Source organism: Nothobranchius furzeri, chromosome 12 (genome assembly GCF_043380555.1).
Source record: "Nothobranchius furzeri strain GRZ-AD chromosome 12, NfurGRZ-RIMD1, whole genome shotgun sequence".
Taxonomy (NCBI): domain Eukaryota; kingdom Metazoa; phylum Chordata; class Actinopteri; order Cyprinodontiformes; family Nothobranchiidae; genus Nothobranchius; species Nothobranchius furzeri.
This window is the reverse complement of record NC_091752.1, coordinates 16,274,541-16,519,674: the sequence shown is the minus strand read 5'-3', so window position 1 is coordinate 16,519,674 and position 245,134 is coordinate 16,274,541. Positions and strand designations below refer to the sequence as shown.

The 245,134-nt window shown below is 41.1% G+C and overlaps 5 protein-coding genes across 11 annotated transcripts; 2 read left to right on the top strand and 3 right to left on the bottom strand.

Annotated features, from left to right (window-relative positions):
* Positions 1-19,581: 19,581 nt before the first annotated feature.
* fbxo11a (F-box protein 11a) lies at positions 19,582-35,668 on the top strand. Of its 2 annotated transcripts, none has more exons than XM_015944478.3 (22): positions 19,582-20,202; positions 22,493-22,617; positions 22,726-22,807; positions 23,413-23,554; positions 25,836-25,965; positions 27,594-27,677; positions 27,762-27,894; positions 27,972-28,078; positions 28,165-28,276; positions 28,362-28,468; positions 29,494-29,631; positions 29,762-29,979; positions 30,064-30,244; positions 30,349-30,471; positions 30,676-30,761; positions 30,853-30,929; positions 31,023-31,166; positions 31,331-31,441; positions 31,561-31,668; positions 31,766-31,874; positions 31,971-32,069; positions 34,058-35,668. In XM_015944478.3, exons 1-22 carry the CDS (start codon positions 20,109-20,111, stop codon positions 34,185-34,187), a joined length of 2,640 nt encoding a protein of 879 aa, XP_015799964.3. In that variant the 5' UTR covers positions 19,582-20,108; the 3' UTR covers positions 34,188-35,668. The 2 variants fall into 2 exon arrangements, with proteins under 2 accessions (XP_015799964.3, XP_015799963.3); XM_015944477.3 differs by having other exon boundaries at positions 23,410-23,554.
* On the bottom strand, positions 35,355-46,030 carry msh6 (mutS homolog 6 (E. coli)). Of its 2 annotated transcripts, none has more exons than XM_015944476.3 (10): positions 45,625-46,030; positions 44,640-44,842; positions 44,353-44,525; positions 41,666-44,237; positions 41,288-41,568; positions 41,079-41,196; positions 38,892-38,981; positions 38,631-38,785; positions 35,893-36,092; positions 35,355-35,816 (listed from the first exon to the last, which is right to left on the bottom strand). In XM_015944476.3, the coding sequence occupies exons 1-10, from the start codon at positions 45,888-45,890 to the stop codon at positions 35,735-35,737; spliced, it is 4,140 nt and encodes a 1,379-aa protein (XP_015799962.3). In that variant the 5' UTR covers positions 45,891-46,030; the 3' UTR covers positions 35,355-35,734. The 2 variants fall into 2 exon arrangements, with proteins under 2 accessions (XP_015799962.3, XP_015799961.3); XM_015944475.3 differs by having other exon boundaries at positions 44,640-44,845; positions 45,625-46,029.
* A 2,638-nt stretch (positions 46,031-48,668) lies between these two features.
* Positions 48,669-57,902, bottom strand: LOC129166780 (uncharacterized). 2 transcript variants are annotated; one of them, XM_054750167.2, is made up of 5 exons: positions 55,768-55,972; positions 52,449-55,661; positions 51,520-51,621; positions 51,252-51,396; positions 48,669-51,085 (listed from the first exon to the last, which is right to left on the bottom strand). In XM_054750167.2, the coding sequence occupies exons 2-5, from the start codon at positions 52,911-52,913 to the stop codon at positions 50,952-50,954; spliced, it is 846 nt and encodes a 281-aa protein (XP_054606142.2). In that variant the 5' UTR covers positions 52,914-55,661; positions 55,768-55,972; the 3' UTR covers positions 48,669-50,951. The 2 variants fall into 2 exon arrangements, 1 of the variants encoding a protein (XP_054606142.2); XR_011515579.1 differs by lacking the exons at positions 48,669-51,085; positions 51,252-51,396; positions 51,520-51,621 and adding exons at positions 56,046-56,875; positions 57,756-57,902 and having other exon boundaries at positions 52,914-55,661; positions 55,768-55,974.
* A 602-nt stretch (positions 57,903-58,504) lies between these two features.
* Positions 58,505-69,633, top strand: LOC139061960 (uncharacterized). 4 transcript variants are annotated; one of them, XM_070541923.1, is made up of 3 exons: positions 58,505-58,644; positions 62,232-62,260; positions 62,395-69,633. In XM_070541923.1, exon 3 carries the CDS (start codon positions 62,651-62,653, stop codon positions 63,761-63,763), a length of 1,113 nt encoding a protein of 370 aa, XP_070398024.1. In that variant the 5' UTR covers positions 58,505-58,644; positions 62,232-62,260; positions 62,395-62,650; the 3' UTR covers positions 63,764-69,633. The 4 variants fall into 4 exon arrangements, 3 of the variants coding, with proteins under 3 accessions (XP_070398024.1, XP_070398025.1, XP_070398026.1); XM_070541924.1 differs by lacking the exon at positions 58,505-58,644 and having other exon boundaries at positions 59,411-63,583; positions 64,972-65,077; positions 68,700-69,633; XM_070541925.1 differs by lacking the exon at positions 58,505-58,644 and having other exon boundaries at positions 59,411-63,583; positions 68,700-69,633.
* A 7,498-nt stretch (positions 69,634-77,131) lies between these two features.
* Positions 77,132-136,594, bottom strand: kcnk12 (potassium channel, subfamily K, member 12). Its single transcript, XM_015975233.3, has 2 exons — positions 134,088-136,594; positions 77,132-85,326 (listed from the first exon to the last, which is right to left on the bottom strand). Exons 1-2 carry the CDS (start codon positions 134,425-134,427, stop codon positions 84,434-84,436), a joined length of 1,233 nt encoding a protein of 410 aa, XP_015830719.3. The 5' UTR covers positions 134,428-136,594; the 3' UTR covers positions 77,132-84,433.
* Positions 136,595-245,134: the final 108,540 nt, after the last annotated feature.

The window sequence follows — 245,134 nt, the reverse complement described above, 5'->3', positions numbered from 1 at the left end:
CAACAGTGTCAAAGGCTGCAGTCAGGTCCAGCAGGACCTAGCTCTATGAAAACCTGACTGGAAACTATCATAGATGTTATGTTCATCAAGAGCAGCTGTGAGTTGTTTAGCCACAACCTTTTCCAAGATCTTGGAGATGAACGGAAGTTTAGAGATGGGTCTGAAGCTGCAATGGAGAGAGTGGTCGAGACTCGGTTTTTTTAAGAAGCGGGTGGATTACAGCATTCTTAAAGTAAGCAGGGACCTGACCAGAAACCAGAGAAGCATTAATTATAGAGAGCACGCTGGGACCGATGGACTGAAAAGCGCTTTTAAACAAAGATGAGGGTAAGATGTCGAGGGGGCATGCAGAGGTCTTCGTAGAGTTAACTAGTTTGGTTAACTCAGGCAAAGAAACAGGAGCAAAGCTATCTAGGATGATGGGCCTGGTTGGAGTCGGGAGAGGCAGCGATAAGACTGAAGGAGAGATGCTAGATCTAACCTTATTGACTTTGTCCACAAAGAAAGACAGAAAGTTCTCACAGTCTGCAACAGAGTGGATGGAGGCTGTAGGAGTGGCAGGAGAGACGATGCTGCTGATGGTGTTAAACAGCACCTTGGGGTTCCCTTTGCTCTGGGACACCAGGTTGGAGAAATAGGAAACCCTAGCGTCTCTGACTGCAGAGTTAAAGGATGTCAGAAGATCCTTTAGGTGCAGCAGATGGACGTGGAGATGGGTTTTCTTCCACAAGCGCTCAATTTTTCTGCATTGGCGCTTCAGGCTGCGAAGGCTGTCATTAAACCAGGGAGTAGGGTTCACTGCAGGAACTGATCTGGTTCAGACAGGACAGATGTTGTCCAGAATGGAGAGGCAGTGCTCGTTAAACTGAGAAGTTAAGGAGTCTGGGTCGTTATCAGAAGAACAGGGTGGATCAAAAGCAGCAGAAAAATTGCTAGCTGTGTTCTCATTAAGAAAACGAGAACTAACCATACGGCGAGCAGGAGGTGGGGACGCAGAAACTGACAAGTTAAAGAAAATACAATGGTGATCTGAAATATAAACATCCTCAGGATAAACACTGTCAGCATTTAGACTCAGGGTAAAAACAAGGTCTAGAGTGTGCCCCCTGGTGTGTGTGTGTGTGGGGCCAGAAACATGCTGGGTAAAGCTGAAGGAGTCCATAAGGCTGGAGAAATTCATGGCAAAGTGATCAGAGGGATCATCAACGTGGATGTTAAAGTCTCCAACAATCACCAGTCTGGACAGCTTCACAGTGGAGGATAGAAAGTCACTAAACTCCTGAAGGAAAGAACTGTTTGGATCAGGTGGACGATAGACCACAGCACAGTAGAACGGGTCCTTACGCCCGACTTTAATCAGCCGCAGTTCAAAGGAAGCAAAGTGACCAGAGGTTGTAGAGCTACATGGAAGATGGTCTTTGAAAACAACAGCTAGGCCTCCACCACGACCAGAACCCCGGGGCTGGCTAAGAAAAGAATAACCACTCGGGCAGAGTTCAATCAGAGCAGAATAATCAGATGTTTGCTGCCAAACTTCAGTCAGAAACAGAAAATCCAGGTTTTTAGACAGAATTAGATCATTGAGCAGGAAGGACTTATTGTTAACAGAGCGGGTGTTCAATAGAGCCATGCTGAGTGAGGTGGAGGAATCAGAAACTACAGAAACAGCTGGAGTTAGAGGACATAAATTAGCAGGGTTAGATCCAAGGTGTTTATAAAAACACTTATGGAGGGAACAGGAGGAGAAACCACAGAGGAATGAGGATAAACCGACCTTAAAAAACTTGGACGGAGAAACCGTGCTGCAACGTGGCCTGGCGGGAATGCAGAAGTGGCGCTCAGGTCACCAAACAAAGGACAAGAAGCTAGATGATCACGCCGATGTTTACTAGATAAACCACGCCTTTAGAGAAGTCTTATTCTCACCTGGATCCCTGCTCGTTTACCTCTTTTCCTCCAACGTTTTCCCAGGACCGGATAAACATAGCCGGAGGCGGGCAGCTCGGGACCGTCATTTGGCTCCGGGCCGGTGCGCAACTCAGATAAACAAACAGGATGGAACGTCCTCGGTGCATCTTGGGCGATCGTGAACGAACGGAAGGACAAAAGAGTCTGGCGATCGTAGGAGATGGTAGCAGGGACACTACTGAAGAGGATCGCAGACAGGAGCAAGGTGGAAAAGAGGAGGTTAGTGGAGAAAAGTTTGAAAAAGTGGCCGGTGACTGTGGCTAAACCAAGCACAGGCGCCATCTTGTTACCGACCGCAAAGTAAAGACCCACGCGGTGACACAAAATAAGGCAAAAGGTGAGTTTTGCATAACATGTGTCCTTTAAACTAATATATATCATACTTAAACAGATGGCGATGATTGAAATGAAGTGTGGCATACTCACAGTATTGTATATGAATGTTATCACGGTGTGTGCTCATTGTTCATTCATTGTTTTTGAGTTTCAGGTTACCACTGCAGCTTTTTTGTCTACTGAGCTATTCTTAGAGCCAGAAGCCACACAGACTCTGCCCCATTTTTCCTTCTAGAATCACTCCTAGGGATGGTGAAGTTGCAAATCTAGGCAAGTAGAGATAGAAGCACAAGATGCATTAATCACCACGGAAACAGCTGATTGAGGATGACTTAAACAGACAGACCCATTACTCTGTGTGCCTGCAGCGGTGCTAATCTGATTGTAAAACTGTTAGACTAAAACAACATAATCCACTGATCAGTCGCTTTCTAAATGGAATTGGAGCTCCTCTTTATCCGTATGAAACCCGGTAAACCCACATGAAGCTTTTTGATGGCATGAATGATGAAGAAAAACAATCCGCGAGAGAGTTCTTGTGAGTGTTTTACCTCAGCAGCGGGTGAGAAAATTTACAGCAAACAGCTTTGTTGATATCAAAAGTACTGAGGCGAAGAATGGCTGAATTACAGACTATAAGAGGAGTCCATGGATGGCAGTAAAAGTGCTGCTGATGAAGGGGCTGAACAATGAGGAAGCTAGCCGGTGATGGAGGGTACTGACCGAGCGTGAATGAGGGTGCAGTGTGTCTTAGAAGCCAGCCCATAGTGGCATAGTGGTCAGGAGGCCTGCTGCCTTAATGGTCCATAAATCTGTGTGGACTGGCTGGTCTGATGCCGCCCCTCTGAGACCCGCTCATGCGGAAAATGAATCAGACCATTTTTACGGATCGCAAGTGTGGAAGCGCTCACCTTCCCTTGCCCTGCTGCCAGCGAGCCGATAAGAGCCTCTGCACACTCACAACACTCCATTTCTGCGGGTCTGGAGCTCATAAAATTCTCTATTAAGAACTACCTGTGTTTGTGCGCTACTCTTCATTCAGTCTGTCCTCCTGCCTTTGTTGTTCCCTCTGTGTTCTCTTTCTTTCCTCATTACACCTTTGGTTTCTGGAGTGTGAGCACAGACACTTTAGCTTACCGTCAGTAAAAAGAGTGTAAACTGTCACGATTAATCACATTCTAGAAGAAACTCCATCCCTGCTGCAGGTGGTATCTGAATTGATCTCTCTGTCCGTCTGTCTGTCTGTCTTGTTGTCAAACACAACAATAAAGTTTGCATGTTTATTCTAAGCTTGCTGATTGGAATTCTGTCTTATTTCTTCTCCTCTATGCACATTTAGGACAATGCATTAAGTGTTTTTTATGCATTGCCTCACCTATTCCCTTTTCTATCATTTGGAAGTTCATGCAGTATTTTATTGGTTGGTTTCACTTTATTTTCCACGCTGGAACATTCTACAGTGTACTATTTAAAGTAGGATTTTCAGCACACTGAGAACAACTGGCGCCCTGAGCTAATTAGTTTGAACCTCCTCTGAAATTTGAAGTGGAAAGTCATCAAGAGAATTGTGTCGTACATTAAAGCACACATGGTGAACGGGGGGCATGCAGACACGTGTGTATTTGCATGCATGCACGCGTTTTATTTTCCTACTTGAATCGGCTTATGCAGGTTGGATTTGCATTTCTCCCAAAACATGGAACTGACTGCATCTTCAGAGGCCACCAGAGGGAGAGAGGACACTCTGCTCTCCACATAATTGCTCTGTAGTCTTTTTGTGAAAAGAGACAACGTCAAAGTGAAGACCAAACACTGCTCATTTCTGGTCTTCATGTCTCTCCCGTTAAATACACAGCCTAATTTATGTGCTTTAATAAAAGCTACAAGTGCACACCCAGTGACAACACAAGCAGAGCAATCAGGTGTGGTCAACTTCTTCCAAATGCGTTCTTTGTTCCTGCTGTGCGTTTTCCCTGGAGGTTCTCCTTGCCCTCGCTCGCTGTTATCCTCAACTGCATGTTTGCCTACAGAAGCCTTTGTTTGACAATCCTTTCTGTCAGCCGGGTCGTATGAATTGTGTAAGCAGTGTGCTGATTGTTCGTTATCTGGCAGCTGATAAGAACCCCCTTCAATGCACAGGTAATAAAACTCAACACATGACAGAGGAATGATCTTTCCTGCCGTCAAACGAATGTGCTATGATTCTGAATTGAATCAGTCTGTTTGTCTAGATTATACCGGACGAATGCTTTTAATGACAGACTCAAACGTCATTCGGGATGGATTGAGTGTCTTTTTTTGGTCAGTGGCAAAGCTCAATCATTTAATGAGACTGTAGCAAATACCTTAGTTAAATCATACTTTATAATTACATTAGATAAAATAATAATTCCTGACTATGATGTAACGTTGCCTGATTGCAATAAACATAAAAGTCTTACTGAGTCAAACATAACATAGCGGGATGGTTCAAAGGTTTTTAAAGGCTAAAACTGACAGTTTCTCTGTTCAAAAGGTGAACGCTTACTGGTTCAATCACTGGTTTTCAGGCCAAAGCGTGTTAGGTTCATTGACTGCAGTGTAGAAAGCATTGTTGTCACATTCTCAGTTCTAAGTTGCTTTGGATAAAAGTTTTTTTTTTTTTTTGCCAAAGAAAGAAACAACAAAAATGAAGAATCGTCGGATCACATGGCAGCAGCTTGTCGTCTTTAGACATCTAGATGTGGTGAAGATGTGCTGCTGAAGTTCAACTTGAGCATCAAAACCAGGAAGAACAAAGATTCAGTAGACTTTGAATTTGGCATGGTGGATTTTCCCACCATGTTGTTTCAGAAACTGAGATTTTCACACGGAGTCGTCCAAAAATGTTTTGTTGCTGTCAGAGGTCAGAGGAAAATAGGCAGACTGGTTTCAGATGATAGAAAGGCACCAGTAGCTCAAATGGCCACTTGTTACATTCAAGTTCTGCAGAACACATTCTCTGAATGCGCCGTGAAGCAGAAGACCACTCTGGTTGCCACTCCTGTTAGATAAGAACAGGAAACTGAGGCTACAGTTCGTACAGACTAAACAAAACTGGATTTGAGACTTGACAAACATTTCTTGGTCATATGAGTCTCGATTTCAGCTGCAGAATTGAGGTGGGCAAGTCAGAACCAGGTGTAAAAACATAAAAAAGTGTGAATTCACCCAGCCATCAGCTGTTGGTGGTCTAACACTGTGAGGGGTATTTTCTTAGCCCACTTTGGACTCCATAGAACCATCTGAGCATGGTTTACACTCCACTTTCTGAGCATTGTTGCTTTCCATGTCCTTATTCTTGTAACCATAGTGGACCCACCTGATGGCTACTTACTTGGATAATGCATCATGTCACAAAGACAAATTCATCTCAGACTGGTTCGTCCACTGACCTCCAACAGTCTCCAAATTCACCAGATCTTAATCCAGTCCTAAACTCTTAGGCTATGGTAAGGGAGGTTTCAGGCTAACCGTGGCCACTCTCACAGAAAACATTGCAAACATTTCAAATTTGAAGTGTGTAATTACAACATTATAATGACATCAATTCAGTTACATTCGCTTTAGAATAAATAGCTTTTTAAAATTTTCAAAATATAAATATTTCCCCGTTATCCATCTCAGTAACAACATGAATACATTTGTCTCCGCATCTTCTTTCAACTTCACATAAATGCATTCACGTGCTCTTATTTTACATCTCACGTTGGGCTATTTTATTGCCAAAAAAATCACAACTTATTAAGGCTTAGGCTCAGGGGGGTCTAAACCTGCCTATCACCGTGGCTCTGGCAATCCCTGGATCCTCTTTAGAACCGCCCCTGGATTTGTGGATGTGCAGCTGATTAATCTTCAGGCATCTGTGCGACTCTATCACTTCAATGTGGACCAGAACCTCCAAGGAATGCTTCTAACACTCTGTTGAATTTATGACATGAAGAATTTTGGTTGTTCTGGAAGCAAAAGGTTGTCTTACTTGATACTAGCAAGGTGTTCTTAATAAACTGGCCAGTGAGCATATTTACACAATCAGTGCAGACCCTGCTCATTTGTATGAGAACAATATTTAAACCTTCACATCTCTCTGAAATGTGATGAACTTGTATTTTTTATTTTCTTGCTTCCATGCCACCTCGTTGCATTTAAAAAAAAAACATGCAAACTGCATGACTCCATTATTGAGGCCATCAAATATCCCTGCTTTACAACACACCACATGTAGGGGCAATTCAATTAACCCACTGATCTCTGTGTCCTTTATTGCTGAGCTAAATTCTGTTATTTGGCCTTAATGACTACTCCTGCAGGCAAATGAACACTTGCAGTCAATTAGCTGTGAAAAAAGGAAGAGGATGAAAGGAAGACAATCCAATCTGAAAAGACATGTCCCACCAATCGCTCAAAAATCGAGTCGTGAGAGATGCAGAATCATTCAGCTTCACTGTAAACAAAGACTCAACACTAAAACCGTTGTTGTTTGACACTCTGCTATCCAGCATCTGGTCCCTCCCACCTTGCCTTGGTCAAAAGCACACTTTATCTTGTGGGACAATGGTCGTCTTGTGCCCTGCAGTGCTGTCTGGCACCACCAGCGCCATAGTGGGCAATGACACACATGAGGGATTGCTCGTTTTCTTCAAGCAGAGTGATTGAGTGGGTGGCGTGTTTTCTCATGTACATACGATGAAATAAGCTTCCTACCTGATGCTCGGACATATGAGTTCTACACAGATAAACAATGAAGAGGATTTTCTTGTTCAGCTCGAACCCATCATTGAAATAGAGCACGGAGAAATATCCAAACTGAGTACAGCTGTCATTTTATCAAGATTACAATTTTGAAAGTGGAGTTTATGAGGATATAGTGGATGGATGAATGCATAGATGGATGGATGATGGATGGATGGATGGATGGATGGATGGATGGATGGATGAATGGATGGATGGATGGATGGATGGATGGATGGATGGATGGATGGATGGATGGATGGATGAATGGATGGATGGATGGATGGATGGATGCATAGATTGATGGATGATAGATGCATGGATGAATGGATAATTGGATAGATGTATGGATGCATGGATGGATGATAGATGGAGGGTTGGATGTATGGATGGATAGCTGAATGGATGCATGGATGAATGAATGGATAGATGGATGGATGGATGCATGGATGGATGATAGATGGAGGGTTGGATGAATAGTTGGATGGATGATGATGGGTGGATGGATGAGTTGATGGATGGATAGATGAATGGATGGATGCGTGGAGGGGTGGATGGATGGATGATAGATGCATGGAAGGATGTATGGATGGATGATAGATGGAGGGTTGGATGAATAGTTGGATGGATGATGATGGGTGGATGGATGAGTTGATGGATGGATAGATGAATGGATGGATGCGTGGAGGGGTGGATGGATAGATAGATGGATGGATGATAGATGCATGGAAGGATGTATGGATGGATAGCTGAATGGATGCATGGATGAATGAATGGATAGATGGATGGATGGATGCATGGATGGATGGACAGATGGATGCTTTACATTGGGCCTTGAATTGCATGCAATACTGAAAATTTTAACCAAAAAGCCATAACTATTTATTTTTAAGAAGCAAAAAGGCTCTCGTTAAACACGGGATGGCTAACAAAGGACAGCGCTTAAATACAAAATGATCTCCAGAAAGCAAACAATAATCTAGATCAAAATGTAGCAAATACACCAAAAAAGCAGACAAAAGCAAAGCTATGTAAAAAAGAGAGTGTGTGTGTGTATTCCCAGATGCACGTCACTGTTTTGTTTACTTGCCACACTTTCGTCAAAGCTGCTAAACATCACAAATCAGTGGTTTGAGGTTGTTTTGTGTCCGGTCTGATGGGGATGTCTCAATCTTAGGTAAAGACAAAGTGAAGCTCACGTGTCTCTTCCCCACTGGCACATTGTTTTATAATCAGTTAAATCTGTGTCACTAAAATATTCCCTTTTAATCGAACTCAGTACAACACTTGACCTGTGATAGCTGAGTTATGTGTGATGAAATGACTGAGCACCATAGTTTTGTATTTACACACCTCCCACCATGTCTCCCTGTACTGTGCATCTAAAATGAGTGTGACCCGATGCCTGAGGGGCAGCATCTAGCCCTGCCTGGGTCCGGAGGGAGCCCAGTCGTGAGCAAAGCTGTGAGCGGGCGCACGGCTTTAGTGGGGAGAAAGTGGTGCAGTGCTTCTCTGTGCCTGAATGAACACTGGTTAATGAAGCGTGGCAGAAGAGAGAGGAAAGGAGTGTGTCTGCAGGGCAGGCATGGCCCGCCCTCGTGTTCCTATGCAACCAGGGCGGCTGGTGAGGTGATGCAGGGACGCCTATTTTCTGCTTACTTATGCTGCTGCCATGCTGTCCTTCTCTTGATTTGGACAGTTGTTATCTTTCCTCTGTATGTAAAGGAGAAAATGTCCGGCATCATTCCATCATTTCTGTACGGGAGAGACATGAGGGGGAACATCTCAAACTCATACCACTTATTCTGATTGACCTCATAAAGTAAATCAAGCATTAATTTGGTAAATTTTAAGAACAAAATAACAAAATGTATCGCGCAAAAGTTTCAAACTAACCTCCGATTTCTTTTGGATTTTCACATGTTTTTTTTAAGTGATCTAAATACTCTGACAGAATCTTTTAATGGTTTTATTTGTTATTTACTTTCTATCCATCCATGATCTATACCCACTTATGCTCCTTGCAGGGTCACAGGGGGCGGGGACCCATCTCCAGCAATCATTGGGCAGCAGGCAGGGTACACCCTGCTTAAGTTGTTGACCCTTCACAAGGCAATACAAACACAAACAGGACAAACAGCCATGCACAGAAACAGTCAAATTCATGGATTGTGGGAGGAACCCGGAGATAACCCACACATGCACAGGAAGAACATGCAAACTCCATACAAGAAGACCTCAGGTTGGGATTCAAACCCAGGACCTACTTGGTGCAAGGAAACAATTCTGCCCCACTGTGCAGCCCTCATTCATTTTCAGTGCAGTTCATTCATCCTTGGTTTAAAAACTGATTACATTTAACGCTGACCTATGAATTTAGTCACATGAATTCTTCTAAACTCAATGTCTAGACATAATAGACAACTCAGTAGAAAAACATAAGGACTTTGTTCATGGCGCCATGTCACAAAGACAGTCTCTGGTCTGATTTTTGACAAATAAATAAATAAATACAGAAGAGAAATAGTCAAGTATTTTTATCTAAACATTTCATAAAATAATTTATCTTTATTTGAAGGAAAAATATCAGTTAGTGTTTGATTGGGTCGCTATAGAGCCCCGGACGTCACGTGACTCTCAGAGAGTAGACGCCATGTTGGCAGGCAACAAAGGTAAACAAAATGAACGGGATTGGCTTGGTTTTTACTTTGTCTGAGTTTACTTCACATTTAAAACCGAAGAAATCATTTTATATAGTCAGAAAATAAATAGACCAAACATCCCCGACCCTTACCGTGCCCCTGGGATACTTTTTAAAAATGCCAGAAGCTGTCGGAGCAGACTTCTTACCGGACCTGGCCGGGGAATGCCTTGGGATTTCCCCGGATGAGCTGGCCCAAGTGGCTGGGGAGAGGGAAGTCTGGGCCTCTCGACTTAGGCTACTGCCCCCGCAACCCAACTCGGGATAAGCAGATGAAAATGGATGGATGGACAAATAACAGATGTACATGTAAGAAGTTTAAATAGAGTGCTGTGCTGTTTGAATGTATAAACTGAACACCAAGAGAAATCACTAGTTTGATTTTTTTTCAGTGAATAAAATAAATATGTCAGGCAGGAGCGTCTCAGGATCTGTCTGAGATCTGTCTCTGTGAGACAGATAATAGCAATCCAAAGTGCTTTTTATGTGTGATCTGACAATTGATCAACCATTGCTTAAAAATTAAATACAGCCTAGCCGGTTCATTGCTGTGATCATAAAACACGTAAACGGCAGCACGCAGAAATCACGAGGCAACGTTTTAGGTGACGTTTACTTGTTGCTATGAGTAATAAGACAGAAAAAGCCACGCCAAATTAAGTTTAAGAAGCCCACTAAGAATCGTAATAAAAGAGTTTAAAATAAACACCATACACAGTTGAAGAAATGCTGGTTTAAGTACCTGATATGAAGCAGTCGATGCATAAGTGAAAACCTTCACTCTCGGGATCCCACAGTTTCATTTTAGCCCGGTCACTAGCGTGTTTTATTACAATCATCCAACGTTTGCTGCGTTCCAGATCTTGGGGAATCCTGTAGATGGCTTATTCCTTATGTCGTCCGCGTCTGTTCTGGCATCCTGGGGCACAACAGGAATCTACCATATTTCCCATTTGATTGAGTTTTCAATCAGTCCAGCTGCGGGCTTCTGCATGCCAATATGGCGCCGTTTTGATTTGAACTGTTGCATGCCGGGAGAAGTGACGTCAACTCCCGGAGCTCTATAGAGAGAACTGGTATAGTAACCAGGGCTGCATTCCATTTAGTTTACATGTCAGCAGTTTTACATTTGCAGAAGTGGAATGCAGCCCTTCTCTTCCTCCATTGTTTCAAGTCAGTGTGTTTAAAAACAATGAAGACCAACTCTTTTTTCCCAACACATTTGCAGTGGTATGAAAAGAATCCCCTGTGAGTCAAGCTCTGTGGGGGAAAAAAAAAAGCTCTGGCGCTCCCGGCCAGGTTTTGTTCACACAGCCTTCCAGGGAATCTCCGAGCACGGGACGGAGAAGTCTGTGGTATCCTCCACAAGTTAGTCAACAAAGGCGGCCGTGAGCAGCGTTGCTTTTGGAGACTGACTCTTCACAGGAGTCTGTCCTCCTGCTGCTGCAGCCGGAGCAGCAGCTCTGAGCTGCAGTCAGAGGAGATGTTTACTCTCCAGGATCTAGCATGAAAATAATTTGCGCATGTGGGAAACCCCTGCTGGCTGATTCTAGCCGCCAATCAGAGGCTCCCCCTAAAAGTAGGCGTGAAATTCAGCCAGCCAATCAGGCGACAGTGGTACAGTCAGGTGAGTGGGGTCAGTTCAGCCTGAAGTGGACTGCCAGTGGAGAAGGTCCAGGTGGTCCAGGCAGGTTCAGGCTGACTCAGATGTGAAAGTGCCGATATTTACTGATATTTGGACATCTCACCTCTGATTGGCTAGCAGTAACACAACCCTACCACTGACTGTAGCCGTTTTTACAAAATAAAGCCATCACTTTGCCGTGGCGGCATCAGGGACCCTTAGGTCTTTTATAAGTGGTCAGACCGTGGCGGTAATGTGGCACAATCATATACTTTTTATAAAGCAATAGGAGATGGCGGCATAAATAATAAATAACCCACACTTGTATAGCGCCTCTCAGAGTAAGGACTCCAAAGCGCTTTACACTACAGTGTATCATTCATCCATTCACACACACATTCACACACTGATGGTGATGAGCTAGGATGTAGTCACAGCTGCCCTGGGGCGCACTGACAGAGCTGGCTGCCGAGCACAAGTGCCACCGGTCCCTCTGACCACCACCAGCAGGCAAGGTGGGTTGTGTCTTGCCCAAGGACACAACAGCAGATTTCTCTGTCCGGAGCCAGGATCGAACCTGCAACCTTCCGATTACTGGACAACCCGTTCAACCTGCTGAGCTACTGCTGCCCCAAAAAGGAGCTATGGGGGTGGTCTCTGTGCTGCCGTGGACTTCCGTTTATCTTGGACATAACTTGCTTTTTATTTGCGATCGAAGGACGATCGTTACATTTTTTTAACAAGCCACTCCTGGAAGTGTATGTCCCCATCGGTCCGTGTGCATTCTCTGGTGATCTGAGTTTCAGCTCAAGAGAGATGCTCATGGAGTGCTGAGGCGCTCCAGTTTGCCGTCTCAGCTGATTTTGTTCAAAAAGCAAAACTTGTTGCCCGTGTTTACTTTCATTTTCAATATATTTGCCAAATGAAGCTAGGCCTTAACTCCCCACGTCATCAGGACGCCTCCCTCTGTTGCAACATGGCGCAATAGCCATTTATAAGACAGACAATTACCGCAATATTACTAACATGCGAGGTGGAATGGCGCCTTTATAAGACACACTTGTGTCTTGTAATAAAGGCTTCTGTTTGCTTTGTAATGTTGATGTTTTGTCTCTACAAATAACACAAGCCTGGTGGAGTTCTGCTGGGTGGTGGAGTTGCTAATGCCAACGGTTAGCTTCTACTAGCCGAGATGCACTCTGCTGTCTCCTGGAGGCTAAATCAACAACAGCCTTCCCCGTCATGAGCCAAGATGGGTGAGCCCATGAATCCTATAGTGTTCAGTGTGACATAGATCTGAGTGGCCTTTCTAATCAGAGTATTTCCCATCTGTTTTCTATCAGGAATAATGCAGGTAATAAGGTTAGAAGACTATTTTGGGGCGACGGTGGCACAGGAGTTAAGTGCTCGCCCCGCAATCGGAAGGTTGCAGGTTCGAGCCCCGCTCAGTCTGTCGCTGTCGTTGTGTCCTTGGGCAAGACACTTAACCCACGTTGCCTGCTGGTGGTGGTCGGAGGGACCGGTGGCGCCAGTGCTCGGCAGCCTCGCCTCTGTCAGTGCGCCCCAGGGCAGCTGTGGCTACATCGTAGCTCATCCCCACCAGTGTGTGAATGTGTGTGTGAATGGGTGAATGACTGATTGTGTTGTAAAGCGCCTTGGGGGGTTCCAGGACTCTAGAAGGCGCTATATCAAATACAGGCCATTTTAGTGACCAAACATATCCAAAAAAAAAAAACAAGTAAAGTGGTTTCTCAGCTAACTTGGTCTTAAAAAGAGGAAAAGGCAGTGAAACCTCAATGATACAGAAACAGCTAAATGGAAAGAATAAAAAACAGCTGAGAAGAATAAGAGAATCTGTGACTGCACCAAATGAATGATTTGCTTAGCCCATCACAACCTGTTTAAGGGTGATCAGCTATTGTGCAACCACATATTTCCTGTGGGCAACAAGTGCGGATCTATTCTTAGCTGACGACCGTGGCTTCATCACTTTCCTTTCCTGCTTCTCATAGGTTGGACGGGATAAGGTGTGATGCGGTCCTGCCAGGCCTTGCTGCGTTTGTGCAGCCTGCGTCCAGCTGTAGGACTGTGGGGCCCGATGACCATCTGTCCCCAACCAGCAGATTCAAGGCTCTGTCTCATAACAGGAAGGGAGGAGGGGGTGTTGGGAGAGAGATGAGGTTGGATGAGGGGGGAATCACTTTGTGTTGCCATAAAGCTGTCTCTCCTCTCTCCTAGCAACAAACTCACATTTCCTTGCATTTTTTTGGGCATCGCGGTCCTGTTGGTTAGTGTGCATGGCCCCTTTACTCTCTCTCTCTCCCTTCTCTCTCTCTCTCTCTCTGTGTCCTATTTATGGTAATGAGCCATCTGCCCTCTCAGTAACAGCCGCCCAAATTGAGGAGAGGCTGGGAGGGGGTCGTGAGCGGTGGGGGGGCTTTGATAGACAGGAGTCTGAGACAAAGATGCTTATCCTGTTGTGTCTGCCTCTGTTCAAGCAGATGCCTTCAGATATGGACTCGGTGGTGATCAAGAATGGAGACAAAGCTTAAAAACACACTGCATCCTCAAAAAAAAAGTATTCTTAAAGGCATGCTGCTTACGACAAGGAATTTATTAGATATGAGTGTGTGCACACCTGATAGAGATGGTGAAAGTGATGCAGTAAGAGCGCTACCCCCTGCAGGCTAGCACATTGAAGAATTTTTGCCACACCATCGCAGATTTGAACCCCTCCTCAGTCCCCTGGCGAACAACCCCACCACTATGAAGACCTGCTTTATGGATGTGCTTCTATGACTTGATGACACAGGAGAGAGGTGGGCACACCAGCCAATGCAGAGCCACCCAGTATTCAATAGACCTCTGTTGCCACTGGATACTAGACTGGTTACCAAGCCAACACATGTTCCTCACTGCCACATCTTCAAAAGATTAGTGTCAGAAATAACACAGATCTTAACGCTTGTAAAGCTGAGATACAGTAAGTTTCAAACGTTTTTCTTTTCTAAATGAATTAATGAAAAATCATGCAGCATGGCGAACAACCCTCGCTCTTGTTTAAGGAACAATGAGTCAGAGCACATTCTCAACCGCCGTGAAAAGACCAAGTTTATCGTTGCAGACCAGGATGTTGCTCATCAGTGAAGATTTATCAGTAAAATGAACAAAACGTAAACACGCAGAGAAATGCTGCTGAGACCCGTTTTTTCTTGTGTAATGTCCAGCACAAGACCTGGCTTCAGACAGCTCCATCCATGAGGTCAGTCAGCTTTGACCCCATCAGGAACAAAGACAAACTCACAGAGGGATCAATAAACCATCAAGTCACAGATGGGCCTGCTGCTGCTGCAGCGTCTACAATCCTGATGGTTCGATAGAAGTGGACTTAGTCTTGTTCCCGAAAACCTAAAAGTTTTATTGACTGTCCGAGTTTCAGGACTGTAAACTGCTTAAGTCACATGGCCCACTTGCCCATCCTGTTGGTAGTTTGGCTCGTTATAAACTCTGTTTATGACATTTTGATATTGCGATGAAACACGTGAATGGTGGTGAAACCATGTGGGGAGTAAACCTGATCTTTTTGTGTCACTTTTCAAAAAAAAACTAAGAGTTTGATGACAGAACTAGGTTTGATTAACCCACGAAGCACACACTTTTCTGTGAATATTTTTGGCACTTTGACGCATACTTTTCCTGTTGCCATGGTGCTGCCAAGGTCAGAGGCCAAATAAAGAAATCAGAGCTTGCATGGAGCTCTTTGGCACCGTAAACACTTGTGAAAGTAAAATTGTTATTTTAGCGTCTCTTTGCAGGATCTGAAACAATGTGAAGCATCATTCACACAATAGACAAGAGAGGTGCCATGTGATTCACTAGTAAACACTCACAGGAAGTGAAGACTCAGAGCATGACATGTGGGGACATCTGGTGGACAGTCTGGGTATTACAGGATGCAACACCCAGGTTCATCTTATAAAACCCCTAAAAGTGTTTGAATATTATGTAGATCTGTGTTTTAGATTTTTTTCTCTCCTTTCTATTATAGAAATGGTTTAGTTTACAGTATGTGTTCAATCATCTGACTTTGCTGTGAATCAATTACTTTGCAGCAAAAACCTTTTAAGTTACGGTGCCAAAGGCCTGGTCCCAGGGTGAAGTAGTCTCTCAGAACTCACTCCACATGCACATCCTTTTCTTCAACAATAACATTTTTTATATTTGAAAATGTATTTATTCTTCTGTTTAATTTATTGGCATAGTGAAACTATCGGTGAAAATTGCAAATGACAAGGTTTCATCTAATCTAGAATTCCAGGTTGGAGGCAAACTAAATGTTCTTTAATTTAAGTCTTTTAATTACATAATAAAAATACCTGAAACATATAAAATATTAATTATGTTTAGTGTAGCGGTCACACTTTATAGCGTGACGACTGCAAATTAATTATGACCAATAAGATGTGATGATTCCATATAAATATGAAACATCGATCTGATTGATCTTTGAATGTTTAATCAGAAGAGTCTAGGGTTCTTTGCTTGTTCAGGGACAATAAACACACTTCGCATTAATTCATACAGAGTTCCGTATATAGTTAAAAAGGAATTTTATTATTTTCTAAACTAATGATTATACATGACGAGATATGAATGATGAGATGTGTTGGAGGGTGATGTGTAGGTGGTGTGATGTAAGCAGGATGTTTATCAGAATCTTTGTATCTGAAAGAAATTGTGAAACCCGGGTGTAAAAGAAGTTGTTGTCTGCTATAATCTAGAGAGTTGATTATTAATAAAACAGCATCAGACGCAATCTGTTGTAACCCTGGCGAAGACCCCCGGGAGATCCGGACTGTCAGAAGTCGGGTGAACCTCACGGCACCGGGATTTCGTAGATTAAACTCCGATATGACCCGTCCAGTCTTGGGATGTCTTGTTTGCGTCCAAAGTGGATGTGTCTCTTAGGGAGCCGTCTGGCTGTGTCAACTTGCAGCGTGCAAACAGGTTGACTGTATGTCAAAAGAGATGTTTCTTTCCTGCTTTGGCCGAATCGGGGTTCAGCTGGAAAATGAATTAATCGGGAAGTAAATCCTGTTTTAATAAACTTCCGGCCATTCTGGCAAATCAGAGTGTGCCATGTCTGGAAGCTTTACCAAAACACTCCTCAGAAAGCCACTCCTTCCTTCAGATACAAGCTTCTTAACTGTGAATAAAGAATGTTATGTGAGGTGAACCTTAACCTTAACTTGTATCTTATGAAGATGCGTATGAGTGTAGATAATGATTAACTTGTCAAATAAAACACAGTGATTTGTGATATAAATGGATCATTGTAAGAACAAGATTCATTTCAAATTCATTGATTTAAGCACAGGTTATTCAAACATTTGATTTAGACATCTTATTCATTCATCACATATGATTATTTCACTTATGAGTTGTAAAAGTTTACTTTTTATTCAGAGTGAGGTATTCAGCAGTCTGACTTTAAGCAAAGATAGATCAGGCGTTTGCGTGTGGTGAGACCTTGACAGTTTATTTATGTCTGCGTTGAAGAACAATGAGCGAGAAAAAGGTTGATTTGTGCGTCTGGATCCTCCAGCTGGCACAACTCTGACCCAGCAGTTCCGGCGTGCATGAAATGTTATGCTAAGTCAATTCGATGGTGGAAATGGACCCTTTTTATTTAATACATTAGTCTATTACATCAATTCAATGAGAATTGTGTCCATAACCTTTTTTGTCATAAGTGACAGTTTTGCATTGAACTCACATAACTTATTATAAAACTTCACCCAATTTTTTTGCTAATAAAAAATTTGCTTTGCCGTTCTTGTTTTTCTATACAGATTATTTTCCTATTTAAGAATTAAAGGAGAGAGTTGGAGAGAAAGAGATGGTGCAGGCTAGACAGATCATTAGTGTATCCCAGGGCCAACACCCACACTAACTCACTCCTTTGGGATTACTGCTATTGTGCTTTTTATGGGGATATAAAATTATTTGTCCCTTTTATATCCCTATAAAAATTCTTTTACACACAAACTCTTTAATTACAACCAAATAGTAAAGTGTTATAAAACCATTCTCTGGTTGTTTATATATTTCAATAAAACACTGCAAAACTTTTTCTCACTTAAATCAAATCCACAGATTTTTAATTCCCAGGTGAAGAAAAAACACTACACTTTCTAAACATTCATTGGGGTCTTAAAACGGTAAAATTGTAGCTTTTAATGCCCTACCTAAATATCAGCCATGCCAATTAATTAAAGACTTTTGTCTCTGCTGCCATCTGCTGGTGGAAATGTGCAGCGTTTTCGGACATTATATTTTTCTGCTTATTTATTTCCAAAAGTATTTTTTAGCTTTAAAGATTAGAGCATAATACCATACCATACCATACCACCTTTATTTATATAGCACTTTTAAAACACAGCCATACGGCTGACCAAAGTGCTGAACAGTCGCACAATAACAGAGATAGAAAACATAAAACAGTACTATGAATTACAACCAACAATAAAAACGACAAGCCGATAAAAATGTACCAATAAAACCTTACAATAGATGATAAAATAAGAGTAGCAAAAACCAAACAAACAGCTAACTATTAAAAGCAAGGGTAAAATAGTGTGTCTTTAGTCTAGACTTAAAATCTGCCAAGGAGGATGCCAGTCAAACTGTGACTGGAAGTTCGTTCCACAGTTTAGGACCGGCGACAGAGAAAGCTCTTTGTCCGCGTGATTTGTAACACACTTTCGGGACCTCGAGGAGCAACAGGCTGGAGGACCTGAGTGTGCGACCAGGAGTATAAATTGAAAGAAGATCAGATAAGTACACAGGGGCAAGACCATGGAGGGATTTGAAAACAAAAAGTAGCATTTTATATTGGACCCTGAAAGTGATGGGCAGCCAATGAAGGGATTTGAGAACTGGTGTTATGTGCTGGCGCCTGTCAGTACGCGTGAGGAATCTAGCAGCTGCATTTTGAACGAGTTGAAGTCGGGCAAGGGTTGACTTATTGGCACCCAGCAAAATTGCATTTGAGTAGTCGAGCCTAGATATGATGAAGGCATGAACAACTGATTCCGAATTTTTTCTAGATAAAACGGCTCTTAATTTGTACAGATGGCGGAGTTGGAAAAAACAAGATTTTACAGTGGCATTGACCTGGGCGTCCATCCTTAGAGATAAATCCATCTTCACACCCAGGTTTGTCACAACGGTTTTTCGATTTCGCGAAACAGATGAAAGATCTGGGGTTTGGAATGAGCTAGATCTGACCGGATTAAACAGGATCAGTTCAGTCTTGGAATCATTGAGATGCAGAAAATTTGTGGCCAGCCAACATTTCACATCACGTAGGCAATCTAGAAGAGGCTGGATGGATTGCTGGGGTTTCACCGACACGTAAATCTGACAGCATATAAGTGATATTGAACACAGTGTTTTTTTTAGAATTAAGCTGAGGGAAAGGAGGTGAAGACAAAACAACAAAGGGCCCAGAATAGATCCCTGCGGGACCCCACACGAGAGAGGAGCAGAGCGAGATGAGATGTTGTTCAACACCACCCGTTGGGACCTGTCAGACAAATAAGACCTAAACCAAGCTTTTTGTGTAATCTGGCTCCTAGGAAAGCTTTAGTTGTAGGAACAAGGCCCGCATCAGCTGCTGAGAAACACGTTCACACAGTCACCCATGTCTATTTATTCTAACAAAAAACATGCATGTGGTTTATCTCTAATTTAGAAAAATTATTTAACTGCTTTTGGAAGATGTCAAATTGTATTTTGCTTTTTCTTGAAAATAAACAATCAATCAAACAAAACAAGCACAGTTAAGAGATTTGTGGTTTCATTTAAACAACATTACAGTAACTTTCACTTTTGATTCATGTCTATCCAAAATTATTCTGATCTATGAGACAAATAAAGCATTAGTGTCAATTTTTATGTTAACATTTTTACAGTGTAATTATTACAATTTTAGTTATGCAAGAAAATTGTTTTTACAAGATCTGTTATTTGTGTTACAACTAGTTAAACAACAATATTATCTATCAGCAAATAATTCAATGAATAGCAATGATGTAACTAAAATATTTTCAACGGTATTTGGGATCTAGTAGGATGTAACTTCTAAAATATTCAAACAAGAGAAATAAAAATCATGACAACAAATGACGTTATGGAACATTTAAAAACTCAATGTAAGAATTCTATTAGTGATATTTACAAACATGCACTTTTGCATGCCTGGAAAAGAAGTTTTTCTAAATGAACATTTGAGATTAAAATATATTTATTTAAAGGACAGTGTAACTATGTTTCTTTGGTTGCAGATTGTAAAAATCAACTTGTCTGTCCTGATTAATAAGATCTTGACTAATGGAAATTATTCCAGTGTAATAAAACGATGTGTATGGTTTATTTAGACGTTCCAACCACCGCGAGAGTTCCTCCTCCTCCCGTGTGATGTGACTGAGGCCTGACGGACCGGTCCCTGTCTGTTATGGCTCCTCCTGCTACCGCGGAACGGGGCTAGACCGTCGCAACACCAGTGCAGGGGAACGGGACTAAACACGCATCGATACGTTTCTCTTGAGCCACGGCGAACGATGGCAGATCGGGAAACGTTGAAGAAGAAGACATAGACGGCGTACTTGGCGTCGCCTCTTCTGCTGTGCAAGCTTCGACATTTTCTCAAGATTACCAACACCCCAAATGAACTCCGTCAGAGCAAGTAACGTTAGCAGAAGACCCAGGCGAGTGTCGAGGCCGCGCCCGGTGCAACCGGAGAGGAACCACCAAGAAAGAGGTATTTCAGTTTTAGTTGTAGTTAAATTACAATACAGGTGACACTATGTGTTGAATTTATCATGTGTGTCATGGCCCTGTGGCTTTGAACGTGATAGATTGTAAATTGTTGACAATACAGCGGAGCGACGTTAGACGTTACGGCCAGACAGTGTTTTCAGGGGTAGCCTTCGATTCAGGAAACACCGAGGCTTTTGTGGTTGTCCGTAGCATTTAGGCCGCGCTTTGTTTTGCTTGATTTTATGCTCCGTGTCGGCCTTTGTTTGGCTTCTCTGACTTCATACCGCTGCTGTTTTTTGCGCTTTCGTGAGGTAACATTGCTAATGTGCCGGAAATCAACAATGTTTGGCAACAGTTTGCTAGATTCACGAGCAAGGAACGTTACACCGAGCGCTTTTGACTGTAATGGTAGCACGCTAACGTACGTAGCCTGAGCTAGTTGGTTGTTATTAGCATATTTGGCTATCCGTCCTGTACGTCCCCGCCCCCGCTCCCCCAATAAAAAGTAATAAAATTAAAAAGTCGCTGTCTTCATTGACTTTGTAATGCTAATACATGAAAACGTTCCATGCTTCCTGTAATTTATGCGGAGGAAATAATTTTTAATGATGACTTATGCCGTTAGGTTTTTAGTTCTTTTTTGCAAAAATCATTGCTGAAATAAAAATTGTCAGCGTTTTGTTGTAGCTGCCACAGCTTAAGTGTCAGAATATACATAATTCTCAGGATCACTAATCAGGAATAATGTTGAACGACTTGATAGCAGTTGTGCTTTTAATGTTAAAGCTGCAGTGTGTGAATCAGATTAACTGCGTGATCAAAGATTATAGATTGTTAACGTTATTGAAGTAACACAACAGACAAATTTTATTAGGTTAAAATTAATTAATCAGAAATATATATTTGCGTTGTGTATCATAAATAACTTATTTCAACAATATATCCCAACAATGTGTACATGGCTCTCTAATAGTGGCAGCAAATATCAATGACATCTGAATATCTGTTTTAAAATGAAACAAAGAGTTTTATGTAGTCAGATACAATGGGTTTATTATTTTAGTTTAGACGTTGTTTCATTTAATTTTAGAGGTGGACCAATGTGTTTTTTTTATTGCCGATAATGATGCAGATATGTAAAGGTCATGGTCAACTGATCATGGCGATTTGGGGGGGGGGGGGGGCAGATTGTCATGGCTGATATCTAGACGTTTGTTTGCATGCAAAGATGTCAAACCAATAACAACTTTAGATGCACGTTTCTTACATTTTTTTTGCATTTAAACAGTTAAATCTGTACACTGCTCAGTATTAAAATCAAACATTTAACCAAAGTTTATCAAACAAATAAATAAAATGGCCATGTATTAAATATAAAACAGGAGAGTAAAAAGAAATGTCAGTTGACGATAATGTTTTTAGAGCATTTATTAAGCAGATGCTTTTAGGAACATAAATATACATGTAAGTAAAATGTAGCAGCAGCAACTGGCTGCCTACAGATGTGCCTGACTTTAAATTGGCTCAACAAAAGAGTAAGAGCAGCCTATGCGTATATATATATATATATATATATATATAATGTACCCGTTTGTTTCTTGCAGAGCAGGTACTGACCAAGATGGTTTTATCTATCATTTGTTCCTTCTCCACATTCATTAAGACTATGGAGGCACTTGCAAGTATATTTTAAAGGCCAAGTTAACAGAGAAACCATTTTTACTTGTTCTGTTTGAAATATGATTGGTCACTCTTGAGTTGAACATGCAGGCTAAGCATGAAAATAGCCCTCTACCCCAATTTCCTGAAATGGCTGCTGATAGGAAATAGACGGGGAAGTGTTTGGATTAGAAAAAGCCTGTGAAGATTGCACAACATTATGTCTAGTTAGAATTCATGGACTATCTTGGCTTGCTACGGGGAAGGCTGTTGTTGATTTAACATCCAGGAAAGAGCAGAGCCACAAGAAGTTAACCATTAGCATTAGCAACTCCACAGCATGGCAGAACTCCTCCAGGCTTGTTTTTTTGTGAACATAAAGCATCAACGATGCAGAGCAAACTGAGTCAGTGGTAGAGTCACGTTGCTGTTAGCGGCCAATCAGAGAACAAATGTGCAACTTTCACATGCATTATAGCTTCAAACATTAATAAATGCACATTTTTTACCATTTAGTATTTATAATGAAATGTTAATTCTCATAAACATCACACAAACATAGGTTTATTTCAGATAGATGTTGTAATGTTATTTATGCTTTGTTCTCTCTTAATTATTTGCATCAAATGTAGATGAGGACATTCCTGCAGATATGGTTGCAGAAGAATCCGGTCCAGGAGCTCAGAATAGTCCCTACAAGCTTAGAAGAAAGTCTCTACCCAAGAGAACAGTGTGTCCGACAAAACCAAACATGGAGGTACAAGCATCAAGGAACCTGTTAATATATATTTAATACAGCAAAAATAATGGGTAATAAAAGGTTTCTGTTTACCTGTTTGATTGATTTATTCCTTAAAATCGACAGGGCGCTTCCACTTCAACAACAGAAAACTTCGGACACCGACCTAAACGTCCAAGAGTTTCAGGAAAGTGTCCAGACTTATCAGGTAATTGATAACAAATCATTTCTCTAGCTTTGTAATAAAAATCTATTTACCTTTGTGTTGTTTTTTTTTTAATATGAGAACGATTAAGGTTCATATTTCAGTTTTTTATGGCCTGCTAGTATCTGAACTTTTAAATGGTGTCCATGTTTCTATTTCTGTACAGATTCTACTAGTTTCATTTTATCTCAATGATGATTTGCAAGTTTTGCAAACTTCTGAAAAGGGAAATCACGTCAAGTATGTGACTTTTAGCTGCTCTAGCCAAAGAACTCAGAATGGATTGTGGCTCGTGACGGGCTTTGTGGTACTGAAGCCAACTGTCAGCTTGCCTCATGTCGTGCACACAGTGAGCCCATGTGAACCAGAATTATGTTCAACTAGAAAATATTACACTTTTCTTTTAAATTCCTGAATCCATGATTTATCTAGATTTTTTTTTATAAATCTGTTCATTATGCTCCAAATAACCCAAATTTTTCACTGAAAGATTTTGCAGTCCAATCTTGACTCCTTTTGAAAGGATGGATTTGGTGTAAATATATTTATATGGCCATTTCATCTTCTCCACCCATCCTGTTGCAATTCTGTGGTCTTTCTCTCAGCAGCTCCAGCAGAACAGTATCTGCAGGAGAAGCTTCCAGACGAAGTGGTGCTGAAGATCTTCTCTTACCTGTTGGAGCAGGACTTGTGTCGCGCAGCGTGTGTGTGCAAGCGCTTCAGTGAGCTGGCCAACGACCCCATCCTCTGGTGAGACCCGGTGGTGTTGAAAATGAATACTAATAGATCTGTTGTGATTAGGTAGAGGTGTGAATCTTCACTTGTCTCCCGATTCGATTCGATTACGATTATTGGGTCAACGATTCGATTCGATATCCCGATGCATCACGATTATTTCATATTGATTTGTTTTCATCGATAAATAGAAGATGTCAGATAATTGCTTTTTATTTTTTTATCTAAAACGTAATTGACACAACCTGCCATCCCTCAAAAGCTCTCCATTCACAACAGGTTAGGACAAAACATTTTAAACATTTAAGAAGATTTAACAAAGTAAAACATCTGTTTCCTCGTTCAACACCAGGCCTCAGGCTGAGAAAAACACGCTTTGTAAAAACTCACAAAATCTAAAAAAGTACTGAAAACCTACAGGACACATAATGTAATAATAAAATACATAATGGGTTCATATGTGAGTGTTTAATGTCTCTGAGCAGCTCTAGAGTCAAATATTTATGCCACAGTTGAAGGGTGTCAGAAATAACACCAAATGAAATGTTTGACTTAATTTTATTTGAACCCAGTGGTTCATTTCTGAAATGTTGGAGAATGAATCAAGTTCTGTTTGATGCAGAAAACAATAAAACACAAAACAAATTCTACACTTCCAATAATATTTAAGATGTGTGTTTTATTCTTTCTGATAATAACACCAGCAGAAGGCTGTGGGCTGGATTAGGATTAAATTACCCAGCTGATGGATCTCCTTCACTAACCAGCTAACTACAAACCTTTCCACTAACCTGTCCTGTGTGACCCTCACCATGTGACCCTCATGTCCATGTGGCCCTCATGTCCATGCTGTCTCTGGAGGAGCAGATAGGAAACAAGACCTCCTGTAACCTAAAATGAACCAAAGCTTCCTCCCAGTTTCTCTTTAAGCTGAATTTAACATCAGTTTATCATCATGAAACAAAAGAATAAAGTGGAACAAGAACTTCTATCTTCTATTTCTCTCTCATTTTAACTTCTCCGTGTCCCTAAATAAAAGAAACAGACAATCACGCTGCAGCCGCCGTCACTGACCCCGCCCCCTCCCCAAGACCGGATCTCTCTACATTACAACAAGCAGTCTGACTGAGCGCTTCCAGGAGAAATAATTAAATTATGAAAATAATAACGCGTGTTTGGAGCGTCGGTTTGGAGGAGCGTCCTCCGATCGTCCCTCTTGTGTGAGCAGACAGTGTCTCTCTCTCTCTCTCTCGGTCGCTGATCGAGCGAGCGGAGCGCGCCGCACGACGACCCGCTCAATTAACATAATTCACGGCCCAAATCCAACAGAACCGGTCGGGCTGATTCGGTTCCGGTTTGGTCTCGGGTGACAACTCTAGCGCTCAGCCCTGCAGAACCACATTAAGGTGGAGGTAAATGTGGAGGACGCTCACTCTGACAGATTTGGTTGCTGCGCTGGTGCCGCGTTAAAAAAACAAAACTACATTCCACTATAATCGATTATGGCGTACTCTTCTACGATGCAGAATCGTTTATGTCCGCATCCCGATGCATCGATTATTTGATTATTTTCCTCAGCTCTATGATTAGGGCTGCACAATAAATCGAAAAATCATCGTCATCGCGATAACAGGACGTGCGATAGGCCCATCGCAAAGCACGTCAAAAACAGCGATAAATTAAGCACTGTTATTGAATATCGCAGGTTTTCCTAATATCGTGCAGCCCTAGTTGTAATACTGTATTTGTGTTGATTACTTAATTCATTTTAAAAAATCCTATGTTTACCTTTTGGAAAATTAAAAATTCTAATAAAGCTTTACTTTTCATTTTAGTTTATTTAATTTATGTCATTTTTATCTGAATGATCATAAAATGAAACGTATTTTAGAAATTGAACCTTCAGTTTGTACAATTTACTTTCACGTCGTGCTCATTTATAGCCTGAACAAATGTTTGTGTTGGATGAGATTTGAGAGGTTAAAGTGCACTTGTTGCATCACATTGTGACGAGTTCATCTTTTAAAAAAATCCACTTTTTATTTTAAAACAATTTATTCATTTGCGTTTTGTTGTTGTTAAGTGAGCGAGCTTAATGACCACAGAATAAACTGAACTTTTCTCTATTTGTTGGCAAATGTAAGTAATGAAGAGTATTTTTTTATCACTAATGACCGCACACTGAACGGGATTTAACCACGAACAAAAAACTAATTAAAAAATCCTGTTATTGTTTTTTAGGAATTCTGCCACAAATGAAACCAGGAAGGTATTCATAGCTTATTTTCAATTTCAGGAAGAGGTTGTACATGGAAGTGTTTGAGTACACCCGACCCATGATGCACCCTGAGGCGGGAAAGTTCTACCAGATAAATCCAGAAGAGTACGAGCAGCCAAACCCGTGGAAGGAGAGTTTTCAACAACTGGTAAGGAAGTCTTAAAGCAATTTCATTCACACAGTCGCGTGCTCTGTCCTGCAGCGCTCCTCCGTGTGTGTGTGTGTGGGGGGGGGGGGGGGTTGCACACGTTCTGCTGCTGTTTCTCACCGGTATCAGCTGATGGAGGGCTCTAGTTTCGTTGCGCCGTTTGTGTCAGCGGACGGGGAGGGGGGCGGGCCATGTCGCTTAGCCTAGCGGGTGGCCAAGCAAAGCCTGGCGGGCCGCCAGGCTTATAAAGCGCTGGGGGAAACCCTGAGATGAGTACCTGCCTTGGAGTGTGTACTCAGACGTGGCTCAGTAGAGTTGCTGGGCGGGATTGGTGCTTAACTCATGCTGACGAGTTTAACTGGGTGGAAAATTACATCAGCAGATGTCGCCAAACAACCGATATTTGTGAAATTAGAAGTTTCTGGTGAAGCAGAATAGGAAGAAAATAAAATAAAAAGTGATCATGCTGTTTCCAAACATCCGATGCTGAAAACTGTGGTGAAATCCCTCCACAACACCATTATTTACAGCACTTTGGGTCTCCTACAGAGCGCAGTAAAAAGTGTTAATTTTGGTCATTGAACACCATTTTTCCCATCCGTGGAACGGTGTGAAACACAGCGTACTTTGACAGAAAAAAACTGTTATGTTATTATTTATGACTGCGGGTGCGTTTTGGCGCTGACTAGTGATGTCACTCACTGCTGAAACGGTTGCGATCTGTTGATGTCTTGGCAAAGGCCTGCTGAGGACTGTAAAATGAACCCTTTATGATCCAAAGTTGCATAATTGAGTTAAACGAGTCACGGCTGCAAATATAATCCCTCATGAAGTTATAACTTTACACCAGAAGATGCTGGAGATGTGTAACTCCAATCCGAGCAACACTTTGGGTGTTTCTGTTGACATTTTCAGTGTTTATAGTTTAAAAATGGCTCCCCATCAGGAGGCTCCTGACTGAGAAGAGGAGACGAGCACAGAGAGGGCGAATATTTTTTATATATTAGAGAGCAGACACTTACAATGCTGACAGGTCTGTTCATTGTTGACAAAGCTCTTTGTTTGATAATGGCTGACTCTGATTCTGAGTAATGTTCACCCTCTGATGATCTCGTCCAGTGAGGAAAGTGACGCTGCAGCTGCGTGCAGCAACAGAGTGTGTGCTTCATGAGTGTAAACACGCTTCACACACATGATCCAAAGCTTATTTCACCGCGCTCAGGACATGGTGGGTGTAGAAAGGATTGTAAAAACACCGCAAATTCTGACAAATGTAGAGGAAATTTACAAGAAGAAAAAAGCCGGGCAGACGCGGTAGACGTGAAAGTGAACGTAATAAAACATCATTACGAAAAGGGGAAAACTTAACTTTTGTATCAGACTGTACTATTTTTGTTAAGCAAAGAGCAAGATGCACATGAGGGCGGAGTGAGATGAACCGAAAACGGAGTTACCCGACGGCCTGTTTCAGCCGTGTTGTTTTGGTGTTTGGGCCGAAAACCGAGAATGCACTTTTGGGTCATTTTGGTGCATCCTTTTTTCTCTGAGAACATAGTTTCATTTGCTGACGTGAAACCGTCCACATAGAGGAAACAACCATGTGATTGATGTGTTTGTTTTATTTACAGTATAAAGGTGCCCACGTGAAGCCAGGTTTTGCTGAGCACTTCTACAGTAATCCTGCCAGGTACAAGGGGAGAGATAACATGTTTGTAAGTAAAACTCCCTTCATTTGAATAGTTTTGGCTTTATTATGGAATTTCTTCCTTTATTCACCCAGTTCGTGTTTTCTTTAGTACTATGACACCATTGAGGATGCTCTTGGAGGGGGTCAGGAGCCTCACTTTGACGGATTAATATTTGTCCACTCGGGTATCTACACAGATGAATGGATCTATATTGAATCACCGATCACAATGATCGGAGCTGGTAAGTGGGCCAGTATTTAAATTGTTTCTGTACTTGTTTAGCTTTGGTACTTAACAGCTACGGTGATCTCTTTGTAGCTCCTGGTAAAGTTGCAGAGAAGATTATTATTGAAAACACCCGAGACTCTACGTTTGTGTTCATGGAAGGCTCAGAAGATGCATATGTTGGATTCATGACCATCAGGGTGAGAAGGCCTATTCCCCCCATCATTAGAGGGAGCTTTCTTTCTTACCTCAGCGAATGGCTTAATGAGTGCCGCTTTTGTTTTAGTTCAATCCTGATGATAAATCTGCACAGCACCATAATGCACACCACTGTTTGGAGATCACAGTCAACTGCAGCCCCATCATTGACCACTGCATCATCCGCAGCACGTGTACTGGTAAGTCTACCTCCCTGCCTTCAGGTGGCCTTTTTTGCTTGTATTGACATGGCGTTGTATCAGGTTTTCCCTTTCCTTGTTGCAGTGGGGTCAGCCGTGTGTGTCAGTGGACAGGGTGCATGTCCCACCATTAAGCACTGCAACATCAGTGACTGTGAGAATGTTGGTCTTTACATCACTGACCATGCACAGGTAAGAAGCCCTTCATCAAATAAACACAAGAATGGGACAGCGTCTGCATTTTCAATCATTAGGAGTTCTTAAAGAAGTTTATTAAAGGAGTTCTAGAACAACTTTGTTTTACAGTTGGAAACTTATCTTTGAGCTTCTATATGAACTTTGTTAGGGCTCAAAATGGACCAGGAGCCCTGATAAATGGACAAACACACCCCATAATAAAGCCCTTCAATGGATAGACTGGTGTGCCCTACCCACTTGGTCGGGATATGTAGCTTAAATAAGCTGCGTGCTGATTGGCTGGTTTACCCCGATGGCTCTATGATGCTGCCTGAAACTTGAAATTCTAGTTATCTAGATAACTCACTAGCCAGGCTGTGGATCTACATCCTGGAACATTACATGTGTGCTCCAACATTCTCATTTATTGTTTTCCTTTCATCCAACAGGGTCGATAGCAGTAGTCCATGCCAGCGTTAGTTTTAGCTCGGGCTAGTGTTGTCCTGCAGTTAGCAATGGGCTGGGTCAAACGTGGTGTGTCTAAGCTTATGATGTGTTAAACCAGCTTTTCTCAAAACCATCAATTCATGGCAATTAGAAAAACACCAAAAGCAGGTTGGAGATGACAGACTTTTCGGTGTGGTACATTTGACATCCCAAACTGCCTATATTCAACAACACGATAATTTTGGTTTTGTATTCTAGAACCCCTTCAATAGTATGGGTTAGTTAATAAAGCATGTTTAACATGTCTGGGCTGCATGGTGGCGCAGTGGTTAGCACTGTTGCCTCGCAGCACGAAGGTTGCAGGTTCGAAACTCGTCTGCGGCCTTTCTGCGTGGATTTGCGTGTTCTCCCCATGCATGCGTGGGTTTCCTCCGGGTACTCCGGTTCCCCCCACAGATCACAACATGCCCTATAGGTTATAAATTGTAAGTCGCTTTGGATAAAAGCGTCTCCTAAATGAATAAACATAAACATGTCTGTTTGACATGAAGTGTAAATTAATGCTTTACCTTTTTTCCAACGTTTCTCTGTAGGGCATTTATGAAGACAATGAGATCTCAAACAATGCTCTGGCTGGGATCTGGGTGAAGAACCACGGCAATCCCATCATCAGACGGAATCACATCCACCACGGCAGAGATGTAGGGGTTTTCACGTTTGATCACGGCATGGTAAGAGTCAGCTCACTGTTGTAAAACAACCTTTCTGGCCAAAAAGTCAATTTTTTTCCTGACAGTTAAAAAAAATAAATAAATAATAATATATATTTGTGTCATTTTGTATCCTCCCATTCATTCCTAGGGCTACTTTGAAAGTTGCAACATCCATAGGAATCGAATAGCCGGCTTTGAGGTGAAGGCTTATGCCAACCCCACAGTTGTTCGATGTGAAATCCATCACGGTCAGACCGGGGGCATCTATGTCCACGAAAAGGGACGTGGACAGTTCATTGAAAACAAGATCTATGCAAATAACTTTGCAGGTGTGTGGATCACCTCCAACAGCGACCCCACAATAAGGTCAGTGAGACAAAATAAATGTCCGACAATCCAAGACTGACCTTTGTTTAGATTTTTTTGTGTGATATTTTTGTGCCAACACAGGGGTAATGCCATTTTTAATGGCAACCAAGGCGGCGTTTATATTTTTGGTGATGGCCGAGGCCTCATTGAAGGAAATGACATTTACGGTAACGCCCTGGCTGGAATCCAGATCAGGACTAATAGCTGCCCTATTGTCAGGCACAACAAGATCCACGATGGCCAACATGGTGGCATTTATGTGGTAACTTATTCCTAACATACTTTCCCATCACATTCATCTGACCAGATTCTTCATGCAGCTGTCTGGAATCACTTGATTGAAATGTCTGTTTTTGTATCATTTAGCATGAAAAGGGACAAGGAGTGATCGAGGAGAACGAGGTTTACAGCAACACTCTAGCAGGAGTGTGGGTGACGACGGGCAGTACGCCAGTCCTGAGGAGGAACAGGATACACAGCGGGAAGCAGGTAAGTGTTGAGCTACTTCCTCCTAATGTTTAGAAACAAATGGGAGTGCAGAATCACTCGAATACATGCTGAAACTTCAGAATTTTGTACCAATTTTTGTGTTATGAAGTCATAGGAAAAATGCAGATGTCCTATAATGGTATTTCTATTGTTAATGTCATTTTTCAACAAATAAATAATCACAAAATGTACTTTCTTTATCAGGTTGGGGTCTACTTTTATGACAATGGCCATGGAGTGCTGGAGGACAATGATATCTACAATCATATGTACTCCGGGGTCCAGATAAGGTTTGTGGAACAAAGTCATTCATGTAAAAGAACATTTGAACAGGGTGTCCTAAAGCGTGTTGAGGCTCACCAGTCCTTCATTTGTCCACAGGACCGGCAGCAACCCCAAGATCAGACGGAACAAGATCTGGGGGGGGCAGAATGGGGGCATTTTGGTTTACAACTCAGGTGAGGAGTGGGCCTTTGTTCTACTGGACAGCTTTAGAACAGCACATTTACTGTTTGATCAATTCTGATTGACGCAATTTCCATTTTGTTCAGGCTTAGGATTCATTGAGGACAACGAGATCTTTGATAATGCAATGGCAGGAGTTTGGATCAAGACAGACAGCAACCCCACCCTCAGGAGGAACAAAATCCATGATGGGAGAGATGGTGGGATCTGTATATTCAATGGAGGAAGAGGTAGCTTCCCAGTTGTTCTGTAATACACCGAATACTTATCACAACTTGTTTTGTAATCCGTATCAAATGCCGGTGTGAATTGATTGGTTTATGTCATGATGTTCACGTGTGATGTTGCTCAGTCTAGATTTCCATGGTAATGTTTTTGTTTTTTGTGTCATTAGGTTTGCTAGAAGAGAACGACATCTTTAGAAATGCTCAAGCGGGTGTTCTCATTAGCACCAACAGTCACCCCGTACTGAGGAAAAACAGGATATTTGACGGATTTGCTGCTGGTGGGTGAAACCTGCACGACAAGCTGCAGCCAGTTGTTACCTAAACATATTAGCAGATGTGCAGAATAAAGTTTAAACAAAGATCTCACTAATGAGTTCTCTTTTCTTCTTAACTTAAGGTATTGAGATCACCAACCACGCTACAGCGACCTTAGAAGGCAACCAGATCTTCAACAATCGTTTTGGGGGGTTATTTCTTGCGTCTGGAGTCAATGTTTCAATGAAAGGTTCCATCTTTGCTAAACTTTTACAATAATTATCTGGTGACTCCTGATTTTTCTGCAAACGTGTTAAAAGTTACAAATTCTGCCACATATCCCTCAGATAATAAGATACTGAACAATCAAGATGCCATTGAAAAGGCTGTGAGCAGAGGTCAGTGCCTGTACAAGATTTCCAGTTACACCAGTTACCCAATGCACGATTTCTACAGGTAATTTATTTATAATCGTAATCATGCTAACTAAAATAATTCATTGTGGTTGTTTTTCCTTTTTTTTTTTTATTAATGAATTCTGGGTTCACACAGGTGTCACACCTGTAACACGACAGACCGCAACGCCATTTGTGTGAACTGTATCAAGAAGTGTCACCAAGGACACGACGTGGAGTTCATCAGACATGATAGGTTAGTAGATTTAAAGGATGTTATGATCTGTGTTCAGACTGCTCTGATTTCACTCATTTATCTGAAAAATGCGTTAAATTCATAAAAACTAGTTGCAGATTTTTAAAATTCTGAACATTTTATAAGCTAAAGCAGATGTTACACAAAATTAACCGTAGGGTGTGATGCACCCATCCTTGAGAGTGGAGTCTCAAAACAAAAATTCAGGTAAAATGCATTTCTATTCAAACTCATGAATACTCCTGATATGGGAGCCTTTCCTCTGATTGGTTAACAGTAATGCGACTCTTCCATCCCCTTTGTTTGCTCGTCTTTTTTAAGTTAAAAATGTAACGATGTTTTATCTCCATATAGGGCTGGGCAATATGGACGAAAACTTATATCTCGATATTTTTTGCTGAGTTCCGATAGACGATATATATCTCAATATTTTTCCTCCTGTAAAGTATTTACAAGTTAACTCACTTCAAGCTGTCTTAAGAAATTATAAACATAAATCAGTAGATTAAATGCATACAAATGTATTGATTCTTGTCTAACTTTAACCTTAGTGCCTATTCTCTACCAGTCTGAGCTTTAGAAACACTGGTAAAGCCGTCTGCTAACACAGACACAGTTGAGAGCTAGAGGTGTATCAAATGTCTCACAGGCACTTTTTAATTATATATTTATAATTCATGTAAAATTAATTAAATTTCATCTAGAGGTGGCCCCATATCGTTGATTTCTTGTCCAGAGAAAATAAATCTATCACGATAAGCTAAATTTATGATGATGTAATTACATCTACTGAAGATCACATGGGTCATGCACCGTGGAGTTATTAGTTGGGCAAACATGGCTGGAGTCTAACAGTATTGGCTCATATCAGCGATTATACTGTAATGACTCAGTCTCTGGTTGCGCATTCATGAGTGTTTTTTTCGGGCTGCTATCGCCATAACCCACGCCTTACAAACTCTTAACTTTTTCAACAGAATCGCTCGTAACCAAGTATTTACTAGCATAGAAAACCAGAGCGGAAAAAACGGAACCGGAACAACATTTCTCACCCGCTGAGCTTGCTTTCAAAATAAAACGTTAACCCTATAGTTTACTATTCAAACCCTTACAATACGTTTGGCCTCTCCGGCTATCCGTAGATGTTTCCCATTGGGAGTGGTTTGACTCGTCTCTCCGCACAAGCAGGATGGAAAAACTGAACTCCATTGGTGTTGAAAGTCCCCAAATAATTAAAAACCAGGACGCCAAATGCAAATTTAAGATCAGCACATTTACCCAGAGGCTCTCAGATTGAGCAAACTTGTGAGAATACACATGACCGCTTAGAGACGGAGCAACGTGTCGCTAGCATAGCGGCTAATCACTAGCATAGCAATTTGACCCATTATATTGATATAGTCACCTTGTATCTTGTTTAAAATTATAATATATTTTAAAAATATCGATGTATCCCCTAGCCCTATCTCCATATAACAAGCCTAAATGTGTTCTGTCATGTTGTGGAATTGCTAATGCTAACTGTTAGCTTCTACTAGCTGAGACATGCTCTGCTCTCTCCTGGCTCTAAAATCAATATTTCCCTCCCTTAACTAAGTTGGGCAAGACCATGAATATAAAAATGTCCCTGTGAGGTAGAAGAGACTTGTGCTTTCTGACACAACTGTTGGTCAATCAATATCCTCTCTGCTGCTAATGCAGGCGACGGGGGTTGAGCATTTTCACGTTCAGAATGTGTGTACTGAACATGAAAATTTGTGTCCAGTCATATTTCAAAAAGAAGGGAAACAACTAAAACATGCTGAATAGCGGCACTCTGAGACCCAAATGGCCAATCCCTGCAATAGTGGAAACGAGCCTAGTTACCAGGTTTTGTTTAGTCTGATGTGAATAGCTGACACGAGGCTATGAAAACCTATAACTCGACAATCTTAACTGCTTTTTGAAATAATTTATTCAATCATGCTAATTTTGTCTTTCCTATCCAGATTTTTCTGCGACTGTGGTGCAGGGACGTTGTCCAACCCATGCACGTTAGCTGGAGAGCCGACGCACGACACGGACACGCTGTACGACTCGGCTCCTCCTATAGAGTCCAACACGCTGCAACATAACTGAGCTCAAGCTCTAAGGCCCTCTGTGCTGCAGAAGGAGTAAAACAAGACACTTTCAGTTGTGCAGCAGAGGAGGAAATCCAGACTAAGATTCTCTGACTGTGAGCATATGCAGCAACTTAAAAAAAGACAGATATGCTAAAAAGAGACATTTTTTTAAAGTGATAAAAGTGGACACCTCACTTTTCTTTTTATTTGGGGGGAAAATGACGTTGGTGGGCCAGAGCAGGAGAGCATTTGACTCGGGGGTTTGTGTGGGTTGAGTTGGTTCACTGAGGTGATAATGGCGAAAATGGACTTAAAAGAAAAAACCCAACCGAAGCTCGTCTTTAAAGAAGCGCAAGAACAAGATACTGCAGTCATGTACAGATCCAGTGTGGACACTTACCCAGAGGCAGCTCAACTGTTCTCGTTAAGAGGAAAAAAAAAGCCCCAAATACAACGATGCTTCCATCAGTGAGCAGCCGACGTGCTTGAATGATGCGTACGGGGAAAATGACCTAGCACTTAAGCTTTTTTTTTTTGTGTTCGTTTTTCCTCAAGAAAACTGTTGAGATTTGATTTTAATGCTTTTTTGTGTAGTTTTGTATTTCCATGCAAAAATCTTACTGTACTTGAATGTCTATTTTATTAAATGTGTTCAGTTGTTTTTGGTTATTCCCCAGAATTGCTGTAATTATACTCACATCGCAGTATCTAACTTCTTTCTGTGAAAGAGACCAGAGAAAAGAGGAAAACACTAAACATTTTCTCCAGCAATGTTGACTTATCTTTTTGCAATATAGGAAATAGATGCTGAAATGTGCTTTTACAAGACTTGTTCAAAACAAAGGTTTCAGTTATTTTATTCTTTTTTTTTACTTATTCTATGCACATTGTTTACGTCTTCATGTTGGTTTGTCATGAAGCATCGGACTTGTGTAGGCATTAAAGGGAAGTTGCACAACTGAACATTTTTTTTTAATTTGACCAGATTTTAAGTTGAAACACACAATGTAACGGGTTTCACTATTGAAGTATAAAATAGCGGGACGCATTATCTGATGGGAAACAAGTCTTATTAATGGTTTACACCTGGTCCTGTTTTAGTTAAATGTTAACAAATGTTTGCTTAACGAGCAAAAATGCTTATTTTCTGATGCCAGAAGTGATTCACAAAATAAAGGCAAAGTCTTGTGAAAGCATAACTCCTTTATTTTATTTCTGTTAATGTTGCTGGAGAAATTAACAGCTTTTACTCAACGGAAGCTGAGACAAGTGTGTGTATACAGCGCTTTATGGTTTCATCGCCCCCCTCCCCCATCCATGTGTACTGGTGATTGTGGGTCCTCATACAGACTGAAATGTATGCATGTATCATAACATCTAGACTTAATATATTGTGAAGTATTCAATAACCGTTATGTAGGCGCTAGAGTGAATTAAAAGGGTTTAATTTCCTAGATGAAACATTGTCATTTTTTTAAAATAAACTTTATTAGATCATTTCAGTAGTGTTTTGTCCAGGTGCTTCACAAACAGAACAAACTAACAGTGGGGGCTGTTTTTATATTACATGGTGTTGAGCAGGTGAACAAGTGGAGTGAAGTGTTTGGTGTCCAGAGCAGGGTCGTCGGCAAACTGACAGAGCTTCCTGTAAAAGATCAAAAGTCGTAAGAACATTTACTGATGCCAACCTTCCGGGGTATGAAACCAATATCAGAACGTACTTGAACAGTCTGAGGCTGATTGTGTTTTTCTCAAACTCTCTAGCTTTCCTGTGTCCGGATTGGATGACCTCCTCTGGCAGGTTTGCGAGCCGAGCTGCATTGAATCCGTAGCTCTTAGGACAAGCGCCGCTGATGAACTTGTAGAGGAACGTGATCGTCTCCTGACTCGGGTCCTCACACTCATTCTCCACCATGCAGGCCTGAAAGTGGGAATGAAAACACGTGAGAAGCTCAGACCCAAACTGGACAAGCGGGCCAGTCGTCCTTTCATTATTGAATTGAAAACTAAAAATGAAAAGGTATTTTTTTAAACAGATTAAATATTTTCTGTTTCAATCTTGGCTCAGAAAAAAAAAAAATGGAAAAATGACTCGAGGACCAAATTAGATTTTAACATTTCATGGGGCGTAGTTTACGTGGGACAGGTGTGTCAATCCAGTTTCCCTCGACATGCATCCCTAAGTCCAGAGCACGCAGCAGCAGAAAGTCCCATAGTCATGTAGCGGTAGCAAATGGATTACCAAGTAATTATACACACTTCGTTTTGATTCAGAAAAGAGTCAGGTTTATAAAAGTACGAAATTATTTTATTACAATTATAAAAAGTGAATTAAGCATTTTCTGTGATTGGATGGAGCTAAATGTGATGAAGGCTAAATGTGTGTATGTGTCAATGTGATGTTGGTCAGAACTTCCGAATCTCGGAAAGCGGCGTCTCCGGATGAAAAGGAATTTGGTTTGCGCTAAACTATGAAGTTATCTTTCATAAACACATCAGACACAATCTGTCATGTCTACTTCACCCGTTTTGAGAGACCCTCTTGGTGGATCCGAAAGTCGCAGGGGTCGGCTGACCGCTGGCACCGGAGGGCTGTAGAATACTGTGGTACCGACTCTTCAGTCCAGAGATGTCTCGGGTCACGACAGCTGGATGGAACCGTGCGTCTGGAGGACTCTTAAGGAGTCTAATAATTATATCAGCTTTGTTCTGCAGGAACTGTTCTGCTGTCTCAGCTTTGTAGGTGCAAAAAGGTTTTGACGACGTGTCAAAACCTTTGATGGTTAAAGAGGTTGCGACAGGTGGTCGGTCTGAAGCTTTCTCTAGAACTAACGAGTCACTCATGATCCAGTTTTAAGGTTTCGATGTGATTTGCACAGCCAATCAGAGGCTGACAGCTTGGGAGACGTTACCAAATCAACTCAGAAACACACCTTCTCTGACACCGGATGTTCTGACTGGTTAAAAGGGCAAGTTATGTGTTGGAGTTTAACTTAACCGTACTTGTTATTGTGTGAGTGCAGGTGTGAGGACCTCGTCGTCAAAACATGTGGAACACACGGCAGGTTCTAGTAGACTAACAACATAACATCCATTCAGTGTGCACAGATTAATGAAGCATTTCATTATACTATAATTATTATAAGTAGTGATAAACAAATGTTTATTTAAAGATTATCTAGATTATAATTCATGGAAGAAGTTTATATTGATTTAGGAGATCATTCTTGAATTTAGCAACTGATTCGAGCTGGAGTTGTTTCTTCTGTGGAGACAGACAGATGGGACCTTAGGAAAGAAAGTTATTGTTTATCTTTCAGAGCTGCAGAGTCTGTGAGCCCCAGCTGGTATGAAGGCCGGCTCATTTAAAGGGAACACACGCAGTGTTGTGTCTCCTTTCTGACCAGATGTTGAAAGGTCAGACTGTACCTAAACTGACCATTGCTGGACGTTACAGTCACCATCACACACTGGTTAAATTAATCTCTGCATTTGACATCCCCATGGAGGGGAGCGATGAGCTGCAGCAGTGGCTGTGCTCGGGAACCATTTGGTGGTTTAACCCCCCAATCCAACCTCTAAAGCTGGGTGTCAAGCAGGGAGGCATTGGGTCCCATTTTTAATGTCTTTGGTATGACCCGACCAGGAATCTAACCCCAATCTCCCCGTTCTGAGCACGGATCCAATCAATCGTGCCTTGATTTGATCCAATTAGCAATCGTCTCTATCCTCCAGTGTGGATGTGAGCAGAAAATGATCATTCATTGATTTCACGTCGTTTTGCACGGGAATTTCGGCAAGCTGAGCATGTTTCTCAAATATGTCTGAGTAAACTTAATTTATATAAACCTTAATGCTCAAAATAAAACAGCTGTTTGTTGTATTACAACTATTAGCCCTGACTGTTGATCATACGGACAAAAAACCAACACCTTTACTACGCAGGCACGACCTCAGTCTACAGAAACCAGACACGTGAAGTATTAAAATCAAATTCGGTCCTCTGGCCTGTTTTTCCAGTTCGTCATTTTGACCAGACTTAAATTGAAAGGATAAAAATCTTCGTTTTAAGTTTTCAATTGAAAAACAACAAATGACACGCAGACAAGAACCCAAATGTGATGGATTAGCTACACGTTTTACGAGCTGAACGGTTTGAGCAAAGGCATTGTGAGCTCTAAGACGAGCTACAACGAGGACGAATAAAGCAGCAGGTGGTTGGCAGATTCCGACCTGCCACATTTCAGGCAGACGGGAAGCAGCTGGGCTGTGATCTAGATGTGGTCACCAACAGCTACCATCATCTGAACAAAGATCCTTAAAGTTAAAGCGTTCACTCTTTTCACATTTCATGATAGAATGAAAATCTTTTAAAAATTAAACAAAGTTTCTCATAAACAAGTCTCTCTTTGTTGGAAGACATTTTCCTGTGTGTGACTCAGTATTCGTAACCACTCACCATGTGGCCTAAGCGCACAGCGGGATTGTTGGCGTAATCCTCCACCAGGGAGTGGTAATGCGTAGAGAAAAGTGTGCGGCAGCAGATCTTCTCAGCGAGCTCCTTCACAACGGCGCTGGCTATCGCGGTGCCGTCGTATGTGGCCGTGCCCCTTCCTGCAACATTTCACAGCTAAATGATCACGATGTAAACAGAGTGGCTGCTAAACGGTGAAGAGAAGACCGTCCACGATGTCAGTCCAAAGTGAAACTAAAGACCTACCTAATTCATCAAGGAGCACAAGTGAGTGCTTGGTGGCGTGGTGCAAGATGCTGGCAGTCTCGCTCAACTCCACGAAGAAGGTGCTCTCTCCTACAGGAGCAACAATACGAACTTAGGTTATACAGCGTCAGCTAGGACTGTTATTACAGAGGACTCTTCCTGCCACAATGACCAATAAACAAACTAATGAGGGTATAAAATTGAGAGTAAATGAAGGAATAAATGATTAATTATTTGAGAAAATATTGAAAATAAATTAATAAATGTTGAAATAAAATAGAACAAAAACAAACTTTTGGAAATAAATATTTTAATATATGAGGACATAAATAAAAAATTTAACAATTTTGGACTTAAATAAATTGAGAACTAAATAACTACATTTATGAGGAGATATAATTGGAAAAATATATAACTATTAACTCATTCGCTGCCAGTGTTTCTCACCGTTTTATTGGTTTTATTAAGAGTCACAGAACGTTGCGCACTAGGATGATGTCGACCCCAAAACAACCAAAACAAAGAGGAGACTCACCTCTTACATCAGGAAGAATCCACACGTTTCAAGCGATATCCTTTCTTTCATAATCCGTTGTTGAATTGTGATCGGCAGAAGCTTTTCCGGTTCGCGCCTCACTTTTTTTACAGCAGCGGCCCTAAATGATCTCCTAACACATGGATTTTCTGCTTCCTGATCACGTGACGTGTGACGTATGCGGATGAAGATCGGCTTTAGAGCTGAGATGGTTGTTCTCACAGTGCGGGAGCTCGTTCCGATGCTCACACAGTAAAAACATGGTTGTCACGGTGTGAAAATTTAACCTCACGGTTATTGCAACCAAAATTACCACGGTTTTCGGTATTATCGCAGTATTTTTTTAAACGCGTTACATTTTCAGACAACTAAATAAACCCTGTATGTCAGGAAAATATTGTCCTCAGTTTGTGTCTAAATTTTGCCTAAAATGTGTTATTTTGTAATTATGTTGTTTATTTGTTTACATTTTCCCCTTTAGTCTTTAAAATACCAATATTTGCCCATAACTTCTTATTTTTTTGTCTGTTTGATGTCATCATTTTAAAAATATTAGATCAGATGATACTCAGTACTCAAGTAGCCTTCTAATCAGATACTTTTTTACCCTTACTTGAGTAATAAACCCTATATCAGGAAAATATTGTCCTCGGTTTGTGTCCTTCCAGTGAGCTTTGCAGATGTGGGAAAATGTCATCAGGCAGTAATCATTGTTAAATTCATAATTATTCTCGGAGAGAGACCGACTCTTATCTGCCCCTGGGAGCCCCGTAATGCATAGCGTCATTTCAACATGGGGGTGTCCGCGACACGGTTTATATGCAGGTAGCGGCGCTGCGGCTGCTTTATATAGCGACTCGTTGCATTCTCCCTCAACCCAAATCCTCGGATCACGCACTTTAGCTAAAACGCTAATGTTAGCTTGCCTTGCGTTGACTGCAGAGTTGTGGGTGATGGTCACGCAGATGTGTCATGAGATTTGAAGCGTTGCTGCCTTTCACAGACACTTTTTCTGCACGTGCTGCAAACAGGATAGCCGTCTTCTATCAACTGTCCCTCGGCATTCTTCAAATATCCAAAACATACCCGTACTTCCCACTTTGTCTTCTTTGAGGGATAATAAATGTCCTGAGCGCTGCCGTCTCCTCCTTTGGCCATTATTTCAGCTTTAGCTTCAAGAAAGTTTTGGTTGTAAACAACAAAGTGCGCATGTGCCGCCGGAAACTTCAGCAGATGATACGGTGGCTGGTAAGGGTCACCGCGCCTACACCGCAGCCACGGTAATCCACCGAGATAATATCGTTTTTAAAAAACAAGACTGTTATTATTATTGTCAACTTTTTTACCGGGGTTTACCGCTACACCGGTTACCGTGACAACCCCAGTCGTCATTGGCAGTGAATGAGTTAAGTCTGGAAACTAATATAATTTTATATATTAGGAAATCATTTGGAAAACATTAATACATAAATATAGAAACAAATAAACTTCTTTTTAATTTATTTCAGCAATTAGTTATTCTAAGTTTTGTTTCCTTTACTTATATTTACACTTTTATTTCTTCTTTAATTAACCAGGTAATTAACTATTTTGGCAGGAAGCATCCTTCATACATTATATCCCATGTGTGGTAAAGATATTTATGAACCTACCTGCCATGATCCGATCCGAGGCGCCCAGCCGAGTGAAAACCCGGTCAACCGGTGTGAAGCGAAGGCTCTCAGCTGGGACATAGCAGCCCAGCTGAGCCAATATAATCACAAGTCCACACTGATAAAAAAAAAAGAAACAGAGCAGCATAAATATGAGCCAAAACAAATTTTTTAAATTAGTCTATGAAAAAAGAAAAGAAAAAGCTCACCTGTCGCATGAGGGTTGACTTCCCACCCATGTTTGGGCCTGTGACTAGAACACACGAGGCACAACCTTCCACCTCATCATTTTCACTGATCCCAGGACAGCCTATGAAGATGTCATTGGGAATGAAGTCGTCGCCAAAAAAGGTCTTTGTGACGCAGGGGTGACGGGATCCGGTAAGGTTAATGAAGGGCGTGGCCTGCTCGTCCTCTGGAAGCAGCACCTGCGGCCTGGACATCGCACCGTCTCCGCCCTGACTGTAGCGTGACAAAGCTAGCAGCACATCTGGAAAAAAAAAAAAGAATGAACAATTTAACAATACCCCTTTCTGTGTCATCTAATGTAAGTAAACTACGCTCGACACCATAAAAAATGTCCTTACCGAGCACTGCCATGCACTCCACACCCGTCTTCCAGTCTCTGTAGTTCTTGTCAAAGTTGTAGAAGAGCCTCCTCATGCAGTCTTTCACTGCAGCGTCTCTCTTCTCTTCCAACCCTTGCAGCTCTGAGAACAGCCGCTCACTCTCCTTTGTCACGTAACGCTTATAGCCTTTCTTTGTGGATCTGACATCATATTCCTCTGGGATGTTCCTCTCAGAAACGCTGTCAGGAACTTCCATCTGAAAGCGATTTCGCCCAGTTCCCCAGTAGACCATGGTCTTACAGCCAATTCTCTTCTTCTGTCTGTCCAGGTACTCCTGCAGCTCTCGCTCGCAGCTTTTGATTCCAGTGAGGGCCTGGTCATACTCGGGGTCAAATCCAGATTTAGGGGTTATGACACCGGTACTGCGAGCCTTCTCGTGGTTGAAAGCGGTCTCCCAGCGCTTGAGTTCTGCGGAGAGGTCAGGAAAGAGGCCGTCTTTTTCGGTCTTCAGGCTGACAACTTGACGAAGCAACTTAGAACGAAATTCTCCCAAAACTGAGGTTAGGATGGAAATAATCTCCTGCATGGTTTTGAAACCCTCCAAAGCTGAGAGGAAGTCTGCAATTTTGCGTTTGCTGTAAGTGACTTCCTCATAGAGAACTGCTCTGCTGTCAGGGTGGTCCTGGCCCTTCAGAGGAGTACCGATGCTGTGGATTTTACTCAGTAGACGCTCAAGATCTGGAAGCTTCTTAAGCAGGTCTGAGACTTCAGTTGCTTGAGCTTGAGCTCCTATCAGGTCCTCCACGGCATCCAGTCTGTCCCTGATGGATGTGGGGTTACACAGGGGCGCACAGAGCCACTGCTTTAGGAGCCTCTTGCCGAACGGTGTAGAGCATGTGTCCAGACGCTCCAACAGTGTCCCCTCTGTTCCTCCGGACCCGTTCTGAAAGATCTCCAAGTTTGCCAGAGTCACGCCATCGAGAACCATACGCTGACGAGTCTGAGCAAAAAAACTGGCAGGTCCAGAAGCTTTCTCCATTTCTACATCAACAGGGACATATTCTTCAAAGTTGGCCATAGAAAGCAGCTCTTTATCGACCAAGCACTTCTTAAGGTAGAATATGCAAGCGCCAAAAGCCGACAGCGCCAGTTCATAGCCCTCTTTAGGAGTTAAGCACAGAGAATCACTTTCAGACGTCATGAGCTTTAGGAGAGTGGGGAGAAAATTGGTCCCAGTGGCCCGCTCTTGTCCAGCGATCTCTTCAAAATAGTTCTCTTCTGAGAGGGTTTTCAGAGTTTTCTGAGCATCCCAGAACTGGGTTCCTGCATTGAGTCCTTCTTGCAAAGCCGAGGACAGAGATGCCTTGAGTATTTTGCGCGTTTCAACAGAGAGGTTGCCCCTTTCAAAGAGCACCTCAGCAGGGGAGTAGTGTGCAATCAGGGTGCGCAGACGTGAGCAGTGACGATCGTCGGAGAACTGACCGATATGGAAGTATCCCACAGATGTGTCCACAAAACAGACGCCGTAGACGCGGCACCGGCCAGAACATTCCTCTTCAGCCTTTTCTTTCAAACTCAGGAGGAACTTGCTTTGACTTTCTGAAGGAGCACCGTCCAACACGCTGTAGGTCTGGGTCCCGCGTGTGATAATGCGGCACACTTCTCTCTTCACCACACGGTCAAATTTTGTGGGTTTGGCAATGGATTTGCAGCGTGCCTCCATCATCTCTGGGGTTTCTGTCTGCTCCACGCGAGCCACCTTGTAGCCTTTCTGGACCAACACGTCAGAAAAACGTGCAAAGCCAATCTCTGGAAAGCCAGAGTGTGCCCAGTTTCCTTTCATGAAGGTCAGGCCCAGCTCGTTGACCCCAATCACGGCGTCCATGTGGTAAAGCTCATAAAACTTCCCCACTTTGTAGAAAATCACCGTATCAAACATGCCGGATTTGAGCTGCCACCACCGACGCATTCCAGGTGTGTTTTTGTTAAGAAAGTCTTCAGGCACATACAGAGTAGAAGAATCATAGTCATCGTCTGTCTGCCGCCGCCTTTTACGGTCTTTCCTTTTGCCATCATGCAACCACTCTAGCTTCTCATGATCCCAAACTGTGACACCTCCAGTGGACCCGGGTTCACTCATCTGGCTCTCAAAGCTGTCGGGAGCGGAGAAAGACGACAAACGGGACTTTGTGTTGGCCGTCACTGCTGCTGGGGGCCTTTTAGGAGTGGAAACCACAACTGCAGGCTTCTTTTCTTTGGCACTGACAGACTTCCCTGCAGAACGTTTTCTTTTTAGAGGTTTGACGGGACTGTCTTCTTCAGACTCCTGGCTGTTCGCTTTCTGCTCTTCTTCACCACTCATGGTCCCCTCTTCTTCTTCATCCTCGCTGCACGATGCGGCATGTTCAGGTTTGAACTCCTCATCCGACTTGTCGCTGTCGGAGGCCACAATGATGCGACGCCGCTTGGCTTTGCTTCCTTTATCTGTTGAAGCACGAGATGAGCGTCGACTGACTTTTGGCTTTTCTTCTTCCTTTTTCGTTTCTTCTACGTCGCTGACCTCTTCATCGGTCTGTGTTGACTGGTCGAGCTGAAAATTAAAACCCAAAGTGGGCAGTAAGCCATAACTATTTTGTAGTTTTTATTTGACCTGATCACTGCTTTAAAAAACAGAGCAACATTTAAAAACAATGTAACCTAATTACCTCCATTTCTTCATCATCCCCTTCTTCATCAGATGGATCCATGCAGAGAGGCATTTTTAATCTTTTCTCAGGACTCTCAAAAATAATTTTATCAGCAAGCTCCATTGCACGGCGAATTACAGGCTTGCCACTGAAAAACACCCCTCCAGGCTTAACATCACTGCTGTCGGAGCCTTCAGAAGATACAAAGTAATATAACATAGCTTAATGTAAAGATAAAAGCACTAAATTACACTAAAATTCAGTAAACATCAGATTCTATGTCGTTCTAATGACAAGCAGCCAACCTTGGTACTCTCTGATATATTTGGTTCTGATCCATCCTCTGGTGGGAGGCTCATCAATGAAATGAACATGTATGCGCTGATCCTGACCACGGCCCCTCATCTGCTGGCCTGTCTGAGGTTGGGGAACAACCATGCACGGCCACCAAGGGTGTCCTTCTAGTTTGGCCCAGACAAGGGCACCAGCAGTGAATGGACAGGTTGAGCTGCTGAAGAAAAGTAAGCAAAATACTCTAGATTTTATACAATGTGAAATTAATTACACGAAAATCTTCAGGAATGATTAATATTACCATGTGTATTACATGCAATGTGACAAAAATCAAAGAAAAACATAATCTGGATTAAATCAATAAACAAGCTTAAAATAAGAGTATTGTGTGCTTTTGAGCTATATTTATCTAATAGAACAAAGTAGTTACTGATGTTTGTTTTTCTAAAACTATCATTTACAGCACACTGAACATAGAATATCAGAATTATGTAATTTTTAAGCATTAAAAGGACCATTTAAACATTTTAAGCTTTCACTGACTAGTTTAAAACAAGAGATGAACACATGATTGTATAAAAACTAAAATAACAACCTGGATGTGGAGGATGGCACAAGCGGTAACAACCTGAGCCTTCAGTTTAAATTATGTAGGTTTACTGTATCAAGGTTATTTCACATATTTAGTTACGAACAACATCAATAGTTCCAATTTAACGTCCTGGCATTGGCCTCTTCAGTAAATTCCTGTTAATAATGTTGCAGTTTAACTGTAATCTAGATTATAATCTTTCAATTCGGTGTCAGGCTAAATGTCACACGTGTGGGAAACAGCTACGCTGCAAGTTATTAGCTGGTATTTAAGTTCAAATTAAGAAAACAAGCACGAATGCGTTTTTTCTTTAAGAAAAAAAAGCCTAATTATTTTCGTGAATTTGTAATGCTAACAGCAACTCACGATCAACTTTCCAGCAATTACACGGCTCCCAAACTAACCTGTCTTTAGCATCCGGGGCCTTACTGTCGCCAAACAGATTTTTAAATCCATTGCTCGCGGTCCTGGAGCTTGTTTTCTGTTTGACTTTTCTGGTTTTGGTGGAGTCCTGCTGCTGTGTCTGCTTAGCTTCCTCTTTAGGAGACGAGTTGGACCTCTCCACGGAGGAAGGCAGGTCTGCCTCGACAGGAGAAGGGCTCGGCTTCGGCTTGGTAACAGATGGCGGAGACTTGGTAAAAAACTTGAAAAGTGAGCTTTGCTTCGCCATGTTTGCAGATTTAACTTTTGCTTTAATTGAAACCTCTTAAAATGCTCTATCCTTTCGACGTCTCTTCTTTATAACCTAGCATCCAAGAGCTGGCTGACCCAGTTCGCGGGAAACAGGCTCACAAGGAGTTGTGGGCGTGAATATGTGCGCCATCCAATGAAACGCGACTACACTACGAAATGATAATCACGTGATCCAAACAAAATGCATGCTTGTTGGTCGTGTTGTTGGCGCGTAGATTTCAGCGCTGAGCGCACCCCTCCCCTTTTTAAAGGACTCTTCTTTCTAATTTAACAAATCAGAAATTAAAATTAAAAAGTAAACGTTGAAATAAATGAAGTTGACAAAAAATCAGTACATTTATTTATTTAGTTCGCAAGTTATTTGTTTATTTATTTACAAATATATTTTCTCTAAAATTCATTTCTGAGCTGGGTTAGGGTTAGGGTTATTCGGCGGCTGTGGCTTGGAGGTACAATAACAACAGCTTGGAGGTACAATAACAACATCTCATCTTACAAATAGGTAAACGTTGAAATAAATTAGTGAAAGTGCATTCTTAGTATGTGAGACTCATAAAACATGATTCAGATTCTGAATGTGGAAAATGTGGAATGTGGAAATAAATCATTATAATTATTTATTTACAAATATATATATATATATATATATATATATATATATATATATATATATATATTCCCCTCATGTATTCAATTATTTCCCCTCATTTATTAATTTACTTATTTAAATTTTTATTTCAAAATTTATTATTTTTTTTATTTGTTTATCTTCATATTTTGGCTATGTCCAAATACCCATAGTATAGTCTTTGCAGGAGTCAAATTTGATCAAGTGGCAAAGAGGAAAACGTATTCTCTTATATATGAGTAAGGTGTTCAATAAACACACACCTCAAATCTACACTTAAAGAAACTTTATAAATGCGTGTCTAATCGTTCTACAGACATGCGTAGTCAATGGTTTTGCACTTTAGTGCATTTTAGTTAAAAATGTAATTTTCTGCCTAAAACTGTCAGTGTTGTGCCGTTGTCAGGTAAAAACTCTGCACTGCATTTGAATTTAAATCTGCCATCGCTATTGGCCAAGAGATACCCCATGACGTTAGCTGGTACCATGTGATGTCACAATCTCATCGTGAGCCTGTGGCTGTGTCTCAATTCAGGGTCTGCATCTTGCGTCGGCTGGTTACGTCACAGCGCCGCGACTAGGCCTGTCCCAATTCGAAGACTCCTTCAAATGCTGTCGACGAGTCCGGCCTTCTTTTTGCCTGTTTGAAGGATGGGTCCGGTGTATCCTTCAATGGTTCACATTTCCCAAGATGCCTTGCGGGTCGGACAGCAGAACTTTTAAAAACAATGGCGGACAGTGAAGCGGGAGCTGTCGTATAGGATTGCGCGTATAAATGTCAGTATAAACTTGAAAACTGTTAGGTTAAGGACTTTTTGTGATACATGAACGTTATTTTAGTTAGAAATGTTACAGTAAAAGTGCTTGTATTGCGGTCTCGGCTCGTATGTTCGGCCGCTCGGTGTCGCACTTCTCCCGCTACGTTTTCCCCCTGATTTTAATAGAAGTTTGTATTTTAGGGACAAAAGAGAAAACCGCTGACTTTATTAAGCTCAGGGCGGAGATGGACCACATGTTCACCGGAGCTAAGTATTCGGCGGCTGTGGCTTGGAGGTACAATAACCAGTGGCGGTTCTACATGGAATTACTCCCCGGGCGAGGCCCCCTTTGAGCCCCCCCCCCCACCACCACCACCACCACACCACCCCACCTGCACGAACACATACATGTTTTCTACAAACAGGCATGTTTTATTAGAACGACTATTGAACATTCATTTTTCTAAGTTGCACATATTTACATTAATTACTATGAAGTTGTCAGAATGTAAAGCAATATACATTATATACTGTATCTAAATATATAGAATCAAATACACAAAAACAAACAATAACTAAATACTTAGAATATATGAACATAATATATAATAAATATTCTAAATAGCAAAAATATTTCACACATAACAAATTAAGATAATCACTACAGCACTGCACTTAGAACAGAAAACACAAACTAAAATTAAAACCTAACCTTGATGCAAAGTCATCAATAATGTCATCATATGAAATCTGCTCCCATACTGAGTGATTGATGCCAGGGGCGCAGATAGGATTTTCAAACTGGGGGGGACAAAGTTCCAATGTACCCTCCCCCAAACACATTGACGCACACACACACACACACACACACACACACGCACGCACGCACGCACACACACACACACACACACACACACACACACACACACACACACACACACACACACACACACACACATACACAAACTATTGCAAGCGCCTTAACTAGAGCTCAGTCAGTTTGTGTAATTTCATCCAACGGTTTACGTAAAAACTAACTTTTATATACGTGTTTGACACCATTGTGCAGTGGAACGCTGGCAACAAAGCTCTGCCTGATCAGCACTATAAATGATAAATGATCCACACTTGTATAGCGCCTCTTAGAGTAAGGACTCCAAAGTGCTTTACACTACAGTGTATCATTCATCCATTCACACACATTCACACACTGATCTTCCTACGGCACGGGTGTCAAACTCATTTTAGCTCAGGGGCCACATTGAGGGAAATCGTGTCCCAAGTGGGCCGGACCGGTAAATTAAAAAACAACAAACTTCAGATTGTTTTCTTTGTTTTAATACAATCAATATAAAACAAGGCTGGAGCCTGAGGACAGTGTATCCAAAATAGTACAAGTACAACACCTGAAGTGTAGTTGAAAATTTGAAAAAAAAAATCAATCAATAAAAAAGAAACATTCCTTAGTGATTCAAAGAGCTTACAGATCACATGGCTAGATCAGTTTCATGCAGCACTTAAAGTATATTTGACTCATTTTACTTTACATCTTTTAGCTTTCACCAGCACATCAATATCAGAAGTCACATCCTGAGTGGCAGCCATCTTCAGGATGTGATTCAAGTTCTTGTGTGAGCCTTGGGCGCAGCTTTATTTTATTTATACTCATTACAGAGGAAACTTGCTCACAAAGATAAGTTTATTTTCACTCTACATTGTAAAGTATGAAAATAAAGTTTACACAACCATCTCGCGGGCCGGATTTAACCCGCTTGCGGGCCGGATTCGGCCCGCGGGCCGCATTTTGACACCCCTGTCCTAGGGGCATTGCTTGAGAGGATAAACAATCCTTCTAGCTAACTCTAGATGTGCCTCGGGCTCTCCCAGCGGTGAGATGCGGCTTGAAAAACCTCCAGAGAAAGGTGTCCAGGTCACGTTTTAATCTGATGCTAAATAAAACAAGAAAGGTTTAAAAAGGCAAGATCAGCAGGAAGTCTTTGCAGAAGAGGATGTAAAGAGCATCATTTCTATTTGAGGTGGTAAATGCGCCCACATCCCCCACACATCACTAAAAACTGGCTCTCGTTTGCATTGAATTGAGACTAAGTGAATATCTGAAATTGGCAGACACTGACTGGCTGCAGCACTGGCTTGGGCCTTTTTGAGAAATTACATAGAAGATCCTTGCATAAAGAAGACATTTCAATTGGAGCAACCACAGAAAGATCATTGACACTGCAGCATCTCTTTAATATGTTTGGGCGCAGGCGTTTCTGCCGTTTATGGATGCTGAAGAATATGTCAAAATTAAATTGTGTGTCTTTGAACATAAACATTTTAATATGGTCAGTTTTCAATGGCTTTAGAATGCGTGCATAACTTCACTGATCAGAGCTGAAGACGCCAGCACACAGCTCTCTTCCGCCACCTACTGGACACACGTGTAAAGTACATATTTTAAACGGATTTCCTGCTTTGATACCAAATTAAATATATTAAAAACCAACAATACAATTTCACTCTCCAGGACGTAGCATTTACAAACAAGTGGGCTTTATTTTTTGGCAAAGTTTTATTTTGCAAGTGATACATATTTTCAGGGATTGTCTTAACAATGACGAATTCCATCCTCTCCAACAACCAGGAGAGCACATGAAAAGAAATGACTTCAGACACAAACTGTACAATATGTGAATATACGGTAGCACAAGAGATATAAATGTCCAATATGTTTACCCTTGGTTAGACCAAAACTGACTCCATCAAATATCAGAAACTGACAAAATGCATACTTGCAGTTAAGGTGACTTAGTTCCACTCAACTTTAGTCTTTTTTTTTTTAAAAATTGTTAATATTAAAGGTGTTTTATTTTTTCTTAAATCACATGTAGAGTAATTGTTCTTCATCTTTATTAAAAAGACTTGTCTGTGTGCTTCGGTGGTGTCGCCCTGAACACCTGAACCGAACCGTGTTGACAGTGGGTGCTCCTCTGGAGGAGCTGGGCAGATATCATGCTCCAAAGACACATGAAGGCAGCTCATACAATCAAAAATACGGGTTGAAAACAGCCAGTGAAAGTATTTTTTACATCATATCTGCAGCGGCAATCAGAGGGACTGAAGCAGATAAAACATAAATAATAATTACTGGAAAAGAACAGGTACAAGAAAGTAAAAATAGCACTTTGTGCCACGACGTGTTTGAAAAGTGTGAGTTGTCTGCATGAATGGAACGTGCCAGTCTGTCATGATCCGCCCCAGCCTCCCTGAATGTGTCTCTCCTGCCCTGATTAGCCTAATTGTTCTCACCTGTCCCTGATTACTCTGCCCATGTGTTCCTGATTCCCTTGTGTATTTATACCTCCCTCCTGGTTGTTGTCTTTGTCGGTTCATTGTCGCTGTCCATGTTCGTTCGTCCTGTTGCTCCTGTCCTACAATAAACAGCTTTTTATTTTTTACATCCGTCTGCCTGCTCATCTGCCTCCGGAACCCACCACCACACATGGTCTGCCACCTCCACCCGCAGAACATGACACAGTCTTTGTGCGAACCTTCGTTTCTTTCCCCTCTGATTTAAAAAACTATGAAAGAAAAATCAGATGTGGCAGAGAATAAACATGAACAGGATATAAAAGAGGGTGGGCCTTTCAGTTCAGCCCTCATCTTTTGTGGTGCTGTCCTGTGGATCCTCGTCGTTGTCTAAATCACTGTGAAGCCTCTTGGTCGTGATGTTTCTGCTCCTCTCCTCCTTAGCCTCCTTCTTTATCTGAACTGGTAATGGATTCTCTGGGCGTGAAAAGAGGAAACGATGAGGCTCGTGTGAAACATCCAATTATGGCTTTCAGCTTGATGTTGTAAAAAATAACCAGCAATCAATCTGAAAGATGTGCGTTTAAAGTCAAACAAATGTTTGTCCTTCTGTCCCTTTTTTTGGTGAAACCCCTGCATTCACCCGCTGATGGAACACATCGTTCTTCAGCGCCACCTCCGTTATCGCTGTGACTGGCACTAACGGTCTCTTTCTGTTCCTCGTCTGTGACAATTCTCAGTCTTGCGCTCTCAAAAACAGATTTGATGACGATTGAGTCCTCGTAGATCTGCAGAGGTCGACAAACAAATTCAGACAAACAGTCGGGGGCTTTTCTCAAGCTTTCATAGCTGTTGAAGATTACAACAACAGATTGTTGCAGGATGCAAGAATGAAACTGTTTAGGGTTCACCTGGGATCCTTCCAGGTTATACGTCTGTGCATTGTGACAGAGAAGGTAGACATCCTTTTCTAAATCCCCAACACTTCTGTATTTGTGATTACGCACACGCTCCTGAGGATCAGCAAAAAAAAAAGAATAAAACAAATTCCATCAAAAAAAGAAAAGCTAACAAAGTACTAACATCATAATGTGCTGGTTTGTACTTTAAAAACTGAAATGTTCATCTGTAAATCAGCTGTGGCAGCTACAAGAAGTGCAGAAGGTGTAAACCCTTATTTGGTCATAGGACTCATCTTTTATGTTGGGCCTGTATAGAGCTCCGGGAGTTGACGTCACTTCTCCCAGCATGCAACAGTTCAAATCAAAACGGCGCCATTTGGCAGGCAGAAGCCGGCAGCTGGACTATTTGTTATTGTCAGAAAACTCAATCAAACGGGAAATATGGTAGATTCCTGTTGTGCCCCAGGATGCAGAACAGACGCGGACGACATAAGGAATGAGCCATCTACAGGATTCCCCAAGATCCAGAACACCGCAAACGTTGGATCATTGTAATAAAACGCACTAGTGACCGGGCGAAAATGAAACTGTGGGATCCCGAGAGTAAAGGTTTTCGCTTATGCAGCGACCGCTTCATATCAGGTACTTAAACCAATGTTTCCTCAACTGTGTGTGGTGTTTATTTTAAATGCGTTTATTACGATTCTTAGCGGGCTTATTTTGGCGTGGCTTTTTCTGTCTTATTACTCATAGCAACAAATAAACATCACGTAAAACGTTGCCTCGTGAGTTCTGCGTGCTGCCGTTTCCGTGTTTTATGATCACAGCAATGAACCGGCTAAGCTGTATTTAATTTTTAAGCAATGGTTGATCAATTGTCAGATCACACATAAAAAGCACTTTGGATTGCTATTATCTGTCTCACCGAGACTACTTACGTGTAAATCTGTTATTTGTCCGTCCATCCATCCATTTTCATCCGCGTATCCGGAGTCCGGTTGCGGGGGCAGTAGCGTGACTTCCCTCTCCCCAGCCGCCGGAGCCAGCTCCTCCGGGTAAATCCCAAGGGGTTCCCCAGTCAGGTCTGGTGTTGTGCCGGTAAGAAGCCCGCTCCGACGCCAGAAGCTGTCGGAGCGGGCTCTCGTCGAGAGTCCCAGAACTTCTCCCCAGCTCCTCCGGCCGGGTAAATCACAAGGGGTTTCCCCGGCCAGGTCTGGTGTTGTGCCGGTAAGAAGTCTGCTCCGACAGCTTCTGGCGTTTTTAAAAAGTATCCCAGGGGCACGGTAAGGGTCGGAGATGTTTAGTCTATTTAATTTCTGACTATATAAAATGATTTCTTCTGTTTTAAAGTGTGAAGTAAACTCCGACGAAGTAAAATCCAAGCGGATCCCGTTCATGTTCATGGTTACATCCGTGTTTGTTTACCTTTGTTGCATGCCAAAATGGCGTCCACTAACTGAGAGTCACGTGGGGTCCGGAGCTCTATAGGGTTGCCCTCATCTTGTACCCTTCCTTGGAGGGGAAGGAGGAATCTACGCGATGGAGGGACATGTCTGTATGTTTAGAGTCATGCTCGCACAATGTGCATCCTCTCTCTTGTTGCAACAAGCACAAACTTTAATGATGGATAAAGAATCTCTCTCTACTCTGTTAAAGGTCACATTGACTTTTATTTTTATAAATAAGTCTGCTTTGGCCTCTGTTTCCACAGTCAGCTGGTAGAACCCCGGGTCCGAACCAAACAGGGTGAAGCTGCTTTTAGCTACTACGCTGCTCACAGATGGAATCAGCTTCCTTACGAACTCAAATCTGCCTCACCTCCAGTAACTCTTAAATGAAAATTCAAAACCTTCATGTATTCATCAGCCTTTGAACAAAAAATCTTTTATACCGCACCTTCTGCGCTGTAACTGCTCGCCTTTTATCTTTGCCCTTTTTTGATTCTTAAACCTGAAATCTAACTGCGTGTATTTTAATTGTGCTGTCATGTTGATTTTAATGTTCATGTTATTCTTGATAATGAAAAGCACGCTGGATTGCCTCTGTGTATGAAATGCCTGTTATAAATGAATGCTTTGAGGGTCAGTCTCACTAGCACGCCTGTTTCAGGAAGTAGAAGTGAGCCAGAGTCGAGTTTCAGACGGCAGGATTTGTTTGTTTTATTTCCACAAAAATCTAGCCTGAAAGAGTTCTGCCATGTTGAGGAGTTGCTAATGCTAACAGTTAGCCTCTGCTAGTTGAGATGTGCTCTGCTCTCTTGGACACGGCTGACAACTGTCACGCATGGAGCATGAGACAAACTAATTTGACCCTCATCACAATCAGTGCGTTTACATGCAGCCAGTAACCCTTTTAAAACCCGAATATTCACAATAACCCGGTTCCGCAGGTCCATGTAAACACCGCCAAAACCCCGGGTATGCTCATAACCGGGTTTTTAAAAACCCGGTTACTACACCTGGGGTAACCCTTTTCTAACCCGAATGTTTGGTCGTGTAAACGCATATCGGGATATCCCCATCAAAGCGTTTGTTCTGCACATGCTCTGTTCGCAAGAAATCTTGGTCTTTTGAGTAGCGAGACGTCTTGTATGCACCAGAACACCGGAAGTAAACACCAAGTTGGGAGCAACATGGCGAGTCGCGGCACAGCACCACACTTTTGGAGTGACGAAGAAACTAAAGCGCAAACAAACGTGGTCGCTATCTCTTCCGAACTGGGAAACATGTTGTTGTTTTCATCGATACCGGAACAAGAAGAACCGGAAATGACGCATATTGCGTCTGGACGTAACAACATCTCATCTTCTAAAAACTTTCGTTTGAGTTTAGTTTTTTCTGCGAAAACATGACAGGAATAAACCGTTGTCCTCTTCTATCTTTTCTGTTTCTTTTCTTACATGTTAGGACTATTCTGGAGAAAATGGCCATCCAGGGAAAAAAAAGGGGATAATTTAAAGAAAAAATATAAAGTATGTAGATGCGTGTGGAAAAATATAACATGTATACACGCTAAATCTTAAAAGCTTAAACAGGTTTGTAGTTATTTGTGTAAACTGACATTTTTTTTATTATCTAGGATTGCAAGTATCCAGGGTCAGGAGAGGGGGTTAGTGGGAAGCCCACTGCTGCTACTCGGCCCTGGTTTGACCTCATGGATGAGGTATTAGGACAGAGACCCTCAACCAGTCTGCCTGTCCTAATTGCCTCTATCCGTGAGGACACTCCAGGGTCAAGTACAGCAGTGGAGGAAAGGGAGGAGAGTGAGGATGAAGATGCTCAGCCAGGAGGAAGTCAGCCAGGTGGAAGAAAAAGAAGAAGGGACAGCGATGACCAGCTTCTGGAGCTGATCAGGGAGGACATGAGGCTGCCCTTAGAAAGTATTAAAAACTATTATCACATCTTTGCTCAGGCTCAGCTTTGCAAACTGTTTTCTCTGAATTAGCTCTCCAACAGTCCCAAAAACATTATTTAAGTGTGTGATTTTAATCATTTTAATAAAAAAAAAAAAACAATCAAATTTAGCCTATTGTGGGTGCATTTGAATTGCCTCTAAAAGCACCACAGTGGACTGTTGGTCAACTATTTAAGTTAAAAGCACCAGTATCACTCATGTAAAGGAAGCTGCAGTGACATATAAAAATATTGAGAATGTCTTGAAACAGTATTAAAATGAACTTCAAGATTCTTTTCTGTAACCTGTAATGTTTTAAAGTATTAAACAAAAATATAATTGAGAAAATAATGGAGAAATGGATCAAACTTAATACTTTTATTTACAACTATTTTGTTTGAACATGGTTGAACATATATACACAAAATCATGAAGGGAAACATACAAAATAAGAGAAATATCTGACAAAGAAAAGTAAAATGCATATTTGGTGCAGGATTAGCCTGAGTGTCCTGTTCCAAAACCGTTTCAACAACTCTGAAGCAGGAAGTCCCTAACAGGGCTGCTGGATCTGCTGAACAGATGAATGTCATGGATGGAGTGCTGGAGCTGAGACCCGTGGCTGCTCTTTTCTGGTTGACAAGTGAAGCATCCTACTGGGTGGTCTGCAGAAAGAGCTTCAAGATGTGTCTTGCCTGTCCACTGCATCGTCCATCGGATTGCAGGGCTGGCTGTCGACGGCTGCTACATGACCAAGACTGAAACATAAATAGACAAATAGGAGATAATAAATACAAAATCTACATGCTATTGGTGAAATGTTAGACTATTTAAAAAAAAAACGTAAATTCATGCATTTGTTACCTGGTAACAGTAGTCATGGTCCAGTGGAACCTCCTCCAGGGCAGACACCTCACAGCACAGCTGGTCCCGCCAGCGTGCACCGCTGACATCCTCCAAACCAGCCTCCCCCTCATCATCTCCACCATCCTCCTCAGGCTCATCCTCCGCCGCCACAAAGTCTCCAGCACTGAGGCAGATGTTGTGGAGGATGGCACAAGCGGTAACAACCTGTAATACATAAATTAATTAATTGAAATATATTTCAAAGAAATAAGAAAAGCCACATTTCGTACACTTACATGAGGCACAAAGGTGGGGTGGACCTCCAGCGCTTGCAGGAAGATGGCTCTGAACCTGGTTTTCATCATTCCAAGGCACGCTCTATCACAGAGCGTGCCTTGGAATGATGGCTGTTAAAGCGCTGGGCAGCCACTTGATTCCCACGTTTGTAGGGAGTGATGAGTGGGAGTGGGCTTTGCAGGCATGGGTACCCACCATCTGCGAGGATGAAGCGCCCTGGAGGAGGGTAGACTGACTGCCTGTACAGCGGGCTGTGGCGGAGCACCCTGGAGTCGTGCACCGCACCCGGCCAGCCCATGTAAGTGTCAATGAAGCGGCCATGATGGTCACACACAGCCTGCAGGATGATAGAGGGGAACAGTTTCCTGTTCCTGTAGCAGTGACCATCAGGGCCGCTTGGAGGCTTGATCCTGATGTGGCAGCCGTCAATGGCACCTGCAGCTTTAAAAAAAAGCTCCATGCCGTGCCAGCCCTGCAAACCCTGGGACACCACCTCCAGGTCTTCAGGGGTTTTTGGAAGGTGGATGACCTGGTGGCGAATGGCCACAACCTCCTCCGTGACTCTGTGGACGATGCGGTGGACAGTCGAACGAGGTATCCCGAACGCTCTGGAGACCACCCTGTAAGATGCTTCACTTGCCAACCAGAAAAGAAACAACAGGGTCTCAATTGTGGCACCCCAACCATGACGCCGATCTTGGTTCAGCAGATTCAGCAGCACTGAAAGGGACTCCCTGCTCAAATGAAAGTCTGGTCTCGGACCTTGCTGGTTGAAGAAACGGTCCAGGACTGGGACACTCTGGTCAATCCTGCAGTATCTGGGTCTAGTCTGGTTAAAGAGAAATAGAGGAAAAATAAAGTTTTATTTCAAAGCTGTAATTTCAAGTTTTTATAAAACATAACATTATTCTCAATGTAAATGTGATAATATTGTGCATTTTTATGCTATTCTTTCAAATTTCTAAAAACTTAACTTGTGTATTCAATGAAGGCCAAAAGTTCAATTTTCTGTAATTAAGTTTGTAAGTCTTATAACAAGTTCTTATTTTTGTCCACTAGATGTCCCTCTGCAGGCAATTGATGGTTCCATGTAATGTGCTCTTTCTGCTAACAGTTATTTGCTATTTAATGATATCCGTATTTTTTAATTATTATTTTTGTTAATTTAAGCCATTTTCACATTTTTTTCTTCTTACTTGAGTAACTCTTTTGGTGGGGAGCTTTTTTAGTTGAGTAAGTATAAAAGATTTGAATTTGTAGTTTATATTTGAGTATAGGTTTTGAATTTAATAAGGAGTCTGTTTACAACCTGTAAAAAGTTGCTAAAACTATCCATTAAACTAGCTATAGCCGATAGGTAAAGCCTACTTAATAGAAATTACTTTACCTGTTCATTGTTGCATCTCAGCCTGAGCAATAGAAAATGCCTTCACGGGCGATACATGTCTTCTAACTCCTCCAGAACCAAGGAAATTTTTAAAAAGCTCAACAAAACTTCCAGCTCCGTCATTTAAAGTTCCTTCTCCCTTCTGCTCAGAGTAAACGCTATAAGGGGGGAGCCGGTTGGCTCGTTTCTCCCCCCCCCCCCTCACGCTGTTCCTGTCAGCCAGACAGAATAGCTGAACTGCAACAACTAACGCGGACTCGCCTCGAGTCCTTTGATTTCTGAGTGAACTAAACTTAACAAACGCATCGACAAAACGCTTTACCATCAACGTGTACCGAGGGCAACTCTGGACCGGTTCCATTCGACACCTACGTCTCCCCTGTCAGCCGCTGGTGTCATCTGGATGAACCACCAACATCCTCCACGGCCCGGATCCGAAAGAGGGTCCACAAGAGTTCGGTGAGACAGAGCACGGTGTTTAGCGTTTGATGCAGTTCTCTGATAAAACCTAAGTTTATCCAAACCATCACTTCACTCAGACACCTGTTCTTCCTGAAGCAAAATCAGACTCACACACGCATTCATATCACAACATTCTCAATCTTCATAAATTCACCACAAGGTCTATTTGATCATATCAACTGTTAAAGATTGTCCCACAAGTTGCCAATGTTGATTGTTATTTCCTGTTTGTCAATTTCAAAATCATTAGTTTAATTTGAAGAATTAAATCTTTTAATTGTCAAACTGGTTTCCTCATTGAACTGAAACACAGACACACAGATATTATCGTCAGTTTATCGATGAAAACAACCTTTGAGTCTTCTTAACAATATAAAATTTGGTTATTGATTTATTAAAAATTAATATTCCGAATTAATACGTAGCATGGTTCCTCTTTCATAAAAGAGCATAAAACCACAACGCTACAATAGGGCTGAGCTAAACCAGTTTCTCCTTACAATATGGCGAGCGTATCCAGACTTCTATATCTGCGATATATCTGATTCCAAACATCTAAAAGCTCTGTGTTTCACTTTGATGTCTTATTTTGAAAAAAAAAAAAAAAACCCGGAAATTATTCCGCTGGAGTCACTCTTCCGGGAGACGTCCTGGTGGAAACTTGACGGTGGAAGATCTCCGATCTCAAATTGTCTGCAAATTACAGACAGTACTTTGATTTATCCCATCTTCGCCTTCGGAGCGAACGTGTGAGTTGTGCTTTTGACTAACTTCTGCCCATTTTGACGCGAAGCCGCGCCTCTAATCTCTTCAGGTCGGAAAGCTACATTTCCGCTCTGAAACTTGCTGGGTGAGCTACCGTGAGCAGCTTATCCTCAATCCTAAAATTAAGACTAAATTCTCCGAATTCTCGGACACCCTTCGTCTCAGTGTGTTGACACTGTGGGCGAGCTGTTGTGGAAGATATTTCCATTACATAGGCGACTGTTCGAAGCCGAATCTAACCGGAATGCTCGTTGGCACCTACCGTAGCTAACTTGCTAGGTAAACGCTGTAAGTCGGGTTATTACCGTAGCGCGTTACTGCATCCAGATTGCGTACGCTTTAAAGGAGAGACAGCAGGAGCGATTTGTGGCAGCGGCAGCACGAGTGGCACTTGCAGTGGCAGCTCTGATACTTCCGGGTGGTGCCACGGCTTTTAGTGGCACCCGCGGCTTTTAGTGGCACTAGCCACGCCCCCTACCACTGCTGCCATTACACTTCCCGGTGGTGCCACGACTTTTAGTGGCACTAGCCACGCCCCCTACCACTGCTGCCATTACACTTCCGGGTGGTGCCACGACTTTTAGTGGCACTAGCCACGCCCCTACCACTGCTGCTCTTGCCTGTTAGTGGCACTAGCCACGCCCCCTACCACTGCTGCCATTACACTTCCGACTTTTAGTGGCACTAGCCACGCCCCCTACCACGACTTTTTAGTGGCACTAGCCACGCCTCCTACCACTGCTGCCATGGTACCTGCGGCTGTAGTAGTGACCTCAGTAATTGCAGCACTTATTGCATCATCGGCCTCATCATGCCAACGTTTTTATTTTTTACTTTATTAACAAAATCAAAACAACAAGGCTGTCACCGAAAATATTTGAAATATTTCAAGCGGTTTACAAATGCGTTTCCCAGTCACTTCATGCATATACAGTGTAATGCAATCAGAAGCGTTAATGCATTTATTTTTTCCATCATTTTTGTTGCTCCCCCAGACGAATCCGTGACAGATCTAGTGGAAGATCCACAGACACTTCCGGGTGGAAGACCGGCGGTGGGTCACCGGCCTCCGGTACAGAGTCAGGAAAAGCAGGGGAGCACCAGAGCCAGATGGAGAGCGCCAGAGCAGTTCTCAATTTCTGAAATAATTTATGACAACTGCTACCAATGTGGATTGTGGAATAAAAAGAGATAAACTGTTAGTTTTCTCAATATTGTCATTGCAATCGGGACAGATACCGCCATCTGCCGGCTTAAAATGGTATTGCAGTACATTTTAAACAACTTGGGAGTGAAAAGGCTGTTTTGTCACTACAACGGATTTGGGGATGTAGTTTATTGTTAATAGATATTGTGGTTTCACAACAATAAAGTTTTGTATTGTGCATATGGATTTATGAGTAGTACGAAACAATGTCTGAGTTTCTTGTTCTTTAAATTACAGTCCAATTAATCATACATGTTTGAAATATAATGCTGAAATATTAACCTCTGAACATTTTTTGTTTGTTGATGATATTTCATTTTTAATTTATTATTATTTTGCATCATGATTTATTTTATGGTGTAGTGTCATGTGGTAATTGTTGCAAATTCTAAATGTAATTTTTATTTTCCTCAACTGAGGTCATTTTTATTTGCTTTATTCTTCAGTACGTTGAATGTAGGTTACATTGTAAACTGAATGTATGTGAAAACGAAGATTGAAATAGTTTAAAAAAAGTTTAAAATGTACTGCAATAACCATTTTAAGCCGGCAGATGGCGGTATCTGCCCCGATTGCAATGACAATATTGAGAAAACTAACCGTTTATCTCTTTTTATTCCACAATCCACATTGGTAGCAGTTGTCATAAATTATTTCAGAAATTGAGAACTGCTCTGGCGCTCTCCATCTGGCTCTGGTGCTCCCCTGCTTTTCCTGACTCTGTACCGGAGGCCGGTGACCCACCGCCGGTCTTCCACCCGGAAGTGTCTGTGGATCTTCCACTAGATCTGTCACGGATTCGTCTGGGGGAGCAACAAAAATGATGGAAAAAATAAATGCATTAACGCTTCTGATTGCATTACACTGTATATGCATGAAGTGACTGGGAAACGCATTTGTAAACCGCTTGAAATATTTCAAATATTTTCGGTGACAGCCTTGTTTGTTTTGATTTTGTTAATAAAGTAAAAAATAAAAACGTTGGCATGATGAGGCCGATGATGCAATAAGTGCTGCAATTACTGAGGTCCCTACAGCCGCAGGTACCGTGGCAGCAGTGGTAGGAGGCGTGGCTAGTGCCACTAAAAGTCGTGGTAGGGGGCGTGGCTAGTGCCACTAAAAGTCGGAAGTGTAATGGCAGCAGTGGTAGGGGGCGTGGCTAGTGCCACTAAAAGCCGTGGTAGGGGGCGTGGCTAGTGCCACTAAAAGTCAAGAGCAGCAGTGGTAGGGGGTCGTGGCTAGTGCCACTAAAAGTCAATAATCCAATAATACCTAGCTGCGGACATTGCCCAGGAAAAACGTTTTTCCTGGGCAATGTCCGCAGCTAGACCTTACTCCTAAAAGTCGTGGCACCACCCGGAAGTGTAATGGCAGCAGTGGTAGGGGGCGTGGCTAGTGCCACTAAAAGCCGCGGGTGCCACTAAAAGCCGTGGCACCACCCGGAAGTATCAGAGCTGCCACTGCAAGTGCCACAAGCGCTGCCGCTGCCACAAATTGCGCTCGGTCCTGCTGCTTTAAAGTCCGTTTTAGCCGCGGAGCGAGATGCCTGCTGGTTAATCGGGCAAATTTAAGTCTGGTCGCTACAGACAAGAGCTAGACCTAGCCGGAGAGCTAAGCTAGCGAGCCACAGTTAGACAAAAAGGGAACGCGTCCCATTAAATTGTCAAACCATTTCTGACACAGTCAGTCTGTGTCCTCCCGAAACCCACATTGGCGGTGATTCTTGTAAATCACTACGGTGTGTAGAATCTACATTTTGCTACGTTTGTCCGTCTGATACCAACACGGCAGCGTAGGTTTTTTTTTAATTTTTATTTTGGACCGCTGTACGGGTCGGCTTTCACAGCCTCCGTTGCTCGGATCCATGCCTTTTTCTTCCATCTTGTGAAGTTGTGTACATTCCTTTCTCTATCAACAGCTCCTTGTTTTACCCTGTGTCATAAAGTTAAGTTATGCAATGGGCGGTCCTTGATTGTGAGATGAATTAAGGATCCGTACCGGGCTCATACGTCGACTCAGGAGGTAAAAACGCGAGTTGCTCTGTTTTAATGAGAGATGGACGAGACACGACAAAATCTTTCTTGTACTGTTACACCTGGTGTAAGGTTCTCTGACGTTCTGCTTCCAGAACATGCCAAGACGCAGGAGACTGGTTACCGGCCGGGCCGCGCTGGTCCCGCCGCCCGCCCGAACGGGCCCACATTAGTCGGGTGCCGCTGGTCGGGCACGGTGGGGACTAGTGGCAGCGGTTCGGTGCCAGCTGCTCTGGGTCGGAGGTGGTTCTGGTTTGCACTTCATGACGTGAATTCAAGCAACATGCTGTTTACAGTCATAACGCTTTTTCTTTGCCTTTATTTCTTCCAGGGGGTCAAAAACCCACCATCGATATCAAGGTTTGAAATAAACAACACTTTCTCTGCTACTTTTAAGATGAATAAATCTCTTGAGCCTATGGTTAACCTCTCTGACAAACAGGTTGTGCTTAACCCTTTGGTTCCTGATGCTTCTTCTCTGTCATCCATGTTAGAGGCTGACCATCTCTCCAGCATGGGTGTGAAGTCTTCAGGCTGTGATCCACCGCTTCAGTCAGGGGTCTGCTTTACTCGTCAGTCCGCCTCATGCACAAACCGGCTTGTTTATCGGGGCGTGATGGAAACGTCAGCCGCCGTGAAACACTTGTGGTCTCCGGACGGAGCCACCTTCCCATTTGCAGGGTTTGTGCCCGGACATCTTGACCTTTATGTGAATGACCTTGTCACTTTTCAGGTGACCTCTGCTCTAATATGGTGGCCAATTCTTTTCTCCTTTCACAGGGGTGTGACTTTGTCTCTGGCCTCTGTGCTCTCTTTCCTGTGATTTCTCTTTCAGGTGACCACGACGGCGCAGGAAAACCTGCGGTTTCCAGCAGTCCAGTGGTCAGTGCCGATGTTGAGGAAGCCTCAGTGGTTGCTGCGCACACCTCTCTCACGGGCTCGGGGAGGCCACCCGGCCCGGGAGGTGTAGGTGGGTGCAGTGATGCCCTGCTCGGGGCCCCGCCTGACAAAGGGGGGGTGCCGAGTGGCACTGAGTTTTCCGTTGCGGACTTCAACCGGTTCGGGGGAACGCCTCCTCCGAGCGGGCGGATCATTGCAGGAATCGACACTGACCTTCAACCAATTCAGCTGACAACATTGACCTCCGACCCGGAGTTAGGTGCTGCACCTTCTACAGGGCGGAGTTCTAGTCAGTCTGTAAATACTCTGGTTAAACCGGGTTTTTCTGATTCTGTGTGGGAACCTCCATCATTCTTGGGAATAAAGTATTCTTGGCTTCAGTTTTCAGGGCAGAACATGTTCCTTTCGATAGTGTCATGTCTGTATCTGATTCTAAACATGGCTAGGTTTGCTTTGACACCTGTGACACAACCATCCTTTGATCATTCCTTTTCAGAACCTCAAAGTCCAACACCTCCAGGTCTTTGGACATCTGAACACCTACTCTTTCAGCACGTTCCAGGTGACGCTGTGCATCTTCTTGGTAATAGGGCTTTTAAGAGCTTAAGAACTGTTCTTTGTTATGCTTCTCCTGTCTCACAGATACGGCATAAGTTTGAGAAACAAAAGGGGGGTGGGGAGCCTCCTCCTGCTTTGCGAGCATCATTTTCGCATTTCCAGTTCACTACTATTTCTGATCACAACAAAGTCGCCTCCGTAAAGCTGCAACCCAACTTTGAGCAGGTAAAATCAGGTTCTGATCTAACAGCTAAACCATCAGCTTCGCTCCAGTTCCAAACGGAACCCTCAGGTAAATTCAAACAAGTTTCCCTGTGGGTTCGTAACACAAGATACAAACAGTTTGATAACCAAATCGCTTCTGAGCCTGCTCCCACAGATACGTCCACACTCGTGTCTCTGTGAGTCCGCAATACCAGATTCAAAACGCTTGCTGAACAACACTATTCTGACCAACTCTATTCTGACCGGATTCTTTTCCACTAACTGGTGGACCGTTACAAATTCTCTCGTTTGTGGGATGAATTTTTAACAAATGTGATATCCTTTGAATTTTTTTTCAAAATCATTAGTTTAATTTGAAGAATTAAAACTTTTAATTGTCAAACTGGTTTCCTCATTGAACTGAAACACAGACACACAGATATTATCGTCAGTTTATCGATGAAAACAACCTTTGAGTCTTCTTAACAATATAAAATTTAGTTATTGATTTATTAAAAATTAATATTCCGAATTAATACGTAGCATGGTTCCTCTTTCATAAAAGAGCATAAAACCACAACGCTACAATAGGGCTGAGCTAAACCAGTTTCTCCTTACAAAGCCATCCTATAATTTGTTCTGACACATGTGTTTTAATGTAGTTCATTCAATATTCTTCCTTTAAAATCATCATTAGATGCCAATTAGGAAGAAAAAGATTTTTATTTAAAAATAATTTCTTTCTTATTTGTAAGTTGGTTTGTTAAATTAATTAAGTCTTTAAATTTCAATATATACATTAAACACTCAGATGACTGAAACAATATTTGATCAGATAATTTTGTTACATGCTTTAGACCAGTTACAGGTTAGAAAACTCAACATGAGGACATCCAGTCATTTCTTTCTTTTTAACAGTTTGTTCTCCCAGAATTTCCATCAAATCAGTGCAAAGTTTTTTGAAAGGAAAATTTTTGAACATTTTTGTCTTGATTGAAATGGTTTCTTCCTGGATGAAAGTACATCTAACAATGAGTATTGAACTCACACAAATTGTGCAGTATGGTGGTTTCCATCATCAGATGTTCACTTATGGGTGCAGCCGTTCCATCGGCTCGCCCCTGCTGCGACATCATTGGGGTAAATGGGTGCAAAAATCAGGAAGAAACTATTCAAACATAACACTCGTGTTCCTTCGACATTGCAGGTTAATGTTGTAGTTCTCTAATCTGTAAAGATAACTCATCACCAGCAGAGTGCAGCAGAATCTCTTGTATAAAACAGCAGATAAATCCTGAATACAAGGCCCTGTAATTCTAACTCCACACTCAGTTTTTATAGATGATCTCTGGATTTGCAGGATATTTGTGTTTAATTTTTCAACAATACTTATGGTTCTCATTCACTAGCATTTTCAATTGTGGGTGAATGGAGATGACCCCGATGATTCAGTGCTGTTTGTGCTTGACTGTTGGGAGAAAACGCTGCTCATTGCGCCCTCGTCTGTGTTAACAGGTAAAAATGCACAAATAACACAATAACAGCAATGAAGGAGATTGGTTAGAAGTCCGGGTTAATGAGGGGAATGTTGGCCGTCTATCCCCGTATGTTTGTTTTGTAAAATGTTAGTTAGCGTGAGTAAGCTAACAGCTAAGCTAACTTTTGTGCTAGGACTTATTGATGCTGCTATAAATGTTGTGTGCTTGAAAGGAGTGAGCTGTAACTGACTTATTTTTTTTTATTAAGGTCAAGCTAAGGATGTGAATGTTTATGTTAAGTGTTAATTAGTTATTCAGTGCTGTTTGACTGTTGGAGAAGACGCTGCTCATTGCACTCTCGTCTGTGTTAACAGCCAAAATGGAATAAAACCTGCAACAAAACACACTGACTATTTATTCACGTGTGCAACAAATGCATTTGTTTTGGTTTAAAATGAATGCCTTGTGAGCCATTTTCTGTTTCAGGAAGTAGAAGTTAGCCAGAGTGGGGGACATAAAACGGCAGGACATGGAGTCTTGCTCATTATTATTCGTAAAATGTGGACATTTAGACTCTGATTGGCTTACACCAGTGTGACTCTTCCACTGTCTCCGTTCTGCAACATTAATGTTTTACCTTCACAAATAACACAAGCCTGAAGAATTTTTGCCATGTTGTGACATTGTTGATGCTAACGGTTAGCTTCTACTAGCCGAGACGCACTCCAGTCTCTCCTGGACGTTAAATCAACAACAGCCTTCCCCAGTCATGACCCAAGATGTTGAGTCCTTTGCTGCAAACGTACAGCATGACGTAGATCTGTCTGGTTTTTCTGACCCGAGCATTTTCCCGTTTCCCCAAAATAGAGGTAGAAAACCATTTTCATGTTCAGTATGCGTGTGAAACTCAGCGTGACCAATCTTATTTTAAAGAATAGCAACTAAACAGTTTCAATATTCTCATTAACATTGTATGTAGAGCTTAAAATGAATCAGGGTTTTGTCTCAGTTTAAGTCTAATATAAGAATAGCTCTGAACTACCTAACAGCTCATACACACAGTAATGAATTCCAGAAAACAAAGATGGCCCTGCATATTCAAAGCAACCAAACATCCACCCACGTCGGACTTTTTGGCGTATGGTGTGTGGGTGATAAAAAGCATCAAATTAAGATGGAAGCTTACAAAGCAGTAGTGTTTCAATCGAGCAGGACTAAATTTACGACGCAAATAAGCAAACAGGGACCGCTGGTGTCCACAAGGTGGTTTTTTAACAGCGTCAGGTAATGCTGTGTAGCGTTCATCATTTATTTCACACAAGCCACATTTATCAGAGTGACTTTTAGCAGGATGGATGGAGCACATTATGTTGAAAATGGAAAAAATAAGGAAATTTCTCATTTCTTTCTTTATATAAACTTAAGCAAAGCAGCAGACAGCTGTTGACTAACTGATTATGAGGGGGAAAAATATCTCCTGAAGCCAAAATAGAACGTTTTTCAATAACAGAATTTCCATTGCATCATTACGAGAAGAGGTGTTGGCCAAATTAAACACTGAGCATAAATGGTCATTTTTCTATGAGTTTCTTATTTAGCGACACTCTGATTGAAGAGGTTATTAACACAGTTTTAATGCAAACATCAGGCTGAAATTAGCATGTTCTCTCAAACATATGACTTTTTTTTTAGGTCCAATGAGAAGCAAAAGAGCACAAATAAGAATAAATATATTTTTCTTTATCAGGACTCGTAGCACCTGAGGGGACACTAAACAGGGTCGATGTATCAGATGGAAGCAGTGATGACTGACTGTGGTTTAAATTGTGTTTTATAACATCAAGTGCCTCCTTAACTCTCACCCTCACAGACCACAAAACACTCCAGACTCATAAAGTATTCATTTTCCAGGCTGCAGTCATTTCATCTGGGCTGTCGGGTGTTTTATGAAATAAAACGGGTAAGCGTGAAAATGCTGCATTGGATAACTTTAACGTTTTACAGCCTCTTTCCGCCCAGAATCATGTGGTCATAAGCAGCTTCTTGCAACCCCTCCCAAAGAAAAACAAACAAACAAACAAACAAACAAAAAACCAACAAAAAAGATGTCATCTTCCTTAAATTATGCATCATGCTGAAAAACGGTGTTGTTCACTTCTTCTTAAGATGCAAATTAAAAGTATCTGCTGGCTCCACATAGAAAGTGAAAAAATGAAGCAGCATTCCCTCCCAAAACCTCAGGAAGTAATCTGGACTACAAATTCTATGTGATCCGGGGAAAGTCGGTTTCATTATTTCCATCGCATGCAGTTAAGGGGAAGGTGTGCAAGTCATAGTGCGCCTGGATGAGGACACGCTGGTGGTGCTTTCCTCCATCGTTATCATCTGCTGTCTCTCGGGGCGCCTGAATAGAAAAGTTACGTTGGGCAGTCCTGACAAGGGAATATTTTGTTGGGAAATAATCATTTTTCTGGGTGATTTCCGAAGTCAGATGACAGAATTTTGGGAAAAGTTGTGTTTTACAAATCTAGGATGTCCTGCTCTGCCTTTCATCATTGAAGAAAAGCAGTATATTTAGATTCCATGGTATACAGCATCTGAAACCGTTGAAATCCTGGGAGTCACTTGGAATATTTGCACAGTTTGTTCTTGTACAGGTTTGCATTAAAGTTGGAGTGGGATCTCTTTTCTGGAGCATTTTCAGTCATTGCCTGAAATTCTCTTCACATGGAAACCAATAAATTTAATGTTTTGTCAAAAAAATTTAATAATTTTAATTGTCTCTGAAATGTAAAATCCTGTTTAATGTCCCATTCTTAATGGTTGGATCATAATCCATCCAACTGCCCTCTGACACCCACCTCTGCTGGCACGAATCACACCTTCTTGGTGCCGCATGCTGACAGACAAGGCAAGCCATTGGGGTCCCCAATGCCATGCCATTTGACAGCACTGTGGACTGTCACACATTCCCTGACGGGGCTTTTGTTTACTTTAATGAGTTTCTGCACATGCTCTGTTTAGTGTCTGGTTCTTGTCTTTTTGGCAAAAATTTGGGTGACGGAGTTGTCATCTGTGAATGCAGCCAGTCTTGTTGGCTGGCAGAGCTGTTTGTCAGTTTGATGCCTAGGCAACAAATGTGTGTGTGTTAATTTGTATGGGGAGCCATCCAAGAGGGAAAAGCAAATCTTAGGTGGATCGAAGTGGGTTCGCAAAATATTTTCCACTTGTTCACTGTGTTTCCCAGATTGTTGGCAGAACTTTTGAAGGTAAGAATAAACCAAGAAAGCCAACGACTGCATCATTTTTCACCATAAAAACACTGCGTTATATAAGCTAGCATACTAAATTGTTATACCATTACAATAGGTGCGTTATATTAGGATAAATAGCAGAAAAGGTGCCAACAACAGATCGAACAGGTGAGATAACGTTATGTTATGGTAGTTTGACAGAATCTATTGTGTCTGGTGTTATACCATTTTCTGTGGCCATTAGATTCTGTGACTTTTGGGGGGGTGGGGGGGTTGGGCTGAAGGAAGAGGTTTGGACCTTTGAATTTTTTCCCCCTTAAAACAAAGCTGTCTTGAACAGCTTTTTCAACAAACGTCTGTCCTACCTTTAAATTGATTTGTCCACCTATTTTTTGTGTCTTCCAGGGGTTTTCTTCTCCTCTATCCATTCCTGGATGACTGCAGTTAAAGAGCACACTCAGTAGGGTTCCTCAAGGATAATGAAGGATGCACAACAGGCCCATGAGAAGAAGAATTCCTGAAGCGCTGCTGAGGTTTTAAGTAGAAGACCCAACATGAAAGAAAACTCAACCCTTCCCCCTTCTTTTTATCTATTTAGTCTTAAAACCACAGGTTCTCTCCTACATCACACCAACATGAGACAGACTTCTTGATCACAGACATTCGTTACATCTTCATAGTAAAACATGGGGACTAATTAGAGGCTCTAATGCAAATAACTAATGGTCCTTGGCACTCTGCAGTCGCCCCACAGCAGGTTTCCTTCTCTCTCGCTCTCTTGCTGCACCTCATTGAAATACCATAAATGTGTAAGTTGCAGTCACATAATGATTCAGCTGCCTCTGGGGGAGCTGAAGTGAGGACAGCCACTGATAGCAGAGTGATAGTGCAGTCAGCAGATTTAAAAGCAGCTGCAGAGGCTTCTTTCCATTTGTGCGTAAGGTGAGATAGGAGAAAAATGACGACAGATGTTCCACTTCACTGTTTCGTATAATTCAAACCATTTAGTTAACGTTTTCTATTTATTCTGATTTATTTGGTCTGTTTCAGGCTCGCTAACCAGAGTAATGCAAACGTAGACCATGAACAATGTCTGTTATAGTAAAGTGTGTCAACGTCTAGAATTTCTGCTGTGCTTGAGTTGCGCCAAAGATGTGCACGCTGTGCACTGATTTGCAATTCAAAAGCGTTTCAACCACCTCCAATTTTAGAATCAAAATTTAACTGCTTGAGGGAAAGTGATGGAATTGTGTCTTTGTCTTGTGAATGGATGAATAAATGAAAAAATAAATCAGGTTTTAGAGTGCAGTGTACTTACTTTCAATAAAAGATGCATTTGTCTTTGTTTTTCCTACTTTTATAGGGCACTGGTGATTAGGCTCTAAAGCTGACAGGTGCACAGACCTGCTGATGAAAAGCGGCGTGATGGATCAATTTTATGAGTCTGTAGCTGGCAGATCACTTTCAGCCCTACCAGACTAAACACAGTTCAGTCAAACATAATGGACATTTCTTTCTCTAAAAATCATGTTCATCAGAAAGTGCTGTCCAATTATTCAAATGTTATTCTGTCCTAAAGCAGTCCACGGGGTTGACTCAAGCAGGAATATCTAAACTGTTCATTAGGCAGCACGTTGAGGTCAACTACACTTCTACCGAGACCGACATGGGGGAGGAATTTAGTGTTGTTACAACCCCTCTGGCTATTCTGTGGTAGAAGGAAGGGGGAGCATAAGTTGTGAGCCTGATGTTAAAAGCCAAAGTTTTTATTACAAAAGGATTAAAATAACTGAAGCTCCAACCATGGTAAAAGTAATAGTAAGACATATTATTGTAGTTGTATTAACATTAGACAATAATGTAATGCTTTAACAACTAGATTTACTGTTATTGCTTCATATTTGAGGCTCGGTCATCGGGGAGGGGCTCGGAGTAGATTCGCTGCTCCTCCACATCGAAAGGAGCCAGTTGAGGTGGCTCGAGCATCTGGTCAGGATGCCTCCTGGACGCCTCACTGGTGAGACTGGTTTACAATCGGGAGCAGCTGATTAACATCGGAAAGGCTGAAATAATACCTCAACTGAAGCCACAAATCCCAAATGAGCTAAAACGCAAGAAGCGTGGATGCAGAGTGGGAGCAAAACGGAGACAGAGAATGAAAAAATTCAAACCATCTCTTCCATCGATCATAATGGGCAATGTGAGATCACTGGCCAACAAGATGGAGGAACTCCAAGCCCTTTCAAGGACTCAGCCAGAGTTTCGGCAGTTTCGGAACCGCTGGAGGAGATGATGCGAAGAAGGATTCTCCAGAGAATCAAGAAAATGATGGACAACCCTGAGCATTCTCTTCACAAGACTGTCCGACAACGGAAGAGTGTCTTCAGTCAGAGGCTTCTTCAGTTTGGCTGCAACACTGACCGCTACTGGAGATCCTTCCTGCCAACAGCCATTGTAATATACAACAACTCTTTGATGACTTGATTATTATTATTATTCTGAGCTACTACAGTAATCAATTTCCCTCTGGGATTAATAAAGTATTTTTGAATTGAATTGAGGAGACCTAAAGGTAGACCCAGGACACTTTGGAGGGACTATGCCTCTCACCTGGCCAGGAAACGCCTTGGGATTCCCCCGAAGGAGCTGGCCCAAGTGGCTGGGGAGGGGGAAGTCTGGGCCTCTTGACTTAAGCTTGGTTTATGCTTGACGCGTTCACTTTCCGCGCGGTGATGCGGCTCGCGTATGGAGGTATGGGCACCTCTGGGAAAATGTGAAGGCGTTTATGGTTTGTGCGACTCGTCTCTGCGGTGAGCCAATATTCTCCCAAACTGAACGGGGCAGCATGGAGCTCCACAGCATGTATCCAACACGACACCATAGTAGAAGTAGAAATTACTGTTTACAACATGGCATTTCAGCATTTTTAACAGCGTCCTCGTCTTTTCCGACAGTGCGAGCTATTTCTCTCTAAGAATTATTAACTACATGTTGATCACGGTGATCTCTGAGAGCTGAAGCATACAAATGTCTGTATTTACGAACCTCTGCCATACTAGTTCTTGCCGGTCCGCCATGTTTTTCCGCGTCCGTCCGTCCGCGTGGTTAGAAATTTTCCGAGGTGGGCGTTGCGGAAATCTTGAGTCGTGCGGAGACGCGGTGGAGGGGCGTGGTTGTTAAATTGACGCAAAATGACGCAACTTTTCCACGCGGAGCCGTGCGGACCTCGCGGACGCGTCAAGCATAAACCAACCTTAAGGCTACTGCCCCTGCTACCCCACTCCGGATAAGCGGATGAAAATGGATGGATGGATGGATGGATGGATGGATTGTCCGTGAGTTGTTTGTGCCAAGCAGACTGCTTTTTTCAGCCCTGCCTCCCTGGGATTTGTTTTGTGCTGAGTCGGCTCAGCACACCCACCTATGGACTGATTGGCTGCCTGAAGTTATGTCACTATCATGCCTAGAGGGTTGCCACCTGTCACGCATTGAGCGTGAGACACACGCATTTTTGAACCTCTTCACACGCTCTCACGCCACACCTCCCATATCTCACGGTAAGCTCACGGAGGCGTAGCAGTCCGTGCCCACCCTCCCAGCCCTAGCCCTACTTACTAGTGGGAGCCTCTGATTGGTGTAGGTTGAATCTGCCAGAGGCAGCTTCCACAGAGTGCGATTCATTAGCAATCAGAATGCAGTCAGGTAAATATCTTTGACTGCAGTTTAGACCGGATTTGATTCGCTTTTACCTGTAGTGTAAACGTAGCTTTACGCTCAGTGTGCTGACCAGAAACTGCACTAATCCACTTTTGTCGTTCAGGTAGGAACACTAGAGGGAGGTCTCTGCCTGCTTTATGGCAACAGCAGTTTACTGTGCTTGTAGCTAATATAAAGGTTAGCAGTTAGCATTTTCAGTTCGCCAACCATCAATAAAAACACAAGAAGAAGAAGAAATTTGCTTTTTTTTGTTGGTATTAGGTGGAGCTTGAAATGAAGATGTAAGACAGTAAAGTCTCCAGAAGATAAAAAGATATTTTTAAAAGCTCTGAATCCCTGAGGTGTTTAAACCCGTAAGCCTTGCTCTTGTTAGCTTAGCATCGGTTTGTCTATCTCCTCTAAACCCCAGTGAGTTGTTACATGTAAACTAGGAGACAATGAGTAATTTCAACGCGCCTATACATCTTTCTTTTCTAATCAGAGGAAGAGATCATAACAAACTTCATTAGCTGGATGGTGAGTTTCTCTTATCTGTTAACCCTTCCCCATCTCATCCAGCGGTAATTGGAACAGCAGATGTTAGAAAGTAATTGGCACATCGTTCAGACTGCTCAGCTCTCCAACATACAAATGTTCAATCTCCCACTGTGGTTCTTGATTTTTCACACACACCACCTTTAATTCGGATACACTCACAGTCCCCCCAGACACCATTAGAACCCAGCAGGGTATTTTAACACCCTTTTCAAATGTGCTTCCTGATTAGATTGATGGAACTGGGGGGGCCGTGGACGGCTCTGGATTGAAAAAGATGCTTAATGTGGTGAAAGATGCTCATGAATAAACACTTAAGGAAACTGAAAGGATACTGAAAGAAAACTGAGGAAATTAAGTCTTTCACTGCAGTGATTGTGGAAATTATTCAAATCAAATGATTTCATACAGATTTATAAATAAATGAAACAACTAAAATATTATATTTCACCAATAGTATTATAATATACTGTATTTAAATATTTTTTTTAAATAAATACACTGGGGGCAGCACCAGCCCACAGAAAACCAGTCAGTTCATTTCATGGGCAACAGCTCTAGTAGGCATTTCTGCAGTCAGCCTGCCAATTGCATGCTCTCAAAGGTTGCAACATCTGTGGCATTGTGCTCTTTGATCAAACTGCACATTTGAGGGTGGCCTTTTATTGTGGGCAGTCTAAGCCAGTACATTAGTCATGCTGTCTAATCAGCCTCTTGATATAACACACCTGTGAGGTGGGATGGATTATCTTGGGAAAAAAATGCTCACAAACACATGTAGACAGATTTCAGAACAATTTTTGAGAGTCATGGGTGTTTTGTGCATGTAGACAAATTTTCAGATGTTTGAGTTCAGCTCATAAAAAATGGGAGCAAAAACAAAAGTGTTTCATTTTTATTTTTGTTCAGTGGGTGGCTTAGGGTAGAGCCGTATCACAGCCGAAATTCAGACGGCAGGTTTCAGAGTCTTATTTCTTCGTATTTGGACATCTTGCCTCAGTTTGGATAATAGCAATATGACCACCACCGACTTGCAACATTGATGTTTTATCTCCACACGTAACGCAAACTTGGAGGAGTTCTGCTGTGTGGTGAAGTTGCCAATGCTAATGCTTAGCTTCTGCTAGCTGACACATTCTCTGCTGTTTCCTGGATGCTAAACCAACAACAGCCTTCCCCGTCGTGAGTCAAGATGGGTGAGTCCATGAATGTTAAGTGACAGCATGACGTAGATCAGGATTTACTAATCCCAGAGTCTTACTGTCTATTTTCTATCAGAAGCTATTGCTAGAGATAGGTGTAGGAGACTATTTTCATGTTCAGCTTGCATGAAAAACTCAGCATGACCGATTATAATCAGAAAAAAAATGTGAAAAAATGTTTTTGAATGTTTTTTCAGAGTTCCACACCTTTAAAAAACACACACCGTGTTCTTTTAGATTATAACAATGCATCCTAAACGTTAAAAACTTTTAAACTTCAAACCTGTTTATTTTTCATATTTTAGTGTGTTTAGACTAGGCTGCAGGAAGGTTAACTGTAACACACACACACACACACACACACACACACACACACACACACACACACACACACACACACACACACACAGTGATAAATGTTTTATGAAGCTAATCCACTGCTAATTAACCTAATTGCTATTTCAGATGTTCTACTTATGATTTCTTTGATGTGTTAAACAACTTTCACTGTCTTACAGCTTCCCAACATTTGCAATAAAGAGTGAAATTATTGGAAATATCCACATCCTTTTTTAATTCGTTAATTTGTTTCCTCTCATATTTTTTAAGCAATTGTTTTAAATGAAAGATTTTGGCAGGAAATATTTTCATGCAGTGTAAAACACACCTGACTGACCAGGTTTCATGTTTTTAGATACTGAATAAAACAAAAAGCTGTTTTCAGAGACGAGGGGCCTTTAATTGAGTTAAATGTCCACAGGGACTCTGTCACCTGACCGTATCAATTACTCTCACCTTTCCCTCTTTCAAGACATGATTGAATCCGGGATTTAAATTGACAAGGCTTTAGAAACACTCAACTATCAAAAGCTCTTCAGTCAAATCCCTCGCGACAAATTTAGACAAAGACAAATTGCATTTCACCTCTGCAGGACGCATCACAAACATCACGATATCAGACTGAAATTCTAATGAGGTGTTTGTATTTGAACAACAGCACAAGAAAAGAGAAAAAAAGGAGGAGACGTATGGATGAGTTGCAGAGAAAGAATACGGACAGTCCTCGACAAACAGCAGGGATTCAGTGCCGCAGTGTAAAAACCGAGGCTTGAGTCAGTGACACCAGCTGAAGCCCAGAGGAAACAGGCTGCTGCGTGGGGTTTAGCTGCAGTCCCTGTGGAGAAATCCCAGTTCACACACAAAAAAAGACACGTTTGTGTGCCTGAAAAGCTGGAAAACAGAAAAGAGATTTTATTTTAATGTTGCAATGTTCCAAAGCATCTGTGGTAACGCACCAGATATTCCAGTAAACATCAGCTTCAGTGGCCAGTTAGGGCTGAGCGTAAGGAGACAGAAAACTGCAGCCGTTTCAGGTGTTAGCTGCTTCAGCAACAATGCCGCTCTGTTTTCTGTCCATTCTCGTAGGAGAAACCAGGTTTCTGCTGAGCTTCGCCTTTATGGCACATTTTCTCTGCACGGACTCTCCCTTAAGCTCTGTGCAAGTGAGATAATGTATGCTGCTTATTCCAGCACAATTTGTCAGGATCAGACTCATCTCAATAATGAATGCAATTACAGGTTCCCCCTTTATGCCTAACATGCTGATCTACCCATTACTGTAGAGCCTGGCTGTTTCATGGTCCTTTTAGCGAGCTGTGTGTGTTCTGCCGCAACATGGCTCGAGGAAATTAATTCAGAAGTACACATAGAGAACAACTGTTAACCTGCTGTTATATTTGAATTCATGAATACAATGAAATAAAGAGCTTTTAGTGAAAGGCTAAATAAACCTATGTTTTGATTTTCTGTTCAGAAGTGCAGTTCATTGAAGAATAATGAAATATATTTAATTTTGAAGACCAATTAAAACGGTTTTGAAGTATTTTTTTCATTTTCTGGCCAGGCTTGTGAAATAATTGCATTCTTGTTGCACTGCTTGAGTGTCTAAATTAGTAAAAAAAAAAAAAAAAAAAAGTTTTAGCGTTTACACTTTTTTCCACCAAACTTGGATGCAAATCAACATTTGTTTGCTTGATTGATAAACAAAATCTCATGCTCGTAGATAGATCACCAGCTTTGAGTGCAGAAAATAGTTTGTGCTTGAAGTTATAAAACTGTCCCATTTGAAGACCAAGTTGCATTTGCAGTGGTCTCTAGTATAAATAAATGCCTTGTGAGCAGATTTCTGTGGGAAAAAAGCTCTTGCGCTCCTGTTTCAGGAGAAGAGGCTAACAGCAACGTGACTCTACCTCTGACTCCCTTTGCCTTGCAACATTGATGTTTTATCTAATCACAAATGTAGCGGAGGCAAATTGATGATTTTATCTGCTATGACCACGAAGATGTAATATTCTATACAAATATAAAACATTAACCTGCAAGGTCTTTATTGTAATTATTCAGAAGATTCTAGGATTTAATTCAGAAGATCTGGGTTCTTTGCTTTTTCAGTGATCAACCATGCTTCGTGTTACTTCAAGAAAGAGTCAGGTTTATAAAAGTAAGAACTTATTTTACAAACAATTTAAAACATGACTAATGAATTAAGCATTTACCGTGAGTGGATGTAACTAAACCAAGCCCCCACAATGCGGCTCTAATAATGGTCCCAACCCGGAAGTAAGAGAAATTGCAGTTCCACCCTTATCCGCTGGGGGCTGGTGCCAGAAGCGAGCAAATCCTCATTGACTCCCATGTTAAAAATGCCGATTTCACAGCAGAAATAAACATGTTAACAGCCTGGTACCAAAACATGTTTTTCGTCTAAATTATCTAGTTTACACTCATAACAACTCTGAGGGGGGTGAATTTTTTTTCTCACTCTTCTGTTTAAGTGTATTGAAAGCCTAAAATTCTGAATAATTAATGAGCATCAGACCCACGTGACCGCCGCCTCAGACCCACGTGACCACAGAGCCGTTGTCAAATTACAATTGTCGGAGCTGCTAGCTCACAGGAGACACAGCAGCCCCGTTCACTGATGGTAAACAGCAGTTTTGTGCCTCTTTCCTTTGTTTTGAAAGGAGAAAAAAACTGACAGTCTCCATGCAGGTTTAGTTCTATTTAATGCAAACAAAAGATAAAGTAATTTAATGATACGTCTGGTGTTTTAAACCACTTACGAGTCTGTTCTCAGCAGAACTCGGTAACTTCCTGGAATTTTCACTGCTGCCTGTTTGACTAGATTCTCTTATGCTAAATCAGACTTATTATCACTTGGGATTTTTTGAGAACTCTTCAACTCACTGAAACACACTTATTCCTTTGAGCTCCTCTGAAAATCTGTTAAATGTCTCAAACTTGAGATTAAAAATGTGATTTCTTTCCCTCACAAACACTTGATGAGAACACACCATCAGACAATCAGAACAAATCAAAGCAAAGTCAGTAATTATTACTGTTTAATGGAGCGCCTTCTTGTCTCATAAACCTTTCATTACATAAATGTAAAAGTACAATCATTTGTGTAAATGTGCAACTTGCAAACTGAATTCATTTGCATACATTAACTGGATTTTACAACAAGATGCAAGCAACATGAGACACACAGAGATGTGGGATTATGTAAACAGGTCAACAGAAATGATACACGATGCAGCCTTAAAATTCAAACAAAAACTCTTTTTAAAGTTTTGATCAGCCAAAAAAAGTAAAAAAATACTTCATAGTTTGGCAAATATCACAAATTTTCTGCATGTTTTAGCCAAATGAACTCAAATACAGTTTGATCATTCAACAAGCCGCTTTAACAGTCAAAAAATATGGAGAAATGTTCTTTCTTTGCAGAAAAACACAGCGAGCTAAGTGGTATGGATCCCACTGTGATTATGGAGAAATATGCTAAAAAATAACTGTGCCACGGCACCATCAACCACATCCACAAATTACACGCTAACAAAAGCTTCACTTTTTTATTTTTACGACATATTGTTTTATTATTGGGCTTGCCGAGTCAGCGTGACATTTTAATGAAGAGCTGTTGCCCACAGAGCAATGTGAATACAGTGTTTACAGCAAAATAAACGCTGTATGAGGTCATTTCAACAGTTTGAGCTTAAATCAACCCTGAAAACGTGACTGCACCTGGCACTTCTGTGGTGTGAGTCTGCTTCGCTCACAAAGACATTCCACAAGTTTGAATTTTGTACCTTTCTGGTCCATGGTCGGGCTTGATGATGACATGAATCAACGCAGTACACCTAAACAAGTACATACACTTCTAAAACCACCTGTTTCCTCTTAAAGAAGAGGCTGTAAAAACCATTGCAATCAATGGAGATCAACTTTGCAAAGTGCAAAAGAATTTGTTAATAAAGAGGTCTGCAACCGTTCCTATTAAAAGTCATTTTAATCATATTTCCTGCGATATATGAATTGTATTGCCCCACACAATCTCCTTAGGACCCAGAATATTCATTACTCTGACTATGTCAACTGTAGTTTATATTTCATTGTGAGATTATAATTTTTTCTACCTAACTGTATGCGTTCATATATGTGTATAGTCCTATGAAAAAGTATTTGCCCTATTAGAGATTTCTTCTGTTTTTGCTACTTTGTCAAACAAATTAAAATGTCAGATAAAAATAACCTTTGTTATTGTAAAATATCGTTTTCATATGAACATGCTACTTGTTAGGTTCAAGAAGTTTTCCAATCCAATCTGGCTCTGTGAAAAAAAGGCCCTTAAACCTAATAACATGGTGTAGCACCCTATGATCAAGCGTTTGTGATAATTGACAATCAGTCTCTCGTGTTGCTATGGAGGGATTCGTCCTCCTCTTCTCAACAGAACTGTTTGATTTCAACCTCATTGGAGGGATTTCCAGCATGAATGTCCTGTTTAAAGTGAAAGGTCAGACGCTGTCCTTCAGGATTTTCTGCTGGTTCCTTCAATTATAGCAACTAGTTCTGAATCTCCTAAACTGTTGGTACAATGTTGTTTTTAGAGGTATGCTATGCTAGAGGTGTGTTAGAGGTATGCTAGCTTGGCAATCCATCCTATATATGTGAATATTTAGTCTGTCCACGACCCACATGGTGAAGTTGGGGTGGAATCTACCTCTGTCTTTCAAACTGTCTCCACATGCTATTGGACCACAAACGGGGTGACATATAGGGAGCCTAAGTCTCCTCCCTTTCCGGTCGGCTCTTGGGTCTCCGGAAGAACAAAAAATTGAATACAAGTCAACGGGGCTAAAAGTGCTATTTTCTAATCCGCTTTGCCTTACGCCCTGGATCGCACATATGTTGTACTGCAATTTAAATGAAAAGTAATGATGAGTGTTTCAACCACGCCAGTCACGTACTTTGAGATTTATCAGCTTGTAATAGTTCGTAATTAGCATGACTACACACCAGAAACTGGCACGTTGCATATGTGACGTCATCACATAATCTCCTCTCCCCAAAGTAGCTGCTACTTACCAGATGACCAGATTTATGGTGGTTCTTTCCTTCTGTGGGAAGTTTGCTGAACTTACAGCCCTTTTCCCTCAGTTTTCTCCATGTCTGGTTCAATGACGCCACTTTCGTGAAGCGCATTTGTAGTGCTGGAGTTATTTTCACACAAAACCTAAAATAGCATTTCCCCCTGTTCGAAAATAAACACATTTTTGGTATCAAAATGTGTCTATAAAATTCACGGACATCATATGTGAAATCCATGGCACAAAACAAGCGGAATTAGAAAATAGCATTTTTAGCCTCACTGACTTGCATTCATCTTTTCATTCTTCTGGGGACCCATGGTCCGTAAGTAGATGGGCGTGACTTAGGCTCCCCATTCGGATGTCAGTCAACACGGCAGTTATCCATACACAGTCAAAAAAAAAAAAAATCAAATCCTTTTCCTCACAGGTGTGTCTAGCCACGCTCCATTGGTGCCTCAGCAGACCCAAGCAGTCTTGTGTCTTGCCATTTCCAACACTCTTGGTGGGCCAGTCGCAGAACTCTTTTGGTTTGATGGGTGAAATGATGCAGCTGTGGAACAACTAAGATGGAGACGGCTCGTTTGGAACGGCTTTGGCATCAACTTTAGACTTGGGCTTTTCTTTGAGTCAAGAACAGGTAGAGGTACTTAAGTCCTTTATGTAGAAAAATAACGTTTTTCCATCTTCTTCAACAGTGTCAACACTGTTTCTCCTTCTCTGACATTATTGAGCTGCGAACCTCTCACACCAGTGGTGTTCTGCTGCTAAATACACAAGTGCATAATGAATGGAGGACCCAGTGTGGGAGTGTAGCGGTTCGGCGAGACCGACAATCAGATGGTACAATAGTTTCTTTCGGTCCAAAATGGGGCACTGGCGGAGGTTTTTAGACAAATGTAAGAGAACCTATCCATCCATCTATTGTCTCTACCCACTTGCCCCTATCTCCAGTGATCTCTGGGCAAGTGCTCTGCTGCAAAGCAACAGCACTGGCCACTGTGCAGCCCATGCAAGAGAACCACTTTATTGATTTTTTTTGCAATATATTTATGGCTATACTATGTTAAAAGGTTGTCAATAGACATTAAAAAATGTTTTAAGCTAATTTGTTTTCCAAATTTGCTTCTATGTGTGATGTTTGTCATTTGAAAACTGTATTTTTCATCTGATACTTCTGAGTGACTAAAAAAGGAAAAACAGAAGAAATCTGGGGTTGAAGTACTGTAAATAACTAGACAACCAAGTGCAATCCCGGCACGAGACCCGTGTCCACTACTGGAATTTCTGAGAAATTTTACCAGCCCTTTGTGGTATTTGCATGTCTCCATTTCACTGGGGCAGTCCGAAATAACCATTTTACGTGACCTTTCAAGAACCAATCCAGTACCTGAACCCGGTAGGGTCAATGGGCGGTACTTGTTAGCTTGTGCTAATTGGTTGTGACTCAGTAGGAGCTGGTGAAGCAGAATGGAAAGAAGAAAAATAAAAAGTAGCGTTTACACTGCCTTAAAGTGACTATGTGTATTTTCTCTAGCAATAGGGGGCAGTACTTACCAAAATCATTGCAAGCAAGCAGTATTGTTGTGTTCGATTAAGACCTTCCCAACGGATGGCCATTAGGGTCAAAAATCCCTGAGAGCACAACCTCCAGCAAAATGACAAACACTCCAGACTCTCTTTCATCACTGACAACGAGTGAAGAGGCAAATGTGTAAAACAACGTTTATGAATGGCGAAGGTTTTGTAACCACTTCCTACAAATCAGTAAATGCATTTGGTCCTCACGGACTCCCGTATAAGGAAACATGGCGTCTAATATGGCGTCGCCCAGAGACTTAGACCCACTCCTTTGTATTTTAGACCAGATTTTTAATTTCTGTTACAAAGCTGCCAATATTTTTCAACAACTGGGCTTCATTTACTTCATTTTCAACAACATTTTGATGGATATCTCCAGAGATTAATGGTAAAAACTACACATAGTCTCTTTAAAATTTTAGTTTCAAACCTCCCAATGCAAAAAAATGTGGCGGGATCCCCCCACCGCACTGTGATTTACTCCGTTTGTGGTTTCCTACAGAGCGCTGTAAAAAATGATGAAACTTGTCATTGAACGCAGCTTTCCCCGTCACACAGCTGCTCTCCCCGTCCCCTGGATGGATTAAATTATGGCGCACTTTGACAGAATAATACTTGCAATGCTGTTATTGTCCGTGGATGCCTTTTGGCGCTGATAAGTCACTCTATGCTGAAACGTTACGATGTACTGACGTCTTAGCAAAGTCCCTAAAGGGCCAATTTAAATGTCACCACAACGCCTGAAAGGACAGCCATTGTATTTTCTGTCACCTTATTCCCCTTCCAGAAATTCTTCAACTCCAAAAGTGGAAAACCTTTGGTTGCAAATTTTAGGTCTCACCCCTTCCATGCAGATAACTAGGACATGTTTTTTTTCTTTCTTTCTAAAGAAGCCACGTGTGGCTCCTGGGCGACAGGTTGCAGACCCCTGCTGCAATATGACACACACAATGATCTTTAAAAATTAAAACTGCACATGATAGAGTGAGTTCTGTAAGACAATTGCTTATTTAAGCAAGACACACATTTTTTATTACTTAAAATAACAATTCAATGTCTAAATTACCGGTACATACTTATTTAATGAAGCAAATAAGATCCGTAAAACTCTTTCATTTTTACTTCTCAGTTATTTTTGTGTAGCTTGAATGCACAAATGTATGCAAATGCTCGTGGAAAGTAAGGTTAAGGATACAGAGCAGCTGGTTTTATAGCTTTACATAAAACTCCTGAAACCTCCACCTGTCTAAGTGAAAAAAGTGAGGATTCACACCAAACCCTGTCCAGGATTGATTATTCTAAAGTGAAGTGGCGGCAATCCACCTCCGTTCAACTCTTGGAGACCATTTACAGCAGGGACACTCTTTTTGAATTCAGAATATCATTTGGTAAAGCATGCTCATTTTATTTTCATTCCAGTATGTGAGAGAAGCGTGAGTCTTCCTGATTCTGCTGCAGTATGCTCCACTAGAAACAGCTGAAGGAATGAACAGATGTGTTGGGGAAAATCTCCGGCTGATTCTCGGTAGAGAGTTTGATGATAACCGTGTTTCCGACATAAAACGTGACTAGGTAATGAGTAGTATTATCTAGCTTTGTTTACGTCATACGCATGCTTGTTTCCGAGCATCTTCTACGTTTTACAGCCTACTGTGTAACTTCTTCAGCCATCTATGTGTAGATATTTGAAAGCTATATGTAGAAAAATAGATTTTAAAGAGTACTCTGTTGTATTTACAGCCATGGCTTTACCATAATGGCATGCAGAAAAAACAAAAACAAAAAACAAAGACAGGCCTGAAGATTTAACTACCTGAGTCATCTTCACTATTCGTCTTAGTCAGACTCAACTAAACGATTTCCGATCTATGCACTAAAACCAGCCAAAAATAGCTCCAGGTTTAACTCCTAAGTGTAAAAAGTCCCTTAAAGACATTCCGTTTCTTACATTAATATATATATTAATGACATGTCTGTTATTCACAGTGTAAGGGCGAGGAGACAGAGCAGAGATCTGCGAGGAGAAGGAAGCAGGAGGAATTTGCTGCAGTGCATGTAAAGTAAATGCAGAAATGACAGAGAATGAGAGGAGGGTGGGCTTAGAAGCTGAAGATGGATGGCTGTGGTGGCTGAACTCTTGGCCGATATTTTGCAATGTGCAGGAACTTTGGATCTGAAAGAGGTCGATTAATGTCACCGCAACTTCCCTCTGCTGTTGTCATCAGCTCTCCTCACTAGTTTGCCTCTTTCATCACTGTCACAAAGACGGCTTAACTACCCCGCTCCGCTGTGTAGCTGCTTTCAGGTACCAAACATCTCTCTGCAGTAAATCTCCAACGCTTTTGGAGAAATAGTTAACCCTGCCACTGCGCCTTTTCACTCGGAAATCAAAAGTAAGCTTGGGAAAAACAAATCAGAGCAAGTAACGGAATCATTTTATCTTCGGCATCTCAGTCTGACCCTGCTACTGAAAAAAAGGTGTAAATGGGATAAGCTCAGCTGCACAAATGTTTGGCTTCTATTCGAAATGCAGGAAGATGAGAGAGTGAGTGAATTCCCCCCCCCCACCCCAACCACACATTCACCCTCTTAATTATGTTGAGGTTGGATGTTAAACAGAGTGAAAGTGAAACTAACCTTTCACTGTTTGACCTCGGTGAGCCCACCTCCTCTAGATTTTCATGAAAACACTCTTTTCTCTGGTCTACAAAACAAAACATGAGTAACAGACCTGGCTTGAAACTGGCCGGAGCATTTCAGACACAATCAGAAGTATTAATCTGACAAAACTTCATTCCTGCATGATTTATCGTTTGGTGCATCGGCCCTTCAACACAAATCAAATTCTCATTATTTGCATTTTGGGAACATTCTGCTTTCGTCTGCATTCAGTGTGTCATTAAAATGCAACACGTGTTCCTTCTCCTCATAGACCACTCCAAGTTTAGAAACAGAGGAGAGAGAGAGAGACCGTTTACCCTTCAAGTCAACGTCTCAGGCTGCTGAAACATGGGCTTAGCTGATAAGGCCAGCTTCTCTCTCACAAGAAATAGATTTTCATTCATCATCTTTGCTCTTTCCTCCACCCTGAGCGAGAGGAAATGACTCTTTGTGGGCTGTTATAGTTGCACTGAGAAACCACCCCGGACTACAACCGCTCTTAAATCAGCTACATCACGGCCGAGCTCAGCGTCTACTTCTCGCAAATCGGATCTGGAGCAGAAATCAGTCGCCCAAGGATGGAATACGAAAAATGAGGGTTTGCAGAATCAAAAGAAGGTAGAGAGATGGTGTGAATGCATGAGACGTAGAATGCATAGATCAGTATGTGCTATATCATTCAGCAGGTTATAGTTGCTTTGTATCAGCATTCAGTATTTACATTCAAACCAAACTGGCAGAAATCCCAGGACAGTAGAAACTGTTGTGTAATTCTCTTGGCTCCTAGTTGTAAAACATTTGATATCCTAAACAAATAAGTGATGTCATCAGCATCCAACACTGACATCCTAGTAAACCACAACGCTCTGCGTGGTTTGAGACCTTGAGGATAATAAAATAATGTGTGGTCACCATGCTGTGGGAGCTAATAAAAATACATTTTCATGCATAACAGCCCCTTTTCAAAAAGCTGTGACAAGAGCTTTAGTCTTGATTTCTGCATCTCTGAACCCCTCTACCTGGAGTTACTCGTCTCTGCCAGCCTGTTGTTCATGATCCCCAGTGCCCCGACCCCCCCAGAGAAACCGTTATGGCGCGAGCTACCGCAGACTGTCCTGGGGTATCCGTTGGCCGACTCTGACAGCTGCTTCTGCATGATGGCCAGTGACACCTTGCTAGAAGCCGCTAAGTCTTTCATAGAGATCATTTCCCCAGACAGCCTCCGTCCCTCAGTGTCGCTATCACAAGGCCCGTCTGAGTCAGGCTGCTGGTCTAATCGACCCTGGCGACCCCTGGAACCCGGGCGTATGGCATTACGTCTGCCAAGGAAGGCATTGGCCTTATGGCAACGCTGGCAAAATAAGCAGCTCATTTTCTCCAGGATCCAGTTGAGCACCTGCTTAATGACGATAGAAATGACGTTGAAGAGTGAGTAGATGCAGCACACACCCATTAGAATGAAGAAAAAATTCACCACCCTGTAGAGGCTTTGGTATTCGTAAGCAGCGCCCTGGCTGCTGACGAAGTCTCCAAAGCCAATGGTGCTGAAGGTGACGAAGCAGAAGTAGAGCGAGTCCAAGTAAGCCCAACCCTCCACAGGGCTGTACATGGCTGACGCGCAGCAGGAAATGGTGATGGCCGAAAGGCCGAGGATCAGCATCACATGGTACACGGACGGCTTCCATCCGGGGAGGGAGTAGGCCGAGAAGTCGTGGCGGATACCTGGAGGTAGCAGACCGCTGTTCCTGATTCGCCGCTCCCTCACGGCCTTCATCACCACGGCCAGAAGTGTGATGATGCGCTCCAGGAAGAGGTTAAAGAAGAGGATGGTAGCAGCGCAGCCCAGAAGACCGTAAAAGATCAGGAACACCTTGCCTGCAATCGTCACGGGTGTTGTCATTCCAAAACCTGCAAAGAACAAAAGAAGAGATCTCAGAGTTCAAAAAGAACAAAACCCAGAAAATATAAAGATGTCTGTAGTTTCCTCATCAGAAGTTAAGCAACATCGAATATAAACAGTCATTCTAAATAAAGATTTTTCTACTCAGTGCTAAGTGATACAAAGTATGTAATTAAACACTGTCTACAAACAACCTGCCTGGAAAATGCTTCAACCAGCCACCAGTCACTGACGACTGTGTTAACAGCTCATTTAAGGTAGAATATTTCTTTTATCTAATCAAAACAACCATTCCAACACAATAGGACATAATGACATCAAGACTGCTAGGATGTTGGGAGGAATGCGTATTCATAAGTAGTTTCAGCTCGTTAATCAACAACAGACAGCCACAGATTATAAGTACGACTCTCCCATGTTCCAGTCAGAACCGACAAAGCTCCTTTGAATGAGAAGGGAAATGTCTTCACGAAACCAGAATCCAGTTGTCTTCATTTGAACCCTTTGGTTTATACCGGTATTAATGTTTTAGTGTTTTTAATTTTATTAAATGTTTGCATGTTTTAGGCACAGCTGTAAATATTAGGAAGACACTTTGAGGTGGATGAATGAGTTAATTTAAGTCCTCTGAATATGCTTTCAGCAGGCTCAGCTGTGGGGTTTGGCTTCAATTGACCTCGAGTGTTCAAGATGAGAACGGGGCTTTAAAGATGAGTAAGGAGGAGATTTTTCTTTCAGATTTTTAACTGTGTGTTGAAGAAAAACTTGTGTTTATGTAAGTCAGGTGCGAGTCTGATGTTAGGAGTCCAGGTGCAAGGGGAGGTCAAAAACTATTATAGATTCTCTCAAACCTTTTATAGAAACATTCAAGGCAAAGAAAGGTTAAATGGATAAGACAAAATCCTCGTTTATCTCTTGGAAATGTAGCTTGAGCTCAATGAAAAAATGTCTAAAATGACATAAAAGTCATGAATATGTTTCAACATTCAGATCTTTTTCAGCACATTTATTTATTCTGTTCATATATATAATGCGCTTTGCAAAATTTTGTGTGTAACTAATCTGAGGGTCAATGAAACACACACACACTTTAACTGAGTGTATGCCTGTGTGTTCCTTATCAACAGAAGAGCAGATGTTATATTTGTCAACAAATAAAATCGTGCTGAAAGATCAACAAGTTCACTTTCAGGCCAAGGTGAATAGATTTTTCCATCTCCCGTTTCAGTCTTCCCGGAGCATGAGGGCAGATCATTTTCCCTTTCCCCCTCCAACCATCCTTGCCAGGTAATAAATGACATCAATATCTGGTCAATACTTCCTTTTATGATGGCCAAAATGGCTTTTTTGACCTTATCACAGGCAGCAAAATCTGCTCTCAAGCGGGTCTTTTGTTGACATGTTGGACCATTTAGATCAACACTGATTGATGCAGACTGTTTTATAGACAAGAGGTAATATAAGCTCATGCACGTGTACCATAACCTTACAGCTTTGCACACAAATAAGGGCGCAGATGTTTAAATATAGGCTTTTATGATTGTTGTTCAGTAATTTGGCCAGAAAGCCAACCCCCGGTTACAGGCCTTGATTGCCCAAATTAAGCCCTCCAATAAAATCCTATTCCAGCGTTCCGTAGTTAATTAATTAGCAGCCGAAGACTTCTTAACCTGACTGAATCACAGGGAATACAGATTACATCTTCGCAGTGCTCTCAGAGACAGCCTTCTGCACCATCTCTCATTACCAAGTAAATTACCTAAGAGAGGAAAAGGCACCAGGCATCGATTCAGCGTAGCATTTCAGAGCCATTACTCCAAACCACTGTGTCAGGACGCATTAGGAGACAGCGACCAATAATAGAAAGCACAGCCCGTAGCTGGCAAACATTAGGCTATATTTGTTTACAAAGACTTCTTCATTTATGCTTTCAAACTCCTAAATGAGGGCTGTGAGTGAAGACAGCAAGCAGGGGATGAAGGTTCTGATCGCACGGAGAAAGTTCAGATTTATTCAGTCAAAGTTGATGAGGCAGGAAATCAGATGTGTGCAAAACCAATTCAGTCATCTTCCATCCCCCTAGGAGACATTTATTCATTAACATTAAATAAGGTATGCTCAACTCAACATGGCAAATGATGCTACGCTCTGGTGGCTACACACATAATTACACAGTAGAGACTCAACAAGGAGGAGAATTATGGAGATGGCACCATTTGTATCCATTAATTACAATTTGACAGTTTTCAGAGAAGCTCTCGCTTTAACTGTTAATCAGGCTGTGGGGAAGCTGAAGGGTTTGGAGATGAATAGATTATAGAATAACCCGTAATGACCTGATGCAACAAATGTGTTCCTTTCAAGCTTTAAGTGGTGCACTCAACGCACCACTTTCAGTTAAAAATACTGATAAACATCCCTCTGATGATCTTACCATTGTCTTTGTTTAATCTTTCTAGAAGTGGTGCTCCAAAGGAGTGGCCAGGGGGGCTCACGTTCCACCTTGAGAATTTGTTTGGCGCCCCGCCCCCCAGGGAAAACCCCATCCATCAATAAATCACATTCATGTTCACTCAAACTTTCATCTTCTTAATAAAAAATACAGGAAAGCTAATGAATAAATTAGTCTCGACTAAATAAATTACTTAAAGTGACAATGTAAAGCTTCTGCCGATAACAATTCAACAACGGATTATGAAAGAATGGCTAAAGCTCGAAACGTGCGGAGTCTTCCTGATGTACGAGGTGAGTCTCTGCTTTGTTTTGGTTGTTTTGGCGTCTACATCATCCTAGCACGCAACATTCTGTGACTCTTAAAAAAACACTAAAAACGGCAAGATACGCTGGCAGCGAAGGGCTTTACCGATCAGGAAACGGCTGGCAGCGAATGAGTTAAAAATAACAGAAAAATAAAAATTTTGAAAATTTGTTTTGTTCCAGAAATATTTATGTTTCTCAGAATTGAGTTTGACAAGCTGAATATGCATAGGCCTATTGTTTACTTAATGAAAATGAATGGAGATGCAATGCAATGGGACTAATTTTCACTGGACCCAACTGGCCCCCTTATGGAAATTTCATTGTTACGGCACTGGATTCTAGTTTCTGCAGAAGGAACAGTTTTGAATTATCCCTCCCAAACTCCTCCGGATCTATTTTGAATTCAAAGCCTCAGGTCATAACAGGTCAGTACCAGACTGTGGTACATTTCACATGTAGGATTCCTCTCACCAGCGGTCGAGTGTGACTCACGCGTGCCCGGCTGTTATCAGCCTTAAGTGAGTGTCTCCCATTGCACTCCTCTCTCACAGTAAATTAGAGTCCTAAACAAATCACGTAAATTAGTAAGGATGGTGCTAATAGTTATATTGAATGCTCTGCTTTTCATTTGATACACTTAGCCGAACACTCAACTCTGAACCTTGATCAATCGATGAATTTAAACGAGAGCCTGTGTGAGCGGGAAGGGGGGGACTCGACAACACTCACAGGTGAGCTGAAGACAGAAGGAAGTCAATGGAGGCAATAAAGTGACCTGCGCTAAAAGCCTTTCTTTAAAAAAAAGATGTTTGTGCCGTCGCAAGACGCCATTTTTGACTACAGCTAAAAAACTAGTGTTACGCGGTACAGTCTGCATTTCTGCCATCTTTCTGACTGGTTATTTTTGAGCTGGCAAGTCCTGCCCCTCATGTGCCTCTCTGCCTGTGAGTAACTAGACTAGTTCTCTGTGCAGAATTAAACAGAGGACGAGTCTGGCAAACGGGTTTAGAAAATGGGTGGATGAAATGATTGAAGTGGTAGTTTTGCAAAAAAACAGCTGCATGTGCTGAATTGTTAGTGTTTGTATTGCTGTTGCACGTTGTTGCATTCACAATGCCCAACGTTTGTCACGATACTTGCAAACAACACACAGTGAAAGAAACAGGTGAAAACTGCAGCTTATGCACTTTGGTCATGCTGATTTCTCTGCAGCTCTCATTTTGAAAAATGGCCATAGCAACAGGAATAAAATGCAACAATGTGAATACAAATCTATATTACAGAATCTACTTCACAGATTTTCAGAAGATTTAGTAACGTTTGTAATGATTGTCTGTTTTTGAACTTCTGTGGTATTAAAGACGCTTGCAGACTTTGCCTTGCTGCTCTCCCTGTGCCTCTTGCTGTGCACATTTTACTAAAAGTGAGATGTGCACAACCAAGCCAAAATGACACAAGCATGAGATGTATGATGCTGTGTCTTGAGTTTTGAATTGAGCTGCCATTTGTGAATCGAAGAACAGCAATAAATAAGGATCAAAAGAGATGAAAGTAAAAGCAAACCCTGAAAGCGAGCCTCTGAAGCAGCTCATCAATCTAACAGTGTAACAATACATTTGTATGTTTTTTCTCTTTGATTCTTTTATTTATTTATTTATTTTTTTTTTTTACAAAACAGTAAGTGTTATCCAGAATAAATGCATAAATGCAGTAAAATAGCATCAATGTCGGTACCCTTAGAGATCCTTTGAAACTGTCATGCTCTAATGCTAGGCAACATTTTCATCCTTAATCAGTTGCAAGAAAAAGTTTTTTTGTTTTAAAAAACATTAAAGTATTGTAGTTACTGAAGAATTCAGCTTTTTATATCACAAAACAAGTCCGTCCATCCATCCATCCATTTTCTTTACACTTATCCATGCAGGGTTGCAGGGGGCTGGTGCCTATCTCCAGCGGTCCCTGGGCAAGCAGTCGGGGTACACCCTGGACAGGCTGCCAGTCCACAAAACAAGTTAGTATATAATCTTATTAATTTGAAATAATAATTAACTTCTTATGTACTTATTTTTTACTCTCCAATGTTGTGAACGTAATTGCTGCTGTGACAATAGAGGAACAATAAAGGAATGCTCTATTCTATTCTATTCTATTCTATTCTATTCTATTCTATTCTATTCTATTCTATTCTATTCTATTCTATTCTGTTCTATTCACATCAAATCCAGATGGCATATCAGGATTAGTACCTTCAACATAAACCTGCCGTATCCAATCCTGTATACATCTACTGCCATCTAGTGGAGGGTCTACATTTGGAGAGGGTCAATTTTAAGAAAGTTGCTGGTTCAAACCCCAGCTGGCCTTTCTGCGTGGAATTAGCATGTTCTCCCCATGCACGCGTGGATTTTTGATGGATGCTCCAGTTTCGTCCTAAAACCCAAAACTGTTCATGTCAGGTGTTTTGGCAGTCCGGAATCATCTGATGGTGTGAGTGAGTGTGTGAATGGCTGTTTGTTTTTTAACTATTTTTCTCAGATAATGTAATAAATTCAGATTTTCGGTGTGATTTCTGAGATTTTGACTGGTACATTTTTTTTATGTTTGATAGATATTTGTGATTAGTAGGTACAACCCTACATGTTAACAAAAAGATAAAAAATAAAAATATTAAAACAAATGATACAAATTTCTCTTAAATTAAAAATATGTAAAGCCTGAAATATAATATAATATAATATAATATAATATAATATAATATAATATAATGTAATGTAATGTAATATAATATAATATAATATAATATAATATAATATAATATAATATAATATAATATAATATAATGTAATGTAATGTAAAATAATATAATATAATATAATATAATATAATATAATATAATATAATATAATACAATATAATATAATATAATACAGCAGAAATATTATTGAGCTCAACAGATAAACACCATTTTACTTTATTTGATGAATTCTGCTTTTTTTAAGATAGGCTGATAACTTTGTGAACAAATGCATTTTAAGTTTAACCGACCAAAATCTAACTTTCAATTCTGAGCAAACACATCAATCATTTTTATTTTTTGAGTGCTAACATTACGTGTTCTACTATTTACAAAACCTGTAGTCATGAATGTTGAAAACAGAATTATGAGTCTCACCTTAGCAGCAGCAGTGTGTGTTAACTGTCAAAGTGAAAAGTAATGGGCAATAACTTCCACCATTTACTCGGTGTGTGTTGCAGTTTTTAAAGAGATCACCGTGGAGCCTGCCTTGTTCTTGATAAAAGCCCACTTGACATCTTTTCCAAATTAAAGAATCCTTGAGAGGCTTATTGATTCAGTCCACTGGAAAAAAAGCTGCATAAGGCCGCTGCAGTAAATCTTTCAGTCTAAATGTTACCGAGTCAGCTTTCATGAGTTCAGTGATATTTTAGGAAATGTAATAAAAGGCAAGAAAAAACATCAAACACATTTCTAAGTTGTGTTGATTAATAACAGCCCTTAAAGACAAAAACATAGCAAAAGCAAAAGCTTACTTTAAAAAATAAGTAAACTGATACACTGAACAAGCTCCCAGTTAAACCAGCTTAGCCCCAGCAGTGGAATGAACCTCAAAATGGACTGATAAGAGCAGCAGCAGACACTGCCGCACGTGCCCAGTCCCTCTGACGACTGGCTTATGTGTCGAATAGGAAGTGATTAGTCACCAGCGCGGTGCGTGGCGGGGGTCTGCAGAGAAGGACAGAGATCTACGGAAGCGTCAACACGACCAGACCTGCGACATCATCGCCACGCCATCTGCCGAAAAGCTGCCAAGATTACTGGCAGGCAGGATGAGAACGGAAATACTCACGCTCCACCGCCTACTCTAAAAAAAGTAAATAAAATAAGGTCAATGGGGTAGTCAGAGACTATTTTAATGCATCTCTGGGCTGAATGCACCAAATGTATAAATATGAAAAAAGCAACAAATTTTCTGCAACCCTGAAGCAAATCAGTGAGGCTTTTAACTCGTCTCCCTGCTCAAACACACATCAATGGTATTTGTTCTGCCTGTCAGCGCAGTGATAATGAGAGTACAATCATCAGAAACACAGGGCCAGAATAATTATGGACAGCCATAAGGGTGACAATAATTAACACACATCAATACACACTCAACAAAATGAAATGTTCCATTTACTTAAAGCGTTCATTTGCATGTTTATTTCAATAATATGGTGTGGTCTCTAGCAGTGCCTACACCACGCTCAGGACAATCCAGACTCTTCTCATGCATCGTTCCACAAATGTGGAATGACCTACCAAGCACTACCAGAACAGGGGCTTCATTTTCAATTTTCAAGAAACTCCTGATCCTGAAGACCCTGCTCTTCAGAGAGCATCTTCTAAACTAGCACCCTCCCTGCACCCGTCCCCCCTCTATACTGTCCACTCCTTGTTCCCTCCTCTCCATGATTGATGTCAAGTTGTTGTTGTTATTGTTGTTGTTAGCCTCAAGGGCAACATGCCGATTATCACTTGTATGTCATGACTCTCATTTTTCAGCCTTCAATCAGCTCACCTGGTCCCCTCACCAAGCTTCCGACAAGCCCTGTTTCCCTGGCAACCACCATCAACTCCATTCATCTCACCTGTTCCTGTAATCAGCTTCATCCACTTCACCTGCTCCTGACTCCTCAGCTCATCTCACACACCTGCTTCCCCTGCTATAAAAGATCCATTCAGCTACCCAGTCTCTGCCAGATTATTGAAAACTTTGTGCCAGTAAATTCTCCAGCCATCCACCCTGCCTGATATCTGCCTCCGGACGTCGTTTTTCTCCTGACCCCTGCCTTGTACTCTGCCTGCCATTGTGACCTTCGCCTGTCTCCGACTCTGTCTCCAGCCTCGCCCATCTGGTAACTCCACCAAAAATAAAATACTTTTTGTTATATACTTTAACTGTGTTTGGCATCATTCCGGGTCTTCTGAGTTCAGCTCATGACATTGTAAGTTGTTTTGGACAAAAGCGTCTGCTAAATACATAAACAAACATAAACAAAAATGAATGTCTAGTGAGCTGTTCTCTGTGGAAAATGTTCTAGGGCTCCTGTTTCGGGAAGAAGAAGTTAGCCAGAGGAGTGGCGCCATTAATAATATTTATAAATATTCATGATGTTTGGACATCTTGCCTCTGATTGGCTAACAGAAACACAACTCTTCCACTGCCTCAGTTTGCACAAACTACACAAGCCTGAAGGAGTTCAGCCATGTTGTGGAGTTGCTAATGCTAACGGTTAGCTTCTACTAGCCGAGACCATCGGCTGAGACGTGTTCTGCTCTCTCCTGGCTGTTAATCAACTCAGCCTTCCCCGTTGTGAGCCAAGATGGGTGAGTCCATGAATGCTAATTTCAGTGTGACGCAGATCTGAGTGGCTTTTCTAATCCAAGTGTTTTCCCATCTATTTTCTAACAGCGGCTAATGCAGGTGAACGCACATTTCATTTCTGGCAGATGTAAACTGGAAAAGCAAGAACTTAAACAGCATGCAGATGTTATCAGAAATAACAGCGTGTGATTAATCTAATCGCAACCTGAAACTCACACTTTAGAATATTTTATGACTCAGTCAGGACAGCATCTTCAATAATTACATATCTGTGAGGGCCAGTGTCCATATTTAAACTCTTCCACCCACATTATAAATGATGTTAGTGTGCCTTTTTGCAAGCTATGGGAATCTACGGATTTCACACAAGCAATCGTCAGAGATCAAGCTAGTCACAGTTTGCCTCCATGGCACCGTTCGACCAATCAGCAAAGGCGGAAAACTGCCTTCCTGTAGCTCAGTGACCTCGTGTTTACAGTCAGATCTCATAAACTACTATTGGTGGATTCATGAAACTCTCACCTTGCAGTAGTTGTGCTAAATAAGGTTATATGAGTGAAAATCAATGCTGCCATATTTGATCTTATGCCCTGAACAAGTAAAGAAAATTATGCATACTTGGTTTGATCAGATTTATTTTTTATTCAGATATAATCTCCTTTTTGATGGTAACAGCAGTTTCTATTGAGACTTTAATGGAAAATGGAGGAGGACAGTTACTGAGCTAACAATCTCCTCATCAGAGATATAATGAAGAGGAGGAAGATGACTAAGTCAGATCCTCAAATATAAAACATTTGAACATATTCCAACTGAACTGATTTCTATTGTTTAATAATTTTCAGAAGAGTCTGGTTTTTATAGAGAATACACTATATTGTATGAAGATTGTGATGTAATCTGTATTATTTACAGTGATATGATGTTCTAAAATGAGCAAAAAATGTCTTATAATTACCTAAATTATTGTAAATGAATGCATTTAATTTGATCATATTTTCTATTTTGGAATTTCATTTACCAGAACAGTGCCAATGTCTATATAGGATCACTTCATTTTCTGTGATTTTCTGCATGAAAATAAACATTTTTGAAAATTGACACAACAGAAGAAAACTTTGGCTGCATAACAAAATAACACCCTGGAATTTTAATTTCAAACTATTTCAGTGTGAGCCCTCTAAAGGGTTAATTCAAAGAAAGCCTGAAGGCCTCTTGAGTTCATTGTGGTCTGTATTGATTTTTTCATTTTTTATTTTCAGAAGAAAAAATGTTGCATTGGTTTTGGATTTTTGCCATTTGTTATTGTTTTGTCTTCCACGTTCGATCGTTTCTCCCCACATTTGCAGGGTTTTAAAGACCCGAGGACACGGATCACCGGTATCCCACAAACAGGAATGATTGTGTCATTTCAGATCCCTGAGGATTTTTTTCTCATCAGATTAATAGCTGCTGTGTGATTAATCTTAAACCCGCATCCTTCTTACTATAATAATCTTAAATTCTATGGGAGTTTGAACAAAAGCTGTGAAATCCTCTTGTTTTATGACTGGAACAAACACACCTGTCCTGGTCTTTGTGTTTGAACCAGCGCTGCTCTCAGATCAGCCTGATAAGCCTCCAGTTTAAGCTGATAAACAAAAGAGATGTGGAGGTTTAAAGCTGCTATGGCGAATCCACAAACAAGCTATGTTTTTGTACGCACACACGGTCACTCAACACTCAGCCCTCTACTCGGGCATCTTCACTGAGACACTTCTGCCGGAACCAAAAACCTGCGATGCTGGAGGAAACGAGATCGAGCCAAACACCAGTCGTCGTTTTCTAGGTCCAAATATCTTTTGTTGTCCTTGACTTTGAATGGTGTTTTACTTTTTGGGACTCTGGCTTGTTGAAATTGAAAGTGGTAGTAGCCGGCTGTTTCTCCTTCTCTGACATTACTGAGCTGAGAACCTCTCACACCAGTGGTGCTGTTAGTAAATACGCCAGTGTGTAATGAATGGAGGACCTAGGGAAATGCGGCAGTATGACGAAACTGACAACAATGGCCCAGTAGTTGCTTTTGTTGGTGGAGGTTTTTAGACAAATGTCCGAGTCAAAATTAGGTCAAAGTCCCATTAGTCATCGCACAGTAAAGATACATCTTTGCATTTGCCCCATCCCCACGGGGAGCGGTAAGCTGTAGACAAGACCGCACTTGGGAACTATTTGGTGATTTAGCCTCCCGGTACAACCCCATGATGCTGAGTGTCAAGCAGGGAGACATTGGGTCCCATTTTGACCCGACTCTAGTTTTAAACCCACGATCTCCAAGTCTCAGGGTGGACACATATCACTAGGCCACATGAGAGCTAGAGAGACAACCACTTTATTCGTTTAGTTTTAGTTTTTTAATCTCCATAATATATTTATAGCTACACTATGTTGGAATGTTGTTAACTCACTTACTGCCATTGACGACTAAAGACGTCATTTGAATTTTTTAATGGGAGGGCATCTGAACGAGCCCCCGCACCGTGATGGGCTCGACACACGGGAGGCGACAAACGACCGCGATCAGCGAAATTTATCGCTGTCGCTTTTATTACCTGACACACGGGAGGCGACCCGCGGCAGCGGCCAGCAGCAAAGCCGTTGACACGTTCTGTTCCGTGGCGAAATCGAATCTTCTGTTGTTTTGTTTGGCTGTGTCAGGTTGGAGGGAATTAAGGTTATTTAAGCGGTTCAGAGTTAAAAATAATGTGGTAGATATGATGTTTCACAAGGTGCTGCTAGAGTTATGTGAAATCTTACTTCTGATTTTACTATATAAAACATAATAATAATCAATTTCTCCTTCATGTTTGCTCGGAGATGTGCGGAGCATCCTGCCCGCTCATTGGTCAGTGAATGAAACCTCCGTTGATTGGTCCTCGTCCGAGCGACAGCGATGAAAAGTTGAAAATGTTTCAACTTTCTGGGATCGCGTCGCTGGGTCGTCCGTGCACGACACGTGCACGAGCGCAAAATTTCACACGCACGTTTTTCGCGTTTCGCTTGGTAGGAGGGAGACCCGCGATTATCGCTTTGTCGCACATGTCTCATTGAAAATGAATGGAGGAGAGGCGATGTCGCCTCCCGTGTGTCGAGCCCATGAGAACAAACAGCTCTAAAGCTGATTTTCGGCCACGTACGTCACACGTCACGTGATCAGGAAGCAGAAAATCCATGAATTAGGAGATCGTTTTGGGCCGTTGCTGTGAAAAAAGAGAGACGCAAACTGGAAAAGCTTCTGCCGCTCACAATTCGACATCGGATTATGAAAGAATGGCTAATGCTAGAAACACGCTGATTCTTCCTGATGTAAGAGGTTAGTCTCCTTTTTGTTTTGGTAGTTTTGGTGTTGACATCATCATAGAGCACAATGTGCAGTGACTCATCAAAGATCAGTAAAAAGGCTCAAAAACTGATCAGGAAACTGCTGGCTGTTAATTTGTTAAGAGGCATGAAAAAAAAGTTTCCCAAATTTGCTATTGCAGCTTTAACAGTGGCAGCATTTCATTGTGCTTCAGATTTTTACCCATCCCACAAAAACAATCAAATCATATCCTGGAGGAACATTTGTGTCTGAATTTCAGCTGCCATGAGAAAAGTGAAATCCCAGATCTATAAAATGCACGTCTGTGTGAAAACCTAATCTCTGTCAGGGACTGCAAAGTTACTGACAGCTGCAATAATCACATTGGATCATATATGGAGAAACCAGAAAGCTGTCTTTTATAGAGAAACAATAAAGGAATGCTCCATTGCTTGTTATTAGATTGAAAAGAAGCTAAATGCACTGATCATGTGCCAGCCTGGAGGCAGCGGAATAATTTGCAAATGCTGGCGTGAAGACCAGATATGCTCAGCTTCAAGTGATTCTGGTGTTTCTGAGGAACAAAACTTCATGTAGTGCTTCGAAAATCAGTTTGCACCCTTATAGGTTGCTTATCTGTATTACTTATTTTGGGGTAATACATGTTTCAGAACAACAAACAAATGCTAGAAAAAAAACTAATAAAAAGGGAGATCCTTTTAAACCAAAATAGCTTTTATGTGGAAAAGGTTTTCTTTTTGTGTCAAATCATGTAAGAACTGTAAAAAGCCAAGTTCAGAACGAAGGAAACACTTTAATGGAACCCATCATGAATTACACTCTAAAAAATGAAATGTTGAATTTCCTTAACCAAGTTATGTCAGCTGGTTCCACTAAACCTAGTTGCTTAAACGTAGGAAGAGTAGTATGTATACACTTTTAACATTGCAACATTTAACAATCTAGAACCAGTTGACGCTACTTGGTGACGCTAATTCAACATTTCATTTTTTAAAGTGTAGGCTAGAAGACCTCAAAAAGCAGCACATAATGTGCTGTTCTAATAACAATTCAAGAACCCGAGAACCACATCTAAAGCTTTTCAGACATTACTGGATTAAAAAATGCATCCATTTTCACATTTCCGTGGTTTAAGCTTCTGCTCACCAAAAAGTGCACAAAAACTCGTCTCACATTTGCCAACAAACACCTTGATGATTCAGAAGAGTTAAGAGGAAATATTCAGCTGAGTGATGAGGCAGGTGTTTTTTCTGTTCTATCTGGAGTAAAACCAACTCTAAAACAATCTGCAAGCATGGTGGTGGTGGTAGTGTGATGGTCTGGGGCTGCTTGGCTGCCTTGGGACCCGCACCACTTGTGGTAAATGATGGAACCATCAATTCCACTTTCTATAAAAACAAGATCTGACCTTTTGACCAAAACAGACCGTTGATGCTGAAAACCCCCTTCAATATGGCTCATTTCAAACAATCTGTAAAAGAGGAATGGGAAAAATTCCTCCACAGGGACTTGACAGCAGGGATGGAGTGGCCATCTGTGAGGCTGGTGTGATCTAGGGCCTGTGGATGTGCTTTTTCTGCCAGTTTTTCACCAGCACCTTCCCCACCCTCACTGTGCTTGGACAGACAGAGATATTCCAGGGCTGAATTTTCATGCAGTCCGCCCTTCTGTGACAGACCAGATCTTAAGTGCTTGGCTTATGTTGTAGGTGTTACAACCATTTATTTGGCCTACAGGCCAATCATTTTTTCACATGGTCATAATTTGAGTAAAAGGGCCTTAAAATGATGGAAGCAAGGAAACAGGAAGTGAACTTGAAAAACAAAAACAAAGGCTGTTGCAATACAACTATTATGTCTGTGACTTTCCTCGGGAGAAATGCGAGGGACTAACAAAAATCTCGAAGGGGAAGGAGGAGACTGTGGCAATTAAGATGTTTATTTTAAATTCTGATGTATATAGACTGGTGGTAAGCTTCAGGGAGAGCTCAGGCCAATATAACAAAAAAAAAAACATTCCTAAAAGAATTATTTAACTTAACTCCAGAAAAACTAAGAACTACTAACTTACAAATAGAGCCAATACGGCAAAAGATGTTTGGCATTCAAATGTCCTAAAGGCCCAGATGTTCCGCTTCAGGTCATGTAGCAGTGGTATTCAATTCTGGTCCTGGAGGTCCAGCACTTTATAGTGGTTTCTCTGATTCAACACATTTCATTCACCTGTGTAGCAGCTCATCAGGCTCTGCAGAAGCCTGTTAATCACCTGTTGACTGAAATCAGGTGTGTCGAAACAGAGTTAAAACTAAAACTTGCTGGATACCGGTGTCGGTACAAGATCTGCTCGGGTGCAAAATCGGCTCGGGGTCCGTCGACTGCCAGTGACATCAAAGTAGTTGATTGGCTGAACATGAACCTTACGGAATTATGTAATCACGTTACGTTGTAATCACGTTACGTTGTAATCACGTTACGTTGTAATCACGTTACGTTGTTATCACGTTACGTTGTTATCACGTTACGTTGTTATCACGTTACGTTGTTATCACTTTACGTTGTTATCACGTTACGTTGTTATCACGTTACGTTGGTCCAGGCAAATTTTTCTGTTGGAAAGATGGACAACTTTTACAAAGAAATCCGTCATTACCTCTTTGAAAATACACTTTTAGCATAGAGTTGCATGTATATTATGGCTGAACGATTAACTGCATGTACAATTAAATTGCGATGTGACAAAAGGAGATTTTCTAATCGCAAAGGCTGCAATTTGGCAGCGAGTGGTTAGCGCAATGCTAATATACGTGGAAAAACCCATAGGAATGCTAATGCTAATAACACCGATTACATTATTACAAATTATGAATTGGAAACGTGCCAAATGATTACATTTGAAGTCTAATAGAAAGTAAAACTACCGTAAAACTACCATCAATCAAATAAGTACAGACAGGTATTTTAGTAAAGCCAGAAAACTTTTAACTCCAGAGTTTTGGCTAGCAGCTATGAGCGTACCTGAACTACGCATGGACAAGACGTCAAAAACTAAACACAAAATACTTCAATAAACGGGACACACTTCTTTCCTGCAAATACAATTTCACAGGTGTTGCTAATACCTATGATTCTTCAAGGGATGTGCTCAAAGAGGAGTTCAACATCATGAAGACAATATAGTGTTTTATTTTACAAATACCATTGTAAACACAAACTTATCTCGTAAGAAACATTATTTTAATAACGAAACTGCTAAATTCTTTCCAACAGTATATGTGTAGTGTTTTTTGTCCGAGTGGGTTTGCCGTACTTTGACGTCATCGGCAGTCGAAGGACCCCGAGCCGATCTTGCACCCGAGCAGATCCTGTACCGACACCGGACCTCCAGGATCGGAATTGAATACCCCTGTCATATAGATACTGCTAATTGGTGATTTGATAACCAGAAAGCAGCACCCAATCAGACAGACAGGGTGGAGCCTAGAACCAAACAAGACTTTACTTCATAATGTGAAAATGCCAAATCTACTTTGGGGATCGTACTCCTTTTACTGGATTACAGTCTGTCCACAATGCTGATGCAACAGCGTTTGTGTTGAATGACTTGGCAAGTTTGTAGCTCACATGATTGGCTCGTGAACCAGGAAGTATAAAGCGGGAGAGGTTGTAAACAAAGACTATTGCTGTGTCTCAATTCAGGGTCTGCATCCTTCGAAGGACCCAGCCTATTCGGCCGACGTGGGCTGGGTCCTCCGTCGGCCGAGTAGACCGGATGTTAACGGCTGTGAATTTGGACAGGCCTAGCCTTCATGAATTCCCGCCACTCTCTCAGCGAACGTTCCGTTGCCTAGCAACCGTGGAACCGCTGAGCAGAAGGGAGAAGGAACTTCAAACGATGGAGCTCGAAGTTTTATTTAGCTTTTTAATCATTTCCTTGACTGTTGGAGAGCTAATTCAGAGAAAATACTTTCGACAAGTTGAGCCTAAGCAAAGATGTGATAATAGTTTTTAATACTTTCTAAGGGTCTTGACCAAAACCGATTGATCACCTTTTAAGACTTTTCAAGACCCAGCGGATACCCTGTAATACTAAACAATTCACATTTGTAAACAAAAATAAAATTCAACAGTTTAATACAGAACTGATTTTATTTAGATATTTCTTTTATATACATGTTTAATCTTAACCATTTTTTCTAGCAAGCCTGTCAAAATTCTCCCCTCTCTCCTGTGCCCTCTGTGGCTCTGCCTCCCTCTGCAGCCTCATGTCCTCCCTGATCAGCTCCAGAAGCTGGTCATCGCTGTCACCTTCCCCTGGATGCCCATTTTCTCCAGAATAGTCTTAACAAACATGTAAGAAAAAAACAGGAAGAGAAATGATAGAGAAAAGAGGACAACGGGTTATTCCTTTCACGTTTTTGCAGAAAAAACTCAAACGACAGTTTTTAAAATATGAGATGTTATTGTACCTCCATGCCACAGCCGCCGAATACTTAGCTCCGGTGAACATGTGGTCCATCTCCGCCCTAAGCTTAATAAAGTCCCTGGTTTTCTCTTTTGTCCCTAAAATACAAACTTCTATTAAAATCAGGGGGAAAACGTAACGGGAGAAGTACGACACCGAGCGGCCGAACATACGAGCCGAGACCGCAATACAAGCACTTTTACTGTAACATTTCTTACTAAAATAACGTCCATGTATCACAAAAAGTCCTTAACATAACAGTTTTCAAGTTTATGCTGACATTTATAAGCGCAATCCTCTCCGACAGCTCCCGCTTCACTTTCTGCCATTGTTTTTAAAAGTTCTACCGTCCAGCCCGCAAGGCATCTTGGGAAATGTAAACCACTGAAGGATACACTGGACTCATCCTTCATGCAGGCGAAAAGAAGGCCGGATTCATCGACCGCATTTGAAGGAGTCTTCGAATTGGGACAGGCCTAGTCGCGGCGCAGTGACGTAACCGGCCGGCGAATCCGGCCGACGAAGGACGCTGAATTGAGACAAAGCCTTTGGGTGTTTCTCAATGTCAAGGCGCCTGGCCTCGCAAGGCGATGTCTTATAGGCCAGGCGCCTTGCTTACAAGGACACTGTCCTTGGTCAAAGAAAACGGTTAAATGGAACAAACTTGCAACACGTAACATCACGTGACACGGGAGATAACGTTATATTTTATATGTGTAAGTTTAAATATAAATATATAACGAGCCTTTTACTTTTTAAATTTAAATTGTGTATTTATTTGTTAAATTTAGCTACCCGCTAGCCACCGAAGCTGCAACTACTAAGCAACTAACCTACAATAAATAACTTCTTTGGATCTAAAAAACAACAATATAAATTAGTTGACTTACTTTTAAACTTGAAATTTGCCCCTGAAGTAGCTGCCGGCTTCTGATCTGCCATCCTTTTGAAAGTACCGCGGTGTATTCTGGATAATTTTTTACCAAGGCTAGGCTTCAAGACACCTCCCGTGTATCCTTGCTCAGCTAGCTAAACAGCTAACAAACGGAGAACACACGCCTCGGTAGAACATGAACAAAGACAGATCAATATTCTGATAAAGGTTCAGGGATTAGACTACTGAGGACTGGGGTCAGGCCGTCTTCTCTTGATTGTCTGCAGTGAAGCATTCCAGAGAGCATCCATGCATGAGGTTTCTACTGAGCTAAAGGAGTGACCTTAGACCTTAGAACACAGTCAAAAATAAAGAATGGTACCTCTGCATCCTCCAAGAGGAACTCCTAACAAACATCCAAGAACAGTTTGGTGATGAACGGTGTCTTTTCCAGGATGATGGAGGACCTAATCATTAAGTATAGCTAAGCATTTAGGCAGAATAAGCTGCCATCAGTCAGGATTTGGACCAGAATTTGACTGACAGCTCACCTTGAAATTTATATAAACAAATCAACTTACTTGTAGTAAGAACATATAAATAAATCTTGAACTTTATCCATTGAAGAGACTGAAAATGAGCTGGAAGAAAAAATTGTTTACCACAGCGTTACATCATTCTTCTCCTTAATTACAGTGTTAAATTATTTATGAATCTAGGATGTTCATCGTAGTATATCGGTTACTATTCCTGCTAAATAAAACATTCTAGCTGCTCAACAAACTGTGGTCACTGTTTTATGATTTTTCTCCACATAAAATGCCAAATGTTTAAAACAGGAGACAGATCTGGGCTTAAGGCACGCCAGTCAACTTTACACACACACACACACACACACACACACACACACACACACACACACACACACACACACACACACACACACACACACACACACACACACACACACACACACACACACACACACACACACACACACACAGATTATTGCAGATCATGATCTGTTTTACAAAAATAACCTTGTGAGAAATGGTGTCACCATGATGGAAACATTCTGCCTTCCAAAAATCCCCCCATCCGCCTCTGCATCTGCAGAATGCTACCTTTGCACAAATGCAACTCACCCGCATCATTTAAGGCACTGATGGCTCCTCCACTACCCCAAATAATGCACTCTTGTAGCCGCAGAGGATTTGTTTTCTGTCTTTCTGTCAATCTGAGATGAGCTTCTGCCCTTTGATCTCAGCATCCCTTCTGAGCAGAGCTGATGTGACTTCCTTCTTATGTAAGATAGTTTCAGAAACGTTTCTTGATATTTTCAGTACCTTCCAAAATGAGCCGTTTCAGGGCTCTGTCTCTTTAAAAAAACAAACTAGAGTTGGCCACGCCCACCCAAGCTGCTATAAGCTGAGAAACTCCAATATTCAAGAGAGCAGCTGCTCTTCCAGCTCTCTCGTGCACATGATGAGTGGTTATATTCAAATTTTCCCATTTGTGATGTCACAAACAGGGGATTTTTTAAAAATAATTGGTTTGTAAATATAATTCTTAAAATGAAACGTGACAGAACACAAATGAATGAATGTTATTCTCATTTGGAGTGTTTATAGATAGATGCCAGTAGAGACCCACATGGCAACAAAATGAGACTTTTGCCTAATATGTCCCCCTTAAAAGCATGTTTCTCAAATAACATTCTAAATTTGTTCCATAATTCACATCATAATGGTTCTGATTAAAAATGCAATTAAATAACAACTACTTTAAACCATAATCTTTAGGTGTAGCAATAAAATGCAAATACTAAAGCCCCAAACATAAGAAATACAAGCACCCTCTAGTGGCTGGCTGCAGTATAGCTTAAAAATTGCATTTATTTAATATGATTAGTGGTAATTTATTACTTCAAACTTTAATATTAGTATCATGCACCACCAAGATTACAGTGAGCTTTTGTAGCCCATACAGTTTTGGTACAGATAATGCACAGATTATTGAGATACTTTGAGCTTTTGCAGTACTAAATAAGAGTTGAACATTAATTCGTGCACTGATTCCTCTTACCTAACATCACCGTTACATGAAAAGTTCTGGCTTTACAGACAAACATTTGAAGATTTGATACATTTACGTTGAATTAGAAACACAGTTTTAATTCAGTTATAGTAGCGAGACATTATTTAACATTTAAGTGTAGTTTTCTGAGGTAGCGTTGCCAGATCTTCAGCCTGGCTGGGATATGACATTTACAAACCCAGTGTGTCAGGTTCGATGGGATGAGCTGGAGTGGTTATGAGACCCAGGCGCGGAGAGAATGGTGGATGGAGACTGATATGTGGCAGCGTGGGAAGTTCTCTTCCCGTATGGTTTGTAGAGTTAGTGTCTTAGGTCTTAGAATGGCTTGGCGTCTATCGTTAGATGATGACTGAGTGCCGGCTCCGCTGTGACAGGTCCTTAAATAGGCTCAGCGGGATGACGTCACCGGGAAGTGTCGGTGACAGGCATGCTGGGAACTGGAGTGCAGCGCCAGCCCGGCCCGCAGAGAAGGTTAAGAGGAGGAGTTCATGACAGGACCCCCCCCACGAGGGACGGCTCCAGAAGGCCCAGGGCGACGAGACCAGAAATCAGCCAACAGGGAAGGATCCAGAAACGAGCGGGCAGGCTCCCAGCTACGCTCCTCCGGACCGTAACCCTGCCAGTCCACCAAATACTGCCATCCACGGCCCCGGCGGCGGGCGTCCAGAATCTTGCGGACGGTGTAGACGGGGTCCCCATCGACATCTCGGGGCGTCGGCACCCGGGCCGGAGGCGGATGGAGAGGAGAAGACACCACCGGCTTGAGCTGTGAGACGTGGAATACCGGGTGCACCTTAAGAGTGGAAGGGAGGCGCAGCCGGTAAGCGACCGGACCGAGGACATCTCGGACTGGGAAGGGCCCCAAAAAGCGAGGCGACAGCTTCCTGGAACCAGCCAGAAACCGGAGGTTTGCGGTAGAGAGCCAAACCCGGTCACCAGGCTGGAACACAGGGCCGGGCCGGTGGCGGCGGCGGTGTTGTCGGGAGTACTCCGTATTAGCCCGGGTGATGGCGGCGCGAGCCCTGATCCAAGCGAGACTGCAGCGGCGGACCATATCCTGAGCCACCGGAACCTCCACCTCCGGCACCTGATGGTCAAAAAGAGGGGGCTGGTATCCGTAGCAGGTCTCGAAGGGCGATAGACCCGTGGCGGAGGACGTCTGGAGGTTGTGAGAGAGCTCCGCCCATAGGAGGTAACGAGGCCAGGTGGACGGTTGAGACGAGGCGAAGCAGCGTAAGTAACGCCCAAGCTGCTGGTTTGCTCTCTCCGTCTGACCATTAGTCTGGGGATGATAGCCTGACGACAGACTGGCGGAAGCGCCCACCAACCGACAGAAAGCCTTCCAGAAACGTGAGATGAACTGAGGCCCTCTGTCAGACACCACGTCCTGGGGGAATCCGTGGAGCCTCACCACATGATCGAGGAGGAGCTTCGCCGTCTTCTTAGCAGTGGGGAGCCCTGCCATAGCCACTAAATGCACAGCCTTCGAAAAGCGGTCGGTGATGGTGAGGATGGTGTCCAGGTGGTCGGCAACGGGAAGCCCCGTGACAAAGTCCACACCTATGTGCGACCACGGCCTTTTAGGCACAGGGAGCGGTTGCAATTCCCCGGCTCCAGGTTAGGTGGTGGACTTAGACCGGGCGCAAGTGTCACATGCAGCGGTGTATTCACGCACGTCCTTTCTCATAGAGGGCCACCACAGGGCCCGGCGGAGGAACTGGAAGGTACGAGCCTGGCCTTGGTGTCCCGCGAGCCGTGAACTATGCCCCCACCTCAAGGCCTCCTGTCGACACACGGCCGGAACGTAAAGGCGGTTAGGAGGCGTCTCTGGGGGCGCCGGGTCTGCCGGGAGAGCCGCCCGGATGGAGGCTTCCAGGGGCCATTGCAGGGCGGCCAAGAACCGTTCGGTCGGGAGGATGGACCTCGGTTCAGGAGGCCTTGGATCCTGGGTGTGTTGACGGGACAGGGCGTCCGCCTTGAGGTTCTTTGAGCCGGGGCGGTAGGCGATGTGAAAGTTATAAGGTTCGAAAAAGAGGGCCCACCGGGCCTGACGAGGGTTGAGTTGGCGAGCGGTCTGAATATGGATGAGGTTCTGATGATCAGTCCAGATTAGAAAAGGAGTGGGGGTACCCAGGAGCCACTGTCGCCACTCCTCCAGGGCCCACTTTATCGCCAACAATTCCCGGTCCCCGACCCCATAGTTCTGCTGGGTAGGAGAGAACTTCCGGGAAAAGAATGCGCAGGGATGGAGTTTGGAGTCCTGGCCACGTTGTGACAGTACGGCTCCCGCGCCCGTCTCAGAGGCGTCCACCTCCACAACGAAAGGCCGGGTTAGGTCCGGGTGGAGGAGGATGGGCTCGCTTACAAAGCAGCGGACCAGCTCATGGAAGGCAGCAACAGCCTCCGGGGAGAGGCGGAAAGGGCGAGGCTGATTGGTTGTTTTCGTCAGGGAAGTTAATGGTGACGCCAGGGCGCTGAAGTTGCGGATAAACCGGCGGTAGAAGTTGCAGAACCCCAGGAAACTCTGCAACTGCTTCAGGGTCTTGGGTAGTGGCCACTGCGCGACCGCCTGAACCTTCTGTGGGTCCATGCGCAGGCCCTGGGAGGAGATGATGAATCCCAGAAACGAGGTGGACTCCTGGTGAAAAGCACACTTCTCCAGTTCACAGAATGAGTCGTGCTCCAGGAGGCGTGACAGAACGGCTCGAACATGCTGGGTGTGTTCCTCGGCCGTGCGGGAGTAGATGAGGATGTCGTCCAAATAAACAAAAACCCAACGACCCAGCATGTCACGGAGGACATCAGTGATGAAACGCTGGAAAATGGCAGGGCTGTTGCAGAGGCCGAAGGGCATGACCAGGTACTCATAATGTCCAGTGGGTGTAATGAAAGCGGTTTTCCACTCCTCTCCTTCCTTTATGCGGGTGAGGTTGTATGCACTGCGGAGGTCCAGCTTGGTAAACAGTGTGGCTTGGGCAGTGGCGTCCAGAGCCGTGCTCATTAAGGGAAGAGGATGGCGGTCCCTGATGGTGATTTTATTCAATCCACGATAGTCTATACAGGGCCGGAGGTCACCTTCCTTCTTCTTCACAAAGAAGAACCCTGCCGCCCCAGGAGACGTGGAATGTCGGATAAACCCCTTCTGGAGAGCCTCATTGATGTAAGCGTCCATCACCTGGGTCTCTGCCGGGGAGAGCGAGAACAGCCGACCCCGAGGCGGGGTGGTTCCGGGCTGAAGCCTGATCTACAGATCGTAGGGGCGATGAGGAGGCAGCTTGGTGGTAGGCTCCTTTGAAAAGACCCGAGCCAGATCGTGGTATTGGGGTGGAAGGAGTGTTAAATCCACGTCCTTGGGTGGTGTCTCCCTAGGCTGTGATCCTGGAGACGGATGATGAAGGCGACAGTTAACACCCCATGCCATGACTTTACTGGTGGACCAGGAGATGTGAGGGTCGTGGAGGCGGAACCAGGAATGACCCAGAATGAGAGGAGTCGTAGGGGCGTGAATGACCAAGAAATGAAGGGTCTCTACGTGTTCTCCGATGGTCATCCGGAGGTTCTGGGTTCGGTGCGTGATCGGATATGGCATGAGAGGGCGCCCGTCCACTGAGGTGACGGGAATGGGATGATCGAGGAGGGTGAGTGGAATCTTGAGCCGGTTGACCAACCCCTGATCGATAAAGCTTTCTGCAGCTCCGGTGTCGAGGAGGGCCACCGGGGGACCGGTCCTTGGCTCAGCTGGAAGGAGACCGAGAGGGTGGTGTGATGAGGAGCTGCATGAGTGGAAACTCCGAGTGAGGCAGCTCCTACACCGACCCGGAGGGACCGTTTCCCGGGCGTATGGGGCATGTTGCACGGGGATGACCCAGAGCCCCACAATAGGCGCATCGTCCCTCCTGAAAACGGCGCGCCCGTTCCTCGGGGGGCAAATGACCCAGTTGCATGGGTTCCTCCATGGGATGGTTCTCCTGACGGCGGGGGAAAGTTCGGGATTGTACGGGAACCGCCCTCACTCCTGGTCTGGTGAGGAGGCAGCGGTCCAGCTGGAGAGCCAGGTCCACCGCCTGGTCCAGGGTGGTTGGAGCCTCGTGACCAATCATGCCCTCACGGATGCGGGGTGACAATCCCTCCAAGTACACAGCCTTCACCGCGGCATCACCCCAGGTTAGACGGGCAGCGGTGGTCCGGAAGCGTGAGGTGAATTTGGCCACGGTCTGAGAGCCTTGTCGAAGCTGGAGCAGGCGTGTCTCATCTGCGACCTCGCTGCTGGGATGAACGAATGCCTTCTTCAGTTCTTTCACGAAGGCTTCATAGTCGTTGCAGACTGGGGACTTCTGATGGTACAGAGCAGCCGCCCATTCACCGGCTCGCCCAGTCAGCAGGGAGGTTAACAGAGCCACGCGAGAGCAGGAAGTCGGGTAGCGTGCCGGCTGACACTCAAAAGTCATTGACAGAATGGCCAACATGCTCTCCGGTGATCCTTTAATCCCATCCCATTTCTCTGGGAGACTTAGATACGGCTCCACCACGTTAGGAGTGCTGAGGAGAGTTGGACTACCAGTTCGGTGACGGAATCGAGTTTGGATGCGAGGCGATCAGTAACAGCACGCAGCTGATTGTTCTCCACACGGAGTTGGGCGTTGTCCGCCTCCTGGCGTTCTACTCGGCTGAGCAGCTGCGCTACCTCAGCTCGCAGCTGTGCGATCTCCGCTGGGTCTACTCGGGACTCAGTCATCCTGTCAGGTTCGATGGACTGAGCTGGAGTGGTTATGAGACCCAGGCGCGGAGAGAATGGTGGATGGAGACTGATATGTGGCAGCGTGGGAAGTTCTCTTCCCGTATGGTTTGTAGAGTTAGTGTCTTAGGTCTTAGAATGGCTTGGCGTCTATCGTTAGATGATGACTGAGTGCCGGCTCCGCTGTGACAGGTCCTTAAATAGGCTCAGCGGGATGATGTCACCGGGAAGCGTCGGTGACAGGCATGCTGGGAACTGGAGTGCAGCGCCAGCCCGGCCCGCAAAGGAGGTTAAGAGGAGGAGTTCATGACAGGGTTAATGGCATGACTCCTACTTGTGCATTTCAGCAAGTCCAAAGGTTTATTAGGACAAAAAGGTAACGCAGTCAGACCTCTGCAGCAAATTTGTTCTCTCCACGTATGACTAAAATAATTGCCAGTGATTTATATTTTCTTCCTATTTGATATAAAATAACTCAGCAAATATTATGTATCTGATACAGGAACTTGTCCTCCTATAATTCAGACTTCTCCCCAAAGACCTTTGGTGCAGCAATTGTGCCATTCAGCTCAAGTTAATCAGCAGCGAGACAAATTTTGTGCTGAGGCTGGACTGTGCACTATCTAAAAGGACCCGTGGTGCCTTTCATGTGATTGAAGGCCCTCTGTTTTCCATTTTTAACGGTGACATTTCCTCTGAGTCTGTGATTTCACACAGCGGTCCAAAGAGATCTAAAGAGAGGAGGGGGAGAAAAACAAACTGCAGCAGCTCACGCTGGTGCTGCAAAGAATTTCACACACTGTAGTATAGAGGGTATTTTTCTTCCTGCAGAGCAGCTTTTCAAAAGCAACCCTTCAAAAGCACGCTATTTCATTTGAAAGCAATCAAACAAAGACATGAAGATAAGTTCATGTAATTATGAGCAGACTGGAGATGGCAGCTAGACAGGAATCAGTGGTGTCTTGGACAGTCTGGCAGCAGAGCCAAAGTGAGAGACAGACAGCAACAAGAAATCTGAAATGTTGCAGCGCAGCAATACATTTGCTTTCACAGATTGCCAAACCCATCCCACCCACCCGCCTCCTGATGGCCCATGTACCAACTGTAACACCAACACAGATGGTTTTGTCCCAGCAAGGCCGTGCAGAGTGGTTTGTCTAAATAGTGACACTACATCAAGTTAAAAACAGTCTGTGTGCAGGAATTCACATCTGTCGACCATGTGGCTTCTCACATCGCTTACATGCCAAAGTACACGCTCTGCCACACGGAGGTGACATTGTCTCATGGCCCCAGTTGCTCGTGAATTACAAACTGAACCAAAGACGAATGGCTCTGAGTTGTTCAGACGCAGGCGGTCTGGTCAGGCAGGCATGTAATAGTCTCACAGACCTCAGACCTCACGAGAGGGAGCCGATAAAGTTCTGCTGCAAACTCAGCATCTTTGAAAGTCAATCAGAAAATAAAAAAAAAAAACAAAGGTAAAAGCAGCTGGACATTAGTGATTGGTTCCCCCTTGAGTTAATCATCTCACAACTACCATAATGTATGCAATTCTTTTACTTAATCGTTATTCAGCTCATTGTTTTTTTTTTTTTTACCGTTTGGAAACAACATGTTCAACAAGCAATAAATACAAACTAATTCTTACAAACAACAAGGTGCATGAGAGGTTTCAATCCCAGAGATATTTTCAACAATAAAACAGAAAGATAATTGAGAATGCTTAATTTGCTTTAGCGTTAGGATAGCAGTGTGCAGTTTTAGCGTTAATCTCTGGAAATATCCATCAACACGTTGTTGAAATTTAATAAAATGATATCCAATCATTCAAAAATATTGACAGCTTTGCAACATATAACCATAAAAATCAGGTGTAAAGTACACAGGACGTGAGTCTAGCGTCTTTGGGGGATGCCATATTGGACGCCGTGTTTCCTTCTGGCCGGCTCGGTTCTTGCGCCTGTCGATGATGTCACACTAGAATATTGGCTGGACGTACGACTTGTGCTTAATACTTGTTCTTTTAAAATACGATTGGCTGTGCCCCGTTTCACATGCATGTTGAATGTGAAAATAGTCCTCTACTCTTATTTCCTGCATTAACTGCTGAAAGAAAATAGACAAGGGAATGGTCAGGTCTGAAAAAGCAACACGGATTTACATTCCATTCATGGAATCACTCATCTCAGCTCACGATGGAGAGGGATGTTGAGTTAGCGCAGAGCACGTCTCGCTTAGTAGAAGCTAACCATTAGCATTAGCAACTCCACAACACAGCAGAACTCCTTAAGGCTTGTGCTATTTGTGGAGATCAAACATCAACAATCATTTTTCAATGCACGAAAGGAGAGCAAATGGAGGCAGTGGAAGAGTTGCGTTCCTCTTAGCATGTCAGAGGTGAGATGTTTGCATATCAGGAAACAATAATGAGTAAAACTCTAAATCCTGCCACTTTCCTGCACGTTTTACATCATGAACACAGCTGATTTGTTTAATTTAGTGATGAACCGCTCCTGTAGACACTAATAAAGGCTAGGGAGACATTTCAGCTGTTAGATTAAGGTGTTAAAAAGACAAACACACAGTGAGGAGATAAGTTTCAGTTTTGGTTTTACTAAAGGAACACTAGAGGGTGCTAAAAGTAAGCATAAACTGCCCAGTCTCCCTTTAGAAAATAACTGACTGCAGTAAAAGAGGCTTCATGATAGTAATGCACTCTATTTTAAACTTTACCACAAAGTTCCTGCCCTTTTAAACTAAATGTGAATTACACTGTACTGTTTGATGCCTTTACCTTTAATGGTGTAAGTAATTCTTTCTAATATCTAATGATCAGATCTTTGTGAAAAAAACATTTGCTGACATTGACAATGTTAGCCAGAGTTACATCCCATTTTGTGTAGGCTTTCACAGCTAACACTACGTCCACTGGCCACTCCACAAACACAACAGAATTTATTCTGACTCCATCAAATGACTCAGTGGCATTTAATCCATCGCTGACTCTGTTTCTGGCTCTGTTTAGCCTTTATAAACTCGTGATCTGTCAACCCTTACTTTCTGCGTTATGACCAGCTGGAACACAAGGGACTTCTGTATGTGAGGAGGTTAATGTGTAATTTTAATCTAAATGAAGGGACATTTAAAATATCTAAGGATTTGTCACTTTAGGTGACATTTCTCTAAGGATTTTACATTAGCCCGTCCTTTAGCATCACACAAAGCTATCTACCAACAATCATCTGTATTGCCTAGAAAATGAGATTGAGCAAAAGCAAAGGAAGTGTCTGGTATAATTAGTATGAAAGCTAAAGTCTGTAAACCCTTCATGTCACTGATGTTTGTGGAATCCATGGAGCTGTCTGTGGTGCTGAAGTAGCAGACGAGGTTTTTACAGTACGGGGCGGATTTATGAAGGCTTGCAGCCATCCAGGGGTCAGTCATTACAAAGTTTTACCACTGGCATAATTTATTTTCTAGGAGCAGCACTAAATTAGTACCCAGAACCTTATTTTAATGAATCCTCTATAATCTGGAGCTGGGATGTCATTATTCTAATTCTTCTCTGAGTTGTGTCTGAGTGCAGAGGAACAAAAAGCTTATCAAAGAGCAAGAACAAGTTTGCGGCAGAACACAATTAAAATGCCTTCTGGGAAGAAAAAAAATATTTTACAGATATTTGTGAGGTGGACACGAGACTACTATTACAGTCTGCTGTCTGGAGTTGATAAACTGTCGTTTGTCAGAGTCAAAGAGCACATCGTGAACACCCAAGCAGGCAGCCAGGGTTTGTGCGTTAGTGTTGTAGCGGCATGAATCAAGCTTCGTGTGTCACTGATTATTGACACATCTGCTTGTTGGCAAGTCGGCGCTCATTTCCACTGCTGCTGTTAGACTGTTTCAGTCCTTTTGTTAATGAGCTGGTTCGCAGATCAGTGAAGGTTATTTTTTTACCTCATGACTGAACTTGACATGTCTACTGGCACTATTTTTGACTAACAGCCAAACAGTAATTTGCCAGTAAATTTGCCTTGAAAAGTAAATTTCTCTTTATTCTTCTGACCTTCTAGGGAATCATTGAACCTGGTTAAAGTTTTAATCCCAGACTGTTGCCCTTGTCTGCAGGTTTTCCTCTTTTCATCCTTCCCCTTTCTCGGTCGGCTACTAGAAGCCCCCTGTATGGAGAGAAATACAATTTTCCAAAGAAATCAGAAACCTAACAAGACTTTTGACGTGGACCTGAAAAACACGATGAAGAATAAAAAGCACAAAGGAAGGCTGGAAGACTTCACCTTCTAGCAAAACAACTGCTGCACACAGTCAAACGTGAATAAAGGGTGATGCAACAAGTGAAATTTTATGGAAAATTTTCTTTTTGCATCCTTTTGTGCCACCATGTGGGTGTCCACTGCCTCTACGAAAACTCAAAATGTGAATAAAAACTGTGCATTCATTTTCTGCCAGTGTTCACGTGTAAGGGATTAACCGCCTAAAACGAGCCTCTCCACAATTTCCTCCATTGTGACATCACAAACTTAGCATCAGAAAATTAGCCTAGACCCCCCTCCTGGATGTTGGAGCTTCTCAGCCTATAGCAGTCTGAGTGGATGATAGCTGGGCATGGCCAGCTCCAGCTTGTTACAGAACCCTGAAATGACTAATTCTGGATGGTACTGTCATGTATTAAACTGGTGAGATCACTTTATGTCAACCTGAGTTTGTGCTGACAAGCTTTTATCTCCAGCTGTGTTTTATGATATGATGAATGTTTTTAGTACTTCTCTTCCTACACTATGTGTAAGGCGCTTTGGTCAGCTCTCATGCTGTTTGGAAATGTGCTTGATAAATAAAGTGGTATAATATGTCCCCTTTAAGAGTGATTTTTTGCCAAACAGCTAGAAGGTAAAAGAAATAAAACATGCAAAGTAGACATCAAACTGTTTCAAATGTGAATAGTGGGCTAAAGATTTTCTGTGATGTAAACAACAACAAAAAAATGCTAAATATTTCATCACTGACAGCAGTGCGATTTTCACTAATCAGGTAGAAACACGCAACTCTCTTTGGAGCTCAACAACTCAGTAGAAACATTATTGGATAAATGACTGAATTACAGAAAGTTGCACTTCAGATTACTGAACAGAATTTTTTACAATTTTGCTGTTTTTAAACAATCACAGTTGAAGTTTTCTTATTTTGAAGGTTTTTAACAAAATTTTCAACATAATAGGTCATCCTAATTTAAATAATTCAAATCTTTTGCAAACAATGTTTTCTTTTTCTGGCAACGTTTTCATTGCATTGACAAGTTAAACATGGATTTGTTGGTATTTTTATCTTCTTTAATCTAACGTGTCTCTTAATGCTGTAGGACTTACAGTTTTCTCTCAAATGCCTTCAGAGTGCAGAGAGCATTCACCCAAGCTTCATTGACTTCAGCTTAATTTTAATGAAAAAAATAAAACTTTCATCAAAACTGGTCTTACAGAGTGAGTTCAACTCATATCTCCTACGTGAAACACTGTAGCAACATAGATGGTTCTGTGTGTGGCCATCATAATTTCCAGTCGTCCATGGTAAAGTTTTTATTTTTATTTTTTCATTATCAAACCTTTTAGTCTTTAAACAGCAAGTTTCAGTCTAAAGCGTTCTTTTTAGTTCACATTCATTTCTGCCACTCAAAAATGTTGCCGTCAGGGCCTGAGACTAACAGATGTTTGGTTGTCATGGTGACTCCAATCAACCACTGGCAGCAGCTTTAACATTTCTGTATCTTGGCTCTATCTGCATTTCTTATACCTCAAAAGGAAGGCATTTTGTCTCAGCTTGGAGTACTACAATGTGGTTCAAATTTTAGACGGTAAGAGCGTCGACACCCAAGCTAGGAAATATCAAACACCAAGCATTGAGTAAATAATTCAGATGTGCTCTGCTTTGTTTATTTCTAAAATATCACTTCTGTGTTTCTTTAATTATTAAAAAAATAATATGTCTGTTGACCAAGAACAGCCACCAGTTAAATTATTTGAAACAATGAATCAAACTGAAAATGTGTTTTGAAAAGTAGACATTCATCAGGAATTGAATAGACACACACACACACACACACACACACACACACACACACACACACACACACACACACACACACACACACACACACACACACACACACACACACACACACACACACACACACACAGAAATGTCACTCTTAAGTAAATATATGGTTGAAAGCCCAGGAGGTCTACTATAAAGGGGTTTGGCTGGATTTGAGGCGCTCTTATTCTCCCTACACCATACTTTTATGCTGCGTTCTGTGCACACTTTGGTCCTTGCTGATAAGAAACATTTCAAAGCAATCCAGTGCAGTAAATTTGACTGTGACACCATAAACAGAGAGCCACGCCAGCCTCTCTGTAAGGGCTCTAACCAAACCATGCATTACGTTTTGTGCTGTTTTATAGATCGCATTCAGGGATGGAAGAGATGATCGATATCTCCTGTGCTTCTTATCATCCGGTTGCAACACAGCTGTTTGCAGCTCAGGTGTCCCAGAATTCCACCCCCCTCCCACTTAATGTTTCTCTTCATTATGCAAGCCTCAAACTGCTCTGAGATCCTATCAGGCCTTATGTAAAGCAAACACTGTTTGTTTGCTGTTAAACGGCCTTATTTGCATTGTCTGTCTTTGTGGTCTCTGCGTGGGCGGCTGCAAGTATCATGGAGGAGGACGCTCCTGCAGCTGCCAGGGGTGAGGAGAGACAGGAAACAGTGCATCCCAAGAAATAAACAATCTGAATTACAATTCAGCCTTTAAACCAGAGCTTTAAAAGATTTTAATCTCAGCAGATTGAAAACTGATACTCGATTTTTGGAAAAGTGCTTCTCCAACAGCTTTTCCAAACTGACACATTTCTCTAAAGGGCCGCTGCTGTGACACGTAATGAAACACTCGTGTCCTCAAACCGCTATGCAGATTTGCCCTAATTGGCAGGAGTTGCCCATCAATCTGCCCAGAAATTTATAAATGGTGTTTTTACTGAAGGAAACTGAGTTCACACTGGTGCCCTCTTTTATGAAAACAGTAAAGCTTTGCCAACAAAACACAATTCCAAGTTAGAACATTTCACATATTCAGTTCAATTCAATTCAATTCAAAAATACTTCATTAATCCCAGAGGGAAATTGATTGCTGTAGTAGCTCAGAATAATAATAATAATCAAGTCGTCAAAGAGTTGTTGTATATTACAATGGCTGTTGGCAGGAAGGATCTCCAGTAGCGGTCAGTGTTGCAGCCAAACTGAAGAAGCCTCTGACTGAAGACACTCTTCCGTTGTCGGACAGTCTTGTGAAGAGAATGCTCAGGGGTATCCATCATTTTCTTGATTCTCTGGAGAATCCTTCTTTGCATGATCTCCTCCAGCGGTTCCGAAACTCTGGCTGAGTCCTTGAAAGGGCTTGGAGTTCCTCCATCTTGTTGGCCAGTGATCTCACAATGCCCATTATGATCGATGGAAGAGATGGTTTGAATTTCCTCTTTCTCTGTCTCCGTCTTGCTCCCACTCTGCATCCACGCTTCTTGTGTTTTAGCTCATTTGGGATTTGTGGCTTCAGTTGAGGTATTATTTCAGCCTTTCCAGTGTTAATCAGCTGTTGTAAACCAGCTTGTTGCCATGGTTATGCATCATAACAAATGCTCAAAAAGTGAAAAAAGCTAAAAAATAGCAGTAAAAATCCTCCAAGCTTCACAGCACCAGAAAAAGAAAAGTAAAATGTCCAAAAAAATACAGTTTTCTTGAGAAACTAGAAGAAAAAATGCCCAAGAAAAGGCAAAACTTACATGTAGTCAACAGAGCTACATGCAGCCACCCAGAGCAGCACAGTTCCAGAAAAAAAAAAAAAAAAAAAAAAAATATATATATATATATATATATATATATATATATATATATATATATATATATATATATATATATATAGATGAGCTGCAACTCATGTTTTGTTACCACTGCAGCACAAAAGGGTACCAAAAGACCCCACTTCAGGTTTATGAATATTTCTGATACTGTACTCAAATGTGAACATGCTTGTATGAAAAAATCATAGTTTATGTCAAAGAAAATTCAGTTTTGCTTTGCTCTTAAAGCAATAGAGCAAATTTAGATAAATAAATTAGTGCAAAACATTTTTATGCCTCTTAATGTTCTAACATAGAACAGCCATAAATATATTGTGTTAGACTGAAAAAATAAATGAAAAAAATATTAATAAAGTGGGTCTCTTGCATTTGTCTGCAACACTCCACCAGTAACACATTTTGGACCGAAAGCAACCATTGAATCATTCGGTTTTCGGTCTCATCAAACCACTGCAGTCTTCCCTTGGTTCTCCACTCATTACACACTCACGTTCTCCCACATAAGCGAACCACTGATCTAAGGAATTTCCACGTAATATGCTGCTCACCAGCTGTTTGTCATCACTTTCCACAAGGTTGCAAATGCTTTTATTTTCTAAAACTAAAATATTTGTTTTTCTCCCTTAACTTCCAGAATCCAGAGCGTGTCTCCTCCTTCCATCCTCCTTCCTCTTTTGGAAACCATCCAAATTCACTTTTGCCAAGCTCTGCAAATCCCAAACATCTGCTAACTGCAAAAACCAATAAGATCAAGAAATCCAAGATCAAAAAGTGAACCGGCAGACACAGTCCGCCTAGTCTTCTGAAAGCAGGATTACCATTCTGCACAGACAAAAACAAATGAAAGGGAACAAGTTTGCAAAAGGAAATATTTAAAAGCTCTTTTAACAGAACTCATCCGTCCCCACCTCTACCTCCCAGTGGGGCTTCTGCTCCAGCCATGAATCATTGCAGTAAAGACAACATCTCCAACTGACCATGACCCAGCACTTTCTTGGTTTAGAGCCACAGCCTCATTCACACTTCACTGCTTATCCTTTACCTGACAGTTGCACTGATCAGCCAACCACATCACAGATTTCTGTTGAATAGAGTGAAACAAAGCAACATTGTCAGGGATCTTACAGAACTTTTGCCCTTATCGAGTAAAACGTTGATTTGTGATGGTAACATTATAGATTGGTTCATTTCTTTACGAGCATCACAAGTCACCAGTGACACAATTTACTTTTGAATCATCAGCGACTGCAGTCCTTTTGCTTTTCCACTGTCTTTTGGCTTGTCCTGATCAAGCCATTCCCTACTGGCCAGTTCATGGTAGATTTAGACATCTTTAACTCAGGGGAAGTTAAAAAAAAACCCATCATTTCTTGAATGCTCTCCATGCTAGACAGAAACTGCTGTATCAGCACCTGAGAGCATGTGGTTGCCAAGTTGGAAAGAGCAGATGTCTGAAAAAAACATAAAAAATATAAAAAAAGCAATCACTCTTTATGGTTTTGTTGTTGGTAAGTGTCTGTTTAGTCTAGATAAACTGGCCAGATTAATGTATCATTAACCTTGACCCTTGCCTAGAAATCAAGACAAACCATAGCAGTAGCAAAGATTTTGCCTTCCAGGCTAGTCTGGCCACACTCCATTCTAGTCTCAGCAGGTCTACTATTGGCTCGGCTAAATTTAGGCCAGGCCAATCACAGCACGCTATATTTATAGAGAGATGTAAGGCATTTTTAGCTCAGTTAAAGCAGAACTTTCATTTATTTATTTTTTAAACGATGACAGCAAAACAACAAAGATGGTGCTTGTGAACAGCGCTCGATTGGAACAGCTTTGGCATCAACTTTGGATGACTTAAGCCTAAATTATGCTTCTCCGTCTGCGTCGGGAAGGACGCACGCAACACCATTATTCGTCCTTGCGAGGGCTCTCCAGCAGGCTCGCAAGGACGGACAGAGTCGAGCTCTCTTTTCTAAACATCTGTCCGTCGAGACAGAGAACGCAAGCTTGTGATTGGTCAGGGCACTGCTGTCGTCTACACCGCCGCCATTGCGCCTTCAAAACAAAGAGAGCCGAGGATAATTAGCGGAAGACACCGAGCAGCTTGAAAAATACCTTGCGGAAAAACTCTAAAATATGGACGTTTTATTCCCCCGTGACTGGAGGAGAGAAAAACAAGCAAGAATTTTATTCGTGGATGGAAATGATGGGAAACCTGGGTTTAGAGGTGACGAGTGTATGAAGAGGTGGAGGAGAATGAGGGACAAATTTGTCCGTGTTGAAGTGTCTCAAACATCCATCCATCCATTTTCATCCGCGTATCCGGAGTCGAGTTGCGGGGGCAACAGCCTATGTTAGGAGGCCCAGACTTCCCTCTCCCCATCCACTTGGGCCAGCTCCTCCGGGGGAATCCCAAGGCGTTCCCTGGCCAGGTGAGAGACATAGTCCCTCCACCGTGTCCTGGGTCTACCTTTAGGTCTCCTCCCGGTTGGGCGTGCCCAGAAAACCTCACCCAGGAGGCATCCTGACCAGATGCCTGAGCCACCTCAACTGGCTCCTCTCGATGTGGAGGAGCAGCGGGTCTACTCTGAGCCCCTCCCAAATGACTGAGCTTCTCACCCTATCTCTAAGGGAGAGCCCAGCCACTCTTCGGAGAAAACTCATTTCGGCCTCTTGTATCCGCGATCTCGTTCTTTCGGTCACTACCCAAAGCTCATGACCATAGGTGAGGGTAGGAACGTAGATCGACTGGTAAATTGAGAGCTTCGCCTTTTGACTCAGCTCTCTCTTCAACACGACAGACTGGTACAACGCCCGCACCACTGCAGATGCAGCACCAATCCGCCTGTCGATCTCACGCTCCAGTTTTCCCTCACTTGTGAAAAAGACCCTGAGATACTTAAACTCCTCCACTTGGGGCAGGACCTCATCCCTGACCCGGAGAAGGCATTCTACCCTTTTCCGAATCAAGACCATGGTCTCAGATTTAGAGGAGCTGATTATTATCCCGGCTGCTTCACACTCGGCTGCGAACCGCTACAGCAAAAGCTGACGATCATGTTCTGATGAAGCCAACAGGACCACATCATTTGCAAAAAGCAGAGACCTGATCCTCAGGCCACCAAAACGGATGCCCTCCACACCTTGGCTGCGCCTAGAAATCCTGTCCATAAAAGTTATGAACAGAATCGGTAACAAAGGGCAGCCTTGGCGGAGTCCAACTCTCACTGGGAATGAGCCCGACTTACTGCCAGCAATGCAGACCAAGCTCTGACACCGGTCATTCAGGGACCTAACAGCCCGAAACCAGGCCCGAATCAGAGGGCCTGGTACCCCATACTCCCAGAGTACCCCCACAAGGTCCCCCGAGGGATGCGGTCAAATGCTTTCTCCAAATCCACAAAACACATGTAGAATGGTTGGGCAATTTCCCACGCACCCTCCAGGATCCCCCTGAGGGTATAGAGCTGGTCCAGTGTTCCACGGCCAGGATGAAAACCACATTGCTCCTCCTGAATCTGAGGTTCAACAGTCCGACGGACCCTCCTCTCCAGAGCCCCTGAATAGACCTTACCAGGAAGGCTCAGGAGTGTGAGCCACCTGTAGTTGGAACACACCCTGCGGTCCCCCTTTTTAAATAAGGGGACCACCACCCCGGTCTGCCAGTCCAGTGGGACTGCCCCCGATGTCCACGTGATATTGCAGAGCCGCGCCAGCCAACACAGCCCCACAACATCCAGAGCCTTAAGGAACTCCGGGCGGATCTCATCCACCCCTGGAGCCTTGCCACAGAGAAGCTTTTTAACCATCTCAGTGTCTCAAACACAGACACAAAAACACAATATAAACCCACTTATCTTGGACCGGATACATGACAGGATACCACAAAACAGCGCTACGCCCTCTGCTGTCCTGGTGGGGAATTGCTTTGCAACACTCCCCAGGAGACGGAGAAGTATGAGGGCAAAATGCCTCCATCAGTGTGTGCGTGCCTCTTCCTTTTGGAGCTGACAGAGAAGCATAAATTAGGCTTTAAACATGGGCTTCTTCTGCTTGTTCTGCTTCTTTGACGGTGTATGACGGACTGCCGCATTAACGGTTTTACCTCATTATGAATGCGTCTGTTTGTTGTTCTGATTGGTCCAACTCTTCAGTTGCGTGCAGAGACAGTTTGACAGACAACCGTAGATTCCTCCTAGAACCAAGTTATGTCCACGGGCCGTGGCCAGTACATATGTAGGATGATTCTCCAGGCTATGCTTTGACCCTCTAGGACAGTGGAACTCACTCCTGGTCCTTGAGAGTGGGTATCCAGCATGTTTTAGTTTCATCTCTGCTTCAACACACCTGATGTCAATCAGCAGGGATTAACAGGCTTCTGAAGCTTGATGAGCTGCTGCACAGGTGATTCAACCACTGAATTAGGTGTGTTGGAGTAGAGAAACAAGGAAATCATGCTTGATACTGGCTCTCCAGGACCAAGAGTGAGTACCACTGCTCTAGGAACATCTGAAATAGATCCCATGTAGCCTTTTTTAATCACTTTTCTACGGGAGACTAGGCAGTTTTGGCTTGCTTTGAGCACCGCCTAGTGTCCGTTTGTAGAACCATAACCTATCTTGTTGATGTGCGTTTTTCTTTTTAACCTATTAGCTGAAATGTCTCCCAGCCTTCCTTAGTGTCTAGAGGGTTAGGGTTAGGTTCGATTCATCACTAAATTAAACAAATCAGCTGTGTTCATGACCTAAAACATGCAGGAAATGTTCTGTAAGCAGACTGCAGCGCCAGGTTTGTCAGCTTCATTTTTTAAAAAGTATTACAGATCAGAATATTCTGGCCACAGGGGCCGATAGGGGCTGGCTGGCCTTTCGGTAACCCTGTAAAGCAGGCGTGGGGTACCCTGGTCCTCGAGGACCGGTGTCCTGCACGTCTTTGCTCCAACACTTCTGATTCAGTGGTTGAGTCACCTGAGCTGCAGCTCATCAAGCTCTGTGATAGCCTGTTAATCACCTGTTGTTTGAAATCAGGTGTGTTGAAGCAGGGCTGAAACTAAGATATGCTGGAATGCGGCCCTCGATGGACCAGGGTTCCCCACCCCTGCAGTAAAGGGTTATTTTAGCACAAACTGGCTGAAGAAAATGATTTAAAAATATCAACAAGTTGCAAAGTATGCCTTTAATAAAAACAGCTTGTTAATTAAAGATGAGTGAGGATCATAGTTGAACCAGTTTTCTGATGGTGTGATTGCCACCACATTTCTCTAGTAAGTATATGAGTCCCAGAAATCACACTGAGCTGAAAGCTGCACTCTAATATTTTCCCACAACCCTTTAGCAAAAGCCTCCTCTATGATGATTTCTCATCCGGATGTCCACTTTCCTTATTTCCCTAAGAACGGAATCTGGTGACGCCTTCTGCTAAAACCCAAACCGGATCAAAAACTACTTCACTTCTGCTCTTTATTTCCCAGCCATAGCAACTGCTTTTGTAAAATTCTTGCTCAAATTTAAGACTTTTTTTTGTCTAAATCCAACCATTACATTATTTTGTCTTCATTTAGACTTAAGCCAATTTTAATCTCCTTCTGTGCTCAGAAATTATCAGCTGGTTTCCTGCCTTCTCTCTGCTTGTTTTACGCCCAGGATTTCATTTTCATTCATTTTCCGACATCTGCACTCTGCCAAAAATCATTTTGTTTCAGTTAATTATGTTTTAGAGTTAAGTCTGTCTTGAGTCATAGCACAGCCATAGCAATTAGCACCAATGCACATAAGCCAACCTATGCAACAACGGGACATTACAGATTTCATATTTATTCTAATTTGCTTTTATGTTGCTCTTAAATGTTTCAGATCAGCAAACAAATTCAAATATTAGGCAAATATAACCCAAGTAAATACAGAATTCAGCAGCAAAGCAGCCCCAGACCATCACACTACCACCAACATGTTTGACTGTGAGTATGATGTTTTTTATTTTTTATTTTTAAATGCACCATTAGTTTTAGACCACATGTTACGGGGCACACACTTTTCAAATAGATTTCCTTTTGTATCATTAATTTAAAAAATGGATCCCTAAAATCTTGGAGATTATCAAACTTTTTTGGGCACATTTTAGCTAAGTTTTTGTCTTCCTTTTTAGTCAGCAGAGGCTTTTGGCTACACTGTAAACCTGAATAAGTAATCAGAACTCAAACATTAGAATTAATGGACTCACCCATTGTGGTGTGGAAACAGCAGAGCACTTTTTTCCTACAGTGATCGACTCACAAGGCATTAATTTATAGAAAATACCCCTGCAATTGTATTAAAAAGAATGAGTGAACTTGATCTTTATTAAATTTATAATATTAGTCTGTTTATCACACATCCTTTAAGTAGACTTAATGCCAAATGCAATAATATAGTAACATAAGATATTGTATTTATTAATTTTTATTTATTATTACTCATTACAGTTAAGTTGTTCTTTATTGCGTTATTGCCATTCATTATTAAAGTGCTGATCTATTTTATTGCAACAAAAAAATCAGTATGATAAATGCTGTTTCACTCCACTTTCTCTTTAAAGACAATTTCACTAAAATAAAAGTGTTTTTTTTTCTTTTAAATTCAGAATCAAATTGACCATTTACAGCAGCTGTACTTTCTTGTCAGGCTTCTTTCTGCATGTTTGCCTTGAAAACCCAATTATTGAAACCCATCAGCTGTCCACAAACCGCTATGAGAACATCTTATGTGAAATACAATCAACAATGTCTGTTTCCAAAGAAATATAATTCTAAAGACTCAATGAAATATCATGTTTGTTCTTGAACTTTCCTCCCTTTCTATTAAAAAATTTAGTTCTTATTGTTTCCTGATTGTCTGCAACAAGAGTCTGTTACCGAGATGAACAATGAATAAAAACTGAATGATTAAAGCTGCTGGCGACGCTGGAGGAAATAAAATCAGATGATGACCAAAGTCGTTAGGCATTTATGGCCCTTTGGGGGATCATCAACCTGGCTGACAGACAGACAGATGGCATTATTGCACCCTTTCACAAATTGCTTCCTCTTTAGTTGTCAGCTCAAAGACGCCCTTACTGACTGGCTCGCCTGTCTTGAAGTCCCTGTGTCTGGTTAGGCTTCTGAAAACAACCACATCTAAGTTAACGAGTCACTTTTACATAGTGTAGGTTAAACATCACATAATAGCGCCAACATCATCCTTTAAAAAGACTTAAAGGGACTTTACGGAGTTTTGAATTTTTATGCTCGCGATTTCCCCTCAGGCCAAAAGCGTAACAGCAGCTTCAATAGTAGGTTCGTGCACGGGGCGCGCATGCTGTACGTGCACACTCCTTAACGAAAATAACAGCTGAGACAGTCCCTTTTGTGTGTGTGGCCTGGAGGACATTGGACAGGAGAACGCACAGCTAATTAATTACATAATGTGGTTCTGTACCTTTCTCTTCAGCACAGCCGACAAAGGTTTAAGATGGGTCAGTCTTCCTGCATGCTCAGATCATTTCATTCCCTTGCTTGAAAAATTGTTCCAAAATGAAAGTTGAACCCACATCTTTTTTATCTGTGAATGAAATGCCGCTCGGCGAGTCTCAAATAAAAATTTGGGCATCTTACTGTAAAAAAATATACCATTAATGTAAAAAAGAAACTCTAAAAAAACTATGTTCACATTCAGAATTAAACCGGGGTTTTCTGCACTAAAGTCCGACGTCTTACTAGGCAAGCTAAAGCGCCAGTGATTGTTGAGAGCCGGGAGGTGAGCACTCTCCACACACACCATTATCTCACCTGTGTTTTGAGCTTCTCTGGTTTCAGGAGAGAGAGCAGCTGTGACCCATCAGATGATTAGCGGGCTGCCTTCATAAGGAGGACGGAGGACGCTTCTGGTTGCCGGATGATTACGCCGGATGAACTTGAACCTTGTCTTCGAACCTATTTTGCATCGTGTTTTTTGCCTTGACCTAATTCCATTTTTTTTTACGCTCCAGGCTCAGTCATCCCTCCCCATAACCTGCATTCTCGTTTTTGGATTCCTACTGCGTTACCATACAGTTCACGGTCTTCCTCCTCTGTCCTCGTCCTCTCAACTGGTTCCACCCCGCTCACTGCACAGTCTGCCCTCTCTCTCCTACCTGCTGGATACCCATCACTCTGCGCTCTTGGACGCTCCCTCGCTCTCCCGGCTCACCCCTCCTCGGACATACTACTCCTCGCTCCCATCCACGCTTCTTCCCGTTCTCTCACTCGCTGGATTTCCAGTGCGCCTTTAGTTATTATTCTAATAAAGATATTTTTATTTTTTCTACATTCTGCCTCCGAGTCTGATTCTGCATGTCCTGGGTTAAACACTTGCCACAGAACATGACAGAATCATCCGGCCAAAACACTAACCCAGCAGAATCAGTACTCACCTCTCTATCTCACAGAATAGCCCAGCAGGAACAAGCCCTTCCGAGGCTCATGGAGCAGCTAACCATATCCAATCAGCGTTGCCAGCAGCTAGAGTCTATGGTCCGACAGATTCATGAGTCTATTTCCCAGTCCGTCCATCCACCTCCTCTTCAGACACACTGTTGGATTCCTCTGCTGCTACAGGCGTCTACGGAGCGGAAACAGCAAGATCCACTGAGGAAACGCATTTCCGTGTTGCCCCGTCACCAGTGACAGTTACTTTTGGGGGTGAGTTCGAGGAGTGTCACAGCTTCCTACTCCAGTGTAAACTGGCTTTTGAATGTTGTCCCTCTGCATTTAGATCTGATTCAGCTAAGATCTCTTATGTAGTAGGACTTCTACGTGGCAGAGCCTTGAGATGGGCAGAGGCTAAAAGCCACAATGATTCATTTCTACATGGACAATTTAAAGACTTTTTGGCTGAGTTTACTCAGACTTTTGGCAGTGTGGAATCTGTGTTGGACATCAGGAGGAAACTTATGAATCTCACCCAAGGTAGACGATCGGTGGCAGACCTGACCGTGGATTTCCAGATCTTAGCTGCACGTACGACTTGGAATCCCTCATCGGGGCATTTACGGAGGCCCTGAACGACAAGATCAGGAACCAGTTGGCTATATGTCCAGAACCGAACTCTTTGGATGAATTAATCAGGCTGGCCATGTCTATTGATAAATGCCACCGTGAGGTGAGGAGAGTGGATATGGAACCAGTTGTTTCCTTTTCTCAGGAACGTATCGCCGGAGCTAGGGGGCGCTCTGCACCTGATCCTCTACCCACGGAGGAACCCATGCAAATGGGCAGAGCCAAACTCTCTCAGCAGGAGAAGGATCACAGACGCAGATTTGGGCTTTGTCTATATTGTGGCTTGCCGGGACATTTTGTGAACAACTGCCCCTCCCTGGTAAAAGGGAGCGCGCGCCGGTAAAACCGGGTCTACTGGTGGGCGGTAACCTCAACTCAGCTATTTCCCGGTGCTCTTTTCCGTGCTCCTTGTTTTTTAATTCTAAGCAGATTCCTCTCGAGGCACTTTTGGACTCCGGATGTGAGCAATCTCTCGTGGACCCTCGACTAGTGGCGAAATGGGGAATTCCCACTACCAAGCTTGCCACACCTCGCTCTGTTTCCTCGCTGGACAACCACAACCTCTCCCCCATTACCCTTCAGACTGTTCCTCTCCGCCTGCTGGTCTCAGGTAATCACACTGAAATTCATTTTTTATGTGTTCCCTTCTCCTCAGTCTCCACTAGTGCTGGGACACTTATGGCTGATCCGTCACAACCCTATTCTCGACTGGAGGAAGAATAAGATTATTGGATGGAGCCCAGAGTGTTCACAGTTGTACCTGCGGTCTGCAGTTCTGCCTGCCCACAGACCTTCCACTCCTCCTGCGGAGGACATTGATCTGTCTACGGTACCACAAGAGTACCATGATCTGGGACTTGTTTTCAGTAAAGACCGGGCCTCTTCTTTACCCCCACACAGACCGTATGACTGCGCCATCAACTTACTTCCCGGAGTCCCTCTGCCTTCCAGCTGTCTTTACCATCTGTCCAAGCCGGAGAGAGAGAGTATGGAGAATTACATACAGGACTGTCTCGCAGCAGGAACTATTCGACCGTCTTCATCGCCCCTGGGAGCTGGCTTATTTTTTGTGCCCAAGAAGGATGGTACACTCAGGCCCTGCATTGACTATAGAGGTTTGAACCAAATCACCGTCAGAAATAAGTATCCTCTACCTCTACTTTCCTCCACTTTCGAACCCATTCAGGACTCCACCATCTTCACCCAGCTGGACCTCAGAAATGCTTACCACCTGGTTCGAGTGAAGGAAGGGGATGAATGGAAGACGGCCTTCAAGACCCCCTGGGTCATTTTGAGTATTTAGTAATGCCCTTCGGACTTACAAATGCCCCAGCCGTTTTCCAGTCCTTGGTTAACTCAGTGCTGGGTGATTTCCTCAACCACTTTGTCACTGTTTACGTGGATGATACCCTGGTTTTTTCTAAGACTCCGGAGCAGCACGTCCAGCATGTGAGAGCGGTCCTCCTACGTCTTCTCGAAAATAGACTTTAAGTTAAAGCCGAGAAGTGCGAATTTCATGTTTCTACTGTCAAGTTTCTGGGATTCGTCATTGAAAGAGAAAAACTGAAGGCAGACCTGGAAAAGGTGCAGGCGGTTATGGATTGGCCAACCCCTACTACGAGGAAGAAACTTCAGAGGTTTCTGGGGTTTGCAAATTTTTATAGGAGGTTCTTCCGTAATTTTAGCCAGACCGCTGCCCCACTGACCCTACTGACCTCCATAAACAGAACTTTTGTATGGTCCCCAGAAGCTGAGTCCACCTTTCAGGCCTTAAAGAGAAGATTTGCCGATGCCCCCATCCTGCACCGCCCGGACCCTCGACGTCAGTTCACCTTGGAGGTGGACGCCTCGGATACCGGAGTGGGGGCTGTTCTTTCCCAGATATCAGAGGAGGACAAATGCATGCACCCCTGTGCTTATTTCTCACGGCGTCTCACCCCAACCGAGAGCCGTTACGACGTGGGGGACCGTGAGCTGTTGGCTGTCAAGTTAGCCATAGAGGTATGGAGGCATTGGCTGGAGGGGGCGGAGCAACCGTTTATCATTTGGACTGATCACAATAACCTGATCTATCTTAAGGAGTCAAAACGACTGAACCCTCGCCAGTACAGATGGTCCCTCTTCTTTTCCAGATTTAATTTCCTGATTTCCTACAGACCCGGCTCTAGGAACACAAAACCTGACGTGCTCTCCAGACAATATGCCACAGACCAGGACAACCGGCCGTCGACCATCCTTCCCTCCGCCTGCGTGGTGGGAAGTATCACTTGGGAAGTCAAGGAGCAGGTGCTGGAAGCCCTTAAGACGGACCCCGGTCCTGACAACGGCCCCCCAGGCAAGCTGTTTGTTCCCCAACCTGTAAGGAGCAAGGTGATTCACTGGGCCCACACTGGTCGGTTCTCGCTACATCCTGGGGTGGCGCGCACCGTGGCTCTGATTAAACGCACCTTTTGGTGGCTATCCATTTTTAAGGACATTAAAGACTATATTTCTGGGTGCTACACCTGCTCTCAACAAAAAGGGGACTACCGCCCGCCAGCCGGTCTGCTACAACCTCTTTCCACTCCTTCTCGGCCTTGGTCCCACATTGCTCTGGATTTTGTCCGTGGTCTCCCCAACTCACACGGTTACTCCTCCATACTCACCATTGTTGACTGGTTTTCAAAGTCTTGCCACCTTGTTCCCCTTAAATCTCTCCCTTCCTCCGCAGGCACAGCGCAGCTCCTGGTTAAGCACATGTTCCATCTCCATGGCATCCCGGAGGAGATCCTGTCGGATTGTGGTCCACAGTTCGTGTCCCACGTGTGGAAGGAGTTTGCTGAGACCCTGGGGGCACAAGTGGCACTTACCTCTGGACACCACCCTCAGTCTAATGGACAATGGGAACGCATGAACCATGAGCTGGGGACCATGCTGCGCTGTCTGCTTGTCACACCCGTCCTCCTGGAGCACCCATCTACCCTGGGTGGAGTATGCTCATAACAGCCACATCTCTACTGCTACAGGTCAGTCCCCTTTTGAAGCATCCCTTGGTTATCAGTCCTCACTTTTCCCCCCCGCAGTCATCATCCTTCTCCTCTGTTCCCCAATTTCATGTTTGCGCGTGCCGCACCTGGGCCACCACCAGAGCAGCGCTGGACCGTACCGCCCAGAGAAACAAGCAGCTAGCAGATCGCCAACGGTGCCCTGCCCCGGTCTACGTTCCAGGTCAGTCTGTATGGCTGTCCTCTAAAGACATTCCGCTGAAGGCGGCCACCCGCAAGTTGTCACCCCGGTTCATAGGTCCGTTTAAGGTCCTGGACGTCCCGTCTTCCACCACTGTTCGCCTAGATCTTCCTCGAACCCTGCGTGTGCACCCTGTGTTCCACGTCTCCCTGGTCAAGCCGGTGGTCATCAGTCCTCTCTGTCCCGCTCCTGCGCCTCCCCCTCCAGCTCGGATGTACAAAGGGGGTTTGGTCTACACGGTCCACAAGATCTTGGACTCCCGTCCCCGTGGCCGGGGTATGCAGTACCTCGTGGATTGGGAGGATTACAGTCCCAAAGAGCGCTCGTGGGTGCCACGCTCATTCATTGAAGATCCTTCGCTCATACAGGAGTATGAGGCCACTGCGGCTAGGACGCCAGGGGGCGTCCATTGAGGGGGGGTACTGTTAAGAGCTGGGAGGTGAGCACTCTCCACACACACCATTATCTCACCTGTGTTTTGAGTTTCTCTGGTTTCAGGAGAGAGAGAGCAGCAGCTGCAACCCATCAGCTGATTAGTGGGCTGCCTTCATAAGGAGGACGGAGGACGCTTTTGGTTGCCGGATGATTACGCCTCACTGGTAGAGTCCCAGCCCTCGTGAACTTGAACCTTGTCTTCGAACTTATTTTGTATCGTGTTTTTTGCCTTGACCTAATTCCAGTTTTTTTTACGCTCCAGGCTCAGTCATCCCTCCCCATAACCTGCATTCTCGTTTTTGGATTCCTACTGCGTTACCATACAGTTCACGGTCTTCCTCCTCGGTCCTCGTCCTCTCAACTGGTTCCACCCCGCTCACTGCACAGTCTGCCCTCTCTCCCCTACCTGCTGGATACCCATCACTCTGCGCTCTTGGAGGCTCCCTCGCTCTCCCGGCTCACCCCTCCTCGGACATACTACTCCTCGCTCCCATCCACGCTGCTTCCCGTTCTCTCACCCGCTGGATTTCCAGTGCGCCTTTAGTTATTATTCTAATAAAGATATTTTTATTTTTTCTACATCCTTCCTCCGAGTCTGATTCTGCATGTCCTGGGTTAAACACTTGCCACAGAACATGACGGTGATGTCCTTTGTGTCTGTATCATTTATATCCTTGTTGATAGCTGAAACAACGTTCAAAGAGCGGTTCGGAGGGCTATGCCTGAGCGTGAACGCGCATGAAGCAGCCTGCTCAACCCGAGCAGCTCTCTTTTTCTGTGATTTTACAGAAAAATAGGCAATCACAGTAAAAATGCCAGGGCTCATTCTACAGGACCAGGGCATTGCAGGAGAATGTATGAAGAAGAAATGTATTATTTCTATACATGTTTTGGCTGTCAAACTTCCATAATGCCCCTTTTAAGGGCCAACATCATGCAAAATCAACTTTTGGAGCTTTGACCATGCCATATTGTTATTTCCTCATCAGAAACACCCCCAAAGTGATTTTTGGCTTCACACATGACTCCTCTCTAAGCTACAGCTCTGTTGCAAATGGCTTGATGGTGAAGGTTTGTATCAGCCTGTCCCTCCCCTCCCCATTGAGGAAATGCCAAATCTCCATGCTTTTTTCCTGGACTGTAAACACTAACACACACTCTCTCTGAGTAGTGAGCAGTAAGCAGGTGATTTAATCTACACAATTGTGAAAAAGTGATTTCTTCCATATTTAGTCTGGACTTTAACCCTCTCAGGCTCAAAATAAGTTTTGATAAAAGGACGAACAATGAAGTCCTTCAGGGGTACTTTGAAATACGTATTTGTAGTAACCAGGTAGGTAGGTTTTAACGTTGCAAACTGCAATGCCTGCATCCAGAGGGTTAACAGGAAAATGCGTTTTCATTTGCGAGAAGTACAGGGGTTTGTTCAGTGTTCCTAAAAAAGAGTTGAATCACCAGAAATTGTTGAATTTTGTCTTTGTGAGCTCTAAAAAACTGAGATTGTGATTTCACGGACTACTTGTCAAACCACCGGTACCGTAGTAGGCTTTCAGACAGATTACTTCTTCAAACCAGCGCCATTCCAGCATTAAAACTACCTAATGTAGAGGCTAGAGAACCATAATGCTTTGCTAGGGATCTAAGGTTACATCATTAAATGGGTAGAATTCACAGGGTTGGAGGTGGGATTTCATCAAATCCAAACATCTTATTTCCATCTTCTTTTTTTTTTCTTATTTCCATCTCGAAAAAAATGTCTGAACCCACCCATCATTTTAGAACAACTGGTATCTCCATAGTGTCTATGGTAAAATGTTATCAAATATAAACCTATTCATGCTCTCAAAGGTTTAAAATAGCCTGATATAAAACCTTTAAGAGGAATATTTCCTCTCATATGGATTTTGGGCTATGTTGGAATGAGTAGCAAGTGTCCTTTGTACATTTCCAGATTTCAGATATCTCCCAGAAGATGTTGTGGATACAGCAACATTTAGCTTGCAATTAGGAAAACTGAAAAACTCTCAAAAGCTTCAGATCTGCACTTGTTTTCAGTTTTGACTCAAAACAACAAACTAGATTCTTTAAGTTGAGACAACATTTCAGACAGAACGTCTCTTATATTTACAACATTTCAACAGTTTTGGCCAAGCCCTTCTCGTAAACAGCACGATCATGTGGTCAGAGCTTTGCTTTTAGTCTTCAAAGCGATGCTCTGCAGAGACATCAAGGGAAGCAAAGAGTCAGCGCTTATCTGAAGCCTCTCTCACAGCAGTGTTGAAGACAGGAGGTGACGGGGAGGAGCATCTAGAGGGCACTAGGTGGGTGGGGTGGGGGTGGGGGTGGGTGTGTGTGTGTGGGGGGGGGGGTCCGATAAAGAGTGGTGTGGGGAGGTCCTGAAATCCCTTTTATATAAGCAACTTGCAAGCACGCTGAAAAAAGAATGCTGCACACCAGCCAGCGGATTGGGATGGGTGGACATCAAAGCTGAAATATTAAACCCCAGAAAGAAGTTTGTGCAGGAAAAAGAACTAAAGAGGACATCTGATGTCTATTTCAGCTATTTTACCCAAACAGCTGAATCAGTTTACGTGACGGTGATGCTGCGTGACAACTAAAGTACAACGAATGACAACCTGCTGCAGACATGTGAGCAAACACAGCAGCTGTGGTTCCCTCCTGAGTGGTTGAGTGTACACGCTCCCTGAGAGCTCCATATGAGTGCATCTGTGTATCTAAGAGCGGAAGGTGGGAGGGCCAATAAAGCTATTCTGACAGGTCTAGTAAATAAAGTTGTGACAGGTTTGTCTGATTCTGTGAAACCAATTTTATCTGTGCAGTCATGAAACCGGGTTTCCCAACCCGCCTCTGCAGTTTTCAATTAAACGTAGGGGTGTGAATCTGTTTATGCTCCTAGCAGAAGAGACAGGGTGTTTTTGTCTATTTGCATTCATTCACTCATACAGAAACCTGTCTATCTGTGTAATGCAGCCTGGGGCAGGGGGTTTTGAGAGCCATTAGGCATGCAGAGCATCACACCGTTGGCCCTCGGGTTGCCCTGGGAGGTACGCTTGCTCTTTTCTGACCTATTGCATGAGTAAATGTTAAATGGGGTGAATAGAAAGGGGCTTCTCATTGACATTCCTGTTAGTTTGAAGGGAAATGTGGCAAAAAAAAAAAGAAAAATGAGAGAGAGGCTGCACCCATGGGTGCTGTCCTATAACCAGTGCAGAGGGTGCTGACCCAAATGGCAAACAAGTCAGATGTTGCCCTGGTTTTTAAAGTCCATCGCTGTCAAAATTTGATTAAAAAAGACAGAAGTTTAATCTGTGGGCTGATTGAAAGAAAGTGCTCCACAGGCACCCAGACTGTAGATATCAATGATTATTTAAAAACTCATTGGGACATGTGACCCACACACTCTTCTGTGTGAAGCTCCAGCAGGAATATTTCCACGTAACATGAGCTACATACGGAAGAAGATCGAGGCCACCGAAAAGAAGAAAAAACAATTAAATGAATCCTGACTGTAATAAAAACATCAGGATTCTGTGATTAAAATTTGAGTTTTTAGAATAAAGTCAAGTCTCTCAAAAAATATGTCAGAAATCCAAGAAAAATGATTCTGAGATGTTTGAAGTTGGGATATGGAACAATGTAATAAAAAGGTAATAAAAAAAACTCCACGGGGCATTTAGATGGGTGCAGAATGAAGGTACAGTATTTCCTCTAACAGCTATATTTTAATTTAAAAAATAATCAAATTTGAATCATAATGACATAACACTGGGTTTGAGTTTACATCTACTAACCAGTAGAGGGCACCATTGTGGGTTTCTAAACTGTCTGCTCGGCACAGCGAGGCTGGCACTGTGGAAAATGTCGACAAGTCAAGTGAAATAAACTCATTAGTAGAAATTACCCTGTATGATTCATCGATTGCATGGTCCAGGCTGGTCACTCGCTTCACGTATGAGCAGTGAACCTGGCAGCTGGAAACCTTGTTATTTTGTTGCAACTACAACCTCCACACATTAGATGTCGCTATGGTGTTCGTGCTCCATGTTCCACCTTTAAATCAGAGTTCTTAGAAAAAAGTCAGAATTCTGAGTCAATAGTTTGAGGAAAAAAAGTTCAAAATGAGGAAAAAAGTTCTAAATTAGGAGATTAAAGTCAAAAGTGTAAGAAAAAAACACTTCATACGTAGGCTATTTGAAAAAAAAATATTCTGAGATTAATGTCAGAAATGAAAGAAAAAGTCAGATTTTTCTGACAAATAATCTCTATTCTGAGATTCAAGTCAGTAGTCTGAGGTAAAAAATTCAGAATAATTTTTCTTCTCTTTCTTTTTTGTGGCCGTAACCCTCTTCTCCGATTACAAACTTCATTTATTTTCATTTTACAAAAGAATGTAAGCAGGGGATCTCAGAGGTCAAGTTAATCTGGGCATGCAGCAGATTATCACCCACCTATTGTCGACACCACAGTTCCAACGAAATAAAAAGCTCCAGTAAAATCCCATCTTGGTCTGAGAGCGTCGGCGCGGATCCCGGCGTTGATGGCAGCCTCGTATTCCCGCAGGAAAGAGTTGAGGTCCTGCAGGCTGATGTTGAAGGTCTCGCTGAAGTTGAGGAGCGTCCCGTTCCAGCGGCCGTGAGCCCGCACCTCAGAGGGCCTCTCGATGGCCGAGAAGACCGCAGCGCCGCACAGCAGGTACAGCAGGATGAGGACGGCGAGCAGCGCGAAGCGGCCGTTGTCCTCGTTGAAGTGCAGGGAGCGGCAGCCTTGCAGTCGCTGGCCAGGCATCATCCAAATTTCAGCACCACACGCGCGTCGGACAGCGACCAGCTCCACATCGAAGGAGGCGTTCACGGGTCGGTGGACATCCTTCTGAAGTCACTGTCCCGCTCTCCTGCAACACTCGCAACATCCTCTCCACTTTGCGCACCGCTCTCTCTCATTGTAGTTGTAGAAGTGAAAATGTTGGTGGCTGATTTTATTTTTAGATAATCGCTCCAATAAGGAGTTCGGAAATTTCTGGTTTCATCATACAAACATCTTGTTGCAATGCAGTTGGTGTGAAGTGGGTTGCAGCTTAAATCCAACAGGACGCGCGTCTTTGTGCAAAACAGAAGCAAGCAGCAGTATTTCCTCCAATCCCGTGCAACGAAAACATTCCCAAAAGATTACAATTAAGCTCCTGCAAAATTCCACATTTTCGCTGTGCGTTTCAGGAACCTCCCGCTCCGCTCCAAAATAAAGTCTCACGCGCACCGGCTTCCTTGTCCTGGAGAGAAGAGAGCCGTATATTTTCTTGCGTGCGCACACTGAATCCCGCAACGCAAATGGCAATGTGGCTCCTCGCAGGAAATCGGGCGAGTGTGCTTGGCGGGGGAAAGATAAGTTCTCCAGTGAGCCTTCACTTGTCTTCAGATGACATGCTTTACATTCTCTCTCCCGGGCAGAGGTGGAGAAGTGCTGCCATGCGCACTGAGGACGCCATTCTCATTAAACACATCATTTGCACCATGGGAGCAAATGCAGAAAAGCACAGAACAAAGAAGCTTTTAACTGGGACATGGAAGTTATAACTGTTTTATAATCAATACAAGACATGTTTATGAATTTGTTTTCAGAAAATCCCACACAAAGCAATTTCTGCAGTTTTGACATTTTTAGCACCATCCAGAAAAAGCTGTTTCAGGGCTCTGTCACAAGCTGGAGCTGGCCACACCCACCAACCCCTGCTCACGCCACTCATGAGACCGCTGCCTTCCCCATGATGGGCGCCAAAAAGACCGTTTACACTTGTTGAAACTCAAGTGAAGCTAGTCAAAACAAGCCAGTTTGTAGCCTTTTAACGCTTTTATTTAGTTGATTTGACAGTAAAATGGTTTTAGCTTGCTGTGTGGTTGGCTGCACTAAGAGACAAGGATGTAAACTCAACTCGTTTTTTCTTTTTAATGACTTTGATGGAGACTGAGGACAGAGATGAACTGCAGCGATCAATCAAGCGGACTAGCAGGCCTCAGTTTTGCAGCAAATGTGTTAACGGGCAAGATTAACGTTAATTTATTTCAGAGGAAGACAGGGACAGGGATAAATGTTATGTGTTTGTTTATACTAGTTATTGGTAATCCTGATGGATGGGTATTTCACCACGGAGGATGCGCACCGTCCACTGTAGTGTAAAGCGAGACAATTATTAACAATATTAAAGCTCCGATGTATGGTTATGTGTGTTAAAATTACGTTATTTATTTATATGAGCGTCGGCGTTCAGAGATCTTCTCATTCTGGTGTGAGAGCAGCAGCTGAATCCGGTAACACCACCAGCAACAGAAGCTGGTAGGGATCCGGACTTTTAAAAATCAGCTTTGGTGTAAAGTGAAACGCTGTTTATAACATAATGTTATGAATCCAGAGGGGTGAATTTAGGCAAAGTCAGCAACATGTTTACATCGGTGAACAGCTGCAGAGAGAACGTAAGCTAACGATGGTAAATTAGTGTCATGGTCTGTGTCTGCGTCTCCCTCATGTGTCTCCTTGTGTGCTCCATCCCCCTCTAAGGATCCCCGTATGTGTCTATTTGTGTTCCTCATGTGTCCCCTGGTCTGCAGCCTTCCAGATTATCCCTCCCAGGTCCTGTGTTCCTTTGGTCTCCCCCAGTCACCCCTCTGCAGTTTTTCTATACGCTCAGCTTTTCATTTTATTAGTCTCTTTAGTGTGTTTCTTTCCCCACCGGTTTTTGTAGTTTTCCTTCCCCCTTAGACTGGGACGTAATTTTTGGGGGGGGGGGGACGGGTGGGACATGTCCCCCCCACTTTTTCAAAAGGCAGTTTTGGTCCCCTGCACTTTTTTCCGTCCAAAAACAATATTACGCTCCATTAAATGGATTTGGTTGAGCACTAGGACCGAAACGGAAACCGGTTTCCTATTAGACCCGCCCAAAAGCTAATCTATTGGCTCTGCTGATACTTACTAACGTATTATTGGCTGTTGCTGCTGTCACTCAAGTTGTAAACAGTCAGAACGTGCTCACGTTGTTTTGCTAGTTTGGAGCCGCTAGGGAACACCGGTACTGAGTCACATCGTCAACTAGACGCTGTGTAATATCAGCTCAGCTCAACTGCTACAATTACATAACATTTGAATAAGTGTTCATTTGTGAGTCTTTGGTAGTTAGGCACAGCCAGGAGGCAGCATGTCAAGAAAACGAAAAGTGGATATAAGAGACTTCTTTCAAAGTCAAAACGCAAGTTGGAACATGTGACACCCCTGCATTAATCTCAGACTCACCTCCTCCTTCACAAACATACTCAAAACTAACTTTTACAAACTCATCTCCTCCACATAACTGACTCCTCAGACACAATTTATTCGTATTATTATAATTATTTTTTTATTTTTATTACTAGTAGTAGTAGAAGTGTAACTTCAAAACTTTTATCATTTAACTTTATTGTAAACTTATCTATTGCAATGCATATTTTCACATTAAAAAGCTCTGAAAAATGAACAGTATCATCATCATCAACAGATTTTTTTAAGCTTAATGTCAAAGATGTACACTTTTCATTAGATTTATCTTATTTTTTCCATTTATTTTTTGTGTGTTGAAATGCAACAACTGTTTAAACACTTTTAAGGGAAAAACATTTAATATGTTTTCATACACTCAAATGTTAGGGTGATGATCATGTGTAAAACATTAGTTCAGCATGTCCTCTAACACAGCAAATGAAATAACGGCCAGATCTCAGGAGGGACCGTTTATGTATAAATAATTTTTATACTTTTGACTAGGCCTGGGAAAGTAACAAATTTTGCTGGACGATATTTTGTCCAACAAATTGTTGATGATAAACGATATCATTGTCAACATTATCTAGACCAAAATAACCACTAATATAATGTTAATATATCATAATAATGCAAGTACACCCTTTAAAATGCAACAAATAAACCTTCATTTAACATTGAAATGTCCAGAACCAGAACTTCTAAATGAATAAAAATCACAAACAAAAATTCAATAAAAAAGGAATCTCACTCCCTGTTAGAAAATGTTGCACCAAAAACAATAAAAAAAGACCCAAAACAATAAACACAATGGCCTATCCATTGTCAACAGCCAAAACTGCACTTCAATAATGATAATAAATAAAAATAATAATAGAGTTGTACATTTTTAACTTTGATATATATATATATATATATATATATATATATATATATATATATATATATATATATTGAGGATGGAAAAATTATTGAGATGGGCACGTGACGTGTCAAGGGGTCTTTACATAACACCCCCCACCCCAAATCCGCACAAGCCTGCTGTGTCCCCCCCACTTCTGAAATCAAAATTTCGTCCCTGCCCTTAGAATATTAGTTATTTAGCTTGCTCTTCTTGTCTTTAGGTTTTTTGCTCTTAGGTCATGTTAGTTTCCTCTCCTTGATTAGTTAATTGCTTTCACTAGGTTTCTCTCCCCACACACCTGCAGCCTATCTGCCTCTCATCATGCCCCAGTGTATTTAACCCTATCTGCATCTCTGTTTGTTGTTGGGTCATTGTTCTTGTCACCCTTGTCTCGGTCCCCTCTCTAGATTTTGGTTTCGTATATTTTTGGATTCTTTAGGTTTTGTTATTAGGATTTTTTGATTTTCGTTTTTGGCTCCCTGCCTTTTTTTCCCGATTTAGTCATTAATAAAGGATTTTACGTTATTTCTACACCCTGTTGTCATCTGGAATTTCTGCATCCTTGGGTCCTAACCTCCTCCTGGCTCCCAACGTGACAGCTAGTTAACATACCGCTCTCTATGAGCCCCGCTAGATGGTCTACTTCTTCTGATAACTGAACTGGGCATGAACTAGTCGAGGGAATGCTGGAGGGGTTTTGTTTTTGTTTTGATCACAAAAACAATTTCAGGCTCTACTTTTCACTTTGTTTAGTAATAGTGTCGCTCACTATTTACATGCTTTTGCCGTCCATCATGATGGACCCATGTGATTAGGTGATATCGGTGCAAAGGGTCAATAGGTTGAGAAGCTCTCATAAACAGGAAGGGCTCTGAGTAGAGCCACTGCTCCTCTGAGAGGTGTTTCTGTTTTTTCCCTTTTAATGGCATCACAATCAGTGTGTTTACATGCAGCCAGTAACCCTTTTAAAACCCGAATATTCACAATAACCCGGTTCCGCAGGTCCATGTAAACAGTGCCAAAAACCCGGATGTGCTCATAACCGGGTTTTTAAAAACCCGGTTACTACACCTGGGGTAACCCTTTTCTAACCCGAATGTTTGGTCGTGTAAACGCATATCGGGATATCCCCATCAAAGCGTGTGTTCTGCGCATGCTCTGTTCGCAAGGAATCTTGGTCTTTTGAGTAGCGAGACGTCTTGTATGCGCCAGAACACCGGAAGTAAACAACAAGTTTGGAGCAACTTGGCGAGTCGCAGCACAGCACCACACTTTGAGTGACGAGGAAACTAAAGCACAAACAAACGCGGTCGCTATCTCTTCCGAACTGGGAAACATGTTGTTTTAACGGATACCGGAACAAGAAGAACCGGAAATGACGCATATTGCATCTGGATGTAGTCCATACATCCTAACGCTACCCCAACGTCCGCATTTATATCGGGTTATGCAAGTTAGGGGTAACTCTTTTCTATTTATGCTTGTAAACGGGTTATTCTGATCAACTCAGAAACCCGAATTCCGACCTTAACCCGATCATAACCCGGATATTGGCTGCATGTAAATGTAGTAAATAAGGAACTGTCTGAAACAGCTTGTTTTTGACACATATATCCTAAAACTAAATACTGATGAATGGATATTTTTCATGCTTTGAGTGTTTATAGAGGAAGTGGAGACCCACATGGCATTACAAAAGGATATGTAACCCAGAAGCTAGAACCTTAATGAGGTATTAACTAATTGGCTTACTAATATGATCCATCCTCAATTTAGATAAAATATAAAATATAAATTAAGGAAATTAACAATACTAATTAATAGATATCTAATTAACTAATAGATAATTTCATAATGAATTATTGGAAGGGTGAATAACTAAAATAACGAGTTTAATATTAAACATCGGTTAAAACAAGAATCTTGAACATCACTAACAGAAACAGAAGAGGAAAGCTGTATACTATTGGTCCAGGTGGGAATCTGAAATTTCATTGGCTGAGAGAAATAAGTCCCGCCTCCGCGAAATAAAACCGTGCGACGCAGCTGAGCGAGAGGAGAGACAAACGGCTGTGCAGTACGCAGATACAGAAAGCAAAAACTGAGCGGTTAGAGAGAGAGAGAGAGAGAAAAAAAACAACGGTCGAGGCCGTGAAGAACCCTGATTTGGGTGCCGCATAGATAGAGGGAGAGGCGGACTTGACTCCTTCTAATAAGAGCTAGGAACTTGGAACCAACGCGGTGAGTAAAGAAAAAAGAAGAGAAAAAGCTAACGATGCAACTTAAAAAAAAAAGGAAACTTAAATAGCTTATCAAATTAATTCCATTCTTATAGATTTGTGTGGAGACGACAGAGTGAACCAATCCTCTGTAGGAGGGAACCGTTGGAGCGCGTTGGTGAGTGAATGAGATTAAATTCAGTAAATTATTAAATTCAAAAAGCTAATTACAGCAACCGAGGTGACAGCAGTGGGCTGCTAGACGTTAGATCCCAGGAGTTAACATCTCAAACTACCAGTTAACGGTGGTAGGGCATATAGGAGTTAACGGCTCAAACCGCCAGTTAACGGCGGTACGGCATATGGGATTCCCAGGAGTTAACGGCTCAAACCGCCAGTTAACGGTGGTACGGCCTAGATGTACAAGGTCCTCAGGGGCGTTATAGCTAACGCCATAGAATTAGCAATGCGTCCCTTAACCAAACATTTAATAATAAAAAAAATTAGATAAATAAAAATATATAAAAGCTAACTGATTAGGGAGGAATTATTTTACAAAGGTGGACCAAAGGACCAGAATTTATATTTTGTTGAATTTTGTTATAGAACATTTTATTTATTTATTTATTTATTTATTTATTTATTTATTTATTGTGTTACAGATATACAAGGTGTCACAATGCTGTATAGAAACACAACTAAATGTATCCTTGTTGTCATGAATGTATTTCTTGTTGAATAGTGTAGAGTAATAGAATCTAACTGAGCCTATTGAGCTGAACAATTGTTGTCATATGTAATTATATTTCCAGAGCTACTGAGAATTATTTTAATAGACAATCAAATTGATGTTATGTTAGTTGAACTGTGAACCCAAACATGATTGGCTATGCCAATAGAGTGAAGCATTTGTTTAAGTCTGTAAGACTTTATGCTGTGATGTGACGAGAAGGGTCGATGCCAACTCGCTAACAGTCCTGTTGTTTACAGGCTGGGTTTTTTTTTCCTTGGGTTTGATCCCGACTCCTATGATCACTCACTTGGAACGAGAACTGGATTTCTTCCTGACGAGGGAGATGGCGAGCCTTAACCACTGAACGAACCAGGACATCTCAAGTAACTGAAGAGCAGACTGCTCTCTTCTGTGAACAATCTCAACGGTGTGGTAGGAAAAAATCGCACCACCGGACTCTGACTTTCACCCCCAAGCGTGGGGATTTGACTTGACGCCGGCTGACTTGTGACTCATATGATCAAATCTCATACCGAGCATTTTACTATTGTCGATTGTTTTCATCTGTTTTTGTGTGTTATCTTTATGTGTTATATTTCCCATTATTATTAAAATTTAGTATATAAACCGTTTCATGCTATACCCGTGACTCCAGTCATTCTTAAACAACCTCCAATTCTCCCCGAACCTAATTATTGGCCCATTTGTTTATTTTTTCTTTTAATTATCTTATTGTATCCTGTAATCCGGTTACATAAAACTTGGCGAGCCAGCCAGGAGAATTGTAGAGTTGTTACCTTAGCTAACCATTGACTGACATCATAAGAGTGCCTGGAGGTCACAGTGGTTTGCCATTTTGGCATTATTGGTACTTTTGAGTGTTTTAAAATGGAAGTTGTGAAAACAGAAAAGGTCAAAGTTTCAAATGCTGTTTTAATCAGTGGGTTAACTGATACAGACCTTGATAACGAAGTCTTTGGGTTTATGGAAGGATTCGGACCAGTTAACAGGCGCATTAAGTTACCAAACTGTGATCAGATTATTGTGGAGTTTCAACATGAAGCCACTGTTAAGGAATTAAAGAAACAATGTTTACCCTATGACAAACCTTGTACTAGGAACCCAGATGTTTTCTTTCATATTCAAGACCTAGCCAGCGCGTACAGTCTAGAAACTAGCACATCTGCCACTGATGCCTATCTGTCAGAGCTCAGGGACATAGCTGCGCGTAGCAATCAATCATTTAAAGACCTTCTAATGGAGGAACTGGCAAAAATTGGGGAATCTTTAGGAAGGGATACCCATGCATCTGAACCAGTCACTGAACCAGAGCCAATGCTCCATAGTGACCAAGTTACATATTCCCTGCCTTTAACACCAGAAGTTAACTATATGAACAACTCAAAGGACAATTGTCCACCTACAGAGACTGGAAAACAAAACCCTTGCATTCCACCAAATCTTTTAAACACACCTGAGGTTCAGCGAGTTATTGTGGAACACATTGTTAAAAGCAGTGAGGTTATCCCTCCGCCTAGTTCACAATACAGACTAAAACCGTTCTCAGGGCGAGTTCCACACCCTTCTTTTGAAACTGACTATGATACTTGGCGTAGTAGTGTAGTGTTATGCATAAATGATCCTTCACTCACCAAGTCCCAAATTGTACGAAGAATCGTGGAGAGTCTGTCAGCCCCAGCAGCGAGCATCGTTAAAGCTCTTAGTCCAAAATCCGACCCGGAAACGTACCTTGAACATCTCGATTCAGCTTACGCAGCTGTCGAAGACGGCGACGAGCTCTTTGCTCGCTTCTTAAACACAAACCAGGACAGTGGTGAAAAACCTTCCGATTACTTTCAGAGGTTATACACCTTGTTAAACCTAGTTATTCAGAGGAATGGAATTTCCTCCAGTGACGCCGACCAGCAGCTGCTCAAGCAGTTTTGCAGAGGCTGTTGGGACAGCTCGCTGATTTCAAACCTGCAACTCGAACAAAAGAAAGACAACCCGCCTCATTTTACAGCACTTCTCCTCAAACTGCGCACTGAAGAAGACAAACAGGCTACTAAAGCAGCACGCATGAAACAACACTTAGGGGCACAACGAACTAGAGTGTATTCAAATGTGCAAACAACATGCTCTCAGAGTAAAAACACTTGTGAACTGGAAATAGATGATAACTGTGATGACTTACGCAAACAAATCGCTGAGCTCAGGAGCCAAATTGCACAGCTTAAGGTTAACAACACAGATAAAAAGGCAAAGAAAACTCAAAAAGAGTCAAAACCCCGTGTGGGGACTAAAATTCCAGATGAGCCCAAACAGATTCAGCAGATAACAGCAGTGGTGCCCAGACCAAAGCCTGGATACTGTTTTAAGTGCGGAGAAGATGGGCACATAGCTTCTAGCTGTAGCAACGAGCCAAATCCAGCACTAGTTGCAACTAAAAGACTTGCTCTTAGACAGAAGCAGCGCGAGTGGGAGATGTCAAAGCCAATTGCTCAGTCTCCTCCTTTAAACCGGTAGAAGCTCCTATCGTGGGACAGATAGGTGCTAAAGTAGAACCAAGTCCCTCTAAGGAAAGGACAGAGAGACTTTTTTGCAAGCCAGTTCATGCTCATTCAGTGCCAAAACTTCCCAAAAGATTAGTGGGTGGGCGATGCACAGCTACAGTCTCAGTTAACAGTGTTGAATGTAATTGTTTACTGGATTCAGGGTCCCAGGTAACCACCATTGCCAATTCTTTTTACCAAGAACACTTACCTGACCTCTCAATTAAACCCATCAGTAATCTGTTAGAAGTCGAGGGCGCAAACGGTCAAGCAGTTCCTTATTTAGGATACATAGAGATAAGTGTCACATTTCCAAAAGAGCTCGATCAGTCTGGACTTGAGTTACCTACCCTTGCGTTAGTGGTTCCGGATATAAGCTCAAACTCTGATACACCACTACTCATTGGCACAAACACACTCGATCCTTTGTATGAGCAATTGTCTGCCAATAACTTACCTGATTCCAAGGCACTCTCTTATGGGTACCAACACGTGCTAAAAGCCTTAGCAGTCAGAAAAAAACAAAGCAAAGATGGACGAGTTGGTGTGGTGAAGCTTCGAGGGAGAACCCAAGAAGTTCTCCCTGCAAATAAAAAACTGTTACTAGAAGGGTTTATGCAACCCAGCCAAAACAAGCATGAGCCTTATGCACTCATTGAACAACCCACCAATGGTTCTCTACCAGGGGGTATAATTGTAGACTGTTGCCTCATTTCCTTACCTTCACATGGTCCATACAAAGTACCTGTTGTACTAAGAAACGAAACTAACCATGACATCACATTACCCACTAACTGTGTGATCGCTGAGTTAGTTAAAGCCGATCGTGTTATGCCATATCCAGAACCTGACAAAAGTGATCAGAAAGTACTTGCGGCGTGTAGTTCGCAGCAACAGACTTCACCTTCAAACCCTCCTCTCAGTTTTGACTTCGGTACTTCGCCCTTGTCCGAAGAATGGAAAGGGAGGATCACCAACAAACTTAACACTTACTCCGATGTGTTTTCGCACCACGATCTTGATTTTGGTCATACACAACAGATAAGACATCACATCAACTTAAAAGACGAGACCCCATTCAAACAGAAATCTCGGCCGATCCATCCACATGATTATGAAGCCGTGAGAAAACATTTGGAAGCCCTCTTGGAAACCGGTATAATAAGAGAGTCAGAGTCTCCATTTGCCTCACCAATAGTGGTAGTTCGGAAAAAGAATGGTGAGGTACGTCTATGTATAGACTATAGAAAGCTTAATCTGCAAACCATTCGCGACGCATATGCCCTGCCTAACTTGGAGGAGTCCTTTTCTGCTCTCGCTGGATCACAGTGGTTTTCTGTGATGGACCTCAAGTCAGGTTACTATCAAATAGAGATGTGTGAAAAGGATAAACCTAAAACTGCTTTTGTTTGCCCGTTTGGGTTTTATGAATTTAACCGTATGCCACAAGGAATAACAAATGCTCCAAGCACTTTCCAACGGGTTATGGAAAAGTGTATGAAGGACATTAATCTGAAGGAAGTGTTAGTTTTCCTAGACGACTTGATCGTCTTTTCCAACTCCTTGGAAGAACACGAAACCAGACTTTCTCACGTTCTTGAACGGCTTAGAGAATACGGACTCAAGCTATCACCAGATAAGTGTCGTTTTTTCCAGACATCTGTGTGTTATCTTGGACATATAGTATCTCGAGATGGCATAAAAACCGATCCAGATAAGGTGGAAGCACTCAAAACATGGCCGAAGCCTCAGACTTTGAAGGAACTCCAATCTTTCTTAGGATTTACCGGTTATTACCGACGCTTCGTTAAAGATTACTCAAATATTGTCAAGCCACTAACATCTCTCACGGCTGGTTATCCACCCAAACGGAAAAACTTTAAAACACCACCATGTAGATCAAAGTACTTGAACCCCAAAGAACCCTTTGGGAATCGTTGGAGCCAAGACTGTGAGAAGTCCTTTCAAACTATTATTGAAAAACTTACCACTTCGCCAGTTCTTGGCTACGCTGACGCAAAACTCCCATATCTAGTACACACAGATGCTAGTACGACCGGACTCGGTGCAGCGCTATACCAAGTGCAAAACGGTGTCACACAGGTAATCGCTTATGCAAGTCGCGGTTTAAGCTCTAGTGAAACTAGGTACCCTGCGCACAAGTTGGAGTTTCTAGCCTTAAAGTGGGCCATAACAGATAAGTTTCATGACTATTTGTATGGGAACACATTCACTGTCATTACTGATAATAATCCGTTAACTTACCTCTTAACAACGGCAAAACTCGATGCAACGAGCTATCGTTGGCTAGCTGCGTTGTCCACCTATAATTTTGACATCAGATACCGTGCAGGTACACAGAACGTTGACGCGGATGGCCTGTCTAGGAGGCTGCATGATAAACCTGAAGACAACTCAAAATTCACTGAGGAATGCCAACGACTAGATGAGTTCCGATCTCATCTTTTATCCTCTGTCAAAGAAGTCGAGCTTCAACTTCAAGCCGAAGCAGTGAAGGCAACATGCCAAAAGCACATGGTCTTGGATGAGACTGATTCTCCTTGTGGTTTAGTTCAGTCACTTGCCATGTCTGCAGCGGCCATTCCAGACCTATTCCAGTTGGAAGACAATAGTGACAGTTTCTTTGCTGTGCCCAAGTATAACCATGCTGACCTTGTCTCCTTGCAGAGGAAAGATCCAACCATTGGCCGAGTCATTCAGCTGCTTATGACTGACAATAAACCGCCAACTGATACTATTGCAGAACCCCCGGTGGTTCTTAACCTTTTGAGAGAGTGGAAACGGTTTGAGTTTCAAAATGATTTACTGTACCGGAGACGCCAATTAGGACCAGAGACATCATTGCAGTTAGTCTTGCCTGATTCATTACGTTCAACAGTCATGCAAAGCCTACATGATGATATGGGGCATCTTGGGGTTGAACGTACGACAGATCTCATTCGGTCCCGTTTTTACTGGCCAAGAATGGCTAGTGATATCGAAATCAAAGTTAAAACTTGCGAAAGATGTATCCGTCGGAAGGCCCTCCCTGACAAAGCTGCTCCAATGGTGAGTATTACCACCACCAGACCTATGGAGTTAGTTTGCATGGATTTTCTCTCCATAGAACCAGACAGTAAGAACACTAAAGATGTCTTAGTGATTACAGACCATTTTACAAAGTATGCAGTGTCCATCCCAACCAAAGATCAGAAAGCCACCACCGTCGCGAAGAACCTGTGGGAACATTTTTTAGTCCACTACGGGTTTCCTGAGCGTCTTCATAGTGATCAGGGATGGGATTTCGAATCACGTACAATCAAGGAACTTTGTTCTTTACTTGGTATCCGTAAAGTCAGAACGAGCCCTTATCACCCTCGTGGCAACCCCGTTGAACGGTACAATCGTACATTACTCAGCATGTTGGGAACTTTACAAGCCACTGAGAAACATCACTGGCGCGATTTTGTAAAACCACTTACTCACTCGTACAATTGTACAAAAAATGACGTGACGGGATACTCTCCCTACGAGCTAATGTTCGGTAGGCAGCCTCGGTTGCCTATAGATATTGCCTTTGGGTTACCGCATTTGAACAAGCCCTCTATAACTCATTCTCAGTATGTTAAAGAACTGTAGAGTCATCTGGAACAGAGTTATGACATTGTCATAAAAAACTCTCAAAAAACAGCGAGGAAGAACAAAGAACGGTTCGACAGAAACATTCGTGAGTCCACACTAGGTGTGGGAGATCGTGTTTTAGTCCGAAATCTTCGCTTAAGAGAAAAGCATAAATTAGCAGACAAATGGGAGCAAACAGTGTATATAGTTCTCAAACAGATGGAAAACTTGCCAGTATACACTGTAAAACCAGAGAACGGAGAAGGACCCAACAGAACACTCCACAGAGATCTTTTACTGCCTTGTGGTTTTCTCTCTTCATTAGAAAATGAAACAGAACGCGTTACGAAACCTAGCAGACCTCATACAAGACAGAGTTCAGCCTTAGAACCTGACCCAGATGAGCCACTTGACGAAGAGGTAGATGAGTTTTATTACTCTGATCTTCCACAAGTGCTAAACCGACCATCCTATCAAATAGAGGTCACCTTGCCAAATAGGGAACTCATAGCAGATTCAGGACCGGTAAATAATATTCAACAACAAAACACACTATCCTTACACACAGGGGATCGCAAGGAACCAACCTTAGCTGGTAATGAAAATGCTGAATTGTCCTTACTTGACAAAGGCATCAACACCGAAACATTCTTACCTGACAGAATGAGTGAAACTGCGACATTCTTACCTGAAAAAACGAAAAAAAAACGAAGTATACTTACCTGACGTAGAAACGGGGGATGAAACTAACACAAACCTACCTCAATTGGATGGTGTCCTAAAGTCGCAGCAACGTGATGTAAGTTTTGAACCCATCATACACGATCAGACACATACATCTGAAAAGACCAAAGTCTTAGAGAATAGCTCATCAGCTCTGTCGGAAACAGAGAGCTCACTTCGTCCTGTCTCAGTTGAGAATCAAACCGAAACGGATGAGCATGATACTGTGCAACCAGAGATGTATGTCAGGAGATCTGAACGAAGTAGTCAGCCTCCTCAAAGACTAACTTACTCTCAATTGGGCAATCCACTAGTGACCGTAGTTAGGTCCCTTTTCCAAGGACTTAATAAAGCTTTTATTGACTCTCTTACTCAAGAAGTTGTGTACCCCGTAGAAACAATGCACAGGGACGTGCATGATATTTAATGGGGGAGGATGTAACCCAGAAGCTAGAACCTTAATGAGGTATTAACTAATTGGCTTACTAATATGATCCATCCTCAATTTAGATAAAATATAAAATATAAATTAAGGAAATTAACAATACTAATTAAGAGATATCTAATTAACTAATAGATAATTTCATAATGAATTATTGGAAGGGTGAATAACTAAAATAACGAGTTTAATATTAAACATCGGTTAAAACAAGAATCTTGAACATCACTAACAGAAACAGAAGAGGAAAGCTGTATACTATTGGTCCAGGTGGGAATCTGAAATTTCATTGGCTGAGAGAAATAAGTCCCGCCTCCGCGAAATAAAACCGTGCGACGCAGCTGAGCGAGAGGAGAGACAAACGGCTGTGCAGCACGCAGATACAGAAAGCAAAGACTGAGCGGTTAGAGAGAGAGAGAGAGAGAGAGAGAAAAAAAACAACGGTCGAGGCCGTGAAGAACCCTGATTTGGGTGCCGCATAGATAGAGGGAGAGGCGGACTTGACTCCTTCTAATAAGAGCTAGGAACTTGGAACCAACGCGGTGAGTAAAGAAAAAAGAAGAGAAAAAGCTAACGATGCAACTTAAAAAAAAAAAGGAAACTTAAATAGCTTATCAAATTAATTCCATTCTTATAGATTTGTGTGGAGACGACAGAGTGAACCAATCCTCTGTAGGAGGGAACCGTTGGAGCGCGTTGGTGAGTGAATGAGATTAAATTCAGTAAATTATTAAATTCAAAAAGCTAATTACAGCAACCGAGGTGACAGCAGTGGGCTGCTAGACGTTAGATCCCAGGAGTTAACATCTCAAACTACCAGTTAACGGTGGTAGGGCATATAGGAGTTAACGGCTCAAACCGCCAGTTAACGGCGGTACGGCATATGGGATTCCCAGGAGTTAACGGCTCAAACCGCCAGTTAACGGTGGTACGGCCTAGATGTACAAGGTCCTCAGGGGCGTTATAGCTAACGCCATAGAATTAGCAATGCGTCCCTTAACCAAACATTTAATAATAAAAAAAATAGATAAATAAAAATAAATAAAAGCTAACTGATTAGGGAGGAATTATTTTACAAAGGTGGACCAAAGGACCAGAATTTATATTTTGTTGAATTTTGTTATAGAACATTTTATTTATTTATTTATTTATTTATTTATTTATTTATTTATTTATTTATTTATTTATTGTGTTACAGATATACAAGGTGTCACAATGCTGTATAGAAACACAACTAAATGTATCCTTGTTGTCATGAATGTATTTCTTGTTGAATAGTGTAGAGTAATAGAATCTAACTGAGCCTATTGAGCTGAACAATTGTTGTCATATGTAATTATATTTCCAGAGCTACTGAGAATTATTTTAATAGACAATCAAATTGATGTTATGTTAGTTGAACTGTGAACCCAAACATGATTGGCTATGCCAATAGAGTGAAGCATTTGTTTAAGTCTGTAAGACTTTATGCTGTGATGTGACGAGAAGGGTCGATGCCAACTCGCTAACAGTCCTGTTGTTTACAGGCTGGGTTTTTTTTTTTCCTTGGGTTTGATCCCGACTCCTATGATCACTCACTTGGAACGAGAACTGGATTTCTTCCTGACGAGGGAGATGGCGAGCCTTAACCACTGAACGAACCAGGACATCTCAAGTAACTGAAGAGCAGACTGCTCTCTTCTGTGAACAATCTCAACGGTGTGGTAGGAAAAAATCGCACCACCGGACTCTGACTTTCACCCCAAGCGTGGGGATTTGACTTGACGCCGGCTGACTTGTGACTCATATGATCAAATCTCATACCGAGCATTTTACTATTGTCGATTGTTTTCATCTGTTTTTGTGTGTTATCTTTATGTGTTATATTTCCCATTATTATTAAAATTTAGTATATAAACCGTTTCATGCTATACCCGTGACTCCAGTCATTCTTAAACAACCTCCAATTCTCCCCGAACCTAATTATTGGCCCATTTGTTTATTTTTTCTTTTAATTATCTTATTGTATCCTGTAATCCGGTTACAGATACAAAAGGTGAGTTTTGTATAAAATGCCCACATTAAAGACAAAACACTGTAGCTTACATCAGTTTTCTGCATTTTCCCCCTGCAATTATAAATACAACGGGAGTGGGGTCCCATTAAGAAAATGATTGAAAGCTGATGGACATGATGTCACCATGCTGCTGTTACCATTCAACACGGTCCAAATGAAAAACGACCCATTAGGTCTGCAGTTAGGGTGAGATAGCCCACAAAGATGGAGTTGTGTGAGTTTTTTTGTGTGGGACTCAATGATTAACAACAAATCATTTGCTATGATATGTTTTTATTGCAACAGGTGAAGCAAGATGCTCAGGTGAAATTCTATTTCAGGTTAAAATGAAAGGCATTACATATATTTTTTAGTTTTTTATGTTTCTAAAAGCTGCAAAGATGAGTGAAAATATATTTACAACAGGTGAGCAGAATCGGCATGTTGGAGCCATGAGGCTGTTCCTGTTTCTAGAGAGAGCGCAGGCAGGGTTGTATAAGGTGACTCTATTGATTATGCTTTCTAATCTAGTTAATTGCCTTACAAATATCAAGGCTGACTGCAGAACAAGGGCACGCTCAGCACAATTACCTCAGCTATAGTCTGACCTTGTCAAATCTAATATCTACCGTGAGTGCAGGAGAGCCCAGGGCATGGAAGTAGCAGCAGAAGACGAGAAGTTGAATCTGTGGCTCTGAGGATGGAAGCTTTATTCCATCAAGTCCTTTGGTTAGACATGGTCCATCATCATTCAATGTTGGAGGAAAAACAATCTGTGATGATTGTAAAAAAAATCTTCAAGGAAGTAAAACAATGTTCTTTGTTTCTTGTACTTTCTTTTCTCCACCCACTATTTTTTTCTCAGGGCCTTGAAGGCTTCCAGATGATCCTAGCAGGCACTGGCAGGAAGGCGGCTTCAGTTCTACACTCCTATACCTCCAGGCCAGGGTATTCCGGCTGTGCATTTAAACCAACTAGAGTCTGTGAAGTGTGGACGTTAGCGACTCATGCACATACATTTAGCAAATAAAACATCATCTTAACCCTTTCATTTATAATAAAAAAAAACACCAGAGTGCACATTAATAATTCAGACATTGTTCTCTCCTGCAGCTTGAAACATCCATGACCAACTTTTAATCATGCACCTCCTGTATAACTGAACCTATGCTGTATAAAGAGGTAAAGCATGATTGATGTGTTGCTGCAAAAGGAGGTTGTGAAATAGAGGAATTGTCACTGAGCAGTCCAGCCAGAGACACCAAGCCTCCATTCAAATAAGCTTTTGGGAAAAAAGACTCTGCACATAACTTTTCTACATTTTTAAATGCCTGCAGGGTAATAATTATGCAGTTTGATTCAACACTAACCTAAAAATCCCTCTAAGATGGTCTGTGCTATGAGGAGTTTAGATTTTTGGCTATTTGTGAACCAAATCAGCCCTTCAGATCTCATTTACTGAAGCTCAACTCACCTAAAAAATTCTGTCACAAAGCATTCATCATAAGGTATTTTTTTAAATTTGAGAGCATGATGTGGATCACAGTCAGGTCGCTCTTTAGAAGGGCTTTCTCAGCGGGACTTGCCCACTGCTGAAAATTTTTATTGATCTTTTACAAACTCAGAAATGTAAACCCTTAGATGTTAAAGAAACATCTTAAAACACATGAAACCTATTTTAAATTTACGGTTTAAATATTATAAACGAAAAACAGCTGCAATTTGCCAAAAATGTCCTTGAAACAACAAAAAGAAGAAGAAGTAATCTGATCTGATCCAATAAAATATTTTCTAGATCATGTATTGGTACAGATACAGAAAGAAAGAAAACATTTACCGGTAAGTTAGAATATTAAACACAATCACCATAATAATGATCATAATTCATCATTATCATCACCATTCATTATTATTATTATTAGTTGTTGTAGTTGTAGTATTAATAGTAGTAGTAGTAGTAATGGTGGTGGTGGTAGCAGTAGTAGTAGTAGTAGTAGTATATCTACCTGCTATCTTAATGTTCAAAATATATAAAAAATGTAAAAAGTAACACTACAAATAGTTTTTTTGCAAATTATTATTCTGAAGATACCATAAAAACACACAAAGGTGTATTTATTTAAAACAATTTTAAAAAGTTACTCATTAGAGTTTAGCACGTTATGCACTTAAAATATTAGAATTAAAATATTAGAATAAAATATTTTATAATTTTCATATGTAATTCAATAATTTAATATAAGGAAAGATGCCAAAGTTCAATCATAAAGCATGTTCAAAAGTGCTGGTATTTATTTACAGTATGTTAGATAACGCTCAAAATACACTAAGTACTTACTCATTTTGAATTTATTTTTATCTGAAATATCAAAATATGTTCTATATACGCTTAAAACTAAAATATTGCTTCAAAACAGGACTCTATAACATTTCCAAAGATTATTGTCAATAATTAAGTTATGTAACAAACCAATAAATGAAAAAAAAAACACCAAGAAGAAGACAAGAAATTGATTTCTTTATTGTATGAAAATGAAATCAATAAATAGAAATCTTTTAAACAAAAAATGAGTGAATGGTTGTAAGCTTTATGTTTTCAGGTGGAACTGAAACAGTGAAAAAGATACGGTTCTGTGGAGGAACTCGCTGCTTTGGGCTCTGGAGCTTTTACAACCTTGCCAAGGAGCAGGACTGCTCAAAAAGAAAGAAAAGGCTAAATTGACAGGGTTTAAATGGGAAATGCTCCTTTAACTACATGATCAATAGTTCAATTAAATGATTTAACATATTTAATAATTTTGTTAATGACTAATGCTAATTTAAGCAGAATAAAGCTTATTTTCAGAATAATAAACCTAAAGCAAAAAATCTAAATTTGAACATTTTCATTACTGACTGCTGGCTATATGTAAGGCCAATAAAGGTTTTTTTTTTTCAAAACAAATAAAAAGTAAACAGAAAATTTAATTCACACGAGCCTGAAGCTGTTGAAAGCTGCATATGAATGTACAAGAGACACAAACATCCAGTTTAGCAGCACTTTGCAGAAGTGCTGACCATGTGAGACACAATAAGAGCACTCGGCAGCTTGCACCCTAACTGTCCCATTACTGGAATTACAAAGGACATGAGGGGACAACAGACAAGAGACAATCCCTCAGAGTGCAGCGACGTGGGATCCTGCTGAGAATAAAAATGAGGAGGTGAGAGAAAATGAACGTATTAATTTACAGGATGAAGTATAATGTTTGGAGCTGAGTGGGGATTTCCTCCTCTCAACCCAATGAGCCAAACTAGCTCAGATGATGTAAATCAATCATGCTGTCATTCACTAACTACGTCCTAAACATCTTTCATCTCTTAGAAAAACTTTGAGTGAGCAGAGTCATAAAATAAAACCATAAAACACAGAAAGGAATGTGAGAAAGAAACAAGTAGGAGACGCACAAGAGCAACAAGACAAGAAGCAGAAAGCACGGTAAAGAAATCAGCAGTAACAGACGCCTGCACGAGGGAACGTCATATAATGGACTGGGACAGCACACGGATCATAAACACGGAACAACAAATAAACAAAAGGTAGTGGATTAAGGATTAAGGAAGAGATAGAAATAAGGAGACGTGGAACCAGGACAATGAACAGAGACGACCTGTCATCGGCAAGGAGGACGCGAGCAGTAGAGGGCGACATGGTTCTCTGCTGCCCGCAGATAAATGGAGAAGAAAGTAACGCCACCAACAAATGCAGTACTCTGAGGAAAGCTACAGTGTTAGCCGGTATAAACAAATCTACTACGCGTTAACAGGATATCAGATATCCTAACAGTGTGTGCTGTGTCAGGAGTGCTCTGCTATGTAATTGAAATTGGGGCTTTCAAACGTTGTCTTTGCTTGAATGAGCCAATCAGAGTGCAAAGAGACGGAAGCACGCTGCACACCCTTCCTCCTCCATATTGGTTTAGTTTGAAGCTACATGGGATTTTGCAGGATTTCCCGCCTGACTGGTGAATGTTTGTGTGTGAAAGCAGCTCATGTGTAGTGTGTAGTATTTTCAGAGTTGCCAGACATCACAACTGGTATACCCTATTTTTTATCACCACATTTGGGGTCTGTCATGCTTTGAAAATCGTCTGACTTTTTTAAAATCCTGCCTTAACTTATCTTGAAGGCTGAGCTTAGACTAAGTGAGCTTGTTTCAGTCTCTTATACCAGGAAATCCCGCGTTGTTTTTGGTAATTATTCCCGTGATCGCAGGAGAAAGTTGGAGACTGGCCAATAAATTGAGAGCTTTGCCTTTCAGCTTGGGTCCTTCCTCATCGCAACAGAGCACAGCAATGCTCTCCCATTTGCCAATGAAGCCCCCCTCCATTCCTCCATCTCTTGCTCCAACCTACCATCATTCACGGAAAGAGAGCACAAAGAGGCAGAGAGTCACCCCCAACTCAGTCCTTCCAGTCTTCTATTTTCCTGTCTGAGAACATGTCCTCACAGTTGTGGGAGCCATCCCAGACAGTTCTCACTCCTACTCCAAGCTAATAGAAGTATCAGTTAGTGTTGAGAAGCTCCGTACGTCTGTCTTTTTCCTCCTGATCCACCCACTGCAGAGTCAGCGGCCAGTGCTGATCACACTTACAATCCATCTACTCCTCAGAGCTGCAGCACATCAACAGGACACGCTCCACTACCTGTTGAAGTCACTTAGATGAAAGCCTTCTCGTCTTGTTTTCCTTTGCTTATTCAGAATAGACCTTTCCATTTGGATAATTCCATAGAATTCTATGGTGTAAATAGCAGGGCAATCATCCACCCCTAGCCATGAGTGCAACTTTTCCAGCAGGGATTTCAGCTGAAAATAACCAAGTTGTTTCAAATTAACTTCAGAAAACCTTTGGAAACAAGTATGCACACAAACTGTTTTAATTAAAATATTTTAGGAAGGCATACATCTATTTCAAAACATGTCCCACTGCACTAGCCAGTAGCTTCTCAACCTGAGACTAAACTAAGCAACGTTTAAGTAGCGTTGGCATGATTAAGGAGAACGGAAGAAGATTTAGAAATTCTAGTTAACTTTATACTTTTTTGTAATTTTTTGGTTTAATTGTTATTTTTCTGACTATGTAGTATGTTTTTATTAATTTTGATTGTTTTTAGACATTATGTGCATTTTGATTGGATTGTTTTTAATGTATTTTTATGTCTTGTAACATCTATTTTTAGTATGGTCTTATTAATGCCTCTAATTTTAATGTATTCGATCTATGATTTTATCATGTACTGCACTTTGGGCAGCCTTGGCTAGAAGCTTTGAGGTGCTTTATAAATAAATAAATGAAAGGGAAATTCCAAAAACTATAGCTTCTGTCTCTGCTCCTCCTCCTCATTATGGTAGGAGCTGAAAGCCACACCCCATATCGCACACACAAATAGCTTTTAGCGCTAGCGGAAAATAAATTATTTTGATATCTTCCTGCTCAAACACACTTGATTCTAACTGCTGAATTATCTCCTCAGCCTTCATTGGGTTCTGCAGAAGCAGCTATTAACTCGTTTTAATCAAATCAGTATAGTGTTCAAGCAGGAAAACATCCAAAGCCAGCAGGAATCTAGCACTAGTGATTGTTGCTAATGCTAAAACAAGCTAAAGCAATAGACCGATGTAGCGTAAGGTTCAATGATACTTTATTAGGTTCCCCTCCCTCCTCTTCCACAGTTAGCTTGAAGTTTACAGACATTAATTCAATGGAGGTCAAGTTAGCATTTAAGCTAGGCTGGTATGCTAAGCTGACTAAGACATCTGCATCACCCTGCAGTGCATTCTGGGAACTAGGGCACACACACAGCTTCCTCCTGTGGTCACACAAGTCTATTAGTGAACGTCCTAGGCTGAAATTAATGATTCATTTGGCCAGGGAAGGGACTCAGGAGAAATAAAAATTATGAAAGATTAGCTACTTTCCAGAACAGGGTCAGATAATCATATTTAAAGAGCAAGCTACCCCCAAATCAACTATTTTTTTGCTGATAAACTATATAAATGAGTGTCTAATTGTGCTGTAGACATGTGTAGTCAATAATTTGGCATTTCAGTGCATCTTAGTTAAAATTTAAATATTCTGCCTAAAACTGTCATTGTAATGCCGTTGTCGGTAAAAACTATGCACTGTATTTGAATTTAAATCTGCCACCGCTGTTGGCTAAGAGGTATGCTATGATGTACATGCAGAACTGGTACATTATGATGTCACAATGCTGTCGTGAGCCTGTGTGTGTGTGTGTGTATTTGTTAGCGGCTCCGCCCTCTCGGTCTGCCAGGCAACAACATTTGTTGCATTTTTCAAACATGAAGTGGGAGTGGAGTTAGACTCTGGTAGGGGGTGACTTGCTCTTTAAAGAGCTTATTCCTTTGAAATAATGCTTCTTATGTATCTTCAGTCAAGTCATTATGTTATCATTTAGACGTTCTCTTTTACTAAAAGGCAGTAAGCCTGTCGGCATATTTGTCCCACCGTTTCCTAATGCTCTTGTCATTTCCTTGTATATCTCCAGGGATTTGCGATAAATGAGAACCATCTACTGAATCTTCCTACTGAGAAGCAGGTTTTGTCATAAAAAATCTAATTAGATTTACTGGCAAACAACAATGGTTCTCCCAGGAAATCATGAAAATGATATTATATTGGAGGAATTGGGTTGAAGGTGATTGATTCAGTCAGAGGACTGAAGAAATGAATCTGCTCAGCTTCACAGCGGTGGATTGATGTTACTCCTGCTTAACAATATTTTATTTTCCAATCCACAGATTTCTTGCTGGGCAAAAAAAAAAAAAAACCTAATGTATTTTTGAAAATGTGAAGCTGGTTTTGCGATGACACGAAGAAGAATGGCAGTGTTTAAAAAACAATATTTGGTTGCTGTTTTTGGATCTTGCACATTTGGCTTCTTTTCCATTATGAGACTTTTATTGACTTGTCATTTAAAACTCATTCACATATTTATTTATTACAGAAAGACATATTCTATGTTTTTCTGTATGAGTTTAGCATGTTTTCCTTATGTAAATGTAATGTCCACGAATGGTCAGTTTTCACCTACAGATGACCTACAGGTCATCATCGGTCATCTACAGACCTAATTCAATCCTATGAGGTGGATATTATATTCTAGCTGCCAACAAGCCACAAGATCCTGAACTGACATCCTGGAATCATAACACTGACATCCTGTTCTTTCCAAGGTCACTCACAGAGCACCCTTTTATCTAAACTCCTCGCTTCATAGAAGAAAGAAGATTTTTAAAATTAAATATGAACTTCTGAAATTTACAAGCTAGATAATCATTAAATAAACATTTATTTATTGCTATGTATAATAATTATAAAATAATGAAATGTTTCATTAATCTGTGCTCAATGATTGTTTTAGCATGTTTACTTGACAAGGTCATAACATTTGCACTCACACAAGTACAAAGTAAAGTAAAGTCCATGACACATAATTAACCTTTTACCCAGATCAGAGCCTCCGGATGAAAGAAGTCGTGTGTCTCTGAGATTCTTGGTAACATCCAAACTTGTCAACCTTTGGTTGGCTACACAATCATAACATCATAACATTAAAACCAGATCACGCTGGTGATTCTTCAGTTCTAGAGAATCGCTCAGACTGGCCACCTGAAGCAAAACCTCTTTAACCATCAAAGATTTTGACACGCCGTCAAAACCTTTTTGCACCTGCGAAGCTGATGAGCAAACAGTTCCTGCAGTAGCAAAGCTGATATTTTTAGACTCCTTAAGAGTCTGCCAGACGCACGGTTCCATCCAGCTGTTGTGACCCGAGACATCTCTGGACTGAAGAGTCGGTACCACGGTATTCTACAGCCCTCCGGTGCCAGCGGTCAGCCGACCCCTGCGACTTTCGGATCCACTAAGAGGGTCTCTCCAAAACGGATGAAGTAGACATGACAGATTGTGTCTGAATGTTCTTCTGATGATAACAACTTTATAGCTTAGAGCAAACCAAATTCTTTTCACCAGAACTCATCTTATTTTGATAAGGAAGCTCTGACTGACATCGCATTCACACATAGGTTCCTTCCTCACGTTTAGTTACATCCACTCACAGTAAATGCTTAGTTAATTAGTCATGTTTAAATTGTTTGTAAAAAAAATTCTTACTTTTATAAACCTGACTGTTTTCTGAATCAAAAGGAAGTGTGTGCAATCCCCTAATAAACAAAGACTCCTAGAATCTTCTGATTAAACACAGTTCAATTCAAGTCAATTCAATTCAAAATTAAATTCAAAGACACTATTAATCCCAGAGGGAAATTAGAGTAGAATAAAGACCAGGCAAGGTGATATTCTATATTTAAATAGAGTATCACAGCTTATTGTCACAAGTAGAGTTAATATATATATATATATACTGAGTTAAAGTACCCAGTTTATTCAACCCTACATATACATGTATTCAGATATCCTCCCACAGATGAGGCGCTTTCTTGGTCATTCATAGGCAGGTGTGTGTTCTGAGGTCTGTGTTGAACCAATAACCCGTCTAACCTTCCTGTTGGAGACGGGATTCATGTGACCCTGAATGGAACGAACTAGGATAGATGAGCTCATAAAAACAAGTTTTATTGTCTGAATGTTAGATAACTCAAAATGTGGAAAATAAAGAAGTGCTGCAACCCTTCCAGCCACCTCCTCACTATCAGCTCCCATTTCTGAAAAGCCTCCTTTTATTCTGATTTGTTAAATTATTGGTTAAAGCTCTCATTCACTCTTTTTTTCAGTACATTTGCTGTGGTCTCTAATATAAATGAATGCCTTGTGAGTCATTCTCTCTGGAAAGAAAATCTCTGGTGCTCCTATTTCAGGACACAGCCGGAAATAGCCGGAGGAGTGGGGAGCAGAAAAAGTCCGGATTTGTAGTCTTACTCATTATTATTAAGGATATTTGGACATCTAGCCTCTGACTGGCTAACAGCACCACATCTCTTCCACTGCCTCCAATAGTTGTGCAAAGTTGTTTTATTTCTACAAACAAAACAAGTCTAGGCATGCTCTACCATGTTGTGGAGATGCTAATGCTAACTGTTAGCTTCTTCTAGCCGAGACACGCTCTGCTCTCTCCTGGATACTAAATCAACAACGGCCTTCCCCATCACGAGCCGAGATGGGTATGCCAATTCTCAGTGTGACCAAAATCTGTGTTTTTTCTGACCAGAGTGTTTTCCCTTCTGTTTTCTTTCAGCGGCTAATGCAGGAAATAGCGGTAAATTTTGATTTTCAGTATGAATGCGTTAGAAGACTGTTTTAACGTACAGCCTGCATGTTAATCTCTGAGTGACCAATACAATAAAAAAAGGGGAAATAGTCTGTCATTGAACTTGGTCTTTAAAAATAGCATTGTACCAGGTATCTGCTCAGTGGCGGGGGGTGGGGGGGTGGGGGGGGGGGGCTATAGCTACCCCTGGATTAGTCATTGGGGCAGCAGTAGCTCAACAGGTTGAGCAGGTTGTCCAGTAATCGGAAGGTTGCAGGTTCAATCCCGGCTCCGGACAGAGAATTCTGCTGTTGTGTCCTTGGGCAAGACACTTAACCCACCTTGCCTGCTGATGGTGGTCGGAGGGACCGGCGGCGCCAGTGCTCGGCAGCCTCGCCTCTGTCAGTGCGCCCCAGGGCAGCTGTGGCTACATCGTAGCTCATCACCATCAGTGTGTGAATGTGTGTGTGAATGGATGAATGATACACTGTAGTGTAAAGCGCTTTGGAGTCCTTACTCTGAGAGGCGCTATACAAGTGCGGACCATTTATCATCATTTATCATTGCACCCCCATAGCACCCCCAAGTAAATATTAGATATTTTTTTAATTTAATTTTAATTTAATGTGTGGATGTGATAATATTTAACATACAAACAAAAATAATCAGTAAATTATCATATAGTTAGTAAAAACTTAAACCAAAACAGGAAATTGATGTGAACCTTTGACCTAGTTTTCCACCTGTGAACGAGTTAAAGGTAGAGCTAGTGGTAAAATGGATCGGTTTTTGTTGCCCAAATTTCCACGGGTTCAGTCAGAAACGAATGAATCTTTGGAAGTGATCTCAGACCCACAAAAACCTATGGATCTGGATGAAGAGAGTCAGCCCTCAACCACCGCAGCAGTCGAGAGTTTTGCCGCTGGAAATGCTAACACTAACGTTAGCTAACCTTGCAACACTATAGATGATTTTCTGTGTGGTTGTATGTGTTTATGATTTCATGGAAAAGTCAGCGATTGTTCATATGTTTATGATGTATATTAATGATTTTTTCAGGTGTTGTTGAGGTTTTGTGCACGCACGTGTATCTGCTAGTGTTGAAGGTGTTTTGGAGAACAATAGGTACGCATGACCACTTCCTTCATAGCACCCTCAATAAAAAGACTAGCTCCTTCATAGCACCTGCAGAAAAAAAAATTCTGGAGCCGCCACTGTATCTGCTCACTGTTTGTTAGATATATACCAAACTGCCCAGATCACGATGGTGTTGCCAAGTCAGGAGGGGAAAAGATAGACTTGGTGAGGAGAGTGTATTGTCCTCTGTACAAAGAAACAACATCTTTGTTGTGGACTTGTATAATGACCCTTTGTAAGTCTTTATACAACACATTCATTTACAGCACTCTCCACTGTGAGATGAGCTTTTCATGTGTCACAGCCTTTCAAGAGGATCCTGCAGCATATTCCTCTTCATGAGGCACTCTGGACAACGGCCCAGTCAGAACCTGGAGGCGGTCTCAGGAGTGAGAGCTCCCGTTTGCTGGAGTTTGCAGCATTTCCGCTGCATTATTGTTACTTTTCAGACCTGCTCACCTCCTATCAGCTCACAGATCTCAGGAGCAGCCAGAGGGACGAGGTGACACACCAACATATATCAGCTTCCTAAACGCATCAGGAGGAGGGAAGCAGTCTCTAAAACATTTAATGGATTTCAGTCAGCAGTATTTTCCTGCAAGAACTTTTTTTTTTTTGTTCAACCAGCTCTTCAGAATGGAAACATAACCTGCACAATGAGCACATTCCTGCAGATAAACTTGTGTTGGAGCCTTTTGTTGTGAAAACTGGCTGAATGGGAAAAGCAGACCGGACAGATGTCTGCATTTCGCTGTAAATCCATTAAATCTGGAGTCTCAAACGTTCATTCATCCACAAAAACAAGATTTCAGTGCAAACCGCATTAACGATCTCTCGGCATCAGAATAATCCTAATGATGCATGTATGGACTTCCTTTAAAACCGACTGTGTGAATCAGTGCAGACCCACTGAGACTGGGAACATTAGTGAGGGAAATTTCTCTCCCCCCACACCTCATTCATCACCATGGCAGCTGCCTATAGGTTTCCCTTCTGTCTATAAGGTTCTCTCTGTTAGAACACTTGCAGAACTTTTTTTAATTTAGGGCAGAGTGGGTTAGGGCTGTGAGATACGCACACACACACTGCTACACACCTGCTTTTAAAAGCACACAAACACCTTCGCAGGAGCATAATTAGCTTCTTTCTAGTTAAAACTTCCTCCCTCAGGGCTGATCTGGGATCAGTCACCTGTTAGGGAGACCAGAGCAGGCATGAAGAATTTCATTCCACACTGTTGAGTGAGCTGCAAATGTCTTATTCAGCAAATAGTGGAAAACTCAGCATGATGTTGTACATAATGTGGTTGTAATATGTTCTCTAGAGCAGGGATTCCCAAAGTGTGGTGCGCGCACCCCCAGGGGTGCGCGAGCTGCCACTAGGGGGTGCGCGAGGTGAAAATTGTAATGGCTGAGGAGCTCAGAGAAGTCTGTCAGATGTCACCATTAGCGTAGAAACTCGTTTGTGGGTGGGCCAAAGAAAAAGTAAGTGGGCACAATAAATGTAATTGAAAACAAGTATATTTTTGTGCGCGCATGTGTGTGTGTCCTCCACATGTGACCTAGCTTCATAATAACAATGCGCCGAGCTTCAGCACTCTGGCCTGCGCACGCCGATATGTTACGTATTTGATCATTTTTAACGGTGTTGGAGAAATCTGAAGGTGGTGAGTCATTCTGGCAGATTGTAATTTACACCTGTCTCATGCAGGTGTTCTGACATTGTAAACCTCACACACAGAACATTGTGGATGTAACAAAATAACAAGAAATGATTCCCATTCAGGCTTTTGACAGCGGGCTGAAGATCTGAAGTTCAGAGTGCGTCTGTCAGAGGTCAGACACGTTCCAGCGGAACCACAGCTCACGGGTGAACAAGTGAGCACATCTGGGCTGGGCAGAAGTAATTTTACAACATTGGTTTAAATAGCGCCAATAACGAGACGCGGTGACTTGAGCGGCTGTGCCGCGCGCGCGTGCGCGCACACACACACAGATTCAATAAGCGCACACGCTGCTTTAACTCCGGCGTGCCGTCAGACTGAAGGCAGAAATGAACGCTGCCTCCACCGTGATAAAAACTTTTAAGAGGTTATTTTTCATTCAAGGTCTAATTAAGATATTAGCTTCTGGGATGAGTCGGGTCCGCTCCAGCCAGTGACTCCTCATGAACCTGACCACAAGTCCTGTTACTGCAGCATTTGTTATTCCAGTCTGCATGACAGCGGATCGCAGATTCAGCCACACCATGAAACAGCAATAAGCCGGTCTGAGGTAAAAGTGAACATCATGGCTATATCTTGTCCCCTATAGACATTTGATTACGCACAAGTAGGTGATCAGCTCAGGTTTACGCAGAACAGAAGGAAGGAGAGCGCTCTGGCCGCACAGGTTAAACGTTCCTACTTTAAGAAAACCATTAAATTGCATTGTTTATGTGCTACCTGGGCACTCTAAATATTTATTTAAAATTAAATCAAAGGAAATAGTAATGGTATCGAATGTTTATTAATTACTATTTAAAAAATGAAAGTGATGGGGAATTTTTTTAACCCTGTCTGTTTAGCTTGACATCTGATATATATATATATATATATATATATATATATATATATATATGTATATGTATATATATATATATAGAGAGCCATGCCCTGATGTGGGGGCTGGGGGGGGGGGGGGGGGGGGGCGTCGACATGGTCGGGACATAGAAGGGAGTGCGCGGCTAAATAAGTTTGGGAACCACTGCTCTAGAGGATTAGTCGTTGAGTCCTCGGGGAAGATTCTTCACCCGCCTTGTCTGCTGGTGGTGGTTGGAGAGTCTGTTATCTTTCAGTCAGTCCCAGGACAGCTGTGGCTACATTGCGGCTCATCATCGTCAGCATGTGTGCGTGCATGGGAATGAGCATTATTGTGTTGTAAAGCACCCTGTGGGGGGGAGGGGGGGGGGTCTAAGACTAGAAGACCCTGTGTAAATAGAGACCATTCACCATTTATTCCTGACAGTGGGCGGATTTCTCTCCAGTGATGCCTCCATCAGGAAGTAATTGAAGTTGACTTAGAAAGTCACTAGATGTCACCTGGAGGGGGAAATTTGTAGTTTAACACACTGCAAAGCAAAGAGAGTTAGTGCTAGAGCTGAGTTGATGTTAGCCAATCAAATGCAAGATGTCCAAATATCAGGAAGTAAGACCCCGAGTCCTGCCATCTGATGCTCCCCTCTAATTTGGCAATCTTCTAGATCCTGAAATTGGTGCACTAGGGCTTCATTTTTTAATGTTCATTGTAAACTCCCTTGAAAATTAAGTTTTTAATCTCAATGGGACCTTCCTGGTTAAATAAAAGATAAACAAACAAACAAATAAATAAACAAATAAAAACTCCAATGCTGTTTCTGTAAAACGTGCCTTCTGAAATGTAGATCTAAATCATTTTGTCAAATGTGGTCTGAGGCTTTCAAGCAACTAAGAAAAGTCTTATTATTTTCAACTGCAGCACTCATCCAGCTTGAAATGCACTTGACAGGTAAGCAATCAGAGAATGAAACTAGTTTTTTTTTCCTTCCTTGGAGTGCAAACAGTGTAGTGTTGATGCAAGAATATAGCTAAAACCACTGTGAGGTAGCTTGATGTAAACATAAAATGATATTTTTATTTGCTCTTGTAGAAGTGACAAAATCCTGCTCTGCTGACTGGTGCAGCATGTATCCACATTGGACATAATCAGATTACAGTTTCTTTCTTCTTCTAATAGCTCGGCTGTTTCTTTTGCTTGTTTTTTTGTTTTTCAGTTCTGCTTTCAGGAGCTTCAGCAGGGACGAACCAGAGTTAGCAGCAGGATTGCTCTTATCATCTGCTACATAGCATACTTGTCATGGTAACTAAAGGGCAGACGCATAACCTCTCCTACATGTGCAGATAGACTCCTGCCTTTCTGCCTGCACAGCTGCAACTCTTTGCAGTTGGAGGATGAATGTGGAGGATGCACACATTTTCAATGACAAGAGTGATGTCTAATGACATTATTAGCAACAGATGAGCTGCTGTGTGTGGCTGCAGACGACTTGTTGTAAAACAAAAACATGAAAATGTATGTAATTGGACACACATTCGTATCAGTGCAGATGCTAAATGGAAGTCGCGCTTCAAGATTCATATAGATAAGTGATTTAGTTTGAACATGTACCATGGCTTCGTCGGGCCTCATCTACATATGCAGCAGTTTTCTATTATCTCTGCAGGGCACAGGTGTACAATGTTCCAGCTGTAGGCAGGTTTTAGCAGTAACAAGGTCAGTATGAGTTCATGTGTGTAAGTGAGATTAAGAAAGGTGAGTTTGCCCAAAATTAGGGATACTTCATAAAAAAGTCCTAATCTGGATACTTCATATGAAAGTACTAATCCGGATGCTTCATAAAAAAGTACTAATCATGTTACCTCATTTGAAAGTACTAATACTGATACTTCAAATGAAAGTACTAATCCGGATACTTCAAATGAAAGTACTAATCTTTATACATCATTTGAAAGTACTAATCCTGATACCGCATTTGAAAGTACTAATCCTGATACTTCATATGAAAAAACTAATCTTTATACATCATTTGAAACTACTAATCCTGATACTTCATATGAAAGTACTGATCTTTATACATCATTTGAAAGTACTAATCTTGATACATCATTTGAAAGTACTAATCCTGATACCGCATTTGAAAGTACTAATCCTGATACTTCATATGAAAAAACTAATCCTGATACTTCATATGAAAAAACTAATTCGGATACTTCATATGAAAGTACTACTGGGGCGATGGTGGCACAGGATTTAAGTGCTTGCCCCATAATCGGAAGGTTGCAGGTTCGAGCCCCGCTCAGTCTGTCGCTGTCATTGTGTCCTTGGGCAAGACACTTAACCCACCTTGCCTGCTGGTGGTGGTCGGAGGGACCGGTGGCGCCAGTGCTTGGCAGCCTCGCCTTTGTCAGTGCGCCCCAGGGCAGCTGTGGCTACATTGTAGTTCATCCCCACCAGTGTGTGAATGTGTGTGTGAATGGGTGAATGACTGATTGTGTTGTAAAGCACCTTGGGGGTTCCAGGACTCTAGAAGGTGCTATATCAAATACAGGCCATTTACCATTTACTAATCCTGATACTTCATATGAAAGTACTAATCCTGATACCTCATTTGAAAGCACTAATCCTGATACTTCATATGAAAGTACTAATACTGATACTTCATTTGACAGTACTAATCCTGATACTTCATTTGAAAGTACTAATACCGATACTTCATTTGACAGTACTAATCCTGATACTTCATTTGAAAGTACTAATCCTGATACTTCATATGAAAGTACTAATCTTGATACCTCATTTGAAAGTACTAATCCTGATACATAATTTGAAAGTACTAATTCTGATACTTCATCTGGACGCTTTAAGGCCAGAATTGGTTTGATGTGACTTTCTAAAACAACATTTTATAGAAATATGAAGTCAGTAAATAATTATCTGATAATCTATGAGGATATGATTTGATCATAAAATGTTCTTTGCTAGATTTGAAAGTAAACTTGATCACAAACTGTACAGACTTTTAAGATACAGTTTAGAGTTTTTGAATACCTCTGAGGTTAAATAGCTGCAGTGGGAATTGTGACAGCAACAACCGATTGGACTATATGGAAATACATATTTAAACAATTACAAGTGAAAAAGGGGCTATTTTTCATTTTCCACCGAAAGTTTAAATTATTTTTGTTAAAGCTCATTTGTTAGGCTGTTGTTATGATTATTTAATCAAATCACAAATCAAGCGTTATGTTTGATTTTCATTAGTTGATTTTCTGTTATTTAAACTTTTTTTTTAAACTGCTGTCAGTTTCAAGTCATTTCAGTAACCTGAGTGTTTCTCTTTTATTAAAAATAACCAGGTATCAGTTTTATTCACATCTGCATCACGACTTTTGTTTCGAGCTTCAAACTGTAGTGAAAGACTTTAAAACTGAAATATTTAAAACATTTAAAATATATACACTCGGTGAATGAGGACTTTTCTGCTGCATGGTACATTTAAAGTTATTACCATGATGTAAAACCTGCTATATTATGTTTACACTAAAGTTTTAGTTGATGTTCAGACAAACATCCCTAAATCATATAGTAAATGTGTTAAATATGCTAATAAACAGGCATTTAATTAGAAAATGTTTTCATTTTCATGTCAAAAACAGGAAGTTATGAGCTTTCTGGATCAGATAAGGTTGAATATGGAGTTTTATACATCAGGGATTCACATCATCTGGAACATACCAGTGGCTCTGACCGGGGGCAAGGATGGAGAGCCTGGGGAGATAACCGAGAGCAGTTTAGCCTCTGGAAAAGTTACATAAACATCTACAGGTAAAAACTCCTCCAACCTACTGAACATGTAAAATCCTTTCAGTGAGGGGAATGTCAGCAACCGTTTTCAGCAAATGCAAACAAAACTGCTGCCTGGGAAGAAGTTTAAACAATTACATGAACACATGTAACAACACAGCATCATCCGGTACCACACACACATGCACGCGCACACAGTGGCGTGTCCAGATCTTTTAAAATGGGGTGGCCCAGGTGAGGCACAACCATCGACATATAAATATTGGACAATGAGTTTCCATAGACCCCAATAATAAGTTTTTGAGCTAAAATGGGAAGTGGCCACCACCGCCATTTTGACCGTGTCACAGGTTCCGTCAAGCCCAGACGATTCCACAAAAGGGAAGAGAGGTGGAGCTGAGGGTGTGGCTGTAAGGCTGGGATCAACTGACGACACCCGGTCGAACTAGCTACAAGCTAACCTGAAGCTAACCCAAAGCTAACCCGGAGGTGGGAGCTAAGCTAACAGAGGTAGCAACCTAGCTACAACCGTAGTTAACTGTGCACAACACCAGAGCTTCTGAGACAGAGATATGCCGGGCTGACCGCTGGGTACAACAGGGTGAAACACAGAGGTTTCCCGAGCTCCACAAGCCGGCAGCCCGCGCAGCAGACAGAAGCCGCGATCAGACAGAGGTGCGCCGAGCTGCGGGGAGGGGAGAACCGGGTGGAAAACCTCGGTCTCCCGAGAGCTCCACAAGCCGATAGTCGGAACCCAGCTCCACCAACATGTTATGTTTCAACCCATTTTCTAAAGTGCAGCATTATGTTAAATGCACTGGGTTTTACCCTATTACATTTAAATTTCATGGTTAAACAGTATATGTTAAAATCTAAGCTCAGCTCGGCAGTGACCTAAAATACATAAATATAATTTTACTTACCGAAAAAAATGAAGTGGAGACTCCTTGGATGCTCTATTAGTGCAATTAATGCCACAGCAAGTCATTTTGTCCAACAATTGCACAAATAATATCCAAAAAAGAATACACAAACACAGAGATTCAAAATCGCGGAACAGTTTCCAAGCCAGACCGAGGCTCTACTGAGGCCTTTCCACGGAGCTAGCTCTGCGGTCACGTGGGTCGGATGCTCATTAATTATACAGAATTTTAGGCTTTTAATACACTTAAACAGAAGAGTGAGAAAAAAATGCACCCCCCTCAGAGTTGTCATGAGTGTAAACTAGATAATTTAAACAAAAAACATGTTTTGGAACCAGGCTGTAAACATGTTTATTTCTGCTGTGAAATTGGTATTTTTAACATGGGAGTCAATGAGGATTTGCTCACTTCTGACACCAGCCCCCAGCGGATGAGGGTGGAACTGCAATTTTTGGTACTTCCGGTGTCGGTACAGGATCTGCTCGGGTGCAGGATCGGCTCGGGGTCCTTCGACTGCTGATGACGTCACATTACTGCAAATCTACTCAGCTTTAACACACACTTTTTGGAAAGACATCAGCAGTTTTGTTAATAAATTCTTGTTTGTTAACACCTAAATGTTTTCTTTATAATTGTAATTTGTTAATAAAACACCATATTATCTTTGTTTTGTAAAGAATGTGAAACTGCTTAAAACCAACATCGGACTGACAAAAACTAGAACAGTTCTTATATGTGAAGCCACATCTGTTTGTATTAATGTGGAGCTCGTCTGTATATTTCCTTAGTTGTTATCTAAATACATTCTTTGACTCAAACTATTACTTGGTGTCTTTCAATAAAGTTCTTATATTTTATTTCGCCCCATTTCATCAACATCAAGAGCTTTTGAGGGTCACTTTTTATCATTTGCTTATATTTTACATTTCCTTTAGAAATTCAAACATATTTTCTCCAAAAAGTGTTGATTTTTGGACTACAGGACTACAACCGCTAAGACTACGACCGCAAATTTGTTCTGACCAATCAAAATCATAACGTGATAACGTATTTTCCGTAAGCTTCATGTTCAGCCAATCAACTACTTTGACGTCATCAGCAGTCGAAGGACCCCGAGCCCACCCTGCACCCGAGCAGATCCTGTACCGACACCGGGTTGGCCTCAATTTTTGAGCTGCATTGTGGGGGCTTGGGCACAACTTTGTGCATGGGTGGCACCAATGGTTATGCTTTTTTTTGTTTTACCCCCAAGCCTTTTGTGGACAATGAAAAGCCTATTTAAAGGTAAATTAATTGTCACGTGCCGGGGTGAGTGCTCCTCTCATTTTTGTTCCATCTTTGAGCTGCTGTGTTTCAGGAGAGGGAGGCTCCAGCTGCAGCTCATTAACAATCAGCGGCTCCAGCTATAAGAGGAGGAGGAGAACACATCTCAACGCCGGATGATTAACTACAACTTGGTAGTTCCAGCCCTTTGTGTCTCCAGGTTAACTCTAGTGATTTTTGGATTTTAGAACCCTTGGGTGATATACTTGTGCTTACCTGTTCCCTGGATTTTTGGATCATTTGTGGACCTTACCGTGACTCCTCAGGATCTCCTTGGACTTCTGAAGTTTCTGGACCTTCTCTGGTTTTCCTGCGGCTCCTCTGATTGACTACTTGGACATTTCCACAATCCCGCTGGATTACTCACCTGTGCCCCATAAATCTCCTGGACGCAGCATTCACCGTTCCCCTCTCCTCCCTGCCGGCTCGTTCTCCTGCTCTCCTCGCACCCCATCTCTTGGACACCCCCTCTTGGATTCACCCTGGCACTCCACCTACCCTTCCCAATTCCTCAGCCCCCAGCTTCCCATAAGTCTTTACTCTGCACCTTCCTAGTTTAGACTTTCCTCCCTGGACCCACCTGTTCCTCTGCTCTCCCCTCCTCAGATGGTGCGGTTCCGTTGCAATCCCCACTGGACCTTATCCAGTGCGCCCTCAGTTCCTGATTTTAAAAAAAAAATAAAATTCTTTATTTTTCCTAATTGACTCGTGAGAGGTGAATTCTGCATGTCTTGGGTTAAACTCGTCCCCAAACCATGTCATTAATGTGGTTATCAAAGCACAAAGAGGACTCAAATGCAGAGCTCAAACAGTTTTAATTAGCAGAAGGGATTCCTGGCAGTACAGCAAAACTGAACAAGTCCAAAACTAACTAAATACACTCTCACAAAGTGTTACTGAGAGCAGGTTCACAGTACTCAAGACGCTTAAATGGAGAAGCCAGGACCCAGGTGCAAGACATGAGGCAGATTAGTGAGGAGCCTCATGTCGTGAAGCTGCCTGTAATGAGACAGGAAGTGAATGCACAAAATAAAACAGGAAGTACCAAAAATACAATAAAACCAGAAACAAGACTGCAAAGCACTCAACCTGCAGAATCACCCATGACAGTGGTGGCACCTGGGGTGGTCAGATTCCACGGGTGGCAAGTGCTACCCCAGGCCACTCCCTGGACACGCCTCTGCATGCACACAGCAACTTTTGCAGTAACCTCCAAGGAGCAGATTAATCTTCATCCTTTTCATGTGGCGCTCATAAAGGGAGTTATAATGTTCCAGTAAAACAAAATAAAGAGTAAAAAAAGTGTCTCGAGGGGAATGAGCATCTCTGCGTGAATTCCTAACTGCCACTGAAAACCTAACTCCTGCTTCAGTGGGAAGCTGCAGTTTATCTGTTTACCATTCAATGCTTGCAGCTGCTGCCTGTGAGTGAGAGATTCTCTATGAAGAGAAGAATTCAGGAGTTTACACAAAATCACAATCCCCTGACCAAAAATTAAAATCTGATTAAATTACATTTTAATCTAAAACATCAAATGTGTTAGATCTGAAATGCTCTGCTTCATCGGGATTGGTACTTTCCTAAAAAGAAAACAGCCTGCTGTGTGGAATTCTGCTTGTGGATACTGGCTTCCTGTGGACGTTCTAAGTACTGCATGTGGTGTACGTATTCTGCTTTTCGTTGTATCATTGTTGTTGTGGCATTTAATGACACGATACAAAAAAGTTATCAGCCAATAAAAAGTTAAATTGTTTTCCCATATTCATTTCATGCATCAGGTTTATAAGGGACCGCCAACATTTTTTTTTACGTGTGTGTGTGCGTGTTTTCACAGAATATTTCATGAACCACTAAAACGATTTAAATGAAATTTCCAGCAAGATAAATCTACGACTGATTACTGATTAGATTTAACCACAAATTAAGACAATTGCTTACATTATCAGAAATTCTGGGTAATTTTACCGGACCTTCACGACACCACCAGCCTGAAAGAACCAGTTTCTGGCCATTTCAGGACCCAACTGAATAGTTGAACAGGGGTGTTTACTCGGAAAGCCCCGTTGCTGGGAGAGACTTGTGGTTAACTCGTGTGTATTGGTTGTAAGTAACTCTGTAGGAAATGGTGTCAGCGGACATCGCCAAACAACCAACATTTGCAAATTTGGAAGAATTGGTGGTGAAGCAGAATGCAAGGGGGCAAAATAAACGGCATTCACTCTGCTTTAAAAGCGCAGTTTCTGCAGTCCCATCACTGAAAAATGGGTCTAAAGCCACCTAACACTCCACCATAGCCTACAGCACTTTGTGGTTTCCATACAAAACAGCCAACTCACACCGTTTTTCTATATCACACAGCCGCTCTCCAGGTCCCCTGAATGGATTAAATCATGGCGTAGTTTCACAGAATAAAACTTTTTAAATGTTACTAATGTCCATGGAGTCAGTGACGTCATACTGCTGAAACACTGGCAGTATGACGTCTTAGCAAAATCCTGAAAGGAACAATGGCGAAGAGGGACCAGGGGATCGTACTTTCCCAGTCACCTTCCGCCCTTCCTGGAAACTTTTTTGACGTGTAACATTTTTTGTAAGATGGCTGTCAGTTTTACAGATGTTGGGAAACATTTAGAAATGGTGACAGTCCTTCCCAACACATACTTCCAGCTCTAGCATACTGGGTCACTTACTGTTTATCCTCACAAATTTGCAAGTTCCATAATTTTCCCAGATTTGACTAAAACATCTATAACTCCTTCATTTGTCTGCAGAAGACAGTCTTAGTAGTTTTTGGTAGAAAAAGACATCATAAAAAGTGTCTTATTTTATCAATTTATGTATGAATTGATGCAAATCCTACAGGCATTAATGATGTGGAATTAATATTTGTGTGAAGTGAAACGACTCTAAAATACCATAAATAGAAGCTGGTTAAATTCTCATTCTTGTTTCCTCCTCAGCACTTAAGAGGGAAAAATGAATAATCATTTATGAAAAGACAAAAGGAGATCATGTTCTTCCACAAATAACTGCATCCATGAGATTTGAAGGGATGCTGTATTATCTCGTATTGACTGAGATTCCTGCTGACACATGTTATGACAGCAGAATGAGCGAGCTCCCAGGATCAATGCAGGATGTTTCACTGCAGATATTTGATTTTTGATAGTCGGTAATCTCAAATAGGGAGTAACATTTCATAATTTTGATTTCACAGATTAAACTAAGAAAGATCTAATGTTGTAACCATTGGGTAAAAGTCATTAGCAAAACGGTGTAAGGGCTGATTTTGAACAGCTTTCACTTAGAAGTTTTCCTCACAAATAAGATGTTTTTAAATTAATATTCTTTCTGGCTGTTTTGGCGGCCTTGCTTTACCTTCTCGTGCCTTTCTCTCCCTCTCCGCTGTGATTTCTCACAAACTTTCCTCCTCAGCTGATTTACTCCACATCTGCTTCTAATTAACCAATTAGGTCTCCAATGTACAGTAACTGATTTCAGCTGCAGGTGTTTTAACGAGCCAGTAGGCATAACGGACACAAAACCACGAAGATGCAACATAATCCTTCTATCCTTGTCTTTCTTTTTAACATCTAAAAAGCAACATCTGCACTTATTATTTATTTGATTTTTTTATTTTTTATTTTTTTACTATGAGAAACAGCCTGCTGGTAAAACTGCACAACCTGTATCACAGTCACGGCTCATTTGAGTAGCTTAATGGAACTTGTGCTTTTCAGGTTTTGTTTGTGTTGTTTTCTCATGTTATGTTTCACAGTAAAAGCCTCTAAAAGTGAGCAGTCCCCTAGAGAGATGGGATGCACAACAGGGTACGCTAATGAGCAATTATTTTTTTGTCTTTTAATCACTTTGATTCAATTTTAGTTCAGGAAAACTGAAACAGTGTCTCTTTTGACAATTGCTGCTTTTCTGTCATAAATTTAATTAATCCCCTTACCTCAGGCAAAGAATAATTATTACACGCTGTTCTGCAGACAGCTCCCTTGTTTTGTTGCCTATTTTACACCATGATGCAAAGCTGTACAAATCAAGGTGGGCAAATTCACATGCAGGGAAATTACAAGCTCAACAAAAAGGCTACATTAAGAAAATACAATAAAAAACTGCTGCTTTACTGTAATACATTTCCCTAATTCACTATACCAAGGAACATTCATTTAGTGTTTTGAAAAGTATTTACCCCCTCACAGATTTCTAGTTTTGGCTTTTTATGGCCACATTTAAAAGTTTCAGATCAGGAAAAATAATCAATTTCAGACAAAGATAATCAGAGTAAATACAAAAACACAGTTTTTTTCTAATTATTACAAGAAAAAAAACTCCAAACTGGTCATCCAATCACTATAGTGGAATTCTGGGCTACTCTTTTGGGTTGGTTGTAAGTAAGCAAGTAAGTAAAACTTTATTTACATAGCACTTTGCACAGATAAAATCACAAAGTGCTTCACAACATACATAAAAAGGCAAAACAGGACAGGCCACACGAAGAAACAAGGGCAGGGCGTTCCAAAGTCTGGGAGCTACAGCTTGAAAGGACAGGTCCCCTCTAGTTTTAAACCTGGTCTTAGGGACCTTCAGCAGGTTTTGACCCGAGGACCGCAGAGTGCGGCCAGAAGAGTGAGGGATTAAAAGGTCTGATAAATATAGTGGAGCTTGACCATTAAGAGCTCAAAAAGTCAAAACTAAAATTTTAAAATCAATTCTAAACTTGACCAGTAGCCAATGTAAAGAAGCTAAAACTGGTGTTATGTGAGCCCTTCTATTGGTTCCTGTTAAAAGCCTTGCTGCAGCGTTCTGGACCAACTAGACTCACATCTGATTTGTTAAAACAAGTAAAAATAGAATTACAATAATCTAAACAAGAGGAAATAAAAGCACGGATAGTCATCTCCTAGTCCGATTTTGAAATAAAAGCTCTCAATTTGGAAATGTTTCGCAATGATAAAAGCAGTTTTTTACTAAATGTTCTGAGTGGCAGCTCAAAGACATGAATTGGTCAAAAAGAACACCAAGGTTTCTGAGACTGGTCTGGACTGAGGAGCTCAAGGAACCGAGGTGTTGTTTGATTAAAAGCACTTTCTGTTCAGGAGCAATAGTCAGTGTTTCGGTCTTGCTTGAGTTCAGCTGAAGACAGTTACTGGCTAGCCAGTCCTTAATACACTCAATGCAATCAAGTAGGTCAGCTAACTTGTTAAACTCTGTGTCCTTGAAAGAGCAGTAAAGATGAATGTCATCCGCATATAAATGGTAGGACACATTAGTAAAGCTTTTAATAATCTCCCCAAGAGGGCAAATATATAAAAGAAACATAATTGGGCCAAGGAACGAGCCCTGGGAAACACCGTGAAGCAAAGATGTGACTTCAGACCTAATCTTGTTTACACATAAAGAGAATGTTCTGTTTTTTAAATAGGAAGAAAACCACTTCAGAACCGTACCAGAAAAGCCTAAGTCATTGTGTAGTCGATGTAACGGAATTTTATGGTCAACCGTGTCAAAAGCTGAAGACAAATCCAATAAAACCAGTACAGTATATTGGCTAGAGTCTGCCGCCATCAGTACATCATTAGATACATTTAAAAGAGCTGTTCCAGTGGAATGCATCTTACGAAAGCCTGATTGGAACTTATCTAAAACATTATTAAGGTCCAGAAAAGTAGTCCGCTGCCCTGCCACCAACTTTTTCAGAACTTTAGCCAAAAAAGGGAGTTTTGAAATTGGCCTGTAGTTGCCAGGTTCAGATGGGTCCAAATTGGGCTTTTTCAAAATAGGGCTTAAGGCTGCTTGTTTGAAGTAGCTTGGAACAGACCCAGTAGAAAACGACATATTAAAAAGTTTGGCAATGTGTGGGCCAAAAACATCCCAAACTTTCAAGAGCAGTGATGAGGGGATGTTACGGCCGCCGCCTTTTTGGAGCCCAGTGGCGTGCTGCGCTCCCTTCCCTGTTCAGCAGCAGCAGCAGCGCAGCACCGTGGACAGCTACTCGTTGGAAGCTGTCCATTATTTCAGGACCATGGACAGCGCCAGAGCAGCAGTCACACCAGCTGGGACTTTGCACCTCATCAGCTGGCTCTTCAAAAGCGGCCAGCTGGAGCTCATCAGGGGAGAGAAATGTTTGGTTGTTGCAGCAGCAACGTGTGGTTCTCTCCCCTTGGTGGTTAACTTGTCTGATGGTTTTGTGGTTTCAACCACTTTGTTTGTTTCTTGCGAAGAAACAACTTTAAGACTCTTGAGCGTGTTTGGGATTAGTTAAGTTAAACCGGTAACTTTTGGTTTGGTGAGTCATTTAAACTACCTTTGGTGAATTACCAGGTTGGGTTTTCCCCTTTTGAAGTCAGAGTTCCTGAGCTAATTTTAGTGGTTTGGACACTTTTGGTTTATTCAGTGTTTTTGGTTGGTTTGTCTTTCAGACAAACCTTGTTGTTTAACTAACTGGGAGGATTTTTTTTTGCCTCTTTTTGAGTTTCATTCCCTTTTAAATAAAGGAGATTAATTATAGGATTTATAGAGCAGTTGGTCCTCTGGTCAGTTTCAGTTAATTAATTAATGTTAACTTGGTAATTCCTAGGAAAGGGTTTTTTGGCCCTTCTTTTGGTTCTTCTCTTTTTTTTGTAATAAAACCTTTGAAAATACAAGGACACTTTGAGTTTGGTTTTGCTTGGTCAAGCCTTTTTCTCCTCCAATAAGGGTCACTTTTTGTTATACTGGTCCATCTTATGTTTATTCCCCTCTCCTCCCTAGCTGAGCCCACAGAGGGGTGTAACAGGGGACTACATCTAATGTGCAGCGCACCAGAAAGCGCACCAGGCTAAAGACCAAAGATGACAGATAATTTGCTGCTGTGGCCCCCAGACTCTGGAGCTCTCTCCCCCAGAGCCTGAGATCAGTGGACTCAGTGATCTCCTTTAAAAAGCAGCTGAAAACTTACTTGTTCAGGCTGGCTTTTGTGTCACCTTCATCACCCTCTCCTTGTTCTGCTCTCCCTACTTATTCCACCTTCCTCAGGATCCACTGATTTCCCTCTTGTCATGTTCTGCGTCCTGTGTCCTCCTCATGTGTCTCCTATCACTCCTTGTTAGTCCCTACTTGATTTTAAATTGGTTCTCCTCATCGCTCTAGTTATTAGTTGTTTATATTTGCCCTCAGTCTCTAAGTTTAGCTATCTGTGTTTTATAGGTTAATGTTTTTCTGCCCTCCTGCTTGTTTCTTTCCCCCATTTAGATTATTGTATGCACCTGCCTTCCCTCCAGCTCTCACTACTCACACCTGTCACCTGTTTCCCTGATTGTTTCCCTCTGTGTATATAACCCTGTCTGTGTCTTTCAGTGTCGTTGGTTCATTGTAATTGTCAGTGTGCTCTGTCCTCCTCTAGTTACCCTAGTTCGTGCTCATGAGTGAGCTTCTGTTTGTTTGATGTTGTTTGTTTGTTTTAGTTAGTTTGTTTAGAGTTTTTGTTGTTTTGTTTTAGTTAGTTTGTTTTTGCTTTTGTTCGTTTTTGTTTGTCTTTGTTAGTTTTTGTTTTGTTTTTGTTTGTTTTGGTTTTGTTTTTGCTTGTGTTTTGTTTTTGTTTAATGTTTTTTTAGTTTGTGTTTGTTTTTTGTTTGCTTGTTTCTTTTAGTTGGTATTTCTTGTTTGTTTTTGTTAGTTTGTTTTTGTTTGTGTTTGTTTGTTTGTTTTTTAGGCTGTGCTTTTAGTTTGTGTTCTGTTTTTGTTTGTTTCTTTGTTTCTTTCTGTTTGGTTTGTTTGTTTGTGTTTTCAGTTGTCTCACCAACAGTAATGTTGACTTCAGTGACACCAGGAAGGACATCTCACCACAGTCACTCATAATTCCTGTTTTTAACAGCTTGTTCTATTTCTTTTGTAATCACAAAGCAGCTCGGAGACATCGCTGCACAGAGGCAGCCATTAAAGTCAACAAAACATAAACTAAAACAAGCAAATACAACAACAAACAAACAAAAACAAACACAAACTAAAACAAACAAATACAAACAAACATAAACAAACAAAATCAAAATCAAACAAAACTAAAAGAAACAAGCAAAAACAAACACAAACTAAAACTAAAACAAACAAAACCTAAGTATAACTAAAACAAGCAAACAAAAAAACAAAAACAAACAAACAAAAACAATCAGAAACAAACAAAAACAAACAAAAACTACAATAAACAAAACAAAAACAAAGCACAAACTAAAACAAACAAGCAAAAACAAACAAAAAAACACAAACTAAAACAAAAAGAAAACAAAAAAACAAAAACAATCTGAAATTAAAGCTGCAAGCAGCGTCGTTCGGCCCTCGCAGCTCCGCGCCGCTCCGGCCTGGCCAGCAGCCCGGGGCACCAGGGCATGTCTGGCAGAACAGAAACGTCAACCACCCCGACACCAGAAACCGCAAATGGCCTCCTAGTCCGCACCTCACCCTGACTCAGCATCCCCTCTGAGCTCACCATTAAATTGAATTGTAAGGTTACGGCGTTACGCCAGAATTCGCCATGGCATCAAAGCCCCTCCCTATCTGGAAAGCTATCAGATCTGAATGGTCATTACAGCATCATGAAGACCGTGCATGACCTTAGTGTCATGTTGACTAAATTAGAGGGGACAAATATGGGCATTTCAGCATAAAAAAATAGACTTCCTGTGGTCAGGGGGCGGGGCTTAGGTGATGTCAGCTGTCCACATTGTCATTTTTTACAGATATGGTCAATGATCACACAGACAAAGTTTGAAAAAGATCTGATCTTGCACATGGGAGTTATTAAGTCAAGTAAAGTAATGGCGAAAGGTCAAAGTTTGAGACTTAGCCACGCCCACACCTTTCAACTTTTGAAAAATGCGACGGTTGAATTTTTTCCCCTACGTCTTAAGAGTATATAGTAGAAGTTTGAAAGTGATTGGTGAAAAGGGCGACGGAGCATCACTCTCCAAACAACGTGTGCGAAAACCACTAAATCGCGTACTTGGACCAAAATGGCTGACTTCCTGTGCGACTTTACGCTTGGCTCCAAGAGACTTTTTTGTAGGTCCTGAGACCCCACATTAGTGTACCAAATTTCGTAATCTTCAGTCAAAGCATGGCTTGGGGCTATTAGTTTAAATGGTCCTAGGGGGCGCTATTTAAGAAAATAGGCCACGCCCACAAATTTCAGCTATGTTTGTCTCTTGGGGGTCAAACAAGGATCACTTACAAGAAGTTTCGTAGCGCTATCACAATAACTGAAGAAATGAGAGGCAAACGTATTTCCATGGCGTGATGGTGATTTTCGCCATGCTGCCAAAGCCCCGCCTTTACTCGAAACCTGCCAGTACTGGTTACCAAGTGACCTCAAGTTGTCTACTGCTATTTGCCAGAGATTATTGGTGATTGGGTAAAAGGAGTCCAATAGGAAGCTGTGAAAAAAAGAGTGGCGTGGCGAAAGGTCAAAGTTTGAGGCTTAGCCACGCCCACACCTTTCAACTTTTGAAAAATCCGACGGTTGAATTTTTTCCCCGATGACTTAAGAGCATATGGCAGAAGTTTGAAGGAGATTGGTGAAAAGGACGACGGAGCATCACTCTCCAAACAACGTGTGCGAAAACCACTAAATCGCGTACTTGGACCAAAATGGCCGACTTCCTGTACGACTTTGCACTTGGGTCCAAGAGACTTTTTTGTAGGTCCTGAGACACCACATTAGTGTACCAAATTTCGTAATCCTCAGTCAAAGCATGGCTTGGGGCTGACAGTTTTAATGGTCCTAGGGGGCGCTATTTCAGAAAATAGGCCACGCCCACCGGATGTTCACATCAGTTCTTTTGAGGGGCCGGACTAGGATCACTCACAAGAAGTTTCGTGACGATATTTTTAGAAATGACGAAATGGGAGGCAAACGTAAGGCCACGGCGGTACGCCTGACTTCGCCGCGCCGCCACAGCCCCGCCCTCTGTCGAAAACTCCCATAAAGTGACGCCAAGCAACCCCCACTTGTCTTGAGTTAACTGTTACAAATTTGTGGGGATTGAGTGAAATGGGGCCATTTGGGACCTTTCATAGTAAAACTTGACCTTTTTGGTCCTGAGGGGGCGGGGCTTGTGTGATGTCATCATCCGACCATTCATTTTACTTTGTGGGAGGATGACAAATGACCACAGAAAGTTTGGTAATTCTTATCCATTCAATTATGAAGTTATAGCAGTTTTAATTTTTTTGGCGAGTAGTCAAATTTCGAGGCCTGGCCCCGCCCCTTCAGCATATACGAAAACTCAGAATCCTTGTCTCATTTTGTTCGGCCATTTCTTCTGAGCAATTTTATACCATTTTTGAGACGATCGTGCGAAAATTGATCGAGCAATCCAATCAGAGACTGACCCTAAAAACGGCAAAAACGGCCAAAAATCGCCATTTCATCCCAAAATGGCCGACTTCCTGTTTGATATTGACCATGCTTGCAAGAGACTTTTCTGTGCGGACTGTTGAGTACTACAAGTGTACCAAATTTCATAACTGTACGATAAACTAAGCTTTATGGAGAGGGGTTTTTTTCACTTTGTAGGGGGCGCTGTTCAGCCATTTTCTTTGCGATTTTTTTGGGACCTTTAAAATATCAAATTTTTCACCAGGCCTGACAATTGTGCAAAATATTGTGAGTTTTGGGGTATGTTAAGGTCCCCAAAAAGCCATTCATTTCGCGCACGGAATAATAAATAATAATAATAATTAAAGCTGCAAGCAGCGTCGTTCGGCCCTCGCAGCTCCGCGCCGCTCCGGCCTGGCCGGCAGCCCGGGGCACCAGGGCACGTCCGCAGAACACAAACGTCGACCACCCCAACACCAGAAACTGCTAACGGCCACCTTGTCCGCAACTCACCCTGACTCAGCATCCCCTTTGAGCCCACCATTATATTTTATGTCTCACCACTAGGGAATCCTCTATCTTTACCACACTGGTGGTGTGATGACAGTGACCAACTTTAATGCTATTCTGACCATGTTTTTTAAAGTTATCGAAGGATAACGTTATCTAGGTGGCGCTGTGACCAACTACAGAAAAGTCCCATTGAGGTCAGCTTTGGTGACATTATATAACATTCACCAACCGTTTGTGCCTCATTGGCTAAAGGGCATGATTGTTCATTGCCATATTCAGTTTCGGGCAAATCGGAGGCCGTTTGTGGAAGTTACAGTCAAATGTAAGGTCATGGCGTCACGCCAGCATTCACCATGGCATCAAAGCCCCTCCCATTCTGGAAAGCTATCAGATCTGAATGGTCTTTAAAACATCATGAAGACACTGTATGACCTGAGTGTCATTTTCATTAAATTAGAGGGGACAAATATGGGCATTTCACCATAAAACAATAGACTTCCTGTTGTCAGGGGGCGGGGCTTAGGTGATGTCAGCTGTCCACATTGTCGTTGTCTTGAGATGTGGTCAGTGATCACACAGACAAAGTTTGAATTAGATCTGATCATGCACATGGGAGTTATTAAGTCAAGTAATGTCATGGCGAAAGGTCAAAGTTTGAGGCTTAGCCACGCCCACACCTTTATACTTATTTAAAATCCGACGGTTGAATTTTTTCCCCTTTGACTTAAAAGTACATAGCATAAGTTTGAAGGTGATCGGTGTAAAGGGCAACGGGCCATCAATGTCCAAACAACGTGTGCGAAAACCACTAAATCGAGTACTTGGACCAAAATGGCCGACCTCCTGTGCGAAATTGCGCTTGGCTCCAAGAGACTTTTTTGTAGGGCCAGAGACCCTACATGAGTGTACCAAATTTCGTAATCCTCAGTCAAACCTTGTCTTGGGGCTGACAGTTTTAATGGTCCTAGGGGGCGCTATTTCAGAATATAGGCCACGCCCACAAATCTCAGATGCCCATTTCTATTGGGGGTCAGACTAGGATCACTCACCAGACATTTTGTGGCGATGTCACGATAATTGAAGAAATGAGAGGCAAACGTATTGCCATGGCGTGATGGCGAATTTCGCCATGCTCCCAAAGCCCCGCCTTTTTTCAAAACCTGCCAGTACTGTAGACCAAGTGACCTCAACTTGTCAGCTGCTATTTACCAGAGATTCCAGGTGATTGGGTAAAAGGAGTCCAATAGGGAGCTGTGAAAAAAAGAGTGGCGTGGCGAAAGGTCAAAGTTTGAGGCTTAGCCACGCCCACACCTTTATACTTATTTAAAATCCGACGGTTGAATTTTTTCCTCTATGTCTTAAGAGTATATAGCAGAAGCTCGAAGGCGATTGGTGAAAAGGGCGACGGAGCATCACTCTCCAAACAACGTGTGTGAAAACCACTAAATCGCGCACTTGGACCAAAATGGCCGACTTCCTGTGCGACTTTGCACTTGGCTCCAAGAGACTTTTTTGTAGGTCCTGAGACACCACATTAGTGTACCAAATTTCGTAATCCTCAGTCAAAGCATGGCTTGGGGCTGACAGTTTTAATGGTCCTAGGGGGCGCTAATACAGAAAATAGGCCACGCCCACAAACTTAAGCTGACCTTTTCTATTGGGGGTCAGACTAGGATCACTCACAACAATGGTCGAGGTGATATCACGATAAATGAAGAAATGAGAGGCAAACGTATTTCCATGGCGTGATGGCGAATTTCGCCATGCTCCCAAAGCCCCGCCTTTTTGCAAAACCTTCCAGTACTGGAGACCAAATGACCTCAACTTGCCTGCTGCTATTTACCAGAGATTCCTGGTGATTGGGTAAAAGGAGTCCAATAAGGAGCTGTGAAAAAAAGAGTGGCGTGGCGAAAGGTCAAAGTTTGAGGCTTAGCCACGCCCACACCTTTATACTTATTTAAAATCCGACGGTTGAATTTTTTCCTCTATGTCTTAAGACTATATAGCAGAAGTTTGAAAGTGATTGGTGAAAAGGGCGACGGAGTATCACTCTCCAAACAACGTGTGTGAAAACCACTAAATCGCGCACTTGGACCAAAATGGCCGACTTCCTGTGCGACTTTGCACTTGGCTTCAAGAGACTTTTTTGTAGGTCCTGAGACACCACATTAGTGTACCAAATTTCGTAATCCTCAGTCAAAGCATGGCTTGGGGCTGACAGTTTTAATGGTCCTAGGGGGCGCTATTTCAGAAAATAGGCCACGCCCACCAGATGTTCACATCAGATCTTTTGGGGGGCCGGACTAGGATCACTCACAAGAAGTTTCGTGACGATATCTTTGGAAATGACGAAATGGGAGGCAAACGTAAGGCCAAGGCGGTACGCCTGAATTCGCCGCGCCGCCACAGCCCCGCCCTCTGCCGAAAACTCCCATAAAGTGACGCCAAGCAACCCCCACTTGTCTTGAGTTACCAGCTACAAATTTGTGGTGATTAAGTGAAATGGGGCAATTTGGGACCTTTCACAGTAAAACTTGATCTTTTTGGTCCTGAGGGGGCGGGGCTTGTGTGATGTCATCATCCGACCATTCAATTTACTTTGTGGGTCGATGACGAATGACCACAGAAAGTTTGGTAACTCTATTCCATTCAGTTATGAAGTTATAGCAATTTAAATATTTTTGGCGAGTAGTCAAACTTCGAGGCCTGGCTCCGCCCCTTCAACATATACGAAAACTCAGAATCCTTATCTCATTTTGTTCGCCCATCCCTTCTGAGCAATTTTACACAATTTTTGAGACGATCGTGCGAAAAATGATCGAGCAATCCAATCAGAAACGGACCCTAAAAAGGGCAAAAACGGCAAAAAATCGCCATTTCAACCCAAAATGGCCGACTTCCTGTTTGATATTGACCATGGTTGCAAGAGACTTTTCTGTGCGGACTGTTGAGTACTACAAGTGTACCAAATTTCATAACTGTACGATAAACTAAGCTTTATGGAGAGGGGTTTTTTTCACTTTTTAGGGGGCGCTGTTCAGCCATTTTCTTTGCGATTTTTTTGGGACCTTTAAAATATCAAATTTTTCACCAGGCCTGACAAGTGTGCAAAATATTGTGAGTTTTGGGGTATGTTAAGGTCCCCAAAAAGCTGTTCAAAGGGGGCACGGAATAACAAAAAATAATAATAATCAGAGCAAAAACAAGAGGCCTTCGCAGCGCTTTCGCTGCTCGGGCCTAATTAAAGCTGCAAGCAGCGTCGTTCGGCCCTCGCAGCTCCGCGCCGCTCCGGCCTGGCCGGCAGCCCGGGGCACCAGGGCATGTGTGGCAGAACAGAAACGTCAATCATCCCGTCACCGGAAACAGCAAATGGCCTCCTAGTCCGCACCTCACCCTGACTAAGCATCCCCTCTGAGCTCACCATTAAATTGAATTGTAAGGTTACGGCGTTACGCCAGAATTCGCCATGGCATCAAAGCCCCTCCCTTTCTGGAAAGCTATCAGATTTGAATGGCCATTACAGCATCATGAAGACAGTGCATGACCTAGGTGTCATGTTGACTAAATTAGAGGGGACAAATATGGGCATTTCAGCATAAAATAATAACTTCCTTTAGTCAGGGGGCGGGGCTTAGATGATGTCAGCTGTCCACATTGTCATTGTTTACAGATATGGTCAATGATCACACAGACAAAGTTCGAAAAAGATCTGATCATGCACATGGGAGTTATTAAGTCAAGTAATGGCGAAAGGTCAAAGTTTGAGGCTTAGCCACGCCCACACCTTTCAACTTTACAAAAATCCGACGGTTGACTTTTTTCCCCTATGCCTTAAGAGTATATAGCAGAAGTTTGAAGGCGATTGGTGAAAAGGGCGAAGGAGCATCACTCTTCAAACAACGTGTGCGAAAACCACTAAATCGCGTACTTGGACCAAAATGGCCGACTTCCTGTGCAATTTTGTGCTTGGCTCCAAGAGACTTTTTTGTAGGTCCTGGGACACCACATTAGTGTACCAAATTTCGTAATCCTCAATGAAAGCATGGCTTGGGGCTAATAGTTTAAATGGTCCTAGGGGGCGCTATTTCAGAAATTAGGCCACGCCCACATATTTCAGCTGTCTATGTCTCTTTGGGGTCAGACTAGGATCACTCACCAGAAGTTTCGTAACAATATCACGATAAATGAAGAAATGAGAGGCAAACGTATTTCCATGGCGTGCTGGCGATTTTCGCCATGCTCCCAAAGCCCCGCCTTTTTTTGAAACCTTCCAGTACTGGAGACCAAGTGACCTCAAGTTGTCTACTGCTATTTGCCAGAGACTCCTGCTGATTGGGTAAAAGGAGTCCAGTAGGGAGCTGTGAAAAAAAGAGTGGCGCGGCGACAGGTCAAAGTTTGAGGCTTAGCCACGCCCACACCTTTCAACTTTTGAAAAATCCGACGGTTGAATTTTTTCCCCTATGCCTTAAGAGTATATAGCAGAAGTTTGAAGGCGATTGGTGAAAAGGGCGACGGAGCATCACTCTCCAAACAACGTGTGCGAAAACCACTAAATCGCGTACTTGAACCAAAATGGCCGACTTCCTGTGCAATTTTGTGATTGGCTCCAAGAGACTTTTTTGTAGGTCCTGGGACACCACATTAGTGTACCAAATTTCGTAATCCTCAGTCAAAGCATGGCTTGGGGCTATTAGTTTAAATGGTCCTAGGGGGCGCTATTTCAGAAATTAGGCCACGCCCACATATTTCAGCTGTCTATGTCTCTTTGTGGTCAGACTAGGATCACTCACCAGAAGTTTCGTAACGATATCACGATAAATGAAGAAATGAGAGGCAAACGTATTTCCATGGCGTGATGGCGATTTTCGCCATGCTCCCAAAGCCCTGCCTTTTTTTGAAACCTTCCAGTACTGGATACCAAGTGACCTCAAGTTGTCTACTGCTATTTGCCAGAGACTCCTGCTGATTGGGTAAAAGGAGTCCAGTAGGGAGCTGTGAAAAAAAGAGTGGTGCGGCGACAGGTCAAAGTTTGAGGCTTAGCCACGCCCACACCTTTCAACTTTTGAAAAATCCGACGGTTGAATTTTTTCCTCTATGTCTTAAGACTATATAGCAGAAGTTTGAAAGTGATTGGTGAAAAGGGCGACGGAGTATCACTCTCCAAACAACGTGTGTGAAAACCACTAAATCGCGCACTTGGACCAAAATGGCCGACTTCCTGTGCGACTTTGCACTTGGCTTCAAGAGACTTTTTTGTAGGTCCTGAGACACCACATTAGTGTACCAAATTTCGTAATCCTCAGTCAAAGCATGGCTTGGGGCTGACAGTTTTAATGGTCCTAGGGGGCGCTATTTCAGAAAATAGGCCACGCCCACCAGATGTTCACATCAGATCTTTTGGGGGGCCGGACTAGGATCACTCACAAGAAGTTTCGTGACGATATCTTTGGAAATGACGAAATGGGAGGCAAACGTAAGGCCAAGGCGGTACGCCTGAATTCGCCGCGCCGCCACAGCCCCACCCTCTGCCGAAAACTCCCATAAAGTGACGCCAAGCAACCCCCACTTGTCTTGAGTTACCAGCTACAAATTTGTGGTGATTAAGTGAAATGGGGCAATTTGGGACCTTTCACAGTAAAACTTGATCTTTTTGGTCCTGAGGGGGCGGGGCTTGTGTGATGTCATCATCCGACCTTTCAGTTTACTTTGTGGGTGGATGACGAATGACCACAGAAAGTTTGGTAACTCTATTCCATTCAGTTATGAAGTTATAGCAATTTAAATATTTTTGGTGAGTAGTCAAACTTCGAGGCCTGGCTCCGCCCCTTCAACATATACGAAAACTCAGAATCCTTATCTCATTTTGTTCGCCCATCCCTTCTGAGCAATTTTACACAATTTTTGAGACGATCGTGCGAAAAATGATCGAGCAATCCAATCAGAAACGGACCCTAAAAACGGCAAAAACGGCAAAAAATCGCCATTTCAACCCAAAATGGCCGACTTCCTGTTTGATATTGACCATGGTTGCAAGAGACTTTTCTGTGCGGACTGTTGAGTACTACAAGTGTACCAAATTTCATAACTGTACGATAAACTAAGCTTTATGGAGAGGGTTTTTTTTTCACTTTGTAGGGGGCGCTGTTCAGCCATTTTCTTTGCGATTTTTTTGGGACCTTTAAAATATCAAATTTTTCACCAGGCCTGACAAGTGTGCAAAATATTGTGAGTTTTGGGGTATGTTAAGGTCCCCAAAAAGCTGTTCAAAGGGGGCACGGAATAACAAAAAATAATTAAAGCTGCAAGCAGCGTCGTTCGGCCCTCGCAGCTCCGCGCCGCTCCGGCCTGGCCGGCAGCCCGGGGCACCAGGGCACGTCTGGCAGAACAGAAACGTCAACCACCCCGACACCAGAAACCGCAAATGGCCTCCTCGTCCGCACCTCACCCTGACTCAGCATCCCCTCTGAGCTCACCATTAAAATGATTTGTAAGGTTACGGCGTTACGCCAGAATTCACCAAGGCATCAAAGCCCCTCCCTTTCTGGAAAGCTATCAGATCTGAATGGTCAATACAGCATCATGAAGACAGTGCATGACCTTGGTGACTTGTTGACTAAATTAGAGGGGACAAATATGGGCATTTCAGCATAAAAAAATAGAATTCCTGTAGTCAGGGGGCGGGGCTTAGGTGATGTCAGCTGTCCACATTGTCATTTTTTACAGATATGGTCAATTATCACACAGACAAAGTTTGAAAAAGATCTGATCATGCTCATGGGAGTTATTAAGTCAAGTAAAGTAATGGCGAAAGGTCAAAGTTTGAGGCTTAGCCACGCCCACACCTTTCAACTTTTGAAAAATCCGACGGTTGAATTTTTTACCCTACGTCTTAAGAGTATACAGCAGAAGTTTGAAAGTGATTGGTGAAAAGGGCGACGGAGCATCACTCTCCAAACAACGTGTGCGAAAACCACTAAATCGCGTACTTGGACCAAAATGGCCGACTTCCTGTGCGACTTTGCGCTTGGCTCCAAGAGGCTTTTTTGTAGGTCCTGAGACACCACATTAGTGTACCAAATTTCGTAATCCTCAGTCAAAGCATGGCTTGGGGCTATTAGTTTAAATGGTCCTAGGGGGCGCTATTTAAGAGAATAGGCCACGCCCACAAACTTCAGCTGTCTATTTCTCTTGGGGGTCAGACTAGGATCACTCACCAGAAGTTTCGTAGCGATATCACGATAACTGAAGAAATGAGAGGCAAACGTATTTCCATGGCGTGATGGCGATTTTCGCCATGCTCCCAAAGCCCCGCCTTTTTTCAAAACCTGCCAGTACTGGAGACTAAGTAACCTCAAGCTGTCTACTGCTGTTTCCCACAGAATCCTGGTGATTGGGTAAAAGGAGTCCAGTAGGGAGCTGTGAAAAAAAGAGTGGCGTGGCGACAGGTCAACGTTTGAGGCTTAGGCACGCCCACACCTTTCAACTTTTGAAAAATCCGACGGTTGAATTTTTTCCCCTATGTCTTAAGAGTATATAGCAGAAGTTTGAAGGAGATTGGTGAAAAGGGCGACGAAGCATCACTCTCCAAACAACGTGTGCGAAAACCACTAAATCGCGTACGTGGACCAAAATGGCCGACTTCCTGTGCGACTTTGCACTTGGCTCCAAGAGACTTTTTTGTAGGTACTGAGACACCACATTAGTGTACCAAATTTCGTAATCCTCAGTCAAAGCTTGGCTTGGGGCTATTAGTTTAAATGGTCCTTGGGGGCGCTATTTAAGAGAATAGGCCACGCCCACAAACTTCAGCTGTCTATTTCTCTTGGGGGTCAGACTAGGATCACTCACCAGAAGTGTCGGAGCGATATCACGATAACTGAAGAAATGAGAGGCAAACGTATTTCCATGGCGTGATGGCGATTTTCGCCATGCTCCCAAAGCCCCGCCTTTTTTCAAAACCTGCCAGTACTGGAGACCAAGTAACCTCAAGTTGTCTACTGCTGTTTCCCACAGAATCCTGGTGATTAGGTAAAAGGAGTCCAGTAGGGAGCTGTGAAAAAAAGAGTGGCGTGGCGGCAGGTCAAAGTTTGAGGCTTAGCCACGCCCACACCTTTCAACTTTTGAAAAATCCGACGGTTGAATTTTTTCCCCTATGTCTTAAGAATATATAGCAGAAGTTTGAAGGAGATTGGTGAAAAGGGCGACGGAGCATCACTCTCCAAACAACGTGTGCGAAAACCACTAAATCGCGTACTTGGACCAAAATGGCCGACTTCCTGTGCGACTTTGCACTTGGCTTCAAGAGACTTTTTTGTAGGTCCTGAGACACCACATTAGTGTACCAAATTTCGTAATCCTCAGTCAAAGCATGGCTTGGGGCTGACAGTTTTAATGGTCCTAGGGGGCGCTATTTCAGAAAATAGGCCACGCCCACCAGATGTTCACATCAGATCTTTTGGGGGGCCGGACTAGGATCACTCACAAGAAGTTTCGTGACGATATCTTTGGAAATGACGAAATGGGAGGCAAACGTAAGGCCAAGGCGGTACGCCTGAATTCGCCGCGCCGCCACAGCCCCGCCCTCTGCCGAAAACTCCCATAAAGTGACGCCAAGCAACCCCCACTTGTCTTGAGTTACCAGCTACAAATTTGTGGTGATTAAGTGAAATGGGGCAATTTGGGACCTTTCACAGTAAAACTTGATCTTTTTGGTCCTGAGGGGGCGGGGCTTGTGTGATGTCATCATCCGACCATTCAATTTACTTTGTGGGTGGATGACGAATGACCACAGAAAGTTTGGTAACTCTATTCCATTCAGTTATGAAGTTATAGCAATTTAAATATTTTTGGCGAGTAGTCAAACTTCGAGGCCTGGCTCCGCCCCTTCAACATATACGAAAACTCAGAATCCTTATCTCATTTTGTTCGCCCATCCCTTCTGAGCAATTTTACACAATTTTTGAGACGATCGTGCGAAAAATGATCGAGCAATCCAATCAGAAACGGACCCTAAAAACAGCAAAAACGGCAAAAAATCGCCATTTCAACCCAAAATGGCCGACTTCCTGTTTGATATTGACCATGGTTGCAAGAGACTTTTCTGTGCGGACTGTTGAGTACTACAAGTGTACCAAATTTCATAACTGTACGATAAACTAAGCTTTATGGAGAGGGGTTTTTTTCACTTTGTAGGGGGCGCTGTTCAGCCATTTTCTTTGCGATTTTTTTGGTACCTTTAAAATATCAAATTTTTCACCAGGCCTGACAAGTGTGCAAAATATTGTGAGTTTTGGGGTATGTTAAGGTCCCCAAAAAGCTGTTCAAAGGGGGCACGGAATAACAAAAAATAATTAAAGCTGCAAGCAGCGTCGTTCGGCCCTCGCAGCTCCGCGCCGCTCCGGTCTGGACGGCAGCCCGGGGCACCAGTGCACGTCTGACAGAACAGAAACGTCAACCACCCCGACACCAGAAACCGCGAATGGCCTCCTAGTCTGCACCTCACCCTGACTCAGCATCCCCTCTGAGCTCACCATTAAATTGAATATTAAGATTACGGCGTTACGCCAGAATTCGCCATGGCATCAAAGCCCCTCCCTTTCTGGAAAGCTATCAGATCTGAATGGTCATTACAGCATCATGAAGACAGTGCATGACCTTAGGGTCATGTTGACTAAATTAGAGGGGACAAATATGGGCATTTCAGCATAAAAAATAAATTCCTGTAGTCAGGGGGCGGGGCTTAGGTGATGTCAGCTGTCCACATTGTCATTGTTTACAGATATGGTCAATGATCACACAGACAAAGTTCGAAAAAGATCTGATCATGCACATGGGAGTTATTAAGTCAAGTAAAGTAATGGCGAAAGGTCAACGTTTGAGGCTTAGCCACGCCCACACCTTTCAACTTTTGAAAAATCCGACGGTTGAATTTTTTCCCCTATGTCTTAAGAGTGTATTGCAGAAGTTTGAAGGTGATTGGTGAAAAGGGCGACGGAGCATCACTCTCCAAACAATGTGTGCGAAAACCACTAAATCACGTACTTGCACCAAAATGGCCGACTTCCTGTGCGACTTTACGCTTGGCTCCAAGAGACTTTTTTGTAGGTCCTGAGACCCCACATTAGTGTACCAAATTTCGTAATCCTCAGTCAAAGCATGGCTTGGGGCTGAAAGTTTTAATGGCTCTAGGGGGCGCTATTTAAGAATATAGGCCACGCCCACAAACTTCAGCTGTCTATTTCTCTTGGAGCTCAGACTAGGATCACTCACCAGAAGTTTCGTAGCAATATCACGATAACTGAAGAAATGAGACAAACGTATTTCCATGGCGTGATGGCGATTTTCGCCATGGTCCCAAAGCCCCGCCTTTTTTCAAAACCTGCCAGTACTGGAGACCAAGTAACCTCAACTTGTCTACTGCTGTTTGCCACAGAATCCTGGTGATTGGGTAAAAGGAGTCCAGTAGGGAGCTGTGAAAAAAAGAGTAGCGTGGCGACAGGTCAAAGTTTGAGGCTTAGCCACGCCCACACCTTTCAACTTTTGAAAAATCCGACGGTTAAATTTTTTCCCCTATGTCTTAAGGGTATATAGCAGAAGTTTGAAGGAGATTGGTGAAAAGGGCGACGGAGCATCACTCTCCAAACAACGTGTGCGAAAACCACTAAATCGCGTACTTGATCCAAAATGGCCGACTTCCTGTGCGACTTTGAACTTGACTCCAAGAGACTTTTTTGTAGGTCCTGAGACACCACATTAGTGTACCAAATTTCGTAATCCTCAGTCAAAGCATGGCTTGGGGCTAATAGTTTAAATGGTCCTAGGGGGCGCTATTTCAAAACATAGGCCACGCCCACAAAATTCAGCTGTCTATTTCTCTTGGAGCTCAGACTAGGATCACTCACCAGAAGTTTCGTAGCAATATCACGATAACTGAAGAAATGAGAGACAAACGTATTTCCATGGCGTGATGGCGATTTTCGCCATGGTCCCAAAGCCCCGCCTTTTTTCAAAACCTGCCAGTACTGGAGACCAAGTAACCTCAACTTGTCTACTGCTGTTTGCCACAGAATCCTGGTGATTGGGTAAAAGGAGTCCAGTAGGGAGCTGTGAAAAAAAGAGTAGCGTGGCGACAGGTCAAAGTTTGAGGCTTAGCCACGCCCACACCTTTCAACTTTTGAAAAATCCGACGGTTGAATTTTTTCCCCTATGTCTTAAGGGTATATAGCAGAAGTTTGAAGGAGATTGGTGAAAAGGGCGACGGAGCATCACTCTCCAAACAACGTGTGCGAAAACCACTAAATCGCGTACTTGATCCAAAATGGCCGACTTCCTGTGCGACTTTGAACTTGACTCCAAGAGACTTTTTTGTAGGTCCTGAGACACCACATTAGTGTACCAAATTTCGTAATCCTCAGTCAAAGCATGGCTTGGGGCTAATAGTTTTAATGGTCCTAGGGGGCGCTATTTCAGAAAATAGGCCACGCCCACCAGATGTTCACATCAGATCTTTTGGGGGGCCGGACTAGGATCACTCACAAGAAGTTTCGTGACGATATCTTTGGAAATGACGAAATGGGAGGCAAACGTAAGGCCAAGGCGGTACGCCTGAATTCGCCGCGCCACCACAGCCCCGCCCTCTGCCGAAAACTCCCATAAAGTGACGCCAAGCAACCCCCACTTGTCTTGAGTTACCAGCTACAAATTTGTGGTGATTAAGTGAAATGGGGCAATTTGGGACCTTTCACAGTAAAACTTGATCTTTTTGGTCCTGAGGGGGCGGGGCTTGTGTGATGTCATCATCCGACCTTTCAATTTACTTTGTGGGTGGATGACGAATGACCACAGAAAGTTTGGTAACTCTATTCCATTCAGTTATGAAGTTATAGCAATTTAAATATTTTTGGCGAGTAGTCAAACTTCGAGGCCTGGCTCCGCCCCTTCAACATATACGAAAACTCAGAATCCTTATCTCATTTTGTTCGCCCATCCCTTCTGAGCAATTTTACACAATTTTTGAGACGATCGTGCGAAAAATGATCGAGCAATCCAATCAGAAACGGACCCTAAAAACGGCAAAAACGGCAAAAAATCGCCATTTCAACCCAAAATGGCCGACTTCCTGTTTGATATTGACCATGGTTGCAAGAGACTTTTCTGTGCGGACTGTTGAGTACTACAAGTGTACCAAATTTCATAACTGTACGATAAACTAAGCTTTATGGAGAGGGGTTTTTTTCACTTTGTAGGGGGCGCTGTTCAGCCATTTTCTTTGCGATTTTTTTGGGACCTTTAAAATATCAAATTTTTCACCAGGCCTGACAAGTGTGCAAAATATTGTGAGTTTTGGGGTATGTTAAGGTCCCCAAAAAGCTGTTCAAAGGGGGCACGGAATAACAAAAAATAATAATAATCAGAGCAAAAACAAGAGGCCTTCGCAGCGCTTTCGCTGCTCGGGCCTAATTAAAGCTGCAAGCAGCGTCGTTCGGCCCTCGCAGCTCCGCGCCGCTCCGGTCTGCCGTCGCACCAGTGCACGTCTGACAGAACAGAAACGTCAACCACCCCGACACCAGAAACCGCGAATGGCCTCCTAGTCTGCACCTCACCCTGACTCAGCATCCCCTCTGAGCTCACCATTAAATTGAATATTAAGATTACGGCGTTACGCCAGAATTCGCCATGGCATCAAAGCCCCTCCCTTTCTGGAAAGCTATCAGATCTGAATGGTCATTACAGCATCATGAAGACAGTGCATGACCTTAGGGTCATGTTGACTAAATTAGAGGGGACAAATATGGGCATTTCAGCATAAAAAATAAATTCCTGTAGTCAGGGGGCGGGGCTTAGGTGATGTCAGCTGTCCACATTGTCATTGTTTACAGATATGGTCAATGATCACACAGACAAAGTTCGAAAAAGATCTGATCATGCACATGGGAGTTATTAAGTCAAGTAAAGTAATGGCGAAAGGTCAACGTTTGAGGCTTAGCCACGCCCACACCTTTCAACTTTTGAAAAATCCGACGGTTGAATTTTTTCCCCTATGTCTTAAGAGTGTATTGCAGAAGTTTGAAGGTGATTGGTGAAAAGGGCGACGGAGCATCACTCTCCAAACAATGTGTGCGAAAACCACTAAATCACGTACTTGCACCAAAATGGCCGACTTCCTGTGCGACTTTACGCTTGGCTCCAAGAGACTTTTTTGTAGGTCCTGAGACCCCACATTAGTGTACCAAATTTCGTAATCCTCAGTCAAAGCATGGCTTGGGGCTGAAAGTTTTAATGGCTCTAGGGGGCGCTATTTAAGAATATAGGCCACGCCCACAAACTTCAGCTGTCTATTTCTCTTGGAGCTCAGACTAGGATCACTCACCAGAAGTTTCGTAGCAATATCACGATAACTGAAGAAATGAGACAAACGTATTTCCATGGCGTGATGGCGATTTTCGCCATGGTCCCAAAGCCCCGCCTTTTTTCAAAACCTGCCAGTACTGGAGACCAAGTAACCTCAACTTGTCTACTGCTGTTTGCCACAGAATCCTGGTGATTGGGTAAAAGGAGTCCAGTAGGGAGCTGTGAAAAAAAGAGTAGCGTGGCGACAGGTCAAAGTTTGAGGCTTAGCCACGCCCACACCTTTCAACTTTTGAAAAATCCGACGGTTAAATTTTTTCCCCTATGTCTTAAGGGTATATAGCAGAAGTTTGAAGGAGATTGGTGAAAAGGGCGACGGAGCATCACTCTCCAAACAACGTGTGCGAAAACCACTAAATCGCGTACTTGATCCAAAATGGCCGACTTCCTGTGCGACTTTGAACTTGACTCCAAGAGACTTTTTTGTAGGTCCTGAGACACCACATTAGTGTACCAAATTTCGTAATCCTCAGTCAAAGCATGGCTTGGGGCTAATAGTTTAAATGGTCCTAGGGGGCGCTATTTCAAAACATAGGCCACGCCCACAAAATTCAGCTGTCTATTTCTCTTGGAGCTCAGACTAGGATCACTCACCAGAAGTTTCGTAGCAATATCACGATAACTGAAGAAATGAGAGACAAACGTATTTCCATGGCGTGATGGCGATTTTCGCCATGGTCCCAAAGCCCCGCCTTTTTTCAAAACCTGCCAGTACTGGAGACCAAGTAACCTCAACTTGTCTACTGCTGTTTGCCACAGAATCCTGGTGATTGGGTAAAAGGAGTCCAGTAGGGAGCTGTGAAAAAAAGAGTAGCGTGGCGACAGGTCAAAGTTTGAGGCTTAGCCACGCCCACACCTTTCAACTTTTGAAAAATCCGACGGTTGAATTTTTTCCCCTATGTCTTAAGGGTATATAGCAGAAGTTTGAAGGAGATTGGTGAAAAGGGCGACGGAGCATCACTCTCCAAACAACGTGTGCGAAAACCACTAAATCGCGTACTTGATCCAAAATGGCCGACTTCCTGTGCGACTTTGAACTTGACTCCAAGAGACTTTTTTGTAGGTCCTGAGACACCACATTAGTGTACCAAATTTCGTAATCCTCAGTCAAAGCATGGCTTGGGGCTAATAGTTTTAATGGTCCTAGGGGGCGCTATTTCAGAAAATAGGCCACGCCCACCAGATGTTCACATCAGATCTTTTGGGGGGCCGGACTAGGATCACTCACAAGAAGTTTCGTGACGATATCTTTGGAAATGACGAAATGGGAGGCAAACGTAAGGCCAAGGCGGTACGCCTGAATTCGCCGCGCCACCACAGCCCCGCCCTCTGCCGAAAACTCCCATAAAGTGACGCCAAGCAACCCCCACTTGTCTTGAGTTACCAGCTACAAATTTGTGGTGATTAAGTGAAATGGGGCAATTTGGGACCTTTCACAGTAAAACTTGATCTTTTTGGTCCTGAGGGGGCGGGGCTTGTGTGATGTCATCATCCGACCTTTCAATTTACTTTGTGGGTGGATGACGAATGACCACAGAAAGTTTGGTAACTCTATTCCATTCAGTTATGAAGTTATAGCAATTTAAATATTTTTGGCGAGTAGTCAAACTTCGAGGCCTGGCTCCGCCCCTTCAACATATACGAAAACTCAGAATCCTTATCTCATTTTGTTCGCCCATCCCTTCTGAGCAATTTTACACAATTTTTGAGACGATCGTGCGAAAAATGATCGAGCAATCCAATCAGAAACGGACCCTAAAAACGGCAAAAACGGCAAAAAATCGCCATTTCAACCCAAAATGGCCGACTTCCTGTTTGATATTGACCATGGTTGCAAGAGACTTTTCTGTGCGGACTGTTGAGTACTACAAGTGTACCAAATTTCATAACTGTACGATAAACTAAGCTTTATGGAGAGGGGTTTTTTTCACTTTGTAGGGGGCGCTGTTCAGCCATTTTCTTTGCGATTTTTTTGGGACCTTTAAAATATCAAATTTTTCACCAGGCCTGACAAGTGTGCAAAATATTGTGAGTTTTGGGGTATGTTAAGGTCCCCAAAAAGCTGTTCAAAGGGGGCACGGAATAACAAAAAATAATAATAATCAGAGCAAAAACAAGAGGCCTTCGCAGCGCTTTCGCTGCTCGGGCCTAATAATAATCAGAGCAAAAACAAGAGGCCTTCGCAGCGCTTTCGCTGCTCGGGCCTAATTAAAGCTGCAAGCAGCGTCGTTCGGCCCTCGCAGCTCTGCGCCGCTCCGGCCTGGCCAGCAGCCCGGGGCACCAGGGCACGTCTGGCAGAACAGAATCGTCAACCACCCCGACGCCAGAATCTGCAAATGGCTTCCTAGTCCGCACCTCACCCTGACTCAGCATCCCCTCTGAGCTCACCATTAAATTGAATTGTAAGGTTACGGCGTTACGCCAGAATTCGCCATGGCATAAAAGCCCCTCCCTTTCTGGAAAGCAATCAGATCTGAATGGTCATTACAACATCATGAAGACAGTGTATGACCTTAGTGTCATGTTCACTAAATTAGAGGGGACAAATATGGGTATTTCAGAATAAAAAATAGACTTCCTGTAGTCAGGGGGCGGGGCTTAGGTGATGTCAGCTGTCCACATTGTCATTTTTTACAGATATGGTCAATGATCACACAGACAAAGTTTGAAAAAGATCTGATCATGCACATGGGAGTTATTAAGTCAAGTAAAGTAATGGCGAAAGGTCAAAGTTTGAGGCTTAGCCACGCCCACACCTTTCAACTTTTGAAAAATCCGACGGTTGAATTTTTTCCCCTACGTCGTATGAGTATACAGCAGAAGTTTGAAAGTGATTGGTGAAAAGGGCGACAGAGCATCACTCTCCAAACAACGTGTGCGAAAACCACTAAATCGCGTACTTGGACCAAAATGGCCGACTTCCTGTGCGACTTTGTCCTGGCTCCAAGAGACTTTTTTGTAGGTCCTGAGACACCACATTAGTGTACCAAATTTCGTAATCCTCAGTCAAAGCATGGCTTGGGGCTATTAGTTTAAATGGACCTAGGGGGCGCTATTTAAGAGAATAGGCCACGCCCACAAACTTCAGCTGTCTATTTCTCTTGGGGGTCAGACTAGGATCACTCACCAGAAGTTTCGTAGCGATATCACGATAACTGAAGAAATGAGAGGCAAACGTATTTCCATGGCGTGATGGCGATTTTCGCCATGCTCCCAAAGCCCCGCCTTTTTTCAAAACCTGCCAGTACTGGAGACTAAGTAACCTCAAGTTGTCTACTGCTGTTTCCCACAGAATCCTGGTGATTGGGTAAAAGGAGTCCAGTAGGGAGCTGTGAAAAAAAGAGTGGCGTGGCGACAGGTCAAAGTTTGAGGCTTAGCCACGCCCACACCTTTCAACTTTTGAAAAATCCGACGGTTGAATTTTTTCCCCTATGTCTTAAGAGTATATAGCAGAAGTTTGAAGGAGATTGGTGAAAAGGGCGACGGAGCATCACTCTCCAAACAACGTGTGCGAAAACCACTAAATCGCGTACTTGGACCAAAATGGCCGACTTCCTGTGCGACTTTGCACTTGGCTCCAAGAGACTTTTTTGTAGGTCCTGAGACACCACATTAGTGTACCAAATTTCGCAATCCTCAGTCAAAGCTTGGCTTGGGGCTATTAGTTTAAATGGACCTAGGGGGCGCTATTTAAGAGAATAGGCCACGCCCACAAACTTCAGCTGTCTACTTCTCTTGGGGGTCAGACTAGGATCACTCACCAGAAGTGTCGGAGCGATATCACGATAACTGAAGAAATGAGAGGCAAACGTATTTCCATGGCGTGATGGCGATTTTCGCCATGCTCCCAAAGCCCCGCCTTTTTTCAAAACCTGCCAGTACTGGAGACCAAGTAACCTCAAGTTGTCTACTGCTGTTTCCCACAGAATCCTGGTGATTGGGTAAAAGGAGTCCAGTAGGGAGCTGTGAAAAAAAGAGTGGCGTGGCGGCAGGTCAAAGTTTGAGGCTTAGCCACGCCCACACCTTTCAACTTTTGAAAAATCCGACGGTTGAATTTTTTTCCCTATGTCTTACGAGTACATAGCAGAAGTTTGAAGGAGAATGGTGAAAAGGGCGACGGAGCATCACTCTCCAAACAACGTGTGCGAAAACCACTAAATCGCGTACTTGGACCAAAATGGCCGACTTCCTGTGCGACTTTGCACTTGGCTCCAAGAGACTTTTTTGTAGGTCCTGAGACAGCACATTAGTGTACCATATTTCGTAATCCTCAGTCAAAGCATGGCTTGGGGCTGACAGTTTTAATGGTCCTAGGGGGCGCTATTTCAGAAAATAGGCCACGCCCACCGGATGTTCACATCAGATCTTTTGATGGGCCGGACTAGGATCACTCACAAGAAGTTTCGTGACGATATCTTTGGAAATGACGAAATGGGAGGCAAACGTAAGGCCAAGGCGGTACGCCTGAATTCGCCGCGCCGCCACAGCCCCGCCCTCTGCCGAAAACTCCCATAAAGTGACGCCAAGCAACCCCCACTTGTCTTGAGTTACCAGCTACAAATTTGTGGTGATTAAGTGAAATGGGGCAATTTGGGACCTTTCACAGTAAAACTTGATCTTTTTGGTCCTGAGGGGGCGGGGCTTGTGTGATGTCATCATCCGACCATTCAATTTACTTTGTGGGTGGATGACGAATGACCACAGAAAGTTTGGTAACTCTATTCCATTCAGTTATGAAGTTATAGCAATTTAAATATTTTTGGCGAGTAGTCAAACTTCGAGGCCTGGCTCCGCCCCTTCAACATATACGAAAACTCAGAATCCTTATCTCATTTTGTTCGCCCATCCCTTCTGAGCAATTTTACACAATTTTTAAGACGATCGTGCGAAAAATGATCGAGCAATCCAATCAGAAACGGACCCTAAAAACGGCAAAAACGGCAAAAAATCGCCATTTCAACCCAAAATGGCCGACTTCCTGTTTGATATTGACCATGGTTGCAAGAGACTTTTCTGTGCGGACTGTTGAGTACTACAAGTGTACCAAATTTCATAACTGTACGATAAACTAAGCTTTATGGAGAGGGGTTTTTTTCACTTTGTAGGGGGCGCTGTTCAGCCATTTTCTTTGCGATTTTTTCGGGACCTTTAAAATATCAAATTTTTCACCAGGCCTGACAAGTGTGCAAAATATTGTGAGTTTTGGGGTATGTTAAGGTCCCCAAAAAGCTGTTCAAAGGGGGCACGGAATAACAAAAAATAATAATAATCAGAGCAAAAACAAGAGGCCTTCGCAGCGCTTTCGCTGCTCGGGCCTAATAATAATCAGAGCAAAAACAAGAGGCCTTCGCAGCGCTTTCGCTGCTCGGGCCTAATTAAAGCTGCAAGCAGCGTCGTTCGGCCCTCGCAGCTCCGCGCCGCTCCGGCCTGGCCGGCAGCCCGGGGCACCAGGCTACGTCTGCGAAACAGAAACATCGACCACCCCGACACCCGAAACTGCTAACGGCCACCTCGTCCGCACCTCACCCTGACTCAGCATCCCCTTTGAGCCCACCATTATATTTTATGTCTCACCACTAGGGAATCCTCTATCTTAACCACACTGGTGATTTGATGACAGTGACCAACTTTAATGCTATTCTGACCATGTTTTTTAAAGTTATTGAAGGATAACGTTATCTAGGGGGCGCTGTGACCAACTACAGAAAAGTCCCATTGAGGTAAGCTTTGGTGACATTATATAACATTCACCAACTGCTTGTGCCTCATTGGCTAAAGGGCATGATTGTTCATTGCCATGTTCAGTCTCGGGCAAATCGGAGGCCGTTTGTGGAAGTTACAGTCAAATATACGGTCATGGCGTCATGCCAGCATTCACCATGGCATCAAATCCCCTCCCTTTCTGGAAAGCTATCAGATCTGAATGGTCATTACAACATCATGAAGACAGTGTATGACCTTAGTGTCATGTTCACTAAATTAGATGGGACAAATATGGGTATTTCACCATAAAACAATATACTTCCTGTTGTCAGGGGGCGTGGCTTAGGTGATGTCAGCTGTCCACATTGTCGTTGTCTTGAGATGTGGTCAGTGATCACACAGACAAAGTTTGAAATAGATCTGATCATGCACTTGGGAGTTATTAAGTCATGTAATGTAATGGCGAAAGGTTAAAGTTTGAGGCTTAGCCACGCCCACACCTTTCAACTTTTGAAAAATCCGACGGTTGAATTTTTTCCTCTATGTCTTAAGAGTATATAGCAGAAATTTGAAGGAGATTGGTGAAAAGGACGATGGAGCATCACTGTCCATACAATGTGTGAGAAAACCACTAAATCTAGTATTTGGACCAAAATGGCCGACTTCCTGTGCGACTTTGCGCTTGGCTCCAGGAGACTTTTTTGTAGGTCCTGAGACACCACATTAGTGTACCAAATTTCGTAATCCTCAGTCAAAGCTTGGCTTGGGGCTGACAGTTTTAATGGCTCTAGTGGGCGCTATTTGAGAAAATAGGCCACGCCCACAAATTTCCGCTGTGAATTTCTCTTGGGGGTCAGAATAGAATCACTCACCAGAAGTTTAGTAGCAATATCACGATAACTGAAGAAATGAGAGGCAAACGTATTGCCATGGCGTGATGGCGATTTTCGCCATGCTCCCAAAGCCCCGCCTTTTTTCGAAACCTGCCAGTACTGCATACCAAGTGATCTCAAGTGGTCTACTGCTATTTGCCTGAGATTCCTGGTGATTGGGTAAAAGGAGTCCAATAGGGAGCTGTGAAAATAAGAGTGGCATGGCGAAAGGTCAAAGTTTGAGGCTGAGCCACGCCCACACCTTTCAACTTTTGAAAAATCAGACGGTTGAATTTTTTCCCCTACGTCTTAAGAGTATATAGCAGAAGTTTGAAGGCGATTGGTGAAAAGGGCGACGGAGCATCACTCTCCAAACAACATGTGCAAAAACCACTAAATCACGTACTTGAACCAAAATGGCCGACTTCTTGTGCGACTTTGCACTTGGCTCCAAGAGACTTTTTTGTAGGTCCTGAGACACCACATTAGTGTACCAAATTTCGTAATCCTCAGTCAAAGCATGGCTTGGAGCTATTGGTTTAAATGGTCCTAGGGGGCGCTATTTAAGAGAATAGGCCACGCCCACAAATTTCAGCTGTCTATTTCTCTTGGGGGTCAGACTAGGATCACTCACCAGAAGTTTCGGAGCAATATCACGATAACTGAAGAAATGAGAGGCAAACGTATTTCCATGGCGTGATGGCTATTTTCGCCATGCTCCCAAAGCCCCGCCTTTTTTCAAAACCTGCCAGTACTGGAGACCAAGTAACCTCAAGTTGTCTACTGCTGTTTCCCACAGAATCCTGGTGATTGGTTAAAAGGAGTCCCGTAGGGAGCTGTGAAAAAAAGAGTGGTGTGAAGACAGTTCAAAGTTTGAGGCTTAGCCACGCCCACACCTTTCAACTTTTGAAAAATCCGACGGTTGAATTTTTCCCCCTATGACTTAAGAGTATATAGCAGAAGTTTGAAGGAGATTGGTGAAAAGGGCGACGGAGCATCACTCTCCAAACAACGTGTGCGAAAACCACTAAATCGCGCACTTGGACCAAAATGGCCGACTTCCTGTGCGTTTTTGCCCTTGGCTCCAAGAGACTTTTTTGTAGGTCCTGAGACACCACATTAGTGTACCAAATTTCGTAATCCTCAGTCAAAGCATGGCTTGGGGCTGACAGTTTTAATGGTCCTAGGGGGCGCTATTTCAGAAAATTGGCCACGCCCACAAATTTTAGCTGTCCAATTCTATTGGGGGTCAGACTAGGATCACTCACAACAAATTTCGAGGTGATATCTCGATAACTTAAGAAATGAGAGGCAAACGTATTTCCATGGCGTGATGGCGATTTTCGCCATGCTCCCAAAGCCCCGCCTTTTTTCGAAACCTGCCAGTACTGGAGACCAAGACACCTCAAGTTGTCTACTGCTATTTGCCAGAGATTCCTGCTGATTGGGTAAAATGAGTCTAGTAGGGAGCTGTGAAAAAAAGAGTGGCGTGGCGACAGGTCAAAATTTGAGGCTTAGCCACGCCCACACCTTTCAACTTTTGAAAAATCCGACGGTTGAATTTTTTCCCCTATGTCTTAAGAGTATATAGCAGAAGTTTGAAGGCGATTGGTGAAAAGGGCGACGGAGCATCACTCTCCAAACTACGTGTGCGAAAACCACTAAATCGCTTACTTGGACCAAAATGGCCGACTTCCTGTGCGACTTCGGACTTGGCTCCAAGAGGCTTTTTTGTAGGTCCTGAGACACCACATTAGTTTACCAAGTTTCGTAATCCTCAATCAAAGCGTGGCTTGGGGCTGACAGTTTTAATGGTCCTAGGGGGCGCTATTTCAGAAAATAGGCCACGCCCACCGGATGTTCGCATCAGATATTTTGGGGGGCCGGACTAGGATCACTCACAAGAAGTTTCGTGACGATATCTTTAGAAATGACGAAATGGGAGGCAAACGTAAGGCCATGGCGGTACGCCTGACTTCGCCGCGCCGCCACAGCCCCGCCCTCTGCCGAAAACTCCCATAAAGTGACAACAAGCAACCCCCACTTGTCTTGAGTTACCAGCTACAAATTTGTGGTGATTAAGTGAAATGGGGCAATTTGGGACCTTTCACAGTAAAACTTGACCTTTTTGCTCCTGAGGGGGCGGGGCTTGTGTGATGTCATCATCCGACCACTCAGTTTCCTTTGTCGCCCAATGACGAATGACCACAGCACTTTTTGTAACTCTGTTACATTCAGTTATATAGGATCACTCACAACAATGGTCGAGGTGATATCACGATAAATGAAGAAATGAGAGGCAAACGTATTTCCATGGCGTGATGGCGAATTTCGCCATGCTCCCAAAGCCCCGCCTTTTTGCAAAACCTTCCAGTACTGGAGACCAAGTGACCTCAACTTGCCTGCTGCTATTTACCAGAGATTCCTGGTGATTGGGTAAAAGGAGTCCAATAAGGAGCTGTGAAAAAAAGAGTGGCGTGGCGAAAGGTCAAAGTTTGAGGCTTAGCCACGCCCACACCTTTATACTTATTTAAAATCCGACGGTGGAATTTTTTCCTCTATGTCTTAAGACTATATAGCAGAAGTTTGAAAGTGATTGGTGAAAAGGGCGACGGAGTATCACTCTCCAAACAACGTGTGTGAAAACCACTAAATCGCGCACTTGGACCAAAATGGCCGACTTCCTGTGCGACTTTGCACTTGGCTTCAAGAGACTTTTTTGTAGGTCCTGAGACACCACATTAGTGTACCAAATTTCGTAATCCTCAGTCAAAGCATGGCTTGGGGCTGACAGTTTTAATGGTCCTAGGGGGCGCTATTTCAGAAAATAGGCCACGCCCACCAGATGTTCACATCAGATCTTTTGGGGGGCCGGACTAGGATCACTCACAAGAAGTTTCGTGACGATATCTTTGGAAATGACGAAATGGGAGGCAAACGTAAGGCCAAGGCGGTACGCCTGAATTCGCCGCGCCGCCACAGCCCCGCCCTCTGCCGAAAACTCCCATAAAGTGACGCCAAGCAACCCCCACTTGTCTTGAGTTACCAGCTACAAATTTGTGGTGATTAAGTGAAATGGGGCAATTTGGGACCTTTCACAGTAAAACTTGATCTTTTTGGTCCTGAGGGGGCGGGGCTTGTGTGATGTCATCATCCGACCTTTCAATTTACTTTGTGGGTGGATGACGAATGACCACAGAAAGTTTGGTAACTCTATTCCATTCAGTTATGAAGTTATAGCAATTTAAATATTTTTGGCGAGTAGTCAAACTTCGAGGCCTGGCTCCGCCCCTTCAACATATACGAAAACTCAGAATCCTTATCTCATTTTGTTCGCCCATCCCTTCTGAGCAATTTTACACAATTTTTGAGACGATCGTGCGAAAAATGATCGAGCAATCCAATCAGAAACGGACCCTAAAAACGGCAAAAACGGCAAAAAATCGCCATTTCAACCCAAAATGGCCGACTTCCTGTTTGATATTGACCATGGTTGCAAGAGACTTTTCTGTGCGGACTGTTGAGTACTACAAGTGTACCAAATTTCATAACTGTACGATAAACTAAGCTTTATGGAGAGGGGTTTTTTTCACTTTGTAGGGGGCGCTGTTCAGCCATTTTCTTTGCGATTTTTTTGGGACCTTTAAAATATCAAATTTTTCACCAGGCCTGACAAGTGTGCAAAATATTGTGAGTTTTGGGGTATGTTAAGGTCAACAAAAAGCTGTTCAAAGGGGGCACGGAATAACAAAAAATAATAATAATCAGAGCAAAAACAAGAGGCCTTCGCAGCGCTTTCGCTGCTCGGGCCTAATTAAAGCTGCAAGCAGCGTCGTTCGGCCCTCGCAGCTCTGCACCGCTCCTGCCTGGCCGGCAGCCCGGGGCACCAGGGCACGTCCGCAGAACACAAACGTCGACCACCCCAACACCAGAAACTGCTAACGGCCACCTTGTCCGCAACTCACCCTGACTCAGCATCCCCTTTGAGCCCACCATTATATTTTATGTCTCACCACTAGGGAATCCTCTATCTTTACCACACTGGTGGTGTGATGACAGTGACCAACTTTAATGCTATTCTGACCATGCTTTTTAAAGTTATCGAAGGATAACGTTATCTAGGTGGCGCTGTGACCAACTACAGAAAAGTCCCATTGAGGTCAGCTTTGGTGACATTATATAACATTCACCAACCGTTTGTGCCTCATTGGCTAAAGGGCATGATTGTTCATTGCCATATTCAGTTTCGGGCAAATCGGAGGCCGTTTGTGGAAGTTACAGTCAAATGTAAGGTCATGGCGTCACGCCAGCATTCACCATGGCATCAAAGCCCCTCCCTTTCTGGAAAGCTATCAGATCTGAATGGTCTTTAAAACATCATGAAGACACTGTATGACCTGAGTGTCATTTTCACTAAATTAGAGGGGACAAATATGGGCATTTCACCATAAAACAATAGACTTCCTGTTGTCAGGGGGCGGGGCTTAGGTGATGTCAGCTGTCCACATTGTCGTTGTCTTGAGATGTGGTCAGTGATCACACAGACAAAGTTTGAATTAGATCTGATCATGCACATGGGAGTTATTATTTCAAGTAATGTCATGGCGAAAGGTCAAAGTTTGAGGCTTAGCCACGCCCACACCTTTATACTTATTTAAAATCCGACGGTTGAATTTTTTCCCCTTTGACTTAAAAGTACATAGCAAAAGTTTGAAGGTGATCGATGTAAAGGGCAACGGGCCATCAATGTCCAAACAACGTGTGCGAAAACCACTAAATCGAGAACTTGGACCAAAATGGCCGACCTCCTGTGCGAAATTGCGCTTGGCTCCAAGATACTTTTTTGTAGGTCCGGAGACCCTACATGAGTGTACCAATTTTCGTAATCCTCAGTCAAACCTTGTCTTGGGGCTGACAGTTTTAATGGTCCTAGGGGGCGCTATTTCAGAATATAGGCCACGCCCACAAATCTCAGATGCCCATTTCTATTGGGGGTCAGACTAGGATCACTCACCAGACATTTTGTGGCGATGTCACGATAATTGAAGAAATGAGAGGCAAACGTATTGCCATGGCGTGATGGAGAATTTCGCCATGCTCCCAAAGCCCCGCCTTTTTTCAAAACCTGCCAGTACTGTAGACCAAGTGACCTCAACTTGTCAGCTGCTATTTACAAGATATTCCAGGTGATTGGGTAAAAGGAGTCCAATAGGGAGCTGTGAAAAAAAGAGTGGCGTGGCGAAAGGTCAAAGTTTGAGGCTTAGCCACGCCCACACCTTTATACTTATTTAAAATCCGACGGTTGAATTTTTTCCTCTATGTCTTAAGAGTATATAGCAGAAGCTTGAAGGTGATTGGTGAAAAGGGCGACGGACAATCACTCTCCAAACAACGTGTGTGAAAACCACTAAATCGCGCACTTGGACCAAAATGGCCGACTTCCTGTGCGACTTTGCACTTGGCTCCAAGAGACTTTTTTGTAGGTCCTGAGACACCACATTAGTGTACAAAATTTTGTAATCCTCAGTCAAAGCATGGCTTGGGGCTGACAGTTTTAATGGTCCTAGGGGGCGCTAATACAGAAAATAGGCCACGCCCACAAACTTAAGCTGACCTTTTCTATTGGGGGTCAGACTAGGATCACTCACAACAATGGTCGAGGTGATATCACGATAAATGAAGAAATGAGAGGCAAACGTATTTCCATGGCGTGATGGCGAATTTCGCCATGCTCCCAAAGCCCCGCCTTTTTTCAAAACCTTCCAGTACTGGAGACCAAGTGACCTCAACTTGCCTGCTGCTATTTACCAGAGATTCCTGGTGATTGGGTAAAAGGAGTCCAATAGGGAGCTGTGAAAAAAAGAGTGGCGTGGCGAAAGGTCAAAGTTTGAGGCTTAGCCACGCCCACACCTTTATACTTATTTAAAATCCGACGGTTGAATTTTTTCCTCTATGTCTTAAGAGTATATAGCAGAAGCTCGAAGGCGATTGGTGAAAAGGGCGACGGAGCATCACTCTCCAAACAACGTGTGTGAAAACCACTAAATCGCGCACTTGGACCAAAATGGCCGACTTCCTGTGCGACTTTGCACTTGGCTCCAAGAGACTTTTTTGTAGGTCCTGAGACACCACATTAGTGTACCAAATTTCGTAATCCTCAGTCAAAGCATGGCTTGGGGCTGACAGTTTTAATGGTCCTAGGGGGCGCTAATACAGAAAATAGGCCACGCCCACAAACTTAAGCTGACCTTTTCTATTGGGGGTCAGACTAGGATCACTCACAACAATGGTCGAGGTGATATCACGATAAATGAAGAAATGAGAGGCAAACGTATTTCCATGGCGTGATGGCGAATTTCGCCATGCTCCCAAAGCCCCGCCTTTTTGCAAAACCTTCCAGTACTGGAGACCAAGTGACCTCAACTTGCCTGCTGCTATTTACCAGAGATTCCTGGTGATTGGGTAAAAGGAGTCCAATAAGGAGCTGTGAAAAAAAGAGTGGCGTGGCGAAAGGTCAAAGTTTGAGGCTTAGCCACGCCCACACCTTTATACTTATTTAAAATCCGACGGTTGAATTTTTTCCTCTCTGTCTTAAGACTATATAGCAGAAGTTTGAAAGTGATTGGTGAAAAGGGCGACGGAGTATCACTCTCCAAACAACGTGTGTGAAAACCACTAAATCGCGCACTTGGACCAAAATGGCCGACTTCCTGTGCGACTTTGCACTTGGCTTCAAGAGACTTTTTTGTAGGTCCTGAGACACCACATTAGTGTACCAAATTTCGTAATCCTCAGTCAAAGCATGGCTTGGGGCTGACAGTTTTAATGGTCCTAGGGGGCGCTATTTCAGAAAATAGGCCACGCCCACCAGATGTTCACATCAGATCTTTTGGGGGGCCGGACTAGGATCACTCACAAGAAGTTTCGTGACGATATCTTTGGAAATGACGAAATGGGAGGCAAACGTAAGGCCAAGGCGGTACGCCTGAATTCGCCGCGCCGCCACAGCCCCGCCCTCTGCCGAAAACTCCCATAAAGTGACGCCAAGCAACCCCCACTTGTCTTGAGTTACCAGCTACAAATTTGTGGTGATTAAGTGAAATGGGGCAATTTGGGACCTTTCACAGTAAAACTTGATCTTTTTGGTCCTGAGGGGGCGGGGCTTGTGTGATGTCATCATCCGACCTTTCAATTTACTTTGTGGGTGGATGACGAATGACCACAGAAAGTTTGGTAACTCTATTCCATTCAGTTATGAAGTTATAGCAATTTAAATATTTTTGGCGAGTAGTCAAACTTCGAGGCCTGGCTCCGCCCCTTCAACATATACGAAAACTCAGAATCCTTATCTCATTTTGTTCGCCCATCCCTTCTGAGCAATTTTACACAATTTTTGAGACGATCGTGCGAAAAATGATCGAGCAATCCAATCAGAAACGGACCCTAAAAACGGCAAAAACGGCAAAAAATCGCCATTTCAACCCAAAATGGCCGACTTCCTGTTTGATATTGACCATGGTTGCAAGAGACTTTTCTGTGCGGACTGTTGAGTACTACAAGTGTACCAAATTTCATAACTGTACTATAAACTAAGCTTTATGGAGAGGGTTTTTTTTCACTTTGTAGGGGGCGCTGTTCAGCCATTTTCTTTGCGATTTTTTTGGGACCTTTAAAATATCAAATTTTTCACCAGGCCTGACAAGTGTGCAAAATATTGTGAGTTTTGGGGTATGTTAAGGTCCCCAAAAAGCTGTTCAAAGGGGGCACGGAATAACAAAAAATAATAATAATCAGAGCAAAAACAAGAGGCCTTCGCAGCGCTTTCGCTGCTCGGGCCTAATTAAAGCTGCAAGCAGCGTCGTTCGGCCCTCGCAGCTCCGCGCCGCTCCGGTCTGGACGGCAGCCCGGGGCACCAGTGCACGTCTGACAGAACAGAAACGTCAACCACCCCGACACCAGAAACTGCGAATGGCCTCCTAGTCCGCACCTCACCCTGACTCAGCATCCCCTCTGAGCTCACCATTAAATTGAATATTAAGATTACGGCGTTACGCCAGAATTCGCCATGGCATCAAAGCCCCTCCCTTTCTGGAAAGCTATCAGATCTGAATGGTCAATACAGCATCATGAAGACAGTGCATGACCTTTGTTTCATGTTGACTAAATTAGAGGGGACAAATATGGGCAGTTCACCATAAAACAATAGGCTTCCTGTAGTCAGGGGGCGGGGCTTAGGTGATGTCAGCTGTCCACATTGTCATTGTTTACAGATATGGTCAATGATCACACAGAGAAAGTTCGAAAAAGATCAGATCATGCACATGGGAGCTTTTAAGTCAAGTAAAGTAATGGCGAAAGGTCAAAGTTTGAGGCTTAGCCACGCCCACATCTTTCAACTTTTGAAAAATCCAACGGTTGAATTTTTTCCCTTATGTCTTAAGAGTATATAGCAGAAGTTTGAAGGCGATTGGTGAAAAGGGCGACGGAGCATCACTCTCCAAACAACGTGTGCGAAAACCACTAAATCGCGTACTTGGACCAAAATGGCCGACTTCCTGTGCAATGTTGTGCTTGGCTCCAAGAGACTTTTTTGTAGGTCCTGAGACACCACATTAGTGTACCAAATTTCGTAATCCTCAGTCAAAGCATGGCTTGGGGCTGATAGTTTAAATGGTCCTAGAGGCGCTATTTAAGACAATAGGCCACGCCCACAAACTTCAGCTATGGATATCTCTTGGGGCTCAGGCTAGGATCACTTACAAGAAGTTTCGTAGCGCTATCACAATAACTGAAGAAATGAGAGGCAAACGTATTTCCATGGCGTGATGGTGATTTTCGCCATGCTGCCAAAGCCCCGCCTTTACTCAAAACCTGCCAGTACTGGATACCAAGTGACCTCAAGTTGTCTACTGCTATTTGCCAGAGATTATGGGTGATTGGGTAAAAGGAGTCCAATAGGAAGCTGTGGGAAAAAAAGAGTGGCGTGGCGAAAGGTCAAAGTTTGAGGCTTAGCCACGCCCACACCTTTCAACTTTTGAAAAATCCGACGGTTGAATTTTTTCCCTTATGTCTTAAGAGTATATAGCAGAAGTTTGAAGGCGATTGGTGAAAAGGGCGACGGAGCATCACTCTCCAAACAACGTGTGCGAAAACCACTAAATCGCGTACTTGGACCAAAATGGCCGACTTCCTGTGCAATGTTGTGCTTGGCTCCAAGAGACTTTTTTGTAGGTCCTGAGACACCACATTAGTGTACCAAATTTCGTAATCCTCAGTCAAAGCATGGCTTGGGGCTGATAGTTTAAATGGTCCTAGAGGCGCTATTTAAGACAATAGGCCACGCCCACAAACTTCAGCTATGGATATCTCTTGGGGCTCAGGCTAGGATCACTTACAAGAAGTTTCGTAGCGCTATCACAATAACTGAAGAAATGAGAGGCAAACGTATTTCCATGGCGTGATGGTGATTTTCGCCATGCTGCCAAAGCCCCGCCTTTACTCAAAACCTGCCAGTACTGGATACCAAGTGACCTCAAGTTGTCTACTGCTATTTGCCAGAGATTATGGGTGATTGGGTAAAAGGAGTCCAATAGGAAGCTGTGGGAAAAAAAGAGTGGCGTGGCGAAAGGTCAAAGTTTGAGGCTTAGCCACGCCCACACCTTTCAACTTTTGAAAAATCCGACGGTTGAATTTTTTCCCCTACGTCTTAAGAGTACATGGCAGAAGTTTGAAGGCGATTGGTGAAAAGGGCGACGGAGCATCACTCTCCAAACAACGTGTGCGAAAACCACTAATTCGAGTACTTGGACCAAAATGGCCGACTTCCTGTGCGACTTTGTTCTTGGCTCCAAGAGACTTTTTTGTAGGTCCTGAGACACCACATTAGTGTACCAAATTTCGTAATCCTCAGTCAAAGCATGGCTTGGGGCTGACAGTTTTAATGGCTCTAGGGGGCGCTATTTAAGAAAATAGGCCACGCCCACAAACTTCAGCTGTCTATTTCTCTTGGGGCTCAGACTAGGATCACTCACCAGAAGTTTCGTAGCGATATCACGAAAACTGAAGAAATGAGAGGCAAACGTATTTCCTTGGCGTGATGGCGATTTTCGCCATGCTCCCAAAGCCCCGCCTTTTTTCGAAACCTAACTGTACTGGATACCAAGTGACCTCAACTTGTCTACTGCTATTTGCCAGAGATTCCTATTGATTGGGTAAAAGGAGTCCAATAGGGAGATGTGAAAAAAAGAGTGGCGTGGCGAAAGGTCAAAGTTTGAGGCTTAGCCACGCCCACACCTTTCAACTTTTGAAAAATCCGACGGTTGAATTTTTTCCCCTTCGTCTTAAGAGTATATAGCAGAAGTGTGAAAGTGATTGGTGAAAAGAGCAACGGAGCATCACTCTCCAAACAACGTGTGCGAAAACCACTAAATTGCGTACTTGGACCAAAATGGCCGACTTCCTGTGCGACTTTGCGCTTGGCTCCAAGAGACTTTTTTGTAGGTCCTGAGACACCACATTAGTGTACCAAATTTCGTAATCCTCAGTCAAAGCATAGCTTGGGGCTATTAGTTTAAATGGTCCTAGGGGGCGCTATTTAAGAAAATAGGCCACGCCCACAAATTTCAGATGTCTATGTCGCTTGGGGGTCAGACTAGGATCACGCACCAGAAGTTTCGTAGCGATATCACGATAACTGAAGAAATGAGAGGCAAACATACTTCCATGGCGTGATGGCGATTTTCGCCATGCTCCTGAAGCCCCGCCTTTTTTTTAAACCTGCCAGTACTGGATACCAAGTGACCTCAAGTTGTCTACTGCTGTTTGCCAGAGATTCCTGCTGATTGGGTAAAAGGAGTCCAGTAGGGAGCTGTGAAAAAATGAGTGGCGTGGCGACAGGTCAAAGTTTGAGGCTTAGCCACGCCCACACCGTTAAACTTTTGAAAAATCCGACGGTTGAATTTTTTCCTCTTTGTCTTAAGAGTATATAGCAGACGTTTCAAGGAGATTGGTGAAAAGGGCGACGGAGCATCACTCTCCAAACAAGGTGTGCGAAAACCAGTAAATCGCGTACTTGGACCAAAATGGCCGACTTCCTGTGCGACTTTGCACTTGGGTCCAAGAGACTTTTGTGTAGGTCCTGAGACACCACATTAGTGTACCAAATTTCGTAATCCTCAGTCAAAGCATGGCTTGGGGCTGACAGTTTTAATGGTCCTAGGGGGCGCTATTTCAGAAAATAGGCCACGCCCACCGGATGTTCACATCAGATCTTTTGGGAGGCCAGACTAGGATCACTCACAAGAAGTTTCGTGATGATATCTTTAGAAATGACGAAATGGGAGGCAAACGTAAGGCCACGGCGGTACGCCTAACTTCGCCGCGCCGCCACAGCCCCGCCCTCTGCCAAAAACTCACATAATGTGACGCCAAGCAACCCCCACTTGTCTTGAGTTACCAGCTACAAATTTGTGGTGATTTAGTGAAATGGGGCAATTTGGGACCTTTCACAGTAAAACTTAACCTTTTTGGTCCTGAGGGGGCGGGGCTTGTGTGATGTCATCATGCGACCATTCAATTTACTTTGTGAGGTGATGACGAATGACCACAGAAAGTTTGGTAACTCTATTCCATTCAGTTATGAAGTTATAGCAATTTAAAAAATTTTGGCGAGTAGTCAAACTTCGAGGCCTGGCCCCGCCCCTTCAGTATTTACGAAAAGTCAATTTTATTGTCTCATTTTGTTCGCCCATCTCTTCTGAGCAATTTTACACAATTTTTGAGATGATCGTGCAAAAAATGATCGAGCAATCCAATCAGAAACGGACCCTAAAAACGGCCAAAACTGCAAAAAATCGCCATTTCAACCCAAAATGGCCGACTTCCTGTTTGATATTGACCATGCTTGCAAGAGACTTTTCTGTGCGGACTATTAAGTACTATAAGTGTACCAAATTTCATAACGGTACGATAAACTAAGCTTTATGGAGAGGTTTTTTTTTCATTTTCTAGGGGGCGCTGTTCAGCCATTTTCTTTGCGATTTTTTTGGGACCTTTAAAATATCAAATTTTTCACCAGGCCTGACAAGTGTGCAAAATATTGTGAGTTTTGGGGTATGTTAAGATCCCCAAAAAGCCATTCAAAGCGGCACCGGAATAATAAATAAAAAAAATAATAAACGGAGCAAAAACAAGAGGCCTTCGCAGCGCTTTCGCTGCTCGGGCCTAATAATCAGAGCAAAAACAAGAGGCCTTCGCAGCGCTTTCGCTGCTCGGGCCTAACAAACAAAAACATACTAAAACAAAAACAAACAAAAGAAACACGCAAAAACACTAACAAACAAAAAAAAAAACAAAAAAAAACAAACAACAACAAGAACAAACAAAACAAACAAGCAAAAACAAACACAAACAAAACAAACAACTAAACAAACAAAACAAACTAAACAAACAAAAACAAACACTAACAAACAAACACAAACTAAAACAAATACAAAAACAAACAAACAATAACAAACAAACAAAAACCTAACAAAAACAAACAAAAAAACACAGACAAAGCAAACACAAAAAAAACTAAAAGCAAACAAACAAACACAAACTAAAACAAACAAACAAAACAAACACAATCAAAACAAAAAAGGCAAAAACAAAGAAAAACAAACAAACAGAACAAACACTAACAAACAAATGCAAAACAATACAAATACAAAACTAACAAAACGAACAATAACAAACTAAAACCAAAGACAAACAAACAAACAAAAACAAAAAACAAACAAAACAAACAAAAACAAACACAAACAAATAAACTAAAACAATGACACAAAACTAACTGAAACAAAACAAACAAAAACAACCAAACAAACAACAACAGACACAACAAAACAAAAACAAGCAAAAACAAACAAACACAAACAAAACAAACACACAAACAAACAAAAACAAATCAAACTAAAACAACCAAATACAAAGAAACACTAACTAAAACAAACAAATACAAAAACAAACAAACCAAACCAAAACAAACAAAAACAAGCACAAACTAACAAAAACAAACAAACTAAACAAAAAGAAACAAGCAAACACAAACAAAAACAAATGATATCAGAAGGAGACTGCTTGTTTCTTTATGATGTCAGAAGGAGACTGCTTTTTTCTTTATGATGTCAGAAGGAGACTGCTTGTTTCTACATGATATCAGAAGGAGACTGCTTGTTTCTACATGATATCAGAAGGAGACTGCTTGTTTCTTTATGATGTCAGAAAGAGACTCTTTGTTTCTACATCAGGGGTGTCAAACTCTAACTCACAAGGGGCCGAAATGAAACTCTGGGACGGAGTCGAGGGCCAAACTTAATATTTTTTGAAAAAGTGACGGCAAATTTGCACATTTTCTTTATCAACATGTATGCAATTTTGAACCTTTAAATTTGGAAACAAACAGATTTCTGCATTAACACTGAATGTGGAATAACCAAATTACACATGAGCAAGTCAATTTTAAATAAAAGGCATCACTGGTATTCTTTACTTGTGGTTTATTCAGTATTTTTAAAATCTATTCAGGATTTATGTTTTCTTGTTTATTCATTTTTCTTATTTTTTATTCTCCTTTTTTCTCCTGTAATAAGTGTCATCGCTGCTGTGACATCTAGCTTTCCCCACTGAGGAACAATAAAGGGATTTTCTATTCTAGTCATCCATCTGCAGCCTTTCCACTTCCTGTTTACTGTAGGTTAAATCTTTGCTCACGTGCCAACAACAAAATAAAAATATCATTTTATCTTAAATGAAAATGCAACATCTCACCTGTTAACTTTCATGTTTTGGAGCAGAAAAAGAGCATAAAACCAACATATTTAAAGCTCAGTTTGTTCCACTGGTTTACTGTGATGCTCACCTGCTCCAGCCAGATACCTGCATCATGGGGTTGATCTGAGCTGAGGAGGAGACTCCTGTTGTTTTGTTCATCTTCATCATAATAATGACAACATTAGATGACAACAGGTGCTCACATAGGTTTGTGCTGATGAACATGTCTGAGCAGCTTGACCACGTTGTTGTGTGTCGGGGGGGAAACACGACAGCAGCCACAGAGCCGTGCTGGTTTGAGCGTGTCGCTGTTCGCTGGAGTTATATCAGCTCTGTCTGGAAGTTAGTTTGAAAACTTTCTCTTTAAGACGTGAACACATTACTGAGCGGCTAGAATCTCCGTTTCTGGGCTTCAACGTCAGAAAACAGCTGAGTGAACTCGGCGCTGAGTAAGAGGAGTGTAGTTTGTCCGAGACAGCGGACCTGCAGACACCCAACTACCTCTGACTGCCTCGGCGCTGAAAAAACACAAAGGAGCGTCTGCTCCGCGCTGGTGCCGCAAAGCATCATGGGAGTTGTAGTCTTTGCTGTAAAATCGGCCAGCGGGCCAGTTTTAATATATTTTTGATATTTATCTCGCGGGCCACATAAAAATGCTCCGCGGGCCGCATCTGGCCCGCGGGCCTTGACTCTGAAATATGTGTTCTACATGATATCAGAAGGAGACTGCTTGTTTCTACATGATGTCAGAAAGAGACTCCTTGTTTCTACATGATACCAGGAGACTGCTTGTTTCTTTATGATGTCAGAAAGATACTGCTTGTTTCTACATGATATCAGAGGGAGACTGATTGTTTCTTCATGATATCAGAAGGAGATTGCTTGTTTAAAAAAATGAACATTTAACGTTTTAATGAACCTTTAAACGTTTTTTAAAAATGAACATTTAACTGTTTTAATGAAGAACTTAATGTTTTAATGAACATTTTAACGTTTTAATGAACATTTTAATGTTTTAATGAAGATTTAAAAGTTGTAATGATGATTTTAACAATTTTAAATACGAACATTTAAACGTATTAATAAAGATTTATATTCAACAAGCATATATATATTCTGATATATAGCAGACATATATATCTTGTTTCTACATGATATCAGAAGGAGACTGCTTGTTTCAACATGATGTCAGAAGGAGACTGCTTGTTTCTACATGATATCAGAAAGATACTGCTTGTTTCTTTATGATGTCAGAAGGAGACTGATTGTTTCTTTATGATATCAGAAGGAGACTGCTTGTTTCAAAAAATGAACATTTAACGTTTTAATGAAGAATTTAATGTTTTAATGAACATTTTGACGTTTTAATGAACATTTTAATGTTATAATGAACATTTTAACGTTTAAAAAAATGAACATTTAACTGTTTTAATGAAGAATTTAACGTTTTAATGAACATTTTAACGTTTTAATGAACATTTTGTTTTAATGAACATTTTAACGTTTTTTAAAAATGAACATTTAAACGTTTTAATGAAGATTTTAACGTTTTAAGGAACATTTAAACATTTTAATGATGATTTTTAACATTTTAATGATGATTTTAACGTTTTTAAAAAATGAACATTTAAACGTTTTAATGAACATTTTAACATTTTAATGATGATTTAACGTTTTAATGAACATTTTGACGTTTTAATGAACATTTTAATGTTATAATGAACATTTTAACGTTTTTAAAAATGAACATTTAAACATTTTAATGAAGATTTTAACGTTTTAATGATCATTTTGACGTTTTAATGAAAATTTTAATGTTATAATGAACATTTTAACGTTTAAAAAAATGAACATTTAACCGTTTTAATGAAGAATTTAACGTTTTAATGAACATTTTAATGTTTTAATGAACATTTTGTTTTAATGAACATTTTAACGTTTTTTTAAAAATGAACATTTAAACGCTTTAATGAAGATTCTAACGTTTTAATGAACATTTAAACATTTTAATGATGATTTCAACATTTTAATGATGATTTTAACGTTTTTAAAAAATGAACATTTAAACGTTTTAATGAACATTTTAATATTTTAATGATGATTTTAACGTTTTAATGAAGATTTTAACGTTTTAATGAACATTTTAACGTTTCAATGAAGAATTTAACGTTTTAATGAAGATTTTAACCTTTTTAAAAATTACATTTACCGTTTTAATGAAGTATTTAACGTTTTAATGAACATTTTAATGTTTTTAAAAATGAACATTTAAACGTTTTAATGAAGAATTTAATGTTTTAATGGACATTTAAACGTTTTTAATGAACATTTTAACGTTTTTAAAAATGAACATTTAAACGTTTTAATGAAGAATTTAATGTTTTAATGAACATTTTAAATTTTTAATGAACATTTTAATGTTTTTTAAAAAATGAACATTTAACCGTGTTAATGAAGAACTTAACGTTTTAGTGAATATTTTAACGTTTTAATGAACATTTTAATGTTGTAATGAAGATTTTAACGTTTTAATGATGATTTTAACGTTTTTAAAAACGAACATTTAAACGTTTTAATGAAGATTTATATTCAACAAGCATATATATATTCTGATATATATCAGACATATATATCTTGTTTCTACATGATATCAGAAGGAGACAGCTTGTTTCTTTATGATGTCAGAAGGAGACTGATTGTTTCTTGATGATGTCAGAAAGATACTGCTTGTTTCTACATGATATCAGAAGGAGACTGCTTGTTTCTTTATGATGTCAGAAGGAGACTGCTTGTTTCTTTATGATGTCAGAAGGAGACTGCTTGTTTCTTTATGATGTCAGAAAGATACTGCTTGTTTCTACATGATATCAGAAGGAGACTGCTTGTTTCTTTATGATGTCAAAAAGATACTGCTTGTTTCTTTATGTCAGAGGCAGACTGCTTGTTTCTTTATGATGTCAGGAGACTGCTTGTTTCCTTATGATGTCAGAAGGAGACTGCTTGTTTCTACATGATATCAGAAGGAGACTGCTTGTTTCTTTATGATGTCAGAAGGAGACTGCTTGTTTCTTTATGATGTCAGAAAGATACTGCTTGTTTCATTATGATGTCAGAGGCAGACTGCTTGTTTCTTTATGATGTCAGGAGACTGCTTGTTTCCTTATGATGTCAGAAGGAGACTGCTTGTTTCTTTATGATGTCAGAGGCAGACTGCTTGTTTCTTCTTGTTTCTACATGATATCAGAAGGAGACTGCTTGTTTCTTTATGATGTCAGAGGCAGACTGCTTGTTTCATTATGATGTCAGGGGCAGACTGCTTGTTTCTTTATGATGTCAGAAGGAGACTGCTTGTTTCTTTATGATGTCAGGAGACGGCTTGTTTCTTTATGATGTCAGAAAGATACTGCTTGTTTCAACATGATATCAGAAGGAGACTGCTTGTTTCTTTATGATGTCAGGAGACTGCTTGTTTCCTTATGATGTCAGAAGGAGACTGCTTGTTTCTACATGATATCAGAAGGAGACTACTTGTTTCTTTATGATGTCAGAAAGATACTGCTTGTTTCATTATGATGTCAGAGGCAGACTGCTTGTTTCTTTATGATGTCAGAAGGAGACTGCTTGTTTCTTTATGATGTCAGGAGACGGCTTGTTTCTTTATGATGTCAGAAAGATACTGCTTGTTTCTACATGATATCAGAAGGAGACTGCTTGTTTCTTTATGATGTCAGGAGACTGCTTGTTTCCTTATGATGTCAGAAGGAGACTGCTTGTTTCTACATGATATCCGAAGGAGACTACTTGTTTCTTTATGATGTCAGAAAGATACTGCTTGTTTCATTATGATGTCACAGGCAGACTGCTTGTTTCTTCTTGTTTCTACATGATATCAGAAGGAGACTGCTTGTTTCTTTATGATGTCAGAAAGATACTGCTTGTTTCTTTATGATGTCAGAAGGAGACTGCTTGTTTCTACATGATATCAGAAGGATACTGCTTGTTTCTTTATGATGTCAGAAAGATACTGCTTGTTTCTTTATGATGTCAGAAGGAGACTGCTTGTTTCTTTATGATGTCAGAAAGATACTGTTTGTTTCTTTATGATGTCAGGAGACTGCTTGTTTCCTTATGATGTCAGAAGGAGACTTTTTGTTTCTTTATGATGTCAGAGGCAGACTGCTTGTTTCTTTATGATGTCAGGAGACTGCTTGTTTCTACATGATATCAGAGGGAAACTGCTTGTTTCATTATGATGCCAGAAAGATACTGCTTGTTTCTTTATGATGTCAGGAGACTGCCTGTTTCTTTATGATGTCAGAAGTAGACTGCTTGTTTCAATAAATGAACATTTTAACGTTTTAATGAACATTTTAAAGTTTTAATGAAAATTTTAACATTTTGATGAACCTTTTAACGTTTTTAAAAATGAACATTTAACCGTTTTTAATGATGTCAGAAGGAGACTGCTTGTTTCAATATGATGTCAGAGGCAGACTGCTTGTTTCTTCTTGTTTCTACATGATATCAGAAGGAGACTTTTTGTTTCTTTATGATGTCAGAAAGATACTGCTTGTTTCTTTATGATGTCAGAGGCATACTGCTTGTTTCTTTATGATGTCAGAAAGATACTGCTTGTTTCTTTAAGATGTCAGAGGCAGACTGCTTGTTTCTTCTTGTTTCTACATGATATCAGAAGGAGACTGCTTGTTTCTTTATGATGTCAGGAGACTGCTTGTTTCTTTATGATGTCAGAAAGATACTGCTTGTTTCTTTAAGAAATCAGAGGCAGACTGCTTGTTTCTTTATGATGTCAGGAGACTGCCTGTTTCTTTATGACGTCAGAGGCAGACTGCTTGTTTCTTCTTGTTTCAACATGATATCAGAAGGAGATTGCTTCTTTCTTTATGATGTCAGAGGCAGACTGCTTGTTTCATTATGATGTCAGGGGCAGACTGCTTGTTTCTACATGATATCAGAAGGAGACTGCTTGTTTCTTTATGATGTCAGAAACATACTGCTTGTTTCTTTATGATGTCAGAAAGATACTGCTTGTTTCATTATGATGTCAGAGGCAGACTGCTTGTTTCTACATGATATCAGAAGGAGACTGCTTGTTTCTTTATGATATCAGAAAGATACTGCTTGTTTCTACATGATATCAGAAGGAGACTGCTTGTTTCTTTATGATGTCAGAGGCAGACTGCTTGTTTCTTTATGATGTCAGGGGCAGACTGCTTGTTTCTTCTTGTTTCTACATGATATCAGAAGGAGACTTTTTGTTTCTTTATGATGTCAGAAAGATACTGCTTGTTTCTTTATGATGTCAGAAGGAGACTGCTTGTTTCTACATGATATCAGAAGGAGACTGCTTGTTTCTTTATGATGTCAGAGGCAGACTGCTTGTTTCTTTATGATGTCAGAAAGATACTGCTTGTTTCTTTAAGATGTCAGAGGCAGACTGCTTGTTTCTTTATGATGTAAGAAAGATACTGCTTGTTTCTTTATGATGTCAGAGGCAGACTGCCTGTTTCTACATGATGTCAGAAAGAGACTCCTTGTTTCTACATGATACCAGGAGACTGCTTGTTTCTTTATGATGTCAGAAAGATACTGCTTGTTTCTACATGATATCAGAGGGAGACTGATTGTTTCTTCATGATATCAGAAGGAGATTGCTTGTTTAAAAAAATGAACATTTAACGTTTTAATGAACCTTTAAACGTTTTTAAAAATGAACATTTAACTGTTTTAATGAAGAACTTAACGTTTTAATGAACATTTTAACGTTTTAATGAACATTTTAATGTTTTAATGAAGATTTAAATGTAATGATGATTTTAACAATTTTAAAAACGAACAATTAAATGTTTTAATGAAGATTTATATTCAACAAGCATATATATATTCTGATATATATCAGACATATATATCTTGTTTCTACATGATATCAGAAGGAGACTGCTTGTTTCAACATGATGTCAGAAGGAGACTGCTTGTTTCTACATGATATCAGAAAGATACTGCTTGTTTCTTTATGATATCAGAAGGAGACTGCTTGTTTCAAAAAATGAACATTTAAACATTTTAATGAAGATTTTAACATTTTAATGAACATTTTGACATTTTAATGAACATTTTAATGTTATAATGAACATTTTAACGTTTAAAAAAAATGAACATTTAACCGTTTTAATGAAGAATTTAACGTTTTAATGAACATTTTGTTTTAATGAACATTTTAACGTTTTTTAAAAATGAACATTTAAACGCTTTAATGAAGATTCTAACGTTTTAATGAACATTTAAACATTTTAATGATGATTTAAACATTTTAATGATGATTTTAACGTTTTTAAAAAATGAACATTTAAACGTTTTAATGAACATTTTAATATTTTAATGATGATTTTAACGTTTTAATGAAGATTTTAACGTTTTAATGAACATTTTAACGTTTCAATGAAGAATTTAACGTTTTAATGAAGATTTTAACCTTTTTAAAAATTACATTTACCGTTTTAATGAAGTATTTAACGTTTTAATGAACATTTTAACGTTTTTAAAAATGAACATTTAAACGTTTTAATGAAGAATTTAATGTTTTAATGGACATTTAAACGTTTTTAATGAACATTTTAACGTTTTTAAAAATGAACATTTAAACGTTTTAATGAACATTTTAATATTTTAATGATGATTTTAACGTTTTAATGAAGATTTTAACGTTTTAATGAACATTTTAACGTTTCAATGAAGAATTAAACGTTTTAATGAAGATTTTAACCTTTTTAAAAATTACATTTACCGTTTTAATGAAGTATTTAACTTTTAATGAACATTTTAACGTTTTTAAAAATGAACATTTAAACGTTTTAATGAAGAATTTAATGTTTTAATGGACATTTAAACGTTTTTAATGAACATTTTAACGTTTTTAAAAATGAACATTTAAACGTTTTAATGAAGAATTTAATGTTTTAATGAACATTTTAATTTTTTAATGAACATTTTAATGTTTTTTAAAAATGAACATTTAACCGTGTTAATGAAGAACTTAACGTTTTAGTGAACATTTTAACGTTTTAATGAGCATTTTAATGTTGTAATGAAGATTTTAACGTTTTAATGATGATTTTAACGTTTTTAAAAACGAACATTTAAACGTTTTAATGAAGATTTATATTCAACAAGCATATGTATATATTCTGATATATATCAGACATATATATCTTGTTTCTACATGATATCAGAAGGAGACAGCTTGTTTCTTTATGATGTCAGAAGGAGACTGCTTGTTTCTACATGATATCAGAAGGAGACTGCTTGTTTCTTTATGATGTCAGAAGGAGACTGCTTGTTTCTTTATGATGTCAGAAGGAGACTGCTTGTTTCTTTATGATGTCAGAAAGATACTGCTTGTTTCTACATGATATCAGAAGGAGACTGCTTGTTTCTTTATGATGTCAGAAGGAGACTGCTTGTTTCTTTATGATGTCAAAAAGATACTGCTTGTTTCTTTATGTCAGAGGCAGACTGCTTGTTTCTTTATGATGTCAGGAGACTGCTTGTTTCCTTATGATGTCAGAAGGAGACTGCTTGTTTCTACGATATCAGAAGGAGACTGCTTATTTCTTTATGATGTCAGAAGGAGACTACTTGTTTCTTTATGATGTCAGAAAGATACTGCTTGTTTCATTATGATGTCAGAGGCAGACTGCTTGTTTCTTTATGATGTCAGGAGACTGCTTGTTTCCTTATGATGTCAGAAGGAGACTGCTTGTTTCTTTTTGATGTCAGAGGCAGACTGCTTGTTTCTTCTTGTTTCTACATGATATCAGAAGGAGACTGCTTGTTTCTTTATGATGTCAGAGGCAGACTGCTTGTTTCATTATGATGTCAGGGGCAGACTGCTTGTTTCTTTATGATGTCAGAAGGAGACTGCTTGTTTCTTTATGGTGTCAGGAGACTGCTTGTTTCTTTATGATGTCAGAAAGATACTGCTTGTTTCTACATGATATCAGAAGGAGACTGCTTGTTTCCTTATGATGTCAGAAGGAGACTGCTTGTTTCTACATGATATCAGAAGGAGACTGCTTGTTTCTTAATGATGTCAGAAGGAGACTACTTGTTTCTTTATGATGTCAGAAAGATACTGCTTGTTTCCTTATGATGTCAGAGGCAGACTGCTTGTTTCTTTATGATGTCAGGAGACTGCTTGTTTCCTTATGATGTCACAGGCAGACTGCTTGTTTCTTCTTGTTTCTACATGATATCAGAAGGAGACTGCTTGTTTCTTTATGATGTCAGAAAGATACTGCTTGTTTCTTTATGATGTCAGAAGGAGACTGCTTGTTTCTACATGATATCAGAAGGAGACTGCTTGTTTCTTTATGATGTCAGAAAGATTCTGCTTGTTTCTTTATGATGTCAGGAGACTGCTTGTTTCCTTATGATGTCAGAAGGAGACTTTTTGTTTCTTTATGATGTCAGGAGACTGCTTGTTTCTTTATGATGTCAGGAGACTGCTTGTTTCTTTATGATGTCAGGAGACTGCTTGTTTCTTTATGATGTCAGAAAGATACTGTTTGTTTCTTTATGATGTCAGGAGACTGCTTGTTTCCTTATGATGTCAGAAGGAGACTTTTTGTTTCTTTATGATGTCAGAGGCAGACTGCTTGTTTCTTTATGATGTCAGGAGACTGCTTGTTTCTACATGATATCAGAAGGAAACTGCTTGTTTCATTATGATGCCAGAAAGATACTGCTTGTTTCTTTAAGATGTCAGAGGCAGACTGCTTGTTTCTTTATGATGTCAGGAGATTGCCTGTTTCTTTATGATGTCAGAAGGAGACTGCTTGTTTCAATAAATGAACATTTTAACGTTTTAATGAACATTTTAAAGTTTTAATGAAAATTTTAACATTTTGATGAACCTTTTAACGTTTTTAAAAATGAACTTTTAACCGTTTTTAATGATGTCAGAAGGAGACTGCTTGTTTCAATATGATGTCAGAGGTGGACTGCTTGTTTCTTCTTGTTTCTACATGATATCAGAAGGAGACTTTTTGTTTCTTTATGATGTCAGAAAGATACTGCTTGTTTCTTTATGATGTCAGAGGCATACTGCTTGTTTCTTTATGATGTCAGAAAGATACTGCTTGTTTCTTTAAGATGTCAGAGGCAGACTGCTTGTTTCTTCTTGTTTCTACATGATATCAGAAGGAGACTGCTTGTTTCTTTATGATGTCAGGAGACTGCTTGTTTCTTTATGATGTCAGAAAGATACTGCTTGTTTCTTTAAGAAATCAGAGGCAGACTGCTTGTTTCTTTATGATGTCAGGAGACTGCCTGTTTCTTTATGATGTCAGAGGCAGACTGCTTGTTTCTTCTTGTTTCTACATGATATCAGAAGGAGATTGCTTGTTTCTTTATGATGTCAGAGGCAGACTGCTTGTTTCATTATGATGTCAGGGGCAGACTGCTTGTTTCTACATGATATCAGAAGGAGACTGCTTGTTTCTTTATGATGTCAGAAAGATACTGCTTGTTTCTTTATGATGTCAGAAAGATACTGCTTGTTTGATTATGATGTCAGAGACAGACTGCTTGTTTCTACATGATATCAGAAGGAGACTGCTTGTTTCTTTATGATATCAGAAAGATACTGCTTGTTTCTTTATGATGTCAGGGGCAGACTGCTTGTTTCCTTATGATGTCAGAAGGAGACTGCTTGTTTCTACATGATATCAGAAGGAGACTGCTTGTTTCTTTTTGATGTCAGAGGCAGACCGCTTGTTTCTTTATGATGTCAGAGGCAGACTGCTTGTTTCTTTATGATGTCAGAAAGATACTGCTTGTTTCTTTATGATGTCAGAAGGAGACTGCTTGTTTCTACATGATATCAGAAGGAGACTGCTTGTTTCTTTATGATGTCAGAGGCAGACTGCTTGTTTCTTTATGATGTCAGAAAGATACTGCTTGTTTCTTTAAGATGTCAGAGGCAGACTGCTTGTTTCTTTATGATGTCAGGAGACTGCCTGTTTCTTTATGATGTCAGAGGCAGACTGCTTGTTTCTACATGATGTCAGAAAGAGACTCCTTGTTTCTACATGATACCAGGAGACTGCTTGTTTCTTTATGATGTCAGAAAGATACTGCTTGTTTCTACATGATATCAGAGGGAGACTGATTGTTTCTTCATGATATCAGAAGGAGATTGCTTGTTTAAAAAAATGAACATTTAACGTTTTAATGAACCTTTAAACGTTTTTAAAAATGAACATTTAACTGTTTTAATGAAGAACTTAACGTTTTAATGAACATTTTAACGTTTTAATGAACATTTTAATGTTTTAATGAAGATTTAAACGTTGTAATGATGATTTTAACAATTTTAAAAACGAACATTTAAACGTTTTAATGAAGATTTATATTCAACAAGCATATATATATTCTGATATATATCAGACATATATATCTTGTTTCTACATGATATCAGAAGGAGACTGCTTGTTTCAACATGATGTCAGAAGGAGACTGCTTGTTTCTACATGATATCAGAAAGATACTGCTTGTTTCTTTATGATGTCAGAAGGAGACTGATTGTTTCTTTATGATATCAGAAGGAGACTGCTTGTTTCAAAAAATGAACATTTAACGTTTTAATGAAGAATTTAATGTTTTAATGAACATTGTGACGTTTTAATGAACATTTTAATGTTATAATGAACATTTTAACGTTTTTAAAAAATGAACATTTAAATGTTTTAATGAAGAATTTAACGTTTTAATGAACATTTTAACGTTTTAATGAACATTTTGTTTTAATGAACATGTTAACGTTTTTTAAAAATGAACATTTAAACGTTTTAATGAAGATTTTAACGTTTTAAGGAACATTTAAACATTTTAATGATGATTTTAACATTTTAATGATGATTTTAACGTTTTTAAAAAATGAACATTTAAACGTTTTAATGAACATTTTAACATTTTAATGATGATTTAACGTTTTAATGAACATTTTGACGTTTTAATGAACATTTTAATGTTATAATGAACATTTTAACGTTTTTAAAAATGAACATTTAAACATTTTAATGAAGATTTTAACGTTTTAATGAACATTTTGACGTTTTAATGAACATTTTAATGTTATAATGAACATTTTAACGTTTAAAAAAAATGAACATTTAACCGTTTTAATGAAGAATTTAACGTTTTAATGAACATTTTAATGTTTTAATGAACATTTTGTTTTAATGAACATTTTAACGTTTTTTAAAAATGAACATTTAAACGCTTTAATGAAGATTCTAACGTTTTAATGAACATTTAAACATTTTAATGATGATTTAAACATTTTAATGATGATTTTAACGTTTTTAAAAAATGAACATTTAAACGTTTTAATGAACATTTTAATATTTTAATGATGATTTTAACGTTTTAATGAAGATTTTAACGTTTTAATGAACATTTTAACGTTTCAATGAAGAATTTAACGTTTTAATGAAGATTTTAACCTTTTTAAAAATTACATTTACCGTTTTAATGAAGTATTTAACGTTTTAATGAACATTTTAACGTTTTTAAAAATGAACATTTAAACGTTTTAATGAAGAATTTAATGTTTTAATGGACATTTAAATGTTTTTAATGAACATTTTAACGTTTTTAAAAATGAACATTTAAACGTTTTAATGAAGAATTTAATGTTTTAATGAACATTTTAAATTTTTAATGAACATTTTAATGTTTTTTTTAAAAATGAACATTTAACCGTGTTAATGAAGAACTTAACGTTTTAGTGAACATTTTAACGTTTCAATGAACATTTTAATGTTGTAATGAAGATTTTAACGTTTTAATGATGATTTTAACGTTTTTAAAAACGAACATTTAAACGTTTTAATGAAGATTTATATTCAACAAGCATATATATATTCTGATATATATCAGACATATATATCTTGTTTCTACATGATATCAGAAGGAGACAGCTTGTTTCTTTATGATGTCAGAAGGAGACTGCTTGTTTCTTTATGATGTCAGAAAGATACTGCTTGTTTCTACATGATATCAGAAGGAGACTGCTTGTTTCTTTATGATGTCAGAAGGAGACTGCTTGTTTCTTTATGATGTCAGAAGGAGACTGCTTGTTTCTTTATGATGTCAGAAAGATACTGCTTGTTTCTACATGATATCAGAAGGAGACTGCTTGTTTCTTTATGATGTCAGAAGGAGACTGCTTGTTTCTTTATGATGTCAGAAGGAGACTGCTTGTTTCTTTATGATGTCAAAAAGATACTGCTTGTTTCTTTATGTCAGAGGCAGACTGCTTGTTTCTTTATGATGTCAGGAGACTGCTTGTTTCCTTATGATGTCAGAAGGAGACTGCTTGTTTCTACATGATATCAGAAGGAGACTGCTTATTTCTTTATGATGTCAGAAGGAGACTACTTGTTTCTTTATGATGTCAGAAAGATACTGCTTGTTTCAATATGATGTCAGAGGCAGACTGCTTGTTTCTTTATGTCAGGAGACTGCTTGTTTCCTTATGATGTCAGAAGGAGACTGCTTGTTTCTTTATGATGTCAGAGGCAGACTGCTTGTTTCTTCTTGTTTCTACATGATATCAGAAGGAGACTGCTTGTTTCTTTATGATGTCAGAGGCAGACTGCTTGTTTCTTTATGATGTCAGAAGGAGACTGCTTGTTTCTTTAAGATGTCAGGAGACTGCTTGTTTCTTTATGATGTCAGAAAGATACTGCTTGTTTCTACATGATATCAGAAGGAGACTGCTTGTTTCTTTATGATGTCTGGAGACTGCTTGTTTCCTTATGATGTCAGAAGGAGACTGCTTGTTTCTACATGATATCAGAAGGAGACTGCTTGTTTCTTAATGATGTCAGAAGGAGACTACTTGTTTCTTTATGATGTCAGAAAGATACTGCTTGTTTCATTATGATGTCAGAGGCAGACTGCTTGTTTCCTTATGATGTCACAGGCAGACTGCTTGTTTCTTCTTGTTTCTACATGATATCAGAAGGAGACTGCTTGTTTCTTTATGATGTCAGAAAGATAATGCTTGTTTCTTTATGATGTCAGAAGGAGACTGCTTGTTTCTACATGATATCAGAAGGAGACTGCTTGTTTCTTTATGATGTCAGAAAGATACTGTTTGTTTCTTTATGATGTCAGGAGACTGCTTGTTTCCTTATGATGTCAGAAGGAGACTTTTTGTTTCTTTATGATGTCAGAGGCAGACTGCTTGTTTCTTTATGATGTCAGGAGACTGCTTGTTTCTACATGATTTCAGAAGGAAACTGCTTGTTTCATTATGATGCCAGAAAGATACTGCTTGTTTCTTTCAGATGTCAGAGGCAGACTGCTTGTTTCTTTATGATGTCAGGAGACTGCCTGTTTCTTTATGATGTCAGAAGGAGACTGCTTGTTTCAAAAAATGAACATTTTAACGTTTTAATGAACATTTTAAAGTTTTAATGAAAATTTTAACATTTTGATGAACCTTTTAACGTTTTTAAAAATGAACATTTAAGCGTTTTTAATGATGTCAGAAGGAGACTGCTTGTTTCAATATGATGTCAGAGGCAGACTGCTTGTTTCTTCTTGTTTCTACATGATATCAGAAGGAGACTTTTTGTTTCTTTATGATGTCAAAAAGATACTGCTTGTTTCTTTATGATGTCAGAGGCATACTGCTTGTTTCTTTATGATGTCAGAAAGATACTGCTTGTTTCTTTAAGATGTCAGAGGCAGACTGCTTGTTTCTTCTTGTTTCTACATGATATCAGAAGGAGACTGCGTGTTTCTTTATGATGTCAGGAGACTGCTTGTTTCTTTATGATGTCAGAAACATACTGCTTGTTTCTTTAAGAAATCAGAGGCAGACTGCTTGTTTCTTTATGATGTCAGGAGACTGCCTGTTTCTTTATGATGTCAGAGGCAGACTGCTTGTTTCTTCTTGTTTCTACATGATATCAGAAGGAGATTGCTTGTTTCTTTATGATGTCAGAGGCAGACTGCTTGTTTCATTATGATGTCAGGGGCAGACTGCTTGTTTCTACATGATATCAGAAGGAGACTGCTTGTTTCTACATGATATCAGAAGGAGACTGCTTGTTTCTTTATGATGTCAGAGAGATACTGCTTGTTTCTTTATGATGTCAGAGGCATACTGCTTGTTTCTTTATGATGTCAGAAAGATACTGCTTGTTTCTTTAAGATGTCAGAGGCAGACTGCTTGTTTCTTCTTGTTTCTACATGATATCAGAAGGAGACTGCGTGTTTCTTTATGATGTCAGGAGACTGCTTGTTTCTTTATGATGTCAGAAACATACTGCTTGTTTCTTTAAGAAATCAGAGGCAGACTGCTTGTTTCTTTATGATGTCAGGAGACTGCCTGTTTCTTTATGATGTCAGAGGCAGACTGCTTGTTTCTTCTTGTTTCTACATGATATCAGAAGGAGATTGCTTGTTTCTTTATGATGTCAGAGGCAGACTGCTTGTTTCATTATGATGTCAGGGGCAGACTGCTTGTTTCTACATGATATCAGAAGGAGACTGCTTGTTTCTTTATGATGTCAGAAAGATACTGCTTGTTTCTTTATGATGTCAGAAAGATACTGCTTGTTTCATTATGATGTCAGAGGCAGACTGCTTGTTTCTACATGATATCAGAAAGATACTGCTTGTTTCTTTATGATGTCAGGGGCAGACTGCTTGTTTCCTTATGATGTCAGAAGGAGACTGCTTGTTTCTACATGATATCAGAAGGAGACTGCTTGTTTCTTTATGATGTCAGAGGCAGACTGCTTGTTTCTTTATGATGTCAGAGGCAGACTGCTTGTTTCTTTATGATGTCAGGGGCAGACTGCTTGTTTCTTCTTGTTTCTACATGATATCAGAAGGAGACTTTTTGTTTCTTTATGATGTCAGAAAGATACTGCTTGTTTCTTTATGATGTCAGAAGGAGACTGCTTGTTTCTACATGATATCAGAAGGAGACTGCTTGTTTCTTTATGATGTCAGAGGCAGACTGATTGTTTCTTTATGATGTCAGAAAGATACTGCTTGTTTCTTTAAGATGTCAGAGGCAGACTGCTTGTTTCTTTATGATGTCAGGAGACTGCCTGTTTCTTTATGATGTCAGAGGCAGACTGCTTGTTTCATTAGGATATCAGAAGGAGACTGCTTGTTTCTTTATGATGTCAGAAAGATACTGCTTGTTTCTTTATGATGTCAGAAGGAGACTGCTTGTTTCTTTATGATGTCAGAAAGATACTGCTTGTTTCTTTATGATGTCAGAGGCAGACTGCTTGTTTCTTTATGATGTCAGAGGCAGACTGCTTGTTTCTTTATGATGTCAGGGGCAGACTGCTTGTTTCTTCTTGTTTCTACATGATATCAGAAGGAGACTTTTTGTTTCTTTATGATGTCAGAAAGATACTGCTTGTTTCATTATGATGTCAGAAAGATACTGCTTGTTTCATTATGATGTCAGATGCAGACTGCTTGTTTCTACATGATATCAGAAGGAGACTTTTTGTTTCTTTATGATGTCAGAAAGATACTGCTTGTTTCTTTATGATGTCAGAAAGATACTGCTTGTTTCATTATGATGTCAGAGGCAGACTGCTTGTTTCTACATGATATCAGAAGGAGACTGCTTGTTTCTTTATGATATCAGAAAGATACTGCTTGTTTCTTTATGATGTCAGGGGCAGACTGCTTGTTTCCTTATGATGTCAGAAGGAGACTGCTTGTTTCTACATGATATCAGAAGGAGACTGCTTGTTTCTTTATGATGTCAGAGGCAGACTGCTTGTTTCTTTATGATGTCAGAGGCAGACTGCTTGTTTCTTTATGATGTCAGGGGCAGACTGCTTGTTTCTTCTTGTTTCTACATGATATCAGAAGGAGACTTTTTGTTTCTTTATGATGTCAGAAAGATACTGCATGTTTCTTTATGATGTCAGAAGGAGACTGCTTGTTTCTACATGATATAAGAAGGAGACTGCTTGTTTCTTTATGATGTCAGAGGCAGACTGCTTGTTTCTTTATGATGTCAGAAAGATACTGCTTGTTTCTTTAAGATGTCAGAGGCAGACTGCTTGTTTCTTTATGATGTCAGGAGACTGCCTGTTTCTTTATGATGTCAGAGGCAGACTGCTTGTTTCATTAGGATATCAGAAGGAGACTGCTTGTTTCTTTATGATGTCAGAAAGATACTGCTTGTTTCTTTATGATGTCAGAAGGAGACTGCTTGTTTCTTTATGATGTCAGAAAGATACTGCTTGTTTCTTTATGATGTCAGAGGCAGACTGCTTGTTTCTTCTTGTTTCTACATGATATCAGAAGGAGACTTTTTGTTTCTTTATGATGTCAGAGGCAGACTGCTTGTTTCTTCTTGTTTCTACATGATATCAGAAGGAGACTGCTTGTTTCTTTATGATGTCTGAAAGATACTGCTTGTTTCTTTATGATGTCAGAAGGAGACTGCTTGTTTCTTTATGATGTCAGGGGCAGACTGCTTGTTTCTTTATGATGTCAGAGGCAGACTACTTGTTTCTACATGATATCAGAAGGAGACTGCTTGTTTCTTCTTGTTTCTACATGATATCAGAAGGAGCTTGCTTGTTTCTTTATGATGTCAGGAGACTGGTTGTTTCCTTATGATGTCAGAAGGAGACTGCTTGTTTCTACATGATATCAGAAGGAGACTGCTTGTTTCTTCTTGTTTCTACATGATATCAGAAGGAGACTTTTTGTTTTTTAAAAAATGAACATTTAACCGTTTTAATGAAGAATTTAACATTTTGATGAACATTTTAACGTTTTAAAGAACCATTAAACGTTTTTAAAAATGAACATTTAAATGTTTTACTGAATAATTTAACATTTTAATGAAACAAGCAGTATCTTTCTGACATCATAAAGAAACAAGCAGTCTCCTTCTGATATCATGTAGAAACAAGAAGAAACAAGCAGTCTGCCTCTGACATCATAAAGAAACAAGCAGTATCTTTCTGACATCATAAAGAAACAAGCAGTCTCCTTCTGATATCATGTAGAAACAAGAAGAAACAAGCAGTCTCCTGACATCATAAAGAAACAAGCAGTCTGCCTCTGACATCATAAAGAAACAAGCAGTATCTTTCTGACATCATAAAGAAACAAGCAGTCTCCTTCTGATATCATGTAGAAACAAGAAGAAACAAGCAGTCTCCCTCTGACATCATAAAGAAACAAGCAGTCTGCCTCTGACATCATAATGAAACAAGCAGTTTCTTTCTGACATCATAAAGAAACAAGCAGTCTGCCTCTGATGTAATAAAGAAACAAGCAGTATCTTTCTGACATCATAAGGAAACAAGCAGTATCTTTCTGACATCATAAGGAAACAAGCAGTCTCCTTCTGACATCTTAAAGAAACAAGCAGTCTGCCTCTGATATCATGTAGAAACAAGTAGTCTCCTTCTGACATCATAAAGAAACAAGCAGTCTCCTGACATCATAAAGAAATAAGCAGTATCTTTCTGACATCATAAAGAAACAAAAAGTCTCCTTCTGATATCATGTAGAAACAAGCAGTCTCCTTCTGACATCATAATGAAACAAGCAGTCTCCTGACATCACAAAGAAACAGGCAGTCTTCCCCTGACATCATAAAGAAACAAGCAGTATCTTTCTGACATCATAAGGAAACAAGCAGTCTCCTGACATCATAAAGAAACAAGCAGTCTGCCCCTGACATCATAAAGAAACAAGCAGTATCTTTCTGACATCATAAGGAAACAAGCAGTCTCCTGACATCATAAAGAAATAAGCCGTCTGCCTCTGACATCATAAAGAAACAAGCAGTCTGCCTCCGACATCTTAAAGAAACAAGCAGTATCTTTCTGACATCATGTAGAAACAAGCAGTCTCCTTCTGATATCATGTAGAAACAAGCAGTCTCCTTCTGACATCATAAAGAAACAAGCAGTTTCTTTCTGACATCATAAAGAAACAAGCAGTCTCCTTCTGATATCATGTAGAAACAAGAAGAAACAAGCAGTCTGCCTCTGACATCATAAAGAAACAAGCAGTATCTTTCTGACATCATAAAGAAACAAGCAGTCTCCTTCTGATATCATGTAGAAACAAGAAGAAACAAGCAGTCTCCTGACATCATAAAGAAACAAGCAGTCTGCCTCTGACATCATAAAGAAACAAGCAGTATCTTTCTGACATCATAAAGAAACAAGCAGTCTCCTTCTGATATCATGTAGAAACAAGAAGAAACAAGCAGTCTCCCTCTGACATCATAAAGAAACAAGCAGTCTGCCTCTGACATCATAATGAAACAAGCAGTTTCTTTCTGACATCATAAAGAAACAAGCAGTCTGCCTCTGATGTCATAAAGAAACAAGCAGTATCTTTCTGACATCATAAGGAAACAAGCAGTATCTTTCTGACATCATAAGGAAACAAGCAGTCTCCTTCTGACATCTCAAAGAAACAAGCAGTCTGCCTCTGATATCATGTAGAAACAAGTAGTCTCCTTCTGACATCATAAAGAAACAAGCAGTCTCCTGACATCATAAAGAAATAAGCAGTATCTTTCTGACATCATAAAGAAACAAAAAGTCTCCTTCTGATATCATGTAGAAACAAGCAGTCTCCTTCTGACATCATAATGAAACAAGCAGTCTCCTGACATCATAAAGAAACAGGCAGTCTTCCCCTGACATCATAAAGAAACAAGCAGTATCTTTCTGACATCATAAGGAAACAAGCAGTCTCCTGACATCATAAAGAAACAAGCAGTCTGCCCCTGACATCATAAAGAAACAAGCAGTATCTTTCTGACATCATAAGGAAACAAGCAGTCTCCTGACATCATAAAGAAATAAGCCGTCTGCCTCTGACATCATGAAGAAACAAGCAGTCTGCCTCCGACATCTTAAAGAAACAAGCAGTATCTTTCTGACATCATGTAGAAACAAGCAGTCTCCTTCTGATATCATGTAGAAACAAGCAGTCTCCTTCTGACATCATAAAGAAACAAGCAGTTTCTTTCTGACATCATAAAGAAACAAGCAGTCTGCCTCTGATGTCATAAAGAAACAAGCAGTATCTTTCTGACATCATAAGGAAACAAGCAGTATCTTTCTGACATCATAAGGAAACAAGCAGTCTCCTTCTGACATCTTAAAGAAACAAGCAGTCTGCCTCTGATATCATGTAGAAACAAGTAGTCTCCTTCTGACATCATAAAGAAACAAGCAGTCTCCTGACATCATAAAGAAATAAGCAGTATCTTTCTGACATCATAAAGAAACAAAAAGTCTCCTTCTGATATCATGTAGAAACAAGCAGTCTCCTTCTGACATCATAATGAAACAAGCAGTCTCCTGACATCATAAAGAAACAGGCAGTCTTCCCCTGACATCATAAAGAAACAAGCAGTATCTTTCTGACATCATAAGGAAACAAGCAGTCTCCTGACATCATAAAGAAACAAGCAGTCTGCCCCTGACATCATAAAGAAACAAGCAGTATCTTTCTGACCTCATAAGGAAACAAGCAGTCTCCTGACATCATAAAGAAATAAGCAGTCTGCCTCTGACATCATAAAGAAACAAGCAGTCTGCCTCCGACATCTTAAAGAAACAAGCAGTATTTTTCTGACATCATGTAGAAACAAGCAGTCTCCTTCTGATATCATGTAGAAACAAGCAGTCTCCTTCTGACATCATAAAGAAACAAGCAGTCTGCCTCTGACATCATAAAGAAACAAGCAGTATCGTTCTGACATCATAAAGAAACAAGCAGTCTGCCTCTGACATCATAAAGAAATAAGCAGTCTCCTTCTGATATCATGTAGAAACAAGAAGAAACAAGCAGTCTCCTTCTGATATCATGTAGAAACAAGCAGTATCTTTCTGACATCATAAGGAAACAAGCAGTCTCCTGACATCATAAAGAAACAAGCAGTCTCCTCCTGATATCATGTAGAAACAAGATATATATGTCTGATATATATCAGAATATATATATGCTTGTTGAATATAAATCTTCATGGAAACGTTTAAATGTTCGTTTTTTAAAAACAAAATGTTCCTTAAAACGTTAAAATGTTCATTAAAACGTTAAAAGGTTCATTAAACGTTACAATTTTCATTAAAACGTTAAAATGTTCATTAAAACTATAAATTCTTCAGTAAAACATTTAAATGTTCATTTTTAAAAACGTTAAAAGGTTAATCAAAACGTTAAAATGTTCATTTATTGAAACTAGCAGTCTCCTTCTGACATCATAAAGAAACAAAAAGTATCCTTCTGATATCATGTAGAAACAAGCAGTCTCCTTCTGACATCATAAAGAAACAAGCAGTCTCCTGACATCATAAAGAAACAAGCAGTCTGCCTCTGACATCATAATGAAACAAGCAGTATCTTTCTGACATCATAAAGAAACAAGCAGTATCTTTCTGACATCATAAAGAAAAAGGCAGTCTCCTTCTGATATCATAAAGAAACAAAAAGTATCCTTCTGATATCATGTAGAAACAAGCAGTCTCCTTCTGACATCATAAGGAAACAAGCAGTCTACTGACATGTTTTTCGTTTTTTAAAAACAAAATGTTCCTTAAAACGTTAAAATGTTCATTAAAACGTTAAAAGGTTCATTAAACGTTACAATTTTCATTAAAACGTTAAAATCTTCATTAAAATCTTTAAATGTTCATTTTTAAAAACGTTAAAATGTTCATTAAAATGTTTAAATGTTCATTAAAACGTTAAATTCTTCATTAAAACATTTAAATGTTCATTTTTAAAAACGTTAAAATGTTCATTAAAATGTTAAATTCTTCATTAAAACGTTTAAATGTTCATTTTTAAAAACGTTTAATGGTTCTTTAAAACGGTAAAATGTTCATTTATTGAAACAAGCAGTCTCCTTCTGACATCATAAAGAAACAAGCAGTCTCCTGACATCATAAAGAAACAAGCAGTCTGCCTCTGACATCATAATGAAACAAGCAGTATCTTTCTGACATCATAAAGAAACAAGCAGTCTCCTCCTGATATCATGTAGAAACAAGATATATATGTCTGATATATATCAGAATCATGCTTGTTGAATGTAAATCTTCATGGAAACGTTTAAATGTTCGTTTTTTAAAAACATTAAAATCATCATTAAAACGTTTAATTTTTCATTAAAACGTTTAAATCTTCATTAAAACATTAAAATCTTCGTTAAAACGTTAAAATGTTCATTAAATTCTTCAGTAAAGCATTTAGATGTTCATTTTTAAAAACGTTAAAAGGTTCATCAAAATGTTAAAATTTTCATTAAAACTTTAAAATGTTCATTAAAATGATAAAATGTTCATTAAAACATTAAAATGTTCTTTAAAATGTTAAATTCTTCATTAAAACGGTAAAATCTTTAATTTTAAAACATTAAAATGTTCCTTAAAACGTTAAAATGTTCATTTAAATGTTAAAATCTTCATTAAGACGTTAAATTATTCATTAAAACGTTAAAATGTTAATTAAAAAGTTAAAAACGTCATTAAAACGGTTAAATGTTCATATTTTTTAAATGTTAAAATGTTCATTAAAACATTTAAATGTTCACTAAAACATTAAAATGTTCATTAAAACGTTAAAATCTTCATTAAAATGTTTAAATGTTCATTTTTAAAAACGTTAAAATGTTCATTAAAATGTTTACATGTTCATTAAAACGTTAAATTCTTCATTAAAACATTTAAATGTTCATTTTTAAAAACGTTAAAATGTTCATTAAAATGTTAATTTCTTCATTAAAACATTTAAATGTTCATTTTTAAAAACGTGTAATGGTTCTTTAAAACGTTAAAATGTTCATTTATTGAAACAAGCAGTCTCCTACTGACATCATAAAGAAACAAGCAGTCTCCTGACATCATAAAGAAACAAGCAGTCTGCCTCTGACATCATAATGAAACAAGCAGTATCTTTCTGACATCATAAAGAAACAAGCAGTCTCCTTCTGATATCATGTAGAAACAAGATATATATGTCTGATATATATCAGGATATATATATGCTTGTTGAATGTAAATCTTCATGGAAACGTTTATATGTTCGTTTTTTAAAAACATTAAAATCATCATTAAAACGTTTAATTTTTCATTAAAACGTTTAAATCTTCATTAAAACATTAAAATCTTCGTTAAAACGTTAAAATGTTCATTACATTCTTCAGTAAAACATTTAGATGTTCATTTTTAAAAACGTTAAAAGGTTCATCAAAATGTTAAAATTTTCATTAAAACTTTAAAATGTTCATTAAAATGATAAAATTTTCATTTAAACATTAAAATGTTCTTTAAAATGTTAAATTCTTCATTAAAACGGTAAAATCTTCATTTTTAAAACATTAAAATGTTCCTTAAAACGTTAAAATGTTCATTAAAACTATAAATTTTTCAGTAAAACGTTTAAAAGTTCATTTTTAAAAACGTTAAAAGGTTCATTAAACGTTACAATTTTCATTAAAACGTTAAAATGTTCATTAAAATGTTAAAATGTTCATTAAAATGTTAAAATCTTCATTAAAATATTAAATTCTTCATTAAAACGTTAAAATCTTCATTTTTAAAACGTTAAAATGTTCATTAAAATGTTAAAATCTTCATTGAAACGTTAAATTCTTCATTAAAACGTTAAAATCTTCCTTTTTAAAATGTTAAAATGTTCATTAAAATGTTTAAATGTTCATTAAAACGTTAAAATCTTCATTAAAACATTAAAATGTTCATTAAAACGTTAAAATCTTCATTAAAACGTTATATTCTTCATTAAAATGTTAAATTGTTCATTAAAACTTTAAAATGTTCATTAAAACGTTAAAATGTTCATTAAAACGGTTAAATGTTCATTTTTTGAAAACGTTAAAATGTTCATTAAAACGTTAAAATCTTCATTAAAATGTTTAAATGTTCAATTTTAAAAACGTTAAAATGTTCATTAAAATGTTTAAATGTTCATTAAAACGTTAAATTCTTCATTAAAACGTTTAAATGTTCATTTTTAAAAACGTTAAAATGTTCATTAAAATGTTAATTTCTTCATTAAAACGTTTAAATGTTATTTTTTAAAAATGTTTAATGGTTCTTTAACACGTTAAAATGTTCATTTATTGAAACAAGCAGTCTCCTTCTGAAATCATAAAGAAACAAGCAGTCTCCTGACAACATAAAGAAACAAGCTGTCTGCCTCTGACATCATAAAGAAACAAGCAGTATCTTTCTGACATCATGAAGAAACAAGCAGTCTCCTTCTGATATCATGTAGAAACAAGGAGTCTCCTTCTGACAACATAAGGAAACAAGCAGTCTCCTGATATCATAAAGAAACAAGCAGTCTCCTGATATCATAAAGAAACAAGCAGTCTGCCTCTGACATCATAAAGAAACAAGCAGTATCTTTCTGACATCATAAAGAAACAAGTAGTATGTCTCTGACATCATAAAGAAACAAGCAGTATCTTTCTGACATTATAAAGAAACAAGCAGTATCTTTCTGACATCATAAAGAAACAAGCAGTATCTTTCTGACATCATAAAGAAACAAGCAGTCTCCTCCTGATATCATGCAGAAACAAGATATATATGTCTGATATATATCAGAATATATATGTGCTTGTTGAATATAAATCTTCATGGAAATGTTTAAATGTTCGTTTTTTAAAAACATTAAAATCATCATTAAAAGGTTTAAATTTCATTAAAACGTTTAAATCTTCATTAAAACATTAAAATCTTCGTTAAAACGTTAAAATTTTCATTAAAACTATAAATTCTTCAGTAAAACGTTTAAATGTTCATTTTTAAAAACGTTAAAAGGTTCATCAAAATGTTAAAATTTTCATTAAACCTTTAAAATGTTTATTAAAACGTTAAAATCTTCATTAAAATGTTTAAATCTTCATTTTAAAAATGTTAAAATGTTCATTAAAATGATAAAATGTTCATTAAAACATTAAAATGTTCGTTAAAATGGTAAATTCTTCATTAAAACGGTAAAATCTTCATTTTTAAAACATTAAACTATTCCTTAAAACGTTAAAATGTTCATTAAAATGTTAAAATCTTCATTGAAACGTTAAATTCTTCATTAAAACGTTAAAATCTTCATTTTTAAAATGTTAAAATGTTCATTAAAATGTTTAAATGTTCATTAAAACGTTAAAATCTTCATTAAAATGTTAAAATGTTCATTAAAACGTTAAAATCTTCATTAAAACGTTAAATTCTTCATTAAAACGTTTAAATGTTCATTTTTAAAAACGTTAAAATGTTCATTAAAATGTTAATTTCTTCATTAAAACGTTTAAATGTTCTTTTTTAAAAACGTTCAATGGTTCTTTAAAACGTTAAAATGTTCATTTATTGAAACAAGCAGTCTCCTGACATCATAAAGAAACAAGCAGTCTCCTGACATCATAAAGAAACAAGCAGTCTGCCTCTGACATCATAAAGAAACAAGCAGTATCTTTCTGACATCATAAAGAAACAAGCAGTCTCCTTCTGATATCATGTAGAAACAAGCAGTCTCCTTCTGACATCATAAGGAAACAAGCAGTCTCCTGACATCATAAAGAAACAAGCAGTCTGCCTCTGACATCATAAAGAAACAAGCAGTATCTTTCTGACATCATAAAGAAACAAGGAGTCTCCTTATGATATCATGTACAAACAAGCAGTCTCCTTCTGACATCATAAGAAAACAAGCAGTCTCCTGACATCATAAAGAAACAAGCAGTCTGCCTCTGACATCATAAAGAAACAAGCAGTCTGCCTCTGACATCCTAAAGAAACAAGCAGTATCTTTCTGACATTATAAAGAAACAAGCAGTTTCCTTCTGATATCATGTAGAAACAAGAAGAAACAAGCAGTCTGCCTCTGACATCATAAAGAAACAAGCAGTATCTTTCTGACATCATAAAGAAACAAGCAGTCTCCTTCTGACATCATAAAGAAACAAGCAGTCTCCTGACATCATAAAGAAAAAAGCAGTCTGCCTCTGACATCATAAAGAAACAAGCAGTCTCCTCCTGATATCATGTAGAAACAAGAAAGATATGTCTGATATATATCAGAATATGTATATGCTTGTTGAATATAAATCTTCATTAAAACGTTTAAATGATCGTTTTTTAAAAACATTAAAATCATCATTAAAAGGTTTAAATTTTCATTAAAACGTTTAAATCTTCATTGAAACATTAAAATCTTCGTTAAAACGTTAAAATGTTCATTAAAACTATAAATTTTTCAGTAAAATGTTTAAAAGTTCATTTTTAAAAACGTTAAAAGGTTCATTAAAACGTTACAATTTTCATTAAAACGTTAAAATGTTCATTAAAACATTAAAATGTTCATTAAAATGTTAAAATCTTCATTAAAACGTTAAATTCTTCATTAAAACGTTAAAATCTTCATTTTTAAAACATTAAAATTTTCATTAAAATGTTAAAATCTTCATTAAAACGTTAAATTCTTCATTAAAACGTTAAAATCTTCATTTTTAAAATGTTAAAATGTTCATTAAAATGTTTAAATGTTCATTAAAACGTTAAAATCTTCATTAAAACTTTAAAATGTTCATTAAAACGTTAAAATCTTCATTAAAACGTTAAATTCTTCATTAAAACGTTTAAATGTTTATTTTTAAAAACGTTAAAATGTTCATTAAAATGTTAATTTCTTCATTAAAACGTTTAAATGTTCTTTTTTAAAAACGCTTAATGGTTCTTTAAAACGTTAAAATGTTCATTTATTGAAACAAGCAGTGTCCTTCTGACATCATAAAGAAACAAGCAGTCTCCTGACATCATAAAGAAACAAGCAGTTTCCTTCTGATATCATGTAGAAACAATAAGAAACAAGCAGTCTGCCTCTGACATCATAAAGAAACAAGCAGTATCTTTCTGACATCATAAAGAAACAAGCAGTCTCCTTCTGATATCATGTAGAAACAAGCAGTCTCCTTCTGACATCATAAGGAAACAAGCAGTCTCCTGACATCATAAAGAAACAAGCAGTCTGCCTCTGACATAAAGAAAAGAGCAGTCTGCCTCTGACTTCATAAAGAAACAAGCAGTATCTTTCTGACATCACAAAGAAACAAGCAGTATCCTTCTGATATCATGTAGAAACAAGCAGTCTCCTTCTGACATCATGTTGAAACAAGCAGTATCTTTCTGACATCATAAAGAAACAAGCAGTCTCCTTCTGATATCATGTAGAAACAAGCAGTCTCCTTCTGACATCATGTTGAAACAAGCAGTCTCCTTCTGACATCATAAAGAAACAAGCAGTCTCCTGACATCATAAAGAAAAAAGCAGTCTGCCTCTGACATCATAAAGAAACAAGCAGTATCTTTCTGACATCATAAAAAAACAAGCAGTCTCCTCCTGATATCATGTAGAAACAAGATAGATATGTCTGATATATATCAGAATATGTATATGCTTGTTGAATATAAATCTTCATTAAAACATTTAAATGATTGTTTTTTAAAAACATTAAAATCATCATTAAAAGGTTTAAATTTTCATTAAAACGTTTAAATCTTCATTGAAACATTAAAATCTTCGTTAAAACGTTAAAATGTTCATTAAAACTATAAATTTTTCAGTAAAACGTTTAAAAGTTCATTTTTAAAAACGTTAAAAGGTTCATTAAAACGTTACAATTTTCATTAAAACGTTAAAATGTTCATTAAAACATTAAAATGTTCATTAAAATGTTAAAATCTTCATTAAAACGTTAAATTCTTCATTAAAACGTTAAAATCTTCATTTTTAAAATGTTAAAATGTTCATTAAAATGTTTAAATGTTCATTAAAACGTTAAAATCTTCATTAAAATGTTAAAATGTTCATTAAAACGTTAAAATCTTCATTAAAACGTTAAATTCTTCATTAAAACGTTTAAATGTTCATTTTTAAAAACGTTAAAATGTTCATTAAAATGTTAATTTCTTCATTAAAACGTTTAAATGTTCTTTTTTAAAAACGTTCAATGGTTCTTTAAAACGTTAAAATGTTCATTTATTGAAACAAGCAGTCTCCTGACATCATAAAGAAACAAGCAGTCTCCTGACATCATAAAGAAACAAGCAGTCTGCCTCTGACATCATAAAGAAACAAGCAGTATCTTTCTGACATCATAAAGAAACAAGCAGTCTCCTTCTGATATCATGTAGAAACAAGCAGTCTCCTTCTGACATCATAAGGAAACAAGCAGTCTCCTGACATCATAAAGAAACAAGCAGTCTGCCTCTGACATCATAAAGAAACAAGCAGTCTGCCTCTGACATCATAAAGAAACAAGCAGTATCTTTCTGACATCATAAAGAAACAAGCAGTCTCCTTCTGATATCATGTACAAACAAGCAGTCTCCTTCTGACATCATAAGAAAACAAGCAGTCTCCTGACATCATAAAGAAACAAGCAGTCTGCCTCTGACATCATAAAGAAACAAGCAGTCTGCCTCTGACATCCTAAAGAAACAAGCAGTATCTTTCTGACATCATAAAGAAACAAGCAGTTTCCTTCTGATATCATGTAGAAACAAGAAGAAACAAGCAGTCTGCCTCTGACATCATAAAGAAACAAGCAGTATCTTTCTGACATCATAAAGAAACAAGCAGTCTCCTTCTGATATCATGTAGAAACAAGCAGTCTCCTTCTGACATCATAAGGAAACAAGCAGTCTCCTGACATCATAAAGAAACAAGCAGTCTGCCTCTGACATAAAGAAAAGAGCAGTCTGCCTCTGACTTCATAAAGAAACAAGCAGTATCTTTCTGACATCACAAAGAAACAAGCAGTATCCTTCTGATATCATGTAGAAACAAGCAGTCTCCTTCTGACATCATGTAGAAACAAGCAGTATCTTTCTGACATCAAAAATAAAAAAGCAGTCTCCTTCTGACATCATAAAGAAACAAGCAGTCTCCTGACATCATAAAGAAACAAGCAGTATCCTTCTGACATCATAAAGAAACAAGCAGTCTCCTGACATCATAAAGAAAAAAGCAGTCTGCCTCTGACATCATAAAGAAACAAGCAGTATCTTTCTGACATCATAAAGAAACAAGCAGTCTCCTCCTGATATCATGTAGAAACAAGATAGATATGTCTGATATATATCAGAATATGTATATGCTTGTTGAATATAAATCTTCATTAAAACGTTTAAATGATCGTTTTTTAAAAACATTAAAATCATCATTAAAAGGTTTAAATTTTCATTAAAACGTTTAAATCTTCATTGAAACATTAAAATCTTCGTTAAAACGTTAAAATGTTCATTAAAACTATAAATTTTTCAGTAAAACGTTTAAAAGTTCATTTTTAAAAACGTTAAAAGGTTCATTAAAACGTTAGAATTTTCATTAAAACGTTAAAATGTTCATTAAAACATTAAAATGTTCATTAAAATGTTAAAATCTTCATTAAAACTTTAAATTCTTCATTAAAACGTTAAAATCTTCATTTTTAAAACATTAAAATGTTCATTAAAATGTTAAAATCTTCATTAAAATGTTAAATTCTTCATTAAAACGTTAAAATCTTCATTTTTAAAATGTTAAAATGTTCATTAAAATGTTTAAATGTTCATTAAAACGTTAAAATCTTCATTAAAACGTTAAAATGTTCATTAAAACATTAAAATCTTCATTAAAACGTTAAATTCTTCATTAAAACGTTTAAATGTTCATTTTTAAAAACGTTAAAATGTTCATTAAAATGTTAATTTCTTCATTAAAACGTTTAAATGTTCTTTTTTAAAAACGTTTAATGGTTCTTTAAAACGTTAAAATGTTCATTTATTGAAACAAGCAGTCTCCTTCTGACATCATAAAGAAACAAGCAGACTCCTGACATCATAAAGAAACAAGCAGTTTCCTTCTGATATCATGTAGAAACAAGAAGAAACAAGCAGTCTGCCTCTGACATCATAAAGAAACAAGCAGTATCTTTCTGACATCATAAAGAAACAAGCAGTCTCCTTCTGATATCATGTAGAAACAAGCAGTCTCCTTCTGACATCATAAGGAAACAAGCAGTCTCCTGACATCATAAAGAAACAAGCAGTCTGCCTCTGACATAAAGAAAAGAGCAGTCTGCCTCTGACTTCATAAAGAAACAAGCAGTATCTTTCTGACATCACAAAGAAACAAGCAGTATCCTTCTAATATCATGTAGAAACAAGCAGTCTCCTTCTGACATCATAAAGAAACAAGCAGTCTCCTTCTGATATCATGTAGAAACAAGCAGTCTCCTTCTGACATCATGTTGAAACAAGCAGTCTCCTTCTGACATCATAAAGAAACAAGCAGTCTCCTGACATCATAAAGAAAAAAGCAGTCTGCCTCTGACATCATAAAGAAACAAGCAGTATCTTTCTGACATCATAAAAAAACAAGCAGTCTCCTCCTGATATCATGTAGAAACAAGATAGATATGTCTGATATATATCAGAATATGTATATGCTTGTTGAATATAAATCTTCATTAAAACATTTAAATGATTGTTTTTTAAAAACATTAAAATCATCATTAAAAGGTTTAAATTTTCATTAAAACGTTTAAATCTTCATTGAAACATTAAAATCTTCGTTAAAACGTTAAAATGTTCATTAAAACTATAAATTTTTCAGTAAAACGTTTAAAAGTTCATTTTTAAAAACGTTAAAAGGTTCATTAAAACGTTACAATTTTCATTAAAACGTTAAAATGTTCATTAAAACATTAAAATGTTCATTAAAATGTTAAAATCTTCATTAAAACGTTAAATTCTTCATTAAAACGTTAAAATCTTCATTTTTAAAATGTTAAAATGTTCATTAAAATGTTTAAATGTTCATTAAAACGTTAAAATCTTCATTAAAATGTTAAAATGTTCATTAAAACGTTAAAATCTTCATTAAAACGTTAAATTCTTCATTAAAACGTTTAAATGTTCATTTTTAAAAACGTTAAAATGTTCATTAAAATGTTAATTTCTTCATTAAAACGTTTAAATGTTCTTTTTTAAAAACGTTCAATGGTTCTTTAAAACGTTAAAATGTTCATTTATTGAAACAAGCAGTCTCCTGACATCATAAAGAAACAAGCAGTCTCCTGACATCATAAAGAAACAAGCAGTCTGCCTCTGACATCATAAAGAAACAAGCAGTATCTTTCTGACATCATAAAGAAACAAGCAGTCTCCTTCTGATATCATGTAGAAACAAGCAGTCTCCTTCTGACATCATAAGGAAACAAGCAGTCTCCTGACATCATAAAGAAACAAGCAGTCTGCCTCTGACATCATAAAGAAACAAGCAGTCTGCCTCTGACATCATAAAGAAACAAGCAGTATCTTTCTGACATCATAAAGAAACAAGCAGTCTCCTTCTGATATCATGTACAAACAAGCAGTCTCCTTCTGACATCATAAGAAAACAAGCAGTCTCCTGACATCATAAAGAAACAAGCAGTCTGCCTCTGACATCATAAAGAAACAAGCAGTCTGCCTCTGACATCCTAAAGAAACAAGCAGTATCTTTCTGACATCATAAAGAAACAAGCAGTTTCCTTCTGATATCATGTAGAAACAAGAAGAAACAAGCAGTCTGCCTCTGACATCATAAAGAAACAAGCAGTATCTTTCTGACATCATAAAGAAACAAGCAGTCTCCTTCTGATATCATGTAGAAACAAGCAGTCTCCTTCTGACATCATAAGGAAACAAGCAGTCTCCTGACATCATAAAGAAACAAGCAGTCTGCCTCTGACATAAAGAAAAGAGCAGTCTGCCTCTGACTTCATAAAGAAACAAGCAGTATCTTTCTGACATCACAAAGAAACAAGCAGTATCCTTCTGATATCATGTAGAAACAAGCAGTCTCCTTCTGACATCATGTAGAAACAAGCAGTATCTTTCTGACATCAAAAATAAAAAAGCAGTCTCCTTCTGACATCATAAAGAAACAAGCAGTCTCCTGACATCATAAAGAAACAAGCAGTATCCTTCTGACATCATAAAGAAACAAGCAGTCTCCTGACATCATAAAGAAAAAAGCAGTCTGCCTCTGACATCATAAAGAAACAAGCAGTATCTTTCTGACATCATAAAGAAACAAGCAGTCTCCTCCTGATATCATGTAGAAACAAGATAGATATGTCTGATATATATCAGAATATGTATATGCTTGTTGA

Coding starts and splice junctions, on each gene's coding strand:
- fbxo11a (XM_015944477.3), top strand. CDS start 20,109: ATGAACTCCGTCAGAGCAAGTAACGTTAGCAGAAGACCCAGGCGAGTG. Junction 28,079..28,164: donor TTGGATTCATGACCATCAGG/GTGAGAAGGCCT, acceptor CTTTTGTTTTAG/TTCAATCCTGATGATAAATC. Junction 30,472..30,675: donor GGATACACAGCGGGAAGCAG/GTAAGTGTTGAG, acceptor TTTCTTTATCAG/GTTGGGGTCTACTTTTATGA.
- kcnk12 (XM_015975233.3), bottom strand. CDS start 134,427: ATGATGCCTGGCCAGCGACTGCAAGGCTGCCGCTCCCTGCACTTCAAC. Junction 85,327..134,087: donor AACTGTGGTGTCGACAATAG/GTGGGTGATAAT, acceptor TGTTCTTTGCAG/GTTTTGGAATGACAACACCC.
- LOC129166780 (XM_054750167.2), bottom strand. CDS start 52,913: ATGAACATGAACGGGATCCGCTTGGATTTTACTTCGTCGGAGTTTACT. Junction 51,622..52,448: donor GACAAATAACAGATTTACAC/GTAAGTAGTCTC, acceptor GCTGATCCTCAG/GAGCGTGTGCGTAATCACAA. Junction 51,086..51,251: donor ACGATGTGTTCCATCAGCGG/GTGAATGCAGGG, acceptor TTTCACGCCCAG/AGAATCCATTACCAGTTCAG.
- msh6 (XM_015944475.3), bottom strand. CDS start 45,890: ATGGCGAAGCAAAGCTCACTTTTCAAGTTTTTTACCAAGTCTCCGCCA. Junction 36,093..38,630: donor CTGTGCGCTTAGGCCACATG/GTGAGTGGTTAC, acceptor TCCCACTTTCAG/GCCTGCATGGTGGAGAATGA. Junction 35,817..35,892: donor ATCAGCCTCAGACTGTTCAA/GTACGTTCTGAT, acceptor GATCTTTTACAG/GAAGCTCTGTCAGTTTGCCG.
- LOC139061960 (XM_070541923.1), top strand. CDS start 62,651: ATGGTGGCCAATTCTTTTCTCCTTTCACAGGGGTGTGACTTTGTCTCT.